Below are 205,210 nucleotides of genomic sequence, written 5' to 3'. Positions count from 1 at the left end.
CGTGACAACACCACTCCCATATTCCCAACTTTGTAAATCTTTGAATACCTTTATGTTATCTCAAGGAATGTTTGCATTCTCAATTTCATTTAATGTGTGTCATTATCAAGTCTACATTTCAGTCAACTAACTGAACCAACAAGCAGAATCATTTTCAGCTGCTCAAGGCAGCACATTAGATGCAGGATCTGTGGCAAGTGCACCCCCATCAGTCAAGTCTGCCCAATCCCAAATTACACTTTTCCATCCTCGGTACAACATTTTCAGAATTCCATATGTTTTCCTCAGATGTTGCCAATGTAAATGAGCAAAGTCTAGACTTGTTTTGGTGGGAGTCTTCTCCTCCTGGGTTTGCCCTCTTAATTGTACCCACCACAGCTCCTCTCCATGCTGGTCTCTGATATGATGCCTACAGAGATCATGAGATGGCATCTGGGAGGAGATGGAGTGAGGTCATTACCGGATCTTCACCTAAGGCAGTAACAGCCTCTTTAGGCAGGAAGAGCTCCCGTTTTGATGAGCAAGGAAGGACTTGCCAACTGTGCTGGTTTGCCTGGTGATGAGGGGTTTCCTGGGACACAGGACTGTCAGAACTCAAGACTAGTTTAGGGTATCACAAGTCCTCCAAATCTCCCTACCCATAGATCCCCATTTCAAATCAACATCCTCCTGTTTCCTGGTCAATACTCTTCACTTTCACATGAGAGTCCTGGTGAGGCTGTGAATACAACTCCTGTTAAAATCTGGCAACCAGCAGGATGAAGTATGACCTTGGGTTTCTGTTATTTCAGCCTTATAGCGAGTAAGGGAGAAGAGACTCTTTTAGCAAAAACAGAGGCATTTTTTCTAGTGTTTATACGGTGCCTTGAGCTGAGAATGTAAGCCTTTGAACTTAAACTATCTCTTTCTTTATGAATCCATCTCTGTAGAAGCAACCAACCTATTCCACAGTTCTGGATTTCCTCACTTTATACTGTTATATGGCAGCACCCACTTATCAGCCAAAACCTTCCTATCCTTAGATAATGCAACACATCCAGTTTTTACTTCATGTTTGTGTTTTGGGGGTCCCAAAGATATTTTGCTACATTTTTATTAACTTTACATTTTTACCATTCTTATTTAGGTCTTTAATCCACCTAAAGTCTTCCTTTTTATATAGGATGAGGTGGTAGGTCCATGAGGTAGGTAGCTGTCCCAATCCTGTTACTGAACACTCCATTCTTTATGTGTTGAATTTTGTGCTAACTCTGTAACTAATATATTCAGGGGGTCTGTCTGTGAGCTGTGCTATTCCATTGTTCTATATGTTCTCATGACTTTGATGTATATGCAAATATCTTTGATGTAAATGTGAAAAAGCTGGAGGCTTAGTATGAACAAAATGGTGTAAAAGTATCTCAATACTTTTTATAATATTCTGGATATGTTGGTTTAAATAAAATATATTAAAATGAATTCCACCTGTTTCTTCTTTTTATGAGGCCACAGGACAGGAATGACTCATGTGACTCACTTTGTTTTTTTTCTATTCGACCGTGCTGTTCTAACTGTACTCTAGTGAATAGAGAACAGACTCTGGAGAAAGGTAAACATGGATTTAGAGCCCTCCTCCTTCACTTATGAGCTCTGTGGACTTGGCACATTACTTAAACTATCGACTTCCTAAGGGAATTGTGGGGACTACATTAAATAGGATAAGGTATATAGACTACCTGGTACCTGGTTAAGTAATCATCCAATGTTTGTTTCATTACCTTTCTCTGAGGACAAGGAAGCAGCTCATTCGTAACAGTATACGGCAAATATGACTACACATATATTAAATGAATGAATTTCATAGTGAAATTAGCTATTGAAATATTTTTAAAATTCCAAATTCCCTATCATATGACTGCCAAGACCCAGCATTGTCATTTTTAAGTGTAACAATATTTTAAGAGAAAAAGACAATTATTTTATAATTTTATTCATTCACTGTTTCTATGCTTTAATAAATCTTTGCATAAGTAAATACATTTAGTTAGAGCTACAAGACAACACGGAAACTAGACGAGAAATAGGCATTCCGGATCTTTTCAAAATAACTATATTGAGGAAACTCTTGACTAAACGTTACCTTCAGAAATACCCCTACCTCTTCTACTGACACCTAAAACAACTTGTGTAACCTTCCACTTTTAATGAAATCACGTACTACTATAGTTTGTCTAGAACATCTTCTTACACTCTTTAAAAGAATTACTTCAAAAACAAAGAAGTCTCCAGATTATTCTATAAATAAATAGTAAACGTTACTGGCACCTGAGCTTAAGAATTTACAGTTGTTTCCATTGGTTCAGTTATTAACTTCAAAAGTAAAACCTGAAATGAACGTTCATTTCTGGGCTGTAACTACTGATAGTAATTAGAATATTTTCATATCTGATGTAAAGATAATTTCTGATATTGGGGAAGTGGTTACAAAACTTTCTTCAAACCCAACCCAGAGGAAAGTGAGTTAGTTTGCTGCAACACAATGAACTCTTAATTACCTGAGCTAATCAAGGGGACTTTAGGCCAGGTCACTCAGTCGGGAACTCAGCTTGCCTTGACTCTGGGGATGTTTGTCTGAAGACGTCAGCTCCACAGGCAGCCCTTTCTCAAGGAGCTCACCCACTCTTCTTCTCAGCTCTGCCCACTTCTCAGGCCGTGCTCAGCTGAAGGCACCAACCTCAGGATAGGGCCATGGTTCACAAAGGCCCAGCAGCAATGGTGTGGAGCTGAGATAGGGCACTTGGTCAGGGGGAAAGAAAAGTGCTTTTATGAAGGGAATTCTGACTGAGGACCAAGGTGATGAGGAGATGGAACAATGTCAAAAGAACATTAAAGTCTAAGGCTGCACAAGGCATTGTAAACAGCAGTGGTCTTTCCTAGAGATGTTAGACTTCAGCTGTACAAAAGAACAGATATAATCTAGGGTTGGGATAAAAATATCTGAGGAGTTGTTTTTCTCTAGGCAACAGAGTAAGTGTTGTTTCTGTTTTTAGCAAAAGTTCGTCTATGCCTAAAATTCATTTCGATCTTTTACAAAATAGATTTTTAATAAAATGAACAACAAAAGCATTATGGGTTTTAATACTGATATCAATTTATTACTAATTTTAGTCTTCCCCTTAGCTCCCTATATAAAAATGATGGGTTTCTCAGCAGTAGTTACAATAGCTTTTAAACAGAACTTGGGCAAAATAATTAAGATAGAAACCATAAATAACCATAAAGTAAATGAAGCAAAATTGTCTAGTGAGATGTTTACCTAAAGTATATTAATATTCGTCCACAAATTTTTAGATTGTTAAAGTAAAATTATCTTACTCTAGTGTATTATGAATCATTATAAAAGATTCTAATCTTTGAAAATTATGAAAGACTTCAAGATCTCATCAATGGAGTTAGAAATATCAGCTATTAAGCTACTAGTCAAGTTTGGTCTGTATTTTCTGGGCCTCTTCAGGCCAGGAATAACAATCGGGCAGAATCTGCTCATAATCAGTGCTATACATCTGAGAGTAGACAAATGCTTCCTTGTTTTGGGGTTCAGGATAAACTGTGGCTGTCTTTTCTTGGTATGCATCTTTCACAATCTAGAAATAAGAAAAGAATATTAATTATTTTAATGAAGATGATGGTGAGCACATGTCAGAAATTTTTTATCTGTTTCAGCAACAGATGAATGGATAAAGAAGGTGTGGTACATATATATATATATATATATATATATATATATATATATATATATATATATATATATAGGAATACTACTCAGCCATAAAAAAGAACAAAATAATGCCATTTTCAGCAACGTGGTTGGACCTAGAGATGATCATACTAAGTGAAGTAAGTCAGAAAGAGAAAGACAAATACCATATGATATCACTTATATGTGGAATCTAAAATATGACACAAATGAACTTATCTACAAAACAGAAACAGAATCATGGACATAGAGAACAGACTTGTGGTTGCCAAGGGGGAATGAGGGGCCAGGGAGAGACGGATTGGGATTAGCAGATGCAAACTATTATATATAGAATGGATAAACAACAAGGTCGTACTGTATAGCACAGAGAACTATATTCAGCATCCTATGATAAACCAAAATGGAAAAGCGTATAAAAAAAAAAAAAAAGAATGTGGGGGCTTCCCTGGTGGCGCAGTGGTTGAGAGTCCGCCTGCCGATGCAGGGTACATGGGTTTGTGCCCCGGTCCGGGAAGATCCCACATGCCGCGGAGCGGCTGGGCCCGTGAGGCATGGCCGCTGAGCCTGTGCGTCCAGAGCCTGTGCTCCGCAGTGGGAGAGGCCACAACAGTGAGAGGCCCGCATACCACAAAAAAACAAAAAACAAAAAACAAAAAACAGAATGTGTGTGTGTGTGTGTGTGTGTATATATATGTTTAACTGAATCACTTTGCTATACAGCAGAAATTAACACTGTAAATCGACTATACCTCAATTTTAAAAAAAGAATTTTTTATGTATCAAAAAATTAAGTTCTAATTTATATCTTGTCTGTTTCCAAAAAATTAAGTGTATTATATAATAGAACACATAATCACAAAGAAGATACAAAGTGAAAATGCAATTATGTCACAAGAGTAGACTACGGTATCAGCAAGAAAGGAGAGTGTGAATAGTACAGATTTACTCATGGGTGATCCTACCAGAATTTCTCAGATAAGTCAGTCTTAACAGCCTTGAAATGACTTGACTGATAATTAACTGAACTAAATACCTTAAAATCCCTGCTAAGTTTGAACTCAGATACCTTGCAGTTTCAGCAATCCCGATTCCAACCACGGCCTCCTACACAACCTCTTTCTCTATCCCAGGGTCTCCTGATTCTAATCAGCGGGGCTCTGGAGCCAGTCTCCGTGCTCTGTGCCTTGCCGCTATCACAGAACCTTGTGTCCACGTCTTTGTGGGGAGCCCTCAGTGCTGGCTTTCTCCTTTCAGAGCTGTCTCCTGCCATGTCATTCTTTTCCTAACCTTACTTGGATCCATGTGGTTGCACATTATGCTTTTACCCTTTAAAAATCAAAAACACTGTGTCTCAAGTCAATTTCCCCGAAGTCAATTTCAAACCTTCCCCTCCTCACGTCTCCATTTGACTCTCATCACTCTGTTGGGAAAATTCCAACTGATCAAAGAGAATGATCTCAATTCCTCTTTTCCTCAACTCAAACTGTCTCCTCCGTATCGTCAAACATTCTCTTCCCCTGCCTTCTTTGAGAAGAATGGATTCTCCCTGTTGTCAAAATTAATCACTCCATATGTGCTCTTTCATTCACTCCAGCCTTTAAGAAAGCAATCATTACGGAGCTACTTGTATGACAGACTTATTTGAATAAGCGTGATCTTGAAGAATATCAGAATGGTGAAGTATCTCTTCTCAATGTAAAATTATGTGTTTATGAAAAAAATTAAAGTTATAAAGAGTGTGCTGTACTGTGGAAAAATGTTTATGAAAAAAGCATGATCGAAGTACGTGAATACACCCTTACACGTTATTACAACAGTGTTAGCAAAGAAAGCAAACAGACGAAAACAGACTGCAAGCAAGCACACACGCCAAAACGAAGACAATGCTTGTTTCAGAAAGGCAGAATGTCAGGTATTTTCCTCTCTTCTAGGTTTCAGAGTGCCTATGATGTGGTAATACTATGTTTTTAACAGATATTCTTGAGTTACAATTCACTGACCACAAAATTCAACGGTTTTAACATATAATCCAATTATTTCTTTTTAAAAAAATTTTTTTAATCCAATTATTTCTATAAATTCAGAGTTGGGCAACTGTTACCACATCCCGTTTCAGAACATTTCCATCACCCCCAAAAGTTCCCCTGTGCCTCTTTTGCAAAGGCTGTATCACTTTTATAATAAAATGTTCTGTTTCATTCCTGACACAGACTCTGCGGAAATCCACTCCTCTTTCTGCTCCCAGGACACACTGTATTAACGATGCACTCTCTCAGTGAAATCTTCACTCTCCCCTTCTCGTCAACGCCAGACTCTCTGGAAGACGAGAGCTTCACCTGTTACCACGTGTAGATGATCCACCACCTTTATATCCAGCCTCTCTTTAAGTTTCAGTCATCACCGTCTACTTGTTAGAATTGTACATTTGAACGTACTGGATTGGCCAAAAAGTTCGTTCGGGTTTTTCTGTAAGACGCTACAAAAACCCACAAGGAACCTTTTGGCCAACCCGCTGCCATGGATACCACAAACCTGCAGTCTACTTATATCACCTTCCTTCCTGAAGCTGATTCTTTGTCCAGGTTTCCCAATTTCTGTTTATCCACTCAGCGTTCGTTCCTCTTTCTAGGTGTAATATCTGAGTTTTTCATACTCTCCTGCTGTCCCTCGTCTTCTTAGTTACCCCTCTGATCATATGCTACTCCTTTTCACTGAACCCTTCAAAATGAACTTAAAGGGATAATGTGATGTTCAGTGTATTAATAATTCAAACTAGTTTAAAACTAGTAGATACAAACTAGGAGAAAACATAAGCATACTCTTTCCTAAATAGATAACCAAGCAGATTACCTGAAGTTTTTTTTTTTTTTTGAAGGATTACTTGGTTTTTGAAGCATCTACCCTGAATCAACAAAATAAATCATGACATATGAAATCTAAATAGTGTTGTTCTGATAAACTTGCCAATAGCTTTGGTTTTCAGCCAGGAGCAAATCTGCCTCCAAGGGGACATCTGGCCATGTCTGCAGACATTTTTGGTTGTCACACCTGTTGCAGAGGCTACTGGCATCTGGTGCATAAGGGCCAGGGATGCTGCTGAACATCCGACAATGCCCAAGACAGCCCCCGTGACAAAGAGTAACCCAGACACATGTGCGTAGCGTTGAGGTTGAGAAACCCTAGTTTCAACATATGACGACTACTGTGGGCTGAAATACGTCACCTGAAAATGTTGATGCCTTAACCTCTAGTACCTCAGAGTGGGGCTGTATTTGGAGACAGGACCTCTAAACAGATAAGTTAAAATGACGCTATTCCGGTGGGCTCTAACCTAAGTTGACTGGTGTTCTTATAAGAACGGAAAACTTGGACACACAAAGAGACCCCAGGGATGTGCAAACAGAGGAAAGGCCACACGAGGACCCAGCAAGGAGGTGGTCATCGACAAGCCAGGGAGAGGCCTCCAAAGAAACCAGACCTGCCAACCCCTTTGTCTTAGATCTCTAGCCTCCGGGAGAAAATAAATTTCTGTCATCTGAGTCACCCAGTTTGTGACAGTTTGTTATGGCAGCCCTAGTAAATGAACACAACTAGCCCGCAAAAGGAGTCGGTTTCTCTCTCGTCTTAGTTGTAGAAAATGGAGCTGCTTCTCGGCTAGTTCCTTGAAGAGCTCACCCGCCACGCCAGCCAGCTTTGAGTTCTCTGTTGTCACTGTTTCGCTTTCTGCCCAGTATAATCAACTGTGATTTTCAAGGTGCCACACATCCACAGAGACATGGATAAGGCAGGTGGTTCAAGGTCTGTCCCTCTACCATATGTGCAATACTGTGGTGACTATCTCAGTGTCATATGGAAGATACCAACCAAAAAAAAGGCCAAGTGGAGGGAGCTTAGCTGAAATGAAACCCTGATGAATTATCTGAATTATGGGAGAGAAACAGGATGAGGAAATTAATGATTCAACCCATCTCTAAGGATCAAACATAGTTCCCAAGCTCTACCGAAGCACCAGGCCTCATTTCTCTGACTTCTGACATAATAAGTTGATACAGATATTTCAAGGAAGTGGATTTTTAATACCTAAACATGCACATTCAGCCATAGGTGGAAGGGAAAATAATGAGACTTCAACAAGAGTGGTTTTTACCTTTTCTGCAATTTTCAGAGAAACATCTCTAATGGTGTCCAAAGGAGGATAAAGCCGGCCCTCTTCCAAGTGTTTATCTGATACTTGCTGAGCTATAACCTTAAAAAAAAAAAAGAAAGAAAGAAAGACAAAAAAATACTTCATACCATAGAATGTGGTAGTTGTGAGGATAATGGTGAATGGTCGCGGATAAAAGCAGATCCCATTAACGCCATCATCCAATTGCATCTCTTTCTCCCTTTCTCCCTTTCTCAGTGGAAAAACTGAGCTCAGAGGGGCTTGGTGACTGGTGGCGGAAGACAAATAGTGAAAAAGATGGGGATGAGTGTCTGGGTTTCCTCTTAACCCAGTTCCTTTTCTACTGTACCATGAAACGCTGGCGGCTTTCTTGTTTGATGCACTAGAGGGACGGGGGAAGAAGGGTAAGAAAGGCAGAGGAGGATGAGGAAAGTGATGGAAAAGGACCCTGAAAACAGAGGAGAGGCTGGCCAGGCCTTGCTCCCAGCTCACATACTCTCGCACGGGAGGTAGAGCAGGAGGCCGAGAGAGCTATTTCCGACTCACATGGCAGAGCAGGATACAGATTCTGGATTAGCCAAATCGCCTAAGTAGCCTCAGCCTTTGCTGTCCCCAAACCAGTCCCTATTTCTAAAGGAAACAGTGTAGACATGAAAATGGGCTACAAGGGTAGATCTTACGTTAAGTATTCTTATCACATACACATTCATAATAATAATAAAGAGGGTGGGGAAAAACTTCTGGAGGTGGGCTTCCCCGGTGACGCAGTGGTTGAGAGTCCGCCTGCCGATGCAGGGGACACGGGTTCGTGCCCCGGTCCGGGAAGAGCCCACATGCCGCGGAGCGGCTGGGCCCGTGAGCCATGGCCGCTGAGCCTGCGCGTCCGGAGCCTGTGCTCCGCAACGGGAGAGGCCACAAAGTGAGAGGCCCTCGTACCACAAAAACAAACAAACAAAAAACTTCTGGAGGTGATCGATTTGTGTATGGCATGGATTGTGGTGATGGTTTCAAAGGTGTATACTTACTTATCTCTAAATTCATCAAGTTGTAAGATACATAGCTTTTTGTTATGTCAATCACACCTCAATAAAGTGGCTTAAAAACATGAGGCAAATTGACGTTATGTGCTTCCTGATGTGATTCACTGAGAAGGATTCGATTATTAGGCAAACCTAAACCAAACCCTCTAACCACACAACTTAAATCATGAGGAATGTTGTGAAAAACAACTGGCCTGTACTCTTCACAATGTCATCGCCGTAAAAGAAACAGAAAGGCTGAAATGCTCTTGCAGATGAAAAGAGTAGTCTAGAGGCTATAAAGGTCTTTTTTATGGATAACTGGCAAATTTGAATTTGGATTATACGTTAGATAATAGTATCATATCAACGTTAAAGTTACCTGGGTTTTCAGTTATCCAGTGACTTACATGAATCAGTGTCCTCCAGACGCTGCTGTCAGTGGGGATCTCTCTAGTGCCCTCTGGGCAGATAGCAGAAAGGGTGGGGCAAGGAGAATGAGAGAACACAGAGCAGGTGACTTAGGAGGAGGGTGTGAGGGTAGGAGACCCAGGTTTGCCTCCCAGATGTGAACAGGAGGGAGGAGACTGTTCCAGGCTGCTGCACAGACCGCGCAGGGCCAGCAGGGCTGTCCCCAGGGAGCATCAGAGGTCCCAGAGACTGTCCAGAGGACCGAGAAATCCAAAAATCTCTTTGTGATATAAAAACGTGCAGGAATAGTCTTTGAGATTGGTGCCAATCCATGAGACTACTAGTTCCGTAAGACATCCAATTAGTACTTTGACAATAACCCTAACAGTTACTAGATTTGGGGTGGGCAAACAAAACATTCACCTAGATCTCCTACATGCTACTTTTGTTAACTACAAAATATAATCTAGACAAGAACCTTCTTCTTTTTGCCCCTTCTAGAGGTGTGTCTGTGGTGTTGTATTTATTCTCACTGATAAATACTACCGACTACTAGTTCTATTTAATTCAATAAGTATTTACTAAGTTTCTGCTACGTGCTTTAGTATCGCACTAGTGCTACTGGTGTTTTGAAAGAAGTATATGGGAGACCTTCTGTCTTCAGAGAAGATAACATACAATTTAAATATAAGGCAAGACTTGATTGTTCAATACATGAAACTCTCGAGAGCATAATACAGCTAGGAATCAAATGAAGTGTTTCCTAAAGACAGCCATGGCTTAGGAGAAAGATCAAAATGAGTCAGAGAGGCCATAAAAGGACCCAAGGACGAGGTGAGACTTACGCCGTGACCTGAAGATAGGCTTAGACAGGTGGAGAATGAGTCTCGGAGTTTTCCAGGCAGGATGATACATCGGACAGTTACATGGGTGTTCACATGCCTGGTGTGTTTAAAGGCTTTGGGTTGAGGGAGGATAAAAGGAACACCAGGCTTCTAAGCTTCGGTGCCTGCTTAGAAAGGGTGTCACGAACAGAAATGCGGATATCGAGGGCAAGGGGAGATAAGAAATGGTTTTCCACATCGTATTTAAGGAAATAGCAGGACATTTTGGTGGAAATACCCATCAGGTCACTGGAGATGTGGTGAAACATAAGAATAGGGATATACAGACTCGGCCCCTTTTAGAATGACGATAATGGAAATAAGAGAATGCGTGAGATCTGTGAAAGTAGACTTTAAAAGGAAAGAGAAAAGTGAGGGCAAAAAAACTGAATACTAGGAAGAAGCTTAGTTGAAAGGAACTTGAGGGACTTCCCTGGAGGTCCCGTGGTTAAGACTTCGCCTTCCAATGCAGAGGTACGGGTTCGATCCCTGGTCAGGGAGCTGGGATCCCACGTGCCTTGCGGCCAGAGGCCCAAAACATAGAACAGAAGCACTGTTGTGACAGGTTCAATAGACTTTTTCTTTTTTTGCGGTACGCGGGCCTCTCACTGCTGTGGCCTCTCCCGTTGCGGAGCACAGGCTCCGGACACGCAGGCTCAGCGGCCATGGCTCACGGGCCCAGCCGCTCCACGGCATGTGGGATCCTCCCGGACTGGGGCACGAACCCGTGTCCCCTGCATCAGCAGACGGACTCTCAACCACTGCACCACCAGGGAAGCCCTCAATAAAGACTTTTAAAAAAATGGTCCGCATCAAAAAAGTCTTAAAAAAAAGGGGGGGGGGGGACTTGAAAGGATGACAAAGAAAACGATGAGGCGGCATGAAAAACAGGAATATTGTGTTGAAGCCTAAGAGGGGAACGGTGGAAAGGCCAAGGTTCAGCCGGAGAGATAGCTGGCTGTGATAAGAATAACACCAGTAACCTCACCACATCTTACTGTTTTCCTTCAGAGGTGTTTGAGAGTAATTATTACTTTCCCTGAGTAGAAAGACTTTTTTTTTTCATGAAATTTGTTACTAGAGGGTGCTGGAGTTATTTAGGAAAGAAAACACTGGCTACCATGAGTAAAAAGATCTTTCTTCTTCTGATGTGTCTGCTATAAAAGACAATGACTACATTTCCCTTAAGCAAGAACAACTTTGAAGAGCCCCCATAAGTAAGTAGACATGATTTCTTGAGTCAAAGAAGCTCTAAGGGCTTCCCTGGTGGCGCAGTGGTTTAGAGTCCACCTGCCGATGCCGGGGACGCGGGTTCGTGCCCCGGTCCGGGAAGATCTCCCATGCCGCGGAGCGGCTGGGCCCGTAAGCCATGGCCGCTGAGCCGGCGCTCTGCAGCAGGAGAGGCCACAACAGTGAGAGGCCCGCGTACCGCAAAAAAAAAAAAAAGAAGCTCTAAGACACCAGCCGTCGTGCTTTTAATGCAGCGAAGAAAAAGAAAGGAGAATTAGAGCTGGCTGACCTCTGTTCTCACAGAATGACACCAAGGCGCGAAACCCCGGGTTTAGGCTACTTGAGATCACACCAATGACATAAAAATCTTTCACAACGCAAAGAATAGTCTGTTTGCATGATGAAAATATGTGAACGTTAATCAGGCTTTACTTGGTTGGGTTTAGTTAGCGTGGTTTCATTTCAAGAGAAGAAATTCACTCAAATTTCTCCTTCATGAATTGAATCCTCCTCAGACGTATCAACCAGGTGAACATTCTGATTGCCCACAGCTCATGATTTTACAAATATCGGCCCAACCACTGTATCACCCCCTGAGGTTTGCGAGGCAAGGGGAACTGATGGGAGCCTTAGGTTCAGAGTACCTCTTGTGCCTTTGTGGCTGACCTAAGCGTTTTGTGTCTTTTGCCAGCATCTATGTATCTGCGGCAGGCTGACTTGTTAGCCTGCAAGTAAGGTGAAATTTCAGACCCTTCACAGTTCTTAAGCAGTAGCTTAATAGAGCATCCCTACCGGCTCTGCTCTGTGCTGTTCTGTGAATCCTTCCTGAAGGCCCACAGAAGAGCCCACTTCCGTCCTTTTAATGACTTTACAAACATCGAATTCTCTGTTTTAATCTCTTCTCTGCTTGAAGTACTAGAGTGGTTTCTGTATTCTACCCTGCACCCTGAATAATAAACACTTCACCATACCAAATCAGACGGTCATTTATTTCCCATAATGCTTATATTAGTACAGTACTACAAAGATTATTAGATAGATATGTAGATAGGTAGATATTGGAGGTATGTTCTTTTTTGCTAACTTTTTATTCTATATTGGAGTACAGTTGATTAACAGTGTTGTGTTAGTTTCAGGTGCACAAAAAACTGATTCAGCTATACATATACACGCATCTATTCTTTTTCAAATTCTTTTCCCAGTTAGGTCGTTACAGAATATTGAGCAGAGTTTCCTGTGCTATACAGTAGGTCCTTGTTGGTTATCCATTTTAAATATAGCAGTGTGTACATGTCAATCCCAAACTCCCTAACTAGCCCTCCCCCTACCCTTCCCCCCAGTAACCATAAGTTCGTTCTCTAACAGACTGTCATCTTAAATCTTCAAAATGCCATCATCGGGAATTCCCTGGCAGTCCAGTGGTTAGGATTCGGTGCTTTCACTGCTGGGGCCCAGGTTCAACCCCTGGTTGGGGAACTAAGATCCCGCAAGCCACGCAGCATGGCCAAAAAAAAAAAAAGCCATCGTCTAGGTAGGTTCTCCATGGAGAAATATTTACCACTTCCTCCATAATTTGGAAACAAAATTTTTATTGTCTCATTACTGTCACAGAACATAATCGAAAGTGTAAAGATTAAAAAAAAAAAAAAGGTTTCTTTTCTCATACCCTGTTGATGGGAATGTAAATTGGTGCAGCCACTGTGGAAAACAGTATGGCGGTTCCTCAAAAAACGAACAGTAGAACTACCATATGACCCAGCAATTCCACTCCTGGGTATATATCCAGACAAAACTATAATTTGAAAAGATACTTGCACCCCTATGTTCATAGCAGCATCATTTACAATTGCCAAGATATGGAAGCAACCTAAGTGTCCATTAACAAGTGAATGGATAAATAAGATGCGGTATATACGTACAATGGAATACTACTCAGCCATAAAAAGGAATGAAATTTTGCTATTTGCAGCAACACGGATAGACTTGGAGGGCATTATGCTAAGTGAAATAAGTCAGACAGAGAAAGACAAATACTGCCCGATGTCACTTATAGGTGGACTCTAAAAAATACAACAAACTAGTGAATATGACAAAGAAGGAGCAGACTCACAGATATAGAGAACAAACTAGTGGTTACCAGTGGGGAGAGGAAAGGGGGAGGGGTAATATAGGGGTAGGGGAGTACAAGGTACAAACTTTTAGGTATAAAATAAACTACAAGGACATATCGTACAGCACAGGGAATACAACCAATATTTTATAATAGCTATAGATGGAGTATAACCTTTGAAAATTGTGCATCGCTATGCTGTACACCTGTAACATACAATATTGTACATCAACTGTACTTCAATTTTTAAAGAGCCCTCTTCTAAGAAATCAGAACGTAAGTCTTTCTGCTGGCTACTGAAGAACAATCTTTCCTAGTGACTCAATGTGAACTTACTACCCATCCCTTACTCTCTACCGGGAAAGATGTGATCTTCTTTGGACTTTACACCTCCTAGACAGTGAGCTGGGATACTAAATAAATAAAACAGTAGACAACCTACAAGGAGCTGATTTGAGATTTTACAGCCTTGGCGAACACAGAGCATTGTACTATACCTCAGCAATGGTGAGAAAAATCTTATCCGTGATGTGTCTCAGTCCACACGCCACCACACCGAGAGCAACTCCAGGAAACACATAGGAATTGTTGCCTTGGCCAGGATATAGGGTCTGCCCACTTGGGAGAGTGACAGGGTCAAAAGGACTGCCACTGGCAAAAATGGCACGACCCTGCAACACAGACACACAACTGTAAAAAAGAGGCAGGCTATCGTCAAACAAATGGATCATAAGACAGTAATTCAAGTACTGAGTAGTTAGAAAGAAGTCTGATTTTTCATGGACTTCCTAGTAAGTGTGAGTAAGCTATCATGATGCTGGCAGTAGGTTCTGGAGTGAGTGATTCTTTCTGTTCTCTATCTGCCTCTCTATTCGTAGGAGAAGGATGCAAAACACAGGAGACCCCAAGACCACCATCCTGTTGTTGGCAGTGGTCCAACCCACGGGCCTATCAACCATCTCTAGACTACAGACTTCCACTTACAGGCTTCTGAAGACAAAAAGGGTAGGTTAATGTTTGAATCTTGGAAAAGATGACATTTTAGGTTACAGTTTAGAGGTCAACAGGCTCCCAATGTAATCACTGGGACAAATTCTATATATTTCTGTATTGTAAAGAATTACCTGAAAAGTCATATAGGAAAAAAAATCATTAGCACAAATGGGGTTAACAGACAAGAATGAGATTAAATTATCAGTAATTGTCTAAAACTGTCTTTCATTTTTTTCCTGGTCTTAATATTTCATCATAATATTTTTGAGGAACCTCATGTACTACAGGCTTTAAGATGGCATGAACTCAGGTGCTGTATTCCATACTGCCAGTCAAAAGGGGGGCGTCTGTCTGATCCGGGAGGCGATATAGATGGAAGCGTTCAGGCTTCTGAAACAGGGATGGGAAACCCTCAACAAATAAAGCGCTACAGTCTAAGAAATGCATTTGCAAAGTCTAAAAAAGCACTAAATCCCCAAAGCATAGTTTAAATGGTAATAGATTGGGTTATAAATTTCATCCCTCTTATACCTTGAGTCTAAATCCATTATGATATTAATAATATTAACTTACTCATTTTTAACACATGTCATACTATACCTTTTCCATAAAGGTAAAGTATAACATGATTCAACCTTTCCAGGATATAAAAAGAGGAAAATAGGTGAGAAAAAAATAGAAATTCTCATCTAGGTGTTTATCAGACACTGATATGTCTTGCACAAAATTAGGTTTTGTTTTCAGACAAGGGTGATACCTTCAAGTCTGCTTTGTTTAGCAGATAAAGTGTTTTGTTACAAGCAAATTTCTAATGTAACTAAATTATCATTTGATATACTTATTTGATATATATATTATTTGATATATATATACCTTTGAAAATTATATTTGAGAAAGAGACCTGCAACATTCTACACAGACCTGTTGGCCGCCCTCCTCTCCTTCACTCCAGCCAGTCACTCCAGCAGCATCATATTTTACGGAGGAATGCTATTAAATAAACGGCTAGATATCCTCTTATATATAGATTGTTAATATGGAGAAGGAAACCTCTCCGTATCATTTTTGGTATAATTACAGTTTTTCGGAATTCAACGGTCTCTTTGTATTTTTAACCATTCCTAATGACTTTTCACCTGTGCCTGAAGCAGCAGAGACTCACATCCAGCAACAGATAGCCCCTTTCTTGTTCTGTAATCCTTTGGCTGAACCGATGTTTTCAGCTTCAAAATGACTTTTAATTTTATAAATAGCAACACAAGAGCATTAGGCAAAATCATAAGAAAGAGTTTAGGCCATTTATATCGGACACATTTGAACTTAAAAACACAGCTATAGAAATTTGGCTAATTTTGTTTACATCTATTATTAGGAAATTTTGAGGCCTTTTGAAATATGCCAAAACAAAATATGTACTTAAACACTTATTTATTATGTGCCTACTGTGTGTAATGCACTATGCTAAAATTCTGTTACTGGTTTTTTTTTCTGCTTTAAGGATTTAAGGACTGAGTTACATGAGGCAAATTCCCCAACCTAGAGAGGGGATAAAAACTTAAATTACTGAGGATACCGACGCCATCCCAGAGAAGAGAAATAAACAATGGAGTCGCTCCTTTGCAAAATTTCATCAATTCTAGTAATAAGCACTTAAGGATACAGTAGTAAAGAAGTAGAGCCACCCAGTTTTATTTATGCAGTTTTAGAGTTAGATTTATGCAGAGTGACTTAACTCTGTCTTGTTTATCTTTTCCAGTTCATTTTAGATTTCTTTCCAAAATAAAAGTGTTAGATATATGTGACTCAACTTCTGTTTTGCTGTAATGACATTTTCAAGTCTTTTAAGGAAAAAAAGGGCCCTTGTCAACATATTGGTCAAATATATATTAATACAAGCACAGTATAAAATAAGTCACTTTTTTGGAAACAGTAAAGTATTGAAGCTTTGAGGACTCCTATCCCAGCCAGGCTGGATGTCAAAATAATTGCCCAAATGCTCCACCCATGCCATCAAAATCCAAACCCAGGAGGAGTCAGCAAAGCAGAAATAAGACTGTGGTTTTATACTGTGTGCGTCAATGTTTGGGAATAGCTAGTTAAAAGCTATTTTAATGAGTATCTAGGATCAAGCTTTTTCCTTTTTAACTTTCATGTTTAAATCTTAGATACTTCCAAAGCACTTAAGGAAAATTATCAATGAAACATTACAAAGTTTATTTTGTTTTATTGAAGAACAGGATTTATACAAGATTCTAAAAAAGGATTGGTTCTTATCCTTCATGACCTGTTCATTGTTCTTTCAGTCTTGGTTATAAAATTTTTAAAGGTTAACCGGTAAGCACCTTAGATACCCTGGGCTCCCTTATAAAGAATCACAATTTGACTATTAAAATATCAGTTCCATTTTTTGCTTTACCTTGGTCAGTTTATAGCACTGCTCTGCAGTACATTCTGCTTTGCTAGTTGGATTACTCAATGCAAAAATAATAGGCCGTTCATTGAAGGTTGCCATGTCTTCGAGAATTTGCTCTGAGAATGCACCTCTAATCGCAGCAACTCCTAATGTAGAAACAAGAAACCAGTGAATAGGACTATCATTGGTTAATTAATCCAGTGCCCCCCAAACAATGAGACATGTCAGGTCATTTTGTAATACCGCCTAAACAAAATATAGAATATGTGTATTAAAGTGACAAAATAGAGATGTTCGTTAATGCCAACAACCTTTAAGGTTACAAGTCTACAAGTATCTATGAAAAAAAATCACAGCTTTAACATTTGACTCATTAATAAATTTAGTGACCAATCACTAGGAATTCTGATAACAGGCAATTTTATTAGGAAATAAATGTGCCTAATATATACTATCTCTCTGTAAACAATTCTAGAAGTATATTTCAGTCCCTCAGGCTATAAAGCAATCATATTTTATAATCCAGTGCTAACACTTAAGACAATCATCCGATTCAATGATAAAACTGAAGTATGACTCACTGAAAAAAACTGAACAGAAGAATAAAGCTATTAGCATAATGAGAATGGAAAAAGTAAGATTCCTGATGGAACATACTTTATAAAAAACAACAATAAAGGCTTACTACTACCCATTAACTCCTGTCATGGAGTATTTGTTTTTACTATGGTTCTCATCATTATTCTCAATATTGTCATCTGTTTCACAGGAGCTTCTAGAAATGGAGTGTAATACCAAGTAAGGGTTGACATTATATACACACAAGATAAAGGATACAAAGTTTCAAAACTTTTGAGTTTTTTTCAACCGCAACAAATTCGTCCATAATAAACACCTTACTGTTCACATGCAGTGTGTAACACACTGAGTTATATAAAGACATGAAATACGGTCCCTGTTTTCAAGGAGGGTCTAGTTCAGTCTTTCTCAACCTTGGCCCCACAAACGATTTGGGTTGGACAATTCCTTACTGGGGGGAGGCTTCGCTGGGCACTGGAGGCTGTGGAGCAGCATCCTTAGTCTCTACCCACTAATGTCCGGAGCTCTGACCACCCCTTCTCCCTCCAGTTGTGACTACCAAAGAATGTCTCCAGACATTGCCAAATGTTTCCTTTCTGGGCCAAACCACCTCCCTTTGAGAACCACTGTCCATTTGGAATAATCAAGCCTGGCAAAGTGCTGGATATGCCAGGTACTGGCAGGTTGACAGAGTGAGCAGAGGGAACCACACACTTCAGCTGGGATCATCAGTAAGATTAAGACGACGGCACTGCATTTACAAATCTAGGCCTCTAGGGGGTACTGTTGCTTCAGGGAATGCGTAATTTTGTTTGCGAACGCCAAAGGTTAGAATTTCAAAAAGCTAAATTACGTCTCAAAATTCAGCAGTAGGAAAACAAATCAAGCCCACGTGGGGTTGAGGTAGGGTTTATGGCGGGGAGGAAGAAGCCAAAGCTCACCGATGAGGATGGTTGGTTTTATATCTCGAACAATGGCTTCCAGGTTCTTCATTTCTTCATGTTCATGGGCAAATTCCTCTTTCTCTTGTGTTAAGGCAGCACGTCCCTAAGTACAGCAAATAAAAAGGAACGATAAATCTGCCAAACATGTGAGAGTCAAAGAAATTTCAGAATATTATGCATATTACCCATATTTATGCTTAACATTTTTACGTATTATGTCTTCCAGCTGTTCTTAAAGTCTCCTTTCCAATTACCAGAGTATTATTTCATTCACCCTTGCCACAAAGATTTGTCTCAGACAATGTTCTAGGCGATGGGGATATAACAGTGAACAAAATAAAGTCTTTCCCTTATTTATTATTTAATATTTAAAAACCTAACTCTACAGACATTTACGAGAAACTGACATTAACAAAGAGCAATGAAAACCATCATTTACACAAAGATACTGTTTACTAGACACGATCTGTGTTGATAAAGCAGAGTCGCCTTTAGCGGCTGCACAAATAACTTATGGACTACTAAGAATGGAACTTGATGCCATATTTATATCATACTTTGATGTTCTACATAATTATTAGTTTTATATGTTTTTATTTTGTAATGTTTTGATTATAATCGTACCATGTATTATTATCTAGGAAACATCTAATTTAATATCGTAGCTACAAAAAAGAACGTAGGATGGGGGAGAGGAGTGTTAGCTGAAAATCTGGTCCTTCCTTTTTTTTTCTTCTGCTCTTTCAGTATTGTATCTTTCCACATAATTAGTAGATCTGAAGATGAAATTCTCATCCAAACTTCTACGACCAGGAATAAAAATCTGCTCAAATTAGAATTCTCCTCCTTCATCTATTATTCAATCTCCTTACTTCACTGAAGCTTTCATCAAAGAATGAGTGATACAATAGCTTTTTGTTCCCAGGAAGCAATAGGTAAATTAAGTGCACTACGTATTATGCTTGACTTTTAAATTATTAAAATAATAATAACAATAATAATATTCTACCTACAAATTTTTAAGATTTTGACTACATAATAAATCACTACCTAACTTTATATGGTACTTTATAGCTTATAAGTTGTTTTCACATATTTCATTTGATCCCCACAACAATTTGAAAAGTAGGGCAAATACAATTAGGCTTTTGCATGAGGAAACAGAGGCTCTGAGATATCAAGCAACTTGCCCAAGACAGGTGCTAGAAATCAGTCTTTCCAATAATACAGCACAGTACAGCCCTGGAAAAAACACTTTACAAATGGTATATGTCAACTTGTATGCAAATTGTTAATCCTGAAGATGGTACAGTATTCTTGCTTTAAAAGGTTATTATCAGCCTAAATGGGAAAAGAATCTGAAAAAGTATAGGTATATGCATACGTATAACTGAATCACTCTGCTATACACCTGACACTAACACAACACTGTAAATCAACTATACTCCAATATAAAGCAAAAATTTTTATAAAAAGGTTATTTTATTTTTGTTTTTAAAAGTAATACATGTGAATTATAGATAACGTGAAACATATGAACCTCTTTGCACTCGTTTCATCTATAAAATAAGAATAATTAGAATTTCTACCTCATCAGCTTTTTAGCAAATTAAATAATATATCTAAAGCACTTAGGACTGTGCCCAGTTTTTAACAACAACTCAAAGTTAGTTGTTATAATTAAAATTTTTGTGAAGAAGAAAAAACCATAGCTCTAGCACTTATAATTCTAGTACTCTTTTTTGTAGTGGAAAGTGCTATTTCTGTATCACTGTTTTCTGTCATGAGCGTGACTTCAGAGCTAACAGCATCCTAATAACAGAATTCACCATTACTGACTCCTGGGTTCTAAAAAGTTTTATCTTACCTTTTCTTCCCTGCACATCAAAATATACTACATCTGAGAAACTGAAAAATCATCTTATTTAACACTAACTGGAAAAGATATATGTGTCCTCATGTTCACTGCCTCATTATTTACAATAGCCAAGAAGTGATAGCAACCTAAGTGTCCATCAATGGATGAATGGACAAAGAAAATACACATGCACACACGTAGGAATATTATTCAGCCATAAAAAAGGAAATCTTGCCATTTGTGACAACATGGATAGACCTTGAGGGTATTATGCTAAGTGAAGTAAATCAAAGAAAGACAAATACTGTATGATCTCACTTATACGTGGAACCTGAAAAAACAAAAAGCAAACAACAAACTCATAGATACAGAGAACAGACTGGTGGTTGCCAGAGGCTGGGGAGGCAAAAATGGGTGAAGGGGGTCAAAAGGTACAAACCTCCAGCTGTAAGATAAATAGGTCCTGCGGGTGTAATGTACAGCATGCTGACAATAGTTAATAATACTGTATTGAAAGTCACTAAGAGAGTAGATATTAAAAGTTCTCATCACAAGAAAAAACATTTGTTAACTATGTGTGATGATGGATGTGAACTAGAGTTATTGTGGTAATCATTTCACAATATATACAAATGTTGAATAATTATGTTGTACACCCGAAACTAATATAACATTATATGTCAATTATATCTCAATTTTAAAAAACCTTATTTCATTCATTCCAAATCAAATTTGGTTTCCTGTTTCATATTCACTTCAGGAGAGAACATTCTAGGCTCTAGTAACATTAACTCAAATATCGTTAGTCTATATTCTTGTTCATCATGTTTATTAAAGAAAAAAATCAGTCAAGAGAATCATATAAATTCAGTTGCTGTACTTTCATCAGGAAGCATCAAATCATTCCATAAAACCTAACTATTATCATAGCCTTTTTACAACTTGTCATAGGTCTAACACAAATAGTTGATGTAAACCTAGACTGATTTTGTGAGTAACCACTAAATATTCTCAAACCATTCTTTTGTATTTATGAGATTTTTAAATTGCCTTTTAATAATATAAAAAATTATTACAATACTGAAATCTTTACAACTTGCACTAAATGGGGGGTGAGGCTACCTGGTGCCCCCATCCTCTACTCTCTTAGCTTCACAGCTGGGAAATTTATTTCAGTTACATATCTCAATCACAGAGGTTAATTAAGCATCATCCTAGCATGTAAAAAGCAGCTAGGCTTAATGCTAATTAGACATAAATAAGAAAACAGAGGTATCTGCATGCCACAAGAATCCTCCCCCAAAAGTTCTGATAGGGCTTCCCTGGTGGCGCAGTGGTTGAGAGTCCGCCTGCCGATGCAGGGGACACGGGTTCGTGCCCCAGTCCGGGAAGATCCCACATGCCGCGGAGCGGCTGGGCCCGTGAGCCATGGCCGCTGAGCTTGCGCGTCCGGAGCCTGTGCTCCGCAACAGGAGAGGCCACAGCAGTGAGAGGCCCGCGTACCGCAAAAAAAAAAAAAAAAAAGGTAATTCAGACTTTGATTTAGGCCCCAGTTCCTCATCATCTCTTTCCTGTGTCAGTGATTTTGCCATGATACTTTACAGTTCCTTTTACAAAAGGCAGAGTATACTTTCCTACCACTTGCCTTTGGATTTGAACATGAGGCTTGCTCTGGTCCATAAAATGTGGGCCAAAATGACAGTGTGCCAGTTCCAAGCTTAGGCCTTAAGAGTAATTCTCTTGTACCATCACCACTGCTTTGGAAGTACAAGCCAGTCTGCTGGTCCACGGACGATGAGCCTTGTGAAGCAGACCTGGACCCAACCTGTAGCTCAGAGCCACCCAGTAGCATCATCACGGCCACCCACTCTGACCCACAGGTGTGTGAGAAAATAAATAATTATTGTTTGTATGTCACTGAGATTTTGTGGCTTTCGATAACACAGGAATAGCTAACTGATACAGGGGATGATTTTAGTTTGTTTTTCTTTTTTTATTGAAGTACAGTTGAATTACAATGTTGTGTTAGTTTCAGGTGTACAGCAAAGTGATTCAGTTATATACTCTTTTTCAGATTCTTTTCCCTTATAGGCTATTACAAAATATTGAGTATAGTTCCCTGTGCTATACAGTAGGTCCTTGTTGGTTATCTATTTCGGGATGATTTTAATTTTGATTACATATTCCACCGTTTCTTTTTACCCAATGTTATTCCTATCTGTTGCTTTGAAAATAAGAGGTTCCTCAGTGAAGTAAGTCAGACAGAGAAAGGCAAATATCATATGATATTGCCCATATGCGGAATCTAAAAAAAAAAATGATACAAACGAACTTATTTACAAAACAGAAACAGACTTAGAGAACGAACTTATGGTTACTGAGGGGGGAAGGGATAGATTGGGAGTTTGGGATGGACATGTACACACTGCTATATTTAAAACAGATTACCAACAGGGACCTACTGTACAGCACGGGGAACTCTGTTCAACACTCTGTAGTAACCTAACTGGGAAAAGAATTTGAAAAAACAGAATGTGTATGTATAACAATCACTTTGCTGCATACCTGAAACTAACACAACATTGTTAATCAACTATACTCCAATAAAAAATAAAAATTAAAAAAATAAAATAGAGGTTCCTTTCCCCAAAATGATTTGATGAGAACACTTTTGCAATCCACCTGCTACCTCAATGCCCTTATTACTGCTTAGTTATTTGGCAAAAAATAATCCTGCGTTATTAGAAAAAAGAGAAATTCTGGTCATGGATAGGAATAAGAGTCTGGAGCCATTTGACAGTTACAGTACTTATCTAAATTGTTTCTGAACTCTCTCTGTAAGTAGTATAAACTAAAATTCATGACTATTTTCATTCTCACAAAGAGGCAATTTCTAGGACACATACTAAATAAAGGTACAGCTTGGGGAGATATATTTCCTGGGGATAATAACCTTCAGCTTCCAGAATTCTAAGCTAACATAGTTTTGGCTTGTTACTCTTTCCCAGAAACACATATACTCAACTGCAGGTATAAAGGCAAGTAACTACACTAAAATCTCACTCAGGTCCTACATGGCAAATACTGCAAAAATGCAAATTGCTCCTAGCACTACTTCCAGTACAATGGAGCCTAAAGGGCTAAATTATAGGCCCCAGACTCCCTTGCAGCTAGGGTTTCTGCTTTACACAGAGCACTCACCAAGCTAACGTGCCTTCACAGGACCCTGAAGGAGAAATGCACATCATGAAGTGGTAGCCATACGGCTCTTCTGGAAGCTCGTGGTGGTGGTGTTTGTTTCCAGGCAGCTGTGTTTCCAGTCTCTAGTTTCTAGTCCACCACCAACAGGTGGGTGCTAAGGAACAGTGGGTGGCAGCTACCATATCTGGCAACTTTCTTGTCTGTGGCAGAGACCCTGATTCTCACATGGGCAGAGACAGCAGCTCCCTTGTTAATGCAGATATGTGTTACAGGAACTATTCCTCAAACTTCAGCCTGGTGCTTACTTCTTCAAAGGTTTAGAGATTTGCTTTTCAGGGTATCTAATGCTAGAACCTCTGCTAGGTTCTCTAACAAAGAAAAACTATCTCAGGATAACTATTCACCTAATCCAAACCAACTATCGTCATCTCAACGCAACGTAATGTAATCTTGAGAGCTGCTGATAAAACGCGCATCTCTTAGAGAAGACTGAATGAATCACTGGGTTTTGCCTCTTGGTCTTTTGGTTTCCACCTGACAACGTTTAAGTATTATGCAATTACATTCCATCAAAGGAATAAACAGTGCTCAATATCGTTAAGGAATTACCATATGTCCTAGATCTTTCTTTCAATGTTATATTAATGCGTTCTAGTATCAAGTTTTCTTCTTTAGTAACAGTAGATTATAATTAATCTTTATCTGTGGTTTACTTTGAAATAGAAAGCAGAAAGCCCACTGAAAGGGCTGTGAGCAAAAAGGACATTTGTAAGATTTCAGGGCTATTAACAGAATAAGAATAGGAAGTACTAAAAATAGCTTAAGAGGAAATGTACCACGGATTTGTTTATTTTAGAAAATGTTTGGGCTCACAAAACAATAGATTCCACACAATCCATGGTAAAGCACTGTGGCCCACAGTAAGAAACAGAAGAATTACTAGCTCACAGTGAAGGCTTGCTGAAAGCATCTGGGTGTTCCCAGTCTGAGGAAACAACCCATTCTTGACCATTTGGCTACTGACAAACAACACGCCAATGAAAATATATCTAAACTGCTTCTGCTATACAGTTTTAAATAAACTTGCATAAAATGGAAACCTAGGGCTTCCCTCGTGGCGCAGTGGTTAAGAATCTGCCTGCCAATGCAGGGGACACAGGTTTGAGCCCTGGTCCGGGAAGATCCCACGTGCCGTGGAGCAACTAAGCCCATGCGCCACAACTACTGAGCCTGTGCTCTAGAGCCCACGAGCCACGACTACTGAACCCATGTGCCACAACTACTGAAGCCCGTGTGCCTAGAGCCCGTGCTCCACAACAAGAGAAGCCACCACAGTGAGAGGCCCACACACCACAATGAAGAGTAGCCCCCACTGCCGCAATTAGAGAAAGCCCACGTGCAGCAACAAAAACCCAACACAGCCAAAAATAAATAAATAAAAATAAAATTTTTAAAAAAGGAAATCTATTCATTTTCATTATATTACCAAGCCAAGAAGTAGCCTCCCACATGAGAAAATAAAACTAGCATGAGGGCTTCCCTAGTGGCACAGTGGTTGGGAATCTTCCTGCCGATGCAGGGGACACGGATTTGAGCCCTGGTCCGGGAAGATCCCACAGGTGGCAGAGCAACTAAGCCCGTGCGCCACAACTACTGAGCCTGCGTTCTAGAGCCCGCGAGCCACAACTACTGAGCCCACGTGCCACAACTACTGAAGTCCACGCACCCAGAGCCCGTGCTCCGCAATACGAGAAGTCACCGCAGCGAGATGCCCGCGCACCGCAACAAAGAGCGGCCCCCGCCCGCCACAACTAGAGAAAGCCTGCACGCAGCAACGAAGACCCAACGCAGCCAAAAATAAATGAGTATATTAAATAAATAAAACTAGCATGAGAGTAAAAGTCTTAGAAAAGTTTTACTAGCAGCTGAAATAACCAAATTCAACCTTGCATGATATGAATTGAACAGCTGCTACCAGTAGCATGTAAATGAGAGAAGAGGGTCTAGTCTGTTTATATTGAATGTGGACCTACAAATCCATAATGTGAAATGAATTTAAAAGATGTTGAATAATCTGAAGGTGGGAGAGACATAATCCTCATTTTCTTACTTCAATAATTCAAAATTATTTTCCTGAGCTTACTGTCCCAGATTATCCCAAACAGGAAATGAAACATTTAAAAATGTATCTTACAGTGTCGTCCTCACAACTGTCAATTGTGGTCAAGACAAATTGATATAAATTGTGATAAATTTTGTTGGCTTAGGGACATGAATAAATAACTAGCAGCAGAATACATTCTAATAGCGAACAGCAAATACATTTATGTTACTTCTGAAAACCTTTAATGATATACAAAAAAATGAAAGACAAGCTCCCCAATTAGCCACAATAAATGCCATCTGCACATGTTGGGGATTGAACGTGGGACTCAGGATCAGTGTGGAGAAGTCCTTAGGCCCTTCCATTCACTCATGACCTTGGGCAAGTCCTTTGATACTTCTACAGATGTTGGCTTCTCCATCTAGAAAATGGTTTGGATAGGTGATGAAGACAGTGTAATAAAAATCAACCTGATTTGGACTTTCCAAAGCCAACTGAGTGCCAGACTCACCTGAGGAAAAACAGATTCCTGAGCCCTGCTGCCAGATATTTTAATTCAAATCCAGGACGAGGCCCTGGAGTCTGTATTTTTTTAAAAGCTTCTCAGATGATTCAAGTGATCAGCCAGTTTTTAGAATCACTGCACTAAAGGATTTATCAGATCTCTACCAGAAGCATTTTTAAAAGGTATGTGATCTGTTTTAAAGAAAGTATGAAATGATGAGTTCTAAAGGAGGAAAGCTACAGAATAATGCAAAAGCACAGATTTCTAGTAGTGCTCTTTTGGCTGGCAACCTGAGATATAATGAAAAGTATTTAATGTGTTTAAACCACCTAAGGTTCCTGGAATGAGCAGCAAATCATCAAGAAGGTAGATAAACATTATATGAAAAGATGTATGCTTTTATCATGAACATCTTACTTTATTAATCATAGTAACCGCACTGGCAGCTCCTAGCCACTAAAGCCAGAACTTGGCCAGAAGACATCCATCTAGCAAGAAACATAAATTACCTATAGCCTCAGCCCCAAAGGCTTAATTCTTGGTGGTGACTTAGGAACGAAGGGAGAATAAGTACTGAAAGGCGGCCAGAAATCATGCAAACCAGCATCACTCAAGGGCTCTACTTGCCAAAAACAGAAGAATCAAAAGACAAAAATAAAGGTCTCCCAAGTATTTTCTATACCATTTTCAAAGTTGATGTGATGATCTGGATTAGATTAAAAACTATTGGAATGTGACATTCTCTAGATCTGTAACACTCAGGCCAATGTCTTTTATCTTTGGACTTCTATTTTCTGTGCCAATGGCTCAATTTTCTCCTCTTTTCAAAATCCAATTTGGAATCTACCTTCTTTACGCCCATCACTTCAGCTAAATGTGGATATAGATTTCTTATCAGTTCAGTCTCCCTATTCAGGATCCCTTGCTGAAACTGTACCTTCATTTGGCAACGTGCACGTGGGCTCTTTTTATCTCAGAAACCCCAAATTCTATGGTGTTTCTTTTTTCAAGAGTCTCTAATTACACCAAATGTACTACAAGTAGCTGGGAGTTTCTTTTGAATATTATTATTTCTTTGGTTTCCCCCCCCCCCCCGCCACCCCTTGGTTTTGTGCTGATCCTTAGTACAGGAGATACAACTATACTGAACTACTACCTTTCTCAAAAGCAACATCTGCTCCGCTGGGGGCGGGGAGAAAGGTGGCAAAGACTGTCAGGATTTTGAGGTAGCATTTCATGACCCAGGAGAGGTATAAAAAAATAATTGTGGGGGCTTCCCTGGTGGCACAGTGGTTGAGAGTCCGCCTGCCTATGCAGGCGACACGGGTCTGTGCCCGAGTCCGGGAAGATCCCACATGCCGCGGAGCGCCTGGGCCCGTGAGCCATGGCCGCTGAGCCTGCGCGTCCGGAGCCTGGGCTCCGCAGCGGGAGAGGCCAACAGCAGTGAGAGGCCCGCGTAACGCATAAAAAAATAAATAAATAAAAATAAATAACTGTGCACTGCCACTGATAACTATGCATTCCTCCCTACACACAGGTACTAGAAGAACTCTGGAATCCGTGCCTGCTTGGACAACCTGCCCCATTTTACTGGCCTGTTTTTGTTGTCATGTCGATAGTTTATCAGAGTTGAATCTGGCCCCTCTTTATCTGAAGACAGAACCTGTCAGTCAATAACGTTTCACTCGCAGCGCGAGTGTGTGTGCTTGCTGAAGAGCTCAGAGCTCAGTTTCGTCATCTCAAGGACAGACTAAAAGAAGATGAACGATGTGACAAAAGTGTTTTCCACGTGAGCATAACAACGGGGTGCAGAGTGGTCATAACGGAAGGTAACAGGTGGTTAACTCCATCAGTATTTAATTTTGTATTTGCTAAAAGTCCATGTCCATAATTTTCTGTCTGAAAGACTCGTGTATATAACTTCCGCCTCTGCGCTTTTTAGGACCTACATATATAGTGATCATATGCTCAGTAAGAAATGGAAAAGAGGGAGGAAAAAAAAGCAAGCCAGATACTTTTCACCAAGCTTCAAAGTTTCTTAGGAATCAGAATTTTCTTTTTTTAAACCACAGGGTATGCAATGTATTAACCATCATTCAAGGTGGTGACAGTATCACTGGCTAAAACTCTGATAATATCACAGGGGAAAGGAAACCTTTTTCCATACAGCATGGAGTTTCAAGCCCTAGACCTAAAGATTAAACTCTCAGGAAGGAAACAACTACCCTTGCAACATACAAAATACTTTTAGTTACTATCTCTTTCTTACAGGAACCACACATTTAACTATAACTGTAAAGCAAGAAACTTTTTAAATAATTGAAAACAGAACTGTGCCAAACAGAAAATAAAATAAAAATAAAATAAAATACTATAGTCCCATTCTGTGTTAGATGAAGTCTATCCTTCATGATATCTATTAATATCCTACATTTTATTTTGGAGTTTCCTGCATTAACATTCACTTGGTTTACTGGTGAAAGCCAAGACATATTTATTTAAGAAAAAAGTTTAAGTCTGGATTGGTTTTTGTTTGTGGCTTCTTGTCCTCCCTAAAAATGCTCCAAGTTATCATTGTGAAATGCAAATACTAGTCATGCTGGGAGCACTCCTTTTTTATCCTTTCTTTACTGTATTTATTCTCCCTCTAAATATTTAGTTTGGAAGGATTGCTTTTAAACCAAGTATTAGTTTGTTTATATTAAAACGTACTAATCTTAGTGGGCTAAACAGTATGTCAACTGTTTCTTGATGTAAGACACTAAACTAAGATATCTGAGTATTATCAGTGACCAAATAATCCATTTCAATCAACCTTACTGATACTGATGAATTATTTAAGATATTGATAATTATAGTACATATGGATATGAGGTAAATGATAGAAAATACTATAGATGTGGAGTTGAAAACAAAAACCGAAAACAGACAACACATCAGAATAATAATTATCTAGTCTGATGATTACATAACTCCATAAATGCGCTGACCTCAGAGTGTTACTTTATAGTTTGGGTTTTATGGGTTTAAAGACTGAAGGAGTTCGACTAATAAAAAATTTTATTTAGAACTTTATTTTTTACATATTATAAACAACTGCATGTAACTTAATGAAATTAATAAGAAGATTATTATTGGTTTTCAAGAGAGGTTGTAAAAAATACTAAGAATAAAGGATAACAAGCACCAAAAAATCACGCAAAACTGAAAGCAAGATTATACCAATTTAGTAGTTACTCTAAGATTTATTAGTTCTGCCACAAAAATCAACATTATAATTTTGACGGTTTAAAAACATGAAAGAAAAAGTGGTGAATTGAAGTTTCTCTTACATTAAATAGCACAAAAACTATTAAATATATAAGAGTCTTTTAAAACATAACTTTATTTATCTTGGCAAGCAGAACATACGCAGCTCTTTGTTTTGGCAAGTAAAAGACATGAAGTAAGAGTGACTGATTCGGTCTAGGCAACAATTTCACAGTTATTCCAAATACTAGTCATGCCTGTAATACATGTCCTTCCAAGTACTGTAATCCACAGAATTTGGAGTCTCAGTTCAGTTAATCTAGTTAAAAGTACTTGAGATGCTAAAATCTATGTATTTTTTTTGAAGATTTCTCATTGAAATGTCATGAGAAATCATGAAAGAAAACCACAGTCGTGGGCTTTCACCTTTTCTGATTCTCGCATGTATTGCATCCCTAAGTACAGCACAGTTTGTACAGCGTTCTCCATGGCTCCCACTATATACACATGATGATCCTCAAATCTCCACTTCTGGGAGCTCGGATCCTTTTCCCGAGCATCAGTCTTGTCTCTCCAACTGCCAAAGGAATACCTCTATCTGAGGTCTCCACGGGCACCTTAAACTTGCTATGTCCAAAACTGATCTCATTACCTTTCCCTTAAACTGGCCTATTCTTCATCCCTTTTTTTTTTTTTTTTTTTTTGGTAATATTAATGGCCACATCACTTACCTATACACCCAAGGAGTCCTGCTAGATTCCTTCCTCTGCTCTACTCCTCCTTCCGTATTTAATCGGTTACTAAGTACGCCAGTCCTGCATCCTAAGTAGCTACCGAATCACACGTCTTTCACTGACCTCTTAGTCACTGCTTTATTTCAGGCCTTAATTAACTTTCATCTGTATTACTGCCACAGCTTTGTAACTAGTTTCTTAGCTGCATCTCATTTCAGTCCAGCCTCCACAAGGCCATCAGAGTGACCAGACGCTGAAAACTGCTCACGTTCAGGATTCAGAAGAGCCTTCATCACCTGTCATCACTCGATTCCTTTCAATCCTAATCCCTAAATGTCTCTTCTCGCAAAATGGTTTCTTTTGCAAATGCCGTTCTTCTGCCTGGAAGGCACTCATTTATTAACAACATATTTATTGTCAATTACTAGACACCAGTAGGGCTTTGAAGATAGAGAGGTAGAAGACACGATCCGTAGCTTCAATCAAGATCTCAGAGTGAACTTGCCATTCAACTTCCCTTATCTCAGTTTTGCATATAAGAAGTTTAAGATGTCTATGGAGACTAGAGATCAACTCCCAACTCTTCCTTTCAAACTCAGCTGGAGAGACGCCTTGTCTTGGAACCGTCCTCAGCCTCCCTGTTCTTCTCTTTAGTGCGGTGGGAGCACCATGCCCTGTGCACCCCTGGCACCAAGGACATATTTCTGTAACATTGTCATGTGGAGTTGTAACTCTTGGCTTGAGTTTTTCCCACTAGGCTGGGAGCCTCCTGAGATCAAGGGCCTTACTGTGTCCCCACAAGTATAATGCCCGAGCCACAGATGATTTCACTCAGTAAATGTTCTTATTTCATGACAGTATACGTCAGGTGGCCACAGTGTACAATTTTTTATAGTTGTGCTGATTCTTTAAAGCAATAGGAATTTTTAAGCCAACAAACTTAAAACTTTATTTCTTATATACTATAAACAATTACACCGTTACTATTTATTGTTAATAAAATTGATAAAATTATTATTATTTGGTCCCAGGAGATGTTATAAAGGTACTTTCTGTTTTGTTTCACGGTTTTATAGATACTCATGTTCTACAAACAGTTATGCATATACTTTTTCTTCATTTAAAGCAAAATTTCTTGGTCTATATCTTTTAAAAAATGAACATTCTTCTAGCTTTAAAGAAACACAATGATTAAGGAGAATCTGGAATATGGAGAAAGGCACTAAAAATAAGTTTTCAAGTAATATGTATTTGATGCATTTCTTTCTCTTTCATATACAACTCAATTTTTAAAGCAAAATAGTTACTTATAATATAGTGTTTTCCTATTTTCACCTAACATTATATTATGAATCCTTTAAGGTTATTTATAGTTCCTTGAAAATAACTCTAAGCCTGTATATTACAGGGGCTATTCCCCAATTCATGTCACAATTATCCTTTATTTAGGTAAGTATAACATATCACTATTATAATTACTGTATGATGAAACATTTCACTAATGTAAATAGTGCTGTGATAACACCCTCACACATAAAACACTGTACACATCTCTATCTCTATGGTAAAGGTTCTTAGAATGGAAACTGTTAGATCAGAAGCATAAACTTTTAAAGACTCTTGGATACACATAAAATCGCTTTCCAGAAAGTCAGCACACATTCACATTTGTTTCTCTATTAAATTCCTGGATACACTGCTTATCACTGTTTTTTTTACAAAATTCACCTTAGGGCTTCCCTGGTGGCGCAGTGGTTGCGAGTCCGCCTGCCGTTGCAGGGGACACGGGTTCGTGCCCCGGTGTGGGAAGATCCCACATGCCACGGAGCGGCTGGGCCCGTGAGCCATGGCCGCTGAGCCTGCGCGTCCGGAGCCTGTGCTCCGCAACGGGAGAGGCCACAGCAGTGAGAGACCCGTGTACCGCAAAAAAAAAAAAAAAAAAATTCTCCTTCATGTGGAAGGGGGATTTACAACTATATTTTCTCTGGCAGTTTAAGGAAGAGTGGGTGATGTGCACACCTGGCAGCAGTAATAATAACGCCTTACAACTGGGTCATGGTCACCTTCCTATTCCTATTTAGCTTCTCACAATAACCCCATGACGTGGATACCATTGTCTCTATTAAAGCTGGGAGACAACCTCAAGGAAGTTAACACTGAAACAGCCCATTTATTAAAGTTCTTCTCAGGAATTACCACGAAAACTCTCAAGACTCTGGTTAAGAGAAAGTAGCTGGTAAAGAGTAGCTGTTTCATTTTTTCCCTTCTTTCTTTCCAGCCAGTGTGCAATTTGACAGACAGCCCTTAGTGAAAGGAGCTGGACCGAAGTGTTTCACCCGTATCAGTCTCAAACTACCTCACTTGGAAACTAAACTAATTCACGCGGGCAGACAACCGATGGAGCTGTAAAAAGCCAACTCACACGACAGACGGATACGACAGCCAAGCCATAGTTTTCTTCTTTATTCAGAAGAGTACCCGCCTTACGGTATGACATGGTCATTCGTGTGCAATGGCTACTCTTTTAACACAGTGTTGGAGGTGAGGTAGGTGGAAACAGTAGTTGTCTCTGAGATGGGCGTCCAGAATGGGGTACTGATTGAAATACTGTATCTGGTTAAAAATGACAAATTCTTACCTTAACTATTAATCCTTTCGAGTCCACCAACCATATCTTCTTCATGGCTTTCTCCTTTGGTAAACCTTCTTTCTCCATGGCCATAACAATCAAGTGCGCAATCCCTAAGGCAGCCTTAAAAACAAAAATGTTTCAGGTTGTTCCACATAATCCCTTATTACATTTTACCTCATTTCGTCATTGTGAACGAGGAAGTACAAAATGGCTCTATTGACCGAAAGAGCTATATTCTTCACTTGTACTGGGAGTGAAGTATTTTTGTCACATTTGGGTTCTGCTAAATGACAATTATTTACTCTTTTTATTACAACAGAATCACTATTATGCTGCTTTATACTGAGCCACAGATAAACCGGTGATATCCTTGGTTGTCAGCATCTTTAACCCTGTTCATACAATTAAGATTTCCTCTAATACGAAAATATTGAATTTAAAATAATGAACTTTTCAACCTTGCTTATGAGGCTGTATTGCTTATTGTTCAGTTCAAGCTCTGCTAACTGAATTGGAAGAATGAAGTCTGGTCATCTGGATGAGAACTTGACCAATTAGGCAATAAAATGGAACACTTAAAATATGTGTTCCCGAGCATTTATTTACTCTCTTAATTTGGACAAAGAAAGTACTGTGAGATTTCTTGCAAGACTAAAGGAAACAACTCCTTTGGTATATGATAAATTTGGTGATGATCTGTGAAATTTCCAAAACCTTTTCAGGGACAAACAAGGGCCAGTTTTGAATCATCCAACCGTGAATACCTCTCTCCTGCTGAGTACCAAGAACTGGCCTGTGGCATTCAACAAAACCCTTTGGAAATTTAAAGAAGTTTACTAAAATTAAGTACAGCATGTAACAATTCACAGAAATAAAAAAAAAAATCAAATTTTAATGAGCTGTAATTTAACCTTGATTTTTATTCTGATATGAAAATAAATTTGTGACTTACACCCTGAATTCTTTCACGTTTATATCTTGTAAGTTTTAGCTTCATGTATTTTGCTTTATTTTACGAACAAGTAAAATCAAACCCAACACAGTATACACAGTTTCTTCCAGTGCAATACCTTTATTCATAATCATATTAAATTTGAAAATTTAAGGCTTCTTAAAATATGTATAGCCACGAAGCATTTCCCCATTTATTTATTACATTCTATAATTCTAAAAAGATTTTGGCAGTTTTCTCACAAGAAGCTCAAACTAAATTGACATTTTAATTTCTGTTTTGGGGGTGAATTATTATAACGAGTCTAATTTTCTTCTTTCAAATGATTAACCCGTAGAAAAAGAGAACAGGAAACAGCATTATTTTGTATTCCTGCCATCTCTTTCCAACAATTTTAAATGTTTTAGTTCTTTTGCGTGTGAATGGTTACACTGCATGATGAATGTTCAAAATATTTTTTCTAAGAAATTTCTATATAGTTATGAACGTGCACATTGAATTGTGAGTCAAGTTAAGAAAATTTTGGTATGTGACACTGGAGGATACTAAAAGTTAGCATCAGCTATAAAAGCTTAAATACTTAAAGGTTTCTATATATAATTAGTCATACATTGGAAACTTTTTTGGTTCCTGCATGGCACCTTAAATATGCCTAACAAAAACCCACGGCAACATCTGATAATCTTACAAATTGAAAACTGTGAAAATATCTCTATGCCTCTAAAGTCTCCTGTGAAAAATTAATATGCCTCAATACTTAATTTGAAGAATCTTTCAGTAAAACCTATAGTTTCAATAAACTAAAAATTTGAGAGACTACCTCAAACTTCAAATTCATGAGTAATTAGAATGAATGTTATGTTCACTAGTGTAGGAGAACGTAAACCCTACATAAGGCAGGTACCTCTCCAGCTCCTTGGAATAGTATTGTTTGATCAGACAGCTTATTCTTGGTTATTCGAAGGGCTGCAAGGATGCCAGCAACTGCGACAGATGCCGTTCCTGCAACAAGAAACACCCTGAGCAATCCTCACATGGGCGCTGCTGTATCCCGAATCCCAAGCCTCAAACTGATACTCATGTCTTGAAATCATCACACAACAGGTTAACTGGTGCAGAAAAGGAACCTGCAGTTGTCTGACCCCACGCTTGCATTTGACGTGAAATTCTCAGGCTACTGACACCTGTCTTTTAAGACAGCAACTTACGACTGTTGAAAACTTTCCAAAGAAGAAGGTTCTGTGGCTCAATTTGGTGATGCAGTGACTAAGAGCCTGCTGGAGAGGATGTGGAGAAGAGGGAACCCTCCTACACTGTTGGTGGGAATGTAAGTTGGTGCAGCCACTGTGGAAAACAGTATGGAGGTTCCTCAGAAAACTAAAACTAGAGCTACCATAGGATCCAGCAATTCCACTCCTGGGCATATATCCAGAAAAAACTATAATTCAAAAAGATTCATGCACCCCTATGTTCCTAGCAGCACTATTCACAATAGCCAAGACATAAAAACAATCTAAATGTCCATTGACAGAAGAATGGATAAAGAAGGTGTGGTATATACAATGGAATGTTACTCGGCCACAAAAAAGAATGAAATAATGCCATTTGCAGCAACATGGATGCAACCAGAGATTATCATACTAAGTGAAGTAAGTCAGGAAGAGAAAGACAAATATCATATGACATCACTTATATATGGAATCTAAAAAAATGATACAAATGAAGTTATTTACAAAACAGAAATAGAGTCACAGATGTAGAAAACAAAGTTATGGTTCCCAGGGGGGAAAGGTGGAGGGGGAGGGATAAATTAGGAGTGGGAGGTTGGGTTTAGCAGATGTAAGCTTTTACATATAGGATGGATAAACAACAAGGTCCTACTGTATAGCACAGAGAACTGTATTCAATATCCTATGATAAACCATAATGGAAAAGAATATTTTAAAAAAAGAATGTATATATATTCAAACTGAATCACTTTTCTGCATAGCGGTAGTTCACACAACATTGTAAATCAACTATACTTCAATTTTAAAATAAATAAATAGATCAATAGATCAATAAATAAAAAAGAACATGGGGTTTGGATTCCTAGGTGGATTTCCAGCTCAACCTGTTTACTAGTGAATGAATTTAGAGAAATCATTGTGTTTATCAGTTTGCTCAGCTGTAAAATCACTGTATTATACGAGATCAAAAAATACTAAGTGCTATTAGAAAATTTAAATGTTTTAATTTTCAACTGGAAAAATTAACAGTTAATAGCAACGAAAAACTGATGTTGGTGCAGTCTTTAATCAGCTTCCCACCTATGATAAATCACTGGTGAATCCCAAAGACACTGGACAAAATTAATGTAAAAATTATTTAGGATAAAAACTGAGCTTTCCTCATCATGCCTCATGGTAGCAGAAACTTCACCAGTTCTAATTTTATTACTTTGCCATATAAGCTTTCACAGATCACAGAGCAGTTCCTTTGCTTTGAACATAATTACATGGCTCAATTCCTTCATGGTTCACGTCTGAAGTATAACCCTGAAGCTTCCTGCAGTACCTCCCTGTTGTATCTACAATTTACTCCTCTAAAGTAACGTTCTACCTATGATTCCTAGATCACTCAGCTGGGTAGTAAAGCCTAGTGAAACTTTAAACACCCTCATTTAGTTAAAAAAATAAAAATAAACCAAAAAACATAGATTAGGATAGGTTTGAAGAGTGACACAATGATGAAGCGTTATGTATGCCAAATACCAAAGATGCATCAAACATTGCACCATCAGTAGATTTGTTCTTTTGAATCTTTTGGTTGTTTGCTTCTTTCTTATAGAATTTGGTAGTCACAAATAAGATCACAATAAATGATTAATTATTGAAGAGCTGTGTGTCTCTTGCATGTTCTTTATTTAGGAACACAAATATAAAATGCTTGCAATTTTGAGCCGCCATGCTACACATTACGAATTGCAATTAAGTCACACATCACACAAAGGTCACTCTTCTATATATTATTTATGATGAAAGCCTGTGTAAAAATAAGGCTGATCTACGTAAGAAAGATACCATGGCAGGTTTAGAATGGTACTTGCTTCATACAAACAAGATAGATTGACTAGAGTTGTTAAACAGATGAAAAGAGAATTTTAATTAGAGAGGTACAGCTATCCAGACACTAGATGAACACTTATTCACAAACAGCATCTCAAACTGTCTCTACATTGGCCAGAAGTTGGGATTTAAGGGACTCTAAGCTCCCTTCCAACTCTGAGATTCTGTAACTTGAAGGGTCTCTACAGATTCTACCAGCACCCCAAGATTTAACCAGCTGAAGAGTCAAAGTTGAAGTATCATCAACAATCACTGTCTATACTATTGTTTTGATTTTTAAATAGAATTGGGCATTTAAGGATAGACAGAATAAAATATTCCAAAAGATACTGGCTATAATGTGTGATATTTTTATATGGTTATGCTACATCATTCTGCACTAAAACTCAACATGTTTTAAGTTCAGACATATTACCCCAAATAAGGCAAAATAAGTCTCTATCTACACTGGATATCAGAGCCTTATATTTAAAAGTATATTTTATGGGGGTTCCCTGTTTATGATGCAGCGGTTAAGAATCCACCTGCCAACGCAGGAGACATGGGTTCGAGCCCCGGTCCGGGAAGATCCCACATGCCGCGGAGCAACGAAGCCCGTGTGCCACAACTACTGAGCTTGCTCTCTAGAGCCCACGTACCACAACTACTGAAGCATGCGCGCCTAGAGCCCGTGCTCCGCAACAAGAGAAGCCCCCACTCGCCGCAACTAGAGAAAACCTGCGCACAGCAACGAAGACCCAACGCAGCCAAAAATAAATAAGTAAAATAAATAAACTTTAAAAATATATTTTATAGTATTTCCTGAGGACATAATGAAACATCTAAACTTCTCTTTACAGAATTAATTAACAAAATTAGAAATATTTAGCACTACCAAAAGGCGAACTTGAACACGATTCTTCTACATGACCTGGTCCTACCACCTGATACTGCCTTGATTTAAATTTCATTGCAATCAAGGGAGCAAATGTGGCAAGTTGATATTACAGAAAAATGTGAGTCTCCACATTCAACTGTTCCAAAGTAACTTCTGCTTTGAGATGGAAAACTAAACTTTTAGGAAATCAAAGACAGGTTCAAGTTTATCTTTGTACTATCACTTTTAAAGAGTACTTAACATTTAACATCGTTAGCGAGACACTAAAGGGTCAGCCTTAGAAGTGTAGAAATTTCTACTGTCTGTGTGTACATTACAACTTTAACATTAAGTCACCACTGATGCTGTCCCTTTGCTGTGGTTATTAAATATCAGTCTTACCTTTTGTCAAAGCATCACTTCTACTAATGCAATTCATTTATTAAATCTGATTAGACTTTACTATATAAAACTAGTAGAGAAGACTTACGTGTAGTCCAATTATCACAGTGCTTCACTAGATAAATAGATCAGGTGAAGAACAAGACCTAGAGGCAGGAGGAGGATGAATAAATGTGCTTAACCACAGACTGAGGCGTTTAGGGCACTTACCCCGGTCCTGAGGGCCGGAGTGTAGGAGGCACCAAGTACCTCTGGAAGTGGGGATAAAAGAGAGGATACACACAGGAAGCTGCTCAAAAATCTGTTGAGAAGTTGTCTGAACCCAGATCCACTTCCCTCTCCTGTCGGCACACAGTTGACTCTCCCACACCCTGGAGGTGTAGAAAGAAACTAGAGGTTTCTTTTCTTTTCTTTTTTTTTTTTTTTGCGGTACGCGGGCCTCTCACTGTTGTGGCCTCTCCCGTTGAGGAGCACAGGCTCCGGACGCGCAGGCTCAGCGGCCATGGCTCACGGGCCCAGCCGCTCCGCGGCATGTGGGATCCTCCCGGACCGGGGCACGAACCCGTGTCCCCTGCATCAGCAGGCGGACTCTCAACCACTGCGCCACCAGGGAAGCCCCTAGAGGTTTATTTTCTAAAGACGGTCTCCGGACTGTAAGGCACCAGACATAATTGTAAGGTTCCAGGGATAATGGTGCAACGGTACCATACTCAAAATAAGAAGACTAAATGAAAGTTTATTCTTTCCCTACTTGGCTTGAAGAATACTGGCAGAAAGTTGACACTGGCAGGAATAATAAATAATATAATAATAAAAATGTCACCTATAATCCCCTTGTCTAGGTACCATAGTTTTCAACATTCTGATGTACATTCTTACAAGTTCTTTCTCTACCTGATATATGCAAATTCAAGAAAACTTTATAGAAAAATATTTCATGGGAATAGAATCTAAAAAAGAGTGGCTATATGTATATGTATAACTGATTCATTTTGCTGTACATCTGAAACTAACCCAACATTGTTAATCAACTATATTCCAATAAAAATTAATTTTAAAGAATATCATGCCATGCTCATTATTTTAACATACTTATTTAACATATTTTTATCACCTAAAAATATTTTGTGACTATCTTACCATATCAATAATATATTTTAAAATATTATTTTGTATAGTTATAATATCCTATAGGATGAACCTGTGATAATTTATTTAACCAAACCTGTATCTTTGGGTATTTAGAGGCTTTCTGATTTTTGCCATTAAACATAACATCACAACAAATATCTTTATCTGAACAGACATTTTTCCAGAGAAGACATACAAATGGGCAAGACCTCACTAACCATCAGGGGAATGCCATTCAAAACCAGAATGGGATATTACCTCACACCTGTTTGAATGGCTATTATCAAAAAGACAAGGGACCCTCCTGTAATTTGCTACAGGATGCATCTCCCAAATTGCAATTCCTCTGCTCTTCCTGAATAAACTTAATTTCTGGTATTAAAAAAAAAAAGACAAAAAATACCACATGTTGTGAAGGATGTAGAAAAAAAAGAACCCTGGTGCACTGTTGGTGGGAATGTAAATTGGTGCAGCCTCTATGGAAAACAGTATGGAGGTTCCTCAAAAAATTAAAACTAGAATTACTATGTGACCCAGCAATTCCACTTCTGCGTATTTCTCTGCAGGAAACGAAATCACCGTCTTGAAAAGATACATGCACCCCTATGTTCACTGTAGCATTATTTACAATTGCCAAGACGTGAAAACAACCCAAGTGTCCAATGACAAACAAATGGGTAAAGAAAATGTGAAGTAGATATATATATGAATATTATTCAACCACTAAAAGGTAAGAAATTCTGTCTTTTGTGACAACAGGGATGAACCGTGAGGGCATTATGCTAAGTGAAACAAGTCAGACAGAGAAAGACAAACACTCTACCTCCCTTATATGTGGAATCTAAAACAAAAAACAAACACATAGATACAGGGAACAGACTGGTGGCAGTTGTACAAAATGGGTACAGGGAGTCAAAAGGCACAGACTTCCAGTTAGAAGATAAGTTCTGGGGGTGTAATGTACAGCACGGTGACTAAATTAATAATACTATATTGTACATTGAAAGTTGGCACAAGAGTAGATCTTCAAAGTTCTTATCACAAGAAAAAAAGAACTTGTAACTATGTGTGGTGATGGATGTTAACTTATTGTGGTGATTATTTAGCAATACATACGTGTATCAAACCATTAAGCTGTACACCTAAAATTAATAGTGTTATATGTCAATTACATCTCATTTTGAAAATAAGCAAATATTTAAACTAACTAGCTAAATATCCTTGTATATTTGTTTTGCACACCTTCGTCTGCAGAGGATAAATTTCTAAAAACAGAATTCCTGGATCAAAGATCTGCATAATATTAAGATTTGTGACATGTACTGCCACCCCAAGAGTTGTACCAATTTATATTCCCAACATCAATGTACAAGAGTGTTCATTTTCCTAAAGCATCATTAACAGTTGGGATTACAATAAAAATCTTTGCCAGCTTGATACAGAAAACGAGTTTGTCATCTGCTGTTTAATACGCTTTTTAAAACTTGGTGTGGTTAAACTTTAAAACATGTTTTCAGGCCAATGGTATTCCTTCATTTGTGAAATGTCTGTTCTACCATGTCTGACTTTGATCTTTTCAATTATCAAAGCATTTGGTATATAAGATTAGGCTACATTTACCTTATTTTTAAAAATCCTAACAAGCTAGTTCATTATGGCAAAAATTTCTATGTAAATTACTTAGAATGTCAAGTTAGAGAATAGCTATTCCAGAGAGGGTATTATGGGAAGAAAAATCTCTTTTTGCAGCTGATTTTTTAATTTTATTTTTATTTTTTTTTTTGCGGTACGCGGGCCTCACCGTTGTGTCCTTTCCCACTGCGGAGCACAGGCTCCGGACGCGCAGGCTCAGCGGCCATGGCTCACGGGCCCAGCCGCTACGCGGCATGTAGGATCTTCCCAGACCAGGGCACGAACCCGTGTCCCCTGCATCGGCAGGCGGACTCTCAACCACTGCACCACCAGGGAAGCCCTGCAGCTGATTTTAAAGACCAAAGGATGAGATCTTATTCTTTTGATCTGAATTTGTTGAATTCTGATGGTCTCCAGATTATATTATTAAATCTCCATTTCTGTTTTCTTTCTTTTTCTTAAAATTCTTTTTTTTTAATGTGGACCATTTTTAAAGTCTTTATTGCATTTGTTACAATATTGCTTCTGTTTTATGTTTTGGGTTTTTGGTCGCGAGGCATGTGGGATCGAACCCGCACCCCCTGCATTGGAAGGTGAAGTCTTAACCACTGGACTGCCAGGGAAGTCCCGTAATTTCCATTTCTTAATAGCTAATTTGCACACTTCTTCTAGTTAGCAATAATTTATAATTAGAATGCATTAAGGTGTAAATAAATTTTGAACCAAAATCTCTATCATTTAAGATTATTTTAGATCATTAATATAGTAGAATTTAAGTATTTTTAAAAATCAAATACTTTTCATAAAATGCTAATAAATTTAAATAACACATCTGTTAAAAAAAAAAAAGAAAGAAAGAAAGTTCCCCCAAAGGCCCAGTGTAAAAGCATTTATTTACATGGTAAGGCTGTAATAGTTATGTAATTATTTTTGTTGGCACTAGAATGCAATTTCTATGCCCACAGTGAGAAAAGTATGACATCTGTGGGCAAAATAGTAAAAACATAAGGTTAAAAAGGTAAAATAGAAACATATGGGGAAGATGTGTCACTAATTTGGTATGGAGAAAGCACAAAACAGTTTGGTCATTTCTAGTCAGAACCCCAATAACTTGCCACAAGTTTTGTGTAGTCAGAGATTAGACCCATTTTTCTCAAACGTAACTCTCTGTTGGCTAAGGCAGTAGGACCCTAAAATGTGGAAATATGTAGACTGTGTGTGTGCAGATTATACTTTAGGCAGATTAGTTGAGGTGAAAACTAGTTATTTAATGCTCCATAGGGGTGATCTGCTGGGGGAAATGTTCCGCTGTGGATTCTCAGGGCAGCTCCACATGCAGTGCTCTTGGCTTGGCCTGGCATCTGCCTCAGATTTCCTGTGCTCCTGACTTTAATGCTGATGCAGTCCAAGCCTTGACCCCTAAATTCTTGGCCACAGTTGACAGAAATGCTGACCCTAATTCCTAATTGCTCATTTTGTTTGATGATTTGGATTTAGCGTTCTTTTCCCTAAACTGAACTCTGATACCTATTTATTCTGTAAAATGATTCAAAACTGTGCAATACCGGTCTTTAACGTCTATACAGACATTTCTGTGAGACCCACAAAATCAAAAGATATAGACTATTAAAGAAAGGACAGGGCAGTTTTGTTCAACAGTTAACTGGTGGCTACTTTAGAGACTACTACAAAATGAACTGATAAGTGACTTATAGACACTGATCTACAAAGCCTATGTCTGTAGCATCAACGGCACTCTATCATTATATATTATATCTTCAAGTTAGGGTTATAGCACGTTAAAATTAGACTGTCTTCATTTCCTTTCTGAAATCCTCCACATATTCACTTCGTATTAATAAACACTCAAAAAAATGAATACAAAAAGAAGAAAATGAAGTTGAAATAACATAAGGATCTTTGTCATGAAGATGGCAGTAAAGTAATAACGTAATTAACGTCACAAAGGATTTTAGGAAAAGAAAGAGTAGACCAATTACGTTAGTGTGCCTCAAAACGTAAAAAGAGACTCATTATCTTTAAATACACTATATTTACACAGCTATGTTATACTAAAGAACTTAAGCATAGTCAATTTTAAAAATTATAAAGTATATTTCAGTTGACAGAGTATTTTCACAAATAACTATTTTGGTCCACTATATAAACTCTACGAGAGAAATATTATCATCCTCATTTTACATGTCAACTTTTCTTTGACCACCTCATTTCCAATGGCATTCATCTTACTCCACTTTGGCTACATTCCTCCTAAGTTTCATCTTGGTTCATCTCTCAGAACTAATCCTTCTTGGAAGAACTACATTAGAATACCTCACTCATCATGGTCGCAATCTCCTACCTTTCCAGTTCTTTACTCAATTATCCCCATTATACCTATTGCTTAGTTTCATGGGAATCTAGCCCTTTGGCCCTATCTACCCACCCTTATATCTTCACTTCCTTCTCTATCCAACTTAGTGCTATGGTCATACTTTAACCTTAACTCTTAACCCGTTGTCCTTTCTCTGCACAAATACATAAAATACCCAGCATAGATAAACCCAACTGACCATCTTGGCCTTGCCTACTCCTAAAGCTCTTGCACTCAAGCTGCTCAGCCTGGGGTCATGGTATGTTTGTGGTTTTCAACTTCAGTGGACCCTCAGCACCCACTTCTGAATCCTTTTGTGTTTCATGGTCAGATGGCTCTCTAGTCCTCTACAGCAGTTCTTTCAAATTCCCTTTACCCTCATCAAACTTCTAATCCTCTCATTTCCAAAGAAAAAAATAGAAGCTATTATATAGCTTCCTGCCATAGATGAGAAATTAAAACTCAGAGAGGTGAAGTCAATTGATCAAAGTCCACAGCCAATGAAGAAGGAGCAAAGCAAGTCAGTCTGACCCCGGAGTTCTTAACATCTATATGTTATAATGTCTCTCATTTTCTCATTCTCAGTTACTGCCTTCCCATTCTACCAGTTCTTCAAGGCAAACACCTAGGCTCTGTCCTTGGCTACTTCCTCACCCTCATCATCAACAACTACTCACCTATTTCTTAATCTTGACTGGCATTTTCCCAGAACCAGGCACCATCATCATGAACTTGGACTACAGCAACAGCCTTTAGGCTTGCTCCCAATGAATCCAGTCTCTACACTGAAAACAGTGAAAGGGATCTCTCCAAAATGTATGCCACGCCTACCTTAGCCAACCTAATTCCTCAGTTCGACTCTCACCAACTCTTTTTAGACCAGAGGTTGGCAAACTCTTTCTGTACGTGGCCAGATAGTAAGGATTTTAGGGTTTGCGGTCACATGATGTCTGCCCCAGACTTACAAAAGCAATCATAAATAATACATAAACAAATGGGCATGGCTGTGTGGCAAGAAAACTTTACAAAAACAGACAGTGGGCTGGATTTGGCCCGTAGGCTGTAGTTTGCTAACTCCTGCTTTGGACGTGTTACAGTCACTCATTCCACTAACATTATGTATTTTCTATGGGCTGGGCACTGTATTAATGACAAGGTGATGAACAAAACAGACATATTCTTGTCCTTCACAGAGCTTAAAGTTTAGTGGGGAGGGAGGTATTCATTTTTTTAATTATATAAATATATAGAACTGTTTCTGTGATAAGTTCAACCAGGGAAAAATAAGTAGGGCTATGCAAGCCTGTGATAGGTAGATGCGACTTAGCGCAAGGATCCGGAAGATTCTCCTGAGGAATGTCTTGACTGAGAAGAGATTTGAAGAGGGGAGGGAAGAGTATTCTAGGAGGATGGATCAGCATTTGAATAGACCCTGTGACAGGAAGAAGTCTGGCTTATGTTTGGACCTGAAAAAGACGGTGATGGCTAGAATGGCAAAAAAAAATGAGGTTGGAGAGACAAGTAGGGATCAGACCATGCATTTTGGACCATACTTATGACTTTCATCTTAAGTGCAATGGAAAACCATTCAAGTATTTTATGGAACGGATGATATGACTAGATATCTATGGCAAAAAGAAAACTTTGGCTTGTCACAAAATTCTCAGCTCCTAGGTCTACATCTGGCAAACTGCAGTCATACTATGGAGAGAACGCATAAGAAGGGGAAGCAACAGTAAATGTGGACAGATTTCTTAGAAAATGCCCATTATTTAGGAGAGATGATGGTAACTTACCTTAGGTTAATGGAGAGGAATCTGTGGAAGAGACAGACTTTTACTACAGAAAATCAGGAGGATGAGTGATGGAGTGTATTTGGCAGGGAGAGATAAAGAAGAGAGAGACATCAGGAATTCACAGAGAAGGAGAACACACGAAGAAGGCTGGGGAAATAAGAGTTTGATGGTGGGGAGGTTGAGTATGAGATAACTTTGAGACATCCCAGAGGAAATTTTAAATAACCAGATGGGTATATGGACCCGGAATTCAAAGAAGTCTGGGCTAAATATATAAATCTGCTAGTGGGATGGTGGCCTTGCAGTATATACCTAAGATATAATAGAACAAAGAGAAAAGAGCCTGGTACTGAGTGTTGCAGTGTTGCAGTGTTTAATAGCTAGTCAGAGAGGGATGAACCTGGAAAAAAAAAAAAGGGTGAAAATTCAAAGAGGTAGGAAGCAAGTCAGCACGGGCATGTGACACGGAAGTTGACGGAAGAGAGTATTTCAAGGAAGACAGTGGGGTCTACAATGTTAAATGCTGCTGAGAATCCAAGTAAGGTCAACACTGAAAAATGTTCACTGCGATGAGTGGAATGGAAGCCATTTGTGATCTTTCAGGTTGCCAGAACTTACTATGGTCTTCCTCCTTTAGATCTCTGCCTGCGCCTTTATTCTACCTGCCCTTCATGAAACAGGAAGAGTAAGATTCTCATTGGAAGGTTTCGGATGTGGGGAGGTGGGCTGGTGGGGGGGGGCGGTGTGGATCTAGAAAGAGCTGCAAAAAAAGGCTTAGTGAGAAACAAAACAAGTAACTTAGACAAAAGCAGGTAGCCAAGCATCTACAATCAATCAAAGACAAACAGGAAACCGCGGTACACACTGTATATACAAAGGCAGCTTCTGCTGGGGTAAAGCTCCGAAACTGTGACTGATCTCTAAAACTGACTGAGATGAAGGCTGAAGAGAGAAAAATATACAGTCTTCATTTTAAACAATGAATAATATATTTTCATACATTTTATTCTTTGTTTAGCCATGATCACTGGGGATTTTATGAGATTTTAGGGCACCTGTTCTCTAGCTCACACGTAATATGGTACATTCTAAAGTCACAGAGTTCTTTTCTCAAATACATAAAATTAAATGAGAAATAATATGTGAAATCATCAAGCATAATCCCTGGCATTTAATCGGTATCCAGTGCAAATTTACTGAATTTGAATCATTATAAAATTACAAACTAATATCGGGACATGTTGGTCTTGATCTACATGCAGTGAAAATCTGATTACCTTGAATATCATCATTGAATGTGCAGTACTGGTTTTGATACTTTTTCAGGAGCCGAAATGCATTTATATTGGCGAAATCTTCAAACTGAATAAGGCAATTCATGCCATACCTATAGGGCAAAATATTCACATTAGAAGAGGTTAATGAAATAACATTTAAAAATAAACCTTGAAAATTAGACTGGAGAAAAGGCAAAACATTATTTTCTTTTAAAGGTCCTATCTTGGTACTTAGTATAAATATATAATACAGTGTCTGTTCAGTAAATATTTACTACATGCTTACTACAGGAAAAAGCATTGCATCGGCACTGTGAAATACTACAAAGATGACAAAAATATGGTACCCTGCAGTCAAGTAATTTAAAAGTTAGTAGAAATTATTTTGAAATAAATGAAAAGTGCATGAAAAGTAATACGAAAGTGGTACAAACAAGGGATAACATGTTGAGAAGCCACATATCACTCCTGACTGGGGTTACAAACCAGGTAACAAATGAACTGAGTTTTAATCACGTCATGATTTCAAAAGTAGAGATGTAAGGTTCTACAAGCTGAGTAAACAGCAGAAGCAAACTAACTGAAGTGAAAGTCAGGAGAGTAAAAAAAATCATTCAAAAAACAGCAAGAAGCCCCATTTGGCCAAAATGTCGTGTTTGGTACATGTAAGCGTGTAGTGAAAGACAAGGTCAGAATTTTATGTTGGAAACCTTAAAAATTCTCGCCTAGGATTCTGATGTTTGTTCTATGGCCATAACCAAACACTGAAAAGCTTTGAGCTTTGAAGTATACAGCACAGATTTTTATTCCTGAAATTAACTTACTGGTTTGACCCCTTATTCTTACGATCATCTATGGCCTGTACATCCAAGACAAGGGAAATTAACACCATTGATACCCCAAGTATCTGAGAGTTACCAGAGAAAGCCTTATAGCCATGGCCATCCTTGCTAGGTGATTTAGAGATGTATGGTCTCCAACCTCGGCTAGACTCCCACTGCTGCCATATTTATGATTCCTTTTCTTTGTCTTTGGTCAGCTTCCACTGCTACTGCACCCAAAGGCTATTCCTAATCTTCGCCAATTCTTTTAAATCTTGACCTCTTCACCTGTCTCCTACTTCCTGGCATAGTGAGGGCATAATGTGTGATCTCCCTCAACTATTCTCCTCCCACCGCATCTCCCATCTCCCATCTCTATCTTTAGCGCTACCCTGCAGGCATCAGTCAACAAGGCGTTCCTCTTCCTGTTTAAGGTAACTCACCGCTGCTGCCCACTGTTCCCAACACTTCCTTCTTAATTAGCTCCCTCTCTCCTATTTAAAACTCCTTCTTCTGGACAAGTTCCTTCCTCTTTTTTGATAACTGACTTGGAGCTTCTTATTAGAGGGGAAAAGTTCTTTCTCAACCCCATGTTTTTCCTATCCTTTCCATTTAAGGTATATGAAATATTAGTTTACAGTTTACATTATTTCTCCATCCCCTGTCATTTACCTTCTGTCCCCACGACTCTGCTAAAATTGCTGCTCTAAAATTAGAATGTTTCCGAACTAAAAAATCCAAGAAACACTGTTTCTCATCCCTAATTTACCAGGGCTCTGTGCTGCATTGCCACTAATTCTGTTTACCTTTTTTCCTTGAAACTCTATTCCCTAGGCTAATGTGATATCACGCTTTTCTGTGCCTTCTCCGAAACTACTGATCATTTCTTCTTCTTTCTCCCTTAGGGAGTTCTTAGCACTTAAACATTGGTGTTTCCCATGACTCCGTCCTTGGTCTACTACATGGTGTATGTGTGTGTGTGCGCGCACGCGCGTCCGTCCATCCTGACAGAATCTCAATCCTATCATAGTTTTAATCACCAATTATATACAGTGACTCCCAAAGGTATGTTTCTACTCTACTCCTGTGAACTCCAGACTTGTAAATCTCATGACCAGCTGGATAATTTCACTTGAACGTACCTCAAGTTGAAAAGTCCAAAATTAAACTCATTACATTTCCATAATACCCATAAGTGCTCAGCAAATATTTGTTGGATGAATGTAATTTATAGATATTTTCTCATTTAATCTCAGGGTGCAATTTTATAGATGAGGATAGCCTTGGGCAGCAGGTAAGCTGGGGAGGGGAGATCTGCACTCAAGTCTGCCTGATGAGGTGGTAGAGCCTGACGTTTAAGCTAAGCTTTAAGTTTATGATTGATTCCTTTCTGTTATCCTGTAGGTTATTATATATACCTTTAAGTATATACCTTTGAACAACGCTGAGTTCTAAAACTAAAAATAAGGAGCTCTATAACAGAAAAGTTTTGTAAGATTTAATCAGAATGATAAACTAGTGAAAAGACTGACTAGTCTTTAGGGGTTATGTTTTGTTGCAAACCAACAGTTAATAGAAAGCTGCTAAGCATAGGTTTGGTTGTTTAACATTTATGATGGCCCTACCTCTTCATGGTGAAGTCCGTCTCCTCAAGACGGAAACCAACACCTTCTTACAGATTATCTATTCTGTATTTCCAACCTAACTTGCTTATTGAAACTCAATCATCTTCATAGAACATTTCCAAAGTCAAGTAGGCTCTTGACTCAATTTCAACAACTGTTTTTCTATGAGGGAAGCATACATTTCCATGTCTCAGAGACCCAAAGACTGAAGCTATTATTTTACTATTTCCTTTTTAACCCACCATATTCAGTTAATTACCATTTTCTATCATTGCTACTATTTAAATATTATCACAGCCCAAGAAATTAGTCTTGCTCCTGCTACGACTGCAAAAAGTCTACTGGTCTCTGCTTCTCCTTGTCTCCCTCAAACATATGACATAGAGCCACCAAAGTTTTGTAAAACAACAACTTCCGCCAGCTACTCCCTTGCTCAAAATTCACAGAGTGGATTGCTCTGATGATGATGCTCAAATTCCTTAAACTCAAGGATCTACAATCACATTTTCTCTTTTCAATTGCCTTCTCTCTCCCTATATTGCAGGGTAAGTCCCTTCCCCACTGAACCACTTCTCTCCTCTCTCAAACACGCCACGTCCGTCTCCTTCCCATGTCTTTATTAATGCACTGCCATTGCAAATCACCGTCACTCTTGAATCGGCAAATATTTTCTATACCAGTTACGAGGGGTCTAAAACTACTAGCATGTAGATGTCTCATCAACTAGATCAAAAGCTTCCTGAGAGACTTAAAACTCTTTCAGACAGTACTACGTCAGTAGAGAGAAGATCAAGTGAATATAATATGTAAGCAAAAATTTATTTCATTCAATAAGAATAATTGGTTCGGTTAATAATCTGTACTGCCGAATACTATGACTATCAGTTGCTTTGAATGAGTTGCATCAGAGTAGGTATTTCCCTTTACTTGCCCAAATTCCAGAAGTTCTAGTGTTTTGCGTTTTTCATACTAGTTCAAAAAAAGTATAATCTTTCTATTATTTAAATAGACATGGCTTTTATTCTAGAATTTCTCTTTTATTTAGCAAGAAACAAAATCAAGTTCGTTTCATGTTACTTTTTAAAGAGTTGGCACTAAGTAGGTTATAGACGTTTTCAATACCAATAGTTTCTATTAACAGAGGTAAAAAGGTTAGCCTAGGCAAACCAAGATTTTTCAAAAAACTCATTTAGTACTATAAGACGTTAACACATTTTTCTCTTTTGGTTGAATTCCCAAATACAAACAGGAATTAAAATCATGTAAATCACAGTTATTCTTATAATTTTTATTCATATTTATTTGCCCCTCCTTTGAAAATATTTTCTACAGTTACCTAAGAAAACAAATTCCTAAGAAACTGCTATGTTTTCCACCAGCACTTTAAAATTCTTTCCCGTATCCCTTCCTCTTTTCTTTTCTATCAGTCATTTTGGAAATGTTAATTATTTGTTCAGAAGACTTTCTATAGTAGTCCTTTAAAAGAAGTAATATTTTAATTCAAACAAGCAGCATTAGAAAATTCCCGTATGAGCAAAAAGACTAATAAAATATGAATAAGTTGTTAATGGTCTAAAAGTTCTACTGCCAATATCTTAAATTCTCTAATACCCTCCTTCTCTGCCCCTAGTCCTGTCTTCCCTCTCTTCCACCAACTCCTTCCCCAGCACGCTACCCACTCTTCATCTGGTCCTTCCTCTCCTCCGAGTGCATTCTTCCTAGCTTCACCTCTGTATGCTGAAGACAGTTACTCCAGCCATGCACTGGCCGTCCCCCTAGTGAAACGGAGCAGGACCCTGTGGGGCTCCTGGGCATAGAAGACTTTCTGTCCCCCGATTCTGTCCTCCCTATTCTTGTACAGGATAGCCGTCAGCCTCCATGAACTTCCCTGAGTTCCAAAGGACAAGGTCCAAGCAGTTGCTAATCAGGGAAGGGAGGGGATGCAGAGACAAGGGAGGCGCAGGCAAGAAACAACAGTGCAGCCTTGGGGCAGAGTCCTGGCTCCCCCTCAAGGGATACACATGACAATATCTTTAAACTCTTTACAGAACTAAAACCCCCAACAAACGGAAGATGTTAGCATCCTTCATTCCAGAGAAGACCACCTGAGGCCAGATGAAAGGAACCAGAGAAGCTCATCAAGAGACGACATGAGGGCTTCCCTGGTGGCGCAGTGGTTGAGAGTCCGCCTGCCGATGCAGGGGACACGGGTTCATGCCCCGGTCCGGGAAGATCCCACATGCCGCGGAGCGGCTGGGCCCGTGAGCCATGGCCGCGGAGCGGCTGGGCCCGTGAGCCATGGCCGCTGAGCCTGCGGGTCCGGAGCCTGTGCTCCGCAACGGGAGAGGCCACAACAGTGAGAGGCCCGCGTACCACAAAAAAAAAAAAAAAAAGAGACAACATGAGACCAGATTAAAGGAGCGCAGGCCCTGCACACACTCCGATCCTTATCAGCAATCCAGCCCTTGAACCACTGCAGTAAAACTCCTCACCAAATCCTCCTAGGTTGGGACACATAGTTTTTGAGGGTCATGAGCCCTCTGTGTCCCCCTTTGACTGGCAAAGCAATAAAGCTATTCTTTCCTCCTTCACCCAAAACTCTGTCTCTGAGATTCGATTCGCCACTGGTGCACAGACGCTGAGTTTTCAGCAACACTAGCAGCCCCCGGCCTCTTGCTCTCCCTCATTCCACTTAGATAGCACACGAGTCCGTGCTATGGAGTCTCAGCTAGGACCTCAATCAAGTCCTGCAATATTTGTTTTCTATTGCTCACTGGTCCATAGCATGATCCCAGAGCAGCTTCTGCAAACCATTTTTTACTCCCCTTGTCCCACAAGCATTCGTTCTCTTACCAGCCACTACCTCACTGAGATGAGTGCCATGCAGAGTGAACAATCTTCACCTTCTCAGCTCCCCCACCTTTAAAAATATGTGTGCTTTTACTTCTTCTCTTCCTCCACTTCCGAGATGTATTCTTGCTTCCTTGTTTCTAATCTCTCTACAGACCTTACTGCCTCAACTCTACCTCTCTACACTAACAGCTTCGATTTCTCCTTCTCTACTGGTTCCTTCCTGTCTCCAAGGAGCCTCAGGACTCCCTGATTTTAAAACCATGTCTCTTGACCATTACAAAGCCAAAGCTATGGTTACTTATCTCTCTTTCCACCTACTGCCAAACCTCTAAAAGAGAGGCTGACAAACTTTCCCTCACTTTTCACTTCTTGTTAATATTATGCCTATACTTCAAAGACAGTCTCACACTACCACATTCTGATATCACAATGTAGATGAGGTCTCTTTCTTCTGATCCAACAAAATACTTTGTAAATCATCTGTTTTTCTTCCATTGCAGTTATTTACATATTATTATTATGTCCCTGAAGGTCTATCTTTTTAAATCACTGTAAAATTCAAGCTGAAGACTGTTTCCTGAATTTTTGTTTCTTTTCTTTTTTTTTTGATTACTCATGAACCTTAGCGTCTTTTTCTATGTCCATTGGTCACTTGTAATTCTTCCTGGAAGATTATATGGTCTTTGGTTTGTTTTTCTATTTTTACGGTCTTTTCTTTATTATTTCATAAGAGTTCTTCACATATTAAGAATATTAACTTCCTGTTACATATGGTGCATGGGGCCTCCCTACTCTAGCATACTGTGTCATTAATCATTTACACAGCATTCCTGTTTGTTTTTACAAAAGGAATTCTAAATTTTTATGTAGTCAGATCTTTCCATCTTCTTACTTATAGCTTCTGCCCTTGATGGCATGCTTATTACAATCTTCTCCACACACGTTTAACTATTAATCAAAAATTTCCTCTAGTGATATCATGGATATAGAAAATGATTAACCTCTACAGCTGGTATTATTTTTCACCGTTTAGATGTAGATTTTTTTAAAATATAGATAAAAATGTCTGACTTCTATATAATTCGCTCAACTCTACCAGCACCATCTACTTAATAGCCTATCTTTTCCCCTCATCACCTGTAATCAGATACTATCTTCTCATACATAGTAGAGTCAGTTTTCTGTGCTTTTCTCTTTTATTCTACTATGGCTAACGACAACAAATATCTTTTAACCTTTAATAATATGTGTGTGCACACGTGTGTGTGTGTGTACACTCACTTATTCTTCACAAGCACTCTATGAGGCAGGCACTGTTATTATCCGCATCTTATAGATGAGAAAACAGGCACAGCATGTTGGTCCTGCTCAGTAATGATAGCCTATCATAGTAATGATTAACCTACGAATCCCTCTATCCACTGAAAAATGCCTTTATTTTAACTTTAGTTTTTAAGTGACTTTAATATTTAGTAATATTAGTTATCTCTCATTCTTCTTTTTTCAGTATTTGCTTGGCTGTGTTAGCAGTTTAAAAACATAGACTCTACTCAACAGTAAAAACCCAAAACCCTCCAATTAAAAAATGGGCAGGGCTTCCCTGGTGGTGCAGTGGTTGAGAGTCCGCCTGCCGATGCAGGGGACATGGGTTCGTGCCCCGGTCTGGGAAGATCCCACATGCCGCGGAGCGGCTGGGCCCATGAGCCATGGCCACTGGGCCTGCGCGTCGGGAGCCTGTGCTCCGCAACGGGAGAGGCCACAACAGTGAGAGGCCCGCGTACTGCAAAAAAAAAAAAAAAATGGGCAGATCTGAACAGACACTTTTCAAAGAAGGCATACAGATGGCCAATAGGTACATGAAAAGATGCTCAACATCACTAATCATCGCTAATCAACAGAAATGCAAATCAAGACCACAATGAGATATCACCTCATATCTGTTAGAATGGTTCTTATCAAAAAGATAAAAATAACAAGTGTTGGCAAGGAACCCTCTTGTACTGTTGGTGGGAATGTAAATTGGTGCAGCCACTATGGAGAACAGTATGGAGGTCCCTCAAAAAAAATTAAAAATAGAACTACTGTATGTTCCAGCAACTCCACTTCTGGGTATTTCTTTGAAGAAAATGAAAATATTAATTCAAAAAAATATCTGCACCCCCATGTTCACTGCAGCATTACTTACAATAGCCAAGAAATGGAAACAACCTAAGTGTCCATCAATGGATGAATGGATAAAGAAAATATGGCATATATACACAATGGAATATTATTTGGGCATAAAAAATAAATGAAATCTTGCCACTTACAACAACATGGAAGGACCTTGAGGGCATTATGCTAAGTGAAATAAGTAAGACAGAGAAAGACAAATACCGTATGCTCTCACGTATATATGAATCTAAAAACAAACAAGAAGAAAAAAAAAAAGTTCATAGATACAGAGAACTTTCTGGTGGCTGCCAGAGAAGGGGGTGGGGGGGCGTGGGGGGGGAAATGGGTGAAGGTGATCAAAGGCTACAAATGTCACAGTGTAAAGTAAATAAGTCCTGGGAATATAATGTACAGCATGGTAACTATAGTTAATAATATTGTATTACATATTTGAAAGTTGCTAAGAGAGTAGATCTTGAAAGATAAAAACTTTTTTGTAACTATGTACGGTGATGGATGTTAACTAGACTTACTGTGGTGATCATTTTGCAATGTATACAAATACTGAATCATTATGTTGTACACCTGAAACTAAAATAATGTTATATGTCAACTACACCTCAATTAAAAAAGAAAATAAACATGGGCTCTAGAGTCAGAGATCCTGGGATGAAATTCTGTCACTGTGCCTGTTTCTCCCTCAGAATAAATAAGAATAACAATGGCATATTATCGTAAGTATATTATCAGGATTAAATGAAGCGATAAGTGCCAATGTTCAATGTGTAAAGATTGGCACTAAGTACTCCATAATCACTAGATATTTTCTATTACTTAATAGTAACAATAGAAGCCATAAACAGTGAAATAATACCCTCCAAAGCCTAAGAGAAAATAAATATCATTCAAGAATAGTATATCTAGCAAAGCTATTCTTCAAGAGTACGGTTGAAACAAAGTCGCCTTTAGATAAATAAAAGCCAAGACTTTTACTAAAGGACTTTTACTAATGGGTGTATTTCAGAGAGAAAGGAAATAATCCCAGAAAAAAACACATCTGTGATATAACAAAACAAAATGTAAGTAAATACAAGTAATTTGTATCCATATAAAATAATAAGGATAAGTAAGCTATACTTCCAGCATGACACAGTGAGGAGGCTGGCAAATTTCTTCCCCACACAGCAACAATACAGCAGGACAAGTACTTCAACACAACCATGTCAGTGCTCTGGAAATCAACTAAAGGCAAAGAAGCAAAACTTTTCAAGTAAAATGGGGAGTGGGCCAGTTCTTGAAAGGAACATAAAATGTCTACGCTTCTCATAGACACGATGCCATTCTAGGACACTCTTTAGCTATCTGGATTAAAAATAACTCAAATATTAAGAATGGGTAAAAGCATCTCCATGGCTATAAATCATTACCTTGTTTTTGTTTAAACAACCTTAGCAGAGAGGCAAACTTTGTGGTAGCAACTGCTTACCCCAAACGCAAATATCAGTCAGCAATCATCTGGTGCTCATCACGGCTCCTTCCCCACCTCTCTGGCTTCTAAGCAGCCCTTTAGAAAGTAAAGGCTGCGTGTTTTCAGACAGGGTCCTATGGTTTGCTCCTGATGTGTCATGTACTGTGGTCCAGCAGCACCAGATGATCTGTTATTATGTACCAAAGCAGCAGAACCTTGTGGTTACAGGATGTGAGGAGGAATCAGAGCCTTCTCAGTTCTATTCCTGGACCTACTACTTACTTGGTCCTGTGGTTTGGGGCTGGTTACAATTTCTCTGCGGTTAAAATGAAACCCTCACAATATGGCTTGCCTTCAGTGTTTAGGATACAATGGGGTCGGGTTATGAATTTATAATGTTTTCTAAGTGAAGTCTGGGAATAGGCATAGGTAGTAAAAGGGTGCACAAGATACCTCATCATTTACAAAAGGATATTTTAGGATCATCCCCTGGAGAATACTGCCTATCCGTTTTCATTTCATGAATTTTCTCTACTTGGTAATTAACTCGGATTTGAGTCCTAAAGATATAGGGAGAGGCACCCTGAATTCATTTTGTGATACAAGCATCTTGCATCATATAATAAAAGAAAGCCATGGAAGGGATATTTTGTTCCAGATTGAACCAGCCTTGTCGCTATGAAATTATAAGCAGTGGAACACAAGGACGTTAGCCAATTGGACTCTACATGACTATGAAAAGAACCTACTATTTTATGATCAAAATATCACATAAAATAGTGGGTGTAAATGGTTTTAGAAGTTAACAGAAATACCACCCATAAAATTAACATGTAAAAACTGCAGAGAACTTTCTCTTGTGGCATTGTTAAATTAGACAAAACCCTAATTACAGGGATGGCACTTACTAAGGGCCAGGCACAGTGCTCCACATTTATAGGGTTTACCTCCTTTAACTCTCAGCAACCCAGGGAGGAAGGTAGTTATTACCCATTTTATGCATGGAGGAACTGGAGCTCAGAGAGATTAGGGCCATGCTTGAGTTCATACTGCTAATAAGTTGTAGGACCTGGACTGAACCACAGGGTCCATGGTTTTAACAACTTTATATACTGGCTTCCACAGAGCACCAATGTTGCCATCAGTGAAGTGAACAGTATGTTTAGAAAGAAAAGGACTGTAATGATAAAATAAGGGAGTTATAAATTTATCATAAAACTACCAACACAGCATTTGTATGTATTCCGTATACAAGGTATTTTTATAACAGAAAGTATATGGACAGATGTTGGCGAAAACATTAGCCTTTCTTTGATTATAAACTATCAAGAATTAACTATAATCAGGTCGACCAAGCACATTTTGATTTAATGAAATTTTTTTTTAGTATTTATTACATACATGGCACTATGCAGCATTCCAGATCCACAGCATTTTACCTCTGATGGGTACCTTAGCGATAATGTATTACTCACTTTTAAAAATGTAACTGAGCAAATTGAGCAGTAAATAGGAAACACGGATCTTGCCCTTAAAATGCTTATAGTCTCATTGGGAAGACAAAAGATACAAGCAGAAATTTTAAAGAAGGTTCCAATTAAAAGCAAAACCAGCGGTACACAAAGAGATCACTATAGGATTTAGGGAAGACAACATGAATTAGGTTGAGGCTTAAAACAGGGCCCTTGGTAGGATTCCAGTGGGGAAAAGAGTGAGGTGGGGATAAAAACCACAGAGGTCTCAGAGTCTGTGCTGGAGGACCTTGAGGACAATAGTTTGAGGAACTTTAGAAGATCAACATTGGCCACTGAATTTCAGATTATGAATAGTCTTGAATGCCAGGTTAAGGAATTTGAAGTTGACTGAAGTTCTCTTTGGCCAAGAACCACTCAAGTTTAATTCTTCCTTGTCGGTAAGAATTAAGAACAGAAATGTGTTCACTCATTTGTTAACCCACTGTAATCCAGTTCCTACAACTTTACTTCTGTATTATTTTCTGACACTTAGATATACCTTTCATTTCTCTTATCATTCTTTCTGTTATATTTTGGGGACACCTCTTAATTATTCCCTGTGACACTGGAAATTATAAACATTCAGCAGTAATCATCCTTTCTTTCCTTCTTTTCCTCCTATAATCTTCCCTTATCAAGTTCACCTATTCTTAGGGATTCAGTAATCATCTTTAGATGAATAACTTCTAAATCTATAATCTCTGTTGCTAATCTTTCAAAGAAACTCCAACTCCATGTAGCCAAAAGGATAGTAAGAAAGATGTGGAGACATATTATATTATGAATCTTTTTTAAATGAGGAATACATGTTAATAAGATAATATTTTAATATATTGTTAACCATTCTTACTCAGTTATTTATAGTATCAGAAGTATTTATAGTATCAAAAAATTCACAACTTTTTTACACCAAGGACAAACAAAGAAACATAAACAAAATGAAACCATTTTCTTAGGTTGCCATCTACTTCTCAAAAAAGACAGCAGGGTTTGTTAAAATTTAAGTTCCTTAAAATTCAACAAATTCTGAAACTGCATTTATAAATAAAATTTCTATTTAGTATATTTACTAAAAAAACATTTAAAAATTACTTCTTGCCTCCAAAATCAGTGAAATCTTTTCTCTAATGATTTTAATTTAATATGTGAATATAAAATTTCTAGAAATTCTGAACTTTTTTCCTTACAAAACCTATTATCCAAACTCTTCCTATTTCCACCAATGCCAAAATACTGTAATCAATTTCTACTTTGCCTCCTGCCTTATACCCTAGTGGTCAAGTTCTGTTATGCCTTTTAATGATTACCCCTTTCACAGTAATTGTTAAGCTTTCTATTCCAAGTGCCTCAATTCGAGTTCAGGCTCTTTGGACCCCATCACTGCAACAGTACTGCAATCTCCTAGTTCGTCTCCTTGCTTGTGTTTACTTCCCCACTGAAGGCAGTTTACACAGTAAAAAATTTTTTCATCCTATTTTAAAGCAGGTCTTGTGTAATGAGAGCTCTTATAAACTTATCTCCCCCGTTCTCAAAAAGAAACCGTATTCTTCCTTTCTTCCCTTATTTATTCATTTATCAAATAATATACTGAGCACCTACTAGAGGTCAGGAATTGTTCTCGGTGCTGTTGACACATTCCTGCCCTCACAGTTTGTAGGTTTGGGGCGGACACAGTAAGTGGGAGATTATAATGCAGTGTGGTAAGTGCTGTAACAGGAAGTTCAGGATTCCAAAACAGAGCAGGGGCACCTACCCAGAATTAAGAGAATTAACAAAGGCTTTCTAGAGGAACCTAAAGCCTGAAGGATGAGTAGGAGTTTGTCAAGTTAAGAGAAAGGGAAAGAATTTGTGAGAAACAGGGAACATGCTCAAAGGCCCAGGGTTCAATAAATCATATTTATTCTGGCATATTTCAAGAACTGAAATAAATTAAATACGATTGAATCACAGGGTTTGAAGGGGAAGAGACAAGAATTAAGGCTAGAGAGGTAAGTAGGGCAAGATTATGCAGGCCGTCTAACCTGTGTTGAGGGGTCTGTATCTGATCCTACAAATAGGATATTAAACAGGAGTGTGACATGATCACTTTGCATTTTAGACTAACTCTGTGTGGTCAGGGTAAAGAATGGATTAGAGATGGGGAGGACCAAATGCAGGAAGTCTCCTTAAGAGGCTGCCGCAAAACCCCAGGCCTGCACCTGGCATGGGAATGCAGACAGCGAGAAGTGGGCGGATTCGAGAAGAGGAGCAGATGATGAGAGAGAAGAAATCAAGGATGAATTCCAAGTTTCTAGCTTGGGCCACTTGATCATGAGTGCCGCCCTGGAGCGACCTCAGCGACACGCAAGCAGAGGAAGCTGTCGTGAGACATTAAGGTGTGTGACTTTAGTATGTCAGAGTTTGAGCAGCTGCCTGTGAAGATAAGGCCCATGAGGTAGCCGTGAGTGCGTGTCTACACTGGTATGGGCCAAAGGCCATTAGAAACGAAGATCCTAAGAACAAGAAAGGCCAACAAAACACATCATCCACATGGAAATGAAAGTAGGTTGAGAGCAAGGCTTTGAAAACACGGTAAGAATTAGAGAAGGGCAGTTAGGAAACTGGGAGAAGACAGAGATAAGATAAACCTAATTGGCATAAACACCAAAGATGCCAGGGTGAGGGGCTTACATAAGGATGAAGGACTGGGCTTCCCTCGTGGTGCAGTGGTTAAGAATCCACCTGCCAATGCAGAGGACACAGGCACGAGCCCTGGTCCGGGAGCCACAGGCCCACATGCCAGGGAGCAACTAAGCCCGTGCACCACAGCTAATGAGCCTGCACTACAGAGCCCACGAGCCACAACTACTGAGCCCCTGCGCCACAACTACCGAAGCCCACGCACCTACAGCCCGTGCTCTGCAACAAAGACAAGCCACCGCAATGAGAAGCCCCCGCTTGCCGCAACTAGAGAAAGCCTGCGCGCAGCAACGAAGACCCAACACAGCCATAAATAAATAAATAAACAAACAAACAAATTTTTTAAAAAAGGATGCAGGACTGATAGTCTGAAAGGACAGCGGGGAGAAGGCACTGATCTCACCTCCCAACCCTAAAACACTGTGTGGACCAACAAGCATCACTCTTTGAAAGCACTGCAGGAACAGTGGAGGTCTTAAATGAGAGCCATGTTTTAGGAAAGCAAGAAGGTAAAGGGACCATCCAGTGAGGAAGTTAGGGAGCCTTTATTAAGGAACAGGGTTCCAAAAGCAGAGTGGGAAGTTTTGACAGGGAAGGGCATGTTGGCAGTTTGGTTTAGGGGAGAGGAAATACAAAACATAAAGTATGAAAAGGCATGAAGTATGTGAAACGGTATATGGAATTAGACAAATGAGATGTTATTTTTACATTATAACGGGAGACCAAGTATAACAATAATATGAAGTAAGGCTTTCTAAGAATTATGTCCAGAGGCCACGTGATGGACTGCAAAGATGGAGTGCCAGGAGGTGGGTTTACGGCAGGGGGAAGGTTGCATCCTGGTGTCTATGAGTTGAGGCAGCACCAGTACAGGCTCAAATCCTAAGGGCAGCTTTGGCTCTAACGGACGGATCTCTGTTTCAACATGCCATTTGTGTTTTGATCCTCCATTTCTACTCTGCACCATGTCCCATGCCCAGAAAACCTTCACATAAAGGATGCAGAAATTCAGAAAATGCTTTTATAAACTCCATCTGCAAACTTACCATAGAGAATTAAAAGTCTCCTCAAATGCATGTTCCAGTAGATACCTTATCCCCAACCTCAATCATGTCATTTATTTCTGCAGTTTGAATCACTAAATCTGTCTGTGTCTCCTTCCCAATTTAGACTAGATCAAACTGTTTATTTTTAAAAGCCAACAACTTCCACAAAACACTAGGGATCAGGTTTTGAGCAGCAGAGAGAATTGTGTGTGATTTTGCTGCAGATTATCAGAGCCATAAAACTTTCAAGCTGGAAAGGTCCTTGGAGACCGGATTACAGGAGCAGACACTAGTGAGTATTGTCACCTAAGAGAAAAGCCAGGAACCCCAACTATGACAGCCACTTATGATCCCAGGAGACTTTTTTTGATGTAGGAAAATATCTTCTTATTTCAGACTATAAAATACAGAATATTTCCAGAGACATCTGTCACAATTTATATATTCAAGTGACTATGAATACTATCCTTTAGAGTGTCCACTTTCAGACTACTTATTTATCCAATGATGCCGCACACTGCTCAACTACTTTCAAAGTGACTTTAAAATCAGTTTTATTACTTAGTTCTATCTTGTAGGTAATTTTCTTCCCTCTTTCTTAACTAGCAGTAAAAAAACAAAAATCTGAAGAAATATTTTGAGAACAAGAACTACATCCAAATACTGACCTGGATCAATATTCTCGTTCTGACTGTTCTCAAGAATCACTATCAAAAAAAAAAAAAAAAAAAAAAAAAGAATCACTATCAGTCTCAAAGGATTTTTCTTTAAATGCCATCATTGTGATATGTAAAAGAATTGCTATAGGTTCTAAATACAATATTCAAAGAGGCATTCCAAAAGTACTATGAACATCGGCTGTAATCACTGTACAGAGTTCCAGGGTATTACCTAGAAAGAGATAACACTCATCCACATCTAACTTTTAAAGAAAAAAAAAAAATCAATCACGCTACTTTATAGTGAAACCTCAAAATCGTTGTAAAAATGAAAAAGGACTTTGCATGTACCACTACTTAAAAACTTTGACAGATGATATCCATTCTTATGCCACTGAATAAGAGAAATCTATGTCTATTATTCAAGAAAAACCTGAGAACTCTACGTTTGGAAATAGCTGAAGGCACAAATCCAATGTAAATTACAAATCAGGCCTCTCTGGCTCAATCGTCTGGGCTAATGTCAAAGTTTGAACACTAACCATTTTCCATAATCAGAACCCACCTACCAGTAATGTGTCCTGAAGTTACGACTATTTACATTTCCATATTAATAGTATTTCTTACGGAAGTATTATTGCCTAATACTAATAAAAATGCCAAAAATATCATGTTCCCTGCTTTATTAATAAGCTCTTTTCTTCCCACATACTGGGGACCCCATGAACTAAGTTCATCATATGTTCCATTAGTCCTGAAGGTCTTTGAAGCCCAAACTGCTTTAGGATTGTTTCTATTGGCACCTGTATGGGTACATTTACCTGTATGTCAATGCCTTCTTTTCCCCTTAAAATGGCTCGATAATTAGTTGAAGTGACTTAATCTAATACACTAAAATTAGAATTCTATTGCAGAGCCCCTACTTAATTCTGAACAATTCTTAGGAACAAAACCTGACATAGTTCAAAGAATTGTTTTGACTTCCTTTTGCATTAAATCACTTTTAAATGATTCTGACTCTTTTTTGAATTAACAAGTACACATATTTCAGTCTAAGTTTTCAAGAATGCAACTCTTTCTCTGCCAAACTGACATATTTCCAAAATCTGATTTTGGACAAGAGCATATGGAAGTATGCTAACTTATCATTTGTAAACTAATGATTTTATTCCGGTATCACTGAGAAATGCAAACCAAGGCAAAGTATTTCTGTGCCTACAACAGTACTTACTGAAAAACAACACTTCAAGTGAAGTTAATTCTCTCACGGTATTAGAATCTAACTACCTGCATTTGAGTTCTGCCTCTTCATAAACTGACTCTTTTGGGTCAAATTCTCAGTTCTTCCACAACCTTTCTGAGAACTCCTTTTGCAGTTCTGAATCAATAAAAAGAATTGAAAAAATATACTCAACAGAGGTCATTAACAACACAAACCACCTATTACTATGCAAAGTATTCAGGTTTTGCAAAAGTCTGACTTTCACCAATCTGATCAGTGGAAAGTGAGGAAATAAAAATCTGATAATTTTGCTCTCAGTGCAGTCCAGATGGAGAACAGTTGTAGGCTCTCTGATAAGAGATTTCTGAATAAAACTATGACTACTAATGAGGTAGGCATACACGGCAAGATATATAAATTTTGCATTGTCCAGATAGGAGTATTTCGACACACCTGTTTTTCATAGATGTGCAAGAAACATAAATACTCTGAAAAAAGATAATTACACTTCACATGCGTAAGAGTATTAGAATTCCTTTCTTACTTCTGAGCAACAGTAGACTGATAAAGTCAAGAGAATACTGAATCAGTTTCTCATAACTTCGTTCTTTTAAAATATACACATAAATACTGTATATATGTGTTCCACTTCACCATTAATAACCCACTGTGGAATATCTGGAGAACAGGAACACAGATACACGATATTTGATAACCTTTTATAATAAACCAAGTTTCAACACCCTCCTCACTGAAACAGCCTGAACTGACCAATTCAAATGTTGCATTCTTCCTTTTTGTTTTTCACACTCCTTTAGGTTTTCTACTATGCCGTGAAACTGCCAAAAGGCAGAACATTCTTTAGAAAGGAGAAAAATACTGAAAGTGGCTGGAAAATCTACATACGGAAGAATAAATAACAACATCTACAAAGTCACTTCAATAAATGAGGCACTGTTAACAGTTTTATGTCCGACTAAGACTTTTTCTGTGCCTTGCTTTCTTTAAGATCAACTTTAATGACATAGGATAAAAAGCACCCATTTTAGTTATAAAATTTGATTAGTTTTGATAACTGTACACCCATCAAACCATCTCTACAAGTAAGATATGGAATATTCAAACATTCCAAAAAGCTCTCTTGTAGCCCATTCTAATCAATCCTCAGCCCAACGATGGCGCCAGACAACCACTGATCTACTTTCTATTGCTATAGATTAGTTTTGTCTTTTCCAGATTTCATGTAAGTGGAATAATATACAAGAAACCTTTCGTATTTGGTTTCTATTGCTCAGCTTGATTTTGGGAGATTCATCCATGCTATTGCATAAATCGATAGTCAGTTACTTTTATTCCTTCATACTATTCCATTATATGGCTATACCACAATCTGGGTATATGATGACATCTGGACATTTGGGTTGATTGCAGTTTGGGGATCTTACAAATAAAGCTGCCGTGAATAGTTTAAAGTTTTCATTTCTCCTTTGAAAATACCAGGGAATGGAATTCCTTGGTAGTATGACAGGTATATAAAAAAATGTAACTGCTGAACAGTTTTCCACAGTGGTTCTGCCATTTTACGCTCCCACCAACAACGTAAAAGAGTGCCAGTTGTTGGAAATGCTCACCAACACTTGTTGTCATCAGACTTTTAAACTCTAGCCATCTAGTGGGTATGTAATGGCACCTCACTTGATTTTAATTTGCACTTCCCTGATGACTAAGGAGCTTACGTGTGCTTAATGATCATTGCGAAGTCTTGTTTCAAATCTTTAGGTCAACTTTAAAAACTGAGTTCTTTACCTTGAGCTGTAAGAGCTTTGTTTTTTTGATATATTCTGGATAGAAGGCATTCATCAGATGTATGTATTATAACTCTTTTCCCCAATCTGTGGCTTGCTTTGTCATTTCCTGAACAGCATCTTTTGAAGAGCATCAGTTTCAATTTTAAGTTCAATTTAAAACCTTTTTATGACTTGTGCTTTCTGTAAGAAATACTTGCCAAACGCAAAGGCACCAAGATTTTCTCCTATATTTTCTTTTAAAAGTTTTATAGCTTTAGCTTTACATTTAGGTCTATGACCCACTTTGAATTCATTTTTGTGGGGTAAGTATGAGATAAGGGTTGAGATTCGTTTTTTTCCTTATGGATATCTAATTGTTCCAAGACTATTTCTTTCTTTTTTTTTTTTTTTGTTGGGGGCAGGAGTTTATTAGTTTATTTATTTTTGCTGTGTTGGGTCTTCGTTTCTGTGCAAGGGCTTTCTCTAGTTGTGGCAAGCGGGGGCCACTCTTCATCGCGGTGCGCGGGCCTCTCATTATCGCGGCCTCTCTTGTTGAGGAGCACAGGCTCCAGATGCGCAGGCTCAGTAGTTGTGACTCACGGGCCTAGTCGCTCCGCGGCATGTGGGATCATCCCAGACCAGGGCTCGAACCCGTGTCCCCTGCATTAGCAGGCAGATTCTCAACCACTGCGCCACCAGGGAAGCCCCAAGACTATTTCTTGAAAGGACTATCCTATCCCCACTGAATTACTTTGCTACTTTATCTAGAATCAATTAACCATCTGCACATGGGTCTATCTCTGGATTTTTAAATTCTTTTACACTGATCTATTCTGCTTTATTGTTCTATTGTCTTATACCAATATCACACTATCTTGGTTTACTGTAGTTTAAGTCTTAGAATCAAGGAGTATAAGTCCTCCAACTTTATTCTTTTTTTTTCAAAATTGTTTTAGCTATTCTAGGTCCTTTATATTTCCATAAACATTTTGAACCATTCTGTTAATTTCTATAAAAAGGCTGCCAGGCAAAGATTTTTTAAAAAACAGATTTACGTTTTTATGTCATAAAACTTTTTAACAAAGGATTTCAGTGAAATGGCACTGATCTTCCTTGAATGGATTCTTTTATTTGGATCTGTAGATAGGATGCCTGCAGAAAGTAAGGTGGTTTTTTTTGTTGTTGGTTTGTTTTTTTTAAATGGTACGCGGGCCTCTCACTGTTGTGGCCTCTCCTGTTGCGGAACACAGGCTCCGGACGCGCAGGCTCAGTGGCCATGGCTCAGGGGCCTAGCCGCTCTGCGGAATGTGGGATCTTCCCAGACCGGGTCACGAACCCGTATCCCCTGCATCGGCAGGTGGACTCTCAACCACTGCACCACCAGGGAAGCCCTGAAAGTAAGTTTTAGATGCACACCTACGGTTTCACTACTAAATACCCACCTATCTATTAACAAAACATTTTAACCACACAGAAAAGCATTAGAGAACATTCACTAACATCCATGTGTTCCACTACATAATTCTGTGAAATATTAACATTATACCATCTTTATTTCAGACCACAAAAAGGTCACACATCACTTGAAACTCCCTGTGCCCCTCCTTGATCCTACTTCCCTCAGGTAACCACTCACCTAAATTTGATGTTTATCATTCCCAGGCATGCTATACCTTTACTACAAATGTATAATATCCAAAAGCAAACATGACATTGCTTTTAAACTTTATGTACGTGGATAACTATATATGAATCTGATGGATGTTGAATGGTATCTGATCCTTGTGAAATGACAGTATGGGTGCCATGATTAAGAGCTCAGGCTGAGTTAAAATGTCTCCTTTTGGAATTTTTCCCTTAATTCTCTGGTTCTTAGATATATTCGTGTGGACATACGAAACACTGGTTCATTCCATTTTTAGGTACTGTACAGTACTGCAAACTCTATATATATGTGTGTATATATACGGCACAAATGATCAATCCTCTTGTTGATGGACATTTAGATTGCTTCCAATTTATCACCACTACAAGTGCTGCTGCTGTGAACATTTCTGTACGTGTCTCCTCATGAAGGAGTTTCTCTGGGGTGCAAGCGCTGTGCAGTAGGTTATGATCAGATGATCATATATATTATATTGCCAAAGTGTTTCATGAATTTACACTCCTGCAAGCAGTAGACATATTCATCTACAGCCCCCCAAGCGTGTGGCACTGTCAGATTTAAACATTTCTGCCCATCTAATGGATGTGAAATGTGAGGTGACAGGATGATGTCGGGCAACCGTGGAAACGTGCTGCTTGGACTGCCCTTCAAGAAAGAAGGAGCGCAGTCAGATAACTGTCTCCAGCCACAGCTTGAAGACGGGCTGCAGCATTCCGTGCAGGCCATGCTCTTCCCGAGGAGTCCCCAGTCAATGACAGAGCACGGCAGTAGGACTAGGGGCTGGCCATTTCCACTCAATGCGGAACTCACTGAACAAGCAATCTCTGCTCTGCGGCTCCCACTGCGTTGGCTGAGACTTTGTCAGATATGTGTTACAGTCTGAGACGTTCTCTGTCCAGTTCTGCTTCCCAGATGTGCACTGGTCTGAAGGCTTTTCCTGCCCAATCCTTCTCCCTCCCAGTTTCACAGGCATTACCCCCAATATACTCCTCATATTTCACCTCCATCTCAGGAACTGCATTATGGAAAACTCAAACTGATATCTTGATGGAGTAGATCAGAGCTCAAGCCTCTACTGAATTAAATGGCTTGAATTTATATCCCAGCTCTACGTCTTAACACCTCTGGACATTGGACAGGTTATTTATTTCCCTACACCTCAGCTTCCTCATCTTTAAAATGGGAATAATAATAGTACTTACCTCGTAGGTGTGATTAAATTAATATAAGCCCTTGGATGGAACGATCTCTGACACACAATAAGCATTCACTAAATATTAGTTTTTGTTCACCAAGTGTGATTTCCTTATTTATCACAAGAGCTGTGATTAGGCTTGGGGATATATGAAACCATGATTTAGTAAACAACGATCTGGGAACAATTTACTGGTCCTTTCCTTAGATATGTGTGTATATTTATATAGGTGTTATTCTAATATGTGGGTAAAGGTAGGGTCATCTCAAATAAAATACTCAGTGATGATAAATAGTTCCAGCCCGATTCTCTTTGTCAATGATTAATCTATATTCTAAAACTTGTTCCTCTACCACTTGTGTTTTGATTTTTTTTTTTTTTTTTTTTTTGCTTATAATAAAATACACAGGCAAGTAACATTAAAGAATACAAACCGTAAAACTTGAGAAACATTCTTGGGAGGCTTTGATCAATTGTCTTCTCTATAATAAAAGAGTATCATATATTTGGATTTCATAGTCCACACATCTTGAGAGTGTTGTATTAGTTTACTTAAGGGGAGATACTAAGAATCAGTTAAACAATATCATAAATTGTTTCCAAGATAATGCAGAAGTCAAAACATAGCTGGTATTCTTTTTTAGATTGGTTTTTTTCCCCTAAAATTATTTTCCCAGAAATACACACCAGTTCCCCCTTTTTTCATCAATAACTTTCTAAAATTTATAATAATTCAAGGTCAAAATGATATCTATCTACGAAGAAAGATCGGGAAAGAAGTGTAGTAACTAATGCATTCTTCCTGCACTCTTGTCCTCAGAGACGAAGAGAATAAGAATTCGGAGGAACATTAAGTCTTTAAGAATGACCCAGTCAAACATTTATTGTAATGAGATTCTATTCCCTATCTTTGGTTTTAAGACTAGGAGTTTGGCCAAATATAAACTTCTGAATAAGTAAATGCTTGTAAAAATAAAAGTCTCCATTAACCTTTTGAAATATTTTTTCTGTCTCATTCCAAAATTCTATATTTCTCCAGAGCAAGAAAAATAAACCTGTATTGTTCCAAAACCCTGGATGAAATATATACCCAGAAGTCCGGGCCTACTGACCTCTGTAATACATTTGTGCAAACAGATCATATATCCCATACTTTATCCATCCAATGGAACGAAAAACCAAGATAATGCATCAAAAAACAATGCTAGAGGGTGGGAGGGAGGGAGACACAAGGGAAAGAGATATGGGAACATATGTGTATGTATAACTGATTCACTTTGTTATAAAGCAGAAACTAACACACCATTGTAAAGCAATTATACTCCAATAAAGACGGAAAAAAAAAAAACAATGCTAGAGCAAGTGGTAGAAAGAGAAAAAGATATGCACTATCTTGTCAGTAAAATGAGTGACATTACCCTACTTTGATCAATCTGCATAATAAATTCCTATTGTATTTTCTAAGACATACGTACTATTAAAATATACTTTTAACCAGACTATATCTGCTCTTACATACTGTACCTTATCTTTTAAATCACCACTCTTCATTTCTTATTGTAGTTGTTAGCTAAACTACAGAACAGATTAGGTTCCAGATTTCCAGGTGAGTGATCAAAATCCCTCTTCTCCCTAGAATTCCCTCAGAATAAAAAAAGCTTGATCTGTATGTAGGACAAATCTCATTTGACCATTACACGGTCTTCTGCGAAAGTGATCACTACTTTAATGATTAGGAACATCTGAGAAACTGGGCTTCTCAGAACCTTGTGCTATAGTATGTTAATAGGAAGTTTGCAAAAACAGCAACTCTTGCCCTTGGGTTTTGATAAACACTAGGTAAAACAAAACAGGTCTCTTCACTCAGCACTTGAGTTCTCAGAACTTCAACATACTATTATAAACTAATGATCTCTGAGAAGATGCATAATCTCAATATGTAAATTTATCATTCTTATTTAACTAAAAAAATACCTCTTCATGGCCCAAAAAGAGTTGATAAGAATACTGAAGGACCTACCCATGCAACTCTTAAAATAGGATAAGAAAGTTTCCACGTTGTTCAACAGTTTATAATAAAGATCAAAACATGTAAGAGTTAATTATTGTTCTATACTAGTAAAAAGAATAGGGATGCCATTTTTTTGGAGGGGAAATTTTAAAAATCCAAACAAGGTATATGTATCATCAATGCCAAAACACTGAGTTAATTTTAAATGAAGGAAAGGTTGTGGCTAGGCTAAGAAATTTTTTTAAAAAAATCTCACAAGGGAGCCCACACAAAATTTCAGGAAAGGACCTTTTACTTTCTGGTAATACAAAATAAGAAGGTCTCAAGAAGGAATGGGCACGTGATGGGTGGAAATTCCTATTTCAAGATTATTTATTGGTACAAAGGTAGGCTTATTAAATAGTAAGAAACTTCACTAAGTTCCACAAAATTCAAAAGGGATACAAATTTTTAAAGGAAGTAAGTCAACTGACAATTTATCGACATAGTTTCATGAACGCACCAAGTTTTCTTTTCCCGGGGTGACTCTACCGGATCAGGAGAGAAAAGAGGTATACAGTGGTTTAGCGGAAGAGAGGAGAATGTAGCTACAACTGAGTCACATGGAGGCTGCAACTGGTTTTCTGAAAGCTGGCAACGCTTAAATCATAAGCATATGTGGAGTGAAGAAGCCCCTGCTCTTCTCGCTCATATGAGCTGGATTAGTCACCTAGTTTTCCCGTAAGCTGACAGCAGTAACATTTTGTGGATTCTGTGGTCTCCGGAAAAAAGGGTAACAATTTAGATTTTCATACCCCAAGTTAAGAAGAAATTTTTCAATAAAAGAGAAAACAGATTCAGAGCAGTGCTGGTTGTAAGCAAAGTATCAACTATGAGACATTCCAAATTCTCCACATACCAAGCAAATGTAAAGACAACACGGAGTGTTAGCAGACTGGAGGTTATAACTTTAAGTAAAAAATTTCAACTTCATAATCACAATAAAGGCAGTAAGGACGACATTTAAAAACATGGCCATCCTTAAACCAACTCATCAGATAGACTAAAAGGACCCTAGAGTTATGAATATGAAGTATCTTTGATACTTCTTGAAACAATGGCATAGAAGAAGTCTTAACATTGCCGTAAAATCCTAACAAAGAGAAGGATTTTTTCCTGGCTCTACCTTAAGCTTCACATTGCTGTGTCAAATTTTAAAATGTTATCAGTTTCAAATGTTATCGAAGATAATTTGTGTATAACATACTTTAATTGTATCTAAACACAATATTCTAGTATAGAATACAGAAGAGTATGACGATTTTTAAAAACAATCTGAAATGGGAGAAAGTGGAACAAAGGTTATCAGGATTAAAGTTGGAGAGACTTACATATTATGCTCTCAAATATTCCTATGGTTCCATGTATAGGGGAAGCTGTAGGGTATAGGGGAATTACCTTTCAGGGGTCACTGGAAAAGAAAAGCTGTCAGCTACTTACTCTAGCCAGCTCCCTAAATCCAAGGATTAGATTCATACAACTAAAATCAAGACGAAGCTATTCTCTAAAACTGAGGACATATACACCAGGCATTTACAGAATCAGTCCCTACTGACAGGTTTAGCAGGTGTATATTTAGCATATCTATATGCAAATAATTATATATATCTGTAGTTTATATTGATATTTACCTCTTTACAGAATTAATCTTTAGATGTAGACTAATTCTATAAAAGCAACTAATAGCTCGTCAGAATAAAGGCAAAAGATAAGATATAAAGCTGCAATATTCATTTCTAAAATGAGTTTCAAATGATCTCTTTTAAGATAAAAAGTTTTAATGTTTTTATGAGCTAATCTTTTGCAAAACCACAGTTAAATATAAACAGTGACTAAATACATTACATGGGAATACTATTTTTTTTCTAGCTTGGATTCATAAGAACCTTGGAACCTTGAAGACTGCTCTTCAAGTTTTCCATTGTTACAAATTTTTAACAAAGTATTTTAAAAGCCGTAAAACAATCAAGCATCTCAAATCGAAACTTATATTTTCAACAAAAATCCTAAAAGTTGTCTTATTCTACAATCAAAAACAACATTCTATGATTGCAAAAAAGTTTGCCTTCTATGATGAAGCATTTTTACCTAAAAAAGATGGAGGTTAAAAAAAAGGCTTGATCTTGCCTTCTACTCAATTATCCTAAAATATTCAGATGACTGATTTTACAGTGCCAAATCAGGTAACATCAACTATGACTTTTGGAAGAAAAATTATGCCTGCTGACAAGAATCCACTTCATGTTCTATGTTATGGAATGAAAGTGATATGATAATATCTCTGCTGCTTCAGTTAAGTCTTATTCCGCCAAAGCTTTCTAACTATACTCCCATGTGTGCCCTAGTGACCTCATTTGGTTAAGTGCCTGCTAATCCCTTCATGTCATGTCCTATTTTTATAATTTAAAAAAAGGGAAATTTTCAGTGGAAAAATTTTAATCCTTACCTTGCTTGACTCACTGCTGTGTTTGGCCCCATTAACTCCTCGTTCCTGTAACGCTTATCCTTAGCCTCACTGCTACCTTTCCAGCATCTGTCTCCTTTCCCCTACTGTGCTAATAATACTCAAATATTGGTGTTTCTCAATGCTCTGCTAACACGGAAATATGGAAAAGAAGAACATAAAGTTATTTTATGCATATTGCCTGACTTTTTAAATTTCCATTTTGATTTTTCTTATGGTACTGATAAGTGCTCATGTCCACAGTTAAATTAAAAAGAAAAAAGGATGGAAAGTACATTTTTATTAATTTATTACCTGCAAAAAGTTCTACCTATTAGCAGATATCTATTAACAAACGGCCACAGGAAAGAGACTAATTCTAAAAATGTCTAACTTACATGTTACAATTCTTTAGCTCGACTACAAACAGTTAAGAAAGTAAAGATTTTTAGAAGGAATTCCAGTGCATTAAGTCCTAAGACAGGGAGTCATCTGTTTTTTTTTTTTGAGTCATCTGTTTTTAAATAAACTGTTTTAAATAAAAATGAATCCCACCTCAAAGAAATACTTAAGAGATGAATTCCTTTAGATGAAAATACAGCAATAAACATTCTCTGAAATACAGCTTTTAATATATTTTGTGAACTAAATAATTACAATAAGCCCAGCCATTTACGTTGTCTTTTGTAAACAGAATATTTATATTCTTATATCCACTAACTGTAAGAGCCAAGATATGTAATGCCTACCACTTAACTACTACAATTTTTTAAACACTGGGTGAAATTCAATGGTTTTTGGAATCTGAGTATAAATCTCCCAACAGGCTTACCTCCCACACTTTAATCAGCATCAACCAGTCATTCTACATTAGCAGAAAATACACCTGAAAAGCAATGCTCACAGTATGTTAGCAAAGGCTCAGCTGGGCTTGCGTCAGAAAAGTTAGAAGACTATGGAATTTAAGGTAATACAAGGAGAAAGGATTCATACGGGACATGATGAGGCAAGGTCATAGTCTGGACTGTCAAACGAAAACTGAAAACAAAAATAAGATTTAGAATTTTAACTTAGTGTGCCCGAAAGCTTCCTCTTCTTCTTGGACCTCCTGCCGTCTGCAACCCAGGCTTCTGAATCGGGGGTCAAGGTTTCCAGTCTGACATGCAAACAGCTTGAAAGTCGGCACTTCAGTCATTACAAGAAAAAAGCTGAACAAACTCAAAATTAATAACTCTTCTTAGCCTAATCCTGCTGCCCTGAAAACTGGAGCTACAACCCAGCAAACACAGAGAACACTAGCCCACCAGGAACAGAAGGCCAGGAGCAACGCTCCAACTAGAGCCCAAACATCACGTTCAGCTTTCAACAAAAAATTACAAGGCATGATCAAAGGTAAAAAATGCAAAGCAAGCATCAGAATGAGATTCAGCTACGGTAGGGATTTTGGAATAATCAGACCAGGAACCTAAAACAACTAGAGTTAATAATGCTAGTGGGTCTAACAGAAAAAGCAGACAACATGCAAGGACATATGGGTAATATAAGTGGAAAGATGGAAACTCTAAGAAAGGGTCAAAAGAAAAGCTTGAAATCAAAATCATAGTAATTCAAATGAAGATTGCATTTGATGGGCTCATCAGTAAACTAGATATACAGGAGGAAAGAATTCATGAGCATGAAAAAGTGTCAATAGAAACTTCCAAAACGGAAATGCAAACAGAGAAAAAGAAAAGAATAGTCAAGAAGTGTACGACAGACACTGGAGGAACAAAGACGGAAGAGTAGAAGGACCTGCTCTCACTCCCTCTTGTGAGAACACCAGAATCACAACTAGCTGCTGGGCAATCATTGACAGGAAGACACTGGAACTCACCAAAAAAGATACCCCACGTGCAAAGACAAGGGAGAGGCCACGATGAGATGGTAGGAGGGGCGCAATCACAGTAAAATCAAACCCAGTAACTGTGGGTGGGTGACTCACAGACTGGAGAACACTTAGACCACAGAAGTACACCCACTGGAGTGAAGGTTCTGAGCCCCACATCAGGCTTCCCAATCTGGGGGTCCGGCAACGGGAGGAGGAATTCCTAGAGAATCACACTTTGAAGGCTAGCGGGGTTTGATTGCAGGACTTCGACAGGACTGGGGGAAACAGAGACTCCACTCTTGGAGGGCCCACACAAAGCAGTGTGCTCATCAGGACCCAAGGGAAGGAGCAGTGACCCCGGAGAGACTGAAGCAGACCTACCTGCTAGTGTTGGAGGGTCTCCTGCAGAGGCAGGGGGTGGCTGCGGCTCACCGTGGGGACAAGGACACTGGCAGCAGAAGTTCTGGGAAGTACTCCTTGGCGTGAGCCCTCCTAGAGTCTCTCATTAGCCCCATCAAGAGCGAGGTCAGCTCCAGTGTTGGGCTGCCTCAGGCCAAACAACCAACAGGGAGGGAACCCAGCCCCACCCATAAGCAGTCAGCAGATTAAAGTTTTACTGAGCTCTGCCCACCAGAGCAACAACCACCTCTACCCACCACCAGTCCCTCCCATCAGGAAACTTGCACTAGCCTCTTAGATAGCCTCATCCACCAGAGGGCAGCCAGCAGAAGCAAGAAGAACTACCATCCTGCAGCCTGTGGAACAAAAACCACATTCACAGAAAGACAGACAAGATGAAAAGGCAGAGGGCTATGTACCAGATGAAGGAACAAGACAGAACCCCAGAAAAACAACTAAATGAAGTGGAGATAGGAAACCTTCCAGAAAAAGAATTCAGAATAATGATAGTGAAGATGATCCAGGACCACGGAAAAAGAATGGAGGCAAAGGTCAAGAAGATGCAAGAAATGATTAACAAACACCTGGAAGAATTAAAGAACAAACAAACAGAGATGAACAATACAATAACTGAAATGAAAACTACACTACAAGGAATCAATAGCTGAATAACTGAGGCAAAAGAACGGATAAGTGACCTGGAAGACAGACAGGTGGAATTCACTGCTGTGGAACAGAATAAAGAAAAAAGAAAGAAAAGAAATGAAGACAGCCTAAGAGACCTCTGGGACAACATTAAAGGCAACAACATTCGCATTATAGGGGTCCCAGAAGGAGAAGAGAGAGATAAAGGACCAGAGAAAATATTTGAAGAGATTATAGTCGAAAACCTCCCTACCATGGGAAAGGAAATAGCCACCCAAGTCCAGAAAGTGCAGTGAGTTCCCTATAGGATAAACCCAAGGAGAAACACACCAAGACACACAGTAATCAAATTGGCAAAAATTAAAGACAAAGAAAAATTATTGAAAGCAGCAAGGGAAAAACAAAAAATAACATACAAGGAAACTCCCATAAGGTTAACAGCTGATTTCCCAGCAGAAACTCTACAATCCATAAGGGAGTGTCATGATATACTTAAAGTGATGAAAGCAAAGAAGCTACAACCAAGATTACTCTACCCGGCAAGGATCTCATTCAGATTCGATGGAGAAATCAAAAGCTTTTTAGACAAACAAAAGCTAAGAGAATTCAGCACCACCAAACCAGCTCTACAACAAATGCTAAAGGAACTTCTCTAAGTGGGAAACACAAGAGAAGAAAAGGCCCTACAAAAACAAACCCAAAACATTAAGAAAATGGTCATAGGAACACACATATCAATAATCACCTTAAACATGAATGGATTAAATGCTCCAACGAAAAGACACAGGCTTGCTGAATGGATACAAAAACAAGACCCATATATATGCTGTCTACAAGAGACCCACTTCAGACCTAGGGACACATACAGACTGAAAGTGAGGGGACAGAAAAAGATACTCCATGCAAATGGAAATCAGAAGAGAGCTGGAGTAGCAATACTCATATCAGATAAAATAGACTTTAAAGAATGATACAAGACACAAGGAAGGACACTACACAGTGCTCAAGGGATCAATCCAACAAGCAGATATAACAATTATAAATATATATGCACGCAACACAGGAGCACCTCAATACATAAGGCAACTGCTAACAGCTATAAAATTGGAAATCAACATTAACACAATAATAGTGGGGGACGTTAACACCTTACTTACACCAATGGACAGATCATCCAAAATGAAAATAAATAAGGAAACAGAAGCTTTAAATGACACAATAGACCAGATAGCTTTAATTGATATTTATAGGACATTCCACCCAAAAAAAGCAGATTACACTTTCCTCTCAAGTGCACACAGAACAGTCTCCAGGACAGATCACATCTTGGGTCACAAATCAAGCCTCAGTAAATTTAAGAAAACTGAAATCATATCAAGCATCTTTTCTGACCACAACATTGTGAGATCAGAAATGAATTACAGGGAAAAAAACATAAAAAACACAAACACATGGAGGCTAAACAATAGGTTACTAAATAACCAAGAGATCACTGAGGAAACTGAAGAGGAAATCAAAAAATACCTAGAGACAAATGACAATGAAAACATGATGATCCAAAACCTATGGGATGCAGCAAAAGCAGTTCTAAGAGGAAACTTTATAGCTATAAAAGCATGCCTCAAGAAACAAGAAAAATCTCAAATAAACAATCTAACCTTACACCTAAAGGAACTAGAGAAGGAACAAACAAAACCCAAAGATAGCATAAGGAAAGAAATCATAAAGATCAGAGGAGAAATAAATGAAATAGAAACAAAGAAAACAATGGCAAAGATCAATAAAACTAAAAGCTGCTTCCTTGAGAAGATAAACAAAATTGATAAACGCCAGACTCATCAAGAAAAAGAGGGAGAGGACTCAATAAAATTAGAAATGAAAAAGGAGAAATTACAACAGACACCGCAGAAATACAAAGCATCCTAAGAGACTACTACAAGCAACTCTATGCCAATAAAATGGACAACCTGGAAGAAATGGACACATTCTTAGAAAGGGATAACCTTCCAAGACTGACCCAGGAAGAAATAGAAAATATAAACAGACCAATCAGAAGTAATGAAATTGAAACTGTGATTAAAAATCTTCCAACAGGGGCTTCCCTGGTGGCGCAGTGGTTGAGAGTCAGCCTGCGGATGCAGGGGACGCAGGTTCGTGCCCCGGTCCGGGAAGATCCCACATCCCGCAGAGCAGCTGGGCCCGTGAGCCATGGCTGCTGAGCCTGCATTTCCAGAGCCTGTGCTCCCCAACAGGAGAGGCCACAACGATGAGAGGCCCACGTACTGGGGAAAAAAAAAAAAAAAATTCTTCCAACAAACAAAAGTCCAGGACCAGATGGCTTCAAAGGTGAATTCTATCAAACATTTAGGGAAGAGCTAACACCCATCCTTCTCAAACTCTTCCAAACAATTGCAGAGGAAGGAATACTCCCAATCTCATTCTATGAGGCCACCATCACCCTGATACCAAAACCAGACAAAGATACTATGAAAAAAAAATACCGACGAATATCACTGATGAATTTAGATGCAAAAATCCTCAACAAAATACTAGCCAACAGAATCCAACAACACATTAAAAGGATCATACACCATGATCAAGTGGGATTTATCCCAGGGATACAAGGATTCTTCAATATATGCAAGTCAATCAATGTGATACACATATTAACAAATTGAAGAATAAAAACCATATAATCATCTCAGTAGATGCAGAAAAGCTTTTGACAAAATTCAACACCCGTTTATGATAAACACTCTATAGAAAGTGGGCATAGAAGGAACTTTCCTCAACATAATAAAGGGCATATACGACACACCCACAGCAAACATCATTCTCAATGGTGAAAAACTGAAACCATTTCCTCTAAGATCAGGAACAAGACAAGGATGTCCACTCTCACCACTATTATTCCACATAGTTTTGGAAGTCCTAGCCACAGCAATCAGAGAAGAAAAAGAAATAAAAGGAATACAAATTGGAAAAGAAGAAGTAAAACTGTCACTGCTTGCAGATGACAGGATACTGTACATAGAGAATCCTAAAAAATGCCACCAGAAAACTACTAGAGCTAATCAATGAATTTGGTAAAGGTGCAGGATACAAGATTAATGCACAGAAATCTCTTGCATTCCTATCCACTAATGATGAAAAATCTGAAAGAGAAATTAAGGAAACACTCCCATTTACCATTGCAACAAAAAGAATAACGTACCTAGGAATAAACCTACCTAAGGAGACCAAAGACCTGTATGCAGAAAACTATAAGACACTGATGAAAGAAATTAAAGATGATACAAACAGATGGTGAGATATACCATGTTCTTGGATTGGAAGAACCAATATTGTGAAAATGAATATACTACCCAAAGCAATCTACAAATTCAATGCAACCCCTATCAAATTACCAATGGCATTTTTTACAGAACTAGAATAAAAAATCTTAAAATTTGTATGGAGACATAAAAGACCCTGAATAGCCAAAGCAGTCTTGAGGGAAAAAAATGGAGCTGGAGGAATCAGACTCCCTGACTTCAGACTATACTACAAAGCTATAGTAATCAAGACAATATGGTACTGGCACAAAAACAGAAATATAGATCAATGGAACAGGATAGAAAGCCCAGAGATAAACCCATGCACCTATGGTCAACTAATCTATGACAAAGGAGGGAAGGATATACAATGGAGAAAACACAGTCTCTTCAATAAGTGGTGCTGGGTAAACTGGACAGCTACATATAAAAGAATGAAATTAGAATACTCCCTAACACCACACACAAAAATAAACTCAAAATGGATTCGAGACCCAAATGTAAGTCTGGACACTCTAAAACTCTTAGAGGAAAACATAGGAAGAACACTCTGTGACATAAATCACAGCAAGATGTTTTTGGATCTACCTCCTAGAGTAACGGAAATAAAAACAAAAATAAACAAATGGGACCTAATGAAACTTAAAAGCTTTTGCACAGCAAAGGAAACCACAGACAAGACCAAAAGACAACCCTCAGAATAGGAGAAAATATTTGCAAATGAATCAATGGACAAAGGATTAATCTCCAAAATATGTAAACAGCTCATGCAGCTCAATATTAACTAAACCAACAACCCAATCCAAAAATGGGCAGAAGACCTAAATAGACATTTTTCCAAAGAAGACGTACAGATGGCCAAGAAGCACATGAAAAGCTGCTCAACATCACTAATTATTTGAGGAATGCAAATCAAAACTACAATGAGGTATCACCTCGCACCAGCTAGAATGGGCATCATCAGAAAATCTACAAACAATAAATGCTGGAGAGGGTGTGGAGAAAAGGGAACCCTCTTGCACTGTTGGTAGGAATGCCAATTGATACAGCCACTATGGAGAACAGTATGGAGGTTCCTTAGAAAACTAAAAAATAGAATTACCATTATGATCCAGCAGTCCCACTACTGGGCATATACCCAGAGAAAACCATAATTTAAAAGGACACATGCACCCCAACGTTCACTGCAGCACTATTTACAAGGGCCAGGTCATGGAAGCAACCTAAATGCCCATTGACAGATGAATGGATAAAGAAGATGTGGTACATATATACAATGGAATATTACTCAGCCATAAAAATGAATGAAACTGGGTCATTTGTTGATACGTGGATGGATCTACAGACTGTCATACAGAGTGAAGTAAGTCAGAAAGAGAAAAACAAATATCGTATATTAACGCATGTATATGGAACCTAGAAAAATGGTACAGATGAACCTGTTTTCAGGACAGAAGTTGAGAATCAGATGTAGAGAACAAACGTATGGACACCAAGAGGGGAAAGCCACAGGAGGTTGGGGATGGTGGTGTGATGAATTGGGCGATTGAGACTGACATGTATACACTGATGTGTATAAAATTGATGACTAATAAGAACCTGCTGTATAAGAAAATTAAATAAAATTCAAAAAATAAAAAACAAATACTAAACTTTCTTTGGGTTATTTGTATGGAAATATGTTAATATAAATGTTTCAGACATTACATGAAATTCGTAAAAATCTTATATGTTCTGGTATAATGTTATAAGTCATAATTCTAGTTATTATTTTAAAATGTACATCTCAGAAATAACTAAATATCCTTGTCAATTGTGTTATTATGAACTTTCAGCAAATCTTCAACCGTGGTCATTTTTAAGTCTTGTCATTTACTGATAGTTCTGGGTGTACTGTGATGCTTCTGCAAAAATATTCCTATAAAAGGGTTTCATCTTCAAGGAATTCATGGATAAGACTCTGACAAGTACAGGTTTCTGGTTACTGACTATACTGCTGAACTGAATGAATAAGCATTTTCAGAACTCTAATGGAAAACTGATGAATTCATAAAAGTACTAACAAAAGATCAAGATGAAAAAAAAACTAATTACATGAGACTGAGTGAACTGATGAGGGTGATTATAATTTTTGTGACTTTCTGTTTGAATAAGAAAAACAGAAAAAAAAGAAAATAGGGACACTTTTACACCAAAGATAGCAAACTGGTGGAATACAATAAAAAAAAGAAAAGAAAAAGTGTGGGACAATTAGAAAAGGTATAACATGTATATAATGGATATTCCAGAAGGAGAAGAAAGAATGGAAGAGAGGAAATATTTGAAGTAATAATGGCTAAAAATTTTACAAAATTAATGACAGACACCAAACCATAGATCCAGGAAATTCAGAGAACACCAGGCAGGATAAATACCCCAAAAAATCTATACTTAAGTATACCATATGGAAGCTACAGAAAATCAAAGAGAAAACTTTGAAAGAAGCCAGAGGGGAGAAAATACCTTACCTATAGACAAAGTTAAGGAATGCATCAGATTTCTCTCCAGAAACAATACAAGCAAGAATAAAGTAAAGTGAAATATTTAAAGTGTTGAAAGAAAAAAACCCACCAACCTAGCAATCTGTAACCTGTAAAATTATCCTTCAGAAGAGAAGGAGAAATAAAGACTTTCTCAGACAAAAATTGAAGGAATTTATCTCCAGTAGATTTGCCTTCCAAGAAATTTAAAAAGAAGTTCTTCAGAAAGAAGGAAAATAATGTAGGTCAGGAACGCAGATCTACATAAAGAAAGAACTCCAGAGAAGAAATAAGTGAAGATAAAATAAAATCTCTTTTCATTATCTTAATTGGTCTAATAGATAACAGTTTGTTCAAAATAATAATGGTAACAATGTATTTGGTGACTAGAGTTTACAGACAAGTGAAATAAATGACAGTGATGTTATAAGGGATGGGGGGAGAACTGGGAATACTCACTCTGTTATAAGCTACCTACACTACCCATGATGTGATACAGTTTCTTGAAAGTGGACTTGTATTAGTTTCAAATGTGTATTACAAATCCTGGGGTAACCACTAAAATTTTTTAAAAGCAGTATAATTGATACACTAATAGAAGAGAGAAAATGAATGTTATGTCAGTACTTGTTTCTTCGTATACTAATTAACTCCTTGGCCTTCCTTTATTTGTAGTATATTAGATGTGTCTCTTGGAGCTCTATGTATTTCAGGTTTTGGCTCCTCCAGTTGCTCTATCTTTTTGATGCTCATGTTTTGGCAAGATGGTGAATAAGTTCAACAAACAAACAGAAAAAGCTGCCCACAATAATGAAAGAACTGATCCAGCAACCACATTGGATAAAGACCTGGAAGTGTGACAGAATTTTTATAACCCTTGCCTCACCAGGAACATATAAGTGTGTACTAGTTGATATAACAACTCTGAGCAGGAGAGTCTGATAATACTAGTAATAAAAATATATCGTCAGTATCTAGAACAACACATGGCATATAGCAAATACACATTATTTATTGAATGAATAAATGAACTGATGTTAAAAGGAAGAACATTTGATACCTGCTGAGGAGCAATATTTTTTAAATATTATTTGTCAACTTGCTTTAACAACCATCTCACAAATAAAATGAAGTCTCCAGTATTGGTTTGCATTTCTGAAATCTAACTTTGCAGAAGTATTTAAGAGTATGCCTGGAAAAGATCTTACATCTGGCACATTAAAAGGTGTTGAGGCCGGGTGTCTACGTCTTTAAACACAAAACACTCATTTGTGAAAAAACACTTTGAAAGCTTTCTAGATACATATGCAGATTTAGGCAGCCTTACTCCATGAATAAAGCCAATTTCGCAGAAATTTAATATAACTTTTTCAAAGTATCAAGGGATGATGGTGAATCAAAAGGAACAAAGTGAGGAAATCTGCCCCTAATTTTAATTTCACATAGTTTGGCACTTGAGAAAAAGAACAGTGAACACTAAACTATTCTTTCTACAAAAGCCAGAAGAGACAAGTGGGACAGGTCTTCTCTGACAACTCCTCTCCCGTATATTACTTATTAGGTACACTGTTTCCTATATTTTCTTATGATACTCAAGTCATTTCTACTACAGGGCTTACTGAAAATGTCTGTTTACTTATCTCTCTCCCCAACAACACTGATTTCCTTAAGAGCATTTAGCAAAAGAAATACTTGGCACATATAAGTGCTTGATGTGTTTGCTGAATAAATAGATAATTCAAGGTACCCTAAATATTTTCTTTTGAATATGTTCACAGAAATCTTTGGTATGATGGGGGATAGCTGAGGAAGACTGAGCTAATTTCTCTCACTGTGTACTAGTCGACAATGTTTGATTTTGTTTTTTTCCTGTAGCCTCACTATCATTTATTTGCTTTTCAATGTATCAACATAGCTTACCTAGAGAAAAAGTTTAACTTAGACAACTATAAAAATACTGGTTTGACTTTGGACCCATACTGAAGTTCATATTAAGTCCTACTTGGCTATGGCATGCTTCCTACATAGAGCATTGTTTTGCTAAAACCAATCAAATTTAAATGGCTTTCTATTCCAAAGATGCCTGGGAAAATTCTTTACCTCTCCAGGCTGGCATTCCAACGTTTAAAATTACAAACAATCGATGATTTTCTTGCTCGTTGAATAATAATACATAGTTGTAAATCAACATTTAATGACAACCAATGCACGGTAGGGGTATGAAGTGATTCTAAAGAAAAATAAAATATGACTGACATTCTTTTTCAGTTTTTACAAAAATAATGCACAGATTCTTGTCACGGTGACATATATATATCAACCGAAATTAAGATTAATTTTAGGACCAAAAGGCAATAGAAATGTGATGACTTACAGACCTTTTAGCTGGATGAAATAAAGCAGTACAGGTTTCTGGTTACTGACTATATTGCTGAACTGAATGAATAAGCATTTTCAGAACTCTAATGGAAAACTGATGAATTCATAAAAGTGCTAACAAAAGATCAAGATGAAAAAAATTAATTACATGGAACTGAGTGAACTGATGAGGATGATTATAATTTTTGTGACTTTCTGTTTGAATTAAAAAAAAAAATCCTACAAGGACTCAGAGGCAAAAAATATACAAATCAATTTTCACTGCAAAGTAAAGGAGCTGTTACAGGGAAAAAAAAAAAAAGAAAGAAATCTTATAAAGCAGAATGTAATTTCAGAATAAATCTATTTAATATGCATAACTGTGGGATATAGTTGCTTGTTTTGTCTTTTCTTAACATTAGAATGTTAAGAATGAAAAACTGGGAATGGAAGTATAATATATTATAAAACTGACTAATACAACAAGCTAAACCACTAAAGTATAACACATATTTAACAGTTATTGAAAACTTCTTATGTGTTAGGGACCATTCAAAACCACGTGGATGGGTTTCTTCCATTTTGTTCTTTCACCTGCAACAAAAAGATGAAAGCTTTGGCTTCCCTGATGGCACAGTGGTTGAGAGTCCGCCTGCCGATGCAGGGGACACGGGTTCGTGCCCCGGTCCGGGAAGATCCTACACGCCGCCTAGCGGCTGGGCCCGTGAGCCATGGCCACTGAGCCTGCGCGTCTGGAGCCTGTGCTCCACAACGGGAGAAGCCACAACAGCGAGAGGCCCGCGTACCGCAAAAAAAAAAAAAAAAAAAAAAGATGAAAGTTTTCATTCTTGTTAACTACCAGCTAAATCTTAATGTGAATTATTTAGAAACCACAGATAAATTGAATGCATTCAACAAACATTTACTGAGTGTTTCCTAGGAGTCAGGCTCTGGGGACACAGCAGTAAACCAAATTAGACAAAACTCCTCGCTCTCATAGAGTTTACATTGTATTTACAGGAGACAGATAATAAATAAGAATAAGTAAATTAAGCAACATGTTATAAGGTGACAAGCAGCTCTACAATAAAGCAGAGAAAGGAGAGAAAGCCAGCCAGTGTGGGGTGGGAGGGGTGGGGGGTTGCAATGTAAAACAGAATGATACAGGGCAAACTTCACTGAGAAGGTGACAAGTGAGTAAAGACTTGGAGGAGAGAGAGAGGGCGAGAGAAAGGCCTGGAGGTTCAAGAGAACAGCAAAAGCGAAGAATCCAAGGTGCGAATATATCTGAAGTGTATAAGAAATAGCAAGATCTGGAATTCCCATGGAATTCTACTGCATTCACACAAATTTCCTATTTGTTTATAATTCAAATGTCACAAAATATCATTAAACTATTCCGTATGTTTAAGGAAGTCATCATGTTTGGGGAAATAGGAAAATGCATAGTTTTCAAACAAAATCACCTACTTTTCCGTAACTGCTTTCCCACAGTTAGGGCCCTGCTTATCTTCGTGGCCACGTGTTTAACATTCAGCCTAGATCTTAGAGTTATTGTGATTTCTATTTTCACCATTATACCAAAAGCTGCATTTATGAGATGTCTGAACTCAGAATGGACTACAGATGCCATGTTATTTGCACTTGACATATTTGGACAACATTCCTTTAAATCAGAGAGGAAAGAAGCACACTGATTAAGAGCATGGGCTCTGGAGCCAGATTGTCTGGATTTGAATCTCAGCCCTGTCACTTTCCAGTTGGGTAGCTATAGAAATTTACTCAATCTCTCTGTGCCTCTGTTTTCTTAACAGAAAAATGGGGATAAATGATTGTAAGAATACAGGGCTGTTTTGAGGATTAAAAGGATGTAAAAGTAGTGGGAATTCCCTGGTGGTCCAGTGGTTAGGACTCTGTACTTCCACTGCAGGGGGGAACAGGTTCAATCCCTGGTCAGGGTACTAAGATCCAGCATGCAGCCAAAAAAAAAAAAAAAAAATGTTAAAGCACTGAGAACAGAGGCTGGTATATACCCTAAAAATATATTAGCTGTTGCTGTTATTATTTTTATTAATAATGATGGAAGACATCTGGTGGTTTTCTTGATGTGTCATACCCAAAATAAGATGAAATTATGATTCCTTAATTTTTAATCTTTGTTCTCTCTCTCAATGGCACCCGTAAAAGTCATTCTTTAACTTTTGAAGGTTCTAGTCCATGATAATATTTGAATGCATATCAATTATTCATCCTTGGGACTTCCCTGGTGGTCCAGTGCTTAAGAATCCACCTTCCAATGCAGGGGACACAGGTTCGATCCCTGGTTGGGAAACTAAGATCCCACATGCCATGGGGCAACTAAGCCCGTGCGCCTCAACTAGAGAGCCCATGTGCCGCAAACTACAGAGCCCATGCCCTCTGGAGCCCGCGCAACATAGCTAGAGAGAAGCCCGCGCACCTCAACGCAAGATCCCGCATGTCAAAGAGGATCTTGCATGCTGCAACTAAGACCCAACGCAGCCAAAAATAAAATTAAATATTTTTAAAGTATTCATTCTTATATTTCAATAGATAGTTTTAAATATCAAGAAAACAAACGACGCTTTCAAATCAAGTTACCTTCTGATCATTTCTAAGTTAGAAGAAAATATGCCTTTTAAAAAAAATTTTTATTGGAGTATAGTTGATTTATAATGTGTTAATTTCAAAAGATGCCTTTTAATACCTAATATTTTTGAGTGTTCAGTAGTATGTAAAAGGTATATTAAAAGCAATTTCTTTTGTATTTTATAACATTTAGGAGAAAAATATAAACAAGTGATAAACAGAGGAGCAGAGTAGCTATTCTGGGGAAATTTACAAAGCACAAACTATCCCGAAAAATGTGTATTTATACTAAAAGTTTCCTTTTAGCCTCAAGGTGTTCTCTCTGTCTATATACATAGCCCTTTACCAGAAATATATCAGATCATTTTGAGTTAGAATGCCAGTATCCTGTAATTAAAAGCAGTTTAAAATGAATTTACATAAAATTGCATCAAATTGAATTGAAAAGTGAAAGTTACTGTATTCAGTTACAACATTATTGAGCTTTTACTATTCCAAGCACTTTACGTGGACTGTAAATTTCCTTTACCATAAAAATAGTAAAATATTTTAGTCTCTAACACTAAATGATATTTTACTAATCTTTAAAAAGCTTTTTCACTTATATTTTTCATCTATAAAAACTTTACTAACCATTTCTCTTTTTTATTGTGGTAAAAAACACCTAACATTAAATTTACTATCTTAACCATTTTTAAATGAACAGTTCAATAAGTTAAGTATATGCACAGTGCTTTGCAACAGATCTCTAGAAACTTTTTAATCTTGCAAAACACTATAAGCTTTAGACACTAATTCCTCCTCTCCTCTTTCCCCAGCCCTTGGCATCCTCCTTTCCACTTTCTGTTCCTATGATCTTGACTACTTTAGATACTTCATAGGAAGAGACTCAAACACTAACAACTTCTTATGGGCAACATTTTATTTAGGTATGTTTTGCTGAAAGCGAAGATTTAGTGCCTAGCATTTTAACCTGGACGAGAAATGTTTTCTAAAATAAACTGAACAGAAATGAATTTTGCCTGGAAAATCAACCCTGTATATATGTGGGTTGGGGCGGGGGCTGAGATAAGAGAGAGGAAGGGGCTATCATACTGGGCCTGCTGCTGGGTCACTTGTTTCACTGCACTTGGCCTCATTCTAGGTATTTCCAAAGACCATCTCTAGGGAATTCCCTGGCGGTCCAGTGGTTAGGACTTGGCGCTTTCACTGCCAGGGCCCAGGTTCAGTCCCTGGTCGGGGAACTAAGATCCTGCACAGCGTGCTCCCCAAAAAATAATAATAAAGAACTGTAGTAGAAAATCTGGAGTGTGAAACATTTCAAAGCAATTTTAAAAAGAACAAAAAACAAACAAAAGGCGAAGTCCATCTCTACCATACAAATTCTCCAGGGTCACTTTTATCACAAATACCATTAAAATGAACTAAGTGTGTTAATTATTCTCTTGCATTAACTTGTAGCATCTCTTTATATACTCCCTGTGCACACATGATTTTCAACAGTTGTAAATTCTACTATAGATCTGGAGTAATCCAAATGTAGAGTAATCTAGAGTTTAGTTAGTAAAACTAAAAATGGTTAGAATTATTAGTTGTTTATATCCTTAGCCATCTGTTAACCAGAAAACAACATAAATGCTTGCAGGTTAAATCATAAGTATGGGACATAAATAAGGCTAAACTTTTACCTCCCATGCGTAAAAATCCTTTTACCCTTGAAATGCATATAAAATACTAAAGTGTGTCCAGAAACATTGAACAAATATAAATCACTCTATGGATGTTTTGCTCATCTATAGAGAGTTGTTAGTTTTACACTATAAAGCCATAGGGAGTGGAAACACTATTTCTTTATGGAATTCAGAACAAATTTCAGGTAGTCATCCAATATACTTTTCCTTAAAGTTATATACAATCTTCAGATACAACATCTCTGAGGTGCAAGATTTCACCTCAGCCCTCATTCAATAACCATTTTTGAGCACCTCTTACATATTACAACAGGTATTATAAAGGAAAAGAAAAAAAGACCCAGTCTTTCACCTCCAGTATTTCTAAGACTTAATGCTAACTCAGATGAATAAACGTAATTACAACTCAGTGTGATACATGCCATTAGGATATATCCATGCTAAGGAACCATCTAGGAAGCCTCTATTATCTAGACTGGGATAGTCTACAGATTTAAGCTGATTTATAAAAGACAAGCAAGAATTAAATAATCAAAAGCACTGAGGCAAGAAGGAGCATTATGTACAAAGACAGAGGTGTGACAGACAGGTACACGTACAGGCAACTAAAACTAGCTCTTCGTGAATTGTACAAAGGATACACGGAGGGTGGCAGGTGGCAAGAGAGAAAGACCAAGTGCGAGGACCACATCAGAATGGGATTTATATGTGGAGGGTGAAAAGAGTTAATAAAGGGGTAAAGATAAGTGCATCAAGACTTATTACTATGACACCAAAGTTACCAGAGGGTTCTATACAGTGATAAAGATAGAAAGTGGTCAAGGTCTAGGGAAGGTGGGTTACGGTGATGCAGATGGAGTCAGGGCATGGATCAAGGACATAAGAGAGGAAATGTGGGACAGATTTAGTAATGGACCTGTCCTTGAGTTAAATGCATAGGAAAACACTGGGGGGGTCAAAGAAGATACTCAAGAAGAGGAAATTATTTGTCTCTGCTTTGGGATATAATCAGATGGGATATAACGAATTACTCAAGAAGGAATTATTTGTCTCTTCTTCAGGGTATAATCAGATGGTGCTGATATAGATGTTTTAAAAACAGAGAGAGAGAGAAAGTCAAGAACTCGTCTAGTTGATTAGCATAAATGGCTTATGTAAGCCCAAGTCTCATTTTTAATCTTCACACAGTTAATTCAACAGGTTTTAGTTCTCTGTACCATTTTTTATTGCAAAAGTAATTCTTATCATGAACCTGCTTTGAAGCTGATTATACAATTTAATAGGCAGCACAGAGAAAATAATGCAATGCAAATAAAAAACCTTTTGTGAAATTTTTTTCTCTTGAATGAATCCCTTTGCCAACTGTCTCTTGAGCTCCTGCTAAAATCATCTTTGGGCAGCAAGGAAAAGCTAAAGTTTATGCAAAACAAAGTAGTTTGAAACATTGAATGAGCTTATTCCTCTGGGTCAAGTATAATTATATGATGTGATCAACATTTTCAACTGACTCACTAAGTTTTAGGCTACAGATCAGCCCTGAATTGTGAACCAATATACAGCTTCTTTAGTACTTTAATAAAATCCTAAAGTTGGAACACTTCAGAGAATGTTTAATTATAATCCACCCTCTCACTTAAGACAGAAATCTATATACTGAAGTGCATCTGCCCACGCACTTTTCAAAGCCAAGGTTTTACATATCACATGTTCCTGAGATGTGGGCTTTGTAGTCGGGTCTCTAAACTTCGGGAGCTGAGTCAGATCCAAACTATGGTGAACTCACTGACATAAGAAATTCATCCCGTGAGCCCTCTGAAGAAATGGACTGTGAACCTATCCCAGGCGACCCCACTCCAACCTGTGCTCAGAATGATTAAGTCTTTTTTCCCTCTGAATTTCTACAGTCCCTATCTCACCATATTGGCTAACAATAAATTTCACAGCTGCTTATTTTGTTTCCTATGCACAAATGTGGCAGTCTTTACACATATACTGCGGGACGTGGTATTATTTTGACTGAAGATATGAAAAATGAGTCATCATCTGTGGACACCACAAAGAAAAACAGTCTGAAGAATTAATCACTACATCATGGTTAAATTAAAATTGTGGCATGCTATGGTCATTCCGGCTTGCTTTATAATTTGTGAAATAAAAGTAACCGTCAAGTGATGGAAAACTGAGTTAGCCAGAATGTAATCATCTTGGCAATATGAATGATTATTTTGTTCTTATGTCTTGATTAGGGCAAATTTTACACAAATGTTGTTACAGCTTTAAATAACAGAACTTTGAAATCTATCGGCTCAAAAAGTATCCACCACCAGCTTACACTGAATGTAGTTATTATTTTGTGTAACATACCAACTTCAGCACTTATTTTTAGTCCCTCAAGAAACAGTCTATTCATGAGACCTGAGAAAATCAGGTATTCATCACTCACATCTTTATGGCTCTCCTTCCACACGAAAATGATGCTAGTAACTCATCAAAAGTAAGGCATGTTTAAAATTTAATTTTCTAGTAACAGAAAAGATTTGTGCCAATTCACTCATATTCTCTTGTGTGGCCTCCCTTTGAGTGTAGTTCAATTCGGTTCAACAAGTATTTATCGTATATCTGTTCTGTGCCAGGCACTGATACAGGAACTTGCTCATAAAAGGAACAAACTAGATCCCTGTCCTTGGGGAACATACATTCTAATGGGTGAGACACGCACTAAGCAAAAAATGTAATAAATGAATTATATACAATGATATCATCTCTGTAAATAATATAAAGTTATATCATAAGAAAAAGTCGAGCAAAGCAAGTGTATCAGGAGAGCCAGGGGTGGTGAGAAGGTGGGGCTGTTTCAGTATCATCTGGGGGAATCAGGATGAGCCTCAGAAGAAGGTAAGATTTCAACAAATACTGAAAAACCAAGTGGACCAAGGAGATTTCAGGGTAGAGGAGGGAGCAGATTTCAGAGAAAGAGAAGAGCAAGAACAAATTGGGAAAAATATACCCTGAGAGTCCAGTGACAGGGAAGGCAGGGAGGGAAGAGAGTGGCAGAGGAAGTCAGGGAGGTGAGGACGGGCCAGCACAGGGGCTCTGGCTTCTACTAACTGAAATGTTCTGACCATCAGCAATAACATTAGGTCCAGATACGACATTCACTGCAAATTAGATTCCACACTTCCTAGAAGAAAAAAAGTCCCTTTAATTTCTGACCTTACCCCAACCAACTTTCTGACTTTGCTTCCTTAATTCCTCTTTTCCTTTCAGCATCTTTAATTTCCAATAATAAAATTCTCTCTCTCTCGTTCAAATACGGTTACACTATTTCCCCATCAAACCCAGCCATACAGATAGTTTCTAAAAATAAAACCTAAACTGCTTTCATATGTGCATACCTGCTTTATCTTTGTTTATAAATACATATAAACTAAGGAGGGCAGGAAAGAAGGTTATAACAAAGGACCTTATTTTGACCCAAAAGGCATCGCTGCTGGTAGTGGTTTTATGCTTTGGTTTTTAGATTAATCTATGAGTACAACTAAGGAGATCTACAGTGAGTCTCCTTTTTTAATATTGCCAATGAGCAGATATATTCATTCATTCTTTCTAATTTATTACATATGGTAATAGAGACGGAAAACAACAAGAAACACAAGCTTTTAAGAAATTGGGCTTCACTTAGCTAAATGAAAGTCAGGAGAATAGGCAAAGAAGAAAATGAGGAAGCACGGTATAAAAACTGTCAAAACAGAATGATTATCTTTAATAAATACAATAATTTCGCTTTAATAAACTCAGATAAAATATTAAGGGATGCCTCTATATAGCTCTCAATGTTTGCTGATTCAAAAAGAAAAAGAGAGGTAACAATAGATACAACAGGAATTTATTAAAACACTTTGCTTCTTTAGAGAAAATTTAAAATCTAAAACATACATGTCTCTGTAATTAATATTCAAACCTTTAGTTTACTACAGGCAGAGCCACTTTATTTGGAAAATTGTACGATTCTCTAGTTTATGTTAGGAAATCACCTTTCCTTCGGATATGTGCCACAGTAGTTTGACGACGGTTAGCTTCAACGTGTAAGTAATGCTTTCAACGGGAGTTATTTTATTCTCACTATGTAGTACAGCATAACGTGGGATAGTGAGAAATAAAGTTGTCTCTTGATACTAAAGTGCTTTTTCTGACAAAGCTCACATTCAAGTAAGGAAAACAGGGCACAATAAAGTAGTACATACATAGGACTCGTACAAACAGAACAAAATCAGTGTAAAAAATTTACACCCATATTAAAGGAATGCTGGAATGAATACAATTAGAATTAATGACTAGAAAAAACTAGGATTAGGAAAGAAAAGCATCTGAAAGAAAAGAGTTGTAAACTATGTTCAGAAAGATAATAAATTTCACTTGTTCCTCCAAGTCAAACTGGCTCCACCAAGGCTGGATGGGAATACGGCAAAGGTGCAAAACTAACGTTAAAATACCAAGGTATATATCCACCTTAAATCTTTGAGGGAATATAAATGTATTTACATTCACACACACACACAACGCATACCTATGGATTTTTAATACTTACATGACCTATCTTTTTCGTTCACTTGAAAAAAAGAGTAGAGAGAAAGTTATAAACAGAAATAGCTGGCACTCCAAGAAAAATATGGCTATAGTTAAAGTGTGAATCTGATCTTTCTTTGGATGGGAAAATGGAAAAAAAATCTAGTCATAAATTAGATTTGAGTCATGTTCCTTAGTAACATGGTTGCTGATTTTTCTCATATTGAAAGACATTCTTTCCACTTGATTTCTCTTTCAAATGGTTTACATCACCTTTGGACCACAAGGAAGAATAGCAGTGGTGTCCCATAGGGTCATATGTTTTTATTACATTTCTTATGAAAACCAAAGTAAATTATGCTGCCCAAAGTGACAGGTGGAATCCAAAGGGACTCACAGATTTATAGATAAAATCATCTAAGCTATAAATACACACATTTTTCTAAAGCAAGGAGCAGGCATAAAAGGCAATGACTGGAATATGTGGAAGAAGGCAGCACAGAGAGTCAGCCATGAAATTAATTGCAGCAGAAATGGCAGAAAGAAGAACGGCAGGACTATAAAAAGGCCCCTTCCCTACGGGGCAGCCAAAGATTTAACGCAGAATGGTGGAGAAAGTATTGAACTGCAGCCCTGTGTAAGGATGAAGAGCGCATTAACTTACACACCTGATGACATCTTTAGAAAGAGAGGATATTATAATAATAATAAAAATATATTTAGTAAATCTGGCCATGATAATCGGGGGCTATATATCTTACACCTTTGAAATCTGATATGTGACCTTTGACCAAATTAATAACTTCTCTAAACAGTCTGGTCTGTCTCAGGCACACAGTCACGGCTTTAGTTCAATGCTGAATCAGTAAAGAAAGCGTCGTTGTATGAAAACACCATTACCACACCTTGCGGCAAATGGTAGATGGAATGGCTTCAAACTAGAATTATTTCTCTTAAGGGTTACGTGACACAGCATAATAAAATTTGTGATGGTAGCCAAGGTTGAGGTCTAAATATAATAATCATCCTTGTTGCCATTCTTAGTGACTCCAAGGGATTTTTAATTTTAATCATTTAAAGAGGGAAAGGAAAAAAGATTAAGTACAGTCATTGCTGAATAGTTTCTATTACTTTCATAAAAAAATTTAATACTAGCTTTTTAAAGCTCACTTGAGGTACTGCCTGTTTTCTCATTCAGTTAATAACTATCAATGAAATTTTGATATAAAGAATTTTAGACAGCAAAGCTGAAGCTGCCACTACTTTTCTTATTAACTTTCAGAGGCAACTGATTCTGGAAAACAAAGGCTACTACGAGAAGTACAAGCACAGAAACAAACACAAATATTTAAAGAGTGCCTACAAGTAGTGATTTCAATATATACTTGGCAGTATGTAAGGATTATAAGAGTTTTAATATTTCCTGAAATTAAATCACATGAAAAGAAGGAATTATTTAAAATACCAGAGTTCTGCCATTCATACCTATCATTTTAAGCTATATAAACAAAACAAATCAATCATTCATCTGACAAATATTTACTGAGTACTTATCACACGCTGGATAATATTTTAGAAACCAGCAATATGGTAGCGAAGGAGGGAGTAAACTCCCGCTCTCATGAAACTTACAGTGTAAGGATGTAGGCAGAACATAAATAAATATAAATATGTCAGATACTGATAAATGCAGAGAAGAAGAAAAATGAGTTGGGGGTAAAATTGCAAATAAGTTGCTCAAGGAAGACCTCATTGAGAAAGAGATATTTGAGGAAATTGTATTTCATTTTATTTTATTATTATTTTTTTTCGCCATGCCATGGGATCTTAGTTCCCTGACCACAGATCAAACTCAGGCCCCCGGCAGTGAAAGCGCCAAGTTCTGACCACTGGACTGCCAGGGAACTCCCTTGAGGAATTTTAAATATCTCTTTAAAGGAGGAGAGAGCTAGCCGTGTGGAAAAGTGTGCAAGGTGAGGGTGGGAGGATTCCAAGGAGAAGAAATGACAAGCCCTGAGGCATTAGCATGCCTGGCTTTAATTAGAAAAATAGCAAACAAGGAATCAGATGGTTCGGGGCCTTTTTTGCTATGGAAAGGACTTATTTTTATTCTGTATGAAATGATAAGCCCTTGCAGGGTTCTGAGCAGAGAAATTACCTAACGTACAATCATTTTAGCTTCTGTGTTGAGAACAGACTAAAGGGCAACGAGGTAGGAACAACTCAAACTAGTCGGGAGACTGTTACCAACAATCAGGGAGAAGAGGTTCAGATAAGGGAAGTAACAATACAGACAACGAGCAATGGGATACATTTTGAAGTTAAAGCTAACAAGTTTTGCAAGTAGCATGGTACAGAGTGATAACTCCAGTGATTTTCATCTCGGGAACAGGAAGAATGGGCTGTCACTTACTGGGTGGGAAATACTGCAGCAGGAGCGGGGCGGGGTGGGTGGGAGGTCGGGAGTCTAGCTCCCCATGGGCTCCATAAGGCTCTTTCTTTCTAGTGCAGATCTGTATCACGGAGGAAGCAGACTATGATCCTGGAGTTCAGAGGAGAGGTACAGACTCCAAACACAGATTTCGGAGTCACAGATATAAAGATCAATGACCAGACGAGGTCACCAAGTAACGAGGAAAGCTCCAAGCCCTGGAGTACGGTAAAGTATAGAGGTCAAGGGAATGAAAAGAAAGAAGCCAAGGGAAGTGTGAAGGAGCAACCAGTGAGGTAGAAGGAAAGCGAGGAGGGTGTGCTATTCTGGAAGCAGAGGGAAGAAAATCATGTACTAAAAATGTTCAGTGAACATATCCGGGCAAAGAAATTATTTCTTATTCAGGATTATTTTCTTAACCTATATTCTCAGAGGTAGAATTACTAGGACCAACTGGTAAAATCATTGAAAAGGCAAATACTAGGGAAACAGACCTGTGGTACTCCATTGGAGCTGCTACTTAGTATCCAGGCTAATCAATCAATACTTTCTGAATTCAGTTTTCCACTGTTAATGAATTTACCTAACTATAATCAAAGAGCTCCTATTAATTTTCAACAAAAGTACCATGACTAAAAAGTATCATGACTTTGACAACGGACTTCATAGAAGAGGTAACTGGTATCTATAACACTCATCTGATTTATATAAATTAAGTCACTTACTATTACTCTCAGTCCAATTTCCTGTTTCTTTCATTGCATTCACTATAAATTTCATTCTTTCATTTGCTTATTTGCTTATTTTCTTGTCTATTATCTGTCTCCTCTAATAGAGAAGCTATGTGAAAGGCAGGGGTTATTTTTGTCCGATTCAGCCCCATATCCCCAGCACCAAACACAGTGCCTGGCTTTCAACAAATGAATGAATGAATCAAAACAATGAGAAATTTAAAATAGATTGACACGACATTCTTACTGGAGAGATCCAGCTTCTGTTAGGGCACAGCTGCCTGGGGCAACTCAATGGTTTGCTCCAATGGCCAATGTTTCCAAAGCAAAAATACTATGCAGAGGCTAGCATCTGTCTATCATCTGACTTATAACAGAATATCAGGAATATGGTCCATCCTACAGATTCTAGCACCTGCCTTTATTACAAACCGTAAAACTTTTTTTCTGCTCAGTTCTCATCTTAATCTAACTATCACTGTGTTATGGCTCTCGGATCCCCCACTGTTGCCCAGGGGTTGCCTCAGCTACAGAGAGCACTACACCATAGGTCACGCTCTGTCTCAGGGTGACACACATCCAATGACTAACTGTTGTAGGAATAGAAAGGCTTGGCTATCTCAGCCCAACTGGGGACAATTCTGAAAAGCCACTGTAGTTGCAAAGTTCCCCGTGGGGCCAGAGGAAGGTGTCTTGTGCTGCGTCCCAGCTCAGTTTTTCCCTGTGCCCATTCCTGCCGCCTGGGTACCCCTTCCACAGGGTAGGGCACTTCTTATAAACCTCTGAATAGTAAAGGGTCGTTTCAAACTATGTTTCCCAGGTAACCTAATCTGTGACAGACGGTACCAGGAGTGGTCTGAGAAAGCAGGTGATCAGATGGGGCTTTGGAGCTAGGTCACTAGCTGCCTGGCTGGCAAAGAGGAGCCCAACCCCAGTGGAACACACAGAACCCCTGGCACAAGGTGGCTATCCACCTGTTAAAGCTCTCACCAGAGGTAGGGTGGGATGGTATACCAGCAGAAGGGGAACACTTTAGCCAGAATGATGTTTGAGAAACATAGGAGAAATAAAAACTATAAGGACGATGGAAAAAGAATATAAAAAGCTAAGGGCAATATATGTATAACTGATGTACTTTGCTGTACACCTGAAACTAACACAACATTGTAAATCAACTATACTCCGATAAAAAAAAATTTTTTTTTTTAAAAAAGGAATGCATTTGTAAATTTGAAGAAAAAAAAAAAAGCTAAGGGCAAGTAACCACCAACAAGAAAGCCAGAGGAACTCTCTGGTAGATACAAAAATGCTCTCAGATCTTGCAGCTTTTGGGCAAAGAAAGGTAACGGCCAGGAACAGAGATTAATCGTCAGAGTAGTCAAAAACTCCCTAACTTCCAGGCACAGAAGATGTGCTAAGTCAGGATCCTGACTGGAAAAGAACAGGATCCTGCCACATGGGATGAGATGTCTCGTTTGATGCCTCCCAAAATCCTGAATTCCCAGATTCCCCAGAACTTTCTGAACCCACAAAAGTGGCCTGCCCCTTCTTTTTTCGGGATGATGTAGGTAGAGGCTTCTCTCCCATAAGACAACCTGTGCCTCTGTAACCCCCCATCTGTCCACCGTCACCTCCTCTCCAGAAACTCTGGCCTATATAACTAGGGTTATATCACAATATAACCCACCTGGGATGTAAGACGTCTGATAAAGGAAAAAGAAAGAGGCTATTTATTTGAGAAAGGAACTGCAAGATCTAGCAAGTTTACATTAGCAAGGAGAGTACATCTAAGATTAAATTCTGAGGGTGTTTAATCAAAGGGGCTGGAATTTAAGATGAGATAAGGGAGAGTTTATTGATTTGAGGGCACTGTGCTGAGATGCAAGATTTACAACCAGCAAGAATCTCAGGAGACGGTACAAACTGGCTACTAGGATGGTTCCTAAAAACAGGGGCAAAGTAACAGCTCATGTAATGCTGAAATGCTAAGAATGCGGGGGCAGATGGCAGAAGAGGGGAGTACAGGCTCAGAGAGTACATTCTGGGGTGCACATGCTACATAAGGCCAGAACCCCATTGGATGGTGATGTTGCCTGGGAAGGTCCAGAAAACATACCACTTACCAAAGCCATGAGGAATGACTTAGTAAGAAGACATCTACATTACTAGGTTCTGCGTGGTGGCTCTCTTCTGAAGGTCAGAAGTGACAGAGGAAAGGTTTTTATGGAATCAGGCTCATTAACAGCAATGGGGATAATAGAACCAGATGAGGACCGGAAGCCACCAGAAGCCAGGTAGGTACAATCATCCTGAGAGTGGCAAGGTTGGTGTGCAGGGGGTGCTGACCCACAGTTATTGACCTAATTCATAGAGTATGGCATCCCTAGAGACAAAATAAGAAGCTAATGAGGCTACTATTCAATAGGTACATTCAAAAGAAATCAAAGACGTATGAACACAAAGCTGAGGGTAGCTGCCCCAACGAAGTCCCAATCACATGCTCAGTTTCCAAACCTTCGCTAATTTTTGGACTCACTGATGGAAGAAGCAGCCTAGCCTCCAGAAGGAAGGATCTTGCAACACCATGGCCAGAATACAAGACAGGGCTTCCCTGGTGGCACAGTGGTTGAGAGTCCGTCTGCCGATGCAGGGGACACGGGTTCGTGCCCCGGTCCGGGAAGATCCCACATGCCGCGGATCCGGAGCCTGTGCTCCGCAGCAGGAGAGGCCACAACAGTGAGAGGCCCACGTACCGCAAAAAAAAAAAAAAAAAAAAAAAAGAATACAAGATAATAATTCCCCCAATCCTTCCCCAAACGGACCTATAGCCCTTTATTCAAGCCACTGTGCACTGGGGACAGGGAATACCCAAACATTTTGAGGGCACAGAGTTGACAGTGATACCAGGAGACCTGAAGCATCAATATGCTGTCCCTCCACGTTAGAAGCGTATGGAGGCCCATAATTAATGGTGCCCTGGCCAAGGTCTAGTTCATACTGGGACCACAGACCCAGGCGGTGGTGGTTTCCACAGTCCCCAAATATAGGACCAGGATAGACATATACTTGGCGACTGCCACAACACCCGTATCAAATCTCTGGCCTATGAGGTAAGATATATAACTACAGAGAAAGCCAAGAGGAAGAAGTTGCAACTGCCCCATCCCAACCCTGACAAGATAGTAAATTATAAAACCAACATAATGTTGCTTGGGGAGTGGGGAATGGAAATTAGTTTTCCTTAAGGGTCTAAATAGCATGCAGGGGTGATCCCAAGGCTGTTGGCCGGTCGACGTTGCAGCTCAACTTCTCTTTTATCCACTTCTTTTTCTGTCCCCTCCCCCTCCAAAGGGGTTGATTCCAAGCATACTCCTTAATATCTCCATCTCAGAACCAGATTCCTGGCTAAGCCAACTTGTAACAGGCATTTTCTACCTTGAATGTAAGTTATATTTCCTTTTTAAATAATCTTGGGCTTATCTTCAGGACTACTCCCCAATTTAATTTGGTAGTACTAGGTTTCATTACTAGAAAACTTTTCCCAAAGTAGTGTCCTGCCAGGAAGTGTCTTTGAAAAGTCTGTGGGACTTTTCTCTGGGAAGAGCCCAGAAGTGTAATTCCTGATTTACAGGTGGTCTCTGCATTTTAAATTATTGTTGACTCTTGTCAAACCCCATTTCCTTATTATAGATCCTAGGTAACCTCTCAATACAACATTTAAAAAAAAACAGCAACAGCTTTTCTGATTCTAGACTGACACAGCTTATTCAAAATTAGCTTTTCATCTGGAAAGTTTTTCATTGATTATGGAAATATTCTTTTTATTTAACAGCATTTAAGTATATAGGCCATACACGCTAAGTTCATAACTTGTCTTAACAGCTTCTTTGTAAGTATATTTAAGTTATCGATATAAAGATAGATTTTATTTACACAAACAGAAAATAAAAACAAACAAGTTGAGAATTTCCTTTTCTTTCATATAGCCTTGCAGTATTCTCTATACAATCTCCTGATTAATGTTGCTACCTATAAAGTTACACATAATTTCAAATACTTACATAAATTTTACAGGGTAAAGAATTTAAACATGAAAAACTACTATCAATTAACTGTACCATGAAATCTTGAACTTAAACTGTAGAGTTTCTCAACTATTTCTATGAATCAGTGTAGTTTATTATAAGTTTAAGTTAATAAATAATAACAAATAAATCAGTAGTAGTCCATACTAATGGCAAAAAAGTAGTCCATACTAGTTGGCAAATATACTCTGCACAAAATCTTGGGTAATAAGAGATTAAAAATATTCTAAATACTGTGCAAGCTGATGAAAGCATTTTCGGCTGTTGAATTCAGCTTCTTAAAATTAAACCTTGTAATAAAAAAAAAACGAGAAGTATGTCTATAGTTACAATTGATTCTAGTGATGAGTTCATTTCTATGAAAAACCAAAGCAACGTATATGTTTTTAAATAGTACACGGTTTCTGCGGCTATACAGAAACAAATGGGATGACTGTTAGTGTGACAAAATTCTCTCAGAACTTATTACTGAATTATGGCAGAAGTCTCTACCTTGAAGGAAAAAAACTGGAAAATTTTACAGTAGCCCTGGGTCCACAATTAAATGCTACCTAGACCAGGTGAAATATTGTACTGCATCTTAACCAAATACAGTCGATTTAATCAGAGATTCATGGATCTTGCTCCATTCTGGACCCTGTGGATTGTACTAACTCATGCTCACTTCTTCCTCTGCTTCTCCTACCACAAGAGTCAGATTCACCCACAAAGATGACGGAAGACCAGATTTTATCAGCAGCCAGAAACAAAGTACAGACGGCCCATAATCATGAAAAGTCTTGCTCAGGTAATGTAGTCACTAGCCACTGCCTCATTCACCATAATCATGCCTCCCAAACAACAGAATCTGAAGATTCTTGTAAGAAAATAGTATCTTCCGGGATAGAAACAGAGACAACTTTTGGCGGGGGAGACACATGAGATTGTCATTTGGCCAGCAATAGTTATGAGGAGATATGTATATTTCATTCAAATCACTTCTAGTTATTAAACATACTGCACCATACTTGGATATTGTTACAGTTTATTATGTTATCTTTACGTTTTTGAAATTTAACTTAAAAATAGATAAAATAAAGATTATACGTACTTGGAAGAAACTGCCTCCATGAATTCATCCAAAAAGTCATCATATTCAGGACCCCTCACCCTCCTCTGCCGTAGTCCAATGTACAATGGATCTTTAAGTAACTCCTATTCGCAAAAAAGTTACCGTAAGTATAGAAATAACTGAAAGCAAGTCGTTTACTCTTTCTGAGTGAGCCTCAGTTTTCTCATCTGTACAAAAAGGATAGAAATGGACATAAAATCTAGCTATACTGATTCAGAATTAACCTACAGAGTTATTATTTAGTATTATATATAATATAGCTACATGCTTATAAATAAGAATATGAAATATAATTACTAAACATTTAAAAGATTCTTATGTTTTTACTGTTATTATGTCTTATTCTAGAGGAAAGAAAAGGTATTAAAATTTCTCAGTTGTGTAAAATTCAAAAGGCAAAGTTCATCACATAGAAAAATAATACTGAGATTTGAAGTATCATATTAGCTTAGGAAATGGAAAGATAGCAATTCCTATCTTAGATTTTTTCTAAAACTGATACACACACACACACACACAAATATATATATATCAGGCAACACTACTCTGTTTAAGCTTTAGAATAGGTAATTTTTAAATAAAATCAGTTTTTAATTGAGGTATAATTTATATACAGTAATATGTACCCATTTATAACAAAAGCTTTCCTTTCCTATAGAAAGGAAATTCCTCAAATTAATAAAGGGCATCTGTGAAAAACCCACAACAAACAACATATTAACAGTGAAAGACTGAATGCTATTCCCCTAAAACTGGAAACAAGACAAGGATATCTAGTCTCATCACTTCTATTCAACACTATGCATACTAGAGATCCTAGCCATTAAAATTAGGCAAGAAAAAGAAAAAAACAGGACTAAGGATTGGAAAGGAAGAAGTAAACTGTTTCTATGTGTACACACATGACCATGTACATGGGAAATGCTAAGGAATCTATCAAAAAAGTCACTAGAAATAATACATGAATTTAACATGATTGTAGGATATAAGGTCAATTTACACAAATCAAATGTATATCTATATACTAGCAATGAATAGTTGAAAATGAAATAAAATACACAACTCCACTTACAATAGCATTCCAGAACATAAAATTCATAGGGACAAATTTAACATGTGGCAGGCCTATATACTGGAAACCACAAAATACTGCTGAAAGAAATTACAAACTTTTTACAGCCTGGGAAAAATGGCAATCTGTTTGACATAATAGTGAAACAACTGACAACACTGCCACCTTCAGTAACCTAGAATAGAGAAGAATGTACCTAACGCACTTGTGAATCTGACTAAGAAGATTTCCAGGCAGAATGCTGAATGCATAAACTGGCTGTGTGCTAAGGTTAAAACGGACATGAACTAAAGAAGGAAATGTTCAGCTTGTGAGCAACATTTAAACAGAATATAGAGGACACAAGACTTGCCTGCAAAAGATTTCCAAAGTAAAATAAGGCCTGTGGTCAAAGAACAAATTAAGTGCGTGGTTGTAATGACTCTTTTGAAAGCTTCTGAATGATTTAAAGTGGAGCCTAGGAGACCATTTTGCCTAGTTCAGTGGAACTGGTACCACAGCACTCTGATATGTCAACCAATAATAGGGAGAAGGCCTATTCTGAAAAGAATTGTGAGTAGGGCCTTTATCTAATGTAGTAGACTATAATCTGATATACAGAAAGCCGAAAAGAAAATTTTAAAGGTACTGTACTACTTGGATTAATTGACACAGAGACACTTCAAAACGAAAATACTTCACTGGATCCTCCACTTTCCACAGGCAGGAAGCAGACTGAGAGAGCCATTCTGATGCAATGGGGCCATTTCTTATGGAACAGGAAGACTGTCTCAGAGGACAGAGCCAAGAGCCCAGACAGAAGAGCCAAAAGCCTAGGAGAACAATGAACTACAGAACCACTCTGAAGAAGAAGAACTGGGACTATTCAAAGAACACTCCCTGCTCCTCAAGTAGGTGGCCTGGCAACATACGTCCACTGGGAATTCAGAATTGCTATGAACCACTTACAGCCATATGACTCCTATTCCTGCCATTCTGAAAGGGAGTGTTGACTGCAGTCATTCTGTCCCTGCCTCACCACTGTATGCTTGGTATGTGGGAACATACAGGAGGAGCCACATCAAGGAGCAAAACACGAGGGTCTTCATTTGCATCTAGACCTGATTTAGATGACAGGATCCTGAACTGTGGGCCTGCTGTTTTTCCTGGGATGACATTTTTGGAAACCTAGGATGGAGATGAGCATATTTTACATGTGGAATGTGAACAATGTGTGAAGGGTGAGAATCTCTATGGAGAAAGGCTAAGCGGTCCCAGGAAGTCCAGCCTCCCTAGCCATCCCAGGGAATCAAGAACATTAATAAAACAGCAATTATTCTAAGTCACTAGGTTTGGAGGTGGTTTATAGATAAATGATACGGTTGTGCAGGTGTGGTCATGCTGTTAAGAAGGTTGAACCATCTGAATCACCTAAGTTGGAATCTGCTTACAGAAAACAGAAACTATAGCCCAGTTCACACGTCTTGCCCTAGTGTAAGTACTAACAGTATCCTCTTTCATCGTGAAAGGGCCTTGGTTTGGCCAATACATTATGTGGTCGTCCCACTTATAATGTACTGCACGACAATGAGTTAAGGCTTTCTGGCTAGCTGGAAGTTAACATATCAAATCGTATAAATGTATTTCACAGGAAACGTAAAATCTGGAACAGTACTGTTGTAAAGCCCAGCTGTTCCTTGAGGCCTAAAAACGTTAAACAATCTACTGGCAGGCTTCTGAACAGTTGATGTTGAAGTGCCAATGAGCTACTAATGGCTGCCAGAATTAAAATACTTCCTCCATGTCTGGGACAGAGCTGGACTCTCCTAAAACGGGAATTAGAAAAAGAACACAATGGAGAAAAGATGTTACATGTTTCCCTTCTCTTTCCTCTCATTCTTTCCCGTGCTAGTAATTAAAGTATATTAAAGTCTGCTACAGTGAAGAGTCAATTATGAAGATTTATGAACAAGATAAAGCTTTTGAATTAAATCAGGAAGTTATAAAATTCTTCCACTCATAATGTCTCTGTCAAAAATTACTCTTTTTTAAAAATTTCATGATAATTAAAGCTTTAATAATGAGTGCATTCTTGGAGATCTGGCTGACAAAAAAAATAACACCTATAAAAACAATTTAACAAAAAAAAAAAAAAAAAAAAAAAAAAACAATTTAACAAGGTTACCCAGTTGTGATAATAGCACCATAGACCAAGTAGCCTGGCACAGAAGTGACATTAATTCATTGGATTAAAAACTTCTCACAGCCAAGAGTAAACACTTAGTAGATCTTTGTTGGAAAATAAATGAAAGACTTGGTATTAAGCAAACACTTTAAAAAGATTAGACCTTCTTTAACAAGAGGTGTCACATGCAATGCATTTGTTGTCAGTGAAGACTTACAAAGACTTAGAAGTATGTGAGAAGGAAAAAACTTAGGCTTTGAAAGAGAGTAAAGGACAAAAGCATATGGAAACATACGAGAGTTTCATAAAGGAGATAAGGAGGGTATATATCGGTAAAATTAATTATCATACTTCTTAGCACTGCCTCAACTCTGGAACCTTGGGAATTTTTATTTGAAGTTAATAGTAATCACTATCAACTTTTACCTTGTTCATATCTCTCATTTCTACCATTCCAGTCTAAAGTTTCTGAGAAATAAAAAATATTTTCTCAATATTCTGAAGTTTTTAAAAATCATTACAAAAAGCAGTATTTCCTATCAGAGATTTTGAGAGCACTGAAATGTAAAATCAAAAACAAAGAAAACCAATAAGCTCTACCCATTCAGAACTACCCCACCACTAGCACCTTGATGCATATTCTTCTATGTCCTTTTCTTTACATCTATGCCTGTATAATATTATCTGTCCAAATTGGGGACAATATCATAGACTGTTTTATAACCCCTTTTCACATAGGAATATATTGTGGAAAGTTTTCACATAACTCACTAGATGAACATTTTTTTTTTAACATCTTTATTGGAGTACAATTGCCCTACAATGGTGTGTTAGTTTCTGCTCCACAACAAAGTGAATCAGCCACACACATACACACGTTCCCATATCTCCTCCTGACTGCGTCTCCCTCCCTCCCACCCTCCCCAACCCACCCCTCCAGGCGGTCACAAAGCACCGAGCTGGTCTCCCTGTGCCATGCGGCTGCTTCCCACTAGCTATCTATTTTACGTTTGGTAGTGTATATATGTCCATGCCACTCTCTCGCTTTGTCACAGCTTACCCTTCCCCCTCCCCATATCCTCAAGTCCATTCTCTAGTAGGTTTGTGTCTTTATTCCTGTTTTACCCCTAGGTTCTTCATGACATTTTTTTTTTTCTTAAATTCCATATATATGCGTTAGCATACGGTATTTGTCTTTCTCTTTCTGACTTACTTCACTCTATATGACAGACTCTAGGTCCATCCACCTCATTACAAATAGCTCAATTTCATTTCTTTTCATGGCTGAGTAATACTGCATTGTATATATGTGCCACATCTTCTTTATCCATTCATCCGATGATGGACACTTAGGTTGTTTCCATCTCCGGGCTACTGTAGATAGAGCTGCAATGAACATTGTGGTACATGACTCTTACTGAATTATGGTTTTCTCAGGGTATATGCCCAGTAGTGGGATTGCTGGGTCATATGGTAGTTCTATTTGTAGTTTTTTAAGGAACCTCCATACTGTTCTCCATAGTGGCTGTACCAATTCACATTCCCACCAGCAGTCCACACCCTCTCCAGCATTTATTGTTTCTAGATTTTTTGATGATGGCCATTCTGACTGGTGTGAGATGATATCTCATTGTAGTTTTGATTTGCATTTCTCTAATGATTAATGATGTTGAGCATTCTTTCATGTGTTTGTTGGCAGTCTGTAGATGAACATCTTTAAAATTTGTGATCTGTATTGGAACTCTGCCCTTCTAGAGAGGATGGACAAATTAACAATCCCCCACCCCCCAGTGACATATAATAAATATGTTTATTTTGTTGCAACCAAAGGAACAGTATTATCTTTCCACACATATATGTGTGTGTGTGTGTATATCTGAAGTATACATGTAAAATATATAATAAATAAAATATACAGTAAAGTTAAAAATACATAAATATATTTAAATATAATGTTATCAAGTAGTATTCATTTATATTTCTTTTCTAATATCATTAAACATTTTTCATAAGTTTACTGACCATTTTCATTTCTTCATTTTTAAATTATCTGTGACCACTTAGGCAATTTGTGTATTTCACAGTTAACATTTTCCCATTGAATTGAAACTGTTCTTTGAATACTAAGAACATTTTAAATCTTGATCTGCCACAAATGTTATGAATATCTCCCATGTCAGCATTTATTTTTAAATTACATTTATAATATACAGATAATCATACTCTATGCTGCCATTTACTCATTATTTGCAAATGAGAAAGCAAATGCTGTAAAGAAATAATATAAACTTTCTGCTGTTTTGCTAGTTCATGTCATCAATACGTTTAAGCAATCTAACTGCCAATGCTCAGCCAAGAGTCTCGGGCAAATACTTAAAATGGCAGCACGCACATGAGCTGGCATGAATGTTAACAAGCAGTGGAAATAAAAACGATTACAATTTGACTGTGGTTCAGTAAGTCTGGAGTGGAGCCCAGCATTCTGCATTTTTAACACATGCCCCCAGTAATTCTGAACTGGGTTCGTGCACGGAACGTATGTTGAGGACCACTCGTTTCAACCTTAAATTATTAAGTTAAAATAAAAGTATTCTACTTCCCCGAAAGTTCCTGTCTCAGGTAAATTTTTTTCTATTTTCGTTTATATAATGGGTATTTCTGAAATATATCACAAACTTCGAGGAGTTCCTGAGACTTAGCAGCACGTATAAAACCAAACTGTAGACCCCATTCTCTTTCCCAAGACATTGGTGTTGTGCCTCAGAAAACAGATGAACAAATCCTTGATATAATCCTAATTTAGAGAGGGTGAGGTAAGAGGAGACAATGAAAAAGTAAGCCTGTGACAATACACACCAAGCTGGGAAATGAGGGATTACCTTCTCTCCTCTGGCTTTACTATACAATATAACGATTAGTACTCATTCAAATGCAGGATCACTCGACTGGGTGTATATATGTCCATGCCACTCTCTCGCTTTGTCACAGCTTACCCTTACAGCATACACAAGCAATCCCCATAATATGAAAGGACAAAGATAAAAAGTGAGGGGGGGAGCTTCCCTGGTGGCGCAGTGGTTGAGAGTCCACCTGCCAATGCAGGGGACACGGGTTCGTGCCCCGGTCCGGGAAGATCCCATGTGCCGCGGAGCGGCTGCGCCCGTGACCCATGGTCGCTGAGCCTGCGCGTCCGGAGTCTGTGCTCCGCAACGAGACAGGCCACAACAGTGAGAGGTCCGCGTACAGCAAAAAAAAAAAAAAAAAAAAAAAAAAAAAGTGAGGGGGGTTGAGGGAGAAATGCTGACAACCTAGCTGGGACCATGTGGCAGGCAGAATAATGACATGCCCCTCCCCACAAACCTATAAATACATTACCTTTTGTGGCATAAGAAACTTTGCAGATGTGATTAAAGGTCAGTCCTTAAAAGCGAAAAACCTTTTCTGGCTGTAGTCAGAGAAAGAAATGGGATGACAGAAACAGGGTCAGAGAGACACTACATTGCTGACTTTGAAAATAGATGAAGGGGACCATGAACCAAGGACTGGAGGCATTTCTCTAGAAGCTGGAAAAGACAAGGGTGTGGAACTCAGCCCTGCTGACATCTTTTATTATTTCAGCCTGTTGAGACTTGTGTCAGGCTTGTGACCTATAGAACTATAAGGTAATATATTTGTGCTATTTTAAGCCGCTCAGTTTGTAGTAATTTGTCATGGTAGCAATAGAAACCTACTACCAGTCACATTCTAGTGCCAACAATGACTTCTGTACAAGTGCTGAAAGATACATGGCAGGTTCATATGACGGAAAAATCTATAAGGTTTTTCTTTTGTTCAGTTTCTCCCCAACACAGCTGCTTCATGCCAAACATGAAGAGCATTTTCTAGAACAAAAGGGGAACCTCCTCAACAGGAAGAGGCTTCAACTTTGTGACTTTAAGTTCAAATAAGGATTCCAGATCTAGATACACTGTACACATGAACTGAAGGCCAGACTAAACATAAAGCTAGAATCAGAAAAGCTGAGATCCAGAGCAGCAGTTTAATAAACAGAGACTGACTATGTAGAGACAATATTCTCCCACTCACACTGCCCATGCCCTCTTGAAGACCAACCATGTGTTACGGGCTCAACTGTGCGCCTCCAAAATTCATATGTTCAAGCCCTAATCCCAGTATTTCAGAATATGACTGTATTTGCAGACAGCGTCTTTAAAAAGGTAATTAAATTAAATGGGGTCAATAGGGTGGGCCCTAATCCAACATAACTGGTGCTCTCCTAAGAAAAAATTAGGACACAGATGCAGAGACAAAATACCACTGAAGGAAGACAAGCCAAGAGAGAGAGCTTAGAAGAAACTGACTCTGTTGACACATTGATCATGGACTTCTAGCCTTCAGAACTATGAAAAAATAAATTTCTATTGGCTAAGCCACCCAGTTTATGGTACTGTTACAGCAGCCCAAGCAAACACACACCATGTGATACACATAGCAGTTTTTAAGACTGGAGGGGGCAAAAGGAACATTTACTCCCATCTTTAGTAAAATATCAAGCTTCGATATTGGTCACTTACTTAAGAAAAGATAAATGATAAACATAACTTCTATGAAAAGATTCGGCAACAACAGAAAAAAAAGCAAGTATGGAATGCTTTTAAGAGACAAAGACAATTTATTTCAGGTAAAAGATAACTTTTATATAGCAACTGCTTCACAAGCAAATTAAAGAAAACGTGGACTATGAAATAATAGATGAAAGGTAAGATAAAAACACAAACATCCTACCTAAATAAATGTTTTGCATTATTAACTTAAAGAATAAGAGTATTTTTGGGGCAAGTACTTCGGTGGCTCAGTTCCAGTGTCTCTGTCCTTTAAATTTCTTTTAGTTGTAAGCTGCAGAGATTGAAGAAGGCAGGCAAGTGTGGTTTAACAGCAAGTGAGGACTGTCCTATCAATCAGCTGCTAATTCCTTTTCTACTTTCATTACTACTCAATATAGGTATTTATGATAAAAAAGGAAAACATTTGTAATTTATAAAAAATGGATCTAGCCTTCATGAAACTTTGCTAAGTTATTCTGGCTAAGAAACTAACTGTTGTTAGCAATTGCTTTTGTATTTTTATTATGAAGTGTTAAAACTGGACAGAGATTCACAAAAGGGATGAGATTAAAAATTACGACTACAGGACATTTTGACTACAAGAGGTTTTTCACATGTGAAAGTGGAATACAGAGTGGCAACATAGAAACTACATGACATGTCACACAAACCCGTCATTCTGCCATATTTCAGTGAATTAAGTTTTCTTTTTGTCTTCTCAGTACAGTAGCAGTGCAAGCATAAAGAGAATAAAGTGTCGAGAAGTGGCCAAGATAGGGGAGTAGGAAGACCCTAAACTTACCTCCTCCCACAGACACAACAAAATAACAACTCCTTATAGAACAAGTATCTAAGAGAAAGGCCTGAAGACTAACCAAAAAGATTTTCCACAAGTAAAGACATAAAGAAGAAATCACAATGAGATGGGTGGGAGGCAGAGATGACAGAGTCAGGACCCACACTCTTAGGTCAGCCACCCACAAATAGGAGGGATATCACAATCAGAGGTTCTCCCCAAGGAGCGAGGGGTCTCAGCCCACGTCACACTCCCCAGCCCAGGAGTCCTGCACTGGGAAGATGAGCCCCCAGAATATCTGGCTTTGAAAACCAGTGGGGCTTCTCTTTGGGAGAGCTGGAGGACTGTAGGAAACAGAGACTTGGCTCCTAAAAAGTATAAGCAAAATCTCACACGCACAGAGGCAGAGGCCTGGGTCCAACATGCTTGCTGATCTTAGAGAGCCACCAAAAGATGCAGGAAGCAACTGGAACTGCCCTCGGAGAAAGAAGTAGTGGCAACAGCCATTTTGAGGAGCTCATTCTACTATGATAATACTGGCTCTAGCAAAGCACCATTCTGAAATCTTCCCTCTAGCCTATTAGCACCAGGGTCCAGGCCCCACACTCCAGCAGGCCAGCATCGGTCCCAGGCTCCCCAGCTGCACAAAGAGCCATGCAGGGACCCAGCCTCACCCACCAGCAGACTGGCAACAGACCCACGCCACCCTAGGTCACACAGCCAAACACACAGGAAGCCTACCCTCCCATCCAGTTGGCCCACAGCCACCTCAGGAGGCATGGCCTCACAGTCAACCAAGACGGAAACCAGCCCTGCCTACCAGCATGCCCAGAGTAGTTGGCCCTGCCAAAACAGAAGGATGCACACAGCCCACACAGGGCGTACCCCTAGAACATTTGGCTCTGAGAGAAGAGTGCTACTGGGCCCCATTGGACATCTACATAAGGCCACTTCTCCAACACTGGGAAACGTAACCAGTCTACCTACCACATAGAAAAAAACACAAGAATTAGGCAAAACAAGGAAACAGAAGAATGTGTTCCAAATGAAGGAATAAGCCATAACCTCAAAAAAAAAGAACTAAATAAAATGGAGATAAGCAATACATCCAATAAATAGTTCAAGGTGATGATCATAAATATGCTCACCAAATTTGGTAGAAAGATGGATGAATACAGTGAGAGTTTCAACAGAGTTCAAAAATATGAAAATAAAAAGAAGAACCAAACAGAGTTGAAGAATATAATAACTGAAATAAAAATACACTAAAGGGGGCTTCCCTGGTGGCGCAGTGGTTGAGAGTCCACCTGCCGATGCAGGGGACACGGGTTCGTGCCCCGGTCCGGGAAGATCCCGCATGCCGCGGAGCGGCTGGGCCCGTGAGCCATGGCCGCTGAGCCTGCGCATCCGGAGCCTGTGCTCCGCAACGGGAGAGGCCACAACAGTGAGAGGCCCGCGTACCACAAAAAAAAAAACAAAAACAAAACACTAAAGGAATCAATGGCAGATTACATGATAAAGAGCAATGAATGGATTGGTGAACTGGAAGAGAGCGTAGTGGAAATTAACCAAGATGAACAGAAAAAAGAAAAAAGAATTGTAAAAAATAAGGACAGATTAAGAGATCTCTTCAACAACATGAAGCATACTAACATTCACCTTACAGAGGTCCCAAAAGAAGAGAGAGAAAGGGGCAGACAATTTATCTGGAGAAATAATAGCTGAAAACTATCCTAACCTTGGGAAGAAAACAGACATCCAGGTCCAAGAAGCACAGAGAGTCCCAAAGGAGATGAACCCAAAGAGGTCCACACCAAGACACATTATAATTAAAATGGCAAAAATTAAAGATAAAGAGAGAATCCTAAAAGCAGCTAGAGAAAAGTAACTTGTTACGTACAAGGGAACTCCCATAAGACTATCAGCTGACTTTTCAGTAGAAACTTTATAGGTCAGAGGGAGTGGCACAATACGTTCAAAGTGTTGAAAGGAAAAACCCTATAACCAAGAATACTCCACCCAGCAAGGTTACCATCCAGATTTGAAGGAGTGATGATGAAAAGCTTTACAGACAAGCACAAGATAAAAGAGTTCAGCACCACTAAACCGGCTATACAAAAAATGTTAAAGGGACTTCTCTAAGTGAAAAAGAAAAAGCTAAAACTAGAAATATGGAAATTACAAAAAGCAAAATCTCACTGGTAAAGGCAAACACACAGTAAAGGTAATGGACCAACTACTTATACAGCTAGTAGAAAGGTTAAAAGAAAAAAGTAGTAAAATCATCTATATCTAACATAAGTAGTTAAGGAATACACAAAAGATGTAAAATATGACATTAGACATAAATGGTGGGGGAAGGGATGAGTAAAAATGTAGGGCTGTTAGAATGCATTCAAACTTACGAGATCATCAACTTAAAACAGACACCTATATGTAAGGTTGCTATATATGAACCTCATATAACCGCAAACAAAAAAACTATAATAGATACACGAAAAATAAAGAGAAAGGAATCCAAAGTTAACATTAAAGATACTCATCAAATCACAAGAGAAAAAAAGAGGAACAGAGAAAAACTATAAAACAACCAAACAGCATTGGCTTTTTTTTTTTTTTTTTTTTTGTGGCACACAGGCCTCTAACTGCTGTGGCCTCTCCCATTGCAGAGCACAGGCTCCGGACGTGCAGGCCCAGCGGCCATGGCTCATGGGCCCAGCCGCTCTGCGGCATGTGGGATCCTCCCAGACTGGGGCACAAACCCGTGTCCCCTGCATTGGCAGGCGGACTCTCAACCACTGTGCCACCAGGGAAGCCCTAAGCATTGGCATTTTAAAATGCCAATAAGTATATACCTATCAACAATTATTGTTGAGGTAAATTAATTAAATGCTCCAATCAAAGACATAAAGTGGCTGAATAGATTAAAAAAAAAAAGAACCATATATATGCTGCCTAAAACAGATTCACTACAGATAGAAAAACAGACAGACTGTAAGGGATGGGATGAAAAAAAGAATTCAATGAAAAAGCTTGGATAGCAACAATTATATAAGACAAAATAGACTTAAAGACTATAACAAGACATAAAGCACATTACATAATGATAAAGGGATCAATCAAAGATGAATATATAACAATTAAAAATATATATGACCCAACACAGGGGCACTTAAATACATAAAACAAGTATTAACAACATAAAGAGAGAAAGTGACAGTAATACAATAATGGTAGGCACTTTAACACCCAACTTACATTAATGAACATATCATCTACACAGAAAAACAAGAAGGAAACACTGGCCTTAAACGACACATTAGACCAGATGGACTTAATAGATTTATAAAACATTCCATCCAAAAACAGCATAATACACATTCTTTTCAAGTGCACATGGAACATTCTCAGGACAGATCACGTTAGACCACAAAACGAGGCTCAGTAAATTTTAAAAAACTGAAATCATATCAAGCATATTTTCTAACCACAATGCTCTAAGACCAGGAATCAACTACAAGGAAAAAAAGAGCAAAAACCACAAACGCGTGAAGGCTAAACAATATGCTACTAAACAACCAATGGATTACTGAAGAAATCAAAGAGGAAACCAGAAAATACCTGGAGACAAATGAAAATGAAAACACAAATGATCCAAAATCTATGGGATGCAGAAAAGCAGTTCTCAGATGGAAGTTTATATTGATATAAGCTTCCCTCAGGAAACAAGAAAAATCTCAAACAAACAACCCAACCTTACACCCAAAGGAGCTACAAAAGGACAAACAAAACTCAAAGTTAGTGGGAGGAAAGAAATCATAAAGGTCAGAGCAGAAATAAATAAAATAGAAACTTAAAAAAGAAATAAAGAAAGAAAAGAAGAGATCAATGAAACTAAGAACTGGTTCTTTGAAAAGATAAACAAAATTGATAAACCTTTAGCCAGACTCCTCAAGAAAAAAAAGGGAGAAGGCCCAAATCAATAAAATCGGAAATGAAAAAGGAGAGATTATAACCAACACTGCAGAAATACAGAGGATCATAAGAGACTATGACAAACAAATAAAATGGACAACCTAGAAGAAATGAACAAATTCCTAGAAATGTACACTCTCCCAAGACTAAACCAGGAGGAAGTAGAAAATGTAAACGGACCTATTACCAGTAATGAAATTGAATCAGTAATTTTAAAAATCCCACCAAGATCAAATGGCTTCTATGATGAATTCTACCAAACATTTAGAAGACTGAACACCATTCCTTCTCAAACTATTCCAAAAAACTACAGAGGAAAGCACACTTCCAAACTCCATCTACGAGGCCAGCATCAACCTGATACCAAAATCAGATGACGACATCACAAAAAAAAAGATTACAGGCCAATGTCACTGATGAACACAGAAGCAAAAATCCTCAAAAAAATGCTATCAAACCAAACCCAACAATACAGTAAAAGGATCGTACACCATGATCAAGTGGGATTTATCCCAGGGATGCAAGGATTCTTCAATATTCGCAAATCAATCAGTGTGATACATCACATTACCAAACTGAAGAATAAAGACCACATAATCATCTCAATAGATGCAGAAAAAGCTTTTGACAAAATTCAACACCTATTTATGCTAAAAATCTCTCCAAAAATGAGCATACAGGGAACTTACCTCAACATAATAAAGGCCATATATGACAAACCCACAGCTAACATCATTCTCAGTGGTGAAAAGCTGAAAGCATTGCCTCTTAAGATCAGGAACAAGACAAGGATGTCCACTGTCGCCACTTTTATTCAATACAGTTTTGGAAGTCTTAGCCATGGCAATCACAGAAGAAAAATAAATAAAAGGAATCCAAATTGGAAAAGAAGAAGTAAAATTTTCACTGTTTGCAGATGACATGATACTATACATAGAAAATCCTAAAGATGCTACCAGAAGGGCTTCCCTGGTGGCGCAGTGGTTGAGAGTCCGTCTGCCGATGCAGGGGACGTGGGTTCGTGCCCCAGTCTGGGAAGATCCCACATGCCGCGGAGCGGCTGGGCCCGTGAGCCATAGCTGCTGAGCCTGCGCGTCTGGAGCCTGTGCTCCGCAGCGGGAGAGGCTGCAACAGTGAGAGGCTCACATAGTGAAAAAAAAAAAAAAAAAAAAAAAAAAAGATGCTACCAGAAAATTACTAGAGCTCATCAATGAATTTGGTAAAGTTGCAGGATACAAAACTAATACAGAGAAATATCTTGCATTCCTATACACTAACAACAAAAGATCATAAAGAGAAATTAAGGAAACAATTCCATTTACCATCACATCAAAAAGAATAAAATATCTAGGAATAAACCTACCTAAGGAGGTAAAAGACCTGTACTCAGAAAGCTATCAGACACTGAGGAAAGAAATTGAAGATAACACAAACACATGAAAAGATATAACGTGTTCATGGATTGGAAGAATTAATATTGTTAAAATGACCATACTACCCAAGGCAGTCTATACATTCAATGCAATCCCAAGGGCATTTTTCACAGAACTAGAATAAATAATTTTAAAATTTTGTATGGAAACACAAAAGACCTCAGATAGCCAGCACAATCTTCAGAAAGAACAGAGCTGGAGGAATCAGGCTCCCTGACCTCAGATTTTATTAAAAGCTACAATAATCAAAACAGTATGATACTGGCACAAAAACAGATGCATAAATCAATGGAACAGAATAGAGAGCTCAGAAATAAACGCACATACTTGTGGTCAATTAATCTATGACAAAGGAGGCAAGAATATGAAATGGAGAAAAGACAGTCTGTTCAATAAGTGGTGCTGAGAAAACTGAACAGCTACGTGTACAAGAATGAAATTAGAACATTCTCTAATATCTTACACAAAACTAAAATCAAAGTGGATTCAAGGGCTTCCCTGGTGGCACAGTGATTGAGAGTCTGCCTGCCAATGCAGGGGACACAGGTTCGTGCCCCGGTCCAGGAGGATCCCACATGCCACGGAGCGGCTGGGCCCATGAGCCATGGCCGCTGAGCCTGCACGTCTGGAGCCTGTGCTCCGCAACGGGAGAGGCCGCAACAGTGAGAGGCCCGTGTACCGCAAAAAAAAAAAAAAAGAAAAAAAAATGGATTCAAGACCTAAATGTAACACGAGAAACCATATAACTCCTAAAAGAAAATGTAGGTGGAACACTCTTTGATATAAATTATCGCAAGATGTTTTTGAATTTGTCTCCTAAAGGAAACAAAACCAAAAATAAACAAATGGGACCTAATTAAACTTAAAAGCTTTTGCTCAGGAAAGAAAACCATCAACAAAACAAAAAGACAACCTAATGAATGGAAGAAAATATTTGCAAATGATATAACCAATAAAAGATTAATATCCAAAATATATACACAGCTCATATTAAAAAAACAACCCGGGGGGCTTCCCTGATGGCGCAATGGTTGAGAATCTGCCTGCTAATGCAGGGGACATAGGTTCGAGCCCTGGTCTGGGAGGATCCCACATACCGCAGAGCAACTAGGCCCGTGAGCCACAACTACTGAGCCTGCGCGTCTGGAGCCTGTGCTCTGCAACAAGAGAGGCTGCGATAGTGAGAGGCCTGCGCACCGCGATGAAGCGTGGCCCCTGCTTGCCACAACTAGAGAAAGCCCTCGCACAGAAACGAAGACCCAACACAGCAAAAATAAATAAATAAACAACCCAATTAAAAAATGGGCAGAAGAAATGAGTAGACATTTTTCCAAAGACAGGGAGATGGACAACAGACACATGAAACAATGCTTAGCATGACTAATCATCAGAGAAATGCACATTAAAGCCACAATGGGATATCACTTCACACCTGTCAGAATGGCTATCATCAAAAAGACCACAAACAACAAATGTTGGTGAGGATGTGGAGAAGAGGGAACCCTCGTACACTTTTGGTGGGAGTGTAAATTGGTGCAGCCACTGTGGAAAACACTATGGAGGTTTCTCAAAAGACTTAAAACCAAAACTACCAAATGACCCAGCAATTCCACTCCTGGGTATATATCCGAAGAAAACAAAAACACTAATTCGAAAAAATACATGCACCCCAATGTTCATAGTAGCATTATTTACGATTGCCAAGATATGGAAGCAACCTAAGTATCCATCAACAGATGAATGGATAAAGATGTGGCATATATATATATACAATGGGATACTACTCAGCCATAAGAAGAATGAACTTTTGCCTTTTATAACAACATGGACGGACTTGGAGGGTATTATGCTAAGTGAAATAAGTTTGACAGAGAAAGACAAATACTGTATATCATTTATATGTGGAATCTCAAAAATGAAACAAACTAGTGAATATAAAAGAAACAGGGCTTCCCTGGTGGCGCAGTGGTTGAGAGTCCGCCTGCCGATGCAGGGGACGCGGGTTCGTGCCCCGGTCTGGGAAGATCCCACATCCCACGTGAGCCATGGCCGCTGGGCCTGCGCGTCCGGAGCCTGTCCTCCGCAACGGGAGAGGCCACGACAGTGAGAGGCCCGCGTAACGCATAAAAAAAAAAAAAAAAAAAAAGAAACAGAATCATAGATATAGAGAACAAACTAGTGGTTATCAGTGAGAAGAGAGAAGGGGTGAGGGACAAGAGAGGGGTAGGAGCTTAAGAGTTCAAAACTACTATATATAAAATAAATAAGCTACAAGGACATACTGTACAACACAGGGACTATAGCCAATATTTTATAATAACTGTAAATGTGATATAACCTTTAAAAACTGTGAATTACTATGCTAGACACCTGAAACTTATATAATATTGTAAATCAACTATACCTCGATTAAAACAAAAATAAAAAAGAAACCCTATGGTACCCAGCAAAAGCATTTCTAAGAGGAAAGTTTATAGCTATACATGCCTACCTCAGGAAACGAGAAAAATCTCAAATAAACCATCTAACCTTACACCTCAAGGAACTATAGAAAGAAGAAAGAACAAAACCCAAAGTTAGTAGAAGGAAAGAAATCATAAAGATCAGAGCAGAAATAAATGAAATTGAGACTAAAAAAAATAGAAGACCAATGAAAATAAGGTCCTTTGTAAAGATAAACAAAATTAATAAACCTTTACCGAGACTCATCAAGAAAAAAAGAGAAAGGGCCCAAATAGGTAAAATCAGAAATGAAAGATGAGAGGTTACAACAGACACCACGGAAATACAAAGGATCATAAGAGATTACATGAACAATCACATGCCAATAATATGGACAACCTATTAGAAATGGATACATTCCTAGAAATTTACGTCTCCCAAAAACTGAAATCAGGAAGAAATATAAAATACGAAAAGACTCATTACAAGTAATGAAATTAAATCAATAATAATAAAAATAAAACTCCCAACAAACAAAAGTCCAGGACCATAAGCCTTCACAGGAAAATTCTATAAAACATTTAAAGAAGAGATAACACCTAACCATCTCAAACTATTCCAAAAACTTGAAAAGAAAGGAATGCTTCCAAGCTCATTCTACAAGGCCACTATCACCGTGATATAAAAATCAGACAAGGATGTCACACACAAAAAAAGAAAATTACAGGCCAATATCACTGATGAACATAGAAGCAAAAATCCTAAACTAAATATTAGCAAAACAAATTCAACAATACATTAAAGGGATCAAACACCATGATCAAGTGGGATTTATCCCAGGAATTCAAGTATGGTTCAATATCTGCCAATCAATGTGATGTAACACATTAATGTGAGATACCACATTAACAAATTGAACAATAAAAAAATCATATGATCGGGACTCCCCTGGTGGCACAGTGGTTAAGAATCCGCCTGCCAATGCAGGGGACACGGGTTGAAGCCCTGGTCCGGGAAGATCCCATGCCGCAGAGCAACTAAGCCCACGCGCCACAACTACTGAGCCTGCACTCTAGAGCCCGCGAGCCACAGCTACTGAGCCCGTGTGCCACACCTACTGAAGCCAACAGGCCTAGAGCCCGTGCTCCACAACAAGAGAAGCCACCAAAAGAAGAAGCCTTCACACTGCAATGAAGAGTAGCCCCCACTTCGCTGCAACTAGAGAAAGCCCGTGCACAGCAATGAAGACCCAACGCAGGCATAAATAAATAAATAAAATTTATTTTTCGAAAAAGAAATCATATGATCATCTCAACAGATGCCAAAAAGACTTTTAACAGAATTCAACATCCATTTATGATAAAAACTATCAAAAAGTGGGTACAGAGAGAATATATCTCAACATGATAAAGATCTAGGTTTGATATTTACATGCAACTTTTGAAAAGTCTATCTTAACTGACCATTATTTCTCATTTCTATTTCATAAACCTCTACCTTTAATTTATAGTATCTATCACTCACAACTAATCCAAATATTAGCAATTACAGATGAGCAAAAATATGTACTACTTGATATATAACTTTAAGATTCTAAAATATCGATGCAGGAAAAAGAAATGCTAAACTCCAAATCATCTACCACAAACAATACAGATTTTTAGAACAAGATTTCAGACTGACTAAACTTAATAAATTCTTTGGGATTAGTTCCTGCTTAGTATAAAAATAATTTTTTTTAAAGTAACGAGGATATCCTAAAGTAAAACATATACTCTATAGAATAATGGTGTTAAGTGCTCATCAAAGGATACTAAAACACTAAAGAAGCTGCTAAAAACTTAATCACATTACAGAAAAGGGGAAGCGGAAAGGAAAAGCAAAAGAATAATTTCTTTACAAGACTTGGGGGATGGGTTTGAGGAGAGAGAAAGAACCAAACAAAAAAGATGAATTTCATTAAGTTCCTGAAATAATCTCAAAATGCAGAAATATGGTACTATTTTTTAAGGTGTAGAGCTGTGTTACAGACTTAAATTGTTTACCTCATTTTCTGTTCCCACGTCCAGCATGACAGGCAGACATTGTTGAGGATTCATCCCTCCACAAGCTGTATACAGAGCCAGTTTACCCACAGGGATGCCCATCCCATTACAGCCAAGGTCTCCCAGACCAAGAATACGCTCTCCGTCAGTCACTACAATAGCCTCAAAGAAAAAGAAAAAATATCTATTAACAGATGTTTGCAAATTCCGGGGCATCGTTCCTACTCTCTGTTTCTGAAGTTAATATTTATGCAATGAAATACTAAGCTGTCAAAAAGCATAAATTGAATATACATGGAAAAGATTTTATATGATCATTAAGTGTGGAAGACTGGGGAGAATAAATAAATTTGATATATGCATTTCAAATGTATTTTTAAAATACATACATATGATTGTTTGGTTGTTGAGAAAAGAAGACAAGGTATGCCCATAAAGATTCAAACAACTCAAATAACTCAGTCTTCAATCAGGAGGAGTAAGTGGGCAGAGTACAGGTAAATAAGAGCTCAAACTGGGAACTAAAGTGAACCTTAGAACAGCTTTGAAACTAGTCGCATCCACTTTGAGTACCATTAGGAGAGTCGATGGTTAAATCACTGCTCAGGAGTCCCCAGTGCTCTGATCTTTAGTTTATGCATCCTCCTAATTTCACAACAATGTTGATCCATCCTCTTTAACTCCTATAACATAGGATATTGTTCTACCATCTTTGAAATACGCCAAGCACAGTCTATTACTACTCTTACCTGATAGTAGAGTACCACTAGACAATGAGTTTTGTTTAGTTTATTTCTAATCATCTTGAATATCTACAAAGCATACATTTTAATCATGTGGAGATTTTAATGCTAAGTACTTTGTTATCTTTATTGAAATTAATGCATCTATCATCTGTATTCTGTGATTCATGGCCATTACATGAATTTAAGCAAAACCGATTTTGTGAAACACAATTTATTAGATTTTCTACAAACTGCTAAACTTGTCATATCCATGGAGCCTAGAAAAAATGTCAGTTATTTGACCTTAGATAAACTGATGAATTAAAGCTTCTGTTTCTTATTTATAAAAATACAAACGATAAATGTACTTTTCAGAGTAGCTGCATAAAATTAGGAGCCAACTCTGTTGTGCTCACTACTGCACACCAACATCTAGCACAGCATTTGGCACATAGTAAACAATCAAAAACATTAATTAATCGAATAAATCTATGATTCAATACAATTAAATCATGATAAACAAAACTTACCATATTACCTGGTATATTACGAATTCTCAAAAAATTATAGATATTAGTACTATTATTATCATAAGGACTAATGTACAGAGTCATAGCATTTTAGAAGCCAAGGGGAATTTGGAGTACATTCAGTCTATCCCTCTTACAGATTAGGAAACCGAAGATAAGAGAACTGAAATAATTTGCCTACGGTGATTTACCTCATTAATATCAAAGAACCAGGACCCGAGTGTGTTAACTCCTAGTGCAGTGTTTTTCTACCACACTATAATGCAGAACATATATTTTTAAAGTTTGAGGGCTTTTCATTTAGTTTTCTGTTCACCTATATTATGCAGCTCTTAAAGACCTGCCTTAAAAGTAAATGTGTACATGTATATATGTACTTTTAACTAACTTAAAAATACATATATACATTTCACCCAAAAGTGGGTGAAAATTATTTTTGCATATTCCATAAAGTTGATCTTTGTCAAATTTTCCATGTCTCATTGAAAAGGGTCAATGTTAGGCTGTTTTGGAGAAGGCAACTTGAGACACCTGCATTCAATTCCCACCACCACCATCCACTACTATGTAACCCACCTGTGCCTTCCTTTCCTCATGGAAGTATCATGATACTACCTGAGTTAATCCAGGTAAAGTGGCTCACTCAGAAAGCTACCAAACGGTAGATACTATTATTATTCTATTTTCATTAGCTCACTCCCAGAGGGGAGTCAGGTTAGATACTTCAGGTCACCACGATAAAGGAAATGGATTAAGATTTTTGCCTACCTTGATTCCTCTTAGTGGATGATTAAACACAAAAGAAAAAGGAGTTTGCTCAAAGAAATTCAGACACTACTTCAACATTTTTTCAACACTTTTCATAACTTACAATGAATGAAGAAACACTAAGAAATCTGATGGAAATAATGGTGAAACTTAGAATCCAAATGGTATCAGAATAAAATTAATCCACTATGCAAAAATCAAAGGGATATAAATAGAAAAGCTGGTGAAGGCTACACAGCATGGTGAAAAGCGTCAGCCTGTTATGGGATAGGAAAAAGAACAAATGTGCCACAGTGGGAAAACGTGATAACTAACTTACCTTGATGACATCTTCTGGCCATGCATTAAGAACAGAAGCAATATGCCCTCGATCATGGATACTAATAAAGAGACCTCTGACAGGAAAAAAAAAAAGGAGTAATTTCAATTCACTTCAGACTTGTCACACTATCACGAACTTTTTTTAAAATTTTCAAATCCATGTAATATATCTCCATTTTTATCAAACTGTGAAAATTATTTCCTTAAACACATATGGGGCAAGAATCTTATAAGTAAGGGAGAAATTATTTTAAATGATATATCAACATCTACAATAAAGGTAGCTTCACTCTTATATTACATATTCTTAAATACTTTTAATTAAAGAAATATTCACTATTTTTATACACAGAGAATTTAGATAGCATTATCATTTCCACACATAGATTTATTCACGGTCTTCATTAAATAAGATAATACACGTAAAAGCACTTTGAAAAACAGCATGAGGCATATGTACATAGGGATTTTCAGTGTATATTCCATTATTACGTATTCACAGTGTGAAGACAAGACCCCTATGGGGAGGACTGAAGTGACAGACACACGCTGAGCAGTCCTTTCATGTGGAAGTTACTTGGGAAACCCTGAAACCGAGCCCCCCCACAAAACCAAGTTCCCTTACCAAGTTTATGATTAATCTCTCTAGCCAAAACTTTATTCTTTTCTTGTCCCCTCTCACCTCAATCCTGTGCTAACTGAACACCAATCAACCAGAGTCAGGTGCTAAAAGTCATGTTGTTGATAACATAGTTGATGTAGTAAAACTGTTGTTATAGATATCATTATTAACATACAAACAATACAAACTGTTTCTCCAGGGCAAGATGAGCTAACAGACCTCCAAGCCACCGACCACCTGGCCAGAGAACCCTAAACCAGAAGCATCCTGACTCCCAAAACTACGATTAAGAAATGTCACAGGACAATGATTAAAAGCCCAGCCTCTATGTTCTTCCCCTTTAAAGACACCCACAACTCAAAGACCAGGCTTGTCTCCCACCTCCTTGTTTGGCGCCCTGCAATAAACCCTTACTTTGCTGCAAACTCCCCGGCTGGCAGAGTTCGGTTTCACTTGATTCTTCGATTTGTGGTCTCAGTTGTTTGCAACTCTGCTCTTCAGACTCTCAACTTTAACTCTCAGTCTTTAACACTGCTCTCCGGCAGCCCTGCATTTCCTATGAAAGCTTAACAAGGAACTTTAAAAATTAAAATAAGAAATTTGTAGACGTCTTAACCTCACTTAAAAGTTTTGCCTTAGCATCGTTAAATACGACTCAAATGCAGAGCACCACACATGACAAATGTACAGCCGAAAGCACTGTTTACGGCCACGACCCTTCTACTCTCTCTCCTTCACGGCAAAACGCTTCAAAGACTTGTGTATTCTTACTGCCTTTATATCCTTACCTCCCATTCTCTCTTCACCCTGTTAATTAGGCCTTTCCTCCTCACTTCTCCACAAAAACAACTCTTCCCAAAGTCACTGCCGACTGACAGCTGATAAAGTCAGAGGTCAGCTCTCAACTCACCCTACTCCACGTCCCAACTGTGACTGACGTGGCTTTCAGCGTCATGCCCACAATGAAGATTTTCAAACTTCCATCTTCAACCGAGACCACTCCCTTGAGCTCCAAACTGTCAATCTAACTACGTGCCTAAGCCCTCGCATCATTCAGGCCTCAACTCAAACCTGAGCTCCTCAGACAGGGCTTCTCTGATAACAGCAGTCCAAGCATCTCCACCCTGCTATTTTCACCAGTGTCATTTTGCGTAGAAAGCATCTGAACTCCCCTTGACTATTTCCTCGCGTGTTGGCTGGCTGTCTCCTCCCTGCCACTGCCCCCCAGGACACACACACACACAGAGCAGCAAGTTCCCCAAGGACCGTGATTATTTTGTTCACATTTGTACGCCCAGTGCCTGTAAGTGTGCTGGCGCACAGGATGTGTGCGGCAACACGTGCTGACTTCAGTGCTGAAAAAACAAGCCTTCCGGATTCAAAAAAGGGTTTTACGTACAGAAAACATGAAGTAAACCCAGACTTATTATGACTTATTAAGTAACCAAAAATTATATTATGATAGTAAGTACCACAGGCGGATTACTGACGACTGTCTGATTCAACAAAAACATTAATTTACCAAGTTGGCACTAAACTGTATCCTTTCCTGTTTATTTTTTGCTGTTTCATATGAAGTTATTTGGTTTCTCCAAAATGACTATAAGCTCTTTATAAGTTATATATTTCTTTTGGATCCCTGTCACACCCAACTATGCAATCAACATTAAAGATCTCAATAAATAACTGTCAAATTTAAATGAAATATGGTTGGACTTTTTAAAGAAGGCAATTTTGTTGAATTATCTAAGATGTTCTTGGCAATATACCATTAAATAATGTTCCTTGGGAACTTGTTAGTTAGCCAAGGTTTTCCAAGTAACACTGGTCTCAGGAAATAGTATCATTCTTTTTAAACAAGAGGGACAATGAATTTACTAAAATTTGCATCAATTAATTGCCAAAGTTAATTAAACAAATATACGAGTACAACTTCAGTGGGACAGCCATTCGGACACCTGTCATCTCTTGCATTCAGCAGATTCATTTGTACAAAAGTGCTTACTCTTGGAGAGAGCTCAGTAAAATGAAGAATCTGTAATGTTCCACTAAAGTCAAGCGTTTTGATAGAATAATTTCTAAAACTTCCTGGAATGTCTCTTTGATCAGAAATCTAACGAGATATCCAAAAGTATTTCAGCACAGAAATGACTCATGCTTCCTGGTATAAAACTGGATATGAAACATTAATCTGAACATATTTAAATATATACGTATTTATAAAATGAAAAGTTTAGACAACAAAGTTATTTATGAATGATATTTTTAAATGAATGGAATTACAATAAAAACCTTTTCTTGGTCCAATTTCTTGATGATCAATTTGTTTAAAATATTTAATCTTTATTCAAAGTATATTAAACATGCCAATTAAAATACTCATACTTTTGTGTCTATTTCATGTTAGAACTGAGATAATTCTAAAATGTGGATCATTTTCTCATATATGCAGTTCAAACTTTTCTCATAACCTCTGCCACTGTATATATTCCACTCTCAAAACAGATTTGTTAGATAATATTCTTACTTCATGTTGTCTCACATAACATCTCTAATGAAATTTATTTCATATCAAAATAGAGTTCATTTTCTAACATGCAACTTTCTATTGTAACTAGATTTATATTTTCTTATGGAAATGGGTTCATGACTCTCTCCTAACCCAGTGGAGAAGGCAATCATTCTACAGTTTTCAATAATAATCCTCTCTTGCAGAAGCTGAAGAAAATTAAACCCCATATTTTTCACAAAATTTGAGTATGCATTAGTGAGCTCCAGGGGTTAACCTAAAGTTGAGTTATACCAGCAGGTCTGGGCTGATGAGAAAAGTCGTACTAAAGAAAGCTAAGTTCAGGTAAAATGCAAGTCAGGAGAAACCTAGGATAAAGATGCAGATTTAAGAGTCATATGCCTAGAGTTGAAAGGAATGGAAGAAATTACTGAAGGAGAAAGAAGAGAAGGTCAAGGAGAACACATTACAAATTAGTACCTATACTAGAAGAATAGGATGACTAAGAAGAGTCCATGAGAAAAAAACAATCTAACAGGTAGGACGGCCAGTGTTTCTAAAGTCAGGGGAAGTCAACAGAGGAAATGTTAAGAAGGCATGTATCAAGAAGACATACAGATGCCTAAAAAGCACATGAAAAGATGCTCAACATCACTAATCATTAGAGAAATGCAAATCAAAACTACAATGAGGTACCACCTCACCTCAGTCAGAATGGCCATCATTATAAAGTCTACAAATAACAAATGCTGGAGAGGGTGTGGAGAAAAGCAAACCCTCCTACACTGTTGGTGGGAATGTAAATTGGTGCAGCCACTATGGAAAACACTATGGAGGGTCTTCAAAAAACTAAAAATAGAGCTGCCATATGATCCAGCAATCCCACTCCTGGGCATATATTCAGACAAAACTATAATTCGAAAAGATACGTGCACCCCTATGTTCACACCAGCACTATTCATAATAGCCAAGACATGGAAACAACCTAAAGGCCATTGACAGATGAATGGATAAAGAAGATGTGGTACATCTATACAGTGGGATATTACTCAGCCATAAAAAAGAATGAAATAATGCCATTTGCAGCAACATGGATAGACCTAGAGATTATCATACTAAGCAAAGTAAGTCTGAAAGAGAAAGACAAATACCATGATACCACTTATATGTGGAATCTAAAATACAACACAAATGAACATATCTATGAAACAGAAACAGACTCACAGGCACAAAGAACAGACTTGTGGTTGCCAGTGGGGAGGGAACGAACGATAGTTTGGGATTAGCAGATGCAAACTATTATATATAGAATAGATACACAACAAGGTCCTACTGTAGAGCACAGGAAACTACATTTAATATCCTGTGACAAATCATAATGGAAAAGAATATGAAAAAGAATGTATCTACATATAACTGAATCACTTTACTGTAAAGGAGATATTAACACGACATTGTAAATCAACTATACGTCAATAAAAAAATTTTTTAAAGGCATGGGTCAATATTATTCTATCCTTCAGTAAATGCTTAAAAGAATTCTCCCAAGTATATTACAAAGAATTGTTTTTTCGGGACTTCCCTGGTGGTGCAGTAGTTAAGAATCCGCCTGCCAATGCAAGGGACACAGGTTTGAGCCCTGATCCGGGAAGATCCCACATGCCGCAGAGCAACTAAGCCCGTGCGCCACAACTACTGAAGCCCACGCGCCTAGAACCCATGCTCCGCAACAAGAGAAGCCCGCACAACACAACAGAGTAGCCCCCGCTCACCATAACTAGAGAAAGCCCGCACATAGCAACGAAGACCCAACGCAGACAAAAATAAATAAATTTTTTAAAAAAATTTTAAAAAAATTTGTTTTTTCCTGAACTATTTGTGAGCTAAGTAGCCAGCATGATGCCTCATCATTACCAAATAATTGAGTGCATTACAAACAAAAATATTCTCCTACATAATTATAATTATAATCAGAAAATTACTACTGATACATTACTATCATATAATCTTCAGACACCTTTCACATTTCACCATTCGTCCTTCATAACAAAAGAGCCTAGCTCAAAATCCTGTGCTGTAATTAGTTGTCATGTTTCTTGGTCCTCTTCAACCTAAAACATTTCCTCAGTCCTTCCTTGACTTCCATGACCTTAATACTTTTGAAGTTACAAGTCAGTGTTTTTGTAGACTGTCCTGCAAGCTGGATTTAGGTGGTGATTCCTCACGATTCGATTCAGACTATAACATCTTTTGCAGGAAGGCCACGGAAGTGATGCTGGCTTCTTCTCCTTGCACCCTATCAGGCGGTGCTGTTCTTCCTTCCTCCCATTATTGATGATGTTCACTTTGATCACTTGATTAATGTGGTGCCTTCCAGGCTTCCTCACGGCAAAGATGCTCTTTTTTCCCTTTGTAATTAACAAGTATTTTATGGGAAGATTCTTCAAAACTCTGTAAATACCCTATTCCTCCATTCAACTCTAAACTTATGCATATCAACGTGGGCTTGTGTTTGTTATTTTACTCAGTAGGTTCTAATCTGCTGCAAACATTATTTATTGAGTGCTTACAATGTCCCAGATTGGGCCAGAGGGAGCCCCTTCAAGCTGGCTTCTATGTCCTTTCGACACATCCCCATCATTCTGTAAGCACCTCCTTGCTTTCTGGTATAAGAGGTTCCAAGCTCATCTTTTGCTTACCCTGACCCAGCCCTGGGATCAGCAATTTCTCTAAGGCGTTCTGGTTGCTTTTGTCAGAAAGCAGCATTGAGATCTGAGTGCTGGCTGGGCTCCTTGTTACTGGGGTGTTGTGGCTTGCCAAGCTGACTCAATGGGCAGAGCTAGAGAATATATGCGTGTGCACACGTACTTTACATGTGTACACACATACGGGTATGTACACGCATAATACACATTTTATGTATACCTATTTATTTCTATAACTATCCATTCATCTATCCGTACATTGAAAATTATAAATTCACACCAATACCTCCAATTCCACCAACAACACAGGGTTCCTTCTACTATTCTCCCCTGTTCACATTTGTAACAACCTTCTCCTAGAGCGAGAAACCTACCTCCCATCGTGTTTAATATATTTCCTTACTTGATGGGTCTGCCTGTGTGAAACCAATCTCGTCCCCTCTCGCTGTCACACCCCACTTACTTCCGCTAAGGTTCCAGTCTCTGAAGTAGGCAGCCCTCCCACACGGATGCCCTCTTTGCCCCGCTGAGGCTCTGACACCTGGCGCTGTACCGCTCTCCTACCCAGATCCTCCAGGCTGCCCTCCTTCACAGGTGTTCTCGACCCACCCAGGCTCCAACGCCCCATGCTGGGCTCCCGGCCCTTTTAATCAGAGACAGGACAAGCGTGAGACAGAGAGAGGGTGCAGACTGACTGCTGCTGTTATCGTTGAGGAACACAAAAAAAACTGGTGCTAGACGTGCAAAAAGAAGCTATAATTATCCACAGCTACTTGGGAAATATCAACCCAGATCCCATCTTTACAGATGAAGGATTTTTATCCCTTTGCTTATCATACTTGTACAAATTCGTTTAATTTCTCATCTTTCACTCTTGTTTTCCATTTATTTATAGTAAAACGAATTGATTTTTCTCCTTTCAGATTTCTTACATTTCTTTTAAGTATACAAAGTCCTCCCTCGTCAATCATGTTCCTATATTTTAATTTTTTTTTCTAGGTTTGATCCAGTTCTTTAAATCTATCGGAAATGTCACTATAGTCTGTGATGTGAGGATCTAACCCACATCATACTTTTCTGAATATCACACTTCTGATATAACTACATTTTGACCTCATGAATGTCTCCTGTCTTTTGGTACCTGCTTTTATTTTTTTTCCTCCAAATTAGCAGTCTATCCTGACTGAACTTCCTTCTTTATTCAGCTAGATTTTAATCTGTTCTGCCAACCATTCTTAACTCCCTTGACTTTTTCTCTTCCCATCACACCCTTGCAGAAAACCTCCAAATTTAAATCAATCCACCTGCCTTCTCCTTTCCTCAAGCCCTACTGCAGAATGCTGCTTGAGACGGGTACTCAGCTGGGTGTGTTAGATCCGCTGAAACCTCATGACCTCTCCACTGTCAGCCAGGTCCTCATAACTCAGTATGACTCCCTCGAGGGCCTTCTACTGGTTATTCTGCAATTGTCCACGAGAGCTACTTCCTTTCTCCCCCGTCCCCCATCCCCACCCTTCTACACTCTCATCAGATTCACACACCACACCATTTTTCACTCGGAAGACACAGTAGAGACTTCCAGCTTCCAGCTCTCCACCCAGAAACTTCCTTCCATCGTTCACTATTCATCAGTGAATAAAGCGTCAGTATCTCTGTCCTCAAGCCCAGTTTGTCCTCCCGCTGTCACTCTCTGCCCTCCTCCTGGTCTGTTTCACAGTCTCCTGTTTCTGCTTAACCCTTAAATGCTGGCACCCTGCAGGCTCCGAAACAGTTCTCTTTTTCACTCTCATGCATAGTGAAGGCCTCTGGACCCTGCTCTGCTCCCACCCTTGGACTCATTTTCAAGGCTCACTTTGCCTCAGCTTCTGCTGAATATCTCATCTTTTGGCTTTATCTCCCATTTTTGGTTGCTTCCTTTGCTCTTGGCATTTGCTCAACTAGTTCAGCCTGAGAACGATCTAGTTTCTAACTCTGGATGGTCTTTAAAGGATTCCTTTAGGCCTCCCTCCAATGCCCCCCCACTGTTCTTCGCTGCTACGCTAGCTCCTAATTGCTTATCAGAGACAGTGCAAGTGTTACCTCCTCTTGGAAGTATTTCCTGACCGACATTCAAGCTGAGCTGGAATGTCTCTGTAATCCCACAGACCCCCGCTGCTTTTCTGTAACATAACACATCATATTGTCATATAATTTTTCACTTTCTTATATGTCTGTCCTATTAGATTATGAACTCTTGAAGTCAGGAATTCTACATTTCTCACAGAAAAATAAAAAGAAGTGATAGAATATAAGTAAGAAGAAAGGGGGAAGGTAGTTCAGATATGATTCTGGCACTAGCTAACCCAATGGTGGGGAAAGCAGTACGGCAAAGAATCTGGGCTGGAGAACACCCAGGTGCTACGTGGTCGATATATATAATTTCGGGAGTCTTCTGAAAATGACAAGGCCAAGGACCAGACCGAAGATATCGCAATTTATGGGGAAAGCCCCTGGGAAAGTAGAGCAAGAACCAGAGTCAATGCCCAGTTGTAGGACTTGGAGAACCTGCGGCTAAGCGATCAGCAATTTGAGATCTTAGTATTAACGTGGGGGCAACAGATTTGAATGACAGCAAAAGACTTAAGAAATAATGAGAGAACCAACTGACAGCTTCAGAGCCACTAGGTCTGAGGAAGAATCACAAATTATAAGATCACATGAGCTTTGGAAGAAAGGTAAATAAGATGGTTTAAGCGTCTCAGCCTTCATTCGGGTTTAGCTTAGAAATAAACGTAGGAAGAGACAGAGTCTATAGGTTGGGAGGGACCCAGTGGAAAGGTCAAGTGCCAGTGGAAGGTGATATCCTTGTTACTGAACACCAATTTATTATACAAGTAAAAAACTTTTCAATTGAGATTAGAAGAGAAGGGTAGATTTCCAATTTCCTCTGGTCATCTACTTCCAAAAGTAAGGTTTTGAGGTGTTTTTTCCTCCACATAACATCCTAATATTGCTAACATGCATGACATTTTTCTTTGGGTAACTATTGGATTTTGCTCTGCAATGATAATCTTGTGGATTCGTTTTGTTTACTGCAGAAAATGTTTAAAGCTCTATTTTTAGTCTCAATCCTCGGGAGGAGTGACAATTAGTGTGGTAGGCAGATTTCTAAGATGTTCCCAAGATTTCCCATCTCCCTGGTGTTCACATCCTGAATCGTCCCAGGACTGTGCACATGACGGATTTTACTCTGATTCGGTGACAGACGATTAGCACAGCTGGGCCTCAGGTAGCAAGGTCATCTGGGCGGGCCTGTACTCGTTAAAGGCACAGAATTTCTCCAGCTGGTCACAGAAGGGGAAGTCAAAGGTTCAGAGTGAGAAAGACTCCAGGCACTGCTTCAAACTTAGAGGACGCCAGGTGGCAAAGAATAAGAGCTACTTCCAGCAGCTGAGAGCCGTCCCTGGCTGACAGCCAGCAAGGAAACAGGGACCTCAGTCCTACGATCACAAGGAACTGAATTCTGCCAAGAATAAGCAGCTTGGGAGCAGATTTTTCTGTAAGCCCCTGGATGAGTACTCAGTCTGGCCGATCCCGCGATTTTAGCCTTGTGATACCCTAAACATAGATTCAAGCATACCACACCAGAATTCTGACCTTCAGAACTGCGAGCTAATAAACAGATGTTGTCTTAAGCAGCTAAGTCTGTACTAACTTGTTACACAGCAATACAACCCTAATGTAAATAGTATGTATATTAAAAAGTAAAATTCAGATGCTCATTCCATCATTTATCATAGATTCATATTTATTTTATGGAAGACATGACACAGGGCTAGACACCAGGGAAAATACTAGAGAACTATCCACATACAGCTGAATAGCTCTGTTGTCACTTCTGTGACCCAATTACCAACGCAAAGCATTAATTAGCAGAGATGTCTGTAGTTTCCAGAAATTAAAAGTGACTCAGTACTAAGATCAGTAATATTCTTCCAAATGATGGTAACATGCTAGCTATTACAATTCAATTTTTAGAATTCCAAGAAGACGCACAGGCAGTATTCTTTTAAAAGAACGCAGATACAGAGTGGTAATGTCCTCAGATACTATATGAGAAAACAGGAACACTTGGTCAGAAAAAAGAACCATACATTTGGGGGAAAAAAATTCCTTTTTTGCAGCACAGTTAAGAAATAATAACAACTACATTATTATAACCCACTGTTCATCTAATCCAATGCTATATTATGGATATTTTACGATATTTTATTTCAGGCCGTTAGTGGGCAATGAATAAACTGCCTTCAGGATGGGTGAAGGTAACGGGAGTAAGCCTGGAGGCCAAAGGCACCTTCAATGTTACCACTAATTTTTTTTTTCTTTACATCTCTATTGGAGTATAAGTGCTTCACAATAGTGTGTCAGTTTCTGCTTTGTAACAAAGTGAATCAGTTATACATATACACACGTTCCCACATCTCTTCCCTCTTGCGTCTCCCTCCCTCCCACCCTCCCTATCCCACCCCTCTAGGTGGTCACAAAGCACAGAGCTGATCTCCCTGCGCTATGCGGCTGCTTCCCACTAGCTATCTATTTTACGTTTGGTAGTGTATATATGTCCATGCCACTCTCTCACTTTGTCCCAGCTTACCCTTCCCCCTCCCCATATCCTCAAGTCCATTCTCTAGTAGGTCTGTGCCTTTATTCATGTCTTACCCCTAGGTTCTTCATGACATTTCTTTTTCTTAAATTCCATACATATGTATTAGCATATGGTATTTGTCTTTTTCTTTCTGACTTACTTCACTCTGTATGACAGACTCTAGGTCCATCCACCTCACTACAGATAACTCAATTTCGTTTCCTTTTATGGCTGAGTAATATTCCATTGTATATATGTGCCACATCTTCTTTATCCATTCAGCTGTTGATGGACAGTTAGGTTGTTTCCATCTCCAGGCTATTGTAAATAGAGCTGCAATGAACATTTTGGTACATAACTCTTTTTGAATTATGGTTTTCTCAGGGTACATCCCCAGTAGTGGGATTGCTGGGTCATATGGTAGTTCTATTTGTAGTTTTTTAAGGAACCTCCATACTGTTCTCCATAGTGGTTGTACCAATTCACATTCCCACCAGCAGTGCAAGAGTGTTTCCTTTTCTCCACACCCTCTCCAGCATTTACTGTTTATAGATTTTTTAATGATGGCCATTCTGACTGGTGTGAGATGATATCTCATTGTAGTTTTGATTGCATTTCTCTAATGATTAATGATGTTGAGCATTCTTTCATGTGTTTGTTGGCAATCTGTATATCTTCTTTGGAGAAATGTCTACTTAGGTCTTCTGCCCATTTCTGGATTGGGTTGTTTGTTTTTTTGTTATTGAGCTGCTTGTAAATTTTGGAGATTAATCCTTTGTCAGTTGCTTCATTTGCAAATATTTTCTCCCATTCAGAGGGTTGTCTTTTGGTCTTGTTTATGGTTTCCTTTGCTGTGCAAAAGCTTTGAAGTTTCATTAGGTCCCATTTGTTTATTTTTGTTTTTATTTCCATTTCTCTAGGAGCTGGGTCAAAAAGGATCTTGCTGTGATTTATGTCATAGAGTGTTCTGCCTATGTTTTCCTCTAAGAGTTTGATAGTTTCTGGTCTTACATTTAGGTCTTTAATCCATTTTGAGCTTATTTTTGTGTATGGTGTTAGGGAGTGATCTAATCTCATACTTTTACATGTACCTGTCCAGTTTTCCCAGCACCACTTACTGAAGAGGCTGTCCTTTCTCCACTGTACATTCCAGCCTCCTTTATCAAAGATAAGGTGACCATATGTGCCTGGGTTTATCTCTGGGCTTTCTATCCTGTTCCATTGATCTGTCTTTCTGTTTTTCTGCCAGAACCATACTGTCTTGATTACTGTAGCTTTGTAGTATAGTCTGAAGTCAGGGAGCCTGATTCCTCCAGCTCCGTTTTTTGTTCTCAAGACTGCTTTGGCTATTTGGGGTCTTTTGTGTTTCCATACACACTGTGAAATTTTTTGTTCTAGTTCTGTAAAAAATGCCAGTGGTAGTTTGATAGGGATTGCACTGAATCTGTAGATTGCTTCGGGTAGTAGAGTCATTTTCACAATGTTGATTCTTCCAATCCAAGAACATGGTATATCTCTCCATCTATTTGTATCATCTTTAATTTCTTTCATCAGTGTCTCATAATTTTCTGCATATAGGTCTTTTGTCTCCTTAGGAGGTTTATTCCTAGATATTTTATTCTTTTTTGTTGTAATGGTAAATGAGAGTGTTTTCTTGATTTCACTTTCAGATTTTTCATTGTTACTGTATAGGAATGCCAGAGATTTCTGTGCATTAATTTTGTATCCTGCTACTTTACCAAATTCATTGATTAGCTCTTGTAGTTTTCTGGTAGCATCTTTAGGATTCTCTATGTATAGTATCATGTCATCTGCAAACAGTGACAGCTTTACTTCTTCTTTTCCGATTTGGATTCCTTTTATTTCCTTTTCTTCTCTGATTGCTGTGGCTAAAACTTCCAAAACTATGTTGAATAAGAGTGGTGAGAGTGGGCAACCTTGTCTTGTTCCTGATCTTAGTTTACCACTAATTTTTAAAAAAATCAAATGTGATACAATGTTAACAAATGTCAAATCTAAATGATGGATACATGGGTATTTGTAATTAGTCTTTGTAATTTTCCTACATTTTGACTTTTTTCAAGAAATGATTTAATTTCCCATCTTTAAGAGAAAAGTGAAGTAAATGTAAATACATTTCTCTTTGAGCAGAAGGAAGATGAGTGATTGTTTTTCTAGCTTTGACAGCTACTTAGTAGAAGAAGTGGAACAAAAACTCTGATCTTGTGACACCTAGATCAGTGGTCCTTCCATCTTACTATGAGATGTAAACTCCTTCTAACCAGTAGTATAAAGGGTTATCCTATACTATAAACCACTTGCGTCTACAGCCATCTGACCAGCAAGAGAGTACATGAGGTAGAGCCCAGGTGACCAGGCTATGTGCAGTCAGGGTTTCCTACTCACAGGTAAGGGGTCTGGAGCCAACCTGAACGCAAATAGTTCAACGTACATCACGATGGAAGAGAAGAGCTGTGGAATAATGATCAAAGCAGGAGAGTTGAATATTGGGGAAGTAAATCAACTGCCTAACAAGAAGGTCTGAGAGTTATGAGAGGTAGAAACAGAGTGGATGGGAGGGTGTAGAGATATGGATCATGTGACGACCTTTTGGGAACTAATGGTCCTTTGTGTGACATTCCTCTTGGCTTGACACTCTCTCCTTTCCCGGGAATAAATCTTTAAAGTGGCAGAACTATGGCATGAAAACCATATTTTAATGATTTGCACAAATATATTAATAAGCTTGGTTCCCTAATTAACTATTTTCATGTGCTGTGCATTAATAATATTTAATTATTAATTCTATTACTTTTCTGGCCTTTATACATTTTCAATTTTTGTTGTAGTTAGTCCTCCAATTCCAAAGGAGTTACTTAAATATTATTTTATAATGAATTAAAATAAAATTACATATGTTGATCTCACAGTTTAGGACATCAGTTTATGTAACTGACACACATGACCATTTAATGAGTGGACCATATCATACATTTTGGCTTCCTATTATAGAAGGGCACTGGATAGGAAGAGGAGTTTTAGTCACAGCGACAAAACTCTAGACCAGTCAGTTAACTCTTCTCATCTCACTAAGTTACAAATAAGAAAGAAGATTTGGTCTAGAATGATATTAGTAAGCTGTGTCTCAAGAATCTCTGCATCTATGACATTGTCTCTTCTAATCCTGAGACTGCAATAGAAAGAACTTTCCAACTTTATTTTTTTTCTTCTGCAATATATATAGCTACCAGCAGAACTACAGAAAATTTGAATGGAGAAACTCTTCTTCCAGAGAAAATAGATATTAAAAAAAATAAAAACAGATACATGCTTTATAGAATTTTCTCCTGTGACTTTTCCCCCCCGACTTTTCCTGGTAGTTTCAGGCACATCGTTAGGAATCAGGTCGTGTAGGGCTTCCCTGGTGGTGCAGTGGTTAAGAATCTGCCTGCCAATGCAGGGGACACGGGTTCAAGCCCTGGCCCGGGAAGATCCCACATGCCACAGGGCAACTAAGCCCGCATGCCACAACTACTGAGCCTGTGCTCTAGAGCCCGTGAGCCACAAGTACTGAAGCCCATGCGCATAGAGCCCGTGCTCCACAACAAGAGAAGCCACCACAATTAGAAGCCTGCATGCAGCAACGAAGACCCAACGCAGCCAATAATTAATTAATTAATTTTTAAAAAAAGAATCAGATCGTGTGGGTCATTACAAGAAGAAAAACGAGGGATGATGAGTGGGAAATCACAAACCTACCCAGCTGTCAGGAGACCAAACAGAACATGTCATAGGAACTTTCATTTCTATGCCTGACACCAAACTACGTCAAACACAGGCAAACATGTATACACTCTAAGTATCTACTGAAGTGAACTGAGATATGTTTGCTTCATGCTTTAAAAAATATCCTTAATTTAGAGGATTTGGGCTGGTTAGATTTTTTTTTTTTTTTTTTTGGTTAGATTATTTTAAAGCAATTCCTTAGTTTTCCCAACAAGTCAATGACATTATTTTCCCCTTTTATGTAAATACAAAGGCTGCCATCATATAAAGAAAATATTTTTGTTCCTAAGCTGGAGATAATATCTTCCATTTTTGAATGACTGGTAGAAAAATGACCCTTCTATTTCCTAAGATGAAAAATGTTGATTATTATTAATGTTACAAGCATGTATTTTTACAATTGGTGATAATTTTTAAGAATGTTTCATCAAGCGTAACAAATGGACTACTTTTCCTTTTGTTCAATCCATCGGTACAAACTGATAATATTGTGATCATTACAAATTCATTGTGAATAAAAATATTTTAAAGAATATGATAGGTTCTTCTACACAGGCCATGCCAACTGATCTGAACTGGTAGCTCCCTTTATATAGATGGCTGGTGCTGTTTCTATAGATGACACTGTTTTCGTCATTTCATAAAATGTAGGTTATCTATTCTCTATTATTTAGGCAATATATATATTTCGGTCTTATATTTAATTACCTACAGCTTATAGAAATAAGACAAACATATCCTGTGTTGAACGCTCACTCAATGAAAAAGAGTTCAATTCTTAATATCCTCAGAAAGGATGTTCTCATTTATTGCAAAATGTCATTATCAGGAAAGAGCAAAAATATCTACTACTATCAGAAATGAAAGCCATAGAAAACAATTTTTTTTACCATAATTTGAGAGGAAGGAGTATGTTCTTTCTCAGATCAAAACCTGGCAGTTATAACAAAATTCCTATATATTTTCAATCAAATTAATAAGATTTAAAGTGATTATAGAGAACTTTTTAAAGGATCTTAAAAGGACAGCAAAGATGATTCAACGTTTTAAAAGGAAACCTCTAAAGGAAAAGTTTTCAAAGGATGCAGTGGAGAAGACATACAGAGAAAAAGATAACAGTTTTAAAGTATTTATAGGATTCTTACAAAGAGTATAAGAATCCTTATTTTTAAAATCTCAATTAAGAATAAAAACTTAGATAAAATACAAGTGATTCAGGTTTGCATTTGTAAAGGCTGTTAAGTATTCAAATGGTTAGGTTTAGGAAGATCATAAGCAGGTGTGTTTAAGGTTTTCTGTGATATTAGAAATTAAGGAAATAAAGTAGCTAACATATCCATGTCTTTCTCAGTCTGTACTACTATTATTCCAAGATACTGTATGGTGAGATGAAAAGGTACAACCAATTCTGCAATTTAACTTTGCAAGGAAAAAGAAAGGCAACCTTACCTACCTTGTATTTAATCCCTTATGTGATATTTTCTTCTTCTAAACTCCCTTTCAGTAAAGAAAGCAGTAGCAAAGACACCAAAAATATCTGACAGGATAGTCTAAAATCCTTTCAATATGACGTGATAGTGAGGAAAATTTAAAAATATCCAGAGCTATGAGGCAGAAACGAAAATGAGACTAGACAAATACGGAGAACAGTCACAGAATGGTAGATTTCTATACACAGAAAACAATTGTGTTAGGACCAGTTACTTGCCAAGCATCCATCTGATTCATTCTGTTTGAATTAGCAAATTCTATCAGAACAGAAAAATTACTTAGTCTCACATCTCAGCTGGTATCTCAGGTTTCCTTCCAAAATTACAAAAAACAGCAATGAAGGAAAGGGGGAAAAAAAAAAAAAGCACTTTTCTTCTCACTGTTAGGGGAAAATCCATACATCCCATCAAACATTTACTGGCAATGGAAGAACAAAAATCCTTCAGTTACTTGATGTCTATGGAATGAGAGTCACATCCAAGGCCAATATAAACTGACTATGCAATGGCATTCGAGAGCGGAAATAATAAAGACGCTCGATGATGGAAGTGCCCTAGAATAACGCCACTTCTTTTTATGCAAGAAGGCAAAGGCACTAAGGACAAGAAACAGCAACGAAAACGAGGATACAGAAGAATTCAATTACTCCTCTGTGTATAACGCATTACTCAGACCATTAATATTTGTCCCAATACTTGCATGAAATTCACCCACTCAGGCTCATGATCCCATGTCCAAAATCTTAAGAGAGACTCAACATAAATGTAACAACTTTCATTAATCATGCTGTTGTTGCTATAAACTGACTGAAGTTTATCCTAATTCTTTCATTCTCATTTCTCTGATAAACAGCATTCTTGGATAGCAAGAGCTTCTTAGATGAAGCTTTGCTTTCAGGTTCTTTTCAAATGGCTAATAAAGTAAATCCCACAGCCTTGACTCTGGGCCTTCATCCAGAAGTCTTTCCTTTTGCTAATCTTTCCTTTGGGAATCTGTATTCTTGCAGAGGAGTTTATGTAAAACCAAAGCTAGTGATCAAACTATTCACCCACTTAGTCCCATTTCCTTTTCTAATACTGAAGAAAACTAACAGAGCTCCATATGCATATGCTGAGAATCATAAAAATAAGACTTTATTCATCTAAACGAAAAAAATGTATACAGGTATTGTCTCTAGGTAGTCTTTTTTTCCCCCCATTTTCAGAGAAAGAAAATTCATCAGTAGAAAAATATAAGCCACATGGGCAGACTTGGTACACTGCCAAATACAGTTCAAGCAAATGCCTTTGATGTGAAGCCACTTTGATACGGAGCAGGGCCCTGTGGGGCTCCTGGGCACAAAAGCCTTCCTGTGTGCCCCATTTCTTTCATTACAGGAAATAGGCTTCATTCAGCCTCCACGACTTACCCTGAGTTCCAACGGACAAGTTCAAACAACTGCTAATTAGGCAAGGGAGGGGATGCAAGACAAGGGAAGTCAAGAAACTGTAGTGCAGCCTTGGGGCAGGGTCCTGGTTCCCCCTCAAGGGATACACAGCAATACCTTTGAGCTGTTTTGCAGATACTGAAACCCCCAGCAGGTGGGAGAAGTTAACAGTACGCTGCCCACCAGCACATAGACCCCAGACAGGTTGGAACCAGAAGGTTGAGGATGCTGACTCCCACTTACCTCACCACCAACCAATCAGAAGAATGTCCACGAGCTGACCACGCCCCCTGTGAACCAGTACTATAAAACTCCTCACTACCGCCTCCAGGTCAGGACACACAGTGTTGAGGGCATGAGTCTGCTGTGGCCCCCTTTGCCTGGCAAAGCAATAAAGCTGTTCTTTTCTACTTCACCCAAAACTCTGTCTCCGAGATTTAATTCGGTGTCGGGGTACAGAGGCCAGATTCGGTTTCAACTTTTCCAAAGAATTTTGCAGGGGGAGTTGCCACTGCTGGGGCCTAAGAAACTGATCCCCCCAATGCTACTCTATAAACCAAATAATGTCCATTTTCCCTCACATTTCGACCATCCCTCTACAAATTCAAATCTACACTATCACAGGAAATCTGTCACATTTCCTTTAAGTCAAGCGTAAGTGAGAAATATGCCTTCAAAAAGCATAAGCTGTATTATTATTATATCAGTAAGACTTTGGGGAAATTAAAGGAGAAAATTAAACAGCATTAACTTGATTTATAATAGGGTTCTCAGGCTACTTCTTTTGGGGAGTTGTGCCTAATTCCAGTTCTGTCTGGTTAGGTGTCCCACCAATGATTTTTTTCAAAAGTATTAAACAGTTCTAGATATACTGGATGAAACCTGCAGATTAAAATTTAATATGATTCCATTCAAATAAAAGGTCTATCATTTAATTAGACATGATTTTATCAAATTTATGACATATTTCTTCCTGTTACAGTTAATCCCGTTATTTTATTTTATCAAATGTTGCATATTTTTCTACAGCTTCATCTAAAAGGTAAAGTTATTATCTACCACACCAATTCATTTTTAGCAACATGTATTTTTATCTTTCACGAAATATGTAGAGAGTTTGAACATTATGTCTAGCAAAGTTAATAAATTTACTTTTTATTATTTACGTATATTTCTTACCTAATTGTTTCTAAAAGTCCAACACCAGAATTTAATACAGGCACTACATTCCTTGCAACTATTCAGACTTATGATGATAGTTTTTAGATGTTAAGAAGGGTGAAGTTCTTCAAAATTCTCTTGAAGAGTTAACAAGCAAAACAGTACGATGATCACTGATCTACAGTAGCAAACATAATCTCGAGTGTTCACTGGTGTTGACAGATGTGCCATCTTAATTTCCTAAATGATGCAAAAGTTCAATGTTATATTTAACATTTACTCCTGAATGTGACTGGCTGCAGAACTGAGCAAAATTCTTAAACGAATCAGTTGAGTGGCATGCCAAGAATACATGTACTTCAATAAAGGACTGGCAATGATTTTAGAATCCAAGAAATACAGTTTTCACTGAATTTAAGATGAAACATGAATTTTGAAACTTATTTTTTACTATTTCTAGACTGTTCTTATTAAATTAAGGATTTGTGTTTCCCATACATTGTGAATAGCTACAGAATTCTCTCAATGGTGTAGTTTATACGTTGGCACATTTATAAATATGACATGAAGTAACAGAAATAAAATGAAGTTTCTATCAAGAATGTCTCTTCCGAAAGGGGAAAGAAAATCATTTGGCATTGATGCAATTATCAGTTACTCTCAAGCACTGAACCGTAGACTTGAGAATATGGTTATCAGAAAAATTTAAATTTATCCTAATGTTTAGCAGCATATTGGCAATCAAAAGAATATAATCTTTTAAGCTCCCAAATATTTAACTAACAAATTAGTTTAAAACGGAGAGGCAATAAGTCAGTGAAGCATCACTTGAAAGAAAATGTATGAAGCCTTATGGATCTCAAGATCTTGCTGATTAACAACTATGTCACATGTTCATAGCTGGGAAAACAAAGGGATTGGTGTTTAGAAAGCATTAGAACAAAACAAAGACTGAAATGACGGTTTTAGCTTCTGTTCTTGTTCTTTTTTGTTCCTTTAAAACTAAAATAAAACTAGACTAGAAAAATTGATGTTTTCATTACATTAATAAAGGTTTGAGGCAGTAAACAATACAAGTTATAGATTCAGGGAAACCATGAGATTATTCAAATCATAGAAAAATGACAGGAAACACAGGGATCCAGAGGACTGGCAGGCTTTACTGTTTTCTCTAGAGTGCAGGAAGCCATCTTACCCTGGAGGGGGAAGAAGATGTAGAATTCTAGTAAGATACTTTTTTTTTTTTTTTTTTAAGAGGACATGGGCTTTCCACTTAGCCTGGGAAGAAATCCAGGGCTAATGACTATCTAAAACCTGGGTCTGCAAGACATACTCATTGAAGAGAATTAATACTATTTGGGTGGTGTGTGGGGCGGGATGGAAACAGGAAAAGGAAGGTGATCTAAAGAAAACTACTGCAATTGAGCACAAAATACAGCCAAAGTCCAAGAGGGAAAATGGAGTTAGTTCTCAAAGCTAACATAAGAAAACATACTACTGCATCTGGGAAAGAAAAAAAAGGCAGTTCTTCAATTCTGAGAGGAATTTATCAAATCAGTCTTTATATAAAGGACACTGAACAATACATCAGACTTTCTTTCCAAAAGAAGTTTTAATAAAAGATAAAGAAGAACTTCTCTATTTGGCATTTCTTTCTCATAGGGACCCTACGAAAGACAGAATATAACATTAAATTATGAATGCCTGTGAACCAGGTTGAATAAATCAAAACTAACTTCACTGATCATAGTTTGCTGTACTGTTAAAGTATCAAACTGGGAGGTATATTCTCTACTCAGCAATTATCTGTCTATTAAGTGGGGCACATGAGTGGAGGGAAGGTTTTATGCAAACTCAAGGTGGCAGTCGGCAGACACTTGTACAATAGAAATCCTTCATATGTGAAAGTTTTCTTAAACTGACTCAAGCAGCTTAATACATAAATGAGACTTCATGCAATTTATCCCTGTTTTCCAACCACAAGGAATTCTTCCCACCATAGTCACTGGTGGTTTTCTCTGGGTAAGGAATGACAATTGTCCTCTGAGACTGTTTAGTATTTTGCTTTCATTTTGGGGGGTTGGGGGTAGCGCATGTATCTCTTTCTAAATAAAAGCAAGAAGAAAGCTGTTCTGTATCTATATACACCCTTTCGAATTGTTCGCTGTTAGTGTTACATACTTTGATAAACACTGTGTTCAAATTACTTCCTTATTTACATTACTAAGAAAGTATATTTCATTAGTACAACTTTTCATATTATTTAGTGAAACAGCCTTGGGGCAGGGTCCTGGTTCCCCCTCAGGGGATACACAGCAATACTATTTTGTTACATGAGAAATAATGAAGGGTAATAAAGGAAAAAGAAACCACATTACCATGTCCAAGACTTTAAGTCACATGTTAGGAATGTCTTATAACTACAAGATAATAAATTAGAAGCTAAATTTGGTGTAAAAATAATCTTTGCAAAAAAAAAGTATGCAATGTCAGTATCTTGTTTGTCTTACTGGAAAAATTAATGAGCTCATCTTCTCATGTGAAAGAACTCCCCCCTACTACTAGATATTTTTCTGGGTGAGTGCTTCCTTGAAAAACTTAACAGAGTTTAAATTATTGCTTGTATTTAACACTTTCCATCTGTTTTCAGAAATAGTTGTACCAAATATAATATACTGGTCAGGAAGCAGAATAATATATAAACTTCCTTTGTGTTCAATGAATACTTACAAACACGTTTTCAGTAGTTTTTTTTACAAGTCTTGATTTGCTAATGCCTTAGGATTTTAGTCAGAGAAGGGACTTAATTAGGCATCCTTTTGTGAACACTCACTCTCTTTTGAAATGAGAAGGGCCTAATCTAAAAGAGTGGCAATGGGATTGAATGGATGAGAGAGATTCAACAGATAAGAGGTAAAATTGACAAGGCGCAAAAAAGGAAAAGAAGGGGGTTAAAATCCTGAAAATCTCTGAGGTGTCTGGTTGAGGTGACTGAGTGGATGGTGTTGAACCTCCCAAAGTTAAGAAACCTGGGGGACTGGAACGGTAGGCTGGGGAGGAACAGAAGAAAAAGAAAATAGGACCTAGAAGAGAACAGTGGGGAGCACTGACATTTTAATGGGTGGGGCGGGTCACTGCTCTTAGCTGTACAGATGCAGAAGGAAATATATTGAAGAGCGGAAACGGATTAGATTTAGTTCATGGAAGTAAAACGTTAAGCCAGTGAATTCCTAGGGGTAATGGAGAGGAGTATATGAGATAAGGAAGATCAGGTACAGTGTTTACATTCTTGCAACCCTAAGGGTGAGAAGAGCCAAGAACACAGCTGGAGCTCAACCCGGAGGAGCAGAAGATCCGGCTGAGGCTGAGCTACGGAACTCCAACCCCACGTTAACAACATCTGAATTGAAAACATAGGGGCACAGAAAGGAAATGAATAGGATGTAGGGGCAGTGTAAAACATGGTCTACTTGGGCTTCCCTGGTGGCACAGTGGTTGAGAGTCCGCCTGCCGATGCAGGGGACACGGGTTCGTGCCCTGGTCCGGGAAGAGCCCACATGCCGCGGAGCGGCTGGGCCCGTGAGCCATGGCCGCTGAGCCTGCGCGTCCGGAGCCTGTGCTCCGCAACGGGAGAGGCCACAATAGTGAGAGGCCCGCGTACAGCAAAAACAAAAAAAAAACATGGTCTACTTGGCTCTTCCTTGAGGCGGAAGAAAGGACGGATTTGTGCAGTGCACAGAGGACAAGATCTTAGGAGAATGGACTTGGGTTATAAATAAAATTAGGCATACTAAGTCTGCAAGCTTGAGAAATTCTTATGGACGGCAGCTCTTCTTATCTCTGCTAATGTTTTCAGGGTCGGTGTAAACACACTAGGGTGTCGCATATCCACGTCACCTCACCTACAGCCATCACTCCAGGACTAAGAGACTGTAGAGTTATTCCCATGTGGATGGTTACTGCTATTGGCAACTGTGTTAGCTTCCTACAGCCTTCCTTGACTTCCGCACTCCATATCCTAAGGGGATCCAGTGCCCTCAGAGTGATCAGGATTGACGCAAGGGGAGCCCATATCACAACAGTCTTCTTACTGGGCCTCCCATGTCCACTCTAGCCCCTCCTTTCCAATCTTTTAACCACATTAACAGCCAGAATAATCTTTTAAAACTTTAACTGGATGTCATCATTCCTCTGCTTCAAATACCTCAACGGCTCCCCAAATGGATTAAGAATAACAATGAGACTCTACCATGAACCGCAAGACCTGCACGTGACTCCTGACTATCTCAAACCTCGTCTCATGCCATCCTCCCCACTTCCAGACCTTTTGAACACGTTATTTCCTTCGCCTCAAATGATTCTTTTTTTTTTCTGGTTTTCACAAGCTAACTCCTCATTCCTCAGGTGTCAGCTTAAATATTATCTTCTCAGAGACACATCCCTGGCTACACGATGAAAAGGAATCCCTGTTGTTCTTCATCACTCTCCTCTGTTCATTTCCTTCATAACCCAAGCTGTACTCACGTCTCTCTCTGCTCCCCTGAATATTATAGGCATGCCTCGTTTTACTGTACTTCACAGATGTTGTGCTTTTTTACAAATTGAAGGTCTGTGGCAACTCTTCGTTGAGCAAGTCTATCAGCGCCATTTTTCCAATGGCACGCGCTCACTTCGCGTCTCCGTGTCATACGTTGCTAATTCTCCTAGTATTTCAAACATTTCCATATTTGTTACAGTGATCCGTGATCATTGATACTACTCTTGCAACAAGACGACAACTCACTGAAGGCTCAGATGATAGCTAGAATCTTTTGGCAGTAAAGTACTTTTAAATTAAGGTATGTACATTGGTTTTGTAGACAAAATGCTCTTGCACAGTTAACAGACTACAGCACAGAGTAAACATAACTTTTATACGCACTGGGGAACCCAAAACAATGTGTGTGACTCACTTGATAGTGATATTCACTTTACTGTGCCGGTCTGGAACGAAACCCGCAACTTCTCCAGGTATGCCTGTCCTTATAAATTCCACAAAGGCAGGAAATACTCCTTTTATCTACCTATACTCAGATTAGCAAAGTGCCTGGCATGTAGTGGACACTCAATACACTTCTGTTAAAGAAAGGAAGGAGAGAAGAAATCATGAACACAGAGAATCAACAAAAAGATTTTGAAGAAGTGGCAGAGTTGGGAAGAAAACAAAGCAGGAACCTTCCAGAACAACTGAGTGATCAGCAATGTTATCTGACAATTTCTAAAACTAGGTTTAAATGTTAAATTGCTGTCATTAAATCAATTAGTGTTAGAAACTTCTTAAAGTGAAACCATATTTGAACAATATTCCTATGGAGTATCTATTAGAACTAAGTCTTCTAGAAAGCAATAGATGAAATTCTTTATATGTAAATACTCCATTATTTGGGAGACAAATCTTAATTAACAACACAACATACAATTTTAGCTTTTGAAAATCAGAACACATACTAGTCAATGAAGAAAAACCCAAGAAGCTACATGTTAAGAGTGTAGCTTCTCTGAACAACTCAGATCCAAGATAGAACATAATCAATGCAAGAAGACGACTCAACATGAATCTAGGAGGATGTCATGGTTAATTTTATGTGTCGGGACTTCCCTGGTGGCGCACTGGTTAAGAATCTGCCTGCCAATGCAGCGGACACGGGTTCAAGCCCTGGTCTGGGAAGATTCCACATGCCGCAGAGCAACTAAGCCCATGCACCACAGCTACTGAGCCTGCGCTCCAGAGTCCGCAAGCCACAACTACTGAGCCCACGTGCCGCAACTACTGAGCCCGTGTGCCTAGAGCCCGTGCTCTGCAACAAGAGAAGCCACCGCGATGAGAAGCTCGCGCACCGTGACAAAGAGTAGCCCCCACTCGCTGCAACTAGAGAAAGTCCGTGCACGGCAATGAAGACCCCATGCAGCCAAAAATAAATAACATTTAAAAAAAAATTTTATGTCTTTCAACTTGGCTAGGCATCGTATCCAGATGGTTGGTCAGACATTAGTCTAGATGTTTCTGTAAAGGTAATTTTTAGATGAGATTAACATTTAAATCAGTAGACTTTGAATAAAGCAGATTACCTTCCATTATGTGGATGGGCCTCATCCAATCATTTGAAGAGCTTACTAGAAAAGACTTACATGACCTTCCCCAAGGGAGAGGGAATTCTTCCAGCAGACTTCTGGAGTGCACTGCAGCATCCACTCTTCCCTGGGTTTCCAGCCTGGCAGCCTACCCTGAGGATCTGGGTCTGGCCAGCCTCTACAACTGAGTGAGCCAATCCCTTAAAATAAATCACACACACACACGCACGCACGCACGCAGGCACACACACACACACACACACTCTACTGATTCTCTTTCTCTGGAGAACTCTAAAACAGAGGAGTACAAAGTAGAAAAATGAGTTCAAGCCCTAACTCTGGTACTTAACAACCTGGTGATACTGAGTTTCCTTGGAATGACTGTATTAAATCATAAAATACATAGATTCTAAAAACCAACAAGTAGTATACGTTAATGACTCTATCTCCCCATGCTCCATTAACACTCAACTACTGTTTCCAAATAAATGTGAACTGAAAATGTACATAAAAACAATTTGAGATAAGCTCTTCTTTATTCATTTTAAAACTCGTATGAGCATGCCAATTAATTAAGCATAAATAGGTGTTGTTCAGATGGTTAAAATCCAACGTACTTTCCATAGCAGAAAACACTGGAAAGAATCCTAAGGTAATACTGAATTCATCAAACAGGTGGTATTTATTTGGCACGTTGTCAATAAAAATTAACTTCTTCCATTAGGGAAATAACATTTCCCTAATAACCATTTTCAGCTTTTAAAATAAATTACCTCATTTCACAGTGAAAATGTTTTAACTTCACAAAGCAGCACTAATTTTGTAAAATGTGTAAAATATGACACCCTCCAAATTATTATAAATGTCATTCATTCAGCCGCCCATCATAGTAAGACTAGAATTTATATTGATAAATGAACATTTTCCTTGCTTAGAAAGAAATGAAATTCAATAACTTTCATGATTTATTTTAAGTAGATAATTACATAATTTGGAATTCTATCAAATATTTTATAAATTTTACTACAGTGAACATAAAATATTATTATAAAATATATAGTAAGGAGCTCAAATTGACAACTTCAATTATGACTTTACTTCAAACAGTTAAAATTGAGACTATAAAATTACCTACGTATAAAATAACCAACATTTTTTACAGGTATATAAAATAATTCTTAGACGATGTTAACTACAGAGTACTTTGTCATAAAAACAGACCTTTGAATTTTCAGAAGCATACCTAAGAAGCACAAAGGAAATTTGGTGGAAAGAATAAAAGCAAACTCTAGCCTGGCTATTTCTCCTCAACTACTGATTGGGGGGGCAGGGGTCGGGGGGAGGGACAAAGCACTGCCTCTGGGAAAATTCTTCCTAATAATTTCTCTAGGAGCTAAAACTGTAACTAAGTTAAGGAAAATATATAAAAATAAACAACAGTTTAAAAGCACAGAACAAAGTCTGAAAAAAACTACAGAGAAATTTTTAAAACTCAGATGAGAAGAATGTAATTACTTCAAGTGAGAAAATGTCAACATTAAACTTTTTATCCATTCAAACTAACAGAAACATTATAACCAGGATACAGCTGTGTAAACTGACATGTGCTTGTGTGTTTGTCTGGGGGAAGGAGTACGAATTTTGATGAGATGTGTCATCAAATCACTTGAAATCTGTTCACAATCCTTCTTATTTGAAAATCTATTATTTTTAATAAATCCTAAAATTGTGACTTAAAGTTGCTACTAAAAACTTCCTGAACTAGAAAGCAAGGTTACTTGAAGTGATGAGTTAGTTGTGAGGTGTTCCAAATACCTGGAATTATTCTTCTGTAGGCTGCTCTTTTAAAAATTCACAGAATTTTCTAGTTAAAAGTGACCTTAGGGGCTTCCCTGGTGGCGCAGTGGTTGAGAGTCCGCCTGCCGATGCAGGGGACGCGGGTTTGTGCCCCGGTCCAGGAAGATCCCACATGCCGCGGAGCGGCTGGGCCCGTGAGCCGTGGCCGCTGAGCCTGCGCGTCCGGAGCCTGTGCTCCGCAAGGGGAGAGGCCACAACAGTGAGAGGCCCGCGTATGGCAAAAAACTAAAAAAAAAAAATTAAAAAAAAAAAAAAAGTGACCTTAGAATTAAACTATTTTACAATCACACCCAATGCAAGAATCTCACTTATAATGTGTATGACCACTGATTATCTAACCACATGAATATTTCCAATGAGGAGAATAAGGAAAGTCTATTCCAATGTCAGATAAATTATCAGAAAAGCTTCACCTACACTGACTGTAAATCTGCATCCCTGTAATAACTTCTATCTACTGATTTTAGTTCTACATTTTGAGGCTATTCCATGCAAGTATACTTTTTTTTCACATGAAAATCTTCCAAATAATTGAAGACCTAACTATGTCCCTTTCAAGTCTTATCTTTTAGGCTACACATTTCTATTTCCACCAACTCTTTCTCACATTACAAGTTTTCAATAACTATCACTGCTTTGGGCACTCTTCTCTGGGTATATCTCAGTTTGCCAACGTCACTTCAAAAATATGGAATCCAAAACTAAACACAATATTCCAGATGTGATCTGAGAAGGTGATGTAAAGAACCATTTATTGCCTCCCTTTAAAAAAATTCTATATTTTTAGTAATGAAGACTGGCACTTATAATCCTTCTTAAAGACATAATAACGCCCAAATTAATACACTTTCATAAAGACTACCTGAGATAAAACTTGGTAATTTTTCATAATTCTCCATATGCTATGTGCAAACTTAAAACACCTGGGTGTACCACACAGACTGTAGCAAAGTTATTTTTGGATCCTAAACTTAAATTTCCATTCAAGTTTTCCACACTTAGAGTCTCTAGCTGAATATGGAGACTTGATGAACTGTTACTTGACACTTTTTAAGGGTCTTTTACAGTAACAGATAAGTTTAACTGCCTTGCGAAAGAGATTTATATGTCTATGCAAACGTTTAGACAATCCTTAGATTCTGATGTGAAAGAACGCTCTTTGAATCATGCCTACATTTTCTCCATTCTCCAGATTTTTCCTAATTAAGGCAATACTTAAGAAAGAAGATAGTTTGGTATTTTAAACTACTTCTGGGCACACACTGTATTGCCAGAACTTAAGATATAGGCTACTCTACCTCACTCCTATTTAGCACAAATCACATATACATTTTCATAAATATGACATTTAGTCTGTTCAGAAAAAAAGTCAATTTGAATTAATTAGTAGTTCAACAAATCATCATCCTCTAAATCTCCATAATAAACGAATATCAACTTCTTGCAAATAATTATCTCTAAAAAATCAACTGAGGTAACAGTTAAGAGACTTGAACTAGTCCAAATATTCCAATAACTTGTTTCATATTTTTGAAAAAAAAAATTCCACCATGTAGTGTTGTTTTTTTTTTTTTAAAAAAAAGGGAGGGTGCGTAGATGCAAATATCAGGCCTATGTCATGGGGAAAGAAAGAAGTGAACAAAAGAATATTTTGGAATAAGTATAAATCCAAATCAAAGGCTTATTACCATGGATAAAGGGTGAAAAGCTTATTAATATCTAATATTTAAATGATAACTTTTCTAGAAGCATTAAAAAATTCTCTCTTAAACACCAACTATTTCAATTTCTAGAGATTCTAACACAATAAAATTGTAGAAACAGAAAATTCCAATACAATAAAAAATAAAAATTACAAACTGAACCAGAGCTATCAATGAAAAATATTCCCTGTTCTCAAAAGTCTCCTAAATATTTCTAAAGATTCTAAAGTGGCTTAATCGAAGAAAGCCAAATTCAATAAAAAATATTCCTGGTCCACCTGCGCAGCTCTGTATCCAGGACTACTCAGAGGTTTAGGACCTCCTCTGACCTCTTCCCAGAAGCCCCCTTAGCTCTGAAAGTGAGATTACCTAGGAAAGCAAGAGATACTCTGGGCACTGGATCACTTGGCAGTTTACATCACAATGGATCACAAAGGACCACATCACGAAGGATAGAACTATTCAATTTACGGGTTAAACCTCTAACTCACAGCTACTAAAACTGGCTGTGAATTGGTACAGCCACTATAGAGAACAGTATGGAGGTTCCTTAAAAAACTACAAATAGAACTACCATATGACCCAGCAATCCCACTACTGGGCATATACCCTGAGAAAACCATAATTCAAAAAGAGTCATGTACCAAAATGCTCATTGCAGCTCTATCTACAATAGCCAGGACATGGAAGCAACCTAAGTGTCCATCATCGGATGAATGGATAAAGAAGATGTGGCACATATATACAATGGAATATTACTCAGCCATAAAAAGAAACGAAATTGAGCTATTTGTAATGAGGTGGATAGACCTAGAGTCTGTCATACAGAGTGAAGTAAGTCAGAAAGAGAAAGACAAATACCATATGCTAATACATATATATGGAATTTAAGAAAAAAAATGTCATGAAGAACCTAGGGGTAAGACAGGAATAAAGACACAGACCTACTAGAGAATGGACTTGAGCATATGGGGAGAGGGAAGGGTAAGCTGTGACAAAGCGAGAGAGAGGCATGGACATATATACACTACCAAATGTAAGGTAGATAGCTAGTGGGAAGCAGCCGCATAGCACAGGGAGATCAGCTCGGTGCTTTGTGACCACCTAGAGGGGTGGGATAGGGAGGGTGGGAGGGAGGGAGACGCAAGAGGTGAGAGATATGGGAACACATGTATATGTATAACTGATTCACTTTGTTATAAAGCAGAAACTAACACACCATTGTAAAGCAATTACACTCTAATAAAGATGTTAAAAAAATGATATAAAAAAACAAAAAAAACTGGCTGTGAAATCATGTTTCTTTTCCATAAGCAACTTAAACTGCCGTTATTTATAATTAATTACTGAGTTATTGAAATACTTATAGCTTAATAAAGTAAAATCTCTATCATATACCTGTATAGTACATATAAAAAAAGACTGTTTAAGAAAACCAGATAGATTTAAAATGTGAAAATTTATAAAACAGGATACAATATGAAAGTGTTCATCCTATAAACTATTCATTCGATAGCTATTCTAATTATAATCTGCAGCATATAATGAGGACATTCTTGGGTTAAAGGAGTATTAGCTTTGGGAAGGTTCCTTTTCACATTTATTCCTTTTAAGCTTTTTTCTTGCTGCTCTTTCATAAACCAAATATCAATTAAAACCGACACCCTCACCCTATAAGACTACAAAATTTGCTGAACTTTTGGCCCTTCTGGATAAACTATATATTTCCATTACAATAATCATGGTCTAATCATGGTCATGTTTACGACCATTTCTATATTACCAGGTAGACATTCTCCTATGAAATTGCACATGAGGTAATAAAGAAAGCTTGGTCCTCGCAATTAAATAACAAATACTGTACTTCAAGTCCTTTTTAGAATTCCAAAGGAAATATGTATACAAATAAACAATAAGTGTAGAAAAACGATCTTAGTATTTTGTTTTGGCTCATCTTAGTATTTCCTTCCATGCATTTCTCTAAGAATTTTCTGGGAAAAAATCAGCAAAAAACCGCATCTTACTGATTCTCTTTGACAATTAGACTTGTTAATAATCTTCATCATTGCCAAAATCAAAACATGTACCTTTTATGTAGCATATATAATGTTTGAGTTAAAATACTAGGATCCTTAAATACATTAAGTTCCAGGTCCATACATTTAATTGCCTATTAGACATCCCCCTCGATTTGGAAGTCCCAAAGACATTTAAAATTCAACATGTCCCTTCAGATGGCTAACAGGCACAAGAAAAGATGCTCAACTTCACTGATTATTAGAGAAATGCAAATTGAAACTACAATGAGGTATCACCTCACACTGTTCAGAACAGCCATCATTAAAATGTAAAACAATAAATGCTGGAGACAGTATGAAGAAAAGGGAACCCTCCTGCACTGTTGGTGGGAATGTAAATTGGTGCAGCCACTATGGAAAACAGTATGGAGGTTCCTTAAAAAAACTAAAAATAGAGTTGCCATATGATCCTCTAATCCCACTCCTGGGCTTATATCCGGACAAAACTATAATTTTAAAAGATACCTGCACGCCAACGTTCACAGAAGCACTGTTTACAATAGCAACCTAAATGTCCATCAACAGATGAATGGATAAAGAAAATATGGTGTATATATATATATATATATATATATATATATATATATATACACAATGGAATATCACTCGGCTATAACAAAGAATGAAATAATGCCATCTGCAGCAACATGGATGGACCTAGAGATTATCGTACTAAGTAAAATAAGTCAGAAAGAGAAAGACAAATATGATATCACTTATATGTGGAATCTAATATGATACAAATGAACTTATTTACAAAACAGAAACAGACCCACAGACATAGAAAACAAACTTATGGTTACCAAAGGGAAAGCGGGGGGAGGGATAAATTAGGAATTTAGGATTAACAAACACAAACTACTATATGTAAAATAAACAAGGTCCTACTGTACAACACAGGGAACTATATTCAATATCCTGTAATAAACCATAATGGAAAAGAATATGAAAAAGAATATATATGTATATATATATTTCTGCATATAAACTAACACATTGCAAATCAATGTGTTATTTTATTCTTTATACTTCAATAAAGAATAAACTAAAATAAAACGCCTGAGAAAAAATCCCACTCAACATGTCCCAAAAAGTTCTTTTTTTTTTTTTTTTTTTGTGGTACACGAGCCTCTCACTGCTGTGGCCTCTCCCGTTGCGGAGCACAGGCTCCAGACGCGCAGGCTCAGCGGCCATGGCTCATGGGCCCAGCCGCTCCGCAGCATGTGGGATCTTCCCGGACCGGGGCACGAACCCGTGTCCCCTGCATCGGCAGGCGGACTCTCAACCACTGCGCCACCAGGGAAGCCCCCAAAAAGAACTTTCTATATCTCTCATAAACATATTCAATTATTTTGAAACTCAGTGAATGACACCATCATTCCTTTAGTCACCCAGAAATCCAGGAGTTATAATGGTACCAGTTGTAATAACCACTACTTGGGAAAAACTACTTTGTGCCAAAATTATGTTAACTATATTATCTATATTAAATCTAATTCTCCTCAACCAAAAAACTTTCAAAATACGTAGTATTCTGAGAAATTTTACAATAAAGAATCCTGTTTAATTTTAGTTAACTCTGGTTCTCCAATTAAATTGAACACTGAATGTTTTTTTTCACCTAAGTGTTGGCAAACCAATTAATGGTACTAGTCAGAACAGACTTTGGAAATGCTTTTTTAAAAAAACTATCACCAACAAACTGTTGTATTAGCTCATCCTTTTTGCCAAAATTGTATCAGTGATGCACTGTATAGAGATGAGTAGTTGAAAGGAGTGTAGTTATGTGTTTAAAGTTGTATGGTCTATATTTAATCAGAGCTTTACTTCCTCACAACCTGATTCCTTGGAATGAAGCTAATTTCTTTCGGATCTATTATTTATGAGAATTTACCTGTTAAAACAGTAAGCTTAAAATAGTAGGAGATACAACGATCATACCAATACTTTATGTTTTTCTTCGTGAGTGGATGAATAGAGGAATATCAAGTTACATTTCTGTGAGGTAGCAAACAACATACATTCATTCAGCACCAAGCAGACACTAAGCTTAAAACAGCATGGGAAATACAGGGATAAATTTTAAAATATGATCCTTTCTCTCTAGATGCTTACAGTCTAGTTGTAACTAAATGAATAGTAAAATGACAACAAAAGAAACCAAGAGGGGAAAGAAAAACTGAGCTTGTAGATTGAACAGACTGTTGGTTGCCAGAAGTAGGGGGAGGGGGACGGGTAGAAGTGAATGAAGGTCAAAAGTTACAAACTGGGCTTCCCTGGTGGCGCAGTGGTTGAGAATCTGCCTGCCAATGCAGGGGACACGGGTTCAAGCCCTGGTCTGGGAAGATCCCACATGCCGCGGAGCAGCTGGGCCCGTGAGCCACAACTACTGAGCCTGTGCGTCTGGAGCCTGTGCTCCGCAACGAGAGGCCACAACAGTGAGAGGCCCCCGCACTGCGATGAAGAGTGGCCCCTGCTTGCCACAACTAGAGAAAGCCCTCTCACAGAAACGAAGACCCAACACAGCCAAAAATAAATAAATTAATTAAAAAAAAAAAAAAAGTTACAAACTTCTAGTTATTAAATAAATAAGTCCTGGGGATGTAATATACAGCATGGCAATTATAGTTAATAATACTGCTTTACATACTTGAAAGTTGCTCAGAGAGTATATCTTAATAGTTCTCATAACAAGAAAAAAGTTCTTTTCTAACTATGTATGATGATGGATGTTCACTAGACTTTGTGGTGATGATTTCACAATATGTACAAATATCGAATCGTCACGTTATATACCTGGAACTAATATGTCGATTATACCTCAACTTAAAAACTGAAATAAATTAAATTAAAAAAGAAAAGAGACCAAGAGTACTTGATAGAACATTCACAATACCAAAAATAGGAACATGATTAACTGCCAAAGGCATGGTGAAGTAGTAATGTAGCTAATAAGAACTTAGAGGAGAAGGAGATGATTCTTGGAAAATGCAGTGTAAAGTATAGCAGGCAGAAATATTTCCAAAGAAATTACATAAATCTGCTTTAGCTGTCCTTTACATAAACCTGCATTATCAATTTGCACAAAACTTTTCTTTAAGAACAGTTTCACAGAATACAAGTAATTTAAGTAACACAGTAGGATCAGCATTCTGCAAAAATGTAAAAAAGAACTGTCTTTAGCTTCCAACAATCACACCTCTATCATCTACAAATTAGCCACAATTAGATGTGTTGACGTAAGCATACTGCACTACCAAATACCGAAAATTTTGCAAGAATTGAATGTTATGGGAACGAGATAATCTAAGCAAACTCAACAACATTCTTAAAAATCATTATCCACGACGTGTTGAAAAACCCCACACGATGTATCTATGCCAAAGAGAAAAGAAATTCCACACAACACCAACAAAAGAATATTCCAGCATCATACCTCAAGAAAAAAGTGTTACGAGTTATTCACAGAAGAATTTATTTTTGGATGCCTAGCCAGATTTTAATGCCATATTCAAAATGAAAAATAATATCTAGCCATAGGAAAGTATCATGTCATTAAGATATATAAAAAAGTATAAGATCAAAAGATATACCTATTTGCAACTGTACTAAACTCAGTACCTGTACTATTAACCCTTAACTTTCACTAATTATGTTCCTAATTGCTACCACCAAACCCACAAAGTAAATATAACAAGAGGTATAATCCTCCTGTTTAGTTTCTAAATGTCTTTGAATACCTACTGTTGCAGTAGGAAAGGTTGAAAAGACATTTGTCAATTTGGGCTTAAAAAAAAAAATAAGTCTAGATGCTAACTGATGCCTGAAAGATCCATCATTATTCGAACACAATCACAATTTCCTTTCTAATTAAATATAATATCTAGATATGTCACATAACACATTTTCAAACAGGTTTCTTTTTTTATAATCATGGGAGAACCCATGAGAATTATTCTACTAAAGAATTAAGTTGGGGGGGGTGCTTCCCTGTTGGCGCAGTGGTTGAGAGTCTGCCTGCCGATGCAGGGGACACGGGTTCGTGCCCCAGTCCGGGAAGATCCCACATGCCACGGAGCGGCTGGGCCCGTGAGCCATGGCCGCTGAGCCTGCGCATCCGGAGCCTGTGCTCCGCAGCGGGAGAGGTCACAACAGTGAGAGGCCCGTGAACCGCAAAAAAAAAAATCAACATGACAGAAAAGTGCCATAAAGAGATTACTTAGAAACACTTGTGGAAATTTTACTTTCTCTCTGTTAGTATAGTATTCCTTAAATTTCAAATATGGCAGAAAAGTTGATAGACTAATACCATGAATGTGTCACCTAGAATCAACATTTGTGAGCATTTTGCTATGAATGCCCTGCTACATCTCGTCCCATCTCTCCCCTTTCCTCTCCCTCTCCTCTCCTTCCTTATCCATCTATCTACCCATCTCCATCTATCCACACACCTATCAGATTATTTCTGACAAAGCTCCCCATAATCAAATACACTAATACTTCTAAAGAAAAAAAAAATGACACTACGTCACATAAATCCTATAAATATCCCCATATAAATTCAGTTCAAATTTTGCCACCAAATGGGCTCCGATAGATCAGGTTTGGTCCCAAATGAGATTTTTTCTTTTTTTATGTTTTGGTTTTCAAAGTTTGGGATTTAAAAAATGTAGATAAAGGATGTTGGGCTATAGTATTATCCCCACTGTTACAGAGGAGGAAACTGAAGCACAGAAAGGTTAACTAATTTATTCAACACTAGAACAAGTGGCAAAACCAGTAAGTGAAAATAGGCCATCTATGCCAGAGCCCATACTTTTAACCACTGCTCTAGGAAGCCTCCAATCCAACAGGAAGTCCTCGGGACTTTATCTTTATCCAGAAACTGAACTCTTACCCCGAACTCCATTGCTACCCTCCTAATCTGAGCCACTGTTATCACTCACTAGGTTTACTGCAATAGCTGCTACCTGATTCTTCTACCCATTTAACTAATGGTAAAAGCCAACGTTCTTCAAAATAGCCGACAGGAAGCTATAGGCTCTGTACCCTCTTATTTATCCTACATCTGTGACCTCATCTACTACTCAGCCCTCTCTCACTCCACCCTGTCTCTATGCTACTCTATGGTACACGTTCCCCCTTGTACCTCCCCCTCTCACCCTCCAATATCATCTTCCAATGAAACCTACAATGTCCACTCTATGTAAAACAGCTACTGCCCCTCCCCCAAAGCACATGACACTCCGCATCCCCCTTTTCCTGCTCAACTTTTTCTTTCCCCATAACACTTATTGCCTCCCAACACTCTAGACAATTACTTTTTGTTTCGCTGTCTCTTCTGTTTTTAGATTTATATATATACCAATGTATCCCAAGACCGTAGAAAATCTAGTACCTAGTAAATGCTCAAAAAAGTAACTGTTGCTATTGGGATTGCTATGTCAACTTCAACCCAAATACTTTGAGCTAAGCTCTTCTACATGTCTTATAGTTGTTAGCACTTCTCAGGATCTCATAGAAAACTTTGAATTTCAATAAATATGCTTAAACTACATTTTAAAACAGCTAAGATGTATACACTTACACTTTTATTAAGAGTCTTTATGTAGAAATATATTTTATAGACATGGACAGACATATATATTTTATGATGTCACTCAGAGAAACAGTAAGGTAAAGAACAGCTTATACAGTATGATCCCTTCTATAAGGAAAACAGTATGTATTTGTACGTATCGGAATTTTTGCTATGATGACATTGTGTATTTTTAAAATATTTCTTCCTTCTGTATATATGCATTTTCTCATTCTTTCAATAATGAATATGTATTATTTGTAAGATTAAAAAATACTGATATACTCAAAAAAGAATTATCCGTCATAATTACCAGCTAAATTCTGTTTGTCTATGAAAAAAATTTATTCACTATTAACATAGCCATTCTATAAATGCAACATAGAATGTTGTAATTTTATTAGTGTAATTAAACAGACCACCTACATATAATTCTTCCCTTTATACAAAAGGTAATGTGGCACAAGTGTGCAAAGTACTATCACTACATCAATATACCTTCAAGAAATCTACATATTCAATCTAACTTTCAGCTCTTACCTCAAAAATAGTCACTTCAATGACAGTATTTTCAATAGGCTTTTTTTGTGGTATAAACTTATAAACATTTCTTTTTTATCTTTAAATTCAGAACTATAAGGAGCACAAATGCAGTCAACTCAAGCTTTTATTGTTGCTGCTGTTAAAAGCACTGATACTTATTTCAATTGTTTCTTGCTGCAAAAGTATTTAAAGCGATACAATAAATAAAGCTATGGTTTTAGAAAAACTATATTATATATTTTATACATCTTTAAAGGTGATTACAATTTCATTTAAAAGAAATCAACAAAAGAGCCAGTTTAATGTCAGCTCTGAATTTAGGAAACAATATACTCCTTATTTTCAGGAAAACTGGGAATCTTTGTTTTAACTTGTAAAATGCAAACATAATAGTGGTAATTATCATCTCAGAGCCAAGCTTAATTATGATCAACTACTTTTTCCCCAAAAAAGAAAAAGCTCATTTATTGTCTGTAAAAGGAAACATAAATTGGTTTATAAAAAAAATACTTCCCCATGATCTTAAATCAGAAATAAAACACTATATTTTTAAATGTTCTTTTAAATGAAGTTTGTTTTAGATTTTTCCAAACTTCAATTCCATTCCATAATTCTTTTTAATTATTGCAAACACTTTACAAAAAAATAAAGAAAGACACAAATTGTACTTAAGAGTTTACATACCTTGGCTTCCGAAATGCTAAACTATATTGTTGGCAAGCCAGACCCACAGTGGGTGTATAAACGATAGGCATGAATTTCTCAATGTCAGACGTTAGCACTCTATAAAAGAGCTTTTCATTTCTATCTTGAAGATCCATTAAGAGAAGATACCTGTGGAAATTGGACATAATTAGATCTACGTTCCAACAAAGTTGTACAATAGCTGTTAGAAATCTAACTAAACATTTCTCAACCAAGTATACAGTAGGTCACACAGAAAACATCTGATCAAAAGACTTTGGAAGAATTCCTAATCATCTCAAAAAATGAAGTACCATAAACCTGAGCTAGTGTCATTCAAAATGTTAATATCAGTGCTGAGGGACTTCTCTGGTGGCGCAAGGGTTAAGAATCCGCCTGCCAATTCAGGGGACACAGGTTCGAGCCCTGGTCCGGAAAGATCCCACATGCCGCGGAGCAACTAAGCCCGTGCGCCACAACTACTGAGCCTGTGCTCTAGAGCCTGCAAGCCACAACTACTGAGCCCGTGTACCACAATTACTGAAGCCCGCGTGCCTAGAGCCCATGCTCCGCAACAGAAGCCACCGCAATGAGAGAAGCCCGCGCTCCGCAACCAAGAGTAGCCCCCACTCGCCACAACTAGAGAAATCCGGCATGCAGCAAGGAAGACCCAAAGCAGCCCAAAAAAAAAAAAAAAAAAAATCAGTGCTGAAATAGCAGTTTTATTTAATATTTGAAAAGACTTTGTCCCTATTTTCAAATCAAAGACAAATGAAAACACCACTGTGGATATAGTTTAAACGTTAAGTAAATAGAAAGACTTCATCCTTTACCTTGCAGTACTGAATGGCCAAGGGAAATGACAAGCAGAAAATGAGTAAGGAATGTAGCACTGACCCTAAAAATTACTAAGGTAAGCAAGTTCAAGGGACTTTTTACTTATATCAAATGGTCTTTTTCTTTCTAGAGGCAGTTTTCTTTCTAGAGGATGTCTAAATATCAACCTTATCATATTACTGGCAACCTTCAATGGTTTATAGAATAAAACTCAAACTGCCTGGTGCAACTTAAAAGAATCTTCCAAAATTGTCCTTAATAGCCTTACCAGCTTTTTTTTTTTTTTTGGTGGTGGTAGGGGGGGGTGGGTTCTCATTCCCTGGAATAGTTGAAAATGCACAGAATTTGGAGTCAGAGACACAAGGATTCTAATGCCTGGCAAATAGATGAGTTATTTCAACCCCAAAAATTAACAACTGGGAAGAAGATGATGACTTTTAGACATGCTAAACACTGATCTCGCCATGCGGAACTCATCAATGCCAAATCAATGATCAATCCTCAGACCTTATCTTAGTTTACTTGTCAGGACATCTGACACAAGTGGCGTTCCCTAGAGCTCCATACACTCTCTTTACCTGAATTCCAGGTCAGCAGATTCTCTGGTTTTCCTGTTTCACTGATCATGCCTTTTCTGTTTCTTTGCTATTTTCTCCTCTTCTCTGGAAGGTCTCTAACACTCATGTCTAATATATTATATTACATTAAGAGATTATGTTGGCTTTGCTTCAGGATATATTCCAACCTGAACACCTTCATTGCTACCACCCTGGATATAAATCACCATCATCTCTGGCCTGTAAGAGTCTCCTAAATACTCTCCCGGCTTACATTCTATTCTCAACGCTGCAGCAAGTCTTCTGGAAACATAGCTCTGACCACGTTGACCTTCTGCTCAAAACCCTGAACAGCTCCCCCTTTCACTCGGAGTAACAGCAGAAGTCCGTCAGTGGCCTCCACAATCTGTCTTTATATAATCTGTCCTCCGTGACCTCATTAATCTGCTCTCCCGACCTACCATTCTTCCCCTCACCATCCTGCTCCAGACGCAGGTCTCCCTGCTGGTCCCTGAATCTACCAGCTAAAGAGCACTGCTCCTCAGACTTCCTCATGGCTAACCTCCTCACTGCCTCTCATTACTTGCTCATAACCTACCTTCTCTATGAAGTCCATCCTGACAATGCAAATTGACCCTACCCACTCGCTCCCCAGCATTCTCATCCCTCGTACCCTGCTCTACCTTTTCTTTTTTTTATTAGCACTTGTCACTTTCTAGCGTATTAAATAATTTACTTATTATTTTATTATTTACTTCTTTTTTTCAGTATTTTAAAAAAAATAATTTAGGTAAGTTCTGTGAGGGCAGAGATCATTGTCTACAATCCCAATAACTCAAAGAGCACCTGACACTGAGTTGATGCTCAATAAATATTTGAGGGACAGGGACTTCCCTGGTGGCACAGTGGTTAAGAACCCGCCTGCCAATGCAGGGGACATGGATTCAGTCCCTGGTCCAGGAAGATCCCATATGCCACGGGGCAACTAAACCCACGCGCCACAACTACTGAGCCTGTGATCTAGAGCCCGCAAGCCACAACGACTGAAGCCCACACGCCTAGAGCCTGTGCTCCACAACAAGAGAAGCCACCGCAATGAGAAGCCCGCGCACCGCAACAAAGAATAGCCCCCGCTCACCGCAACTAGAGAAAGCCTGCGCGCAGCAACAAAGACCCAACACACCCAAAAATAAACAAACGAATTAATTAATTAATTAAACAAAAATCTTTGAGGGACAGTCTGTGATAAAAATATGAAAATCACTAGCTCCGAGGAGGCAGCTGATAAAATGGCCCAGGAAAAGAATATAAAGTAAAAATGGAAGCAGCTGAAGGAAGGACTTAAGAAATATGTGAAAGGGATGGTGAAGGAATTTAAGAAGCAAATATACATGTTGAATAAACTGAGTCAGCCTCTGTCCTCAGCTGCCCCGTCATCGCTTACAGGCTCACAAAAGAAGTGGCCATGGCAGGGATGGAGGGTACCCATGGGCTCAGCAACAGGGACTTCCACGCACCAAGGCGGACCTGGCCACAGACACTGCTGAGAGTCCCATCCGCCAGCAGCAGGGACCGACACTGAGCCCCTGATATGCCGCCATCCCATGGCGTGATCAGCAAGCTACCTGGTGGCAGGTTGATTACACTGGACAGCTTCCATCACGGAAGGAACGGCACTGGTTCTCACTGGAAGAGACACTTGCTCTGTATGAAGACTTACCTTCCCTGCACACAACGCTTCTGCCAAAGCTGCCCTCCATGGACTTACAAAATGCCTCATCCACTCAATTCCACCCAGCATGACTTCTGATGAAGGAACTCACTCCACAGCAAATGAAGTGAGGCAATGGGCCCTTGCTCATTGGAATCCACTGGTCTTACCATGTCCCCACCATCCTGAAGCAGCTGGCTTGACAGAATGGTGGAATGGCCTTCTGAAGACTCAGTCACAGCACCAGCTAGGTGACAACACCTTGTAAAGCTGGGGCAAGATACTCCAGGAGGTGATACATGCTCTGAATCCGCATCCAATATATGGTTCTATTTCTCCCATAGCCAGCATGCACAAGTCCCGGAATCACAGGGCTGGAAATGGAAGTGGCACCACTCACCATTATCCCCCAGTGACCCGCCAGCGAAACTCCTGCTTCCTGTCCCTGTGCCATGATGCTCCACTGGCCTAGAAGTGTTCATTCTAAAGGGAGGAATGTTTCCACCAGGAGACAATGATTCCACTGAACTGGAAGTTAAGACTGCCACTGGCCGCTTTGGGCACCGCGTGCCTCCGAACTAACAGGCAAAGAAGGGAGTTACTGTGCTGGCTGGGGTGACCAACCCTGACTTCAAGGGGAAATCGGACTCCCGCTCCATAATGGCGGTAAGGAAGAGGGTGTCTGGAAAACAAGAGATCCATTAGGGGGTCTCCATGATTAAAGTCAATGGGAAACTACAACAACCCAATTCAGACAGGACTACTAACAGCCCAGACCCTCCAGAATTAAAGATCTGGCTCACTGTACCAGGTAAGGAGTCAAGACTGGCTGAGGTACTGGCTGAAGGCAAAGGAAGCGTGAAATGGGTAGGGGCAGACAGTAGTCATAAATACCAGCTCCGATCACGTGACCAGTTACAGAAACGAGGACTGTAATTACCACGTGTATTCTTCCTTATTTTGTTATGAATACGTTTGCGTGTATGTGTATATAAATATATATATATTTGTAATATATATATACAAATATATGTAGACAAATATAATTTTTCCCTCTCTTATCCCTTTATCATGTAACCTAAGATGTACTGAGTTTATATCATAGTATTTAAAAACAGCTGACCCTGAACAATGTGGAGATTGGGGTGCTGACCCCCACACAGTCAAAAATCCACATATAACCTTATAGTTGGCCCTCCATATCTGTAGTTCCTCATTTGATTCAATCAACTACAGATTATGTAGTACTGTAGGATGCATTCATCGAAAAAATCCAAATATAAGTGGACCTGCACAGTTCAAACCCATGTTGTTCAAGCGTCAACTATACTTTTTAAAAAATATTTATTTATTTATTTATATTTATTTTTGGCTGCATCAGGTCTTTTTTTCATCGCTGCATGCAGGCTCTCTCCAGCTGCGGCGAGCTGGGGCTACTCTTCGTTGCGGTGTGCGGGCTCCTCATTGTGGTGGCTTTTGTTGCGGAGCACGGGCTCTAGGCGCTCGGGCTTCAGTAGTCGTGGCACGCGGGCTCAGTAGTTGTGGCCTGCAGGCTCTAGAGCTCAGGCTCAGTAGTTGTGGTGCACAGGCTTAGCTGCTCTGAGGCATGTGGGATCTTCCCAGACCAGCAATGCATATCCCCTGCATTGGCAGCTAGATTCTTAACCACTGTGCCACCAGGGAAGTCCCCAAGGGTCAACTGTATAGTTAACTTTACATCATAGTATTAAAGTCAAGAGATACCAACGAGAAGGGTAAATAGCACCAAGGGCTTTATATCCTCTTCTGGGGAAAGAGTGTGTTTTCAGTTGTACCTGGGATAGTTCTATCATGTTAGGCAGAGGTAGGACTTTTTATTGTCTTTATGCAGAGATTCAGTTTAGTTTAAGGAGACGTGCATGGGTGCCAAGTTGAAAAGGAGTGGTTAGTTTTATGTGTCAACTTGGCTAGGACACAGCACCCAGATACTTGGTCCACTATTCTGGGTGTTTCTGTGAAGGCGGTTTTTGTATGAGATTCACATTTAAATTGGCGTACTTTGAATAAAGCAGATTACCCTCTATAATGTGTGTGAGCCTCATCCAATCAATTGAAAACCTTAATAGAACAAAGACTGGCCTTCCCTCCAACGCCAGAGCAAAAGAAGAACTGCGCCAGCAGACTGCCTTCGGACTTGAACTGCAGCTCTTCCCTGGGACTCCAACTGGAGATTTAGGACTGACCAAGCCTCCAAAATCACTTGAGCCAATTCTTTGAAATCAAAATCAATCAGTCAATCAATAAATCCCTCCCTCTCTCTCCCTCTCATTATGTGTATGTACACGCACGCGCGCACACACACACACACACACGCACACGCACACGCACACACATCCTAGCTGTTCTATTTCTCTGGAGAACCCTGACTAATACGAAGACTTACTAGGCACTGGGTTAGCTCTCTCTTCTAACCTTCGCAACAGTATTTTCAAATAACTATTATTCTCTTCAACCCACAAATGGAAAAACTGAGGTGTAGATGGGTCTAACACCTTAATAAGAAAAGGCAGCATCAAAAATAGAGGGCAAGGCACATGCAGTGGTCAGGGCAGTGGGTGTAGTGGTTTGCTCTAGTGATATACGGCCAGAATTTCAACTTAGGGCTAGCTAATTCCCAAGGGTACCTTTATCTTTGTACAAACATGGAAACTGGGTTCTAAACAAAGTAAGTGACCTAAATTCACAAAAGTGTCGGAACCACGCTTGGAAGATGAAAAAGTGCACTTTCACCTACAACGTACTTAGTGTCTGACTCAAAGCCACTTTCACCTAGTTTGGAATGGCATTTCCTGGTAATTCACCTTCATAGCAACAACTTTATCACAAGAGAAAAGTTGTCTTTCTGAGGATATAGTTTAGAAAACTTTAATTTGTTCAGATGTTCCTACAGAGGGTAAATTTTTTACAAAACATCATTGTATTTACAGGCAAATCTTCCTAGAAGTTGGCTACTCTTTCCAAAGCACTAAATATTTAAACTTTCTCATCTGATAAAAAATAAACTAGACAGTTGCCTATGAGACATATAAAAATCACCCTCAGGAACATGTTACCTGTCAAAATCAGAGTTCAGGTGCTCGAAATTCTTAATTACTCTAAGGACCTGGATATCCTGGCTGATGAAGCAAGGTGGCAACAATCCATGAATGTTCAACTGCTGTCTCTCTTCCAGGGTAAAAGCCAAGTCCTATGGAGAAAAGGAAAACACGATAATTCAAGGGGGGAAAAGGACAAAACGTATATCTACACACCAAATAAATCCAACAAGTATATGGAATTGAAAATCAGAAGATCTGGCATCCCTCCAAGCGTGGCCATGTGACTGAGTAAACCATGTAATCTCTCCATACCTCACTTTCCTCACCTTTAAATATTAGGATAATATTTTCAGATCTGTGTCACTTAGATAATGTTAGGATAAAATCAGGCAATGGATAGGAGGAAATTATCTGAAGCCACGCAAATGAAAGAAGATATAATTATCAGTATTAGTACCATTAAATTTAAAAATGAATAGTAGTTATTACAAAAGGTTTTTTAATGATGAACATGAGTAGGTCACCTACGACCTGCTGTGTTTCTTTTTTATTTATTTATTGGTTGCATCAGATCTTAGTTGCGGCACGCGGGATCTTTCGTTGTGGCATGCGGGCTCTTTGTTGCAGTGCACGGGCTCCTCTCTAGATGTGGCGTGCGGGCTGCAGAGTGCGTGGGCTCAGTAATTGCGGCGCACAGGCTTAGTTGTCCTGCGACATGTGTGATCTTAGCTCCCCGACCAAGGATTAAACCAGTGTCCCCTGCATTGCAAGACCGATTCTTAACCCCTGGACCACCAGGGAAGTCCCCTGCTGTGTTTCTATGTATAAAATAGGTCAGGAGACGCCTTATCTATGATTCCGCGGTACCTTTTCCAACATTCCTCTCCCAAGCTATCTCTCACTAATTATACACTCCTAGTTACACAAAACTTCTCACCATTGCCTGGACATGCCGCACCCCTTTCTTCTTGCACTATACCACAGTCAAGAATGTCTTCCTTCCCTGCTTCTCTCCTTTCAAGCCATACCTCAAACGCTCCCTCCTCTCTAAAGCCTTTCCAGACTCACCCAGTAAGCCCATTCGAACCTTATTATTATACCTACATCATCTGTTTACATGAACACTGACTGTACAAAACAACAGCATTACAAACTCAAAAACAAGCAAACAAAATAGAACTGATGAGTGCATACAAAAACCCAGAATGGACCTAGGAGACCGGCCACGATATAATACGAGGGGAAGTAATAGCAGATAAACCCAGTAGTCATTAATTTGGAAGATTAGGATCTCCCTGGAGATACTGAAGCCCAAGATTAGACTGACTGCTTTGGGTCTGGCCCCAGCGTGATGATGGGCGGGTTTGCTCCACGTGCTATTGGCACGGCTGGTGCCCGTTTCCAAGATGTTTTGCCCCACCAGCAGCCATTCCTTCACTACAAAAGCCCCATTACATGCCCAGCCGGGGGTCCTCTGGAGTTCTAATACACGTGGACAGCAGCAGGATGGTCCCCCTCCAAGAGGATAATCCAGGGTGTCCGGCCGTGCCTGGTGCCATCACCCCCTCCCAGATGCCTGGAGCACAGCGGACCAGCGCAGCCTCTCTATCCTCTTGCCTGGCGTCCCCGTCCGCACCAGGAGACACTGCGGTGTTGCTAGAACCCTTCCATGCCATTTTCTTTTTCATTTGTGGTTTGTGTCCCCACCAGAATGCAAACTCCACGAGGTCAGGGAATTTTGTCTGTTTGTTTTTCACTGCTTTATCCCTAGTGCTCAGAACAGTAACTGACATTAGACCTCAGTAACGTGCAAGATAAATAGAAAGTTTTAAATATTTTAGAGACTGACATTAAAATTTTAAAAACATTAAAACTGCTGCTCAGGAAACTAGCCTATCAAGCCTGGTAAAATTACATTTAAAATTTAAAGTAACAAGAAAGGGATGTTTTTGTGAAAAAGGAATCTACAAAATGGAAGGCATACTTCACCTGCTAAAAGCACAACTTGTTATAAAGATATAAAACTTTTTATAAGGACATAAAGTAAAATACTTTAAAATATAAAGATATAATGTAAAATGTCTGCTTCCTAGAAATGAAGCAGAATTATATACAGTAATCTATTTGAAAAAGAAGACAATAGACTTCTCTCTAGCTTGAAATGAAAACTTGGAAATTAAAAATGGGAAAAAAGCTAGGCTGAAGTTAAAGTCTCAAAAACATATGAATATATGTGAAGAAGCAGCAAACTTTTGAATGTTATGCCCTTGAAAATCTGCCTGTAAAAATAATAATCAAAATATTGGTATTCTGAGAATAAGGCTCATTATCGGAAGTACTAACATATGCTCGTTCTTTCTCTTTATAATGGCATTAACTCATCTATTGGTGTCATTAGCCAGTCTTTTTATATGAATTTTCCAATGTTTGGTCTGAAACAATTCCTCAGTCTAACAGGTTTACCATACCTTATGCCATGTAAATGATAACGCCACCTGGATATCTCTTGCTATATTCTTTGATGTTTAGTAACTACAAACTCCCATAGGCTGTTAGCCAAATTTTCCAACACGCACTAAAGTACAAATTCAACTCTTAAACAGAAACAAACAAACCACTAGGGCTTAGAAATCTGAAGAACTGGGCCAAGTTAAAGAGTTAAAGTCCTATGACTGGATTCATATCCTATTACTACTCTTTGTGAATTTTTTAAAAATCAATGAATATGTAAACTTAAATCTTAAAACCCCTGAAAATTTTTAAATATATACAGCAGTTTTAAGAATGACACATCAATGTGATTCCTACCAACCAGCAGCTTCCCAAAAAGTATTCAGAGAAACAATAAGTTGAATTTTGAACAATGTAATAATTCCGGCTCTCTAATGCATTTTTTCATACTAACAAAGACATATTAATATATTTTGCAGAAATTTATAAACAGGTCAGTTACATCTAAAACTTGACAGTGACACCCTAACTTAATACATTCTCCTTATTAAAAAGTTAAGGTAACATATACCTGTTTCAAAGAATTTTTACCTTAGGGTTCTCCTGCAGGGCCTATCCAACAAAGGACATTGTATCCAAAGTACACATGCAAGTTCTAACTTTCAAATGACTTCTATTAAGTCTTTTATGTAGTTGAAAAGCTTAGCTATACATATATTAGGTTTCCAGATCACCTATAATCCTAATTACCTAAAAGTGTTCTCATACACTCTAGGTTCAACCCTGTTTTTCTCTTTTTCTTTCTTTTACTTTCCTTCCTCCTTAAAAAACCTTTTGGACTAGATCCCTACACAGCAGAATGGTATGTTGTTTCACTGCTGAGGGCAACAAACAGGACAACTATTCTTCTAGACTCTACTAATTAATCTATGTATATCTTCTTGAGAAAACTGAGACTCTCAAGCAAAAGTGAAAACAAAATTCCTGGCATAACAGGAGACTTATATTAGAAACCATGTTTGCACAGAGCAAACATAACTGAGAAAGAAACTTTGTCCGGAGTAATTTATTAGAAACTATTGCCATAAAAACAACAAATAGGATCTATATTCCACACTAACTGTCTTTAATGTTTCCAACGAACTTCAGTAGTTTTTCTTTTTTCCCTGTATAATGACTAAAAATAATCAAGCTGAATGGCAAAAAGGAAAACATTACCTAAATCACAAAAATCTTTAAGATAATTTCTACATGTATGGTAATGCATTATGACAACAGAATTCATTAATTTTAATGTTTGAAGCCATAATCATATTAGGGCAGAGATGTTTGTATGTTTTATTCAACCAGTGAATCCCTAGTGCCCAGAATAATACTCATCACTTTGTAGATGATCAACAAAAAATGTGTTGGATTAACACATTAATCATTAATAAATCATTAATCAATTACTGATTTGCCGTAACTATACAGTTGCTATTATACGTTTCGGAGAAGACAAAGCAGAAAAGTGAAGAAAGAAGGTTTAAAGAAGTAGAAAAGACAGTGGAAAGTAATAATCGCAAAAAACCTGAAACAACTAAGCTACACTGGTACACAAGAATATTACTCAATAGTAAAAAAAAGAAAAACTACTGAAACAAGAAACATAAATGAACTGCAAATGCATTATGCTAATGAAGGAAGCCAGACGCAAAAGGTTACATACTGCGTTGCTTCGTTTATTTGACATTCTGGAAGCAGCAAAATTATAAGGATTAAAAAGATCAGTTCTCGGGTCGGGGAGTGGAGAGAAGAGCTGACTACAAAGGGGCAGCACGAGGGAATATTTTCGAGGTGGTGGAACTTTTCTTGATTGTGGCGCTGGTTACACAACATTGTACACTTGTCAAAACGAAGAGAAGTAGGGCTTCCCTGGTGGCGCAGTGGTTGAGAGTCCGCCTGCCGATGCAGGGGATGCGGGTTCGTGCCCCGGTCCGGGAGGATCCCACAGGCTGCAGAGCGGCTGGGCCCGTGAGCCATGGCCGCTGGCCTGCGCGTCCGGAGCCTGTGCTCTGCAATGGGAGAGGCCACAACAGTGAGAGGCCCGCGTACCGCAAAAAAAAAAAAAAAAAAAAAAGAGAAGTATATACCAGAAAGAGTGAATTTTACTGTGCTAAATTTTATTAGGTTCTATTAAAAAATCAATTCAGCAGCTAATTTGCTCATGTGAAAAGAATATAATTAAAATAACTTAAAGTTTGCTTAGCAAATTATGGATGCATTTCACATTCCAAATTTTAAAATACCTTTTTTAAAAGCTAATTTGTCTTCAATTTCTTTACCAAATTTTTTTCATAACTTATGATTTTGACTGAACTACATACAGATTTGATAAATGTGACATTACAGATAATATGGCATATCTGTCCTAAAAGGTCTTATGAAAATATGTTTTACAATTTTGTTGACAGTAATTTTGGGGAGAAATTATTTATATGTAAAGAGTACAAAAGGAGAGACCTTTACATTTTTATTATTTATTGTTCTGAAATAAAGAGATCAAATTGAGCTTTAGTTTTAAATATAATAATTTCAAATGTATTAACATAGTTTATGTGCATATTTCATATCTATAGAATGAGAGGAGATACTGGACATTTGCCCTGGACACATTCTACTGAATGGTTCCTTCCCCCAAGTCTTCCAGATTGCCAAAAATTGTCCTTTGAAACTGATTTTTTTTTAATTCTAATTGACAACATAGATAATAACTTTTAAAATTTTCCTAGTGGTATACAATCTCATTTCTTCAAAAAAACCATCAGCCAGATGGAATATACATTTCCAAGGTAAAGTTTACATCAGAAAAATAATATGATTATTTTGAATGCATTCGGTTGCGCAGTCAAGTTCTCTGGTAATAGTCTCCTTTAAGAGACAGAAAATCAATTATTTAAAATCAATATATTAACAGCTTTAAGAAAAAATATTTGGCTTTATTACATAGCAATTAATTCTTACAGATATCTGATATAAAGTAATTTAAACTGATATAAGTAATGATTATAAAAATATATCTAAAATACACTTGGCCCTAGATACACTAAAACTTATAAGAAAATATCATAATTGTACAATACCCCAAACTTATTTCATCTAGGTATTACAGGATATAGCAAGTATAACTACATTGTAGTTTAAGTGATGTTTGCTCAGTTTTAAAAAAGAAAGAACACCTCTACCTAAGGGAGCAAAAGGATTTTTAAAATATCAGATGAGATGTTTAATTAGGTCAAGTATTTCTTACTTAAAAGTCAGAACTTTAGGGGCTTCCCTGGTGGCGCAGTGGTTGAGAGTCTGCCTGCCGATGCAGGGGACACAGGTTCGTGCCCCGGTCTGGGAAGATCCCACATGCCGCGGAGCGGCTGGGCCTGTGAGCCATGGCCGCTGAGCCTGTGCGTCCGGAGCCTGTGCAACGGGAGAGGCCCCAGCAGTGAGAGGCCCGCGTACCACAAAAAAAAAAAAAAAAAAAAAAAAAAAAAAGTCAGAACTTTATAGATTCCTTATAAGGCTGAGAAATTGTTACCCATCAATGTCAACACTATATTTTCCAAATGTAAGTCTTAAAATCATTAATGAGGTTTCAAAATCCTTTCAGCAGAATGGAGTTCTACTGTTCTCAAAGAAGTTCTAAGGCGAATTTCACAGTAGAGAAAAGTCCCTGTTAAGGAAGCAGACTGGTAATTCTTAATAAACTATTGAAACTACCAATGTACACAAACGATAAAACCAAGTCTAAGATCACAGATTGAAATGTATATGAATAATCCAAACCAAATGGGTAATACCCATCGCCAGAAGAGTCTCTAGTAATCACACGGACATTTACGCTATTCCAACAAATATATTATACATGTGACTCAGACAAAACCCTCTAAATATGCCTACGATAATAAGTAAAGCGAATACTCAAGACAGTGAACCAGAAAGATCAGGACCACAAGGTAACTGTCTACTGTGCCTTCATTTGATTTCCTCCCTCTTTGAGGTAGAAGAATCTACAGCCTCAAAGTAGACAGCAATCCAATACACTGAGTTACCAATTAAATCACACATGAATTTGTAAATGACCCTTGCCGATTCCTGAATGGTGGCCTTCCTCCTTCTCTCTGGATTAGGGAGGTGTCCTCCAATGTTCTCCTACAGCACCACGTACTTCTATCATGGAACTTCCCATATTTCATTATTTCTGTTTAACTACTATTTCGCCCAGAGATCTAGGTGCTTCTGACGGACAGGCGCTATGCTATTCATGTCTGTATGACAGCACCTAATCCAACATCAGGATGGAGCAGTGCCTCGATCAATTTTAAATAAACAAATGGATAAATAAATATATGGATCTGAAACAACTTTTCAGTTTCATGTAGTTCAGTTCTCTGTAGCTCTATTTTGAATAACCAACACACCTAATTCAAATTCAAACTAGAAGGTTTTCATATGTGCACTAATACAGAGCGCTCATGATTTGAAATCTCTCAAATAACAATTGCGCTTTCCACACATACATTAGATTATTTAATTAAATTAATCCACTTGTAACAGCTTTTTAAAATGACTTTGAACCAGGTATTCAAGATCAACTTAGTATGACAAAAAGACATTTCTACCTGTCAGCCTAAGTGCTAGAGTTTGTGAGGAATTTTTTTTAAGTACCTTCATCTAAACAAGGGTTTCTCAACCTCAGCACTAGTGACATTTTGGGCTAGATAATTCTTTGTTGTAGGCAGCTGTCTAGTACATTTTGAATATATCATAGGTTCCATTAATCCATACACTTTAAATTTACACACATAATTCACTAACAAATATGAATTCATGGCAATATAAGTCTATAGAGCATACTATCTGGATTTAGACCCAAGTTTGGTTCACAAGGAGATATTATTTAACACTATGATTTTGAGCAGGTACTTAAAGTGCCTGGGGTTAAACGCAGGCTCTCCTCAACTTCCGCATCTACTAAATAGGAGTAATCAAACATATGGAACACACAGTAGATGTGCATGTTATGTGTGTCTCGTTTGGTTGCTGAGAGGATAAAATGAGACCAGATATTTTTGCATCCTATGTGAATTATAAAGTATTATATTGATAAAAATGCGTGAGTTACTAATAATAACTTTTAAAACAAAACCATGAATATACGAGAACTAAGTAAATACTGACTTTTATTCTTCACATTCTTGGTATTGTCAGAAAACTCCTGAATTTAAGAATCAGTTTTTAGAGACCCTGTCAGTACTTTTTGTGAAGACCCAATTTAGAACCCTACCAAAGGTTCTGAACCTAAGGTCCAAGGACCTAATAATGACAGACCCTCAAGGAATCAGTGGGTATAATTCAGGAATCTTTAAATGTGGACATCTTTTCTCACTAACTGCATGAAATTTAGTGTTTCCTTCCATTATAAAAGAAGGGAGAAGAGAAATAGTAGTAGTTCCTGTGATTATGTCATCAACAGAAATAACAAATATTTTCATATCACATTACATCTGTGACATATATCTTGAAATATCATTTATGCTTATCATCACTTTGAAATTACAGTAGTTTTAGACCCAAAATATGGTTGTTTTATAACATAAACAGGCATACAGTCTAGTCATATCGATGACCTTCATAATGACCTCTTTACAAAATAAAATTTTATTTTAAATTGCCCGTATTTAAGTATATTATCTTGCTATTTAAGTCTTTGATAAAGAGGAATATATCTTATAATATCCCACATTTATTTTTTCAATATTCTGATATCTATATTTCAATATAATCGGTTTCTTTTGTAACACTCTTTATTTCAAACACTATTTATTTAAACCAGTGATTTAAGGAGTCACAGACTTCCCCAGATTTCCAAAGGGGACTTTGGCAAAAAACATGTTAAGAATTATTGCAGAAAATTATGCTTCGGTGTCCTAAGGGATGCATACTTCACATGATATTCCCAGAAATACCACAAGATGGCTTTCTTACTTCAGATCCACAGTTGAGATTTTCAGAAACATTCTATCTCCTCTCAAGAGTTATTTTATGGAAGACTGTGAAGTTCACTGTATTGATCGGGGTTCTCCAGAGAAACAGAGCCAGTACAGCTGGAGACTCGGAAGAGCCAATGGTGTAGGTCTAGTCCAAGTTCAACGGCTGGAGAAACCAGGAGTGCCAATAGTATGGTTCTAGTGTGAAGGCCAGTAAGTTCAAGACCCAGGAAGAACCAAAGATTCAGTTCAGGTCCAAAGGTAGGAAAAAACTGGTGTCCCAGCCTGTAGGCGGTCCGGCAAGAGGGGTTCCCTCTTACTCACAGAAGGGTCAGCCCTTTTGTTCTATCCAGGCCTTCAACAGATTGAATGAGGCCCACCCACATGAGGGAGGGAAGTGTGCTTCACTCAGTCTACCGATTCAAATGTTAATCTCATCCAGAGACACCCTCCTAGACATACCCCAAATAATATCTGAGCAAACATCTGGGCACCCAGTGGCCCAGTCAAGTGGATACAAAATTAACCAAATATTTTTCAACAAGTATTTGTTGAGCGAATGCTCACAATGCTTACAGGCACTAAACCAGTGGAACACTGACATGCTGAATGTGGTTCAAAGCTTCATGAAGTTTGCAGTCCAGAGAGCTTAACAGGACATTATAGGAATAGCTACACAAATAACTCTAAAATAACAATGTGATAAGTACAGGGGAAAGAAAAGGCAAAACGTAAGATCTAAATTCATCTGGAGGGTTAAAAAGGAAGAGCTCACTGAGCGGTGAGGTTCAACTGAGATCTAAGGACAAGTAGAAGAGGAGGGGTTGACCAGCTGAAACGCTGGAGGTGGTAATGCCGGAAAGAGAGGCACAAACCCCGATGTAGAAAAGCGTGGCTTCCTGGAGAGAGCAGAGTGAAGGAAACACCAGCTGTGGGAAGAATGATGAAAGAGGCAAGCCCTGTTGACTAGTTAAAGTTTTAAACCTTAAATCTAGTTGTCGTTGTTGTTTTCCTGGTGAGTTATGCCGTCTAATGAAAATGCTACCAGGGAGCCGGCAGCACTCACCACACAGTATGTGTGACTCCTACACTGAGGAATCCCGATACTCAAGGTGGCTCAGTGAAGAAAGAAAAAGCCATGCTTCAGAACCAGTTTCAGAGTACCAGGCAACTAACAAAGGACTCAGCAGGGGACCACGACTCCCTGTTTTCCGCGTCTCCGTCTAATTCACACACTTCCCCCCAACTGCGCCCGTTCCCTGTATACCACCACCTCCTCTCCACCACACTAAGGGATTCATACCCTACATCAGTGACAACTTAACATATGAAAATTAACTTCAAACAATATTTAAAAACACACTTTGTAGAATATTTCTGGTCTATAATGGAAACCCTGGTCACCAGAAGCAGCAGTTCCCAGCAAGGGAAAACAGCTAGCCGGGGCACAGAAATGGGAGGGAAACAAACCTGTCATATTTTTGTGTATTTATTTTTATACAGTGAACCTGTAAGGATAGTAAAACATATTAAGAACCATTTATCTCATTTTCCAAGAATAAGATAATCGTATTTCTTATTTACATTGGTTAAATCACTATCCTTATGTTTCCGGCAGCTCTGGCTTGGGCAGAGACGGCCAGTTGCCTACTGTAACATCTGTTCTCCCTTTCCTCCCCAGCAAGAAAATCCTAATATTATGTAGGGCGGTCATGTATCAGGTGAAAGACTACCATTCCAGACTCCCCTGGAGTGAGATGCGGTCATGTGACGAAGTCCTGAGCAATGATATGGAAGCAGAAGTGTTGCGTGCATTGCGGGAAAGGCTCCTTAAAGAAAGCTGACTCCACTGGAAAGGAGGCCTTCTTGTGTTCCTCTCATTTCTTCCAGCGGCCAGCTTGGAAAGAGTAGATGATGTCTATAAACCTATAGCTGGTTAGGACCAAGAAGTGCTCTTGAAGACGACAGAGCAGCAATGTCCCTGATGACTCTGTGGACCCACCAAACAGCCCCGGACTGTCTACCTCTAAGTTCCTTCATGGGTGAAAGAGAAATAAGCTAGGTCTTAAGTGAGTCACTGCTGTTTTGTTGTTTTTTGTTTGTTATATGTAGCGAAGTCTAATTCTATTTCTTTTTTTTTGTTTTTTTGTTGTTTCTTTTTTTTTTTTTTGCGGTACGCAGGCCTCTCACCGTTGTGGCCTCTCCCGCTGCGGAGCACAGGCGCCAGACACGCAGGCTCAGTGGCCATGGCTCACGGGCCCAGCTGCTCCGCGGCATGTGGGATCCTCCCAGACCAGGGCACGAACCCATGTCCCCTGCATCGGCAGGCGGACTCTCAACCACTGTGCCACCAGGGAAGCCCGCAAAGTCTAATTCTAAATGATACACTGGTCATCCTTATACTCACTAAAGGGAAGAGATTCTCCAACACACACCCAACAGCATCAACATCCCTCAAATGGCATGTGACCTGTGGAGAGGTTATGGCCACATCTGAAAGGTAGAACAGAGCTATAAGAATGACTTCAAGAATGATCCCTCATGTATCCCTTCAATAAACTTTTTTTTTTGCAGAATACTTAACTATATTCCAGGGCCTATGAGCAGCTATGTTGAAAGATGAAGCTTTAATACAAACCAGCATAACCACCCTGCAACCCACCTCCACCAAGGAACTTTGAATCTTGTAATTTCTGTAGTATTTTTTTCATCATAACATGAAGAGGAACAGAAGTGAAGTACTACATAGATATAAAAAAAAAAAAATCATCTTTCTAAATCCTTAGAATACAGAAATATTTCCACAGAACTCTACATAGAAATGAACCATTTTCCACAGAATAACCTTTATTACTAATATTTATTTGGCTGTAGAAAATATGTCCCCAGTAAACTGGGCAAAAAAAATGTGAATAAACATTTGAGAGCTGATTCCCCCATTTTTTTTTCCCCTGAAACTTAAAATCAAGTTAGACTTAGTTTCACACATTCCCACCTTTAAAATAACAATCTAAGGGTTCTGGTCCTGTGCAAGATGGTATAAGCATACTTTTCCTTGTCTCTCCCACTAAATCCAACTATAGACCTTGCATACAATGCACTGAGCAGCCACGTGAAAACTCTGAAGGGTAAATGGTAGGAGAAGAACTGGGGAAGAAGACCAGAATCCAAGGTACCACCAAAGCATCAGTGACATTTCTTGGAGTTTGCCCTCCAGTATGACCTGGCTTTTTTTTTTTCATATCCCTCTGTAATCAACTGACCTTGACTCAAAAAGCAGCACAAAGGCTGCGAATGCAACTGAGTGCAGGCAAAAAGAGTGCCAACAGAAGATTTCTCCTTCTGGTCCAAGAATCAGAAAAGGGTACTCTTTTTAAAGGTCACAGAGGAGGGAGATTCACTATTATTTTCCATTCTCTCCAGTCCCAAACCCCAGGCAATCCCATAGTGGGTGGCAGGAGCCACTGCAGATGTCTAAAATTCTGAGGGAGGAAAATCATTCCTTTTAAACAAAGGAGCAATGGCCCCAAGATCATGGGTCAAATATCTGTTGCATTTTTCTCTGTCTTCCAGTAAAACTTGGCTCCAGACACAAACGCACCTGGAAGAAACACATAGCAGAGCGGGGAAACTAAAGGCCCAGTTTTCTGGCTACTGGGCTGGAAAGGGGGGACCTCAAGAAGACAAAAAGTATCAGAAAGATCACAGAGAAAAGGAAACTCAAGAAAGTAATCTCATAAAGTTGTACATAAACTCCTGAGGTCACCTCTAAGATACGCATGTATAGATCTGATCTTAAACAGCATAACAAAGGACCTCAGAACTAAACTATAGAGTAAACCACTGCATAGATCCTACACTGGCCACTAAGCAGTACACATGATGAACAGATCCAAGCAGAACTACAAAGTAGGCTTTGAAAACATAATTGATACTGGAACCACAACCCATAGAACGTGAGTCCAACTTTCAAACTGAAAGTTTGAAATACTACAGAAATTACAAACTGAAAGGTTGAGTGGCTGCAAAAAACTAAAAAGAACAGCATTCCCTTGAGGATTTAACCAAAACCTAGAGTCTCCTAATATGCAAAATATCCAGAATACATGCAAAAATTACTGAGCATATAAAGGAACAGGAAAGTGTTAATTCTCAAAGGGAAAAAAATCAACAAACGCCAGTCCTGAGATGACACATACAATGGAATTATCACATGAAGACTTACAATGTTACTGCAACTATGCCACAAACCATAAGGGCCAAACATTTTGAAACAAATGGAAAGATAAAAAGTTTTGGCCAAGAAAGAAAAGCTATAAAAAACCAAATGGAAATTTTAGAACTGAAAAATACAATAACTGACATAAAATATTCACTGGATGGGCTCAAGAACAGAAACGAAGTATAAGAGCAGAGACTCAATTAACTTAAAGATAGATAATTAGAATTTAACCATCTGAAAAGAAAAAAAAGACTGAAAAAAAAGTCAGAGGCTCAGGGACCTGTGGGACAATACCAAAAGGCCTACTACTTATTTCAACAGAATCCAAAAGCAGAGGAAAAAGAAAAAACATTTGGAGAAATAATGGCTAAAAATGTACCAATGTTAGCACAAGACATAAACTGAAAAACTCAAGAAGCTCAGCAAACCCCAAGTAGATAAAGAAATCCAAACCCAGAAAAATTATATTCAAGTTGCTGAAAACTAAAAAATAAACAACTTTAAATGAGCCAAAGAAAAATGACATCACATACACATGACATTTCAAATGACTGCAGATTTCTCATCAGAAATAAGGGAGGCCAAGAGAAAGAGAAATGGCATTATTAAAGCATTGAAGGAAAACAACCGTCAACCTAGAATTGGTTCAAGATGGTGGAGGAGAAGGACGTGCTCTCACTCCCTCTTGCGGGAGCACTGAAATCACAACTAACTGCTGAACAATCGTCAACAGGAAGACACTGGAACTCACCAAAAAAGATACCCTCATCCGAAGACAAAGGAGAAGCCGCAATGAGATGGTAGGAGGGGTGCAATCACGATAAAATCAAATCCATAACTGCTGGGTGGGTGACTCACAGACTGGAAAACAGTTATACCACAGAAGTCCACCCACTGGAGTGAAGGTTCTGAGCCCCACATCAGGCTTCCCAACCTGGGTGTCCGGCAACGGAAGGAGGAATTCCCAGAGAATCAGACTTTGAAGGCTAATGGGATTTGATTGCAGGACTTCGAAAGGACTGGGGGAAAAAGAGACTCCACTCTTGGAGGGCACACACAAAGTAGTGTGTGCACTGGGACCCAGGGGAAGGAGCAGTGACCCCATAGGAGACTGAACCAGACCTGCCTGCTAGTGTTGGAGGGTCTCCTGCAGAGGCAGGGGGTGGCTGTGTCTCACCATGACGACAAAGACACTGGCAGCAGAAGTTCTAGGAAGTACTGCTTGGCCTGAGCCTTCCCAGAGTCAGCCATTAGCCCCACCAAAGAGCCCAAGTAGGCTCCAGTGTTGGGTCTCCCCGTGCCAAACAACCAGTAGGGAGGGAACCCAGCCACACCCATCAGCAGATTAAAGAAGATTAAAGTTTTACTGAGCTCTGCCCACCAGAGCAACACCCAGCTCTACCCACCACCAGTCCCTCTCATCAGGAAAACTGCACAAGCCTCTTACATACCTTCACCCACCAGAGGGCAGACAGCAGAACCAAGAAGAACTACAATCCTGCAACCTGTGGAACAAAAACCACATTCACAGAAAGAGACAAGATGAAAAGGCAGAGGGCTATGTACCAGATGAAGGAATAAGATAAAACCCTAGAAAAACAACTAAATGAAATGGAGATAAGCAACCTTCCAGAAAAAGAATTCAGAATAATGATAGTGAAGATGATCCAGGACCTTGGAAAAAGAATGGAGGCAAAGATCAAGAAGATGCAAGAAATATTTAACAAAGACCTATTAGAGAACAAACAGAGATGAATAATACAATAACTGAAATGAAAAACACACTAGAAGGAATCAATAGCAGAATAACTGAGGCAGAAGAACAGAAGAACATTCTGACCTGGAAGACAGAATGGTGGAATTCACAGCTGTGGAACAGAATAAAGAAAAAAGAAAGAAAAGAAATGAAGACAGCCTAAGAGACCTCTCGGACAACTTAAATGCAACAAAATTCACATTATAGGGGTCCCAGAAGGAAAAGAGAAAGAGAAAAGACCAGAGAAAATATTTGAAGAGATTATAGTGGAAAACTTTCCTAACATGGGAAAGGAAACAGCCACCCAAGGCCAGGAAGTGCAGAGAGTCCCACACAGGATAAACCCAAGGAGAAACATGCTGAGACACATAGTAATCAAACGGGCAAAAATTAAAGACAAAGAAAAATTACTGAAAGCAGCAAGGGAAAAACGACAAATAACATATAAATAACATACATAACCTCCCACAGGGTTAACAGCTGATTTCTCAGCAGAAACTCTACAAGCCAGAAGGGAGTGGCATGACATATTTAACGTGATGAAAGGGAAGAACCGACAAGCAAGATTATTCTACAGGGCAAAGATCTCATTCAGATTCGATGGAGAAATCAAAAGCTCTACAGACAAGCAAAAGCTAATAGAATTCAGCACCAGCAAACCAGCTATACAACAAATGCTAAAGGAACTTCCCTAAGTGGGAAACACAAGAGAAGAAAAGGACCTGCAAAAACAAACACAAAACAATTAAGAAAATGGTCATGGGAATATACATATCGATAATTTACTTAAATGTGAATGGATTAAATACTCCAACCAAAAGACACAGGCTCACTGAATGGAAACAAAAACAAGACCCATATATATGCTATCTACAAGAGACCCACTTCAGACCTAGGTACACATGCAGACTGGAAGTGAGGGGATGGAAAAAGATATTCCATGCAAATGGAAATCAGAAGAAAGCTGGAGTAGCAATACTCATATCAGATAAAATAGACTTTAAAATAAAGAATGTTACAAGAGAGAAGGAAGGACACTACATAATGATCAGGGATCAAGCCAAGAAGAAGATATAGCAATTATAAATATATATACACCCAACATAGTAGCACCTCAATACATAAGGAAACTGCTAACAGCTATAAAAGAGGAAATCGACAGTAACACAAGAATAGTGGGGGACTTTATAACCACCTCACTTACACCAATGGACAGATCATCCAAACAGAAAATTAATAAGGAAACACAAGCTTTAAATGACACAGTAGACCAGATAAATTTAATTGATATTTATAGGACACCCCTTCCAAAAACAGCAGATTACACTTTCTTCTCAAGTACACAGGGAACGTTCTCCAGGATAGACCACATCTTCGGTCACAAATCAAGCCTCAGTAAATTTAAGAACACTGAAATCATATCAAGCATCTTTTCTGACCACAACGCTATGAGATTAGAAATCAATTACAGGGAAAACAACGTAAAAAACACAAACACATGGAGGCTAAACAATATGTTACTAAATAACCAAGAGATCACTGAGGAAATCAAAAGGAAAAAAAAAATACCTAGAGACAAATGACAAGGAAAACACAATGCTCCAAAACCTATGGGATGCAGCAAAAGCAGTTCTAAGAGGGAAGTCTATAGCAATACAATCCTACCTCAAGGGACAAGAAACATATTAAATTAACAATCTAACCTTACACCTAAGGAACTTGAGAAACAAGAACAAACAAAACCCAAAGTTAGTAGAGGGAAAGAAATCATAAAGATCAGAGGAGAAATAAATGAAATAGAAACAAAGAAAACAGTAGCAAAGATCAATAAAACTAAAAGATGGTAGTTTGAGAAGATAAACAAAATTGATGAAACATTAGCCAGACTCATCAAGAAAAAGAGGGAGAGGACTAAAATCAATAAAATTAGAAATGAAAAAGGAGTAGTTAAAACAGACACCGCAGAAATACAAAGCATCCTAAGAGACTCCTACAAGCAACTCTATGCCAACAAAATGGACAACCTGGAAGAAATGGACAAATTCTTAGAAAGGGATAACCTTCCAAGACTGACCCAGGAAGACAAAGAAAATATGAACAGACCAATCAAAAATAATGAAATTGAAACTGTGATTAAAAATCTTCCAACAGGGCTTCCCTGATGGTGCAGTGGTTGAGAGTTCGCCTGCCAATGCAGGGGACACGGGTTCGCGCCCTGGTCCGGGAAGATCCCACATGCCGCGGGGTGGCTAGGCCCGTGAACCATGGCTGTTGAGCCTGTGCATCCGGAGCCTGTGCTCCGCAATGGGAGAGGCCACAACAGTGAGAGGCCCACGTACCGCAAAAAAAAAAAGAAAAAAAAAATCTTCCAACAAACAGAAGTCCAGGAACAGATGGCTTCACAGGTGAATTCTATCAAACATTTAGAGAAGAGCTAATACCCATGCTTCTCAAACTCTTCCCAAAAATTGCAGAGGAAGGAACACTCCTAAACTCATTCTATGAGGCCACCATCTATCACCCTGATACCAAAACCAGACAAAGATACTACAAAAAAAGAAAATTATAGAACAATATCACTCATGAATATAGATGCAAAAATCCTCAACAAAATACTAGCAAACAGAATCCAACAACACTTTAAAAGGATCATACACCATGATCAGGTGGGATTTATCCCAGGGATGCAAGGATTCTTCAATATATGCAATTCAATCACTGTGATACACCATATTAACAAATTGAAGAAGAAAGACCATATGATCATCTCAGCAGATGCAGAAAAAGCTTTTGGAAAAATTCAACACCCATTTATGCTAAAAACTCTCCAGAAAGTGGGCATTGAGGGAAACTACCTCAACATAATAAAGGCCATATAGGACAAACCCACAGCAAACCTCATTCTCAATGGTGAAAAACAGAAAGCATTTTCTCTAAGATCAGGAACAAGACAAGGATGTCCACTCTCACCACTATTATTCAACATAGTTTTGGAAGTCCTAGCCACGGCAATCAGAGAAGAAAAAGAAATAAAAGGAATACAAATTGGAAAAGAAGAAGTAAAACTGTCACTGTTTGAAGATGACATGATACTATACATCGAGAATCCTAAAGATGCCACCAGAAAATGACTAGAGCTAATCAATGAATTTGGTAAAGTTGCAGGATACTAAATTAATGCACAGAAATCTCTTGCATTCCTATCCACTAATGATGAAAAATCTGAAAGAGAAATTAAGGAAACACTTCCATTTACCACTGCAACAAAAAGAATAAAATACCTAGGAATAAACCTACCTAGGGAGACAAAAGACCTGTATGCAGAAAACTATAAGACACTGATGAAAGAAATTAAAGATGATGCCAACAGATGGAGAGATATACCATGTTCTTGGATTGGAAGAATCAATATTGTGAAAGTGACTCTACTACCCAAAGCAATCTACAGATTCAATGCAATCCCTATCAAATTACCAATGGCATTTTTTACAGAACTAGAACAAAAAATCTTAAAATTTGTATGGAGGCACAAAAGACCCCGAATAGCCAATGCAGTCTTGAGGAGAAAAAACAGAGCTGGAGGAATGAGACTCCCTGACTTCAGACTACACTACAAGGCTATAGTAATCAAGACAATATGGTACTGGCACAAAAACAGAAATATAGATCAATGGAACAGGATAGAAAGCCCAGAGATAAACCCATGCACCTATGGTCAACTAATCTATGACAAAGGAGGGAAGGACATACAATGGAGAAAACACAGTCTCTTCAATAAGTGGTGCTGGGAAAACTGGACAGCTACATGTAAAAGAATGAAATTAGAATACTCCCTAACACCACACACAAAAATAAACTCAAAATGGATTCGAGACCTAAATGTAAGACCAGACACTATAAATCTCTTAGAGGAAAACATAGGAAGAACACTCTGACATAAATCACAGCAATACCTTTTTTGATCCACCTCCTAGAGTAATGGAAATAAAAACAAAAATAAACAAATGGGACCTAATGAAACAAAAGTTTTTTTCACAGCAAAGGAAACTACAAACAAGACAAAAAGACAACCCTCAGAATGGGAGAAAATATTTGCAAATGAATCAATGGACAAACGATTAATCTCAAAATATATAAGCAGCTCAGGCAGCTCAATAATAAAAAAACAAACAACCCAATCCAAAAATGGGCACAAGACCTAAATAGACATTTTTCCAAAGAAGACATACAGATGGCCAAGGAGCACATGAAAAGCTGCTCAACATCACTAACTATTACAGAAATGCAAATCAAAACTATAATGAGGTTATCACCTCACACCAGTCAGAATGGGCATCATCAGAAAATCTACAAACAATAAATGCTGGCGAGGGTGTGGAGAAAAGGGAACCCTCTTGCACTGTTGGTGGGAATGTAAATTGTTACAACCACTGTGGAGAACAGTATGGAGGTTCCTTAAAAAAACAAAAATTGAATTACCGTATGATCCAGCAATCCCACCACCAGGCATATACCCAGAGAAAACCATAATTCAAAAGGACACATGCACCCCAATGTTCACTGCAGCACTACTTACAATAGCCAGGTCATGGAAGCAACCTAAATTCCCATCGACATACGAATGGATAAAGAAGATATGGTACATATATACAATGGAATATTACTCAGCCATAAAAAGGAATGAAATTGGGTCATTTGTAGAGACCTGGATGGATCTAGAGACTGTCATACAGAGTGAAGTAAGTCAGAAAGAGAAAAACAAATATTGTATATGAACACATATACGTGGAATCTAGAAAAATGGTACAGATGAACCAGTTTGCAGGGCAGAAATTGAGGCACAGATGTAGAGAACAAACGTATGCACATCAAGGGGGTAAAGTGGTGAGGTGGTGGTAGTGGTGGTGTGATGAATTGGGAGACTGGGATGGACATGTATACACTGATGTGTATAAAATGGATGACTAATAAGAACCTGCTGTATAAAAAAAATTCAAAAGAAAACAGAAAATATCCTTCAGAAATGAAAATGAAATAAAGCCATTCTCAGAGGAAGGAAAAAGAGGACAACTGGTCTCCAGCAAAATGCTCTAAAAGAAATGCTAAAGGAAATCCTTTAAGTGGAAGGGAAATGATACCTAAGGAAAACTTGAAATATCAGGAATAAAAGAAGAGTAACAGGAACATTAAATATCTCAGTAACTATAATAGATTGTCCTTTCCCTCTTAAACTCTTTAAAACATGTATCACAATTAAAATCAAAAGTTATAAACATTACATTATCACATCAAAAAATTTTTTCATACAAATCAAAGCAAAAAAACAAAGAATCTGATTTAAAAAGAAAAAATAACAGGCAGAAGATCTGAACGGACATTTTTCCAAAGAAGACATACAGATGGACAACAGGCACACAGGAGAGTGCTCAACATCGCTAATCATCAGGAAAATGCAAATCAAAACCACAATGAGATATCACCTCACACCTGTTAGAATGGCTATTATCAAAAAGACAAGAAATAACAAGTGTCGGCAGGGATGTGGAAAAAAGTGAATCCTTGTGCACTGTTAGTACAAGTGAAATTGGTGCAGCCACTATGGAAAACAGTATGGAGGTTCTTCTCCAATTTAAAAATACAGCTACCATATGCAGAAACTCCACTTCTTGGTATTTATCTCAAGAACACAAAACACTAACTCAAAAGGATATATGCACCGCATGTTCACTGCGGCATTATTTACGATAGCCAAGATAGAGAAACAACCTAAGTGTCCATCAATGGATGAATGGATAAAGAAAGCGTGGTGTAAATATTTACAATGGAATATTATTCAGCCATAAAAAGAAAGAAATCTTGCCATTTGCAGTAAGCTGGATGGACCTTGAGGGCATTATGCTAAAGTGAAGTAAGGCAGACAGAGAAGACAAATACTGTATGATCTCACTTATATGTGAAATCAAAAAACAAAACACAACAAAATAAAGAGAGATGAGCTCACAGATCCAGAGAACAGATTGGTGGTTGCCAGAGGTAGGGAATAAGGAATGGGCAAAATGAGTGAAGGGGGTCAAAAGGTACAAACTTCCAGCTATAAAATAAGTAAGTCCTGGGGATGTAATGTACAGCATGGTGACTGTGGTTAATAACACTGTATTGCATATTGGGATGCTAAGAGAGTAGATCTTAAAAGTTCTCATCACAAGAAAAAAATTTTTGCAACTACGTACAATGATGGATGTTAACTAGACCTATTGTGATCATTTCACAATATATACAAATACTGAATCATTGTGTTTTACACCTGAAACTGTATCAATTGTCAATTATATCTCAATTTTTAAAATACTATGTAATACACATATGAAGATATAAGTGGATGTAAAACACATAACACCTACAACATAAACAGAGGAACATAGTGAGACCGATATGATGGTAGGATTTCTACACTCCAATTAAGTGGCAAAATGTTCATTTTAAGTAGATTGTGAAAAGTTATGTATATCATAATTTCCATAGCAACTAATAAAAAAGACTATACAAAGAGATATTGTCAAAAACTCAATAGAGGACTTCGCTGGTGGCACAGTGGTTAAGAATCTGCCTGCCAATGCAGGGGACACGGGTTGGAGACCTGGTCCAGGAAGATCCCACATGCTGCAGAGCAACTAAGCCCGTATGCCACAACTACTGAGCCTGTGCTCTAGAGCCCGTGAGCCACAACTACTGAGCCCACGTGCCACAACTACTGAAGCCCACACGCCTAGAGCCCATGCTCCACAAGAGAATCCCCTGCTCACCGCAACTAGAGAAAGCCCACACGCAGCAACGAAGACTCAACACAGCCTAAAGTATATACATAAATAAATTTACTTAAAAAACTCAATAGAGAAATTACAAGGGAATAATAAAAATATTCAAATAATACACAAGAAGACAGGAAAGGAGAAACAGAAGAATAAAAAACAGAGAGAACAAACAGACACCTAATAATAAAATTCTGGACAGAAATCCAAACATGAATAATTACATGAAGTGTAAATGGTCTAAACACAGAAACTACAAGACAGATATGGTCAGAAACTGGCAATGGCTACAAGCAAAACTGACTAATTAGATAGACCATTACTGCTGTGAAGATCCATGAAATGTCAACCTTAACCTCTGACTCTACAAGTACAATTTCCAGCTCTTCCTTTTGTCATTAGGTCTTTCTAATCAGTAATATCTCTGTTATTTACTAAACTTTCTTATTTTCCCAATTTCTCAACTGAATATTCTCATGATTTGGAAAAACATAAATTTCCCAAGAAATGTGAGAAAGAAATTACTGTACGGAAACAGTTTTTCCCCCCTATGATGTGTCCTGCACTGAGAGAGATTAGTTGAAGTCTTCTAGCGTTAGTATCTTTTTTATTTCTCTTTGCATTTCCTATACTGTCTTTTTTATGAAGGTACCTGCTGTGTTATCTGGTGCATAGACATTCATTACATGTATAACTTCATTCAGAATTGTACCTTTCAGCATTATGTATTTTGTCTCATTTAATGCTTTTTCTTTTTTTAAAATAAATTTATTTATTTACTTATGTATTCCTGGCTGCGTTGGGTCTTCATTGCTGTACGCGGACTTTCTCTAACTGAGGTGAGCAGGGGCTACTCTTCCTTGTGGTGCGCGGGCTTCACATTGTGGTGGCTTCTCTCGTGGAGCACAGGCTCTAGGCACACGGGCTTCCGTAGTTGTGGCACACAGACTCAGTAGCTGTGGCTCGCGGGCTCTTGAATGCAGGCTCAGTAGTTGTGGTGCACGGGCTTAGTTGCTCCGTGGCATGTGGGATCTTCCCAGACCAGGGCTCGAAGCTGGTACCCCTGCACTGGCAGGCGGATTCTTAATCGCTGCGCAACCAAGGAAGTCCTGATCGTTTAATGCTTTTTGACATGATGTCTACATTGTCTGATGTCAGGATAACCCTGATTTCTTGCTGTTCGTACTTTCTCATATCTTTATTTTTAGCCTTTCTGTAACATTTTGTTCTCAATGTATTTCTCATATTCAGCATAGCTTGCCTGTACTTTGTGAAACAATCTGAAAATAATTTTATTAGAGTTAATCTTCACTCATATTTATTCATGACTAATTTGATTGCTCTCAATTCTGTCATATTATTATGATATAGTTAACATATGTAAAAATTAAATATAAGCAAGATTTTGACTAAGTAAAAAGTTTAAAGGCCCATAAAAATGCTCACTAACCAAGTTTCAATTTCTTATTGGCTCTGGGTACATAAGTAAGGACACTGTTTGGCTTACTAACCAGACCTGCCAATATTAGTTACAACAATAACATTCTCATAGTTTCAAGACTATTGGTTTAAGACATACCTCAGTTTGGACAGGTAGATGGAAAAACAAAAGGAGGATGGGCCAGTACTGCCAAGACAAACTCAAACTTCATATACAACACTAAGACACAGAACAGTAAGTCACTCTGCAATAATCCTCCCAGGCACATAAATGCACTACTTAAGCAACAGAGCAGATTTTTTTTTAACTCGAATTTTAAAATGGATTAAATGGATTGTGATTCATTAATGAATCACAACCAACATTTTTAAAAAATTGAAATGGGATAGTACTAGAGTATGCTATACACAGCAAGTATTGTATTATAAAATTGTTTCAATTACATAAATGTGTTAGTTTGCTAAAGGTGCCATAACAAAGTACCACACTGGGTGGCTAAAACAACAAAATTCATTTTCTCACAGTCAAGATGTCTGTGGGCAGGGCTGCTTACACTCCAAGGTTTCTCTCATTGACTTGTAGATGCCTATCTTCTCCCACTGTCTTCACACTGACTTTCCTGTGTATGTGTCCTGATCTCCTCTTCTTATAAGGACATCAGTCATATTGGATTAGGGCCCACCCTAAAGACCTGATTTTAATTTAATTACCTCTTGAAAGGCCTTATCTCCAAATATGGTTAAATACAGAGAGACTGGGGTTAGAACTTCAACATATGATTTTGGGGAGGACACAATTCAGCCCATAACAATGTGTTTACACATATATTATGTATGTATATATACAATGTCTCACAATCAAAAAAATTTTTAAATATCTTAGAGGACTCTGAATAGATGTTTTAAATGTATTTTAATATATTGCAAGCTTAAGGGGTTCAGCCTTAATTTTTTTTTTTTTTTTTTGCAGTACGCAGGCTTCTCACTGTTGTGGCCTCTCTCGTTGCGGAGCACAGGCTCCGGACGCACAGGCTCAGCGGCCATGGCTCACAGGCACAGCCGCTCCGCGGCATGTGGGATCCTCCCGGACCGGGGCACGAACCCATGTCCCCTGCATCGGCAGGCAGACTCTCAACCACTGCGCCACCAGGGAAGCCCAGCCTTAATATTTTAATGGAGTCTTAGGCCTCCTTCAGTCTCCAGATCGTCAGGTCTTAGTGAGACAGTTTAGAATTTAACTACTCATAATGTATTCCTGATGTAATTCATAGAACCATGTTCCTGTGAACATGAAAGTACTTTTGCTGATGTTCTTACTCAACCAATACTTATTTTAAAAAAAAAATTAGTGTTTTAGGTCTAGGGTTTGTTTATTAGCATAGAAACTCTAATAGTTACATTTCCATGTTTTAGAGAACATCATCAATTACTATATTGACTTCCCAAACTACCAGAATAAACTACAGAAATTTAAAGGCATAGTGTCTCTCCCCTGTCTTTAATCCCAAAGACCTCAAGTATCTGAAACCAGTTTAGTTGATGGCTAACTTAGATATATCTTCAGGGCCTGAGGAAAAATACTGATGTTTTAAATTCTCTAAATTCATTTAAGGCAACATTAATCCTTTGTTTTATAGTGTACTATATTACATACACGAAGCTACAGACAGGTAAAATTAATATATAAGCCATAAAATATTTTAAATAGCACTTTAAGAATACAAACAACCAAACTTTATATTTAGGCCCCATGCCTAAGAAAATTTCTTAATAATTTAGCTTAGAAACATTCCCAGCTTAGTCCTACTGAATTGTAACATGTCTGCTGATCAATTCTGGGTCCATACACTATCAACAAGTTTGTTGAGTTGGCTCAGTAACATAAAATAAATAATGACGTAATGAATAGACCAAATCAGGCCACTTGGAGTCTGTAACAGTATTTGGTCATGTCAGTTTTGAAAGCCATTGGAAAACGGTCCATATACCTGTTTTGTCAGAGTAACTGATTACTTCCAAAGTCAAATAGATTAAAGGCTGGTTTCACACCACTGGAACTTTTAAATTCCGTATCTTTGCATTTCACTGCTCTCACCTCAGCAATTTTAACTCCCCAGGGCATACCTCTACCTTTCTTTCGCACTTCCAAGCCTTCACACACTTTGAGCAGAGTACTGAGAAGCAAAAAGCTTTCCTTGTTCTTTTTCTTCACAGACATTTTTTAACCTACACCTGACATTCTGTGAAAATCTATGAAAGACTGCAAAGGACATGTGATCTCAGTCAGGCTCACTTATATGAATCTGAGAGTAAAATGTCCATCTGTCTCTCCCAGAGAGAAAGTATAGTTTTATTTTTTACTATGACACTCATAAATTTAATAGGTCACACAATCATGTTTGATTTGTTAAATCAAAAATTCAAGAGAAGAGGGGGTAAAAAGTACATAAAAAATAAGTACTTCATAACCGTTCCAGCTATGAGTTCAGATTCTCTATATAAAAATATTATCATATCAATAATTAGTTGTAGTAATAAAAAACCTGTTTTATAATATATGTCAGAAAAAACTAATATGCACTCTTTAATATCTGAGGGAAGAGGTAAAACAAATCATATTTCAAATGGAAATGTAAGTACATTCAAAGCAGGAATCTTATTCATTGCTATATCCCCTGCACCCAGAATATTACCTAGCATATAGTGGATTCTGAATATTTGTTAAAATTTGAAAGAGATAAATAAATGAAATCATCCTTCTATTTTATAAAGAAAATAACCGAAGCCAGTTAAGAAAATCTCACTCAAAATCTCACAACTGCTAATGAAAAGAATTGTGACTTGGACTCATTTCTTCTAGACACAAAGTCTTAAGAGGGTTCATTCCATTATTTCGCATTTTCCACACTTGCCCGAAAGTCTGAAGGACATCAGAACACAAAATGAAAAATCTCAAACCTATTCCTCTCTTCAACATTTTCTGTACTCCACACCACCAGTTCTCAAATCAAATTCATCTTTCTACCCATTAGAGCACCGCATTGTTTGGTTTTGTACTATCCTGCATTACCAAGGCAATAGACAAATATGGAGGTGTATGGCTGAACACTTCATTACAATGGGTTCACATCAGTGGGATTCCACGTTAAATAAAATATCAGTTTATCGGGGCTTCCCTGGTGGCGCAGTGGTTGGGAGTCCGCCTGCCGATGCAGGGGACGCGGGTTCGTGCCCCGGTCTGGGAGGATCCCACATGCCGCGGAGTGGCTGGCCCGTGACCCATAGCTGCTGAGCCTGCGCGTCCGGAGCCTGTGCTCCGCAACGGGAGAGGCCGCAGCGGTGAGAGGCCCGCATAGCGCCAAAAAAAAAAAAAAAAAATATATCAGTTTATCATATTGCTGAGGCCACTCCAGAGAACTGTACTAGGTGAAAACTTTTTGAATGATTCATTCTGGTATAGTTTACACTGAAGAAAAAGAGGGGGTTTAAAGTAACTTTCCTTCATAGTCATCAGCCTTGTTTCTCTCTTTTTTTCCCTACAACACATTCAGCTCATTAGGTCTTGACATATCAAGACAAACATCTACAAAAGCACTTGCCCAGAAGCTCATTTCTCACATTTAAAAGTTAATAAGCTGGGCTTCCCTGGTGGCGCAGTGGTTGAGAGTCCGCCTGCCGATGCAGGGGACACGGGTTCGTGCCCCGATCCAGGAAGATCCCACATGCCGCAGAGCGGCTGGGCCCGCGCGTCCGGAGCTTGCGCTCCGCGGCGGGAGGGGCCACAGCGGTGAGAGGCCCGCGTACCACACACACACACACACACACAAAAGAACAAGTAATTTGGGCTGTGAACAGAAAGATACTGAATCTCAAAAGTGTGACGTAGAAATGCTTCTCCAAATGCTATGATGAAATCCTACCTGCAATGATGTACACTTGAGTATACAAACAGTAAGAACCAGACATGAATTATTACAAATGAAGAAAGATTCTATTTCTCTAACGTTTTTAAAATTCTTTATTTTATTATTATTATTTTTATTTTTGGCTGTGCCGCACAGCTTGGGGGATCTTAGTTCCCCAACAAGGGACGAGGAACTGAACCCAGGCTCTCGGCACTGAAAGCACAGTCCTAACCACTGGACCGCCAGGGAATTCCCTTAAATTATTTTTTAATTCAGATCACATCTACTGTTTACCTCAATCTGTACCAAGATTAAGCACCTCCCAAAGCTTATCCAGCAAATAATTAAAATTTCATGGTCAGGCTTAAACCAAATTCCACCTTTTCTGACTATATGCCATTATACAATACAATGGTATATGGAGTCAACTGAGTTTTAGACTTCAATGTGAATTTACTTACAAGAAATTACATTAATGAGGAGAAATGTCTTAGAATAACGCTCAAACTACCACTTTAAAAGCTACCTGCTTTAAAAGCTGAGTTCTGTTTGGAAGACCAAAAAAAAGAATGTTTTAACATGGCTCATTTCCCCATTAAATAAACATTTATTTAATGTTAAATGAGCAAAATTATGTACTAAGGATTATGATTACTATGGCAATCTAAATCAAATAAGAAAAAAATACAATGCAGTAAATACCAAATGACATGTTACAACTGAATACATAAAAAACAGAGGTGTTAAGTAATGTTAATAGGACTAAAATAATTAGGAAAGTCTTCCCCAAAGAGATCACTATTAAATCAACTAATGACATTTTCATTGTAGGAATTCAGCACAGACAAAAAGGCAAGTACTAAGTAAGACATTCAGCAAATATATTTTAAGTGGAAGGCTAAATTGGGGACCTAATGAGATAAATGTGGAGAAGACAGTAGACCTAACTGACAGATTGATTTTACATTCAATGTAATAGGAAATAATATCATACTAAAAATACTTGGATAACAGAAGAGCAACATGAATAAAATGCTAATTGATGAAGGTATTTCTTTCATACCTACACGTAGGACAGACTATAATACTGAAAATAAAACCAGGAAAACTGTGCCAGTTACCCAAAGGTAAGGTGATGAAGGGTCTGTGTGACAGTGGCTGATGAAGGCTTAGTGTAGCCAGGCGACAGGCTGGGGGGTTATGGGGGAAAGATCTACTAGTTTCTTTGCAGCCAAGGTTACCACAAAAATCAAGAAAAATTTCTGGGCTACTGGAAAACTTAAAGGCCCAGAGGTCTTCAGAGCAGCGCCCATCAAGAAGATCCCACAACTATAGTTTCAGTGGTACATATGAGGATGTTCTGTGACTTCCATGAGGTACCACAGAACTGTCTTAGAGCTGAACAAGAAGAGTAAAGCTTATTCCATTAATCACTCCAAAGCTGGCCACCTGGATTTTAAATCCAATTTGATACTATGCAGATAATAAAGTTCAGTTACAAAGTCAAAACACGTGTTCTTAACACATTAAATACCACACCTTAATGCCTTTGGTGGAAGATCTCTGTGATATTATTATTCTTAAGTGGAAATTAACCCTTACTCGTGAACAGGAGTTAAAAGGATTTCAAGAGCATAAATTCTTTTCTTTTTTTAACATCTTTACTGGAGTATAATTGCTTTACCGTGCTGTGTTAGTTTCTGCTGTATAACAAAGTGAATCAGCTATATGCCTAAGTATACTCCTTATCCCACCCCTGTAGGTGGTCGCAAAGCACCCTGCTGATCTCCCTGTGCCATGCAGCTGCTTCCTACTAGCTATTTTACATTTGGTAGTGTATATATGTCAATGCCACTCTCTCACTTCGTCCCAGCTTACCCTTCCCCCTCCCCATGTCCTCAAGTCCATTCTCTGTGTCTGTCTTTATTCCTGTCCTTGCCCCTAGATTCTGCAGAACCTTTTTTTTTTTTAAGATTCCATATGTGTGTGTGTGTGTGTGTGTGTGTGTGTGTGTGTGTGTGTTAGCCTACGGTATTTGTTTTTCTCTTTCTGACTTGCTTCACTCCATATGACAGATTCTAGGTCCATCCACCTCACTACAAATAACTCAATTTTGTTTCTTTTTATGGCTGAGTAATATTCCATTGTATATATGTGCCACATCTTCTTTATCCATTCATCCGATGATGGACACTTAGGTTGCTTCCATGTCCTGGTTATTGTAAATTGTGCTGCAGTGAACACTGTGGTACAGGACTCTTATTAAATTCTTGATGTAAACAGTAAAGGCATAATGACTCTTGCTCAGGGATTGCCTATTCCATCAACCCCTTGAAACAGACACGCTGGCCCCTGACTGGAGGAAATTCAAACAGGTTATACCACTCACGTGGTTCTTTTTAAGGGGCAACCCATTATTTGGTCATAAATTACAGCAGGCAGGTACACCTGAAAGTCATATATTGTTTTGTCACATCCAATTTTCCCTTTTTTTCCTACTGCAAATAGGCCCCAACCTGCAGAATAATAAAAAGGAAGTATAAAATCAAACTAGGAATTAAAATCACTGAGGAAAATATAGGTAGGAAATATTTAAAATTTCATAATGCTTTATGACCAGAAATACTGAATAATCATAGGTAAGTAAAAGTTGCCTGTCATCACAAAAATCAAAAAGAACTCACAGGAGGTATAGTTTGTTAAATCAAAGAAGTCACAAGTCTTTAAGCCATTAATAATGATTAACAAATCACCGGCACCATGTTGGGGGAGGGGGACGCGGAGGTCCAGTTCTTGATGAAAAGAAGCCTCTGGTAGAGAGCCCCAAATGACCCAACAGGCCTCTGTGCTGATTGATGGCATTTTCCATGTACTAAAGGAAATGTCAAAAAGCACACCCTTAAACAAAAGAACAATTCAGAGACAAATCCTGGCGATAAAATAAATGTGACTGCTAAGTATCTCGGCAGCAAACTGATACACTCCGAGGTGTTTTCCATTTGAGAGAAATCTTAGGTGTTTACATCACCAGTGAAGAAAAATGAAATGTTAAGAGGATCTGAAAAAGGGTCTCTTGCACTGTATTCCCCTTTTCATAAAAAAAAGAGGAGAAGTCTTAAAAAAAAAATAATTTTTCCAGGCCAGGTTCAAAGACATAGGAACGGCTTTACCCACAGTCCCACGTCTGGGGCAGGGATTCTGCGCCGGGCCACGCCAGGGCCCCCGAGGCAGAAGCCACCCACCACGAATTCCCAGCCTCTCGACCGCGTCCCTCCAGAAACCGAGAGGCCTTGACTTTCCGGTTGCTCACGTGACCCCACTCAGAACGCGTTTCTAGCCGAGCTGGGGCCGTAGGGCCACCTCGCTGCACGGCAGCCTCCAGTGATGGGCACCCTGAGTGCGCCCCGTACGTGCGTGGCACATCGAGGCCGAGCTGGCAGCCCACCTGCTACCTTCACAGGCACACTCCAGTCACGCACTTCGCTGCCACTACTTTCTTTGCCTCGGCTCCCGCTTTCGGAGAAGCCAAGCGGTATTTAAACAAGTTACGTCCCCTCCGTTCCCCGAACAAGATGCCCAGGCGCGGAGCCACAACACCCCTTCCCATCACGCTCCCGGGGACCGACCCCCACGAGCGGCCCCTCCGTTCGCCCCGCGCCCAGGCTCTCGGGGGGCGCTCCGGCGGGGCGGCATCCCGGGGGCGCGGGCGGAAGGGCTACGCGGCGTCCGCTGCGCCGCCGGGGGGCCTGCCCGTGACCTTGACCGAGACCGAGGGGGGCCGGCGGGCTTACCTTGTTGAGATGGGGGCTCCGGGTCACGGCGTAGCCGCGCTGGGGGGTGTGTCGGCGGCCGGGGGCTTGGGGCTGCATGGCGGGCGGCGCGCGGGGTCGGCGGGGTCGGGTCTGGCCGGGTCGGGCGGCTGATGCTGCCGGGACGCCCGAGCTGACTGTGGCGGCGGCGGCGGCGGCGGCGCTGGGGAAGGGCCGGCGGCCGAGGGCGGGCGTGGGTGGGAGAGAGGGGGTGGACGCGGCGGGAGGGGCCGGCGAGGAGCCCGTGTCCCCAGCCCGGCAGCCTGCGAGAAGCGCTGAGTCATGGCTGGGGGAGAGGCGAGCGGCGAGCAAGGAGGAGGGGGAGGAAGGGCGAGGCCCGGGCGGTGCCGCTCCCTTCCACGCCCAGGTCCCCGCTCGCCGTCGGTTTAGAGGAGCAACCGTCCCAGCCCATCGCTGCGTGGGACGTGGCTCGGTGTCGCGCACGCAGTGCCCTCCTTGTTCCAGAGAACCAAATGGGGAGCAAGGTCAGGTTCCCCCCGCCCGGCCCGTGGGCACCATCACCCCTGGCCGAGGCGGCCCCGCAGCCGCACCCAGCGGGGAGGTTGAGATGGGGTGGGAAACGGAGAGCCTCGGGCGGAGAGGACCGCTGCCCAGACACAGAGGGGGGGCCCGGGGGCTGTTTGCAAAAGGCCTTAACTGACTGATGCGAACGACACCTCATCTCTCCCCTCCTATCAGGCGCTTCCAAACGCGCTGCGCACAGTTCCAGATGGCAGCCAGGGCCGGGGTTCGGAGGAAACCAACCTTGACCCAGAAAGAACAGGCCCGGGTAGAACTGGGCGAAAGGCAAGAGAGGAAAGTGCGGGCCGCGACGCCGCAGGAGTCTCTGTAGGTCATCCCTGGGAATTTTATTTTAATGCCATTTAACATAAAAGACAAGGTGCAAATGTTAGAGCCCACTGGACAGTCACATTTATCTTGTATATATTGTTCCCAAGAGTTCTAGAAGCCGAGATGTTTACGAACCTCTCTCTCTGAATAATGGTGGGTAACTCAATCTTTAAGGGCTTCAGTGTCTTCTTTGGTAAAATGAGAAGGTCGGAATAAATGATCTTCCAGCGCTGGAATTCCATTATTATTGATATTTATACTTGAAGTTTCAAGGAATGTTGGAGCAATCAGATCACAGCCAAAAGGAGCGTCAGACACAGCACACCCTAAAGGCTTCCTGTGCCCCAATTTCCTTTTCAGTTAATAGGATCGCTAGTTTCTGCCCTGTTCCTACCTAATGATTTTACAAAAAGTAGTGTTTGGGATTGAGCGTTTGATTTTATATATCCATAAACTAGACGTTCAACCAAAGTGTTTCATTTCTAATTATGTTACTTTTCCTTATCAGAAAGATTTGTTACGGCCTTATTTTTTGGCCATCCAGAAGCTTCTTAGGGCTAGCCTTTAAATTATCTAGAATCAGCTGCTTTAATAGAGAACATTTTATTTGCATCACAGAGTTATTTCAAGATTCCTTGCATTCCAGTAACACTTTTCCCTGTGAATTATATAATCCATCAATAATTAACCCAACAACATCTGAGAAGAAGGTATACTTTACAAAACTCACTCTCTTGAATTAACTGAGGTACATTACAATTAGCGTATTTTATTGGCGACAAGACCAGTTTAACAACAGGCCCGGAAACAAAACACAAGATGCTGAAGAAGAAACAAAAATGTTAGTACAAAAGAACCTTATTATAGTACAGCTCTTTATTACATAAATTTAGACACATTACCTGTCTATTCCTAGTTTTGTGATACAATATTTACAGATAGAAAGGCTGATGTAAATATAGGGAGTAGCCCCAAAAGAGTGTGTGAGCTCTTCCCCCAAGCCATCATTACAGAGGGATTACAGAATCCTGCCAGTGCAGGGAAAGTTCACATCTCCCTTCCACGTTTATTTCTCTCGTGAAAAGAGCTTCAATCCTCTTGAATGACAGGATAAGGCCTAGCTGGGGGAGTCATTTTGTATACCCATGTGCAGTTCCAAGAGTACTGGGAAGAACCTATTTTTCCACATAAATGTTAGCTAGAACACCAACTTTTTCCATCCTTTTTAAAGATTTGTAGGTTTAGGTTTTATTACAAAAACCAAAAAACACATTAAAGAAACCAAACACATTAGAAAAACTTCTGCTATAATTTCCCTTATGAGAAACTACAGTCACTCTATACACAATTGACAAGTTAAGAATGCGTGTGATTCACAAACAAAGGAACTAGAATCTGTAGTTTCTGATGCCCAGTGAGAATACTAGGTCAAAATCAGATATTTCTTGCCCAAGTTTAATGCACAATGAACTCTAATCATATTTAAATATGATTGTAGCATTCCTATCTAAGGTCATTGAGATTTCAAGCAGAGAAAATTCAGGAAATACGTAATAATAGCACATGCAACATTTCAAATGTAACTTTCACGAGAAAAAAATCTAATAGAAAAAAGCTGTAGCTGTGTGATGGTTTGTGATATTAAGTAAATGATTTTGTATTTCTTCACACAAAAACACATTATTGCTGTGTAAAATTAGTTCCAATTTTTCTTTTCTTTTTTAGTTAAAAATCTTAACGCGCCCGGTTCTTGGTGTGTTTCTGTATGAAGGAAAGACCTTTGACCTTTGGGGGTTCTAATTTGAGAATCCCAGTGTCCGATATATTAGAGAGGACAAGGCCTACGAGAGTGGCCAACCCTAAAAGTTCAGAATCAGAAGTAGGCAGCTGAATCCTTGGGGTGGCCAGCCCCAGGGTAACTGGCAACCTTGGCGAGAGTTGACTTTTTGCCTGCCTACTGCAGTGAGGATACAAGTTGAATGAGCACTAATGGGGGGGAGGAAACACTTTACCCATTTTAGGTTGTCAGCTGGGACGCTAAGAAGATAACACATTAACCAAAGAAAAACAGTTCATTAACTAACACATGCAGTGCACATCAACCAGGAGAAACCTAAAACTAAGAGTGGCTCAAAGCAGTAGCTTAGAACTGCGATCTATACAGCATCTTCGACAAAGAACAATAAATTGGTAGAGAAGTGACAGGACACAGGAAAGCAGTTTTAGGCTTCCAAGGGCGGCAAACTCTAGGAAGGTAAATACACAGGAAGAAATTAATGGAATAAGATTTGTTTGCAGATTCCTCTGGTCCTCATAATTTGGGGTGACATATCCTGGCTTTACCTGGCTCTAAGGAATCCTTGATGAACCAAGCTATAAGTTATTGGTATCTGAGTATTAGAGTAACAGGTGAAATGAGTACATGGGTCATTTTATTAGAATGTTTCACAGAGATGCACCCTTATTTTATTCTGTTCTTTAAGCAAAAGTTTATGCAAAAGCCCCATCCTCTAGGAGACCCTACAGAATGTCTAGAGCCCTGTAGAACACATCTTTTTTTAAAAAAAAAAAGAAGGAAGCAGTATTTCTCTTTATTAACCCTCTACTATTACCTCTACTATTAGGAATAATGTAATACCATCTCATTCTTAGTATATATTACAATCATTAAATATAGATGAACACATAAAAATACAGATACTGCATGGTGATTTTGTCATTTGGGAATAAATCTATAGACTAAGTCAGAACATGCATAAATCATTTATATCTTAACTGTTCCTTTATACCTGAACAAGTTTTCATTAAGCATGCTAATGGTTTTCAAATGATGTAATAAAAAATATGCTTGCAGTATTTGGCTGAATTGCATTTGGGAAAAAGAAGCTAGCTGTTTCACCTATTTCAATACTAGTATAGTCTGGATCATATTATACATGTATAGAAACTTAAAAGATCATAAATTTCCCATGAGGAGACATTATTTAGTCTGTGTCATGGTATGTATTTGTAAAACATTTTAACACTGCAAACATTAGAAGTTTCAAGATAGGGCACTGGAAAAAGTTTATACTCTACTACAATGATGCTGGGTACTTTTCCACAAGGAAAATGTCAATCAACTGGAGGTGGGAGTTTACCAATGAATTGCTTGATATCCATCATTTCCTGGTGACATGAACTGGGTTTTGAAGGTTACATTGACTGGATTTACCAATGTTTTTTGCTTTTCTACAGCAAGAAAACCGACCATTAGGCCAACTTAAGGGGAGTAATCTCCATGGTACTGGAGAATAGAAATATCTCTATTAGCACCACTGATAGAACCCCGTGGAATCCAAGCCCCCAGTGGAAGTCAGCAACTGTGCTGCCTGCCAGTTACTGCTGAGTGGTAATAGCGGTGTACAAAGATAAAGTTCCTCCCTAAAAAACTACCCAAAATAGGGTTTCCCTGGTGGCGCAGTGGTTGAGAGTCCGCCTGCCGATGCAGGGGACACGGGTTCGTGCCCCGGTCCGGGAAGATCCCGCATGCCGTGGAGCGGCTGGGCCCGTGAGCCATGGCCGCTGAGCCTGCGCGTCCGGAGCCTGTGCTCCGCAACGGGAAAAGGCCACCGCAGTGAGAGGCCCGTGTACCGCAAAAAAAAAAAAAAACTACCCAAAATAATAATGTTAAAAGGAATACTCTTCTTCACCTCTGCTCTATCAAAGCTTTTACATTTTCTGCTAATTCCAGGTTTATCCTCCTGTGAATCTAATGAAAGCCCAATAATATAGCCATTTAATGTAACAGGCATAACTGACGCATGTAGGTAGATATATTTGAAATGTGAACTTCTGATACCTGTAAAGCCTTCTTGCCCATCCAAGCCCTGTACCTCTCCATCCACCAGGAAAATCACCACAGCGGCTGCCTTTCCAGGATGAGCAGGACAGGAAAGCGAGCAGACACATCGGAAGCTGAAAGGAGAACGTGGTCCAGCCAGCTGCAGCCCCTCTGAAGAGCACAGTTTAAAAATCATGGATCATGGCCAGTGGTTTTCAATCTTTCTCCCATATTAGAATCCCCTGGAGAGCTTTAAAAATACTTTTGACTGGACCCAAGGTTGTTGATTTCTTTGGTCTGGGTGGTAGCTTTAGTACCTGGATTTTATGCCCAAGGTCCCCAGATGATTCTACTTTGCAGCCAAATTAGAATTCTGTACCCCTGGTCTAGAAGAATGGTTCTTACACTTTTGCTTGCATCAGAGTCAGTTGCGGGGCTCATTAAAGCAGGGACCCACCCCCAGAGTCTCTGATTCAGTAAGTTGGAGGTGGAGCTCCATGATTTGCATTTCTAACAAGTCCCCAGGTGATGCTGTTGGAGATAGTCAAGTGACCACATTTTGAGACCCACTGATCTAGAGTAATGCTATCCAACAGAAGTATAACATGATCCACATATGTAAAGTTTTCCAAGTAGCCAAGTTTTTTAAAAAGTAAAAGAAACAGGTGAAATTCATTTAAATTATATATTTTATTTAACCTAATACTTTATCCAAAATATTTGTATGTCAACACATTATCAATATAAAAATTACTAATGAGATGTTTTACTTTTTTCATTTGTACTAAGTGTTTGAAATCTAATGTGTATTTTATACCCACCATGCATCTCAATTTTGACACCAAATTTTTATCAGAAGTGCTTTTTCTGTACTTAGATTTTATAAAATTTAGTTGAAGTAGTAGATGCATATAACCAAGTTGCCACAAACATACTTAAAAGTTTTTCGTAATGAAATTGAGTTTTATATTTAAATTAAAATCAAATAAATTTCTTTTCCCCATTTGAAAAATTTAAGACTATTTGGTCTACTGAAGGTTGATCATTAACATTACCTACCTGTTTCTACCTGTTTGTGTAGGCAGTTTCCATACTGGTAATGAATTGTGTTCCTAAAGTTCAGATGTAAGTCAATCGTATTACATTATTTTCATAGAAATAATACAACAAATGCTTCCACAGTAGCCTTTAAAAGCCCACTAACACATAATGGCTGAAATATCATACAAAGAATAAAAGAGTACTTCCCTGAAGTTTTTAAAACATATTTCTGCATAAAATGTCTGACAAGTTCCAAATCGGTACTCCATGAGTAGAATTCTCTCAATATGCCCTGAGAAAATAGAAGAGCGATATAAAGATTTATTTCTCAATAGATATGAACTATGTCACTTTCTTTAAAAGGCAGAATCAATTACAGTCACATCTGGTTTGAAATAATAGTTGTTTTATCTCACTGCATAAATAAAGGACATTCATACAACCTGTGCCTTAAAAAAAAATCACAGAAATATTTCCAAATGCAAAATATAGTTCCTATTTTTATACTAAAATTAAAAATAAGGACTAGTTCTAAATTGAAGTCCTCTGCTCAAAATTCTCCATTGGCACACACCTCACTCATGATAGAAGTCAAAGTCATTACATGGCCTACAAGGCCCCAAAGGAACTGCCCCAGTCCCTTGTATCTCTGCGGCTTTGTTACCTTTATTTTCCTTCCCCCTCTCCCGCTATTCTAACTGACTGTGACTGCCTTACCTTTCCCCAAATAGGAGAAGCACATTCCTACCTCATGGCCTTTGCTCTTGCTGTTCTTTCTCTGGAGCACTTGTCCCTCAAATATCTACATGGCTCCCTCAATCCCTTCAAGTCTTTGCCCAAATGTCATTTTTCACCTGGGGCCTTCACCAACCATTCCACGGAATCCAGCAATCGCTATTCTTCCTTCACCCACCTTCCTTACTCTCTATGGTTCTTCCTTACTTAATTTTTCTCCATATAACTTTTATATTTAAATATAGAATGCAATTCACTTATTATTTGTTTGTCATCTCACTACCATGACTACTAACATGTCAACTCCATGGCAGTGGAGGTTTTATATCTTTTGGTCTTTTCTGCGAAACCCAACACTTCCATGTTCCAAAACTCCACATAAACAACTTTTCTAACTTATTTCATGATCTATTTATTTATACACACATTTCTTTCACATATATATTTTTTTATTTGACTGTCTCCTTTAAGCCTTCTGAATAAAGGGAATAGATCCCTTCATCTTTGGCAAAAGATTTATCTGGAAATAATTAACGAGCCATCAGAATTGGAGATAGAAAATTCATTGTTGCAATGGTTGGCACAATAGCCTTTCAAATAATCCTCAGTTTTCAAATCGTTCTTGAAAAATTCACGTGACTCTATTCCTATAGAATTGCATAAATTTGGCTGAGGCTGTTCTCTAAGGAATACTCATTTGGATTGTACAACTGTATAATGTTTTATCATCCTGTACAATTATATCTACTGTCAATAAAGTATCCATTCATTAATGGCATGTCTTATATTATTTAAAACCTAAAGTTACATCTATTATGAAAAAGATCCAGTTCAATATTTTTGCTATTCAATTTCATTGAATTGAAATTTTACTACTTCCTTACATTTGTTTTTTATCAATTAATCTAGATAAAAACCAACCCCCAACACTGTCATGGATAAATCTGTATCATTGCTTCCAAGTGCTTTTTAATATAGCAACTCTGTCATTCGTTGGTATGATTTTTTAAATTCAATTTATTTAAACCAAAATGAAAACACTTCACCCATTTCTCCCACCTCTCCCACCCACCTCCTCTGGCAACCACCAATCTGTTCTCTGTATCTATGAGCTCGTTTTGTTTTTTCTTTTAAGATTCCACATATAAGTCAGATCATACATTATTTGTCTTTCTCTGTCTTACCTAGTTCACTTAGTACCATGCTCTTAAGGTCCATCCAGTTTGTTGCAAACGGCAAGACTGCCTTCCTTTTTTATGGCTGAATAATTCCATTATATATATATAATGTGGTATATATATAGATCACACTTTCTTTATCTATTCATCCATCCATGGACAATTAGGTTGTTTCCATATCTTAGCTATTGTAAATAATGCTGCAGTGAATGTGGGGTGCATGTATTCTTTTGAGATAGTGTTTTGTTTCCTTCAGATAAATAGCAAGACGTGGAATTGCTGGAGCATATGGTAGTTTTATTTTTAATTTTCGGAGGAAGCTCCATGCTGTTTTCCATAGTGACCGCACCAATTTCCCTCCTGCCGACAGTGCACGAGGGTTCTCTTCTCCACACCCTCACCAACACTTGTTATTTGTTGTCTTTTTGATAACTGCCATTCAAACAGGTATGAGGTGATATCTCATTATGGTTTTGGTTTGCATTTCCCTGATGATTAAGTAGTAGGTTAGAATATAGAGTCTGGAACCATAATTCCTGGGCTTCTATTCCAGCTTTGCCATCTCCAACTTGCGTGCCCTTGTTAACTTACCTCCCCTTGTTTCCTCAGATGATTTAGCCTGACTAGTGATAAGCACTAGATGAATATTTATCAAATGAAAACCAACAAGATGAATAAATCAGGCACACTACTCTATGAACTTTTAAAAAGAAAACACTACCCATCACCAGCACTAGAAGAAACTAGAGTGTCCTAAGGACAGGATTTTTAGTTAGAATTTCAGCACTTAGACGTTTTGGCATTAGAAAGCAGAATTAAGTGACTTGACAAGAGTTGAGTATTAATTCTGTAGGCTTATCTAATGTACTAGATTTTTCTTGTATTTTTTACTCTTGTAACAAAGTAAATATTATTTGAAGTCACTTGTTTTTGTTTAAATTTCGTGTTTTTAAATTTGGAGATGAAGGTGCTTCAAAATATAGTTGAATCCCTGGAAGTTCCCCTGATTTGTTAGTCTTTCTAAGATATCACCACAGAACAGCTTCCATAACACATCATTTCTCTATCCCGGTCAATTTTTTATGAGTTGCATGCTACGGCTGACCACTCTCATTGGCCATTATATCCGCACTGGTCCAAACCTCTTCCCTAGACTGAGGAGTGGTAGGGCTACTCAGATTCTATGGGAAGCAGGGAAATTATGAGAAATTTGGAAAAGCTTGTAGGGTATTCCATTTACCTATCGGTATGTAACATATTACCCCCAAATTTAGTGGCTTTAAACAATAATAACAGTTTCATTCTCTCTCATGGTTTCTGCATGTGAGAATTTAGGAAGCCTCAGCGGGATAGCACCAGCCCAGCATCTCTCACGTGGTTGCAGTTAAACAACCAGTGAAAAGGGGGTAACTTAGAGTAGCTGGAGGCTGTCCAGGCAACTCTAACTCTCTCTCTCTCTCTCTCTCTCTCTCTCTCTCTCTCTCTCTCTCTCCCACACACACACACACACCCCTCAAGTACTCTCTGGTTCTCTCCATGGGGTCTCTCACTGTGGGCTAATTTGGGTTCCTCACAGCATGGCAGCTTTGGAGCAGTCAAACTGCTTACTTGGAGGCTGAAGGCTTCCAGAACAAGTATTCCAGGGAACAGGTTAGAAAAAGTGCTTTTCCTTTTGCTTACCTAGCCTTGGAAGTCACAGATTGTCACTTTTCCATACTCTCTTGATCCAGTCACAAAAGCCTGTCTCAATGGGAAGAGTGCCAAAGCCACACTGTAAGAAGAGCTTGTATGATAGGAGATTTGTTGCAGCCATTTGGAAAATACAACCTGCCACATAGGAGTGTGAAAAGATCTATTAAAATGTTTGTTCCCATCACGTTTTATAGATACTAGTTCATCTAAAATATATGCAGTACACTTGACACAAAGTATTTACACCAATATAAAATGTGCATAAGGAAACAAGAAACACGTATTCTAGAAAAGCAGCCTAGAGGGCAAACTATAATTCAGTTTAGATACAGACCCCCAACCTTTACTACATCTTCAGTGTACCAGGTTTTGGAGTCACCAATGATGGTTCTGAATATTACAAGATTTCAAAGTGCTTTCTAAATTGTTTTCAATCTGATTTAATGAGGTATATTTTCTTTTAATACTTTGAAAAATGACAATACATAGAAAATATATATATTAGTGCCAGAATATTAAATTAGCCATAATGCACTATTCTATAATACCTTAATTATCTTCAATAGTTAGGAGGTTACTAAATTAGGCTAGTTTCATAGACTGCTAACAAGGAGCAGTGAAAGAATTATATTTTAGAAACCAAAGACATCTGGGCCTGTTGGAACCACGTACTGGTTTAGTTTTAGTACGAATACCATATTAAAAGTAATACTGAACACTGAATACCGAATGGAGTTTTCTCTTTTTTTAATTTGGAAAGATCTGCTCCCAAACTGTTGATGGCTTGTTGTATTTTACAGTTCTGTAATGTTTGAAGTTTGTATAATTACTTTTACATTCAGAAAAAACTTTAAAATGTGGAACATACCCGGGAGTGTCTATAATTATAAAGCAGAAACTAACACACCATTGTAAAGCACTTATACTCCAATAAAGATGTTAAAAAAACCAAAACAGGCAACTTCTCTGGCCCCCTTTCTCTCGGACCAGTGAACCTCACCCGGGAGGGCTCCCTAATAAAGGGAGCTTGAAGCTTTAAAAACAAACAAACAAACAAAAAAAAAACAACCCAATATACTGTAAAATTTTAGGAATCTCGATTTTTTTCTTTTGTTCCGAAGGTAATTTAAGATGACAATTTGGCATATGCTGCTTTACAGTATGGATACTCTAAAATCTCTGCTTGCCAGGAGGCACTGAAGCCAACCACATAATGCAACACGGAGACAGGGAGGATAAATTTCATAATACCCTTCTCTGCCAAACACCTGTGTGGATCCACCCTACTCTTCTAACTTTGAAAAAGCTGGACTAAAACCAAACCAAACAAACAAAAAAAAGATTAAAATTTAAAGTTAAAAAACTGTGTAGAAATGTAACCATTTTTCTTAACACTATATATTGAATTTACCATTTAATGCAGACTCACCCAAATAACAGATTATCATGGAATTTAGTTAACAAATAATTGATTTCCAAATATAACATGATGTTAATAGCAGTTCTGTAAATGACAATATTATGGGGCTTTTTTACTTCTTAGTATCTGCTTCATGTTTTGAAAAACTTGATTTTAAAGTTAGAGAAAATACACATTAAATATGATTGAATTTCAAATAAAGTTTTTCAATCACAAGAAATGTTTCCCAAAAAACTACTTAAATTTCTCATTTTAATGAATAGCGAGTAAGCGCTTGAAAATTGCCATTCATTTCTGACACTGTGTTAAACTATTCGCC

At 38.5% G+C, this 205,210-nt stretch overlaps 1 protein-coding gene across 2 annotated transcripts; it reads right to left on the bottom strand.

Moving 5' to 3' along the window:
* Positions 1-1,969: 1,969 nt before the first annotated feature.
* ME1 (malic enzyme 1) lies at positions 1,970-194,350 on the bottom strand. 2 transcript variants are annotated; one of them, XM_065889064.1, is made up of 14 exons: positions 194,133-194,350; positions 163,754-163,887; positions 157,557-157,706; positions 120,677-120,752; positions 118,335-118,496; positions 99,783-99,886; positions 46,298-46,407; positions 34,627-34,724; positions 32,777-32,890; positions 18,485-18,590; positions 16,968-17,110; positions 14,056-14,229; positions 7,887-7,985; positions 1,970-3,623 (listed from the first exon to the last, which is right to left on the bottom strand). In XM_065889064.1, the coding sequence occupies exons 1-14, from the start codon at positions 194,208-194,210 to the stop codon at positions 3,456-3,458; spliced, it is 1,716 nt and encodes a 571-aa protein (XP_065745136.1). In that variant the 5' UTR covers positions 194,211-194,350; the 3' UTR covers positions 1,970-3,455. The 2 variants fall into 2 exon arrangements, with proteins under 2 accessions (XP_065745136.1, XP_065745137.1); XM_065889065.1 differs by lacking the exon at positions 194,133-194,350 and adding an exon at positions 165,069-165,225.
* Positions 194,351-205,210: the final 10,860 nt, after the last annotated feature.

This window comes from Phocoena phocoena, chromosome 12 (genome assembly GCF_963924675.1).
Source record: "Phocoena phocoena chromosome 12, mPhoPho1.1, whole genome shotgun sequence".
Lineage (NCBI taxonomy): Eukaryota > Metazoa > Chordata > Mammalia > Artiodactyla > Phocoenidae > Phocoena > Phocoena phocoena.
Note: the sequence above shows the minus strand (reverse complement) of the source record. Positions and strands in the feature narration are given on the sequence as shown.

Bases quoted from the DNA above. Each gene is read 5' to 3' on its own strand.
- ME1 (XM_065889064.1), bottom strand. From the start codon at position 194,210: ATGCAGCCCCAAGCCCCCGGCCGCCGACACACCCCCCAGCGCGGCTAC. The intron at 157,707-163,753 runs GTAACATGTTCC...CAATTTCCACAG, and splicing joins CTGAACTCTGATTTTGACAG to GTATCTTCTCTTAATGGATC. The intron at 99,887-118,334 runs GTAAACAATTTA...TTTTGCGAATAG, and splicing joins ACGTGGGAACAGAAAATGAG to GAGTTACTTAAAGATCCATT.